The 288358-nt window shown below is 40.2% G+C and overlaps 2 protein-coding genes and 1 long non-coding RNA gene across 4 annotated transcripts; 1 reads left to right on the top strand and 2 right to left on the bottom strand.

The window, feature by feature from the left end:
- Positions 1-49253: 49253 nt before the first annotated feature.
- LOC134145934 (uncharacterized) lies at positions 49254-56137 on the bottom strand. Its single transcript, XR_009959721.1, has 3 exons — positions 56097-56137; positions 50500-50906; positions 49254-49326 (listed from the first exon to the last, which is right to left on the bottom strand). It is a non-coding gene; the product is annotated as an uncharacterized LOC134145934 (long non-coding RNA).
- Positions 56138-129505: 73368 nt separating this feature from the next.
- On the bottom strand, positions 129506-263544 carry EEFSEC (eukaryotic elongation factor, selenocysteine-tRNA specific). 2 transcript variants are annotated; one of them, XM_062585823.1, is made up of 7 exons: positions 263475-263544; positions 223972-224179; positions 220097-220193; positions 217164-217328; positions 185820-186458; positions 170712-170868; positions 129506-130249 (listed from the first exon to the last, which is right to left on the bottom strand). In XM_062585823.1, exons 1-7 carry the CDS (start codon positions 263503-263505, stop codon positions 130065-130067), a joined length of 1482 nt encoding a protein of 493 aa, XP_062441807.1. In that variant the 5' UTR covers positions 263506-263544; the 3' UTR covers positions 129506-130064. The 2 variants fall into 2 exon arrangements, with proteins under 2 accessions (XP_062441807.1, XP_062441806.1); XM_062585822.1 differs by lacking the exon at positions 263475-263544 and adding an exon at positions 258478-258774.
- Positions 263545-264060: 516 nt separating this feature from the next.
- On the top strand, positions 264061-281345 carry RUVBL1 (RuvB like AAA ATPase 1). The gene is made up of 11 exons (XM_062585448.1): positions 264061-264254; positions 264858-264944; positions 265562-265694; positions 269886-270037; positions 271374-271463; positions 272331-272480; positions 273802-273865; positions 275057-275255; positions 277273-277375; positions 280353-280444; positions 280758-281345. The coding sequence occupies exons 1-11, from the start codon at positions 264114-264116 to the stop codon at positions 280915-280917; spliced, it is 1371 nt and encodes a 456-aa protein (XP_062441432.1). The 5' UTR covers positions 264061-264113; the 3' UTR covers positions 280918-281345.
- Positions 281346-288358: the final 7013 nt, after the last annotated feature.

Below are 288358 nucleotides of genomic sequence, written 5' to 3'. Positions count from 1 at the left end.
AAGGTTTAAACTCTCTCTTTCATGGTCACTCACCTAAAACAGGACCTGTACGTGCTCAGCGCTGGTAGAACAGAATCCCCTCCAACCCTGCTCAACTCTCCCCTAACAGTGTGCTAATTTCTAGTTTGAAGCTCCACAGAGATAAACTCAGCGAGTGAAGAGTAAGGGCATGTAGAGGCTATTGCAAGAACAAAACCAATCACTGACTTTCTTTTTATCTAGCAAGGCAAAGGCTTAAAATTCTCTTAAAAATGAACTCTGCTTTCTATTGCAAAAGAAAGAAAGAAAGAAAAAAACTAGGAACAACAACAACGGAGATAAATGTCCTATGAGAACATCAAGCAAGTGGAGTAAATCACTTCAAAATACAGGGTGAAGGGAAAGCTCCCCAAAAGTGAACAAGTGCTCTTCACATTTTATACAAGGGATGGATTTTTTTTCCCCCTTTTCTTTTTCTTTCCAGCAGCTAGAAGTCCCATCTGGTTCCTGTTTCTATTCGTCTGATCTCCCAGAAACTTCTAAAAGCCATAAGAATCAGCCAAAAATTCCCCAGGCATGGACTTCTTTCCAAAATAGCCCACAAAACGGCATTTTTTAGGTGGGTTGGTTTGAAGGGGGGGGATGTTGATTTCTGTAACATTCTTAGGAATTTCTTGCATCTATTCTTCCCTCTAGAATTTCTTCTCTGTCTGAATCTCCTCCTTCCACTTTTCACCGGCCGCTGACACACTGGCCAGCACAGGAACTACCCTTTCCCATCCAACAGGATTCAGCTTTTCTTGTGGGAGCTCACAAACAGCTGCTGAGAGGTTTTCATCACCAAGGAAGGCAAATGAACTCTCAATCTGCTCGCAGACAAGGGCTCCTCAGCGGGCTGGTGGCCATTCCATCTGAAGACTGTGTAACTGTACGTTTTCCCCTATTACAGTGAAGTAGGGGCAGGATGTTTGGAAATAACAACTTGGTATAAATAGGTAGGATAGGTAAGACAAAGAAGCTTGGACCAACTCAACACGCTCTCTCCTGTGGCCATAGGAACAGATGAATAAGCCTTAACCAAATACACATCAACCTGTGCTACAGACCCTGCAGAGAAGTCTCATGCAAGCATCTTTCCTGACAGTCTCCCCAGCTCCCATCTGGCCTGGAAGTGCAGCCTGCACCACGGGCTCTGAATAGCCAAAGGGGAGTGGTTTGCCCTGCACAGGCAGAGCTGGAAAGCAGTGAAAGCGTATTGAGATGGGGACGCTTGCCTAATGTTCCTTCCTTACAGTTTTCTTCCACAGACATTGATTTGATCAATAATTGGTCCCTCTGTTACGCAAAAAATGAGTCAGATTTCTGTACATTTAGAATTGGATTCAAGCAAGCTTTGAAAAAGGTCATTAACTCTCACTGGCTTCAGCATGTGCTTAAGATCTTCCCTAGACACTTTACATAGCTCAGCTCAAACAAATCCCAAACAAAAGAAGCCCCATTTAATTAATTATTGGTACATCTCTTGCTTAGATCCTATGCTTCCTGCAATGATAGACCTGTCATGGTCATGGAGACTGCAAGCATTCTGGTTGCGTCTACCCTTAAAACCTCATAATCTTTCACTTCATTAAAAAAGAATTTAAAAAACCCAGATTTTTCAGACAGTGATTCAGAGATGCAGGGAGAGCAGGATGGCTCTAGAGATGGAAGATGGACCATAGAGATTTACCCCCTGAAAGAACACAGTTCAGGTCACTGATGACTGAAGGCTACTTTTAGACATCAAAATTAATGAGATTAATTCAGCCTCACAAAAGAACCCAACTTCTTGGCTGGATTCATCTAGCATTTGTAGTAGAGCAAGCAGAATAATCTAAAAGGTCATGTCCTTATCTCCACACCCTCAGCTTGCTCATGTAACTTGCCTGGCTTAAAAAAAGTTAGAGGCATAACTGAGGGCAGGCTCTAAGACTCCCTGGCAGGGCTCATTACGTCAACGTAGCGCTGTGCAGAGCTCAGCAACTTAGCTTTAGCAAGCTTGCCAGAAAGAGCACCTCTTTGTCAGTATGGCGACAGCATACAAGCTGACATATCTTTCCCGCTAGGGCCATTTCAGTGCTAACTCAGGTATCACCATACATTACACCACTCACGCAGATGCCCCGTGGCATGCCCCCCCTTGCTGGCAGACTCTCCACTGAAGTCAAAGGTTGAACAGACCACAGCCCAAAATCACTTTTTGAAACCAAGGGTTATCCTGCCTGGCCAAAGCTGAAAGACATTGGTTGGGAGCAACGGGGAGAGACCTTCTTCTGCTGCCAAATGCTTTCACTCAACAAGCCTTTGGGTCCATGGGACTGTTGGTTCGGCATCAAGCTCTCACATAGGCATGCAAAGACAGCAGAGACAACAGAGACATCATAGCCCTTATTTAATTCACTTCTCCCTTGTCTGGGAGAAGTGGACTCCTAGGAGTACGTTCTTAGTGTCTAGTTCAAGGTATCAGAAGGTATCAGTAAATTTCTCACACTCTGCTGTCAAGTTCACCAAATTGGTATGCCTGAGAGCACAAAAAATCCTGACATCCCCTAGCCCTTCCAAGGCACAAAATAGGTAAGTTAGTCCTAGCAAGGTATTTATACCAAAGATTGGCATTTCTAGTGAATGCAGAGTCTGAAATGTTGCTACCAACATCTCTCAAACCCTCAGCACAATTAAATACTTCATCAATAAAAAATAAACACACTTCATTTTCTATTTATAAAAGAATCCATTCCTCCCCCCCCAATGTTTTATTTTAGCAAGTGCACTCAACCATGTTCTCAATCTGCACTTCATTTCCTGCTATTCAGTTTTCTGTGGTTCACAGACAAAAATACCTGGGGGAAAAAAAAAGCACAATAACAGATCCCAGGGGGCTCTGATTTACAGCAGGAAAAAAAAATGCAGTGCGCTGTACAAGAGGCACCCACTGCCCAGGCGCGGAGTGGCAAGCAGGCCCCACAGCCAGCACAGAACACATGGAGCAGAGTTAGCTCAAAGGCACTGGGGCCAAGAGCTTCTTGCACCTTTGTCTCCAGTTAGGACGGCGGTAGGTAACCCCGTCTCCCTCATCGGAGACTGAGCCACACAGGAGTGTCAGGGAAAGCAACGGATCTTTCTCTGGGAGGAAGAATAGCATGCAGGGCAATCCTGCAGTGCAAGGGAAAGGAATCAAGAGCTTCAGTACCTACTCCTGCCAGATCAGGACCTTGCATCACTCTAAGGGAAAATTAATAAACAATAATAAAAAAATGCACAAATGCATTTCTGCAGTCATTTCTATCCATGAGGATCCTAAAGCATCCAGTCTTCTGCAACTGTGTCTGGCATAATGTGTGGGAGCAGGTATAATGTGGCAGCAGATTGCAACAGGATTAATAGACCAAGATGTGTAGGGCCAAGATGTCCCCAAGGATGCAGAAAGGAGGCAGTCACCCCCCTTGCAATTTGAATAGAAGGACAGGGTTTGAGAACAGAGATGAAAAGGAGTTTTCACATCCTTGGAGATAAGGTCCTCGCCACCTGCTACAGCACAGCCTTTCTCCCCACCTAACAGTTGCAGGGAGCTGCATCCAGCATTGCTTTCTGAAGAAGGGAAAACATGGGACACAGGCGAGCTAAGCCATAAAATAATCCACTAAAAAAGATCCAGCAGAGCCATCTCTGCAACGGCAGCAAATTATGAAAGCAGAGTCACTGAGGGAGAGTAGGGTGCTGCCATGAGTGTTCCTGGGCAGGAAAGGCTGGAGACTGAGCCGTGGTCATCCCAGGACGCTCTGGAGTCACACTCTGATCCTGGCTGCAATAATGGAAGCCACAGCAGGGACCAGGCTTGCGAATTTTACCATGTCACTTAACCCCAAGTGACATGAAACAAGACACTAAATAGGTGACACAGTGTTAGAAACATCAAGCTTTGTCTATGCTCCAGCTTCCTCTGCTATTCCCAGTGGAGAATTACAGCTGCAGAGTTTGCTGGGGTTGATTTAGCAAAGGGGAAGGAGGGGGAAGCAGGGGAAGGACTGGGGACAAAGAAAAGATGGAGATAGAGAGGGCCTGACTGCAAAGGTGGGAGAAGGAAAGGATTGGGGAAGGGGGGTGCTTGGGGCTAAATACAAGTGTTTAGGGAACAGAAGAGTTTGTAAGCATGGAGATGGGAAGGCAGAGAGGGAGAGCCAAGGATAAATTGTTTTGATGAGTGCTCCAACCCTGAAATAAATATAACCACCCAAGGGGGCTGTGTGACTCAGTCTGACATTTTGGCTATTTTTTTCATGCCACCAGATGTAATCAATTTAGTTGGGGGGTGGGGGGGAGGAAGCATACACATTTTTTTATTGCATTTTAATGTCTGCAAAAAAAGTGTTTGCTTTTTTTTCTAATTATGATATATGGCACTTTGTGCAAAACTGAGCACAAGCAGAACTTGCACCTGCCCTTTACCATCACAGAAATGAAGGTTTTCAGGCAGGGCACAGACCAAACTGTCCAGGGTATAGCCAGAGCAGTCCTCATCTCTCTGCCACAGCAGAGAGAAATTCTCTGTACAGGATGTACAGGATAGCCCTGCAACTCTGTTCACATTTGCTTCAATATGCACGAGGGAACAAATATGGCCAATAATATCCTAAGATATTGTCGTGCTGAAATTCTTTGTTTACCAAGAAATGACATGTTGAAAGCCCTTGGCATTTATGAAGCAGATGATTTCTATTCATTTATTTGAAGCATTTTACAGTACTTACCCAGACGCTTGGAGCGATTATCTTGCCAGATCTCATGTGGAGGACTGGGTCAGATGGGCGAGCTCCAGAAAAACTCCCAGCGTCCTAGAGGAAGCGGTACAGTACTATGGTAGGTGGTGCTCTTCCCTCCGAGCCTGCCCTGTACCAAGGCAGAGGAGAGGGCCTATCCAACTTACTGCTTTCAGCTGTAGTTTCACTGGGCATACAATCCTCCAACTCCTGTCCAAACCTGTGGGGAAATGTTCCTGTGCACTGTTAAACAGCTCCTACATTCCACCCAGAGGCTGATGCTGTTCTGTGGTAGGTGAATAATTCTTGTATTTACTCTCTGCAAACTATTTTGGACTCTCAAGAGTTCTTGCTTGGGCAGACTCCTCCTGAATTAATAACAGCTTTGCCTGAGCAACAGCTAAGAAGTGCAGAGAGCACCACAGAAATCAGAATATTTTTTATTTCATCCCAGTGATGGGCTCTGCAGATAAAAGTGCTGTATTTACCCATTCCCCCTTCTGCTGCACAACTGTCCACCTCTAGTTCCTACCTTCATAGCTTAGGAACAGCCATAGGAACCTAGCTCAATACCTGACCTAGGGTTACACATCCAGAAACTAAGCCAAACTACTCACTAAACTAGCTGCCAAGTCTCCATCCAATGACCAACATAACATCCATGATAGCTAACATCTATGCCCTCACTGGCCCTGTATTTTATTTCAAAATCTGCAAGCACGTAGTAACACCCAGTATTACTTCCACAGCAACCAAATCTTCAGTTGTCTTCTCCTTGCATAGTTATTGGCATAGAAAAGAAGCCCCAGCTCAGACTTCCCTTATAGGGCCTCCTGCTTGTCAGCAGTCTTCTAATTAGTCCAGTTCCTACTCCCTAAGCAGCTATGCATTGAAGGCAATGAGGAGTAAAGGACTTCCATAGGGTTGCTAGATTTTAAGATGATCTAAAGATGATCTCCTAATTTTCAATTCTGAGCACATACTGCTTCTCTTTTAAACATACCCTCAGAATCTTAAACCCTACTTCAACATCAAATACATCGTAGTTATGGAAAGTGTCACAGTTGCTCTTATCTACCATGTTAATTATGAAGCTTATTTTTTCCTCTCTGTATAGTGGAAATATATATAAATCATTCTATAGCATGTCTTTCTTATCACCTGCTTGAACATTTCAGATTAAGTTATCTACCATGCTGCATTCTGGGCATTTTGCAAATCAACCATTTTGTATGCATTGTACATTCAAGGAAATATTTCATGTGTGTTCAGTGCAGTACAACACTAATGTTGTACACGTATGTGCACGTCTAAAAGTATTACGTTAGTATTTATATTCACATTTGTGGGGACAGGGCAACTCTGAACATTTGAGAAGCTGCCTGATCGCACTGGAGGGCAGGAGTAAGGAAAATGCCACATTTATACAATGGCCCAGTATTAACCTTGTAATGCCACAAATCTTAAATCAGAGCTTATTAATTTTGGAAGATTCAATTACTTAATTTAGGATTTGATTATCCTTCGGAGGAAAAATAAAACACTCTTAGAAGACAGCAATCTTTAAAAATCAAACCAAAAAGAAAAGCATTGAATCACAACACTCCTGCAAATGATAAATTCTACCCTGGAATCACTTTACAAAGACATCATGAATGGAGGTCTCTCAGCTCCTTCAGTCCTAACAGATTTTTCTGTATTTTAGCTGTCCTCAAAACAAACAAACAAACAAACAAACAAACAAAAACACTACCACACACATTCTTATCTAACTTAACACCAGGTTTTTAAGTCTAACATCCTCAACCTAGATAGGAAGAAAGGCGAGCTGTAAATCCAGTGCGTGAACTAACATACCCATTTCAAATTTCCACAGTTTTAAAACTGATAAAATGCTTTTCCTTATGCTGAATAACTTTTCTGGGCTCTTCACTAATGAAACAGTGCTCAAGTCATGCTAAAAAAAATGCTGATGTATTACACATAGGAAATTGAGATTTTTGCCTTTGTATTTTTGAATCATCCTTAAAAGTAGAATTGGTCAAAAATTAATGATCAAATTTTTTTTTCACCCAATAGACAGTGCACTTTTCACAAAATCAGAATGTTCCATGGAAAAACTTCAGTTTTGCCAGAACTGTTCAGTTTTCCACTGGGGGAGATCTAAATAAAAGATTTTCTTTTAAGTTCCAGTTGACTGAAATGAAAACTTTTAAGTTGCTTTTCAAAATAAACAAGTAAATAAATCAGAATCTATCCTGTAAAGTTTTCTTCAGCTTGCAGTCTTGGGACAAGAGCAGAAAGATGGACATTCACCACGGGGCAGAGGTTAGCAATGAGCTCTACAAAGATGACTCCAGCCAGCACGCTCCACACCTTCAGCAAAAACGCATCATGGGGCTAAGACTGAGCATGGAAAATTTCAACCAAGAAGGAATGAGTCTGAGAAAGATATGAACACAACCAAAGGAGGATAGGCAGGAACAGCAGTTGGAGCTCAACCTCTGTTCCAGTAGCTCTTGCCAATGATTGCTCGAGCTAATAAAGAACAGTCGCCCTGTGCATGCCACGTGCAGCAAAGGCAAGATAGACACGTTCGTTTCTGCCATTGAGCAGCCTGGACTAGATACTCGCTGTGGTCACAGGAGTGAAGACCTGTACCAGCATTCCTTTGCCCAGGGGCAATACTCCTGAAGAAGCAATACGCTACAGGCAGTGCAGCACTTTGCCAAGCCCCTACTAATCAACGCCCCACAGCTGCCAGCAGTGCAGGAGTCTTGCAGGCACCAGAGCCTAGGTTGGGCACCGCTGTCCCGTGCAAATCTCCTCCAGGTCAGCTCAGGTCTTTCTGTATTTGTTCTCTGAGCAAGAGGGTATTGCAGCGTTGCCAGGACTTCCAGACAGCCAGCAGGGAGGAGGCCCTGAGGTAACGGCGCAGATTGCCAGTCCTTTTTCTCCTATCAGCCTGCCAGGATTGATTCTGGCCAGCTAGGATCTCCCCCATTGCAGATGGGGAAGCTGCTCCTACAGTGAGGAACAGCTTTGTTGAGCCTTTTCTCCTACATGGCCAGGAGGCTCTTCACCCTCACAAAAGAGACAGAGGTGCTAAGGCAGCCACTAGGCCTGAACACTATTGGAGGCAATTACAACCTGAGTCCTTGTCTCAGCCCAGAGAGTCCCCCACACAGCTCCTCTTGCACATGCATGCCTCTCTGCTCGCTGTCTCCTTCAGAGCAGGACAGCTGTCCCCAGAAGGCAGCTTTCAGGACAATTCTCAAACAATCCAATATAAATGGAGTTTGCAAACCTATTTCTCCACAATTTCTTCCTGCCCTGGAGCACCTTTTCCCTCTGTTCACCCTGCTGGGGCTAAGCAAAATGGGGGGTGTTTTGTTTTTCTCTGGAAAAAGGAAAGAAAAACAACAACAACAGAAAAATCAGTGTTGCCAACTCTTGCAATTTTAGTCCCACAGTACTTGATGTTTTTCCTCCCTCTGCCCCCAGCTCCTTGCTCTGATGTACTTTGCAAAAATCTCAGATTTCATTTTAAAAATAAAAGAAGGATAGAACAACCAATTCACAGTCCTCTAGGTTCTAGAGAAAACTGGAGAAACAACCCCCATGTACCTGGAAGTTCCCCCCCAACCCCAAAAAGCAAGCACAGGGGAAAAATATTTATCACATCATTTTTTAAAGGAGATGATTAAAAAAAATAAAAACTCATGGTTTTAATCCATTTTCATGACCTGAAGGATCCAACTGATTTTTTGAGCCCTGAGTTGGGTTAAACAAAGGGTCAGCTAATTCTGTAGGTGCTGCTTCTGCTCTGTTGGCCAGAATTCAGCTCTCAGTATAGTAACATGTAGGACTACAAAAAGATGACATTTCCCCAGACAAGGGGATGCTCAAAACCACACGCTGCTCTGCTCATCCACTCCAGTGCAGGACCATGAATGGTGGGGCGAGTGCGCACAGTAGGGGCAGAAGCTCAAGGACAGCTTGAAGCTGCTTGGTCTTTCTGTCTCTAGAGCTGCATCAGAGTGAATCTGATCCAGTGGCCATCTATTTTCTTCTTTTCTGGGTCCTTAGCTTAGACTTAAGCAGCTGAAGACCTTCAGACCCTTAGAGATCCTCATTTCACAAGTGCTCTTTGGAAGCACGCCTTAAAATTAGAGCAAGGAGACCAATGATGAGAACACAGAGGCTCCAGAGCATGGCTTAGCAGAAGTTGCCTGGATCCTGGCTTGCCTCCTAGATTCCAGGTTGCCTGGGACAGGGAAGCTGAAGATGCTGGTCGAACCCTCTCCTCTCCCAAAGCTTAAGATGTGAGCAGGATCTCTTACCTTAGACACTGCTGCCAGTTTTCCAGGCCAGAAGATGGGCGAGTCATCAGTCAAACCTGAGACCACACCCACGTGGCTTTAGCAGGATCCAGGCATGGCTCATCTCACGGCTGAGGGACAGGCCAAAGCAGCCGAAGGAGTACTGTCACAGGGTAGGAAACACCTTAATTAGGGCTTGGGCTGGATGGGCCACTAGACAGTACACAGCAGCTGGAGATGTAGGCATCTGGCAGCTGCTCTGTGTTTCCTGCACTGGCCCAACTTCTCAGACTCAATAGGAGTAAACACAAACCTTACCCCATGATCTCACTCTCCCTTGCCACTACCACAGCCCTGATCAGGGCTTTTCCCCAGCTCCAAGCAGTGCCTGGTGCATGTGGTCCTGGCACGGGAGTAACCCACAGCCTGCGGTACTGCGATTGGGCAGGGGTCCCCTGCACAGACCCTGGTGTGTGGAACCTTGTAAGTGCTTGCTTAAGATGAAAAAGCAAGGAACAGCATGGGCTAATCAGCCTATTGGGACAGACCTACTTGCTGAATCAGAGCCTCAAGGGAATATTCTGGTCCTCTCCTTGCTGCAAGCCTCTATCAGTCTGCAAAACCTAATGGAGCAAGGACAGGCCCAAGAAGCTGATTTCTGATTTCTTAGGAGCACCAATACAGTGCAATTTTCCACAAGGACCCTTTCTATTTGGGCTCCTTTCTGCCCTAAACACTCCATTTAGCACTTTTGCATATACTCCACAGGGGCAAGGAGCTCACAGGCTGGCTGGAAGCATGCCACACGTCTACTGGCACTTTTCACAGCGCTTTTCAGCCATGTGCATTCACCAGGCACTTTCTCCAAGCTGCCCTGTCAAGGCCACTTACTCCCTGCCTCACAGAAGGGTCTGGGCGGCAAAGCCCTGCGTCTGGTTTGCTTCCTGCCCGGCCTGGGGTGGCAGGGGCAGCCTGGTGTTTTCACGAATTCCCTCTCTAGCTGTTCCTCCCGGGAAAGGCTCCTTGTGTAACTGGAGTGCCTGACGTCAAGGCCAGCCCGTTCAATTGTCCCCAGTTATTATGAGCAGGACTGAGTTTATATGCCACACCTCGGCCATCAGGAAGCGAGGGGGCATAAATCTTGGCTGCAAGGGAAGGCGGCTTACAGTTCAGTGGGTTTTCGAAGCTGCTCCATGAGATAGTCCTGAAGGTTTTTCTAGTGCCCTGGTACTCACACACAGGAAAATGAGTGCCCACACGCGTGGCTTGCTGTATTAAGCAGAAGGAGATTTGGGGAGGTTAAAACACAGTGTGTAAATACTGACCATAAGCCAAATTCTGGAGGCTCAGCGGTGCGGGGTGCAGACGGCACACACTGGAGAGAACACCAGCTTCCTTCTTATGTGCCCAGTCACATGGTGGGGATCTTTCACTGACTCCAAGGATGGGGTCACACCTTTCACACTTGGTGGGTCTGAGAAAGTCCATTTTGTTCTCTGTCTCAGGAACCTGTTACAGAAGGAGATGCATTCAGAATAGAAGAGTAACTTCTGACCAGTTGGAGACTTTACTTTTCTTCTGTCTTGTTTTGGTGTTTCCTTTAATCTAAAACACAAGTCATCTAACCTGAAATTTTGTGGCTGCTGTTTATGTATGGAAAATATTTAACAGTTCAAGTCAGAAAACCCCAAATTCAGAAACTTAAGGGCAATCCAAAACTCCTAGGGTCTTCAAAATCAGACTAAAAATATTGTGAGACCAGGCTTACTTGAACCAGATACTAATTTTCTACAGCAGCGTCAAAGAATTAAAGCTGTCCTAAAGCACCAGCTGGAAACTGCCCTGACATTTTCATATCATCTGCTCCCTGGCCCTCCTGTGTAGGCCATGCAGGGGTGGGCTGGGGCCTTTTGGGGGCCCTGCTGTAATCCAGCAAACTTTGGCTGGTAGAACTGGCCCCAGAAAAGATTCCAGCTGGCTTAAGTTAGAGCAGCCCTGTGGCTGCTCTAACTTAAACCACCTGCCGGTTCAGTCCTTGGCTAGCACTAGGATCTGGGAGGTATAAATGTGGCTGAAAGCCAGCTTTTCCTGTTCTCTTCCTCATCGGTGCTGATTACAAGCTGAAGGTCCAAACTCAATTTAAGAGATATCTCTAGAAACAACCAAGGCTTCAGAAGGATACTGTTAAACTCCTGGCTATGTTTAGAATCCAAGAATGGCAATACCTACTCTTTAGCCCTGTCTTCCTTCCTTACCCTCTCTTGTCACAGCACTTGTAGTCATGATATCCAAGCCCAAACATGAGGAAACCTGCAAGGACAGGTTCTTTCCTGGAATGGCTGATGCCTTCTGCCCTCATTTGACTTTCCAAGTAGCCTCTCCCCTGGAATTCTGGCATCTCTGTTCCTGTAGAGAACCAAGCAATGTAGACCCAGCAGACTTTTTTCCCCCCTCTTTTTTAAAGAATGAAAAATAAAAAATGTTTTCCCAAACATTTCCAGAGCTTTGGTTCTGGTTGGAGCTTTGGCCATAAGATCACCACCAATTTGTGCAGCCCTGATTCACCCGTCTACAGAAACACACATAATCATGTGGGATGGTAGGAATTACCCTGATAATACAGCCTGAATTGTCCTGCCCTTGCCCTTCCCACTTGCCTTTCACCCTGCAGCTAGCAAAGATAATGAGTAACAGTGGTATTAAACAGCGATTTGTTTTTTTTTTTTAACCCCCCTTTTTTTCCCAGAAAGTGGATAACACACTACAGTAAATAGAAAAATCCATTCGACTTTAGTTAACTGTAACATTTATTAAGAGCAGTGAAAAGGTCAGCGTGGAGCTCCCAGCATATGGGCTAAACTCCCCTTCCCCAGCCTTGAATGCAGCAAGAAAGCAGATCCTTTAAGATGCAACTATCTTAAGCTCTCCTCCGATGGTTAAACTCTTAGTAATTCTAGGTTTTGGAGACAAACGTCAAAGCAGAGGGCTCTTCCCTTCATTATTCAAGTAAAGGCCCCATCAATATTATCTGTAATAAGAATCTGCTGTTGACATGGCTCACCCCGCAGTTCCTGTTCCAGGCAGTAGTCCCTGTCAATAGGATTAAAGCGAAGGAATGCCTTTGACAAGTCCACTGGCTGCTGCATTGCTGCCATCAGGCTGCCGGCTTGAAAAGGCACCAGGCACCATTAGCAGCCCACACCATGGCCAGCTGAGGGCAAGCCAGGCCTGCATCCCTCGGGTACTCCTGCGGCACTGAGGCTCAGTCGGCCACTGGGTACTGGGGAGCACGCTGAGAGAGAGGGGAAGTCCTGCTGACCTAGCAGAGGGCTCCAAAGCTGCAGGAGGAAATGGGGAGAGGGAAAACCTGCAAGTGGTTTGCAGCACATGTCCTACCACGTCTCCTTCAGCTGATGAACAGACACATCAGCTGACTGGAAGTTTTGAGGAGATTTGGTGAGTGATCCCCAACCGAGCAGCTTGGAAAAGCCATCTACCGCTTGCATTTCTCAGGCTCTCCCTCTGTCACCTGCTCCTCAGCCTTGATTCATGGACCATCATCTACACATTGAGATGAAAGAAGAGCTCACTGCCTGTCACACTCAGAGCTCATCTCTCTGCTCTCAGTGCTGGGCCAGCCCACAGAAAGTCACAGTTCCTGGGCACTGCAGTCCCAGATGCAGCATCAGCAACCACCAGACCCAAGACACAGTGGGACCAGGAACCTAGAGTGGGAGGCAAAAGCAGGCCACTCCAGCTCTGCACAACCAGGTGTATTTTCACCAGGAGCTGAGCTGTGCTTCATCAGTCATGGTGGTGAAAGGACTTGCCTGCAGAACCGGGAGTTACACCACAGGCAAAATGAAATACTGCAAGTAAAAGCTCTGGAAGGAAAGGAGCTCTGGGCTCAAAGTGCTGCAGATTACTGATGGATAACTGGGTATGTCCATTCTTTGACAGTTAGGACCCACATTTTCTTTCTCCTTTGCCTCCTTGTTTGATACAGCTCCCATTTCAATGGTTCGGTAACCTCTGATGTACACCCCGGGATTCACAAGGCCACCAGCTCACTTTTCCCTGTCCACCTGGTAAACAGAAAGACCAAAAAAGGGACTGTGCTCCCCTAAAGCAGTTCCTTTTAAAGCTAGCTATGTCCAACGGTGGCCTAAAAACAGTGTTGCACCACAAAAATAAGAAAAAAAGTCAACTGCCAGGGAAAATCATGGCCTCCTGACCTTCCACCTCTCCGTTCTTCAAGTGGAGCATGGAGGCTACATGTGCACACACACATACACACACCCCTCATCTTTTCCAGTGACTAAGTCCCTGCCTAATTTGTTCTGTTCCTGTCCCCTCAGGTGCTGAGGCCAGGTCAGGAAGCAGGCAGCCTAGAGTAAATAGATTATCTCTTTTTAAAATAAAACCTCTATTATTATCCTTAGGAAAAAAATAACAACCCTCATTTTCAGGAATTGTTACATTTAATTAGGCTACAGGTTCCACTGGGCTCTGAAAATGGAGCCAAGAAAGCACGAATGTCAAAATATTCTGCACGCGAGATGAAAAGCCCTGAGCTGGGCGTTCCAGTGAAAGGGAGCCCTGTCAACCAGCCTGTCAACTCTGCTGCAGATTTTTCAAACCTAATTAAAATGATCTTTAATTTTTTTCTGTTTTTAAAGAAAAACATTTTTCATCTTTTTTTTTCTTTCTTTCTTTTTGGAGTTTTTTTAAATCAGTCTGATTTCCTGCACTGAGCCAGCCAGGGGGAAGTGAAATGGATGCCACACGGGCATCCAGTGGTGGAAAACAGGAGAAATGGTGACTACTCAGATAGAAAGGCCTTCGCTCCAGCGCACCACGCATCCACTGTTTACTCACATGTGAAATCAGCCCTAACAGGAAGAACAAGGTACCAAATTCTGTCACTGCCTGTTTCCTGCTGTGTTCGGGGGAAACGGGACCTTTTAGGCTCTTTGTAAATAAACAGGAGTGCATCAAAGGAACACCTGACTGCTGCACCCATTTTCAGCAAAACTAGAACAACTCACGAGCACTTGAATTTTTGGCTGACAGCTCAGGCCAAAAGGGCCCTTACTGCTCTGTGATAAGTAGCAGCTCTGATACTTTGGATCGTGTATGGGAAGCCAGTTTGCAAATCCTGAAATGGGGGCTTTACGGGAGAGCTTCAACCACCGATTAATTTTGCTGTATGCCTTGACTTCATTGAGCCCAAAAATTCTCAGTCTCTGTAACCAGTTTAACCTTTTGTAAAAAAACATAGATTTATTTTGATGGAATGATCTTACAAAAGTATCTGCAGAGTCCAGCAGCAAAATGGGAGGCCACCGAAACAATCTGCAGTGCAGGGGAAAACAAACTGTTAGAACTAATAACCAAAATGATTAAAATAAGCATAAATAGGGATAAAAGAGAGATTTAAAATAAGAAATTTCGATGCTGAAGAGAACATTGGACCAATAGGCATATATACAGGTAACATTTCGCCTACTGTCTCCCCCTACCCTAGTGTCTCCAAGAAATGTATTTGCTTACTTAAACAACCATTTTTTAAATCATTTTTCATAGAGAAACAAATCTGTTGTGATTGCACTGTGGGTGTGTCTGTCTTTCTGTCCTTCATAAAATTTCTGAACTTGCTGACCAGTTTCAACCAAGTTTGCCAGAAAGGCCGAGTCCTCAAAAAACTACCCTCTTCCAAGTCTGCCCAGTGGGCAGACAGGAGAAAGCTGAACGCCTGCTGAGAAAGAGGCTGCAGCATGCTCCCTCTTCGTATGAAACACCAGAGCATCCAGCCTTGAGCTGTCTCATACGTTTCTCTGCAGAAAGCCAAATCTCACTGAATTACCTCAACTAAGCACAGTACAGAAACATCAGTATCAGAGCTGCTCTGTGCTGAGAACTTAACACATGCATAATGACGAACAGCCCCCGTTTCTGAGAAATGGCAGTAAATACGCAGTGCAGAGTAGAATCAGAAAGGGAATTAGTCCCATACAGGTAGAATAAGTTGTCTGCTGTCATAGAGCAGCAGCACTGGCAGCAGAATCCAGTTCTCCTGCCACCCAGGCTAGCACTCGACCCTTTCTACACCAAATAGCACCTCTTAAGCAATAAGTGGATGCAAGGCCAGGAGCATGATTTGGATCACGTTCTGCTTTGTTCATTAGCAGAGAGCGCTGCAGCAATGCTCCAGCTGGAGAGTCTTTACTGCCACTTGGGTGAGGAGAACCGGAGGCAGAAAGAGCCCAGCTACCGTGGGAGTCAGTGACTTGTAAACTGAGAGCGTTTGACCTGGGATCAGCCAGAGGGAAGAACTCTCCCACAAGGTCAGTCTCCTACAGCATCAACTTTCAGCCTCGACTTGCACTTTAAAAACAGATAGGAAAAGGTCTACTGCAGATGCTTCTTTTTCATACAAGTTTATGGAGACATTCCTAACTGGGGTGAAAGCTCGGAGCTGGTCTTGACTTGGGAGCTGCCATATTCCTGCCAAGCTCAGGCCCAGTGGGAAGGAAGGCTGGGACAGCACAACTGGTGAATTAACAGCGCTGCCAGGGCTCCTTGGTACAGAGCACACGGACAGTTTAAAAAAGCCTCTCTTTCTCCAAACTGCAGAGGAGAAAGGGGAGCTCTGTAGAGATGCATTAGATGTAGGAAAAAAAGCCAAGGGTTTGGATATGACAATGAGCTCCTGTTTTCTGAGTCAGTGAACCAGGCAGTGGACAGGAAAGAAAAAAAGCACTTGGGAAATTTCAAAAGGAAGTTCTCAGGTGCACGAGTCTTACCCCAATCCCATGGCATTTAAGTTTGTGGAGCCCCTCAAAACACCACAAGGATCCATGTTGCTTTGAGGTCCTGGCACTTCCCCATCCCTTCTTGTTAGCTCCCCCAACTATCTCACGGGAAACACCCTCTCTTCTGTTAATAAATAAATAAATAAGCACCTCCTGGAGCAACAAAACACCTCAAGCTGGAGCTGACAGCAGGCTGTCATGTTTTACCCTGTGATTGCTCAGGAAAAATTCTCCTGTGTGACCTTCAGCCAGGCAAGATGACGCACCCCATGAAAAAGATGAAATAGTGAATTGCGCAAAAGCCTGAAGGAAAGGAATGGGCCAGTGGGTTTGGCCTCCTGGTGACCAAGCGGTTGGTGCGGGGTCTTGCATGCCTGGGAGTCATGTCCGTAGGGGAATAGATGGAGCTCTCAGTTTCAGTACCCTATGACTGGCTGTCCAGGTAGTAATTTAGCAAAAGGAGAGCAGATAATTTCCTGTTTGACTGGTCTATTGGAAGGGCCTTTCCCCTCCAGGGTGCTAGTGGCTAGGCAGCCAACCCTGAAGAGGAGGCAGATCTCCCTGGAAGCACCGAAGGAAAGCATGCTCCGTCCTTTTATAGGAGGGTTGGTTTCCCTGCACTGCCGTCATCGCAGGGGTGACTAGTACCATAAGACATTTCAGGCTCTCCCCTGCAGAGGGTAAAAAGTCAAAAGGGTATTAAGCTGTCAGATCAGGGCAATTTATGTATATAAACAGAGTCCTGTTTTGCTGATTTACACCCTGATAGCACATGGCCCACAGGTAACGAACACAGCACATCACCACATCTGCCAGTGGAAGCAGTTTGGATTGACTGATCCATAAAACTGCAAGGCCCGAAGTTATCTGACTTCACATCTACATATACACACGCAAACAGCCACAGCCAACAAGTGCTCATGGAGTAACATGATATAAGCAATAAACGCTTTCCCCCAGCAAAAGTTAGGAGAAAGATTAGATAAGGTGGCTAAAACAAACTTTAACCACTATGGTGGGAGCTCAGCTGGCCTGCCCTTTTACTCAGTTAAATAAGCCGTGATGTTTGAGGTGACTTGCACCCCAGAGGCTGCCTCTGTCGTGTTGGTCCCAGTACTCACAGCACTGGTCACCCCTCACTTGGTTGCTTACTGGGCCTGGACCCCAGATGGCCCAAATTGCCCTGGCTCACCTTCCCCACCGCGAAAACAATCCTGCCCCCATCTTTACAAGACAGTAATGCCTCCCTCGCGAGTTCGTGGTCCAGTTAAAACTTGCCTTCCCTGGGGAAGAGCCCCAAACCCTTTTTCCCTTCAGAGCCACTCCTGCTCAGGAGCCGGTAAGGCTACTGACCTGCAAACGGCCCACGGGGGTAGGGAAGAGGGAGGAAGGCAGGGAAGGGATGCTGAGAGGTTTGTTGACTCTGCAATGGCACCAGCCTGCTGAAATGCCACCATCACCATTTAAGAAGATACGACTTTGTGCTTGTGGAGGCTGACAAGTTGGGGAGCTCTGCTCCCTACCTTGCCCACATTGATCCTGAAGGGTCTGTAGATTCAGAGGGACAGGCTGTGTGAGGGGCAAGGCACCATTACCAGGGGTCGGTCAGAGGATGGAGCTATAAAGAGGGCTTTGCTCTTCGTTGCTCTCCTCCCATGCGGTGTGACATTTATTCCCAGATGATGAGGCATGGCTAAAGCCAGTTCTCTCCTGTTTTGCCAGTGAAGATCAAGGCTGCAATTGCCCCAGAAACCACCATTCTTCCACCTCCTCCCACTTCAATGACACCAAGAAAACAGGTAACGCAACCCACCCAGACTCCTGATACCCAAAGGCAGGACCAAATGAAGCAGAGACTGGTGCTTGTCCTCAGCATATGCTACAGGGCAGTGTTTGACTCCCATCTTAGCAGTTCATACCTTCACATCATCATGACACTGAGGGGATGTGAGTGGTTGCTACATTCCCATTCCACCCAACAAACTCTAGTGTCAATTGCATGCTTTGGGCAAAAATAACAATTGGAAAAAATAATTGCATTTATCATGTTGGCAACTCAGCCAGCTATATAAGAATGTTACATAGCAAAACCGCAGAGTTCAGCTTGTTTCCATACAAGCATCAGAACAATGACTGGCAGGAATTCCCCGACATTAGACGCTTGTGTTTAACTCAAGCAATTCTCTTTGCAATATCTTCAATCCACTAGCCTAGGAGCTGCAGTAGGCCAGCAGGTGACCCTGGAAGCTAGCAGAGACACTGCTGGAGGACAACTTCCAATAGCGGCTAAGAGGCAGAAATACCATGACTGAATTATTCTCAACTATTTTATCAACAGAGGTTTGCAAAGATGTAGGATTAAACCCTGCAAATGATGACACGATTCACAGGAAATTAAACTTCCCATGCTCCAGACAGCAGTGATGGGTGACAGATTATTGAAGAGGCAAATGATGGCTCTTCTAATGTCACTGCAGGCCAGATTGATAGCTGCACTGCAGCTATGTCTCTTACAGCGACTTGCTGCCCTGCACAGCACTGTAAGATGTTATTTCAGCTTAGACTTGCCTTCTTTGCTTAGCCTATCTCAGTTCCTGTGTAACTTGGCCATTATACTCACACATCATTTTGTTGCATAATTTGGCTCATTAGGACATCATAAACAACTGTTTTTAACCTATTTTGCTGATGTGTAGAGGGATTTAAGATAATGGCCTCAGAGAGGCCAGGCAGGAAAAGCAACTGAGAGCCCAATGTCACAGAAATCTCTGTTCTAACCAAGGGCTGCCACAGAAGTCCTGCTCTCTCTGAGACTGTAGTTATTGGGCATTCTCCTGGCAAGTCATATTGTTTCACTGATCCAAGAAGAATCTAGCTCACCAAAACTGGCTCTGCTCCAGCACCAAGCTAATCCAGCTCCCCAACTGCTTGCATGATCATTGCAACCAACACAAGAGACAAGATGAGATAGGAAGGGCAATGCTGTCCTTTACGGATGCAATGCACAGTTAGATGGCTTAAACTAAATGTGAAATTGCCCCCAGGGCCTTGTAAGACAATATAAGTTAGAAGATGTCCCTCTTGGTTACAGTGTTCATTGTCTTCTGACTCTATGGTGTGTAAATTATGTCAGTTGTAGACTTCCTTGTACTTCATTTCACTGGTACAAAAACATCAAAATGCACCTGTCCAAGGAGTTCCTCTACGCACAGGATATAAACAGCTGGCAATGACTGAGCTATCCCTTGTCAAACAATGTATTCTTCTAGCCTGATGTTGCAAAAATAAGATGTATTAGCCTAAGCTACCTTCAAGCTGCATAAAGCCATCATTGGAAACTGCCAGTAATTGTAAACAGAACTTCTTTCACTTCTTTAAATCTGACTTAACAAACAACTTAAACCAATAGAAATACAAGTGCAAACAGACTTAAAACAGCTCTAAGTGCTGATTTACCCCGGGAATATAGGTTGTTGTGGACATTCATCTCTTGTTGGTCTTACTGAGCTAACTGATGCTATGACCATCACCTTCTTGGGAAGGCAGCCACCTCACAACTCCAATGATGGATATAGTCTTTTCAAGTCAAAACATAAAATCCTGCCTGGCAAGAACCACTTGGCTAGGAAGACAATGGATAAGGTAACATTTCAGCTAGTGCAGCTACTGGCAGAGTGAATGTCTGCCTAGAGCCTTAGAACTGCAACCAACACTCCCTGCAGAAGTTTTAAATGAAATTTGAAATGTTTATCAGGGAAGTTGTACTACTTTGGTTTAAAAACCACTTTTGGTTTATTTTAACCGTGTATGTCGACCAGGCTAACAGATAGCCAAAAACTCTAGGGGAACTTCTGCCTCCTCCAAACCACCAGGATTTTTTTACTGACTTCATGTGAGCAGGTCTTCAGCTTTTACTTACATGTACATATCAGTCACCAATCCAGCTATGCCATTGTAGTGATGCTGTTTTTATCCTGCTGAGATGCTGATATTCTGTAAGTAGGTGCTCGCTGCGTTACTGAGCCTGGCCTAAGCCCCAGACAACACAGGGGTTGTGCTGCCATTCAGAGAGACCTGGATCGGCTGGAGAGTTGGGCGGAGAGGAACCTCATGAGGTTCAACAAGGGCAAGTGCAGAGTTCTGCACCTAGGGAAAAATAACCCTCAGCACCAGTACAAGCTGGGGGCTGACCTGCTGGAGAGTGGCTCTGCAGAGAAGGACCTGGGAGTGCTGGTGGAAGATAAGTTGACCATGAGCCAGCAAGGTGCCCTTGTGGCCAAGAAGGCCAATGGTATCCTGGGATGCCTTAGGAAGACTGTTGCCTGCAGGTCGAGGGAGGTGATCCTGCCCCTCTACTCAGCCCTGGTACCTCATCTTGAGTACTGTGTCCAGTTCTTAGCTCCCCAGTACAAGAGAGACATGGAGGTATTCGAGAGAGTCCAGCATAGGGCTACAAAGATGATCAGAGGGCTGGAGCATCTGCCCTATGAGGAACGGCTGCGAGAGCTGGGCCTCTTCAGCCTGGGGAAAAGACTGCGGGGGGGATCTTATCAATGTGTACAAGTACCTGAAGAAAGGGTGTCAAGGGGATGGGGACAAACTCTTTTCAGCTGTCCCATGTGACAGGACAAGAGGCAATGGGCAGAAAGTGAACCACAGGAAGTTACACCTGAATGTGAGGAGGAATTTCTTCACTGTGAGAGTGACAGAGCACTGGACCAGGTTGCCCAGGGAGGTTCTGGAGTCTCCTTCTCTGGAGATCTTCAAGGCCTGCCTGGATGCAACCTTGTCTAACATGCTCTAGGTGACCCTGCTTGAGCAGGGAGGTTGGACTAGATGATCTCCAGAGGTTCCTTCCAACCTTACTGATGCTATGATTCTGCCCTTTCTACCTTCCAGTATCCCCCTTAGACATAGCACAGTGTCAGGACCACCCATTTAGTTGGTTTTTGCCCACAACTCCAAGAGCTTCTTAAGAGTCCTGCTTCTTAGAGTCCCCTGTCCTATACATGTGGCCTTTATTCTATGTCCCTTGCATTCAACTGCATCACCATATCTGTTGTTTCTAGCTCTCCCAGCTATCTATATTCCTTTCTATCAAGGGCTTCTCTTCATTATTTACCACTTCCTAGCTTGTTACACCATCATCAGACCACATCAGTGGTGATTTTACATTTTCTTCCATGTCATTGATAACGATATTAAATGCAAGAATACTGGAGGGACTTTGCTACAAACACAGCTGGCGAATGATTTACAGTTACATTTGGAGACCTGTCAGGGAGCCAGGTTTTAATCCATTTAATGCACACCCTCTTGATTTTATACTGCTCTAGATCCTTAATCAAAATGTCATGTGGTACCAAGTCAAATGTCTTACAGAAGTCTTCTACACTACTATCATTTTTATCAACTATATCAGAGACATCACATTCTGTTTTCCATGAACTCATGCTGATTGGCATTAATTGCAATTTTCCTCCTTTAACTGCTCATGGACTCTCACAAACAAGGACCAACTTGTACCACCCAGCACACCACTGCTAACAGCATCCCTATGACTCATTATGGGCCACAGAGCATGTGTATTTTGAGAACAGCGACTCTGCAAATCTGCCAACTCAAAGTCGGCCCTGGACACGGACAAAGCTGGCTGTGGTCTGAAGGGGCAAAATACTGGGAACACTGTAACAGTCACAATCTTGCTGACCATTTTGCCTCTTCCAGAGCTTTGGCAAGGCAGGTTAGCTGCTCCTGTCTCAACCACTGCAGAGGGATGTGGAACAACTGCATACAGGGAAATCGGCATTACTTACCACTGAGATAGGATTGAGGTCCACACTGTAATAACATCCCCAAGAAAAACTTACAAATGCTCTGTGGAGTCTTTTTCCTAGGAGAGCAGGTGACACAAAATGTTTCTATCACTGTAAAGAGGCCAAATTCAGCATATAGATGAGACTGAAGCATGCTTCTAGCAATATCATAGTGGACATTATTTTGTTATCACAGTTACTGGGTTTTGTTTCTTGAAGGTTGGAAGTAATTCATTAGCTCATAACTGATTCAACTTCTTGGTTCTCTTGACTCTCCAAGTGAAATTTAGACAGTAATCCCACTGCACCTAGCCATAATACTGTAACCTCAATAGCCTTCAATTCTTCTTTTTTCTTTCTCTCTCTCTCTCTCTCTCTTCTTTTTTTTTTTATTTACAAATTATAGTCTGAGGAATTTTTGACATCTCCAATCCTGGAGAAATAACACTGGAATTCACTTGCAGCCTGTCTGTTTGGTGTGCAATCTTTAGCTAAACTGAGAGACCAGGAGAACACAAAATGACACTTCAGCAAATCTTGAAATCACCAGCCTATCACATTATTGCCATACAAAACCAAAGGTAAGACTGAAAACTTTGTCCTAAAATCAGATACTTACAGCATAGATGAAAATCCCTCGTTACTACCACAGAAAACAATTCCCATATACTACTAGGATGAAATAGATGTGTCTAGTGTAACTATCTAGAAAGTCTTTCTGAAGTTTATCATTTTTATATGTCCAACCATCAAACGCAGAGAAGGGTGGAAGGTATAAGACTAGATCTCCCCAGATCAGACTATTCTCCATGATTCTCATTGACTTTTTTCTACTAGTCTCACACTGAAAACAAAAATGACTACGCTGGATGGTAAAGCTGTATTTCTGCTCAGTGCTGATTACACAAGGACTCTTATGCATCTCAGGGAACAACACAGACAGCAGTTTTCAGCCGTAAGAGAATTCCTGGCCCTACATTTTTCATCCTTCCTCTGATTAAGGCCAAAACTTGGCAGAACATGCTGGAAAAACACAAAGGATATCATAATGTCAGGGTTAATGGCTATGCTGCTGAAATCTTTGCAGAGCCTTTGACTTATCTCATTAGTGAGTTGGAGAGCCGCTTGGGCATTAGCAGTTACCTATGCATTTGAAGCAATCTCCAACATCAATATATCTCACTAAACATGCCCCCACTGCAACCCAAATGCCTGCAAGGGTGCTAATCCCTGGACAACATTCACCTGATTAAATTATTTTTGAAAGATGATGCAGCTAATGCTCCTTATTCCAGAGAATCCTGCATTGTTTTCCTTGTAAATTGCTCCTCCAAAAGGATGAAAGCTACAGCTTCTCACTTTCCACACTAAAATAACCCTTCTCTGTTGGAGCAGCAGCCTGCAGACTTCCTCAGGAGCACTGCTTTTGCCCACAAGAAAAAGTGAGACAAATTTGGTGAGTCATAGCCCCGTCCACAATCATGGCAGAGTCTAGTGCTACTGGTAGGTGTGACAGTTTGGGGGCTGCATCTGCATCAAATTATGAATTCCTCTTTGTTCTGTGAACAGCATTTATTACTGCTACTCCCAGTGTGGATTAGAACTTCTCTTTTGCAGCTGAAAGCTGGTAGTGTCTGGAGAGCAGAAAGGAGGCCATCAAGGAGTCAGCAGCAGTGAAGGCTCTTCTCTGGCAGAACAATGGGCTTGCTCCAGGCACAGCTACTGACTTTTAACAGCTCTTTGCCAGTAACCCCATACGGGATTGCATCATGGAAAATCCTAGTGGAAAGCCAGGAACAAAGAAAAGATGTCAGAGCACTTTTGAAAGGGACATGTTCTCTGAGCAGAGGAAGCCCTTTCATTGCCAGAGTCAGAGGACTCAGCAAAAGGAACCTGGACTCCCTTAAAGACTTAAGGCAGGTCTAGAGACATACACCAGATGGGAGACCAGAGAAAAGGGCAATGCACAAGAGGTAGTTTTTTTGCCTTGCTCTGTGACACTCATGCATTGTCTAAGGATGAAGTGCGCGTGTCTGTGGAAAAAAATCCTATGTGGATGCTGTATCCCTTTATTGAATTGTCCCATGGTTCCCAAAGAGTCCAGAGTGCCCATCAGGACAGACAAGGCAACAATGCCCATAAGCTTCTAAGCTGTCATCTCAGATCCCAGAAAAGGGGCCAGACAAGAAATGCGTCCCAGAGAGCCAGGGCTGGGGACACTGGTTGGACTCTGTCCAGACTTGGCTAGCTGGAAAGCCCCCAGGACTGTTTTTATAATGGTGATGCAGACAGAGGAAGAACGCAGACAGAGCTGTAGCAGTAGGTTTTAGTCAATAGAGGCTCTCCTCTTCAAGCATAGTCAAAGGTGGAAGTAGAGTTACTACTGCGTTTCTGTAGAAGGGCTCAGAGTTGGAAGTGATATCATGTTGCAGATCCACTGAGGATACTTTCTGGGGTTTAGAAAAGCATCACTATTGCTTTAAGTCTGGAACACAAGAGCTAAGAACATTGCTGAGCATAAAACAAGCTCTCAAGAAGAGTCCAGCAAAGGAACCTTCCCTGGCCCTGTCCAGCAGCATTCATGAGTGCTGCTTCATGGGTAGTATGCAGAGGGAGGGATGCACAACTTGGGTTCTGACGTTGTATCTGACTTGCAAAGACAGACCTGCTTCTTGCCTGGTTTTCTAATTCTAAACTGAATTTCTTTAATGCTCCAAGGAGAATACAAGGAAAGACTGTGCAGAGCAGGTGTTCGAGAAATTCTGGTTCTTTGCTTTGCTACAATCTTCCTATCTCTGTCAGGCAAAGCACTCAGTTCCTTATTGGGAATGTGAGGACAACTATACAAGCGAGCACACTGCTTAGACCTCATGGTTAGAAGTAGGGCACTTAGGTAGCATGCACAGAAAGGAAGCAGCAGAGGTGGTAAACAAACCTGGAAAACTAACACATTTGCATTCTCATTATCTGTATGGGAAACTGCTAGGAAGATATTTTGGCAATGAATCTAGCCATTGACTTGCTCACTTGGCTGAAAGACTGATGCCAAGGAACAGCAAAGCAGAGCCAGAAAGCTGTCCTGGAACCAAGGGACTTTGCATAGCTCATTTTGCATTCATTGCCCTTAGTTCAGGGGTCTTAAGTGCTGTCAAGTCTTAGGGCATGAGCAAGAAACTGGATTGCAACATGAGATCTTCCCTATTTGCATACAAGCCTCTCTGTGTTTCCCTTCTACTTTATCCTTGGCCAAATGATCTGGAATTTGGATAGGAAATTCCTCCAGAACTCCAGTGCCCCCACACTTCTGAGCATTCATGGGCCTGGCTGGCTTGAGCAGGGAATGCAGTCCTGGCCAGCTCTGCTCTAAGAGCTCAGTTATACCTGCAGCGACTGGCCAGCTCTTACAGCTTCTGGCTGGCAGCTGCTTCACTGCAGCTCCTCTTTGTAAAAGAGCATCATAAAGGCAAATTCTTCTGCTACTGCCAGCTATGCTGGACTCTGTTCTCTGTTGTGTTATTCTGCGCTTTTGGTAATACTGGCAGCACCACTGGATTATAAATAACTGAAAGTGCAGCTTGCTCGCAAGAGCCACAGAACCCCAGCACATACTGGACATCTCAATCAGCCTCTCCCAATAATCTCCAAAGATGACAAGTCCAGCGGGATGAGCCCACGCCTTTCACTGCCCATACCACACACTGTGCTTGGGGACATTACTGCCCCACAGAAAACACCACAGAGTAAAAGCAGTCTATCATGATGAATGCTACAGCATGAAAAGAAAGAGGACTGGGAATGCTGCCGCATTTGCAATACTGTGCTATTATGTGGGATTTTGCTTATTAAGATATGCTACTGTGGATTGCAAGCAAAAAATAATAATTTTTAATTCCCTGAAAAATCCTGACAAGGAATTGGAAAAGAGCAAATCTGATGTCAGTTTGAAAGAGACCCTTCTCCGCAGTAGATTCATTTCAGACTGGGAGCTGGGTACATACCTCAAACTTTTTTTTTTTTTTTTTTTTTTTTTTGTCTTTTTTGCAACTATCCATTCAAATAAATGGTTGAAATTTGCTCTGCCTCTATTCACACGCTTTTTATGTTTGCTTTACCACTAATATTCTAACAAAGGCATTTACTGTCAGGAACACTTACAGAAATGGCAAATAATAGAGACCTCATAAACACAGTGATTCAGACTAGAATCTGGTTCTGAAAGTCACGTACTAGTATTTAAGAGAAGAAACAATGTCGTGTGAACATTCACCCAAGCCAAAGTCACCAGCACAGCTGAGATTTCAAACATTCAGTAGCAACGGGTTCATTATCAAGATATATTGCTTGAATTATTTCTAGATGTTATTCAGAGAATTATTTCAAATAATTAATATATGTAAGAAAATTACTGGCTCTGAACAGAAGAATTAAACTTGTCACATTAGAGCTGAATAAATGCTCTGCAACTATTCACTGCCCTGCTTTTGGATACACTAATTGCACCAGATCCAATCTTTAACCCCATTGGGGCTGAAGGAAATGTTCTCTCTGTGGCTCTGCTACGTGTCTGGGGATACAACAGTCCCCAGGGACTCCATTCCTTTCTCTGTAGGGGGACTACGGCCTTATCTCATGGGTTCTCCATTGTATTTCGTAAAGGAGACTCACAGTTTCACCTTTCATTTACCCCAGTGTAATTCCTGTGGTCTTCAGTGGAGCCATTTTTACACCTGTGTGCACAGGAGAATTGCACCAGCTTTCATCTTGTCCCTAGCTCATTGTTTCAGCACCTCAGAGGAGGTGCAGGAAATATTGCTACCCAAGGGAGGCACTGGCAGGAGCAAGCAAGTCTCAGCACTCCATGGCAGGCTGGCGGGGACAGCCAAATAACAGCTCCTCCAACGGCCAAGCAAGCTGGGAGGCAGATCCCAGCACTCCAAGAAACATAAGAATCTCAACACTATTTATACCAGCCTCAGAAAGAAAAAGCAAGCATGGGCAATATGTCCAAATATGGGAGTTGTACAAGGGAACAAATCCAGAAACTGAAATCCCTGATTTTGCTCTCTCCAGACCAGCGCAACAACCCTGCAGGGAGCTAGGACCCCAGAGGAGGCCATCAACTAGTCACAGGCTATTACCAGCCAGGATCTGCTACCTTTCCCTGTCATATAACAGAGGTCAGAAAGGGCAGGTGCAAGACTGCAAGGTGGGAACAAAAACCGAGAATACACAGCAGTCATTCATTTTGGTAATGCTTACATCATTTTTTTTATTACTATTTTTTTAATGCACACAGTGCCTCACACTCACCAGAAACTCTAGTGGAACACAACACAATCAATCTGCATTTGCACCTCATGTAACTTTTAGCCCACAGCTCCCATCTTTCACAGTCACACAAAATATCTCCATTACCTTCATGAGCAGCCTTGCCCTGTGATCCCTCCAGCACGTCCAATGTAGCTCAAGGAGTACAGTGTGCAGGATCAGGCTTCAGGGAGAGGAGAAGAGATACACAGACACATCAGACAAGTGGAGAACCTAAGGGATAATGGCATGCTTACATGGAAGTTGTTGCTAAATAGGTGACTTTTTAGCTGCATTGTAGCCAGAATACTGTTCCTTGGTTCCCACAGATACCAAGGGCTTGGCTCCATCTCATGCAAGTTCACAGCAGGCTTAACTAGAAGGAAGGCAGGAGCAAGCACTGACCGAGTCTAGGTTTTAGCCTAGGACAGAGTCAGTTTGGAACAAGAGTCAGCACAAGTAGGGTTCAAAGAAGGATTTGAATGAGGAAGGAGTGCAGGGGTCACAGTGGACTTTCTGGGAAGACCCTGGACATGCAGCTCACTGCTTGGGAATCTCCAGGCTGCCCTGAAAACGAGCAGATACCCAAGAGCCAGGACAACTTTCCTGTCATCAATTGCACCAACAATCAACAAAAAAACTTAATAGCAATAACTGGGAGAATCTGAAAGAGGTTCTTTGCTGCCTCCCCACCACCTCCCCTCCCTTTTTTATTTTCCTGAGTGACAGAGGATTTAAATGCAAAGTGGATCTAATGCACACCCTGAAGTCGGCTGGCAGTATGCAAATGACCTGTCAGATTAAAATCTGAATGAAAGAGATAACAAGCTTATCTTCATAACAAAAGACTCTTACGGGCAAACTATTTGACGCAGTGTTGATGTTTGTTTTAACCCACGGACTTTGGACAGTGCAATATTTCAGGGGCTATGTTCCCCTACGCTTTGCTTTGAGCGCTTGCACGTGTGTGTGTGTGTGTGTGTGTGTGTATTTGCACTGACAACAAAAGGCAAGTGCTACAGTAAAAAGGTGGGGGGAATAAGCCTAGTGAGGGCTCTAACAGTTGATTTCAAAGTCTTTTTTTGGGGGGGAGAGCAAGTGTAAAGGAGAGGCAGTCTGGGGGATGGCTCTGCGGAGCCAATGCCAAACAAACCAGCAATAGGTCAACTCACACTTGCGACCAGCACTACAGCTGCAGTGAGAATAAGCAAACACAGCAGCAGGGGGAAGAATTAAAGGAGGGGGCTGGGGGCGAGGCGTACGATTTATTCTTCTGGCACGTGCAGAGAGGCTGGAGATGGATCAGCTGTATTTATTCTGTGAAAGGGAGAAAGAAAAGGAAGCAAAAGAGCAAAGCAAGTTTCATCGCACCAGAGAAAACAAAGATTTTCAATAAATGCCCCATTGCCACCCCCTCCCTGGAAAAAGGGAGAGAGAAAAAACAAAAAGCTGCAGGTGTTTGTGAGGGGTCTGTATAGAAGTCATGCAGGGAATTAGCAACTGAGGCAAGTTGCCTTTCGAAAAGGAATAGTCCCTGAATAGATTTGCATTTCTTAATTTAGGGATCATCAGCAAACAAGAGCCACAGAAAGCACCCTTCTCATAGCACCATGGCTTCAAAGTGAGGAGGGATGTGCGTGTGCGTTTGGGGGCCAGGAGCCCAGTGAGGCAGCCGGGTCTTGCTATTCACGGTGGCAGGGTTCCTGCTGTGGCAGGACTCCTTCCAGCCTGGTGCCATCCAGATCCCCAGCCCTGAGTCCCCGCAGTCGCTCTGCTTTATTCTCCTGGTACAATGAGAAGTGAATGAGCACTGAGCACCACGTTCCTCATCCTGAGGAACCACCACACAGATCCCCCCTTTCAGGTCCTTCCCAGTCTCCTAAAACGCCTCAGCAAATGCCCAGCTGCCCTGTTCTCTCCCTGCTGAAAAGCGAAATCCCATAGAGATGGAGAAAGTCTTCTCCCAAATCCCTTGAAAGTGGCCGAACGGAATTTGCAAGCTTTCCTCACATGCCCACAAGACATTTCAGTGCTGACCACCTTGATGGAGGGGACAGCAGAGACCTTTCCAGCTGTGCACTGTCAGGGGATACTCCTGTGAGACAACAGCAGAGCCAGGAGCAGAGCCCTGACCCTGATTCCCAAGACAAAGGCTGGCTTTGTGCCTTTGGGCACAGCTCACTGCCCTTGTGCTCTCCTGGTCTGCTCATCTCTGTCCAGATGGGCCAAGGTGGACCTAATACCCTTGTCACCAAAGGCAGAGCTCTCTGGTCCTTTGAGCTATGAGTCCAAACAGGATCTCACATCCAGCGCAACACAAACAACCATATTTCCCAATCTTCACGTGAAAAAACATCCCTACTAACAAACTGTTTGATTTCTGAGTTAGATCCAAAGCAGATATCCTGTGGGTTTGCTCCCAGAATTTAGGCTCAAACTTGCAGAAACCTCACAAACCAGCTGGGAAGGTGACAGCGCTCTTGTATGCATGCTTGAATGCTCTCTATACCTGCTCCAGACACAGGTACTACTATGTATCATGGTAAATTGAGAGCAAGATCCCAAAGGCAGGGCACTCATGACCCCTTTCATGACTCCTAAGAGATGCTATTTGTGCAACTGTTAACGATGCATAGAAAGGATAGCACCAGCATTTGCTATGGGACTAAGCCCTGCATCAGGGCCTGTAAGCTGCGAGTGCGTGTATTTGAGCTGTCTCTCCTTTCTGTGCAGGAATTTCTGCTACTTGTGTAAAGCATTTGATTCATACTGACGCTCCTGCAGAAAGTTATAGTGAAGCTCATGCACTGAACTGCTGTCTTCCATGTAGACAGGCTCAGCCAAGAACTAGGGCTCCCCTCACACCATGGCACATCAGGACTGCATTTATGAAAGTCTTAGTACGACTGCATGCAAGGAAGACTAAACCCAACCAGGGTTCTCCCAGGCCATACATCTCATACTGTAACCCAGCGTTAATACATACGCAAAACTGTGCTGGTTTCTTTAAAGGTATTTTGGGAATTGACTCTGTTAAATGTGTCCTAAGCCATGTGCAGACAATCTGAATGTGGTCAAAATGCAACTTCCCCCCTCTCCATGCTAAGCAGGTACCTTACTGTTCCAAGAAAGTCAATATAAGCAAAGGTAAGATGGTGTAAAAAAGGTCCTCAACCAAATTAACTAAGCTGGGTAATGACTACAAACCCTCATGCTCGAAAAGGCAAGGAAATTTGGAAAAGTTCTCCTAACAAAATGTGGAAGCCCTGGAGGCAGAACAGAGGTTCAGCAATGCCCTTTACACCTGGCAACTTTACCTTCCGCACAACTCCTCCTTGTGTGAACATCACTTCTTCAAACCCAAATGCTTAAAGGGCTAAAATGTTCTGCAGTGTTCAGCAAGTCAGACTATCACTTCTCTTTCAAGAAAGATTCACATCGCATAGATGAAAAATATCACACACTGAGATGGCCTGGGCAACCTGATACTAAAGGCATCAGTGGTCTCTGCTACGGTTCATCTCAGCACACACTCAACACACTCGTAGCAGAAAGCATAGTGGATCCCACAATCTCAGACAGACAGTGGCTTACCACAAACAGCACAGTGTTCCCATCTGCATTGCCCCATCTGCTATAAGATGCTCTATAAAAGCATGCATCATCTGTAAAGAAGCAGGAGGAATCCTCAGAGTAGAAAGGCTCTGAGATGTGTCCCATCTTAGCATGTCAGTTCTACTTGAGATCATGTAATGATCTCCCAAAAAACCAAGACAGAATTCCAGAACTGCATCTCCAGAAGGTGCTGAAGAGGGCTGGAGAAGGAGTAACTTACTTAGGATATAGGCAGGAGCATATTCAAAACATTGACATGCTGTGTAACAGGATCCATGGTGCCTGCACTGCTTCCCTGGAGAAAAAGACACAGTAATGCAAACATAATTGCTCGAGATCTTTTTATGTCCAAGAGGCAAATATAACACATCACGCACCACCAGAATGGTTGCTCACAAAGGGCAGTCTTTACACAGGATATCTTCCAACACATGCTCTGCAGTGCTCCCCAGGCTCTGTCCTGCATTACAAAAACATACCCGCTCCAAAGCGCTCTGTGGGAGAAAGGCTAGAAGCAAAACCCCAAACGCAGTTGTCTTGGATGAGATTGTAGAGCATGAAACCACAGGTCAAAGAGGGACCTCCAGGGCACGTCACTGCACTCCATGAGATGGTCTTTCAATTCTAGAAGGGAAAAGGAATAGCCAGAAATGTTACGTTTATGTTGAAATATTAAGGTGGGATTTGGGCACTGTAAAATTTAGCCATTAGGCTTTTCCCAATCCCACCCCACAGTTCTTATTGAGTATGAGATGAGACTTCAGCAAATAATGAGACAGAATACATACAGAGAAGATGACACAACAAAATAGCTTGAGTGGTTATGTGAGAGGTATAAACCAGAGTCTTTAGACAAACAGCTTTGCAAAATAAAAAAAATGCTTCTTCCAACTTGCTGGTCTTTTTGGCAATGTTTTTACTATGCCCTAGTGTTCTAGGGCTTCTCTGCATTTGGGAAAAAATTATTTGGATCTCACTTCAAGAGTTAGTCCAGTCTGTAGCATTCACCACATAAGTACATAATGCAGGAGCCTGCAGTAATGGATCTGCAGTCTCAAAAATTAGTAAGAATGTTCTTTTTGGTCATGACATGGAAAAACTGATTACATAGCTTGGGAGAAATAAGTGATCCAACAGCTCTCACCACCTTTTATGGCTATGGAGCATCTGTGAGCAAATTGTGATTCCTTCAGATTTATTTGAGGCTATTTGCTATTCTCACTCTTTCTATGGCTATTGCAAAGTGGCTTCTCGTCCAGATAATAAGAACTCACTCTCAGTTTTGGGGGAAGGGGTGAATATTCACCCATGTCAAATCTACTTAGCACAAACAATAAATGTCAGTGAAATGTACTGGCACAAACACATATTCAAACCAGATAAAGACAAGAATGCGGCCAAAGGGGCTGGTGTAAAAATTAAATTTCCAGTCCTAGAACATTTGCTGCAGTATTTTCCATGTTGCAGGAAACAGCTCTATTAGGCCCTCACTCTCACACCTAGGTTTTAATAGCGGCTTGAGCGCACAGGATTGCAGTGTTGCCAGGTCTCCTGTTATCACAAAGCTTCTAATATACAAGGTTCTTCCTACAGCTTTAGTTTTAGCTCCTAAAGGCAAGTAAGATGAAAATGGAGCTGAGGGGTGCTCATGTAACCTATCCTTCAGCTGCTTAACTTTGTGAAGTTGGTCTCTAAAAGCCCCTACCAGAGGTTCATCAATGCAGGGACCTAATCAAGGTGTTTGGATTCTACTTGAAGGAGTCCCTTTCTCTCCACTGGCTGTATAAACAAATTAGGAAGAGAAGCTTCATCCATTGGGCATCTAAGACAGGTGTCTTAAGGTGGGCAGTATGAATATTCCTGTGTTCCTCGGCTGAAAAAGTGAGCCTCTGGCCATCACAGCCATGGGAGAAAGCTTGGAAATGTAATTTCTAGATATCCTCATGGTATCCTCTTCAAATTCAGAAAGCAGGACAAAATCTCCAACAATTCAGTCAACCTTTCAATCTCCCTGTTTTCAAGCCAAGGTCATGGATTTGTCTGATGTGTTGGATCATGATCTTGAAATCCTGGACAATACAATAGAAAGGAAATAACATTTTTTTCTGTGACTCAGCCTGAAAACTTGGGGAAAGCACTTTCTTCTGTACAGGAATCTGTAAACACTCATCGACAAGAACAAACCTTGAACAAAGAGATGAGTAGGAATATACTGAAAATGTAGATCCTTGTAGTAGTTTTATGATATTTCCATCAGTATGAATAAGTATTTAACCAGCAAGCCTAAAGAGCCATAGGTAAGCACCTTACCCAACTTCAGTGCTACACAACTTTTAAAAAGCGATTAACATAATATTTCTTCCCTTTTCCTTTACACTATTTATTTGCTGGCAATTTAGGTTTTAAGAAATATCAGTGAACAAAATTTATATTCTAATTAAGCCTATGGGGTGCATATGACAGACCCTTTCTTGTGCTGGGTACTCATTCTTGGGTTTTTTCTCAGCAATAAATCCCATCAGTAGGATCCACAGCTGATGTTACTCAACATAGCTCATTTAAACTCACATAGCGCTACACTGCTTTCCTGCAGCAGAGATCCTGGCCCAGTCTGCATAAGCAGGAGATTGCTTTTGCTCTAGAAAGGTAAGATAGTATCTAAAGAGAGGACACTACCAAAGTAAGGGTGAGAGGGTAAAACCAGACAGCTGAGACAAGACAGACAGAGCATGACAAGTAGGGATTATTATTTTTTTAGAGGAAGAGACTCCACTAATGAGAATTATCTTTCTAGACATTGGTGTGCAGTCTGAGGCCAGAGTTGCCTTTCACAGAATCCAAGTGGAGTGCCCTTGAAATCTTTTGGCTGTGTTCATCCAAAGGGAGTTCTAAGCTGAGTTTCTTCCAGCCAGTTTTTCTGAGAAATAAACACAATCAGCCTCACTGCGTCCTGCTTCACCAGAGACCAAGCTACCAAATCGTAGCTTGCAAGGCACACGGTCTTTTTCCAGCCCTTAGCTCCCTGGGCCAACAGGGCTGCTGATGCATGTGGGCAAACTCTGTCAGTTGAAGATCTTTTTGGCTGCTCTCTCATGACAAGCTTTATGATGTTCATGCACAAGGAACGTCTCCCTGCTGGCGCTGCAATGTGGAGTCTCGGGCTTTCTTCCCCTGCTCTCGCACTGCTTTGCAGCTGTCTTCACCTGCAAACCTCCAAGTCCTCTCTGCACCTCGGTCTCCCCTGGCTACAAAGCTGACACAAAAGAAACCTCCTTAGACTTTCCCTTCCTCTCCCCCAAATTATTATGATTTCTTCCTTTTACACTGGCAATGAACAGACCCAGTCAAGATTAAAATCACACAGTAAAAATATACAAGAAAAGGCAGTTCTGCTCCAGACAGAGCATAGACTGTAGACTGTAATCAGTTTGGACTGAGTCTATTCATGTTTTTTGCCAAAGCGTCAGCACTTTGTAAATAATACTGCAATTCCCTGCTTCATAGAGTTGTTTTAAACTCTTGGCCATTTCTTGTGTAGATCTTGTATAGAATAATGGTATATCAGCGTTTCCCATGTGAGGCAGTTTTATACTATTAAATCAGGGCACATGGGAATAGAATCACAAGTATTTTACCTGTAGCTTCAAACTGATTGTGCCATTTACAGACAATGCATGTCTTCCCCTTTCGGTTACCCAAGCATACTGGCCAGGAGAAGGTTGGTGGGAATATAGAAACAGCTAATATACAAAGCCAGAGATAAAGAGCTTTATGAAATAATAATAATAAAAAAAAACAATGCAGAAAATCCCCTTGCATTCCCGAATCACCAGGAATTGACTGACTTACACTCTTGGCCATTTAAGTATGAAATAAATAAAGATGATGATGATGTTCATTTTGTGCGTGTGTGTGTGTGTCTAATCCCACATTCTCAATACAAATGCATTTAACCTTGTCCCTTTAAAAGAGCCCTGGACAATCGGAATCATCTTTACAGAAGACTGCGCCTGCTTTTAAATTAGCTTTTTAAAAAGCAGCCATTCTCTCTTTCCTTTTCCAATTCCCATTCACACTGAGCACAGATAAACACAGGCAGGCCAGAGCTAGGAGCCCTCTGAAAGTTTAAATGGAAACCATGTTTCAGAAGAGAGTTGCTTTTTTCCATAGAAAGCCTGCATTTTATTGCCTGCCCAAGACCATTTACAGATTTGGAGTTTTTTACTAAGGGTGGCAAGAGCATCTCACGTAACAAAACAGAAAATTTAGACAAATGGGTCTGCAAAGTATCAGTCTGCGGGATCATTCACAACTCACCTGGGAGACGATTTTTATACTTCTGTAATACTACAGAAAACATCCTTTTCCCTCAGAAACATTCCTATCAGGTGCAGGTCAAATCTATTTACTCTAATTTTTGCCTATCCTGGCTTTACATCCAAGTGCCACAGCCAGCTCTAAGCCACATGGCAGCAAATCTGGAGTCATTCATGACACTGACCTCCGTGTCAAGCACAAACTTGGGAACCAAGGCAGAATTTGACCTGTGGTATTTATTAATAACCTTCTTATTAATCATCTCTGTCACTTCTCTATTGCCTCCCATCTGTGGATCCAGAAGCACTTTATGAGCTGCAGTAACTAAAGCGATGGTGTGGGTTAAGAACTGTATCTTCATTTTACAGCTGGGAACAGAGGAGCACATGGGGTTGTGTAATTAATGCTCAGGAGACGCTGGCTTCAGGCAGAACACGCTCCCGCAGCCTGAGATAAGTCTCGCTGCAGCACACAACCCATTCCCACTGCCGCCCTCCACGTCCTCCCATCGCTATGCCGTGGAAAAGGAGCACCCGATGCTGCAGTGGCACTGCAGTGGGCGCTTGAAAAGGATACTAAAGGACAACCACACTTGTGGTCAGGGAGGGCATATGCTGGACAGCAGGGATCATGACAGTGAAACCATCAGGGAAGAAGTTTCCATCCTGCAACGGCAGGAGTTTAACAACCCTCACTACACCCTGTGTAACAACACGAACAATCAAGTTGTTGCTCTGTTTGGTAGCTGAGATTACACAACCTGACAGAGATGGTGTCTAGCTTTAGCACAAAGTTTTGTAGCACCTCTGGAGTTGTTCAGCTCAAGCAGGTACTGCCAATGCAGCTATGCTCCTGCCTCCCTTCAGCATTGATAAGACCTTGACAAGGAAGGAAACACCTTTGGTGACATGAGAAAGGAGTCAAGATAATGGTGGCTAGATCCTCCACTGGGATCAGTCTCTATAGCTCCCCCAAGCCAATGGTTTGGCCCAGAGTCCTAGACAGACCCAGATGAAAAGAAATATTACATTGAAATTTGTAATCCCAATTTTGCCACTAATTTGCTATTAGTTTGGCTAATTCTCTTGTGTCTAAGCTTCCCTGCCTGCCAGGCTGGGGAATAACTGCGCCCAAGGGGACATGACAAGGCATTAACATTCCTTCTGCGCTTTGAAAATCTTGGATGGAGGATGCTACAGTAGTGCTATAGCCCCAGCAAGACTAGGTAATACTTCCCAGCTTAACCTTTTTCAGTCCCCCATAACTTTCAAAAGTGAGAATTATGCACATGACATATTCTGTCTTCATGTATAAAAGTGAGAGAATTTACAGGGTGAGGTATTCACTTTTGTTAGACCAACTAGAAGAGCTCAAAGGAAAAAAACAGAAAATTTATTAATAGTCAAGTTCTTCTTCAGATCATATATGTAATATTCTGTATTGTGGACTTCAACTGAATTTTCTAATGCTTCAATAATATCCTAAACAGATTTTCTGTTTTCTTAATTGAGCACTCATAGCAGATCAGCACTGTTTTATGTGTATGAGGCAAAGAGCCTCACAAGTTAGCCGCAAAAAAAGTGCAGAACAAGCCCTTAGTGTCTACATGTTACACTGCATAAGACCCTAATGGGACCAGGCAAAAGATTTATACGTGACAAAACATAGCTTTTCAAATCAAAATGCTTTTTCTTAATAGAAACATTTCATTTACAGACTACTGCCTTTTTAACCAAAAAAAAAGAAAACAAAATTTAGAGTGATTTTTTCAGTACAAATTCAGGTTTCAAAACCCTTTAATCAAAAATTGTTCTTCAATATCTATATAAAAAAGTGCCTGTCTTTGCCCTTTTCTGAAACATTGGAAAAATAATAGCCCTTTAAGTTTTTACAGAAAACTTACCGTCTCCCACCCCCCCAACTCCACCAATGTCCAGTAAAACACTTTTTAGAAAAGGGAGAAAAAAATCTGCATACTTTAGTGATGCATATTTCCAGTAATGCTTTCTTTGTAGTTAACCTTGCTAGCCTTGAGCTGCAATGAAGACAAGCTCAGATTGAAGAGAACTTACATAGGAGGTGTAACTCAGTAAAGATAGGCTGGATCATATATCAATAAAATTGGTCTAAGTGTTTGGATTGAAACATATTTTAAGATATGACAGGAAGAAGAAAAGCTCCTAATAGCACTCTATATTGGAGAAAGAGCAGATCATCTCACAAGGAAAGCACACGCTGTGCACACAGAGTACCGAACAAAGGGTCCACGGGCAACCTTAACTTCTGCATCTCTTGTCTTTCGAGCAATTAAATCTGCAATCTTGCTCTCACCATTGCTTTAAGATAGAATTATCTGGTAGTTTTTCCATGCTGAGAGGTGCTTTTAATACAGTGAAATTTGCAGAAAGCCGTGTTGTGGGAAATGGCTTCAGCTACTCACTATTAGGTGGATTCCTATTAGGGATTGTAACCACGAAACACGGGTGACTGGAGGGATACAATGATCAGTGTGCTGGGCTGGGAGACTTCAGCTTCTTGGCTCACTTTGCTCCAGGCTCTCTGTGTGATCCAAGCCAAGTGGACACACTATCTCTGTATCTCGCTTTCTGTAACAGTAAAACAAGACTATTTCACAAAAGTGTTAAGAGGCTAAATTCATAAATATTTGAAATTCGCTTTGAGATCTCTGAGGCGAGATCTCTGGCGTTTGAGAACGCCAAACAACTATAGTGCTGTACACCTCCAAGGCACAGGGAAATGCTAGCCAATTAACTGCAGATTATTATGCTTAGAGGAATTAAAATAAACTCCTGCATTCTTACTTTGTGCAGGCAGGAGGGTGTAATGGTCCCTCCACTGTGCAAATATCGTTCCTAGGTCCATTAATGAGCGGTAGTCATGCCGCGGAGGAGTTGAGACATGCACCAACACCGTTCAACAATTGGTTATCGCCTTTTTCTCTCCATCAGAGGCTGTTGGTGAGGGGTAGGGGGACATTTGCCTGCTATCTGACCTCCTTTGAGGTACTTGTTTCTCTTTATCGCAGCATCTCCCTTCAACACTTTGCTTTGGGGAGAAAAAAAGTAGCAAACATCACAATTGATTAAAAAACTATATTGCACACGAATATTTGCTTTCCAAACTGCCGGAGCCGAGTTTTGTGCCCAGCTATAATTGGAGCAGTGGTCAGTTTCCCAAGTACTGGATATCTCTGACTCCGGGAGCGAGAATCAGAGCCATGCAGATAAGGCTGTCATCAGAGATAACAGCAGTCAACAACCCTCAGCGTCATTATCTCAGCAAAGGGAAAAAGCAGGTAGCTCCCCTTAATATACAAAGTGCAGCAGTTATACACGTCTCCTTTACGATGATCGATGGCAAGGGATAAAGGGGAAATCTAACCGAAAACCTTCAAAGCCAGCCTGCTTCACATCCTCTCGCTCCCAAATTGTGCGTATGTTTTCATAAACACAGTAAATAGCCTCCTCGCGGCTCTCACACACGCTCTGTCTCAGTACACATGCTCGCAGAGCAAGGAGCTTCAGCGAAACAATTTCACTGACATGGATCTAAGTGAGGTCTTTTTTCTTCTTTGGTTAATGGAATTTCTTAAGATGGAATAATGAAGCAGTGATTGTCAAACACGCCTAACTGGAAGGCAAACAAATTGGCTGGATCAGGCCTTTTTAATTTGAAAAAATAAATAGAATAAACGTGAATTTATTTGCAATGGTTTGATGGCTCTCTGAAACCATTACACTGTTAAGCCCCTTTTACCTTATAATCAAACTCCAAGCGCATAACACTCTTCAGAGTGTAACTGTGCTGTGCAAGCTGCCCCAGGATTTAACAGTCTGCGTCCTCCTTTCCGCACATACATACAAACTGTACAAAACCGAACACTTTGCCGCCACAGACTGCTGCTTCCAAACAGTGACTTTTGTGTCAGCACCAAGACACCAAAACATGAACACAAATGTGACACGTTGTAATTGCCCTTTTCAAACGCACAGGCCAGTTGCGAAGCCCCAGACTAGCTGATCCCCGAAGAAACACCTTAATCAAAGCCCTACAGGAAGCAGAACAAATAAATAAGACAGAGCGAAAATAAAAGCAGCAAAATCCTAAATAAAATGTCTGGGTCTGATTTCTTTATGTGCATTTCTAAGTGAGAAGAAGCACAAAGAAGGGCATTTAATTAAATCAAAGGGTAAACGAGGGGGTTGCCATGCTACTTGCTATTATGTTACAGTTCACTAAAATGAAAACTTATTTTTAAACCTCTGGTATTAATTTGAGATTATTCAGATACTTAATTAAAAGTGCAGCATGTGTTAAATATTATTTCAACAAAGATTATCATCAAAACCCTATGTAATAAGATCCTTCAATGCTTAGAGCGATATTTTATGCAAATTTTCTATGCCACCAAATGAAGGTCTCTTCAATTTTTTTCCCTTCTTAATTTTGCTGCAGCAAAATATTCCAGGCAGGAAAAAAGTTTCTAGAATAACGAGGATACTATAGATAATGCACTGCAACAAATAGCAGCTCAGTGGTAGTCATGTTTCTGTGATCAGCTCCCTTACTGATAGCACTTTACAGTAAATGAATAGATCAAACAGACTCCCATAAGAGTTAAAGGGCTAAATTTTGCTCACACTGAGCAAGGCGTAAGTCAGGAGGCAGGAGAAAAATTGTTCTATCAATATTTTGCTGGAGTAAGAACGACAGAATTTTATCCTCTGTGTATTAGGAATGAACCAACTGTTTCTACCTGGACTGTATAAAATAGTGAAGTTTACGGGGCAAAGAAAGCTTTCCTGTGTGGGACTTCTGTGGCCTTTACTCCTGCGAATAGAGTCAGTGAAGTTGATGGGAATTACTCATGTAAGTTCAAGGTTCAGTGCTAAGCTTCCAGTGTCGTTACATGGCTTTTATTTTTTTAAAATCTTTTTTATTTATCCTTTTGATTTTTCCTTTTTTTTTAAAAAAAAAAGGATTAATTACTTGCTGTAATTGACATTATTTTGCCCAAAAGCAAGTGAATAAAAAGCAGGACAAGTACCAAATTCTTAGATGGATTCCCCTCTCCTACAATGGCTACATCAGTCCTGCCACAAACAAACTTCATTTATTCATTGGGGCCAGTGTTGCACTTACTCTTTAACGAATGCGGGACTGTTCTCGAGTGAAGACTTCACTGCTTAAAGTGAATGTACTAGTCATGAGGAATCCTGTGCCTTGTTTTTAAAACAGAAAGCACTGCTACTTCACAATGCAGAAGAATCCTAAAAAGAATTAAGCTTGTTACTCAGAATATATTCAATATGCTGATTCTCTAAATACAGAAGGTACTAATATGTTTTAGAAGCTGCTGTAAAAAAATAGGAAAAGCAACTACTTTCAGTTTGGGGAACAGTTCAAGTCATCACTAAAAAAATAGCATAAAAAGCTTCCAGAACAAATGATCAAGAATAATGTTTTCAGTGCATTAAAGAATATGCCCATCTCTAGCACCCAGACCGACACACACAGACACAGTCTCATACATTCTTCAGCTTGAATTCACTGCCACCGCACAGTTTGAGAGTCCTGCTGAAATGACAAGCAATATATTCTGCTGAAATCACAAGCCTTGAAAATACAGTGATGAAAAACACTGAAATCAGATTATAACAACTGGTACTCAGCCTCACATTATGGTAAGAGGTAAGCTGCAGAAGCGACTTGAACAGTATCGAATATTGAGTAATAATTAAAAAAAAATCAAAGTCAACAAATTAGCACAATGCCAGCCATGGCTTTAAGCTGAGAGCCAAGAGGGGATTCCTGCATGTCAGATAAGAATTATTAGTGCCACTGTCCTCAGAACAAACTGCAGAAAAGGTGCAATAAAGTGCATTTAAGACAAACAGAAAATCATGGAACAAAGCAGCAGCGCTCGTTTGTAACCATTTGCTCGCTGCTTTCGACTGTTCGCTTCTATACGTTTCCGCAGCAAACTCTCCAGGGCAAGTATCTCCTTCATACTCGCCTGCAAAGTTCAGAGCAGGGCATTGAGGCTACAGAAACGGATCCCACATTGGATCCCACAGGGTCCTGTTTAAAAGAGCTTTTTAACAGGCAAAGAGTGAGTTGAAAAAGTAGCTATCATTGGCCTTTAATACTGAACGTACTGAAAACAGAAGAATGAGAAGGGCTGAAATAACAACTTAATGGCAATCTATCGCTTAGTCTACCCATCGTTATACTTTGACACAAAGATCTGAGCATAGCATATCATCTTGAATTTTGTACATATCTACACACAAATAAATAGCTATTTTCACAGGAGCGTATATATATATACGTGTTTGTGTATATACATAGATACACGCACACACAATATGCATTTACTCAGATGATCTTTGGATGCAGCGGGTATTTTTTGTCCAAGCAATACACTATTGCTTCCAGTTCGTTACCGATTCTGGGGAAAGTTAACCAGGAACCACCCCCCAAATTCTCCCCGCTACGTAGCCACGGTCGGACACAACACCAAGGACAAAAGCCACCGCCGGAGCGGTCCGCTGCCCTAAAGGGGACAGATGAGCGGCACTGCAATTCTGTCTGCACGTGGAAATGATTTTTTTTTTTTTTTTTTTTTTTTTTTTTTTTTTTTTTAGCAGAGAACCCCGAGCCTCGTTCCCCGGCGGGTGCAGCGCGGAGCGCCCGGCGGAGCCGCGGCTGCGGGGCCGGCGCCGGCTGCGAGCCGAGCGGCGCGGGAAGCAGCAGGATACTGCTGCCCTCTATTGGCCCCCAAAACCCAGGCAGCCCGCCACGAGTTTGGGAAAGGCAAACCTTCCCTCTGCCTCCTTTCTGCTCTTCCGTCATTAACGCCTTCTTGCACCGTCAGATTCCCCGCGAGTCACGGGGGCCGCTTCTCGCGTCACCCGCGGCCCCCTGGCAGCGCGGGACGGCACAAGCGCAGAGCGGGACGGAGCCGCTGAGCAAACGCGAACCGCCCGGGGTTTGGCCCCCCAGTCTAAACAGCGCGATAATGGCAATAATAGCTCTATTCACAGCCCAGCTTTCCCCGCACAGCTCTTGTAAACTTTCACTATCTGAACTGTTAAACAAAACTTGGACTTTATCAAGGGCCTTTTGTGCTTTATCTCACCGCTTTATACGCTACAAACCGATCCCAAGTAGTGACCGAGGCTAAAGAAGAGGGAGCACAAGATTCCTGCAAGAGCAGCTGATCAGATATAAATAATAATAATAACAAGACTCAGGACTTGCTGCAACCAAAGCAGTGGAAAAAAAGGTTAATAGGAGGGAAGGCACAAAATCAAAGTGCAGTACTGCCGCGCTGTCTGAATGGAAGTGGCCTCGTCGCAGTAATTTTCTCACACTGTGGATGAAAGCTGCATGCTTACCCGATCCCTTACGGCAGCCAACGCGCGAGTTTGTCTGTACGTGAACGCTCACCTTCAAGGCGCACAAATGTTCTTCTTGATCCTGTCTTCACTGTCTTCCACTGATTATGAAAATCTGGAGAAAAGCCACAAAATTAAGTTAAACCAGCGTGGGTTTAGAATCAGATTTCCAAATATAGTCATTTTAAAGGGTGAACTGTTGTTCTTCCTAATAATGAATGAATGTTGGGGTCATTCCTATTTCCACTGAAGTCTATGTCAAGCCCTCATAAATGTACGTATACAGATTGGTGTGCAAATAGAGAAAGAATTATACACATGCGTGTGTATATCCAGATTGCATTACAGATAATAAATACACACATCCTCTCTGCACAAACATACATACTGGGATAAACACCGAAGCACACAAGGAAATATTTTTTATTTTTCAGACATTTAAAGTAGCTGATGAGAACCATAACTATGAGCACTGTAAACTTACAGGGAAAGTTAAAGATTAGAACATAAAGCAGCTAATATTGGACTGATCTTTTCGAAAAAAGAAGCCAGACATCAGCTACCAGATGCCAGTGAATCCCGCCTCTCAGGTAAAAGCAAGGAAAATACACTAAACTATGTTCTCAGCACTAATCAGGATATATGTGTGTGTGTGTGTCTGTCTGTCTGTTGGAGGCCATGTAACTGCCATGGGCTCGGAACGAATCAATGCCTGAGGATGAACTCCCAGGCTGGTCAGTGCTGAATAGCCATCCTCACTCTTAACACTACATTTAATAAAAACAAACTAAGTTAATCTCCTCCTGAAGGAGTTTTGGCCTTACCTGCATCCATCTGTTGGTTTATAAGAGCTTCAAGAGTAAGGGCTGCTCTTAATTTCTGTGTCTTGTGCGAGGCACAAAGCAGCATTCGTTCTAAGACGCAGGTTGCGGGGAGAGGCACACTGCATGACAAAAGCTGGACAAAATCAGCACTTTTGTGCTATACTTTGCAAACTTTATCCTGTCTTTTTACTCCATTGCTTTTATAAACAGATTCGCTCATACAGATAGTTGGCAGTGAAGTGAAGCTTCCCTAAATGACACAGTGAAATATATTTTAAGTTTTACTAGTAAAAATCTCAGTCAAAATGTGTTCAGTGTTCAGTGTAAAGAAATAGGTTTGTGAGCAGTTACGAGATCCTGTGGATTGTGTTTTATCTTTATAAATGAATGCATCTCTGTAACAACTGTACGTTTGCTTGCCTGCATAGAGTCCATTAACAGCTGGGTCACACTCCAAATCCTACAGTTTACAGCATATGCAGGAGAAATTATTTTTCTGATGATCTCTGGTCCTGCTTCTCTGTAGACATTCAGAACCACCCACACAGCCTACACCCAGCCACGGTCCAGGCTGCGCAAGGCTTGTTGATCTGTATTTTTAAACTGCCCACGTATTCAAGAGGTTTTCCATTAGCAAAAAGATTGCTATTGGTCTTCCTCAATCTTAAAGACATACTAGCAACACGAAATGTTGTTGAAATGGATTGTCCGTTTTTTTTTCTCTGAAACAAAGCAAAGAAGAAACACACCCCTGCCAAGAAAAAAACAAAACCCCCCAAATCCCGCAAAACATATCCCAAATGCTAACATTTGGGATATTTACTGACTGCGCAGTTCAACATTAATTATCCAAACCTGCCTGCTCTCCAAAACATGCTATGTCCCACTATGTCTGTTAATTACACTGAAAATGCAAAAACTCTCGAGTCATTTGAAACCTCGGTTATCCAAAATTCTCCAATGCGCCCCTATTATGTTTAGATAATTGAGGTTGTATGGAGCACACTTGCAGACAGTTAGAGCAGCAAGCATTATCTTTCAGCTGATACAACTATCAATAGCAAGTGTACAGCATATACTACAAAGGCTTTATTGTGCATATGTAGGGAGATAGAGATGAGATATAGTTCCGGGAGGCAGTTTGTCTAGTGGTTACAGTACAGAGTTGGGTGTCATGAGACCAGAGTTTTAATTACTACCTCTGCTGACTCTGTTACTCAGATAAACCACTTACTGTTCTCTGCATGCCAGCATCCCAACCTGCAAAGAAGGGCACTGTGAGAATTACCCAGCTTTGTAAAGTACTTTGATATCCTTTGATAAAAGGCTTTTTATACATAACTGCTGAGTATTATTGTCCATTTAATTGTATTTTTAAAACACTTTTGAAAGAAAGGATTGAAAAAATAGCTGAAAACACTTGAGAGCCAGAACTTTAGTTGGTGGGGACTGGCACAGAGCTGGGCTGATTGAGATCAGCTAGAACCTGGCCCTTTAAATATAGCTTGCCAAATGTAACGTGACCAGTACGAACAAGCTGTACCTATGCTTAGTACAGACTACTCAATGCAGATTCCTCTATTGCTGCAGTGTTTATGCCTTACTACAAACTGGCACCAGCACTTACTATTAAACAAGAACAATATAGATTTCACTAAAGCAATAATCTGTTCATGTTCAGCATTCCAGTATCATTGGGCTCACAGAGTCCCCAAACTTTCACATATGAGAATCAGCATTAAAACGCATCCTCATCTTAGGTGAAGCCAACCGATGTACAGTGTGCCGCATACCATTACTGGGAAGGGTGCCAGGGTCAAAGAGCATGTCTTAAAAAAATTGCTGTGGTACCATTAATGTTTGCACCATGTAAAATGCACAAAGATAATAGAAAATAAACCTCTTCAAATAATGATAAGCCTCCTGACTGCAGGTGAGCGACCACACAAGCTATCTATACAAAGCCATAACTTCAAGTACAATACACCCGGATATACTGCAGACCTATTTGTAATCACCATCTACCAAATTCCTTAGGAGCAGACAGAATACAACCCCATGAGGCAGGAGATGGCACCTGAACACTCTGCTATCTTCCTGCTTTGTCTTATAAGCATCTCAAATTCTGTTTTAAGGCTTTTCCATGTGGTGATTTCTGTAAATCACCCTTCTCCGATGGAGTGCTGAGGTGAGGGGAAAAAAAAATCCTGCACTCGCTTAAAGCCTTTTATTTCTCTTGTAACATGGACATCTTGGAGAGCAGATTAGCCAAAGGAGAAAAAATAAAAAGTGAACGGTATTACTGGTGACCTAATCCTTCCTCTCAGAAAAAGAAAGGGGAAAGAAAGCCTCTTGTGATCTCCAAGGAGGAACCTGCCTTGTAAACTAGTCTCCTGTTTGAAACGGAAACAAGAATGTGAATCCTGATACAGAGAGGCTACCAAAGCAGGGAACAGCTTAACAGACCTGAGATTTTCGTTTCAGTGCAACACAGGGTATTACGCTACGGTCCTGTCTATGTTAGAAAAACAGGCAGGGAAAACTTAACAGGTTATAAGACCCTTTGAACACAAAGGCATCCAAATGTGGTTATTTTTATACAGTAGGTAGGACTGTAATCTGTGTCCAAGTTTATAAACTGTGGGCTTGTAGTTCATTAAAAGGATTCTGTTACCAACTCCTCTCTCGTAGGTTATTGTAACCAACCCCCACGACATACATTTACAGCCCTTTCAAACCTGCCCCTCTATAAAACCAGGAATGCTGCCCCTGCCCCCTCCTCCCCTTAGGGAACGGGGGCAATCAGTGTTAGATTAAGTGAAGAGTTGAAGGGAACCATTTTTACTGGCATCGCTATTTGGAATAAAATTGCGTACTTCCTAAAGTGCTCAGATATAAGAACATGAAGTAACACACCTCTGCTGCCACAGGTAAGAAAAACGAGGTCTGGGGTAAGGCTCTGGCAAAATTGAGAACCACTGAAACCTCTTGATTTCAATGCTGCTCAACCCACATCTGACCCCACGCAGCCCCCTTTACCCTACCAGGGCAGACAATTGGCCCATTGAGCCCACTCCTGTCTCCAGCTTCACCCAGCTAAATCATTCCTATTAGCTAATTTACCAGACGAACTTAACTTCCCTTCCTGCATGTAAATACCCATGACCAGATTGCCATTCTCTCTGTTTTTAATTGTTCAGAAATATTCAGAGCGGTGGGTTTTTGGTGATGTCTTTAAACTTCTAGGCTCAAATCTGCATAAACACTGCAAACGTGCTCATCAGAGACCACTGCAGCATCACTTCCGTTCCTCCGCAGCAACAGATACAAGCACTGCTGGACCAGACATGTAGACACAACTGTTACCTGTTATGAAGAGCTTCCAGAAATACTCTCCTGTACTCTCCAGGAGCACAAACGCTACAGAAAACCTAAACTGTAGGGGAAAAAAAAAAAAAAAAAAAAAAAAAAAGGTCACTGTGGCTCCAGCTAATTCATTTTTAAAATTCCAGGTAATATCTTTAGACCTCTTTTTTGGCATACTTCCCCAGCTCCTACCCAAGTATCTGATCTTTATGGCTTCCTAAAGCATGGTGGCAGATGCCATTCTGATAGGAAAGCAGAAATTCCTTCCTGACCCAGCATATTACGTCATGCCTCTGAAATGCAATATCAAATCCAATCCAGCTACCTGTCCATCTCAAGACTGCCTATCAATTAGCATTAGACACTAATTTGATTAAATCAGTATGTTGAAATTTTATTTGATTCCACCTAAGGAGTATAATTCCCCCTGCGTGTTCTCTGTAGCCCACTAATTTTCCAATGGAATGGGAAACACAGGTTGGGATTTGGAGACTATTTCTTCTACTTGTTAACATATGAGCTTAAAACCGCAGTAAAAAATAAATCCATACAACTTTATAGAATGGGACTTGCCAGTTTAAGAGAAAATGGCTTTTTTACAGAATAACCCAGATAGAAAAAAAATGTATACGTTTAACTCTGAAACCTGAAGTGTTCTTTGAGGGAAAATGAATACGTTTTAGCCTTAAAGGGATCACAGACTGCAATTATATAATTCTTGTCAACTGATGTTAAAGATAGGCTGGAAAGAATGTATGCTGAGGCCCTGCAATAAAACGAGCTCCTTTACTCCTTTCAAATGTTTGCAAGCCTTGGAGGTTATCCAAAGGTCGAATACAGGAAAAGTCTTGGTGAACAGAAAACATAATCATGAGCTTTTTTAATATGGGCTCTTTTTGTAATAAAATAAAATTATTGTAAGAGAGGGGAGAGTGGGCTCTGTCTCCTCAGATCTAGAGCCAGGGGGGCTGAGTTTTAATCAGATGCTGCTGTTCTACCCTCCTCTCTCCACCCCAGCCTGTCACTACACAGAGAGAGGAGCTAGCGGAGGTGCATCCCCGTGCTGTGCAGAACCACCAGCAGAGCAGTGGCTAGTCATTGCAGAGGTGCAGACACCCAAGCCTAGCACTGAAACACCTTGGCTTCATGGTGATACAAGGGCATGAATCCCAGTACAGACACACAGAGGCAGAACTTCATTGCCAGCCACCTCGACACAAGGTAGTGGCAGAGCCCTGATGCCTTCCGGTTATATCAGCGGGTCTTTTCTGACACCTCCTCATGGACAGAACAGCTCCATACAATGCCGTATCTGCCACCAACATGCAGCCACTTCTGGGGTGCACTGGGATAGCCGCTCAGTTTCTCATAGAAACACCACTGGAAGCAGTAAGCTGGAGGTAAAGTATATGGAGAATATCATATCCAGCTGCAGCTACTCACGGGTTTAGGGAACTGGGTTGTCATTACTCTCACATCGCAGGGCAGAATCCAGGACTGCAATCTCTTAGTGCTATGGCTTGTTTCATGACCATCTGTGGCCAGGAAGCTAAGTTTTCACCTGGAGTACTTGGTGACATCAACTAGCTACCCCACCTGGAGTGTAGCAACAAATCAGAGAGGCACTCACAGTATCACTTGAGTTTGACTCAAAAGTTTTCTATTCAGCTACTGATTTGACCTTCTCTCCCCCAAGGCTGCTAACTGCAAAACTGAAGCTGCAAACTAGAAGTATGTGGAAGGAATTCATGAAGCAGTCATTTACTGAAGGCATCAAGTGCTTCTGAGGTGTGATCATCCTTCACAGGAAAATCTCGGAGACATACACGAAGACTGGCTTTCTTCTAATCCCCTACTCTCTCTAACACTTAATTACCATTTACTACTTATGGTGACTCACCCATCATCGAACTCCTACTACAGCACAGGTTCACCTATTCCTATGGACTGAGAAAATCTTCCAACAAACTTCATGTTTTTTCTCTCAAATAGCAGAAGCCTGATTTCAGGATCAATCTGTACTGCTTGGGGACACATTTCCTTTAACAAATCTGCCACCATTTTGCAAATGATGTTTCTCAATTCTCAACTTTTTTGTGGATTTTTTTCTACTTTACTTTTCATTTTCTCATCTGGAGAGAGAGACCTTTCTCATTCCCTTTTCCAGATGAGTAACCAGAATTAGAGAAAATATGACAACACCCACCACACCATAAGAAACTTATTTCAGAGCTGGAACAAGCTGAATAGACTGCCAGCAAACACTCACTCCATTTGGATGTGAAACTAACTCACATTAGCTGTGCTCGCATCAACCACCTCACGGATTATGGACACAAGGGCTTGAACCTGTTTGGGGTGTTTGTTTTTATATCACTTCTGGCCAGCAACACGTTTTCCAATATCAGCTCTTGCTCATCAACTTTTGCCCTCTCTCATCTTAAAGGAGGGGGTATGGAGCTGTAATTTCATAAAGCCATGAAACAGCAGCTTTCTAAAGACTTTTGACACTGTTGAGTGTGGAATATGGCATATCTTTATTTTCAACCATATGGGCACTCACAAAAGGGATGCAATTGGCAGTCCTATTGCACTCCAGGAGCGGTTAATGGCACCCCCTTTAGATATGATCCTGAATGCCACCTCTTCTTCATTTCATTTTACCTCACCCTCTTCTACCCATTCCTTCTCCTCCTGTTGAGAGCTGTTCCTCGGCTTTAGCCATGCGTTCCTCCTCTTCTCTTTTAGCTGAAAAGTCAACAGCATAAACACATGAGCAATTTTATGAAATCACTGGAAAATAAGCTGCTAATATTTAAAAATAAAGGCCTCTGCCCACAGTCTGACTTAAAAAAAAGCTGTTTGGTATGTGCCTAAATCCAGCTGATCTGCAGAAAGCTTAAACACACACTTAAACACAGACTGAAGCACCCTTTCTGAGCGAAGCTATTTGCCCAAATTGGGAAATACATTAAAAGGAGATATGCTACAGAAATGACATATACTCAGGACAGCTCTGGAGCCCAGGAAACAGAGATAGCAGCAAGCTGGACCTGCAAACCCAAAATGAAATCAAAGACTATGGAGATGAGATCCAGGTTTTCCTGTGTGCAGTCCTGAATGCAGAAGGTGGATGCTTAGTGATGCTGCAGTCAGTCAGCTTTTCAAATGAGCTCCGCACATGGGAACAAATATGACCAAAGGCCTAGCACCCCATGGGGAGCTGCTGGGTGCCGAGCACATCTGAAAATCGGCTCTCAGAGTGGGCACTGAGCCCTGGCAAATTTGACTCCCAGCCCTGCTGAAAATCTGTCACTACATCATTAATGTTAAAAGACAGGTTTTTCAAATGGGAAAAGTGCATTTATCAACCTCAGCAAACTCACGAACAGCACAAGGCATAATTGCTCAAACGTCAAATAAAAATTCTTGTCAGAGTAAACATCAAGTGTAGACCTTTTTTGATCCCCAAATATGAATACTTTAGAATAGGATGAGCATGTGGCCAGCGGGGCTGTAATGGAGAGTGCTTTGTATCCTTAACTATACCAGGCATGATAAAGTGCCCCTTATCATGAAAAACAAAACAAAACAAACTCATGTGAACGACAGCAGGAAACCAGATGGGAAAAGAACACAAACTCTTAGCAGGAGTTTCAAGGATTTTTTTTTTTGATTATGTTCCAATTTTCCAGAATAAAAATTTTGTCCATAGCTCGAGGCTAAGCAGGAATATAATACCATCCAGCCGAGGCATTCAGAGGGCAAGGTTGAAAGGCTCTGGCCTTTCTAGAGCTTTAGCATCGGCTCTAGAGCTGCAGCCTCCCATACCATTGAGTATCTGTGAACCTAACTAAAGAGGAGCTACATCCACATCCTGTTTTCCCCCAAGAGGCAACTGGAGGCTGTGATGGTCTCTACCTCAGCTATTGCTGATTGCAACACCTTAGCTACTTCTGATTTTGCTATCCTTTCAGCTGCTCTGGCAAATGCTTCGGCAACTCTTTCTCCTTCCAGATCTTCTGAGACTTCCATCACTACCACTGCTGCTTCTTCTGCCTCTGCCTGCTCTGCTGCTGCTCTTTCAGGGGTGATCGTCCCTTCACATGGGCCTGCTCCCTCTGGGATTTCCATCTCCCTTGTTTCTTCTGCCTGTTCTTCTGCTTCCACCTTGGCTTGTGATGCTGTTTCACCCTCTGCTGCTCCCTCTGGTGCCATGACAACTAGGCCTTCCATTTCCCCTGCAAGGTCACCAATGCCCAGTTTAGCTGGATAACTGTTCTCAGTGGATGGCACAGGACTGCAGCGTCTGAGAGTTGGTCTGGATCCTGTTGGCAGAAGATGCAAAGAATAAGCAGCATAAACACAAACAAGTGCATTTCCTAGCATCATTACAAATAGTTTGGTGAGGACCTGGAAATGAGGCAGCCAGCAGCAGTTGCTTCCGTAACAATCTATGTTTTCTACACAGACGCAGAACAAGAGTCTGGGATTCAGAGCATCTGCTCAGTAGCACAGCTTTGACTCTCACATCCCCGTCCTATACTCTGCTGTGGGTGGCAGTTACTTTTGGGACCTGAATTGAGGCCAAGAATACAACTGTACACCAAAACATCTTCAATACCTCGTATCAGGTGGTCTGTGAAGCATTTAGAGACAAAGAAGAGAATAAAGGGAAGACTGACTCTTTTCCAAGATCTGTTTGCTTAACATCCCAGAAAAAAAAATGTTTTCTCCACCAGAGAAAACAGAGCATGAATTCCAGGAAACATATAATTTAAACGTGTTTTTTTTTTTCTAAACTATAATGCCCTGGTGAACCTTCAGTGAAAAGAATTGAAAGGACTTCCCCATAAGCAGGAAATAGCAAGCTTGAGTCAAACAGACATTGTGCATCTTCTCCCAAAATTTCTGCCAATGCATCTCACTTCTGACCTGCAACTGCTGCTGCAGTCCTGTGATCCTCATACGCAGCTAGGCTGTTCTGTTTCAAAACCCTTGCTATCACACGAAGTCTAAATCAGGATGTTCCTCCCAATACAGTGCAAACTCCAGCAGCCCAGAGAGGTGAAATTTTGACAATTAAATAATCATTCTGGTGAATACACAAAGACATTGTTCGAGCATGTTTGTAACACTGTCTTATATACATATATTAATTGACTTTTTCATTAGAAAGGTCCTCTGGCAAATGTACCTCTACTCTCAGGTCAAAAGATAGACTTTAGAGAAACAAACTTTGAGAGAAGTTGTAGTAGAGATGCTCTTCCACCTCAGAAGTCAGGAGAAGCCAGAGAGGTGATTCTTGATGAAATACATTGAATGAATAGAGTTCAGGAGTCAGAGAGAGCCGTCATCAGAGAGGGTCTGTTCATACCCACCGCTCTGGGCAAAGAATCACCTTTTGATTCATTACCTTCTGTTTTGTCTCTTCTTTCCCATGGAGACCAGTACAGGCAGTTGATCAGCCAACAACTAACTTTCGGGCGTGTAGTTATGCAATGACACAAAGGGATTATTGTAGCATGGGAGGCATCCTCACACTCACAGTAACACAGGCAGCACAGCATCAGGGTTTGGCACAGCTCACAAACCCCAGGTACATCTCCACAGGCAGTCTCAAGAAAGAAATAAGTAACGCTTGTCAGACGTGCTAAGCAGCTGTGATCTGTGGGGGATCCTAACGCAAACACTCTCAGGACAGTGCGAGGCAGGAGGTGCGGGCTGTTCCCAGCTCACATATGCTCCAAAAGCCAATGCCAGGGAACATGAGGTAGACCTTATGAAATAGTGATGACACCACTATTCAATGCCATTTAGCATCAGTAACTGAAGAACAACTAATTGAAGACAAAAAAAGTGCAAAACTGTAAAAGGACAAGATGGCCTAAACAAGAGGTGCCTGGCAATAGAAGGGGAAAAAAGATGGGAGCGAAAAACGAGAAAAGGAGAACTAACACAATATAGCGAAAAAAATCTGGAGAAGAGGAAAGAGGGGTGCAATTCTTCATTGCTAAGGGAAGGACAGTTGTGCTCAACAGCACACAGAGGAGACCCAAAGGGCCGACAGCCACCTGAAGCACCCTGGCATGCACATCTACATCCTGTGGACACAAGTCACTCACTCATTTATGCCACTGAACAAGTTACCTGCATATCTGCTTCATTAAATAGTAACCCTGTAGGTCTGCTGACAACAACATACTTCTCTCTCCTTTGGTAATTAGCCCTGAAGGCTGGTCACGCTCACTGGCCATGAAACGCTGCAACAAGCAGCCTTTTCATGCTACAAGCTTTACCTTTGTCCCTGTCTGTTCCCATCAGCCAGGTAAAAGGAAGGCACGATGCCTGTCTGACACCAGCACTCCTCAGTCACATTCACGCTCTCCCCGGCCGAGACGCATGCAGATGTCTCTCAACAGGACAAATATGAGCCTGTTAGCACAGTCAGCCTATGACCGCAGAAACCAGGACTTTCAGCCTTTTCCTTTTGCTTAGGAAAAACAAGGTCAGAACTAAGAACAGCAATTTGCTGCTAGTCGGCTTGATACAGCTGCAACTTGATATGCTGGGAAGAGGAAGGGTCTTATGAGGCTCCAGAGATATAGGAGAGGAAGCGCAGGTTTTTGTTTAAGGAACTGGACAGGAACTGAAGACTCAGCCCTTCTGCACAACCCTGGGCACACTGTGTGCTTGCCAAACCTCACCCGAGATCTGAGTGTCGTTCTGTAATTTATGCCACTGACAGCAGGACTTGCCTCCCCACTGTGTGTGCGTGTCAATCACGACAAGGCCACTAACTGGTCCCAGTTAGTGGTATCCCCGCAAAAGCAATAAATAACCAAAATCTACTTCCATCAAAGTAGAAAGATTCCACCACCTTCTGAAGACCCTGAAATGTGCATCAAGTTAAGCTAAAGCTGACATGAACTCAGTGTAGGAGAGTAATTTTAAAAAGCTATTTTAACCTCTTTGTCAAAAAACAAAGGAGAAGGCAGGTTAGTAAAACTCAGCCCCTTCAAAAGTGTTAGGAAGCTGAATCAAAGCATGCGCAACCAAGAGCTCTAGCTTTATCATCACATTTCACCTCCAAAATATTTTGGAGATAAATTCCAGGCACCTCAGCAACTAGAACAATGGAGAAGATTAAAAGTAAACTTTCCTAGTAATTCACCCTGTTCTAGCAATGAGACCACAAACCTGGGAACAAAACATCACCTGTACTCTGACTTGCGATACAGTCTTAAGTAAGTCACACCTCTCTCGCAGGCTTGGGGTCCCTCACCTATAACATGCCGCAGTGCAAGGACTGCGAATTAGCAAAGGTTACTCCTTATTTTACGCTGCCTGAGGTTTGGCCACCACAAGTTTGATTTTTCAAGAAGCTCGGTATCTGCAGTTTTTGTGTATGTACACATTAGCATTTTCAACCACGTTTGCATCAGAGCCAATTTAATCTCATAACATCCAGTTCAACCTCATAAATTACCCCTGAAACACTGGAGTATTATTCCACTCTCCCCAAGAAAGCAAGCTGGCAGACTCTTGGTTGAAGCAACCATTCATTCAGCTGCACTACAATGTTAAAAATCCACTGCCTTCCTACTCAGAGCACTTGGATGCTAGGTCTGAACACTAAGAGCATTCCCAACCTGACCTGCCTCTTCTGAGCAATCACGTACCTTGCTCAAGATTGTGCAGCCCTCATGCCTCCCATTTGTTGTACAAACTCCCTTTGTTCCACCGGAGTCCAGGCTGAGGTCTGTTTTCTGCTCTCAAGCAATTTCATTCACTTAGGGAAACAGTTTGCAAGGCCCCTTGTTAAAATCTCTCCCACCACTTGGCAGTTGTGCAGTTTGCCCCCAGCCCATTTGTTTATGTCTGACTAATGCTCATTGCATCAAAATGAGTTTGAACCTAATGCTGTCTCCCCCAACTAAATGTTTGATGGAATGACATCGAAACCAAAACAGACAGAAAAAATTATTTCCTTTTGATAGGCTATGCTGTACAGAACTCGCTATTATAAGACTCTGGTTGCTTAGAATTTTGCCAGACATTAATCTTTTGAATTAAAACTTTCCATGCTGATTATCTGCCCCAGTTAGAATTTGGGGTAAAATTTCAGCTAAAATAGTTCACCCACTAGAGGAAAATTTTTCCACATTTGAAAAACATATATAGATATTTCTTACAAGACTTTGGCTGAAAAGCCTCAGTGCTATAGTTTGGAGCACTGATTTAAAATTTGGCAGGAAGGTCACAATAGTGCCATGGAATATATATATTTTACAATATTTAGGAGAGCAGCACATATTTGGCCAAACTTTGAGCCCCTGAAAAATTACAGTTTGCATATGTTCTATAGAAATTTGCGATAGGTTGGCCACTAAAAATATTTTTCAAAGTCCTGACTTCACAACCTGAATATTCTTTTTGTGCAGTTGGTTTTCTCTAACATAATCTATAAAAATAGCCAGTGACCTTTAATGACATCTAAATGGGCTCCCAGTTTCCTTCCATGGTTTGAAGACTTAAACAATAGCCCCAAAGAAATGACTCATTACTACACACATACGTAGTCGATGCCTGGGAAACTTTGCTGGCTGTTGGTCAGCAGAAACAAGAAGGAGATTCACACCGTTCCAAAGTGTGGTGGGTTTGGGCAATTTGGGGACTCATGCATGAAAGGCTTAAGATTTAGTGAGCCAACTTCCCTCCAGCCACTGCTCCACACACCAAGCCAGCTGCAGGGAGGGGATATCCACATGTCAGGGGGGAAGATAATGGAGGAAGAAATATTCTGGATTGTCAAGGGACTTGGTGGCTTTGCTCATGCAGCTCTTGACATAATGCTTTCCATGCCCCAAGCCTCCTGGCTTCTTAGCACAGGCCACTAAATCTTTCAACATGGTAGGGTGAAGGACTTGTTTTGCAAAATAGCATATTCATATAGGTTGGGCATGAGCATTTAATTACCCTTATTCTTGAAGGAGGAAAATTTCAGAACCCTATTAAGCAGTATTCACTTGACACCAGCTTTTAACATGTGTCCTGTAACCTCAGCCAGAAAGAAACCTTCAGCAGCTCAGCTGGTGGAACTGTTGCATTTAGACCACAAGTAACATGTTTGAAATCTGAGAGAGGAAATATGCAGGTTTCTAAACAGATCAGGATTCTCGAAGTAGGGTCAGCCTGCTGGCTGACAGGCACAATATGACAACTGCCAGTGTTCAAGAAGAGTGGATTGTAGGCCAGTGAGTTATGTTGCTGCTCTGAAATCCCTGTTTCCCCAGAACTTCTTTTCTATATACCTGCCAAAGCTATTTACCCAACACAGCTATAGCACTTGGGTCATTAAACAATACCGATGGCAATGCCCAGAGAACTCTGAGCACCTATTGTAGTATCACTGAATTCCTCCTTTGATCACCATGGTCAGAAATATCTTGATTTTTATCACTCTTTAATAGCTCCCAATCAACTTTAAGAAGTTACCACAATGCTTATGGTAGAACCTTTGTCAGGCCAGGGTAATCATTGACAAAACTAGAACAGCAGATCTCACTAGCTCAGCGTTGTCAGTCACATGTGACCTTCTCCATGGACTCGCTACCCCAGGGACATGGTTTCACCTTCCACGTTGAAGATTACTCTGTCTGTGTCACGGCAGGAAAGGCTGTCAATATGAAAGCCATTTTCTGAGTTTCCCATAAGAGCCTGTAGAGATTGAAAAGGAAGAAAAGTTGAAACACACTTGAGTCATTTCTGGAAGAAACATATTTCTGTGCATAAAGTAGGAGCTTTCATGTTCATATGTTGCCACTAATTCAGTTCAGCTTTCCCACTCGTATAACACAAAGACTCTTCCTCGCAAAAAATCTGTCATCCATCATCTATGTCTTAAATGATGCTTACAAATAATCCGGAAGTATTTTGTTGTAGTTGTTACAACCTAGAGATACAGGTACCCACCACCACTTTTCCAGAGATGATCTAATTGGCACATACCTAACTACACCCTGAGCAACTGTTCACTCAGTATGTGTTTAGTGTTGAAAGTTGTTGCTTCTGTTTCGGACTTAAAGAAGGGCTCACATGCCTTGAAGTTTGCCCAAGTTTTCCAGCTGTACCAGCTTGTCTAATAAGACATATTACTTCTACCTATAAGCCTTGTCCAGCAGTATCCAAGGGATGTATCTTGTCTGATTCCAGCAGCTGTCAGTCAAAAGGAAATGAAAAGCCAGTACTCTGATACACACTTTTAAAACCAAAATGGTCAAAATAGAGCCATTTGGATGTTTGGAGTTTTAGAAATGCCAAAAAATTACAGAAGTTAATTATTTCACAAATTTCAAGTTCTTTTTATGTTGATGAGAGGCTCTCTAGAGGATTTCCTATCTTTGAAAACTCTAAAGAAACTTTCAAGAACTCAAAATATCGAAAGTGAGTTTTAGGACTAAGCCCTCATTTGATTTCTCCAGGAGAAGACAATACAAACACACTTGACTGCTTGCTTCAGTGGAAAAGTAGTATTAACTTTGTTTCTGGATGCATTCTGTAAAATTAGTGACAATTACAGCTCAGTTGCAATAAATCAAACAAATCACACTGAGTAGCTGGGAACTCACTTCTGCACAAGAAAATCAAATCTGCAGCTAGCCTTTTAAGAGGGAGCACTTTTAGGTAATCATAAATTATACAGTTACATGATTAATCCACTAATTTTTTAGGTCGTCAAAGTCTAATAATAATACATATCATAATGCCTTTTATCCAGCTCCGTAGCATAGCGTTATGGACATTGTGTTTCTCTCTTTATTACCTAACTGGTGAGATACACTGGGAATTTTTGGACTTGCACTACAGCACCAGGCATTAGCTATGGGCAATTTACTGGATTTGATGGGCAGCTGTACGGTACATCTGCCAACTCACAGATGACTTTCTAAAGGGTTAAAATATAGTTTGATTTACAACACTTGCATGTTCCTGAGGAACAAGAACAAAAGTAAGATTCACATGTTTCTAAATGAAGTACTTAGAACATGCAGGTTGGCACAAGGAAAACTTAGGAAAGACTAAGCAAAAGAATCAAGAAGCATATTCATTTCATTTTAAATAGCAGCTGTGTCTGATGGAAGTGTCAGTTCCCTTCCTCTAACATGTGCACGCATTTGTGACATGTTCCATTGATCCACTGATTAGTCCAGATACTTCACCTTGTACAGTTTACTAAATCATAAGGACTTCATTCTCTGGTGCATTTGGGGAACTGTGCAGACTTCTATTCCACTACTCAAATCAGCCATGCAACCAGATGATTAAGCTAAATTCCCTTAACGGAAAATCTTTGTTACATATTTAAATGAAAGCATTGAGCTGTAAAACATTAAAGTGCTATTTAATGACCATTATAGCAATATGAGAGTCAGATGGAAGCTGCTCGGTGCTGTCCAAGCTCAGCTTCCCAAGAGTGATGCTCCATATGACATAAGCCCTCTCTGCAGTATGGTCAACATCTCAGAGCAGCTCAACAACATCAGTCTGTTCACTGGAGGTCAAGTCCACGTCCTGACATACAGCCAAAGAGAACACCAGTCTCCGCTTGCTCTGGGTGAGACAGAGGGACCAAAACTCTACTTCATTAATTCCTTAACAAAAGCAGCCTTATGTTGCATCAGCCACAAAATCGCCTGAGCCACTCATTGCAACAAACTGCAACAGTTTCTAGGGCTGCTTTTGGGCACCATCTCTTTCCACTGAAGCCAGTGGGCATCTTGCTAAATAGCAAACGGGAAAAGGCTTGGACTAACATACTCCATATAGCAGCAAAGTCCGTATGGAGTATGCACAAGAAAAGAACAAATGAATCCTTTCCACAAAGGCGCTGTCACTGAGGTGGAAAGCAGTGTCTGTTTACTACTAAGGTCATAAAACAACTGAGGAGTAATAAAGAATGAACACCATTCTCTCAATAAACCTTCATAATGAATCAATAATATATAAATGTACTAGGAATTTAATTCAGTCAGCTCTAATTACTGAAAATCCTACAGAAGCAAGTAGCCAGATCTCTCACTGTCCCAGGGACACCTGAAAGGCTCTCCTCTAATCACTACACTAGATCAGAGAAGCAGAGTCAGAACTATTCAATCAATCCACACTGGATTCTTAAAGAAAGTTCTTATCCAAATCCGACAGTCTAATGAAAAATTATGTTTTTGAAGGAAAAAGATCCATATCCCATCGCAGAAGCTTCCTCCAGCATTTGAGCTGAGACAAGTGCACATGAAATCTTGAACCTGTGCCCAGCATGATCATCAAGAACTGAAACTTTCGAATTAGAAAAATATAAAAAATACCAATAAAAATTTCTTTTCTGCAAGCCCTGTTTTGCTGCATAAATCTTGCCCCACTTCCCTTCCAATCCAGCTAAAATCTGGGCTGTGCCAAATCCCAGGGGAGACCTCACTCACAGTATTTATGATACAAGCCAGGGAGCAATTGAAATTACATAAGGCAGTTCTCATGAGAACCCCAGATCAAAGAAACCCACCTCCATTTGCATGTACTTTTAGATAAACATCAAAAAAGTCTGAAGTTCACTGAAGGACTGACCCTTTTCAGCAATCACCCTCAAACAAACCTGCATTTGCCATTTGTCTCTATGGGTGGTAAGGTCTTTAGGGCAGGCACCAAGACTTCCTATGTATTAGTAAAATGCCAGAACCATCAAACTTTAGATCTAAATGAAGCCTGTGTCTCTAGCCGCAGTATAAATAATATTCATAATCCATCTAGCCCTAACACATGACTTCATGATGACCCTCCCCTCATCTGTCCACACTACTCTAGATCAATGAGGTCAAATTTAGCAATATTTAACACGTGAAAATTAATCATACATGGTACATTCAAATGTCTGGAGATTGAGAAACAAGACATATGATCAAGTCTTATCAGAACAAAACTGAAAAAATTATAGAAAACACTCATCCATATATCTCTCTCCCCTCCTTTGGCTTTAAGCATCAGAAATTCTCCATTTGAATACCTGCTGCCTTCTCTGAAATTTAAATGTAATGTAAAGTACTCCCAGAGCAGTGAAAGGAGCACAGAAACATCCTAGCAGAAATCTGCTTTTGCCTTGGCACATTACACCTGGCAAATAAATAAATAAATTAAAAAAAGAAGGGGGGGGTAAAAAATCTTGTGACAACAAGCTAGGTTTGGGCACCCTAAGAGCTCAAAATTTCACTCTTTTCCCTCGCATTAAAGTGAGCATTTTCACAAAAACTCAAGCCACAGATTATCTCCAAGGTTATTGTGATGTGACTATGAGGCTTTCTCATCAGGCTGCCAATGGGGAGGAAAGAAAATCTTTCTGAATCAGGCCCTTATCATTTATACCACATTACAATCCAAAAAGAAAAATGACTTGCTCCAGATTTGATAGAATAAAGCATCTTGAGATGCCATAGAAGTACCCAATTTTCAATAAAGATATTAAACCTAAGCTCAAAAAAAAAAGGAATAATTACATCGTTTTTTGCTTTGAGTTTTAATGTTAAAAGTGTCAATTTATAAAACTAGGTGAACATCCACAATTCCTAAGTAGACTGCAGCTAATTAGACCCCTTTTGATCTTTTATTTTGCCTAGAAGCTTATTTAACAACTTTACACAAAACTCAAGGTTTTGACACACTAGTGGACTGGGGGAGGGGAGAAGACAGCAGAAGAGGAAAAACTCTTTTTGCTGCTTATTAAGGTAGGAAGCTCATCATTCCCCAAGCATACATGCCATCAGTAAAACTGAGAAACACTTTCTAGTGATAAGATGGACTTATTTGAGCTGTCTGGATGGAGACATGATAGAGAATAAATATTAAAAAGTAAATTGCAATACAAATAGAGTTGTTAATGTTCTAGCATTACATACACAATTCGTGTATGAATTACTGTTCTAGGAGAAGAATATCAAAACGGAAGAATAAACATCAAGGATCTAGAGCAACAAGATGGGTTGCCTTTAATTGCTTCTGCAAATAAACTGGGCGCTGGCTTTGCAGGTGCACAGTGTTCTTTGGAAAGACTGTGAAGTGCAGAGAGAAGAGGGCACTGCAGCTTCCCACCTCAGTAGCATCCACTTGCATAGCAGAGGGATTTCCAAAGGGGTCTGGTGGGAGAGGGACAGGCAGTGCCGGACATACAAGCAGAAAGCAGTGTGAGGTACGCTGCATCAGAACAAATACTTAAGTTGACTCCATCTTGGGGCAGCAGGAGGGACTAGATAATTTCTCTAGGTCCCTTCCAGCTCTCCTTCCCATGAAGCTGAAGGACTGGGAGTAAAATAACTGTGTGGGCCAGATGACATAGAAGTCACTAGGAATTCTGCACTTATCATTTCTGTGACCACATTGCAACATCTCTTCCCTTTTTGAAACATGCTATTTTTGCCTCTAAGACTTCAATGTCTCCCAGGAGCTGAAGGCAGGAGTGTTAAGAGGTCAGAGCTCTTTGCACTGTCCAGAAATTAAGCTATATTATTAAATCTAAAGAATCCAGGTCATTTGGCTCAGACCCTGACAAACAAGGAGTCAGACTGGAAAGACTTAGTCACTGTCTGGAAAAGCATGAGTTTATTTCTGGAGCTGGAAGAGGATTTTTGTCCCATAACATTGCTTCATTCCTTGTAATAAAGCATACAGATGATGCAAATCAGCTTTCACATGTACCGACTATTGTGCAGCAATGTGGAGGTAGGGGGTACAATCTGAAAGGGGAGAGTCTTCAGCAGCCGTTGGGCTTCCTAGGACCATGGATGGGCAGGATGGGCCAACAGCATGAGGCTGGGCCCTGCCCAGTCACTGAGAAACAACTTGAAACCTGGAATCTTGTGTAAATAGGCTTTTAGATGGTTTAGGAAAGGGTGCAGATACTGTTTGATAAGGGCTTGTGGTCTTTTACATTAAATAACATCTAGGTCATGCCTAGCAACATGGAGGTAAGATGTGTGCTGCTGGGCAGTTGCCCTGGCACATTTGTAACCTCAGTTTGCCCATTCAGACAATGGAGAAGACCTATGCCCTCCCAACATGAAGAAGAAAAACTGACTCCCAGGAGTCTCCAAAATCCTTCAAGATCGTGGGACAAAACTGCTCAATATCAGCCCCTCTGCACAGGGGCTGAGAAACAGCCAAGAGGAAAGCCAACCCCCCTGGCTGTTTCAGAATAAAAGAGTTGGTACTAACATCCTCGCATCCCAATGCAACTGCAAGATGAGACCATTCCCACTATATCCTGCCTAGGCATCCTGGTGTCTCAGCACTTGTTAGCTGAGCTTGCACAATTTCATAGCATTTGCCTGTAGTGCGGTATCATTCCCATTCCCTTGGGATGGGAGATTCTCTTCTCTGCAGTAACGGGCTCCAGTCTTCAAGTAGTTCCTGTCAAACTGGATAGATCTGAAATGACCACAACCCTTCAGATTTACCGACACATGCTTCAGTTGTGTTAACTCCCACTCTAAAGGGCACAAAACTGGGACCTGGTCTAAACTTCAGTTCAGGGATAGTAACACTCCTCCCTTTTTTGCACTGCCACCACTTACTTGTAACTATCTTCCACCTCAGGGGGAAGGTCCTAGTTTACCTGACAACTCTGTCTAAGATTCATTAATCAAATAGGCATAAACATGCTGATCACAACTCTCATCCCTCACTGAACTGTTACAGCCTCTCCACATCCATGCAACCACATAACCTTCTAGAGAATCCCAACCTCCAGCTCTAGGCTGTGCTCTGACTACCTTGCTGCAGACTCACAACCCCTAAGAAAGCCTTAACCATTGCATTCAAATTGTTGAAAAATTGGTTTTCCTCACCCGGTTCAGAGGCCATCATGGCTTGCAATTTTACTTCCTTTTCTCCTTGCTCTCCTTGAGGTACTTCAGCTGAATGGGGCTTCAACAGAAGAGAAGGAGAAAGTGATTGCAGACAGTGCGTATATAACAGCAGCAAGAGCTATTTCATCTCTTATGCTATGCATCACAGTATTAATGATTTCAAAGAAAACCATCTGCAAAGCTAAAAGCTTAATGTAGCAACAAAAATCAATAGTGTGCTCAGAAAATCCCCTGATGCTGGAGGCTTGCAAGCATCATTCAGGCAGGCAGCACTGGGGCATTCCCTCTGGTAACAGCAGCAGGACGGGCCATTAGAGAGGGGAGGCTGCTTTAGTTTATTCTCTTTGTCATTCTAATATAGATCTTCCCTTTTCAGATGCTGTTTGTACCTTCATACTGTGGTTTGAGTGCATAAATAGAATGAGTCCTAAAAGCTAGGATCAATACATCTTGCATTCCTTTTTAGATGGCAGGCAAAGAGAGCACAGCAAAAAGGAGATGGCCAAATGCCATATAGGCATAAACAGCAAGTTCCTTGACACTGCAGTTTTACCATTTAAAGTATAAGTCCAAATATGGACTCAATGTTAGTTAGTAACTACAAGAAATATTACTAGTCACACTTGCATTCCCAGAACAGCTCTCTGCAAATAAATTCAAGCCTTTCTCAAATGCTAATAATTTATTATGTATCATTATTAATAATACTGGCAAACAGTACTGCTTAGATGCAGAGACTAAGCAGAGAAGCTGAGCTACCCAAGACATCACAGAAAGTCAGTGTCACATCAGAGAAAGAAGTCAGCTCACCTGCCTCCTGCCATGCTGCCTTTGTCACTAAAGCATCCTTCCTTCCCTCCCAATGCTTCATGGTTTCCAGGCAACTTGGAATTGTAATTAATTTACCTGGAACCACCACAGCCAAAATAATAGTTGGTAGAAATCATAAAAGCTCTTTTTACCTGTACATACAAATGCTGTTTCAAGGAACAGAAGCAGTTGGGAATGTCAATTCCTGGTTTCAGTAGCAACTTCAAATGCAGCAAGTCTGCTCAGTCTGAGCTGTCTCTTTTTAAGAGCTGATTTTTCCCCATTTTTTGTTTGTTCGTTTCATACCCCCAGATTGCTGCCTAGCACGCAGAGGTTGTGCCATGGGAAGGCCTTTCCTTGACTTGGCCACAGCAGGCACGAAAATACTCCTAAAGGAAGCTTAACAAACAACAGCAAACAGCCTGGCATAGCTCTTGGTCAGCTCCAAATAAACAAGGAGCAGATGGAAGTGAGTCAAAAGAAAAATGAATCGGAGGGAAGATTTTAAAAAGCAGCTACCTGTCAGGGTTTAATTTTGTCTCTGTGTGTTAACTGAATTTGAAAGAACTGGCATATTCTGGGTAAATTCCAGAATGAAAGTTGGTCCACACAAGTAAAAACTAGCTACAGATAGTTTATAGACACTGAAGTGATGTTCACGTACTGAAGATGATCTCTGGAGCGTGCAGGCACAAGTAACAGCTTAGGGTGCACAGGCCACCCTTGCCTATCCTAGGGTGTCCCTGTACCCCAGGATCACCTATGCATTCCTAGAGGAAAGCGTGCAGAAGGTCAATGAATTGGTGACACAAGGCTTCTCTACAGTTTGTTTTCTACAGTCCGATATAATTTATATGGGTTTCTTAATTTGACACTGCCCAAATTAAGGGACAGAGATAGTCTCTACTTCCATTACACATGCTTGCCAGATCCACAGAGCCCTATTCTCTGTGTAAGAAATCTGCAAGGATTCCAATTGTTTTAAATAAAAAGCATAAGCAAGTGAAAAACAAACCCTCTTCTGCCACCTACTCAGCAAGCATTATGCAACCCTACCAAAAAACACGGCTGCCTCTGCTTTGCAGTAACACTTGCTCTAACAAAAGCACGAATAAGTCACCAAGTCATTCAGCAAAATCACATGTAATATGTCAAAATATTTCAGTTTCACTCAAATACTCTAAAATATTTAGTGCTATTTGTTTCATCTCTTAACCTTTCTGTTAGGCAAGCCAGATTTCCTGCTAGAAAACCGAGTCAAGTAACCTGCCTAAGATTACAGAGGAATGTTGCCTGAACCAAAATAATAACTAACATCTCATCCCTCAGTCTGTCCTCCTCCAAAGAATGAGGCTCCACTCCTTCCACTTCAGTACATCTCATCCTGGCTTTTATCCATTGCTTATTCCTCTTATTTCCTCTCACAAAATCCAAATAAACCTGTACAATGCTAACTGTGCTCCGACAAAGCAAAAGGTGGAAGAAAGGCGTCTCGTTCACTTATGCTCCCACTCAGGCAGTCGGGACAGCGTGGTGCCACAGGTCCCTCGGGGCCGTGCTCAGTCTTCTTGCAGTATCTCAGCAGGGAGGGTGCCCACCATCTCCCAGGGTCGGCTTTCTGCAACTCGCTCTTCTCATTGACGTTTCAGAGAACAGCTGCGTTAGCATTTAGGGATGGAGCTTTCAGTTCTCCTTTGCTGCACTCTTTTCCTGCGCGTGATGGAGTACCTCAACCCTTCCACCCGTGTTCCTTTGGAGCTAAGGCACACCAAGAAGCCTTAAGACACATTTACAAAGTGATGACTCAGAGTCTGTCCAGAAAGCTCTATGAATAAAAGTACTTTTGTTTTCACAAATGTCTACAAGCTGCATTTAGGAAAATGGGGAAGAAACATCTGTGTACGCACAGCAACAGCACAGGCACAAGCTGCAGCTGTGAAGCCCCTTTAGCTTGGCTGATGCTGCCTACTAACTGCTGGCATAAATATAGTAACAGTGTTGCACATATGGCAGGCTGTTTAATTTTAGAAATCAAAACTTTTGAGTGATTAAGTTAGTCATCCTTCCTCAATTTGGGACCAATACAACAGTACCAGAGGCAGTGGTCATAACCACTGTGGTTTGCAAGAGAGAAAGAGAGCGCGTGTGCATGCTCATGCAGAGGCAGGGACTACCAGAAGCAGTATTCTGCTTCACTCAGTCTGTCTTTCAAAGCAGCATCACGTAAAAGGAAAAAACGAAAAGCAGCCTTCAAATGAAGAACAGTGCCTGCAGATCTGCGTGCATGTACATGCACATCCTGCAACATGCTTTGTGTAAACACAAGCTTGATTCACGTAGCAGAACTGTTGCTCTGAACACACAGTTTGAAGAAGTGAAACTAAAATAATTTTGTGCCAACTGGCCTCCTGCCTCTGGAAACAGGAGGCATTCAAATCACAGCCGGTCCCCAAGGGAAACTAATGAAAAGGCAACTGGGAGTCAAGTTCAGCCAGTGCAGATGCCACAGTGCAAACGTGTCCACATCAGAAGCGAGGCGAGAGCGAGCTGTGTGTTCAGACACTGTACAGATCCCTACCACCAGCTACTCTTGTCTTACTGTGCTCAGTGGCCCTGTCTGTGCCAGTGCTCACACCCCCTCCGTGCATGCAGCGAGACCCTGATGCACCACAGAAGCAGCAGTCTCCTTCCCAAAACTCCACACTTATCCTCAGAATTCAGCACCAGTTGCATCAGAAGGGCTGCAAAACCCAACGGTATCTTTCCCTTCTAGTGAAAGCCAACGAAGGAAGAAAGCAAACAAGTCATGGAGGGATTTTCTGTTTCTCTAGACAAGCACACTAAGAGCAGTTCAAAAGAGGCTAATTAAATTCCAAAATCCCTGTGCAAATATATTAATAATGATTTTGAAATGAGCAGCTAACCAAGGAAGTTTTCAAGGTGGGAAGTATTTGATACACAGGAGTGCATGAGGAAGAGCTGCTCAGTGCATGCTAGAGACAATCTCTCTGGATAGCACAAGTGTTCAGGGGAGTGGACAAAAGTAAACGCTCCTGAGTGCAGGAACAGCAGCGTCCACAAGCTGCAGGAGGATAGAGAAGGCAATTCCCTTACTTCCCAATACATGGGAAGCAAAGCAAACACTAAATGACGTGGCTATAAGTCTGAATGACCATTGCATAGCCCCAAAGAGCTCTTATTACATATTTCCAGCTTCCTTTAAGCCCAGAATATATAAAAAGCAAAGATAATTCTTCTCATCCACTACAGGAAATTTCCAGAAGTCAGATAAATCCTCTTCCTCTTCCCACACAATCCCAGTCAAATTAAAGAAAAAAAAAAGAAAGAAATTCACAGGCCACAACACATATATAATAATTACATGTGGGGAAGTGTTTGCTCTGCAGTCACAAAAACTTTTTACTTAATTTTTCTTGTTTCTGCAACTTGCGCTCATAACAGCACTGACAGAAACTGTGTATGAAATGCTGCTATTCTAACAGGAACCAGTCTCCACTCCTTGTACATGAAGCATGAAATGATGAGAAATGGATAATTTCTTATAATTGGTCATGGGACGGGGTAGGAAATCCGACATCGGTACATACTATCCACTCCCACGGTTAATGGAACCTCTCGGTTTCAAAGCCATCATTCTCACAAGCCAGCAGGGCAATAGTACCAGCTTCATTTTAAGCACAGTATACCAAGATCCAAAGAAAAGTGAAGTGCCCTCATGAAACTCACAGCAAAGCTTGAAATTAAACTTACTGGTTGAGGCCCTGAAAACCAAGCCATCCTATCTTCTCAGTCAAATTTCCAACCATAGTCACAGCATTACTCCCTCTTTCTCCTCATTTTCTTTTTCCTATTTCTTCTCTGCATGTCCTTACTTAGTCCAATACAATTAAATTGTTTCAGGCAAAATCCCATGGGGTATTGATTCCCATGCTTGTTAAAATCCAGATCCATTATACCTCCCTTTTTGCTTTCATTCATTAATTTTACTGTCCTATAAAACAAAATATTTTCTGATGAGATATATTCACCATGTCACCACTACTGCTAAAGGTATACAGCTGCATCATCTTCCGGAAACATGTTTATTTAGTTCATAAATCCTTGTTTCAATATTTTGCTAAATACAAAAATCACACATACAGGACAATAAATTCCAGAGTCATTCTTCCTTTGGTTTTGACAATCAAAACTGCAGCTCTTTCCCCAGCCCTCAGGTACCTCTTTTAAAGAGCATTCAGCAGTGTGATAATTTTAGATAAACCATTTAACTTCCAGAGGGAGCTTTGTTTATGTATACATACACAGTGTAGTCCTCTGGGTGCTCTCTTATTTTCACTGCTGTCTGCTGGGAAGCAGAGTTTGGGCAAGTGTGTTACTGGCAGTCCCTGCTTTTTGCATTACTAACTTGTCTCATTCAAAATTTAAGAACCTCTTTCATGATCCACAAGCAGCTATATTTTCATTGACCTCAGCAGTATGCTGAGTATACTGCTACTCTGCAGTTTCAACAACTAGAAGAGATTCAATAATTGTTTTACTATTGTGTTATTTTTGCAGAAAGCTGAGAAGCAATAAAGTAAGGAATAAAAATGGAATAAAAATGTCCAAGAACTTGGGGGAACTGATTTAGGAAGAAATACAGTAAAGGAGGGGGAAACCTATTCAGCTTTGACTCATATTTGAATACTACAAAAAAAGGAGGAGAATTATTTAGGGCTAATCTAACTGGTAGAACCAGAAGAATAAGAAGTTAACTGCAAAATTCAACTAGACTACCATAAACAGCCTTTAAGCAATCCAATTTGTTAAGTCTGCTACAGAAAGGGATAGAACTTGTATTTTAAAACAGCCCAGACAAAACAAATCAGAGGTGTGACTGCCACATGTAAGTATGCACAGAGTACCTCTAACATAGCTAACCTGCACACTGATAGCAGCAAAGACGTGGCAAGATATACTTCAGTGCAAGTGAGCTGCTCAAATGCATCCCCGTGACTTTAGGCAGAAGTAACCCCTGCCAACACTCAGGTCACTGCTGTTTCTTTGAGAGCTCCACATAACAAAACATATGAAAGCTCTGGGATGGCCCGAGATGGCAGAACTTCAGGGTATCAGATTTATCCCCTTATAGTCATCTAATTCAATTCTGAACCTGCCCTAGGGCTGGGACAGAAGAACACACGAATGAGAGCTCCCTTTGGCATGGAAGGGGGCAGCCATTCCCACCTGGACCGTTAGTGTTCCCTTGCGTGGTTTCCCGCGGGGAGACCAGCCCTTTGGTACAGCTGCGGCAGCACAGGCATCTCCTGCTAGCATGGTCCTCATATTTGGAATCTAGTAACTACTCATCAGGAACCTAAATGCTTTTGATCAGAAATGTGGTGAGCTTTACTGTTCGTACCTTCCTATGCATCCTGGGGTAAGGATTTCAACTGCACTCCATTCTCATTGCACTTAATAGTACTGAGCTCATGAAATAGGAGGAGGAATGGTCACAGACTGCCTGCAAAGACTTTACAGTCTTTCCCAAATCAATGACTATTGACATGCCTGAGCCTTCTTGGTAATAACAACATTCATTACACTGTGCCACCACAGAAGGGTTTTTATGTCAGGTGGGTTACATCTCATTCCTAACATCTCTGTCTACAATATTTCAGCCAATTCTCTGTTGTTCTGCTGCCCACTCTTCCACATACTGGTGCAATTAAAATAAAAAATAGGAAAAAAAACCCAGGAGCTATTTTCAAAATCATAGACCTCTACAAATAGCATTCGCCCCCCCCCCCCCCAGTAGAGGATTCCATTCCTGGTGGCTCCCCCTTTTCCTTGCTGAGCTTGAAAATACTAAGAAATCTTTAAAATTCTGTTAGCGCAGATTTATCTTGTAGTCTCAGGGGTAAGGGGATAAAAAAGTGCAAAAAGTTGACTGCTCAGAGAAAGGTGCAACCTAAAAATTCAGATGCACTGCACAGGTATTTGAACACCCTCTAAGGCTATTCTTAGAGAGGAAAACCACCAGCTCAATGCCACCGTTCAAGTGGTGGGATGATAGCCAGCCTGGATGACCTAGCAGTACAGATGGTATGCAAGTACCCATCTAAACACTGTGGCTTAGTAGAGAAAGGCAGAACAGAGCTGGCAGATAAACAGCATTAGTTTTTTGGGAACAGAAAGACCTCTTTGGCTGAGCTAAAAGTATTGGATACCTTAGTAAAGCCATTTCCAACGTAGCTTCCATCATATGTAAAGCTACTGTCAAATTCCAAGAAAAAATTCATGTCTGCAACATACTCTAAAGTGAAAGAACACACTGGTAACCTGCACCAAACACCAAGCATAAACAAGTATTTGCTTTGCACAGCTTTTTGTCAGAAAAAGGCATGATATCACATCTCAAGTGTCTGAAGGTTAGCCAAGTTGGTCAGTGGGCCAGAGCAGGGCATCTTGGCTTCTATTCCCTGCTTAGGGAAGGAGTATTGCCCAACAGTCAAATCAGCTGAACTAGGATATAGCTCAACATTGACTCACTATAGGACCTTCAAAAACATGCTACATATCTCACCTTCACCAGAGGGAAATGGCAGGATTTACCCAGTTCCCTGTATGTGTGTGTATGGGGTAATTCTTGTTCATGAGGTGCTTTCAAATCATTGGCTCAGAGGTGCCAGAGAAAAGCAGAGCCTTCTTGTAATGTGTCCTAGCCTTATTCTACGTGGTGCTAACAGCCTGGGTCAATGCATGCGAATTTTTTCCAGCACTCCATGAGTTCTTCTGCATAGCAAAGTTAAAGCAGGCGAGAGAAAGAGACACGTCTCCGTTTGATTGGCTGTGACTAGCTGCAATTAAAAACTATAATTTATTACCCTGGATTACGAGTATAATTTCAATGCAGAGAATTAAGGTTTTCTTCTGAGATGGAAATAAAGATTAATTTTTAATTTCCTTTCTCATTGCACATTTAAGAGCAATGGACTCCATAGAAAACTACAGGTCAAAATAGTTTTATGGAGGAATGACAATGTTCCGTTACCGAATAATTTAATGCTCTTGCTGCCTTTTTAATATTTGACTGCAGCTCCCTCATGCGAAACAACGGCAACAGACGCTATACACATTTGCTGCAGGACTCAGGTCAATGTGACTTTGAAACAACAGAAAGTTTCACTAATCATGACTTGAGCAGCTCCGAGTTCCCCTGACGCAGTGAGCGGCCTTCCACAAGGACGACACGCACGGCCTTTCCGTAAGGGTAGGCAGCAGGTTAGGGAATGGGAAGGGCAAGACTGAACAGCAAGGTTAGGGGAAGTAGAGGGCACCAGAGCGGAGCAGTACAAGGGGCAGATAGCCGCAGGAGGTGCATCCCACCTGGGATATGAGTAACTATATTAAGATAAAGCAGAAGAAACACTGTCTGGGAAACACTGCTGTAGGGCAGCAGGATTGGAAGGTTCTGCCTGCAGGCAAAACATGTTCTCATTTCCACAGCACATCAACAGAGCACAGGAAAAACTGTGAAGCACAAGGTCATGAATTCACTGCGGGCCTGCCACTGTAACAGGTCACTGCTTTCCACAACAGCTCCCAGCCAGGGGGGAGAACATCCCAGGAAAAGCTGGGAAATCCACACCATTACACAGCAATTCCGAACAGGCTATAAAAAGAGAATGCAATGCAGCAAGAGGAAGGAGAAGAGGTTTCTCTCAGGACAGGATTTTCTATTGATCTAGATAGCAGAAAGACAACACTGAATGCCTTAGGCCCAATATTTGACCCTGGCCAACTGGCAGTGAGAGGAAATGTCAATGAAATTTAAAAGTATCTTAAATCATTGCTCTGGTAGCAAACAATTAACAAAAAAATCTGCCATACTAATGACTTTGATTCCAGTTAATTGAATAATCCTACGCTGACAGAGCCATATGCTAGATGACCTAATAATAGGTCTTTCCAGTGCAGGGCTTTTTAAATTTATTTGTATCTTATAATTGATATCTCAGGGTATAAATGGGATTAGATGCCTAAGTGACACAACTGCTGCTCACTTGAGGTTTAAGCTGACAACTGTGCAGGGTCACAGGGAAGAATGATCCCCCAAACACATAGGAGTGATTTCCAGTGTGAAATCTGTTGGAAAAGGGGAAAGGAGAATTAACAAACACCTCTTACCAGGGATGTCAGAGGTGGTGCAAGACAGAATAGCAAAATTGCTTTTCAATAGTCCCTGTTCCTCTAGGACTCCGAGAAAACGAAGTACCAACATTTTCAGTGCAGATCATGAACAAAATTAAGCACATATCAGTTTGTTCCTGTCTAATCACTGGCAACCTGGTGCTTAACTGACCTCATGCGAGATGGCAATTTTGTGAAGGATCTCAGCAGGAGTACTGCACAGCTCTGGGAAATTCATCTCTTTCTGTTCCTTAGATGAGCATTGGAGTGGTGGCTGTGTACTCTCAGCTCCACCAAGCCTGGGCCTCAAGAGATTGCCAGGAGCCAGTCTTGCGTTAGGTGAGAACAGGCCAAGCATTACCCAGTTTGAACAGAGGCAGCTTGAGAAATCATCCTCTTGCTGAAGAACTGAGTCTTCTCTGAGGTTTGAAGGCTGTTAAACATATTTAGCTCCCTGTCTGTCGAGAAGGCAGTGAAAACTTGAGCGCTTCTGGCCTGAGTGAAAGTGGCAGAAATCATACAAGAATTGGGGTATTCAGATATATTACACCAATTCCAAATTCACAGGTGTCTACCCAAACTATATTTCAGCCTTTTCATGTTGAGTCTCAAAACCAGAAGCGCAACACTCTCAGATATAGCTTCTCATAACCCCACTGTCCAAATATCCTGACTGCTCTGAGTCTATTTCCTATACCAAAGTAGGGGGACAGCTCTAGCCATCTGATGTATATCTGCCCATATCAACTCATGCAAATACTTAGAGCTCACAGGTTAAAAGTCTGGTACAGGTAGTTATTTGGAGTATTCCTTCCTTCCAGGCAGTACTGCTGACCTGTACAAGCTGTTCTAGGATACTCTTGCTTTGCATGAGATTTTAAAAAGAAAGTCTAACTAATTGCAAGAGCTGTCCCAGTTTTTTTTTTTTTTTTTTTTTTTTTTTTTTTTTTTTTTTTTTTTGCAGTAGAGGTGCTAAGTAACAGTCTGACTGATTTCTAACTCAGGCATTTATCACGTCCTGACACCTTACTAAATTCTCTGCGGATTTCCAGTTGGCTACATTATTTTCCTTCACTGTCTATCCTAAACAATTGTATCCAGACATTGCTCGCTTTAATCAATCACGTTTCTATTCTCACATGGCTACCTTTCAGCAGTGAGTGAAGTACTCACTAAAAAGTTTTCTTGTGATGGCTGAGGACTTGCAAATCCTACGAACTGGATACACACCAGTCTGGATACAACCAGACTTTGGCAGGGCCCAGCTTCGGTAATCCTACAGCACCCAGAAGTTTGGTCAGTTTTCAGAAGTACTTCACCTCCTGCTGCTCCCAGCAGGATGCTTGTGGGCACCTTTACCAAATAACCCCCCACAGTGGGCCACTTGGAAAGTCAGAACTCTAGTTGTGGAGCTCAGGAGGAAGAAATGAGATACAGAACCACAAGCTACAATGGAAAGTCCTTCTCACAGTGTTTCAACATCTGTTTTGTCTCTAGTAGCCCATCCCTGCTATAACCATCGCCTGAGTACAAAGACTGGTACGTGTCTCCGGAAATGGAGTTTAGATGTTTGTCTTATCTGAATAAGTTCAGTGACTGAACACGCTGCACAAAAAAGCGTAAGCAACTCTGACAAAGCAACTGCCGCCTCCTTATCACGGACTCCAAAAGGACTGCAAAGAATCAAGCGTCAGAGACTTATCTCTTAAGAGACGTTCAGCGCCCATGCTTGGCTTACCGATCAGCTCTAACTCCCTTTTTCACTAGAGTTTTGCTGTCTTGTTTTTGGCCACACAGTACAGCCTTGCCACTTCCTGAGTGTGGAGGGTCGCGAGGGGAAGGAGGGTGCGGAGGATGGGCTCTCTTTGCCAATGCTGTTGTCTTGCATTTCTGGACAACGGGATTTTTTTTTTTTTTTTAAACCAATGACAATTTTACTGTTGTGATAACCACAACAAATGCCCAATCCAGTGTCATAGGAAGGTTCTGAAGTTTGGGATGTTGGGATGCTACCAGCAGGTTTCAATGCAACCAGATTAACCATTCAGTTCCTCTGCACAGCCTCTCCCACAAATTCAAAGCTCAACTTGGGGTCCTGCTGCCAGTGCACTGGCTCTGGCAGTGAGAGGTGTGCACTCTGAAAGAGGAAAGGGGCTCTTAGCTGTGGCCTACTGTTGGTTCCAGAAAATATGGACTGGCACATGCCCCTGTGCATTGCGCACTTCTGTTCATGTCTCTGTATGGTAAAGCTTTAAGAGTTTTGGGAATTAGTTACAGACAACATATTCAAGAGAAAGAAAACTTCAGCATTAAGAGAAAAAAATCAATATGGGCTGAAGGACTTAAAAAAAATTAATTAGAGGAACGAAACATATTACAGACCAGGCAGAAAGAAATGCGTAAGTTCCTCTCTAGAACAAATACCCCCATATATTCCCTCTGACTCCTTCCAACTACATTGTTCTGCATGTCCTACAGTCGCCACAATATTCCTATACAAGGTAACTTAACACATCACAGGATTGCCTTTCACAACAGTTTTCCCCACAGCAGTCCAAAATACTGTTCTCAAGATGAAACATAGGAGATCTGTTGATCCTCTTCCCTGCCTGCTCAACTCACACAATCACAAGGCATGGGATTTTCAAAGGACCAAGCACAGATCTAACAGCTCCCACTGAAGTCACAAGCAAAACACCTTCTGATTTTAGTAGGAGCAGAGTTCAGCCAAGTCTGAATGCTGTAGGAAATACTTCACTGAAAGACATAAGACAAGTACAGAAATGCTTGATTCTAGAATATAAGATATTAGGTCAAAGCCACCATGGAGTAGGATTATGTTTAATGACAATAATAGCTTACACAGGACAAAGACACTCAAAGAAAATTATGTTTTCCTCTATTAAAAGTCTTAAGAAATGAGCATGATCCTTCTTAGGGTGAGGTGTTACTCAACAAGAACAGAGCTACTAAAAGCCATCCCATCATGCCAGGACACAGACAGCTTCCACAACTGCCAACTGGCACTTCTGCATCTCGAGTGTCAGGAAATTATGGCATGACTGTTTAGTTTAGACTCTGTCTGCAAGAAATGATTTGGGTCCCGCACCAGCTCTGGTATGGATGCAGTTGCGATGGCTGTACCCAGGAGCTGATCTCCTTACCTCCATGTTCAAAAAGGTAGAAATCCAAATGTAAAAAACATCAACTCCAGTGATGGAAGATTCTGATTCTCACTCACACACAAATCCTGAAGCAAAGTAGCCTAAAACAGGTCAGTCCGTGCCTCCAATTACATTTGATCTCCTTTCATTGCTTCATCCAAATTCCTCACATTTAGCCAAGCAAATACCCTGATTTTTACAGACCTATAAACCAACATATAAACTTTGGAGAACATTCTTTGATTTCATAGATCATTTAAATAAATGACAGGTACATTTCTTTGTTCTGGTCTCTAGGACTTTGTATACAGAAAAAGGCTTATAATTAACATCATGCTTTATTCACCAGAAAACCAACACCTCTCCCATCAAAAGCTCAGGGTCTAAGACTTGTCAAGAGAAGGAAGGTAAAAACACTGCAGAGACAGAGTTATAGCAATATTATCACTTGCTTTCTGAGGGTTACATGGTACTCTTATTTGTCATTTGCCCATGTAAGGTTGCAAAGACAGCAATATTTAAGGCCTGGGCAAAGTCAGAAGACCTGTTTATAGCCCAGTTCCTGCACGTAACCCTGAGCAAGTCACTTTACCCCTTGCTTTCCCTCTGCCCTGCTGTCTGCCTTGGCTATGACGGTTATAAGCTATTTGCAGCAAGGTATACCTCCCCTAAGCACATTCTGTGCCTTGTTCAGTGAAGCCCTACTGTAATCTAGGGTCTCTAGGCACTTCTGTAATACCTATGTTCAATAATAATATGAAATAGACGCTAATCAATTGTTCAAATATCTCCATTCATTTCCATATTTAAAACTCTCTCCTCTAGAAAATGCAAATAATGAACACAGAAATGTCGCTTTCTAAGAATGCGAGGCTGAATTAACAACAGATGATGTTTACAGACAGGTCTCACCAATGAAGCTTTATACAGCTAACATCCTCTATCAGACATTCCCCAAACAGCTCCCCTGTCATGCTGGGCTGAACTTAATGGATACAACAGGGGTTGGACTGGAGGTTTCAGTTGACAGATAACAACTAACACTTGAACCCCTTTTTCCCCTGCTGCAGAGTCTGGAGGTTTGGCACGCTGGTTGTATTACTCATTCACAAGCTCCACTTAGCTCAGGGGTTCATCTCAATCCAAGCAGGTCAGATCGCAAGGGACAGAGTGGAGCTCCGTGACAGTGGCTCAAATGCCTCCAGCAGTGCCAAAAAGCAAGCTCTAATAAAAACTTCTCAGAACTATTTTTCACCAGGTTTTTGAGGTGACGATATGGACGTAGACCCACTAGGTGAGACAAAGATTCTCTCAATTGTTGTGCAGTTAGACTGCCAGTTTAAATCACAATTTGCCATTTCTCAAGCTCGTCAAGAACAGGGAGACATAAGGAAAGGTCCTGGCCCCGCACCCCCGGGATCTCTGCCATAGCGAGTCTTTCAACAACAAAAAGATCATACAGCAACCTTTGCTGCAGAAAAAAAAAAAAAGGAACCATTTGCAGGCCCCCAAAGTACTGCTTTGAGAATGGGGCGAGGGGGAGGCTGTAACTAAAAACTCCTATCAAAAAAGGAAAAATTAAGCAAAGGCTGTAGGTAATACTGGCTGGCCACTGCCCTCAAGGCACCTCACTTCCTTGGCAATCTGCACAAGCATAAACTTCACCATGGTCCAGGCCTACTGAAAGAGCTCTGAGAAAAGGACATTTTGTTTTTAAATGTTTTCCTCTTTCAGGCACTGAATGAAGAGACAGAAGGGGGGGGGGAAGAAAAGAAAAAGAAAACACAACCCAAGCTCTGATGAGAAAGATAAATTCTCAAAAACAGTGACAGACACCCAAAGCAGATACCAGAGGAAAAATGCCACCAAGATCCGATTAGCACTGTGAATCAGCGCTGCGGACAGTATCTCTAAACCAAACTACCCTTCCCTTTTCCCCTCCCACACTCCTCTTCCCATCATCGCAAAGCTCTCCCAGCCCCCACCCTTTGCCCACTGCTCAGAGATGCACACATCCTGACTACAGCCCCAGCCTTAAATGTTTGCTCACACAATACCACTGATGGTAGCAAAGTTAACGTTCAGGTAGGTAGTTAAGGCCTTGGGCTTTGGTTCACACCACTCTCCACAAGCACAGTTGCTGAACCCTGCTTTTTACATTAGCTATCCTCTTCCTCACTCCTGCATTTGAGGCAATTTCTGGGCTCATGTGATTCAAAGAGATTAGCCTAGCAAGCGGAGAGAAATCTTTTTTGTGCGAGGGGGAAAATGTATCCTTTTTATCAAAATAAGAATATAAAGTAAAGCTTTAATGCCTTTGCAGCCCATTCTCTGCCCAATGCACTGCCTATCCCACTAGGACTGGTTTCTTCCAAGGGCTTGTTGAAGTGTGATATGGGCAAGGAGATAAGCTTCCTAAAAGGCTTCTTCAGAATAGGCAATGTGATTCAGGAGCAAAGAGGAAGAAAGAGGAGTAGTAGAAAGATCCATCCTGTCTTGAGTTGACAGACAAATTCAGTCAGGTTTCAGCTATCAACTACTTCACCTTTCAGTGACTCTTTCAAGCACCGAAGCCCTATTACCATATTATTGACTGTAAGCAGTGTCATATCACTCCAGGGCTGGCCACGATGTCATGTCATAGTTTCCAGACCAAACGGATACCATTTTGGTCTCTCCAGCTCAAGAGACAAACCATACCAGGAACCATGCTTGATGCAGAGAAACTCTCCAGCCTTCACAAACCACTGGCAGCTGTTTAATCATGTAGTTGCAAACAAGGCCCCTATATGCCAAGCTATAGGAACTGTTCAGCTTTCTCTAAGCCCCCATCTGTAGCAGATCTTAGTCCCACTAAGCAGAGAAGCTCTTCCAGGCCTCTCTTTCTTCTCTGTTCTGGAGCCAGTATTAGCAATATCTCTACGGAAATGAGCTTTAATAGTTGCTCTGAAGCCAGCAGGAGGAGATGCCTAAACACACATTTTTGTCTTAATGTAAAGCCTAAACAAACAGTCAAATAAGAACTCAATTTAAAAAATCCTGTAGTTTAAAGGATTCCCTCATTTCTCCTTATTCTTTTTCTTCCTGTGGCAACTGATATGAGTCAGATCTGCAATCCAAGTATATTCTCCTGCCTACTTTTCTACTATAACTGGGAATAATATGACATACATTTATATGCATATATTTCTCTCTCTGTATATGTGCATATATATATGTGTGTGTGTGTGTGTATATACATATAAATTTGATGTCAACTTGTACATTTTTCACAAATACTTTAACATCTTTAACCTAAGTAATGGTTGAAAACCTATTTCATTCTTTAAATACACACATCAAGCTCACTGATACGCAGGCAAAATATCTACATAACCGAGGGATCCAGATCTACTCAAAGCTTGCTGTTTGTACAGTTGATGCCAGCAGCGTGGGGGGTCAATTAAATCTTAGCTTCTAGCCTCAACAGAGCCCATTTACACTGTCCTCTCTGTAAGGAAATAGCAATAGAGACAAGCACATTGGTTGCCACACTGATGCAGCAGTAACCCAGCTCCTTTGATGTATAAACTGCAAAGCAAGCAGAGTTTGGTCAGATATCACCAGCTCTCCTAATGTTCACCTTCTGTTAAGGCTTTGCCAATATAAGCCATGTCTTTTGGTGGGAATTTCAGCTTCTGTTTAACCAACAACCAAGTTCTGGTCCCTGTGGCTATGGAAGGAAGGTTCAAACTACAATTCACTTGCCCTTTAGAGCTGAAAGTAGATGGAAAGACTCAACATTTTAATTATTTGATATAAACAGATTTATAAAACCATTCTCTCAGTCTTTTTGTCTTCACTCATGACGTTTAGAATCTGCTGGCATTTCCATGCTGAGGCCTCTTGAAATTCTTACCTCATGGACTTGCAGTACCAGCTTCTTATTCTATGTGCATCTTCTAACTCATTTTGCAGGGTTTGAATCATTTTTCAAAGACCAGTGGCCTTCTTACTGAAATATATTTCCCGAAACACTTTAAAAACTTTGTAAAATACTTCACACCTCAGCACCACTAGCCCTTATGCAAGTTCCACATCCATTAAACAACAATAAAACAACTCGCTCTTGAGTTGTAAGCATGTTCTTTGAGAAGCTAGGAGGCAAGCAATAAGGACTTTGCAGAATTGTCAGATATATGCACCTGCTTATGAGTGGATATTTTGTCCCATATTTTTGTACTACGAAAAGAAACCTGAGGTTTTACCTGACAGCTTCTTACAATCCAGCCAGTGTAAGGTATAATACAGTCTTTTTTTGCCTTGCTTCTCAGATCTCAGAGTGTGTGCCAAAAGACTGTCAACTTGTTAAAAGTACATTAATGCAAATTCCAGAGCCTTCAGTTATGTTTATGCTAATAGAAAGCCTCCCGCTCTATGACAGGCCCAAGCGAAGAGTCAGTAACAGGAAAATTAATTCCAGCTGCTGAAATTGATTTAAAAGTAGCTTAATAATAATAATAATAATAATAAAGAATTTCTGAAATAAAAATAAAAAAGGGAAATACGGAAAGTACAAAATCATGTTTACTCATGAAAGCAGAAAGGGTTCTCCTGTTGGGAAGAAATATTCCAAATTTAATCAAGCCTGGTTAGAAGAAAGCTCTAGCTTGTTATCAGGTTGTAAATGTAGATTAACATGAAAAGAATTAGCTATGTGCACAGTCTGATTTTGCAAAGGAAACATACAGGTTTTGTGCATGTATTTTGTTTTATATTCCTTGCATCTAATCCACAGGCAGGGACATCAAATCCAAGCTGCAATGGGACAGGTAGTACTTTAGACAATAATGGCTGTGTTCTGAGAACAGCAGAGCTCCTGGGTGAGCAGATTAGCAACCCACGATCACTGCATTTATTCAGTGCCTTTAAATTCATTTTTGCTGACTTGAATTCTGAGTGATTTCCATGTTTAGACAACCCCAGGCTTGGGATCATATACCCAACTTTGCTATGGTTTCAAATCAAAATCTAGATCTGAAATTCCTGGCTGGCCTGTGCTTTCCAAATGGAAATCAAGTTCATATTCTTGATCTAAACATCCAGATCCTTTCTTTTTTAAAAACATCTTAACAACGATTCCTGTAAAGTCTTTGACTATCTATACATATGGCCCTAACAGGTGTATCATTTCAGTACTACCAAAAGCAGCTGAAGGAACATGCCAGCCTGCAAAATTCAGCTTTGAAATGGAAGAAGAGGCAGTCTCTAAAATCTCCTTCCAGATAGACTTTCAAGCATTCAACATTTTCTGCTGGGACTAGATTTGAAAACAGATGGTGTTCTCATTTACCCATATAAAAAGGCCAACTTTCCAAAGCACGCAACGTCCACTGACCTATACTGCAATATCCTTTTGAGTAAAAGCACTGTCTCCTTCATAATTAACAAATTTGAAGAACCTGTATTTAGAGGCCTAATTTTGGTCCCTAGAATATCCAGTTGCCAGTACATGAGCAATTAGCCACAATTGTATATATTTGATTAGGACCATATCCCTTGCTCCTTTCAAAGGAGCAAGGAATCACAAAATCTCTCCACGGAATTCAGCAAACTTAGCATCCAGCTTTAAGGGACAGTATTTTTTCAATTACTGAAAACTTCTAATGCCATTCCATGAGACTGTGTCTTTGCTGCCATCAGCTCTCGGTACCATAGGACTAAGTTGTTTGTCTCTATTTCCGACACCGCTCTTTACCTGGGGAAAGGAGAGGAAGAGACAGATGCCATGACTTACATGGATCTTAATCAACTTATGACAGTGAGGAATTCATGTATAAGGGTGGCTCTGAGCATAAAGAGTACGAACAATTTCAACAAGAACCTTGACAGAAGCCACATCAACCCCATAGTTACACAGTAAACTAATAAGGGCCAGGAGTCTAGCCCTAACCCTATACGGAAAGAACTGGGCTGGAGAGTTTGCAGGAGGTTGCTTTCTTTCAAGGAAAAGGAGAAGGAACTTTCTCTAGAAATCTCACTTAAATTTCAGAAATTTGCCCTGTTTTTGTCAACTAACTGACACTAACTGCCAAAATGGAGACACTGTCAATTCAAAGACTAACAGGATACCTAATTCTTGCCATTATAGGAAGGAAGGATCACAATAAAGAAAACGCAGGCTATTTCTCAGGGAGCACCCCATGACTTCTGCTAGCACATGCTTCGAAAGAAGGATACTGTGCATTTTTAACTGAGGAATGCAGCTAGAACCATCATTTGAACTTAAAAGGACCATTCACAGCTCTATCCATCAATTATAGTCAATTCATGTCAGGAAACAAAGCACTGCAAATTAAATGAAAAACTTACTAGGAGGAGGAATGGAAGGCATCCCCTTTACAGGAACTGATAAAGCTCTCCTGAAAAGTGGGGGTTTATGCATGGAACTAGAAAGGATTTGTCTTTGAGGACTGCCATTTCCCTCTGTAGCACCACACTGTCCTTGCTTACCCCATGATGCAAGTGGTCATTCATCAGGCTCAACATGCTCAGGCCATTTTCAAGTAAACTGCCATGATGCAGCTTCTGAACTAATGCAAGTCAGTCGCCTACTAGATCTTCAGCTCCCCTGGCCCAAAAACTGCAATAAAAACCCAGGAATTCAAATACCATCAGTCTGGGGGGGGGGGGGGGGGGAGAGGGTGTTTTTAATAACAATCAGCTTTGGGTATATTTCTCTGCCTGCTAGATTCTGAGTCTTTCAGGCATAACCAAGCCACATTTTCAAATTAAGTAGGGAAGGGAAAATCATAAGGACTAAAAAAAACATGTCTTTAAGATGAAGCTACAGTTCTTAAACAGGTTTTTGTTGGTTTTCATTTTCTTTTTTAAACCCCTAGATCATGGGCATTAACCAAAGGTATCATTAGCCTCACCGGAAAATGGTGGTGCTGCAAATCCCCTCTTTCTATACATTTCTTATCCACATAAAGGAACTTGACTTAAGAACAAAGTGCAAATAAACTTCAGGATTTAATCTTATGTCTTAAAGAAATTGTTACTATCCAAAGTCTGTAACAGAAAGCCAGATCATGATGTTCTTCCTTTGTTTACCTTGAACAAATGGAGTTTGCCTCAAGCAGGCAGTAATTTCATGTCCATAAAGATGCATACGCATTCTGGGCCAAACTAAGACAATCAGATACATTAGAAAGACTCATTTCCCATGCTCCTCCCAGAACTTTTGAGCCCACCAGTCTAGTCAGTATGATGGAGGGAAATAGGACCTTTGAGAACAAGTGGAAAAGTAGTCATCACCTCTATAGATTTCTGACTGCTCTTATCTGAAGTGATTCCTGAGCCTGCAGGAAATACCAGAACATGCAGGATCCCACAAGCACAGGGTTTGGTCAAATTCTCCATGCACTTCCCTGTTCCACATTCTCCTGCAGAAGGCTACGCTGGCCAGAACAGCTGAAATGTTTGAAACAGTCTCAACTTTGTCCACAGTTAATCAAATGTTTCCCAAAACAGTACTTAAGCTCTGCAGCACACATACACCTCCTGCTGGATCAGGCCTTTATTTCAAAAGAGCTGTAGCCACAGAAGAAAGGAGCTGAACTCTTTTACAAGGCATTAAGTTTCATTTGCAATTACTTCAGATTTTATTGCACTACTGAATATAACAGGTTCATTAACTGGGCCAGCAACATTGTATCCATATGCCTTTTTAATAGAGCTTTTCTGTTATTGTTTCCTTATTGGCCTTTTCCCTTTTGCAACATGCAACTGAATTTTATTGGCATCCAGCCTCTGCAATAGGTCCCAGGTGGCTCCTCCAGGAACCTTATTTGTTAATTTGATGGCTGAATCAGTGTATAAGGAATGAAAAATACTTTATGAAATGCCCAGAACACTATTTTACAGCGGTCTCAACAAAATAGCAAATGTTCCCCAGAGTGAGCCCACTGGACAAAGCAGTACCTGTCCAGTTCCGGACGCAAGACACTCTTCACTGACACAACTGCTTTCCTCTGCAATCAACTGTGACTCCAGTGGGATGGAAAACCACCATAATAAATTGCCCCATGAGAGCTGCAGTGAACTGACCATCCCTGTGCTGCACAGGGATGAAGCAAAGGCAGAAAGCACTAAAACAAAGGAAAACACGACTCCTGATCCAGCAAATGTAATCTTCAGTGCGTCTGCTAGATTCCAATGTGCTGGGCTGTCGGCAATTGAAAGAATTAGGCTCCCTAAATTTGACAAGCCATAGAGTTTCCATACAGAACACTATTTTTCAGGGCAAAGCTTCAAAGAATTGTGGTTCAGTCTGACAGTTTCCACCAGAAAGTTGACGGTCAGGTTTTCAAAAGAACTCAGCATCCACCAGCATCCACTTTGCTAAGTGCTTTCAAGAGGTTGAGCTCCTTTGAAAACCAGTTCCCTAAACTAGATACCAGCTGCTGATGGTTAAACATGAAGGGCATACACTGTTCTTGCTCTTGCCTTGTTAAATAATGCATTTCTTTCTACAGCGGATAAGCACTGAAAAGCCTCATGGAAGAAATACATCTAAAGAAGGGATTGGAATAGAGAGATAAGCTGATGGTAGAGAAGAAGGGAGTTCCATCTGCAGTATTCCATGTCAAGAATTTATTTCATGAAAAAAACACCCTTCTCCCCATCAGAAATGCCAAATTATCACAAGCAAAACATTGTGTAAGGAAGGGTTGATTCTGATGAATATCTTGACTTGGGGGAAAATTGGAAAAAGGTTTCAGGTTTTTATTTGCAATGACTCTTCATTTCAACATTCTGTTTAATTTGTACTTGGAAAGACTTCAGAATAAAAATGGTAAAACTTGAAATAAGATGTTTCAATCAATCAGATCAGTTGCATGGAGATTTAGGTTTTTAGGGTGTTTTTCTTTTAAGATTTTTTAGAAGAGCCATTTCAATTCTGATACAGGAGATTTCATTTTTGCTATTTTTCTTTTCTTAAAGTATTCTCCTAAGATGGGAAATCATGGTAAGCTCTGTTCTAGACCCAAGTGCAAGGAACACGACATCAAAAGGCACCTCCACACGACAGCGCTCCCTTTTGCTGAAAGAGTATCCTGAAACATTTGCATTGCCAAGAGAAAGAATCCAGGGGTTCTTGCTCGGGTTACAGTCCAACACTATAAAATACAATCTCCTACTGATCTCCTATAAGAAGGAACATCTCATGCAGGCTGATTGACTCTGGACTGCTTAAGCAGAAGGTGTGTTACAGATAAATCACAGCACAGATGAGAAACTTTTACTTCTCTTTGGCACTCTTTCCCTTTTTATCTTCTCTAGTTTTCCCTTACATTTCCCTTTGGTTACATCCAAATTAATCTTGAAACAAACAAACAAACAGTTTGGTCCAAGAAAGCCCTGTTCTGATATAACCATTCAGCCTCCTTAATAAAACCCTCTTACAGCTTCTCATCTCTCCCTCTCTTCAAAGCCCAGAGGATCCCTTGCAGCATTTTCTCCACCAGCACTCTGCCGGTACCCTGGGCACTGGAAGCAGTGCAAGTATCTCCACACACAATCCAGCACCAAATCTGAACACTTCAATGCATCCTGGAACACACAGAGCTATCTTCAGAATCCCAAATACATTAATTGCTTTCAATTTATCAGCCTCAAATCATTCTGTCTAATTACTATTCATCTAGAGTTTGTGTTTTTAATGGTTTATGGGTATTGTTGGTAATCTTTTAATTTCTCATTAAAAAAAATCTTCTACGCACTATGTGTGAAAAGCTCTAATCCGATAAATCAAGCAAGAGTAACACAGTTAAAAGGAAATCAGTGGAACAATATTTGGGTTTATATATTTCTGCCAGTCAATTTGTAATTAAAAGTTGCTACTTTAAAAAACACAGTTGTTGCTGTGAAAGCCATTATCAGTCGGCATTTTCATATGAATACTGCTTTAATTAATTAGCAAAAGTAAATACATTATATATCAAAAACCGCCTTCCCACTGAACTCATGCGTTCCAGAACAAAAGGCTTAATAAACCACACAAGAGAGGGACAAATTAGCTGATCCCACCCTCCCTGTTCAGGTTTAGAGTCTTTTAAAGTTCTGCAAGGTTTTTCCCCCACACGTACTTGCCTTTTTTTTTTTTTTTTTAATACATTGTTTTCCTTTAGAAGTGCATATGGCGGAGAAAAGATGCTACACAAACACAAAACACCATTCAAATTAAATGATTTGGAAATCAGTTTTGCTGGTTCTTAGAAAACAAGAGTGTTTGTGATTATTAAAAGCAAAATGTAATTACGATCACATACAACACAGTCCCTTTGGAACAAACTATTTGCTGAACATTAAGGGGTTAGAGCTTGATTCACAAAAGAAATGATGTGTCTGAAAAACTCTTTTGTCTAGGGGCTTTCCAGAAAGAAGAGACAGCAGGAGAAAATTCTCTGGTTTCATTAATAAGCTGGAGAGAAAATGTGGATAAACACTGTCATTTCAGGGAAAGATCCTTGATAAAAACATCTTACATCATCAACAGCAGCTCTTATCTCATGGTGCCTTTAACAAGAACCAAGGGTCCTGCCATCTCGTGAGTAAACAAATCACTCACCTCAGACTGGCCCTCTCTTTGCCTAATCATTCAAATGCAGCAAGCAAGGTCCGCCTGAGAGTTACGAGCAGAGAGGGGAGCAAGTAGACTCCATATTAGGTGACTATGGCCAGGGCTGAACTTCCACAAGATAGCTGGGTGGTGAATGGCAACCTGGTGGTGGGACCACAAATGCAAATGGAGAACCTGACAGGAACAAAGAAACTCAACTGGATAAGACTGTCTGCTGGGGAAGACATTCCCTGTTTCATTAGACTTACCTAGAGCTATGATTTGCTGCAGTGGTGAACAATAGCCTTAGCAGGCTGAACCTCATCACTTTTCCAAGAATGTAAATACATATTCCTCAGCAGGTGAGGCTAAGCATGAATAGAAGACAGCTGGCTGAAAGAAGTACAAGACAGTTTGGTGGAAAAACACAAGTGGTTCAAGTGAAAAATTATACTTCTCATGTTCTTTCTGTCACAGTACTGAAGGCTTCCCACCAAAGGATACCTAAAAAACAAACCAGCAAGCCAACGATAGGAAGATGATGATATTGACTTGGCTAATTATGTGGTTATTAACAACCTGCGCAAGCATCCAGAATTGTATTAATACAGGAACCCAAACATGCACTCAGTCAAAAGCAATCTGCAGTCATCATCTCCAATCCTGTTCAAACATCCCTTCTCACCAGCTACTTTGTCTCTCCCACTCAGTCCTGATTTCTAACCGTCTTCCCTCTTACACCAGATACTCAACATGCCTCCTCCTCCTAAAGTAGATGGAAAGCAAACTTCCTTCTGAAAGGAAATACAAATCCTCCTCCTCTATTCCAGGACGCACGCAAAGATTTAATGATCAGTCCCAATCTCATATGTTCTGCCTTCTCTTATACTGTCTCCCCTTGTGCTCCCTTCCTTTGGAAAAGGGACAGAGTTTTTTGCTCTGACTCATAACTGTGCAATACCATGCACACCAATAGCCCCCTATAAGTGAACAAGAATAACACGTCAGGACTACCTAAGAACCCATGGGATTTTGAAAGCTCTGCCCACTCAGTCCCTTCATATCCTCATGTTACAGGAGTAGATCTCTTCAGGCTTTTCAGCCAGGAAATGTTCATCTTTACACCTTGTGTTTCATTCAAGAGCTTCCATGCAATCCATTCGATACCTTATCTTCCAGCCTCCATCTCTCATGCACCAGTTCTGTCTGAGCTAGTATTTGGCAAGACATAATATCTGCTTCAGGGAACAACATTAGCATTTCACATTTTCCTTTGAGTCTTAGCGTGACCTGGATGCCAAAATACTGCTACCTTTCTGAGAACACAAAAGCATGCTGCTGATCAGTTGTTGGATTCTTTCATGGGCTGAGACACCAGTCCTGCTGTAGGCTCACTGGGGTAAGATCACACCTCACGACATTCAGGTGGCTACTCCTCCGGCCATGGTTTTAGAAGCAAATGGTATTTACTCCTCACTCTCTCCTCAACTGGTGCATAGTCTTGTCATGTACTATTAAACCTAGCCAGAATCCCCCCACAAAGGACACACTTCAGCAGATACAGAAGAGGTGTCTGTGAAATGTATGGGGAAACGGTGCAGCGTGGGATGCCACGAGCAGCGCCATGCTGAGGGTGTTTCAGCATAGAGAAGTGCAAGCTCACACAGGCCTTCAGCGCAGGCATTCTTTTCCCTTCACATAACTGCATTGATTTTTATCATTGTTATATTTGGTTCAGCCGCTCATTTGGAAAGTTCTTGCCTCCCCCGGCCCCCATAAATAACCAAACCCAGCTCTAACCAAAGGCAGTTGTCAGAATCAGCCCCATTGCCCTTTGGCAGTTCTTCCAGGAATTTTTAGGGTTTTTACCAGTCAGGAAAAAGCTTTGATGCTTTGGAATCAGGATTTTATGAAGATCATTTTGTAGGGTTCAGCCAACTCATGAAGTGTCAAATGGGGGGCACTCTTTCATCTCCTTGCTAGATGGGGAAAAGATCCTCCCTCTTACTGGAATGAGGGCTGGAGAGGGGGAAAACATCTCAGAGATGAAGGCTCATCCATAGAGGGGAGGGTTTCTTTTCTCTTGGTAGAGTCCACCCCCTACATTCTCATCATACTGAATACTGCAGTCCTATCTGTCTGCTCTGCGGACTATATCAGATAAGATGAGAACTGCCTGTTCACTCTGGTGCTGATACTGTGCTGCAGGGGCCTCCCAGCAGAGTCAGGCTCTTCTTCATCCTCCTTTTCTATCTGCCTTTTGCACACTTAAATGAGTACTGCGTTGGGATGGATGCTGTTGGGAAACCTGCCACTTGTAAAGAATGAGACAGCAATCAAAACCAGCCTAAAGAAATTCATCTTCCATTTTGCATTTCCAACTGCCCGTGGAGCAGAGGAAGTAAATCCCCTGCTCCTTCTCAAAATTTACATACAAATTCCTACCCAAAGCATGTCAAAGGTCTGTCTAGTATCCCATCTCTAACAGGGCTCAAAGCTGTGTACTTCAGAACATGCTACAGATTCAATCTGCACCCATTTCTGCAACAGCAGATTCCAGAGGGAAGAGCAAATCTCTCCCCAGCTAGCAACCACGCCTGGATCATTGAGGACTTGCTCGCCATTCCCCCCTGAGCTAATCCCAGGGTGGATGACATTCCTGCAAACTGACGGGCTCTTTCTGAAATCTGCACCCATGCTGCCTCAATAACTGCAGGTATCACTTCTTCAGAAGCTGAAGAAACCAACTAATGGGTATTTAACAGAACTCAGAAGGGCTGTTGTGGGCTATGAGGCCCATCTCATCTACTAGATGGTAATCTTTCACCCACCTCAGAAGAGCCAATTTATACAAAGATTGCTTTTGTGTACTCTCTCAAGGATGGGCATGGTCATACTGTGACTGTTCACCTCAGTGCAAATACAAACTACTTTGTCTATTTTGTTCAGGTCATTCTACTCACAAACCATTCCTTTGTTGGCTCTCCCATTTGTTATGTTCTGTCACTGACAGCTTTTCTGCAGAACATGTCCACAACTGTCCATGATTTGCAAATGCCACTCTCTACAAATCCACTGAAGACAATTCAGACTACTGAAAACAGTGAGATGCTCCAGAATCAGACACTCAAACTCAGCTTACAAGCCCCAACTCAGAAGAGCTTACATGCACTCAAACCAGGTGCCAGTTCAGCATGTATTGTCACATACTTATTACTTTACTAAGAGGAAAGGTGTGTTTTAAAAGATGGCATGGTTGCATCCTGTTTCTACCTAAAAGTGACAATGACAGAAAATGAAACATCTACTGAAAATAATCAAGCAGCTTCACAGTCACTTCTCATTTAACCAAGTACCAGTGGTTTTCACTGAGAAACTGCTTTCTTGAGCTATAGCATCTAATACTTTTCCACACATTAGGTCTTTTGGGCGTACTGCTGAAGGTAAGAGTCCTCTACTTACAGTGCTGACATAGGACTGGCTCTCATTTCCAGTGCTGCATGTATGACCTTGAAAAAGTCATTCAGCTCTTCTATGCCTGAGCTGTTTAACAGCAAAACAAGGCTCTTCCAGCTCTTGGCTGTCTTGTCTGTTTAGACTGTAAGCTCTTCAGGGCAGGGACTGTCTCCTATTAAGCAATCATAACTCTTTCTTAATTAAGGTCTTCTATTCAGCCAGGGCCCTCACAAAAATGTCATAAAACATTCTAACAAATTTTGGGGAAATCCACCTTCTGATCCAAATTTGCTCCGTGGTTTTCCCTGCTAAATATGGTGCTGAATCTCTTGTTAGAGAGTGGGGGGGAGGAGGGAGACTCCTTATAATTTAAAGAGATTGCATAAAAGACAGTTTAAGTCCTTGTGGCTGTATATTTCTTTTAATTAGTTTATGCACAGTGCATTTGCATGGGAAGATGCACAGCATGTGGACGGACTTAATTAGGAGAACAATACGTTCCCTCTTAAGATAATGACTTGAGGATTATGAAAATTATTATTCCAGATCCATCCATGGGTCATTTGAGGTTCAATATCCAGCAAACTTTTAAAATGCATTGAGGTCAGCAGTTTGGATACTGTCAGTAAAGTCACTTGATTTTACTGTTGCTTAAATGATTAATTAAGAACAGGGGCTGCATGCATCCACCAAGTTACACAATAGCTCAAGGACATGCTGCAGTTCACATATGCCATCAGCTACTCTGGGAGACTGACATATTAAATGGGGCTATAAGATTCACTGTACAGTCATCCGCCAGCAAAATCTTTTTCAACTCTCCCTTCCCTTTCACAAATCTTTTGCCTTCTTCTATCCTGGCTGGGGAAACAAAAGATTTCTGTCTCCATTAATGGATCTGTGCAGGTGAAGAACCAAGAGAATTAGGTGAGTGTTTGGGATGTTGCTCAGCAACCCATGCAAAATGAGACAACACATGCCATTTTAGATAGAGTGAAACCACTATGGCAAACTGAGTTGGAGATCTCATTTAAATGTGCCTCAGCTTTAACACTGGGAGTTTGGTGGGTCATTAAAAAGGTACTTTCTCTGTTTCTCTCTCAGAATCACATTCTTCTTTCCTAAAAGAAGTGATCATTTTAAATGTGCTCCAGAGACACTTTCTTCTTGTCATGACACAGGAGAAAAAATAGCCCTCTTCAAAACAGTTTCCACAAAGACTACATTTCTCAGCCAGCTCCATTCAAATAATCCGAGAGCACATCCTGTTTTCCCTCTTCAGAGGTTGCCTTTAGGTAAACAGCCTTTGCATTACAGCGAGGCATGCTGGGGTGGAGAGGCCCTCTGTCCCAGAGTTTTGGACAATAAAATATAGGATGACATCCAAAGAGAACAAAGTTGTACAATTTCAGGTGTTGAGAAGACTAAGGAAGCTACCATCCTCAAGTCCCAACCACCATGAGCAGAAAAACAGAAATCTCATCTTTCATATTAAAGGCAGAGCCAAAGGAAACACAAGTTTTCTGGAAGCCATATCACATTTGCCATAGACCATCATTTACTCTAAAAGATGACAGAGGTACACACAGTTTGGGAGGACACAGACAGCTCTGTCAATAGCTCTAAGCACGTCCCATTTAGGAAACAGTAATTACACCTTGAATATCTCTCTTTTCTACTTGTCCTAGAACGGCAAGTTTTTCACTCAAATGCAATGAGTGTGAATTAAACACAGTGTTATAGTAGCAGTGACAACAAAAGCTTGGTGAAACCATTATACATGAGGTTATTGTTAAAGTTGAGTAAAGAGTAGTTCTAGAGAGAAGTAGACAAGACAGATTCAGTATGCATCTTCCACTCTAAGTCTCTGACTTGAGGCCTTAACCTGTTTAACAGGCAAAAAACCACACATTTCAGATACAGGGCAGAGAGGAGAGGAAGAGAAAGAGGGAAAGGAAATTCCAAAAGAGTGTTTTCTGGGTTTAGGGCAACTCAGCCCAGTGACTGAACCTCTCATGCTCTCTATACTCACTCCAACACTTTGAATCAAGAGAAGTAAAACTAGCAGCTCAAGATAAATTGCACCTCTACAATCACACTGCTGAAGGGAAAAATTTGTGACTGGCTCTAGAAGCTTCCTGCAAGTGGTTGTTCCATTACAAGGTTCTCCCTGGGACTCTTGTCCAGTCCTGTTTCTCAGAAGGGAAGCTGACTGCTTTCATCTTAAATTGCTCGTGCACTTCACGAGCGAAGTCACAGATCCCTTTAAAAAAAATTGGAGCTTTGTTGCAGAGAGAGAGCGAGCTCAGGGGCTTCTGAGATGTTTTCTTCTTATTAAAAACACTCCTAGAACAGATGTCCAGGTCCTTTTCTGGAATAAAGTTCCTTTAATGGAAACCAGAAAAAGCAGCACATCTGGGAATCAAGCTATTGCTAAGAACAGCCTATGACCAGAAAGACGCATACTGCTGGCCTCCTCTCTCATGCAAAAATAATGTCTGCTTTCCCTACTGCCTTTGCCATATTAAGGTTTTTTGAGGTCAGTAAGGGTGCTTAAGACCAATCATGGATAGTTGATCTGAGTATCACAGATTGGCCATAAAAGCTAACGCTGTTCACTGAGTAAGATGCACACAGCTGCACAGGGCTGGGGCAGGCCTGGCAGGCTTTGGGCAGCCTAACAATGCTGCCCATCTCACACCACACATCACCAACACACTGCTCATGGTGTGAGGCTGGGCTGAGTGCAGGTGGAGTGCCAGAGTTGCAGTGGCTTCCTGCAACGGCTAAGAAAAACCATTCCCAGGGAGTGATCCCAGCTTTTTGACAGTATAGAGCCACACAATGCACAATACAGAACAGCGCTAAGCGCTAGTCATTTCCCCCCAACCCTTTTTTTTTTTTTTTTTGCCCCTCCTCCTCATCTGTAAGTCTAGAAGTTACACAGCAGAGCACCAAACCTAGGCAATTTCCGGTCAGCAGAACCCTTCCCAGGATCAGGGAGCAAAGGGGTTCCATCTACTAAGGAGATGGGGATCAGGGGAAAGAAATCAAAATACATAACTAGTCACAGGAAGGATGGGGAAGGAAACAGCCCACACTTTGTAAGGTCAATAAATACAGTTTAAGAGCATCAATCATTACTCAATCTCTGTTGTTGACAACATGGCACCCAATGCATGCTAGCCACTGTACAGTGAAAACAGAGATGTCCCTGCCCCAAGGAGATTACAATCTAATACAGATTCTACAGTCACAATTCAAAAGCACAGTGAGATCAAAGCCCTCTTCTCCTCCCTCAAGCAATCATTCTCTCTGGTGGAATATATCTTGATTCATAAATCAGAGAAACAGCATATCTCAGTGAACACTGCCATTCAAAACACGTACAGAGATGCCAAAGGTCCTAGCAGTAGTCCTAACATCACATTAGAGTTCAGAAGAGTAATCTTGGGGAGCAGGGTAATGTAAAGCAATCATTATTTTTCTATTACCAAAGCATAGTTTTGTCTGGATGCAGTACAGTCAGCAGTAGCAGTATGTGACAACAATCCATGAAGCTCTAGAACAGAAAACAACAAAACAGAAAGATCATTGTAGAAATTGCATGAAATTTCAGGATACATTTGGGGAGATGGTCTGAAAATACCTGAAAAACTGGAACAAACGTAAGAATAGAGTAACACTCATTTGGGAAAAATTATCTTGAAACAAGAGTAGTAATTCCAAGTACAAATCCCAAGGCTTACTGTTTTCCAGTTTATTCAAGGATACTACTTTCAGTGTCAAAGCACACTTCAGCACATAGGAGTAAAGACAGCTGTCTCCAAAGCATTATCCCCAGTGCAACAATTAAGGGTTACCCCTTATCCCGTAACAAAGTCTGCAATTCAAATGCTAAATTTGCCCCTGAACTGTTTAATCTGCAAGCTCCAGTGATCTCCCTGCAATGGGACGAACAGGCAACAGATGTTTAGAAACTGAGTTGGTAGTTTGCAGCACCTGAACATGTGACTGGGAGCAAGAAAGGATGCACGCTGCCTGGAACATCTGATAATGCTGTGCCCTTCAGAGTTTGTACGTCTGGTGAAGGGGCAGGAGTGGCGCTTAGAAATAACCAGCAGCTTTCCTCTTGTTCCATGAGTCACTCCTGCTTCAAGGCGCTGCAGCTTTGATTATTAACTGGGCTAGTCAGCTAGATATTTAAATGATCCCCAAAAGTCATTAAGAGCCCAATCAGATATGCAGTGCTTGACTCTAGCACAGGAATGCAGAAAGGGAATTATTTGCATAAACTATACTTTAGAGAAAACCTCCATGTATTTTATATTTCAGGGAACTGGAAATCTGATTTAACTGAGTTAAAGAAGAGAAAAAGCTTGAACAATCTAAGCAACTACATTAAACATGGAAGAGGGGAAAAAAAAATCAAAGTATCAGCTATCACAGGGATTAGGAATAACAGAAAATAACATCAAAGCTCTCTGCCTCTGCCTCCTCTGAGCAACAGGCAGCTTCTTCAGATTTCACCTGACTTTCCAGAGAGAAAATTCAGCTTCAAAAGTTAAAGACCTGTCTGAAGACATACGGCCAATCAGAAAATCTCTTAACCCATCCGTTTTCAGCCCCAACTCTAATTCAAGCAGGTGAGCTAACACAACAGGAGAAGGGATGGGTAGATACCGAAAGCCTATGTTGACTCTATCTAAAAGTATCAGGCTTTATATTCATGCCAAAGCCCAGGCCTCCACCCCAAAGCCACAAAACAGACCATCCCACATCAAAAACTCAAAGTAAATATTCTATGGAGTAGCTTTCATGGAAAACATAGGATGAAAAACCTATGGGGTCTGGGAGGTCTGAAGAAACAACACATACGCATATCACAAGAGAAAGTATTATCGGGTTAGAGGCCATCTTTGGAGACGGACAGAAGATTGCCCATTTTGGGTGCAGCTTTACTGCTGGTACGTAATCCATATTGTGCCTGCATTAACACCAGCCCTACAGGTAGCTCCTGGCCCCATACTGTGTGGCCTGAGCTATTCAGCCCTTACCAGATATCTCCCACAGCATGGGGAGCAGCTCAGGCCGTTCTGAGAAGGGGCTTGACTGGGGGGGGGATTGTATTCACTAGCATACATCCTTCCTGCTCTAGGTTAAAATCAGAGCCATGACAAACTACAAATCTCTTCCCAATTTCTGCAATTTAAACCAAACTCATTGAAAAGTAAGATTCAGGATGACTGGAGAGCTGGACTAAGCCTGGAATTTTTAACAAAACAAGAGAAGTAAAAGCAGGGTTTTTTGAGGCTCCATACAGATTTGCCCAGGACACTAGCACTTTTGAAGCAAAAAGCAATCAGCTAATTACACCAGCTTCACAGACCTGCATTTCAGACAGAAAACTAAGTGTTCTCATAAGGAGTCAGCAACCAAGGTAACCTGGAGCTGGTTTACCCTTTATCCTTCAGTCTCCTCACTTGTAAAATAGGAGTTAAAATATTTTACTTCCTTCTTTCCTCCAAGGGATGGAAGATGACAGATTAAACACACTCATGTCTACAAAGCCTCCCCTAAAAGAAACTGCCACAAGGAGGGCAAGACCGTTACTGTTATTATGATTAGAAACCAAGGTTCCTCCTGTGCAGTTATTTAATTAAACCATAAATACAAATGGGTAAGTGTCTAATGAGCCAGCCCTACACAGTATATTTATATTCTTCTGAAAAGAATAATGCTTAAACTAGTTGCAAATAATAGTCTTCCCTCCCAGCCTGGTTTTCTCTGCAATCAGGAATCAGGCCGCACAGTAGTTTGCTGACAAATTGGTTCATGTTACAAAGATAATGAAGGCATCAAATTACTTTGCACTCCTTCCCCCTGGAAGCTGCGAGGCTTTTGCAGAGAGAGATTGTCAGGGTTTTATTTGTGCGTGTATGTGTGTCATTTGTGAAAAGACAAGCCCCAGAGGCCTGTCAGCCAAGGCAGGATGGCTCTAACCACTGTTTCCTGGCAAGTTCATACTGTTGCACTGACCTTGCACACTTGTTAGTGCTGTATGGGAGGTGAATATCGCAAAGATTTACAGACCCCGAGAGGCTTTTCTTCCTCTAGTACCCATGGAGATGCCCCATGTTGTTCTGAGAGCTTGCTTAGGTACCAGAAGCAGTTTAGTCATGTTAGGGCAGCTTTTCTCTCAGCTGATATACTCTGCTTTCCAGGAACAAAGCCTGAAGCAGCAGATCCAGCAAAGCATTTAACAAGGGGTTTGAATAAGGTCATCTTCACAAGGACTTGAGCACTTAGCCAGATCACAGCCTTTCTGGACAGTGGCTCTGGAAGTTTTTGTGGCTCTTTATGACTGGTGAAAAGAGGTTTAACTCTTTCTTTGGAGCTGGATACCAGTTGAAACCCAGAGGTGGAAGGACAGAGAAAGAAAAATATTCCCAACCCCTTGTTGTTATTAATAAATAATGTATTCTGAACAGGTAAGATCTCAGTAAACTGGATCCAAACAGCTTTTTAAAGCCCCTCCAGCCACTATGAGAATCAACATACCCAGCAAAGCTCTTTAGTGATCATAACAAATGTGTCAGGTTTACCCTGCGATTGATTCGCTTTTGGGAACATAAGTTAAGCTTTAAATCTATATTTCATATATAATCAAGCAGCCAAATCAGTCTTTTGATATAGAACCCCAGCCAGCCGCCGTGTCTTTATCTCAGAAAGCAGGAGGGCCAACAAAGCTACAGCCAGGGAAGTGACAGTTCTTCTTTATTATCCTCCCTGGTCGTGCCCATCTCCTCATCTCCCCTATCAAATTTCTGGGCCTTTTTGATAAAAAATAATTTAAGAGCGTGCTCCGCAGGAAGCGCATGAAGGTTACAGATTGAGCAATGCCTGGGAGCCCCTCTTTAAAAGGTGCAATGATATAAAGGGCCTGCAAACAGCAGCAACGTTCCAGTCCTGCATGCAGCCTCTTCCAGCAGCACAAAAGAGCTGTGCTAAGTGTCACAAGGAGAAGTTCTTTCCTTATTATGGTCACTAACATCCCCTTCTATTTTAAAACTCAAAGATTTTAAATCTTACTGACTGGACGCTTACTGGTACTGTGTTGTTTTATTTTGCTTTCCTTTCTCTCCTTTCTACATTGCAAACTTCCCAAGACAGCTCCCCTCTCCACTTTGGGGTCAGGAAGAACAACAGTGCTTCCAAGTTGGGTTTTTTTTTTTTGTGTGTGTGTGTTTTTTAAGAAGAAGGACCTAGGTATTTTAAAGTACTCTCTCCATTAAAGCAGTCTTTCCCTTGGTTTTTTTTTTTTTTTTTTTGTTTGTTTGTTTGTTTGTTTTTTTTTTTTGTTTTTTTGTTTTTTTGTTTTTAAACTGTTCACATACTTGTTTTCTCCTTTGCTGAGGTTAGAGTTTCACGTTACAAGTTCAGCAGCAATACCAGCTTAGGGGATTCCCTAAGCTGTCTCCGCCCTGCAGTGTGCAATCCCCTTTGCCATGCTGTGGCAGCAGTGCTTGACACCAGCCTGACAGAACTGTTCCACTTCAAGGAATAGGTGAGGCATTTTTAAAGGTAGCGTTTCGTTTTCTCCTGAAGCCAGATCAGTTCCCCAAGATGCTTCACAGTACAGCCTCAGAAAACTCTGCCTTCACAAAAGCAGCAGGGGGAATACCTCCAGAGAGCAATGTCAATGAGCAACTTTGCAGCTGGAATGACAGCTGGCCTTGGCTGGTCCATACCTTGCTTTTTTCTGCTGCAAGTGAACCAGCATGTGTGCACAGCGTCTTTGGGCCAGGGACTGTGTACAACTATAAGAAGTTTACAGAACAAAGCCATTTTGATGAACCCGGGTTTTTAGCTTAGCCCCTTGTAGAACATCTCAGATTTGAGCATCCAGCAAGGATGCAGGAAATCTGAGCATCTGGTTTAGATGCATTTCACAGTCAGCTACAGACAAAAAGGATACCGTCCACAAACAAATGGTAAAATGGATTTATGTTCCAATTCACTCTTCAGCCTTCTATGAATGCTCTACAAAGCAATGAGTTTTTCCTTTGCATAAATATCCCACAAATCAACACGCAACAGGAAATTTAAAGTTGAGGCTGGCACCTCCATCCATAACTCACACTATCGAGTTGAAGAATTGGAGGAAAAGACCTAAAGGGCATATTTTGTGTATCTAGAAAAAATTGTGCAGAAGGTTCTGCCAGTCATCCATAACCTTATCCCACATGGACCATGGCTCTGTTACAGACCAACACACTACAACACTCATTTTCATTGGGCTGCATTCACAAATGCCAGCCTCTCAAAACTAGCTCAACAGAAAGACAAAGATTATTTACTACTTCTTGTGCCAATTTCCCATTGCTGCAATTTGCTTCCAAGCCAGTACTTAAAATTTTGTTACTTTGCAAACTTGTAAACTTAGAATAGCAATGAAGTACTGTTTTCAACATCTTGCCTTGAGATAGCAGATGACTATGCTATAATGACCTTCCCTTGTATAGCAGTGTCACAGCAAGAGAATAAGAGAAAAAGTAGTTGTAATGGATTTAATTACAGGTGGATATGCTTCAAAGTTGCTGTGCTATACTTCAAGCTTTGCTAAATTCAGTTTAAGTTCTTTATTTAAATTATCTCACAATATGTGACAATTTCTGCACTTCCTATGCCCCAAACCAGCTGAAGCATCTGTCCTATGAGGAACAGCTGCGAGAGCTGGGCCTCTTCAGCCTGGGGAAGAGAAGACTGAGAGGGGATCTTATCAATGTGTACAAGTACCTGAAGGGAGGGTGTCAAGGGGACAGGGACAAACTCTTTTCAGCTGTCCCATGTGACAGGACAAGAGGCAACAGGCAGAAACTGAACCACAGGAAGTTCCGCCTGAACGTGAGGGGGAATTTCTTCACTGTGAGAGTGACGGAGCACTGGCACAGGTTGCCCAGAGAGGTCGTGGAGTCTCCTTCTCTGGAGATCTTCAAGGCCCGCCTGGATGCAATCTTGTCTAACCTGCTCTAGGTGACTCTGCTGAGCAGAGGTCCCTTCCAACCTTACCGACTCTATGATTCTATGATCTTCACAAAAGGTTGAAGTTTGCTTGGTTGTTGAAGTTGTTGGCTTTTTTTTAAGCATACTACTTTTAGTTTTGTCTGAAAATATCTTGGAAACAGGTAATGTGGCTGATGGCAAATGGCTAAAACACCTGTAAGATGGTGTTATTCTTTTAAGATTTTTCCAATTTAATTTGCGTTAGTTGTGAAAAGATACAAGCCAGGATCATCACAAATGCAGGAAGTCAATGAGCAAGGCAAGATTTTCAGAAAAGATCTGGGATTTGGGAAACCTCCACTTTTAAGTGCCTCATTTCAGACCTTTTTCTTTTTTTAAAAAAAGAACTTAATTGCTTAAAAAGGGCTATTTTACACCACTCTGTGAAAGGCATCTAATGTCAAGAACCCATAGCCTGAGTACCTGAAATTGCTAGGCACTGCTTACACATTCAGCCTATACAGACAGACAGAAAGATTACAGGGATTCTTTTTTTTTTTTTTTTTTTTTTTTTAGTAGTAGTGCTTATGACCTATATTTCTTTTTCCTATGATTCTACACATTCACTTAATGCATCTCAATCCTATGCCTGAAGGATATTTTACTCTTCCAGCCCTGAAGGCCTCCTCTTGCTATGCCTGCACTCTTCCAGTACACTCATGGCAGAAGTCTGCCAATGTCTCAGGAAAAACGCATCAGCTTTTTTGCAGCATGCTCAGTAGGGTCTATTGGCATACAAGACTATGAAATTCACTTCAGCTGAAATTAAACAAGAAAAGTTTAACCCTGAGGCTTCTGACAGGAAAACTAGAAGAAAGGAAAGTTACTTGAAGCAAGAAAGGCCCACGTGGTCTTCCTGTTTACACATAACCAGCAGAGGATTGCTCTCTTAGTGCTTTATCCATGACTACCTAAAAGAACTGAGCACCTAGGATCATCATTGCATTGCATTGCATTTGGTTCAGCATTAATTCCTCCTGCGTGGATGATTAAAATGTACAAAGGCTGTTTAATTAGCATCTCATGTCATGCTTTATAACTCATAGCCATCAACCGGGAGTAACCAGACAGACGTGCACACACACAAATACACATGCAGGCACACCATCCCTTCCCCTCCTGCAAAATAACAGAAGTTCCTCCTATGCAATTATAGCTGGGTGCCCCCTAATTCTCATCTCTTGAGCAATTAATGCGTTTGCTCTGGGGTCTGCACAATCCTGCTCTAATTTTGCCAGGGGCCTTTGTATCAAAGGCCTGAGCTGTGCGAAAGGTGATTTAGCAGAGATGGTGTCAGTGATTATTTTCAAAGGAACTGCTGCAGCCCCACCACGAGGGACACTGCAGCCTCCAGATAGGGGGCCCTTATCATATTTTCTATTCTCAGATAAGATTATGTTTCCTTTTTTCATCCTCCTTCCTGAATCTTCTTGATAACAACTGGGGGCCAGTTTAATCACGGAGGTTGAAATAACCAAAAGGGTTCCTAGTGTAATGGTGGGGAGGGCAGGGAACAGGGCCAGGTGGGAGGGGAGGAGGGAGAATGCTTACCGGTCAGAAAAGTTGGGTAAGAGCAACTAAGAAATAAAGCCAGCAGAAACAGGGTTATTTCAAAGGGAACAGCTGTTAAACTGCAACCAAACAAAAAGCACATGCAGCCAATGTTCTTGTGGTCACTCATCAAAAACAAAAACAAAACGAGTTGTTCATGCGCCCATTCTGCGGTCTAAACAAATCAGAGTGAAAATGGGACTGGGACAGGGAGATGGATGACCTCAAAACAACAGAGATAGACCCTTTGTGAAACAGTCCTTTCTGCTGTTGGTGGTGGTGGGGTTTCTAAATGCTATTAATATCCCTGGGATAAGAAGAATCACTTAGGCAAGACATGAACTGGTTCCAAGGAGCTGACCCCAACCCCTGAGTTCAAATCCACTTGGACCAAGCATCAAACAGAACAGAGACAGAAGGGAACAGCAAATACCCTGTGTTACTGCCCAAAATTAGGGATTTAGATCTGGAGGGGGGAACTATCCCCTGCATCTGTAGCTCTGTACCCCCCTGTTGTAGTTCTAGCCAGTACTTTGCCCATTTCAGGACAACATGGTAATGTTACAGCATGGTGAATTCCTGACATTTTAGTCTTCACTGCTTTCATACGCTCAGCAGGGTCAAGGCCCAAATAGTATTTGAATGAAAAAATTCATAAAAACATCACTCTGAGCTAGTCATTAATGACATCATCCTTTGAGTCGATATTCAACTGGCATCCTAAATGTCGCATCAGGAGGTGCTAGGCTTTGAAGTGAAAGCTATGAGGCAGGAGATAGGGTTGGGGAGGTAACACATTTCAGATTGGTTATGTATCAGAATGGTTCATCACTTGATGTTAAGCACTCCCCTCTCATCCACCCAAACTCAATCTTTTTAAGTTGCAAAAAAACCTGCAAAAATCCCATTTTGGTTTTGTAGTGTTACCTCCATCAAAACTCTAGAAACATGGCCTGATTTCCTGAGCTTGATAACTTTCCCTAGAGGCAGCCTGGAGAAGAGGAAACCTTAGAACCACTGCCACCTCAGCATTACACTGGAGGGGTCTTGAGCCAGCAGGAGCCATCCTGGCCATAGTCTCCACTCAGACCTAGCAAAAAGGCCTGTCTTTCCAGTTGGAACATTTGGAGGCATCTTAACCTCCCCACGGGAGTAGGTCACATGTAGGGCACCCAAACACAAGTGTCAGTTCATGATAGCCATTCTTCTAGAGTCATGTATGGCTGGGCTGCGAATGCCCAAACTGCTGTTGGCCACTCATGGTCAAAGCTACATTTTCTCCTCAGCTCAGCCTTTGGGGTCAAAATGAAATCAACTCACCAGGGACCTACCTCCTACCAGAGATGGCCAGTCCAGACTGAGCTATCAGAGCAGAGCACTTGTCCTCAGAGATACTCACATGCAGAGTGCAAAGCCAGGCCAGTCTGACTGGAAGGCAGCAGATGGCAGCTTACCACAGAGTTCTTGGTAATAAAGTCTATTTGAAGACTCTCAGTGAAAAGTGTGTTCCTAATAAAGGATAACATTTCATGGTCATTATGCGATACACTTAACTTTAAAAGGAACAAAAATGCTGAGAAAGTCATTTTCTGAAAAGGGCTCTCGGATTTCATTACTATGGGTCAAGTGCCTGGGGAGAAGAATTAAAGAAAAACACGAACTTGTGCACAAATTAATTAAAGATATTTCCACTAATAAATTGTCCGCGTATCCCAAGGCAGAGCCTTCAGTTTGCAAAATGTGGTAATATTCAAGTTGTGGTTTTCTCCAGCAGGCAAGCAGTTCAGCAACATTTAAAATCAAATGGACAGAGCCAGTGATGTGGAGCTTGGGAATGGGAGGGGGTGACTTCCTTCTTGAGTCCATAGAAAATTTCTGGTATTTTAGCATATTTTTAAGAAAAAAAATCCTGGTAGCCCTTGAAAAAATAAAACCACAATGACCTTTTAATTTCTCATTTTTCCTCGATGCAGCTGATTTCTCCAAACAAGGTCTCCTTCTCCACACTCTTCCCCCGAAAACGTGAAGGACTTGGTTCTTTTTGATGCAGAGATGGTGCCAGTTGTGTAACATGAGGAAATCACACTACAAGGGGAAACAAATCAAAACAAAAATTCCAGATGGAAAAACAGAATTCACTGTCAGCAGTTTCCTGAGTAGTGGGCATGACACAACCCAGTGTTAATGACTCCGTCCAGATAGAGGGGCAGCTACCATGTGAGGGACTACACTTAAGCAACTAAGAGCAGCTAAGATGTCAGCCAGGTGCCCTGGGTCTCAGCTGTTCCAGTCGAAGCTTTTTGATCTTCTTGAGAGGCCTCATAGACTAGAAGGGTGGTGTCAGGGCACGGAGCTCTCAGCTCTTAGGTCACAGGTTGTGATGCGGCTGGCATCACAAAAAAAAGTGCACGAAAATTGTTACCTTTAAGGAAGCTTGCACAAGGTGCATGGGCTGCACGCTCAGGCCATTTCATGTTGTCACCAGCTTTTTTTTCGTTACCACCCAAAAAATCCTGAAGCTGAATTTATTACTTTGATATTCTCACATTTTATCGTGTGCCTGCTTGCACACATTCAAAAGCACTTACTGTATTTTTTTTTTCATTTGGGGAAAAGGAAGTGGAAAGATACGCAATCCTTTCACAGCCTACCTTCTGCAAAGGCAGCCACTATCTTCTGGACCACTAATGATTCACCCAAAGATGGGAAGACTTCACTCTCCAAAGTAGGTAATGAGCAAATCAGAAGAATGTAGTTCCTACACAATACACAAATAAAGTTAAACGGTCCTGTCCTAGAAGCTTGGATAGTTTGTTTGGCTTGTATTGACCTGATCCCATTTGAACATCTCTGTTCTCACACTGATCAGAGGCTGAAACAGAAGGAAACTGCTTCAAGCTTCTCTTTTCCTTTATTTTTTTTTCCCTTTCCCCCCACCACTTAAATTTCACAGGCACCTGAATCTGATCACAACTTCCTCTGTGCCGTGTAAAGTTTAGTCTGAGAGCGCACACATACCACAATGCGTTGGGATAATATTAATGTATAGTATTCGAAGCCCCAGGGCCTGTATGTTTCATTAATTTCCTCCCCATTAAAGTAAAATGAGGATATCCTGTAGAGAATTGCAGTGAACCACTCGGACTGTGAAACTCGTCCTGACCCTGCTAAGAAAAACAGACAGAAGAGGAAAGAGCAGCTGATCACAATATACAGCCACCCAAGTGAAATACACAGGTTCCTTGCTCAGCCTCCCTTGCACTACTACCGTGCAAATATTTAGCTTAACAGGATGTGAAGAACTGGTCAGCAAGCGTTAAAAAAATATGCGCTGATTTTTATTTGTTTAAAATGTGAAACATTTCCTGTACATTCTTTGCAGTGCATTAACCTCAGGCGCAATTTCCACTCTGAGATTGAGCAAGCCAGGGACCTGGGCTGCACACGAATAATTCAGATTACTGCATCTGCATGTGGTTGGGGTGCGCATACCAATCCTTCCTCGCTAACTCAGTATATCCGAACTCTGCCAAACCCTTGAAGGCTTGCATCCAGAAGAAAGTGACTCTTCCAACACAATCTGACATCGTGGTGGTCAGTGCCAGCCCACGAGTGACTGTCACATTTAGGACAGATGCAGCAGAGCCCACACCTTCAACAGCACAATGCTATAGCCCCTTCTCCCTGTCCTAGCAACATATCTTTGGTCTTGTCCCTCACTGGAGTCCTCTGATCTCTTCCACCTAGTAACTCTGTTACTCACATCCTGCCACAGCTCAACTTTCCAGGGTCATTTCGCTGGTTCCCACTAACTAGCACTCAAGCATCTTTGCCCAAGCTCTCCAAATCCTGCCTCAGTCAGCTCCTGCTTTGCTCTCTTTTACACTGCTCTGTCCACACTCTCACTATCAATATCACTGCCTTCAACTCTGTGCCCTCTCTCATGCCGATCGTTACTTTGCAACATGCTTTCCTGCCCCTGCTTTATAAAGTCATCTTCTTACTATAATCAAATCCCTCCTAAAGCCTCACTTCCGCCATCACCAACATTCTGTGCCTATCTTTGAGTAACCAGTGGACCTCTGAATCGAAGTCCCCTTCTTGCCTTCAGCTTTTGACAACCTTGAGTCATGCCAATCCAAACCAAGCTCTTTAGGACAGGCTCTATAACCTCATATACCGGATCTATAACCAACAAGATACTATGCAAGCTACCATAGTTCACCTGAGCTATGGTAATTGTCCCCTGCTGGTTGCCAGATAACAAAAGTTCCCTCAAAGCTTTTTCAGTACCATGAATCTCACAGCCTCACAATCAAGAGCATGCACTGCAGTGGTTACAAACACCAAAACCTACTTTAGGCTTGAAAACACAGGTGTGAGCAACGGGATTTTATTAGCAGCAATAGTTTCCTTGCGCAGGACACAGGCAGCCAAAAATCTAGTTCTACTAGTTCCCTTGCTTCAGCTGTTTCAACCAGTCCTGGCCAAATGCACCAGCCCCTCCATGGCAGCTAGCATGACAAGCAAGGCAGAGATATAACCCCTCTGAATATCACTGAGCAGCTTCTTTACAAGTGCAAAAACTCAGCAACTCATTTTTGGCAGCTGTCTACCTTGTTCTGCTGGTTTTTCCATTTGTCCAATAATCTTAAAGTCCTGCCTGAAGTGTTCCCCAGCAAGACAGGGTGAAGTGCAGGGAGCCTAGGGATCAGTCCTGCGTGGAAAACCTGCCATAGTTTTCAGAGCGAAGGTACTTGCATGCACACTTGCATTTCTTTGGGAAAATTCAGCACCAAGATGGTCTAAATCATCTTCTGCTAATACGGGACACTTGAAAAAAATGCAGCTGGGAACTGAATTTTCCTCTCTTTAGACCCCTCCAACACCAACCCTTTGAAGACCTAATTTCAGTCCCTGGTAATGGCTCTGTCTTGGTCCCAACACTGCAAGTTAAAAAGCATATTATAGAGGTAGCGTATTCCCTGCCCGGGGGGAAGACGCAGCTTGAATTACCCTGCGCTAGCCTCTCTGGATTGTTAACAGACCTGCATGGCCAGGCTGCAGAGGACGCCCTACCTGTGCCCGGGAGCACTGGGGTTTTGTGGTGCAAGGCAGGGGATGAAAGCAGATATGGGCAAATTTCAGCAGGACCTGGAAGGTATTCCCTCACCTCCCCACACAGAATGAGGAAATTCCTCTCAGTGCTTTTTCCCTAGTTGCTCCCTTTACATTGCAGTATTCACAGCAGCAGAGAACTTGACCTCAGTCTTGCAAAAAGTGGTGGGATTCAGGGGCAGAGAGATGCCAGAACTGCAGTATAGCAAACCCCTCCAAACAAGAGATAGTTAAAATAATCCCCAAGATGCAAACCCTTTGACAGAAAAATCAGAAGACTTGCGGGACTGGATGACTGGATAATTTGGTAAACTACCTCCCAAAATCTTCAGCTCCGCATCTCATATTCTCCCTGCCAAACCCTAATTTCAATCTGCAAGTCTTTACTCCTAAAACCTCATTTCCCATACCAGAGGTTCATAATAAACATCCATTTGTATTTACTTGAATATAAAAAAAAGCAGCTCACTTCAAATGAACCCTTTCTCTTATTTTCTAAGATACCTCCAAGCTCCTTGACATCAGTTTTCACTTCCTTCTCACCTCCTTATCAGCTCCTTCCAACTAACCCCCACAGATTTTTCTCCAGTTTGACTTCACATTTCCCCTTTGCCAACAACTCCTTCCTCCTCCTTTTACCTCAGAAGCACCTTCTCTTACCTATCTTCCAGATCATAATTCAAAAAACTTCATTAAATTACAGGCAGGCCTAAAGAGTGAAGGTTAAATCCAGATTTTGCAATGTTTGTGGTGGTTGGCTTTCACGCAGTGATTTGGGTCTGTTTCTCCTTCAAATGCCCCAAATTGCATAAAGAATTTGGCCACTGGTCATTACAGGAATGTATAAATTAATCACAAAACCATATATCCCAGTGATCACATTTGTGTCATTCAGATTTAAAACAGGACTTTAATGTTCATATTTACTTGTAAACTGTCAAGCCCCCATCTGAGATTTGAGACTCTGTGTGTGTATGTGTTTGTATATACATACACACACGTGTGTGTATATATACATATACACATACACAAACATACACACGTATGAATATATAAAAATTCTCCCATTCTGCAAAGACTTTTGCCTTTAGCCAGCTCTCAGCAGGGTGGGAGGACATACTTGTGATATAATATGCAATAGCCTTATGATTACTAATATTTCTCAATAAAAACCCACATATACAAAAATCCTTAAAAAACCCACAGCCCCCAGCTCACGATTTGAATAAGGGGGAAGGAAGAAGGTGGTAGTGGTAGAGAAATTGTCTTAATTAAAATTCTCCCTTTCATCCTGGTAATTACATTCAAACAGGCGACAGCAGCAGCACTGCTACTTGTCACTGTGCCAAAAAAAGAAATTGATTTGATCACCGGGACATCATGTTGCATTAAATAAAATTCTTAAAAATCTGCCAAGAATTTTTTTTAAACTGTAATTACTTCTAGAGCACTGCGAAGAATGGGAAAAACAGAAAAGAGAAGAGGAGAAGGAGGAGGAAGAGGAGGAGGAAGGGGACTCAGTGGCAGATAATACACTAGTAATGATGGAAACACCTGTAAGCTAGCAGAGATCTAGCAGCTATCAGCTCTGGCTGCATTCCATATCCATTAGCTACGAGAGGCTGCTTGGGCTCCAGGAAAGGCGGGTGTTAGCTCTGACAACTGGTGAAAAGCTGATGAAAACGTACCAAAGGGGCAGTCACGGCACTGCCATTTGATAAAGAGGAAAAAAAAAATATATAAAGGGGGGGGGAGGGAGAAGGGAAAAAAAAGCCAGGAGTAAATCAGTCTAATTAATGGCTTTGCTCATTTATCAGGGGCAAATGCTAATTATTCTTTTTAATCACTTTTCTGCTGCAGTTGCTCATTCCCTTTTTTTTTTTTCCCCTCCCCCGCCAGCTCTGCTTAGTGTGAGAGGCCAGTAGAAAAGCAATCCAAACCTCAGGCTTACAAATAAGGAAAGCACAAGAGAAAATGAAATAATGGGTGAAATCATTTCATGAATTCCCATCAGGGTTTTCTCTCCATTTAGTAGCTCTCTACACCCTTCCTGGTCTCCCATCTTTCTTTGTCGCCCATGTGCTAAAAACAAAAAAGCAGAGCAGCCCCTGACAGAGAAAGAGGTCCAAAGGCCCTGCAAGACTGCTTTTAAAAACATTCCTTCAAGCTCTGAGCTGCTGCTCTCATAAACCATGTTTCTGCCCCTTGTTGTTCACAAACATTTACATGAATGGATTCAGTTCATACAAGTAGATGGGGAACAGCTAAACTCTGCTGGAAGATTCATAAGCTTCTGTGTGCAAATATGGGCAGTCAGCATTCCCTGTTATTCTGCTGTTCACAAGGTGTAGGGCAGGACTGTCAAAAGCAACAAGCAGTATTGGGTGCACATCTCCAGACAACTACAGGGCTTGGTTTTGAGAAGGGGGCTAACTCATCGCTTCCTCAAGCCTCCAAGTTTGTTACCTGACAACAAACGAACCAAAGAATCCAATAATTACCACCATAAACACTGTCTTCATTCATCACGTGGCAAACACAGTTGGGCTTTGATGTCCAAGGCAATCATGAACACAGAGACTAAATAATCTGCAAACCCACAGACTTAAGTCAATTCAACAAAGCCATCTAGCAAACTGTTATGAAAAATAAATCTACAAGTCAAAGCGAGGACTAGTTTGCAAACAAATCTCAGTAGAAAAAGACAGACGTTTCCATTCACAGCAGTCTCTCTGGAGCAAGAAGAAGAAACATGGATGAAACAAGACTGTCATAGACCTGGCATAATGTATTTGGGAGTTAGCAGACCAGATCTACCAACATAGCTACACCCAATATGCTGTTTTGCCTTACCTTGAATTTGCAGAACGAACAAATTACTCACCCTAATGAGCCAGCAGAATCCATTTACTCTTACCCATTAGGAACAACACTACCTATAGCAGCACGAGGATCCAGGAAGACACAGGCAGGCTGTTACAAGAAACTCCAGCTGCAGAGCAGCTTTCTTCAGTCACAGTTTACAGGTTCCCAATAAGAATTTAATTCAGCAATTCAGTTACTGCATGGTATATCCCCTGAGTGCTAGATATGTGTCTTTGATAGCTGCTAAACCTCAGTAAACAAGTCTTTAATCATTCATTGGTAATTAATTAGCAAACAAGAACTAACTGCAACCAGATAGCTTTTTAGATTCAAGACAGTTGTTTTATGTTAATTAAATATAGAAGTCTATGAGTAACATAAATACATTCTACCAACATAAATGCAGTGTTCTAAAACGCATTCAGTTCCCAACAGCAGAGTTTTACCAGTGAAAATTGTTAAAAGGAAACTAATTTCAGGGCAGTGTGTAAATACTGGCATTTATGACAGATGCTCTAAAGCACTGATGAATAGAAACAACACTCGTGTGAGCCCAACCAGGGATATGCAAGCTCAGAAAATCAAAACTGAGACCCTAACACTCTATGAAAGATCAAAATAAATTTAAGTGATAAATACAAGAGGAATTTGTGCTCTACCACTTTTGTAGTCTCTTCTGAGAAGAGAACTAAATTACTCCTTGGAAGGTTCTTTGCCTAACTCTGATTACAGCCCTAACTGCATTAAGTTAAACTTCTGCCAATGACTTCAGAAAGAGCCAAGATTTCTGTCTCATGAGTTTCATTTTCAGAGCTGACTTTAGAGTATCTTGAAAACAAAAACCAAACCTCAAACTAAGCTCAAGAGATTTAACGGAAAGAGAAGCCAAAGCCCTAATTTGGCACTGCCACACTAAAGATTTGGTGATTTCAAATGAAAGTTTGTATCTCTTGCTCTCCTAGACTGATTTGAATGGGAGTTTTTTTTAGGACCAGTAGTACTTCTGCATATATTCACAGACCCTGGAACCATCTTTCTAGCTGTGCCATTCACTTGTAGACAATGTTTACCAGCAGTTAAACATGATGCTGTAGCAGTAATTTATGGTCAGAAGATCCAGTAAAATGCTGAGGCTGCAACCTTAGAGGAAGGCATCATTTTGAGTCCAAGTGGGTTGCAGATGAAATGGAAACAGTTGGGGCACTTACAAAGATGTGGCATTTCTGTAACTAAAGGATCAGGTCCTGTCCATCTTCCAGACAGGATTCAGGTCTGATTACCACTTAGCTTTCTATTTGCTTTTCTTCCTCCTCTGTGAAGCAAATTACTGATCTTAACGCCTTAGACCATTGTTTTGGAGACTGGAACAGCGACTCTTCCCTCTGCCACTGTAGTACAGCTCTTTGAACAGTTCCCCCACATTGTGTTCACCAGGCTAGACATGTATGCATCTGCATGCTGCAGCCTTTCCTCCTCCCTCACCTCCTTCTGCTCTACACACCACCACAGAATCCACCTGGCTTTCTCTTACGCCTTCCCCTAAAACTACGATAGCATATTTGCCTCCTTGCCTGGATGGTAAGCTGAACTTTGTACATCATCACAGAGCTGTACTGCAGCATTAGGGGAGGTTTCCCCTCTACTTTGTTCCCTAAATTAGCACTGCAGTATGACAAGACTTCGTCTTCTCCGCCTCCTTGTCATGATCTTCTTCTACAGCTCAGATGGCTGGGGCTGCTGCGTAAGAGTTCATGGGCAGGGAGACAAAAGCCGGCAAAGATGACTGTTGACTGAAGGGGGTGTAAAGCAGGGGGGAGGGGCAGGATAGACAAAATTCAATAACTGAGATTTAGATACACAACTGAAAAACAGTAACGAAATAATATGTGATCCAATTCACAGATGCTGCAGTTCTCTGCTGCAAGGAGACTGTATCCCTTTGGCACGGCCTTTCCAGACGCTGTACTACGCACAGTTGCAGTAATGACTATGACATCCCAAACTCCCCCTCTGCAGTGCAACCAACAGCAGAACTTTGCCGCTCAAACCCCTGCAGGACCAGCACACAACTGCTTTTCCATGACAGATGGTGGCAAGGAAGGCAAAATCTATACTGCACTGCAACCTCTTATCCGTTCACATTTACCCACCTGACAACAGCTGGACTTGAACAGAAGTGGAGGGAGGGTGAGATTTTTCATCTAAACTGGCAGGCAGCAGATTTCATCTCAATTAGCTGCCTCTTAGACAAGTAACACCCCTTCTTGCTGCCCCCCCACCAAACACACACACACTGAATGTGTGTTTACAAACACATAATTTACCTATGTGTATGTCACACACACTCAAACACAGCATACAAGAAGCAGCATTTAAAAGAAAAGCATGTCTTTCTCCAGATACTGTAAGTTCCCCTAATCTCTCATTTTTTTTCTGCTTTATCTATCAAAAATATATTAACCCAAAAGCCTGTTTCCATCAAAGTCTTGATTCCATGAACATTTAAAGATAAGGCTTATCTTATTACTGATGCATTAACAACAGAAATTTAAAGGGCTACTGTCAATCATCTGCTTTTCTCTCTCCTATTTCCCTCTACTTCTCAGAGCAGCTTTGCAGAGAACCTGACTGGGACCTCACAGGTAGTCAGGCAGAAGCAAATGCACACCAATACAAACACACACAAAACGTCCCCTTCTCCTCCCCCTCCAGTACAAGCATCATAGAAAGACCTATGCCAATTCCAAAGGCTTGGACAGTGCCAAGCATGTACCCACACAAAGGGAAAGAGAGTAGTGTCAAGCAGCAGCCACCCAAAGCAACAATGAGATCGTACAAATTTCTACACATACGTAACTCCTTCCTCATATGGTATTGAGCCTTTTGACAGATAATCTCAGAATATTTTTCAAAAGGGACGTCCTGGGAAAACCAACAACAACAAGGCACAGGAAACAAACGTCTTGTTCAAGGTCGCAGAGGTCATCAGCATTCCCATTTCTACTCTCTCCCCCTCTCTCTCTCTCTCTTTTTTTTTTTTTTTTTTTAAATGATAACCTCTCCCTTGCCCTCCTTCACTACTTCTTTCTCCTGGCATCCTGTCCCCTCCATATTATGTCTGCAAATTTTAAATGGTTCTTATTAGGATGTTTGTATCAAGTGAGGCAGCATCCAAGTATCCTGGTAGAGATGCTTGCTTGAGGTTTTAAAAATTAAAAGATTCCAGATTACATATGGGAAGCACTGATCATATTATACATTGATATTCTGGGCAGAGTAAGCTTTGTAGCAGACCCAAATTCCATGTCTTTGGGGCAAATAAAATGACACCCTTAACTTTGCAGCAGCGTATTTTCCTTCCTTCGCTTTTTTTTTGGCTAATTAGAAGTTTTAATTCTGCAATGAGTATCACTATGAGTCCAAGCCAAAAATAACACAGCCTGTTCCAAAGGCCCTTTGAAAAGCTTTTATTTTTAAAAGCCAGAACAAGACAGATGATCCAAGAATGATAAATGTAAGGTTTCTGAAAAGAGCTGAGGATAGCAGGAGAGCAAAAAGACAGAGTTAGGGATGAACAACACACATAGTGCAACTCATAATAAAAACAAACTCCTCATGGACAGAACTGACAACCATATATGCAAGTCTCTACCAGAGACTTAACCAGGGCCTTCTACCAACGTATGCTAAAATGGTTGTCACTAAGGACCGTCCGGCTCAAGGCTGGATCCTCTCTAACATCGGCACTTCCTGAACCAAGTTTGCCATCTGTTTTCCTAACTGTTGGAGGCAACACAAGGATGGAAAACCTTTCTCAGAAGGACTGTGCCCTGAGTAATGCAGACTAGTGCATATCGCCTTGTCATGAAACAGTATTCTCCCTTCTGGAAGCACGGCTCTGGGATCCTCTGTCATGTTACTCCACTGACACTCAAAAACAAGCCTCTAAAGTAGTTTCATTGCACTTTCCAGATACATCTCTTTCAATAACTGATGAGTTATTCTTCTCTCAGTCCCCGAAAAGCTCTGCTCTTCAGAATCTTACTGCAGGAGCCTACCGCACAGAAGCCAGCAATGAAAGTGGTATCTAATGCAGAAGCACCATCTTGGCCTTCCACATCGGTTGCCAATGTACAATTCCTGTGCGCACACACCTGTTATTTAGTCCCATATGATCATTTCCCAAGTGAATGGCACTACCAGTCCTTTCTTTTCCAGAATCTGGGAGTTACATGGTTGGATTCTCATCGCTGAGACAGCTTCCATACTCCTCTGAAAAGGAGTAAGCTTTGTGATGTGTTCTGAAGGTCCTCATGCTTCAGCTGCTCTCTGATAGAACAGGAGACTGACTCCAAAGCTGGAGAGCTGCCAGGGGATACACTGACAGCTGCTGCTTTTCTTTTTGGCTGTAAGAATTTCAGCATGAGAACATCTGATCTTAACTATGGTTGCACACAATCTCTGAGGCAGATTCACAGAATCAATCAGGTTGGAAAAGACCTTCGGAGAGCACCTAGCCCACCTCCAGCTGAATTCAGACCAGGTTGCTCAGGCCTTTGGGCCAGTTGGGTCTTGAAAGTTTCCAGGGATGAAGATTCCAAAATTTGAATCAACAGAAATGGCCCTACCTGTACGACTTTCTAGATTAAACACTGCCCTTTCCCTCAAGCACATGGAGGAAGAGAGGTTGTGCAAGGTTTAATAAAAATGTATAAAATACTTCAAGGGGTCCCTACTAGGAGAAAAGCATTTCTGTGAAGTACTGTGTTTCTTATGCCATGTAACCTTGCTTTCACGTAAACTTGTTTACAGAAGAGACAGAGACATCCAGTCAAGCCAGCGGCTTGAAGCAGATTTAAAAACAGGCTATATTTTATGAATGGATGGTGGGAAAATGGGAGAATAAGCTGTAGGTCTTAAAAAACAAAACAAAAAAAGCAGGAACATGAAATACTACCAAGAAAACTCATCAAATGTTTATGCATGTTACATGTTTATTTTTCAATCAACTACATGTGCCCAGGTCATGACAGGATGTTTGAACTGTGCACATCAGGGCTCTTACCCACTGTTTATATGAATGTCATTCACTATCAGGCCTTCACGGAAGATCAACAGATTGAAGGGAGATGGGGACATATCTGAGTTTTGCATTGCTTCCGCTTCTAACTCTGCTCTAGGTGCTCTAAGAAGCAAGATCTTTTGATCACAAAAATGCGAGACAAAACAGAGACAAGAGAGAGAATCAGTCACAAATCAGAAGTCACAGAACGGCTCGAACCAAAGGCTGCCCCCAACACGCTTAACAACGGGCACTCGAGACTATGAGACACCCAGGGCAATTAAGTCTGAAAATGAAGGGCATGTAAAGTAGCTGAAGTTACTAAGACTGAAAAGGGACAGATGATCCACTTACCCAGCATGCAATATTCAGCATGTATGCCAGAGAGACTCGCTACGGGGACTGCAGGCCTGCCAAATAAATCCTTGCTAACATTCACACTACGGGACCTCTGAAGACTCAGAAGCCATAAAGCCAAGAAGTGGGCTTGGACCACCACATAACAGAGAGAGGCGCTTAAAAACTGAAGTTAACCACAATTCAACAAAAAGCACCTGTACAGTTTTGCTGCCACCCACTCCTCCGCCACAAACCTTCACTTAGATTTTTTCACACAGATTCTAGAAACACCTACGAAAATGTTCTCAAAAATTTCTTAAGCATTCACCCCTGTTTCAGGCTACCCAGAGCCCAAGTGGACATGATACATAACAGTAAAGCTCATCCATAAATCCCTTCTGGCAAGAGTTTGTACTGTTTCATTCAACACAACTGCTTTTGATTATTCTTTGATACAGCACAACACCATGGTCAAATTGACATAAAACAGGGTCACAGGCTAAAGGCTGGAAGTACTTTTTATGGAGTCATCCCTCCTCCAGTTCTGCAGTGGATTATCCCTAGGTTTCACACACTATTATAAACAGAAGGCAACATCCAAATATATTTAATGGCCTGTGCTCATGTTCTACACTCCTCAGCCATCTTCCTTTTCCCCCCCTCTTCTCTAAGGATATCAAAGTTTAATGTGTGAGAGGAGAGGATGCTTAGAGACTATTTTATTGGTACCAGTATATGCCTTACAAGAAAGAGATTAAATTCCCATAACTCAGGGGAAAATGCCTTAATTCTGGGCACATCTACACAGTGCAATAGGGAACTGTGCTAGAGATGGCCAAGGCCACCTATGCAGCCATACAGTTTAGCAACACTATTTCAGCCCTCAGTTGCATGGTTTGGATATATCCATCCCTCCCTACTAAAGTCAGTCATAAAACTCCCTTTGACTGTTACAAGAGTAGGGTTAGGGCTACTGCTTCTGAAAATTTCTTGCATGAGATACCACTTTTACCTTCAACAGGTAATATAAGAGCAATGATTCAATTTGTGTACCTAACATAGGCTGAAAGGCCAACAGCTGAAGGATATTTATGGTGTTCATATCTACAGTCAAGATTTTAGAACACAAGTTATCTTGATTGCCACTGAGGGATCACTCATACTGACTAGAGATCAGGAAGAACAAGAGGGAGTTCATTAGGTGAGACCTCCTTTCACATATGTTACTTCAATTGGACATAGCGTTATAAAAAAAAGCAAAAGGATGGTGGGCTTATGCACAAACCCCCAATAACCTCAGAACTCGCATTACTTTTAAATGGTTCTTGGATGTCCCTTCCTTCTGGGACCCTAACCCACCAGATTTCTCCAAGTATGTCCCTGAAGAGGCCAAAGTTTGCTCTCCTGCAGTCCAGGGCTGTGATCCTAATTATTGGCTTGCTTTCTCCACACAGGATCCTGAACTCCACCATCTTGTGGTCACTGCAGCCAAGGCTGCCCCAACCTTCGCATCTCCAACCTACCAGTAGGTAGAACAAAGAAACAGGCAGCAGCAAAGTACAAGCATATTCTCCTGCAGAGAAAAACTGATGAGTCTACCACTCAAGTATCTGCAAATTCACTGAAGTGGAAAGACCACTTCCCTTGCGTTTGGAGTACCATGCACTTCCCTTCAGACTATGATACCATCAAAGCTTAGTGTACATCCTGTGTGGCACACTGTCCCCCTTCACTGAAGTGCTGTCTCTTCAAAAGGGAAAAACGCCTAATTCTGTGCATTTTTTCACATGAATTATCCCTAAACCCAACTTGCTGCAGTTGCAACTTAATCTTACTGCACCACCGAGACACAGACACATGTACTCCTACCTTACTCTCTGCGAGCAGTCACTGCATCAAGGAATCTTGCCCTGCCAATAGAACACTATTCATTTTAGCAGTCAGATTTAATGCAAGATAGCATGTAACACGGAGTAGGCTGAGTCTCTTCAGGGAAGGAGAGAGGGTAGTAAGCAGTTACCTGCATTAATCTATGGTGATAGCTGAAAACATGGAGACTACATAGATTATTGCCTTCATTGCCTTCAAGATTGGTAATTCACCCAGGCAATCCCAGGTCTCAGAATGAAGATTTTTAGATACACACACTGCCGGTCATTACTGGGAGTCAGCCCAAGTCTCATGTATTCCTCATTTCAATTAGTATCCACAGATGAGCCCCAGTCCTCATGTAATGTGTTGCTCTCAGTGAATTTCCCGCTACATGGCCCCTGAAAAGCAACCTTATGTCTCCACTGCTCATTGGTACAACAGTTGCAGAGTAGGAATACTTAGTCCTAGTTTCAAGCTTTTGTTTCAGAGTCTCATCATTTCCCATCACGAGCTGGGTGGGGGGAGATAAAGACTGTCAGTCTGTCTGCAGAACAGGCTGGCTCTGTTTGCCCTGTGCCCCAGCGAACAGAGGTTGTCGACTTTTAATGGAGCACTCAGGTTTCCACCGATGCCAGCTGCAGATAGAACGGCCCAGCAGCAAACAAATTCAAGTCCCTGAGGGCTGCTCAGATTCTCTCCTCTTATTTGTTAGTTTACGTGTAAAATACAGTTGGCTAATTCCTACTTGCATGGTTCCAAAGATACATTTCTCTGCTCTTTTGAGTGAGTAGAGGAAAAAAAAAAAAGAAAAAAGAAAGAAAAGAGCAATTGCTGCAAGACTAATGGAGTAAAAGAGCATTTTTCCCAGGGCTCAGGCAATTGCAAACATTTTCTGCTGCAGATTGTTTGCCTAACACTCTGTACAAAGGTGAAGTTGTGCAGCACTTTATAATAACTACGACCCATTTGTTACACACAAAGGTGAGGAAGGCATCCTGGTATCTGCATGTTCAAATGGGCTTAAATCCAATAGCTTCTCATGACATAAGCGTTTGAACTTATATGTTTATTAAAAGGCCACAAAAGGAGAAGGGTTTGTAGGCAAACATCCTATTTGATTACTAAATATTAACAAAAACATTGAATCACACCTCAAAGCATCATTTTACTGAAATGGACCAGCAAACTCACCTGCAATTCGAGTCTCCACTTTATTTCATATCTGAAAATGAGCCTGAAAGTCTCCTCAAATTCTTTCTAGGATTGATCCTTGTCACTGAACTATTGTCCAGATTAGCAGTGAAATTTAGTTCTTCTCAGCTCAAGAAGATATTCATAAGTTTCCTTTGATTTAGGTGCGAGCCATAAGAGAGAAAGGCTGTAATGTTAAACTGGATCCAATCTGAATTCGAACGCTAGGCTCTTCAGTGTTTGGCAACAGCTCTGATTTAAAGATGTGGCCGAGTACACTTTAATGAAAAAGTCAACGCTGTGAAGACCGAGTCCTGCAGGTCAAGAATGAAGTGCACCTACAGAATCAGGAAAAATTGCATATTACCTGCTTATACTACATTTTGCACCAAAGTAGCCCACATTCCCGAGCATTCTCTTACACACACAAAAAAATCTTCGACTTTCAAGTCAACTCTGAAAAAAAGAGTTCTAATAAAAACAAAAATAACTGCATGCCCTTTAGACAGGTGCAGTTTTGCAGTGGAAGGCAAACAAAAGCAACGAGAAAAACTTCAAAAGCCACCCAGAATACAGCTGTAACTAGGTTTAGGAAAATTCTAGCATTTTTCACAGGACGTACTCATAAGCAAGCTGGGGGAAAGTAATCTAGAGATACATATTATAGGCTGAGTATGAAACTTTGGAAAATATTAAGAAAGTTGTTATCAACGGTACTCTGTCTGGAAGGATATATGAAGCATGGTACACAGAGGTCTGTCCTCAAGCTAATGTTATTGAATATCTTCATAATAGTCTTGACTGCTTAGAAAGTAAGATCAGGTGGGAATGAGCATGCTGGAAAGAAGGACTGGAGTCTATGTCATCATGATAAATTACAGAAAAAGTCTGAAAAAATAAGATGCTATTTAACAGAGGAAGAAGTAATATATTACACAGAAACACGTAAGTACAAAACAAAAAATAAAAGCCCATATAACAGACTTGCAGAGAGGCATCATGGAATTACTTAGCTCACACATTAAACATAAGTCAACTCACTCACGATTCTGCAGTATCAGCAGACTGGGAAGCATAAATAGGAAGATGGCCTGCACCCTAAGTTAACCTCTGCTTTATTCAGTACTCATGAGGCTCTAACTAAAGAACTGCCTGGTTTAGAGAAATGCACCGAAAGTATTGACCATTTGGAGAAACTCAGGAAAAAGACAATTCCAGAACCAGAAAATACAGCTCAGTGGGAAAGACTGAACAGACTATGAACAGTTAGTCCACGAGAGAATACTGCACATGGATGTGATCAGTCTTCAAGTACATAAAAGAGCACTGCAAAGGGAAAAAGAATAGTCTGTTCCCCATGCCACAGTGGATAACAAAAAACTCGAGTTTTTTGGCTTTCTTCTTGCACTGCAACAAGATAGATTCAAGTGAAGTACTAGGGAAAAAAGCAAGACAAAACAAAAGCAAAAACTTTACAACCCTGATGACAGTGAAGCAATCTCACAGAGGGTGACAAAATCTCTAAAAACAAGTTAGCTAGACACTTGAAAAGAGTAACAAACATAGCTGATCCTTCTGTTGGGTAGGGAGAGGGACAAGATGACCTCTTAGAACTCCTTTCAAGAAAAAACAGCCCTGTCACTCTTTATAAATCTAAGAAATGACAACTCCTGAATATAAAGGCATAAAGAAGTACTTACCAATGACAGATTTGAAAGAGATCTAACAGATTTAGCAGTAAATTTAGTAACTGAATGGTAGCTCCAGAGATCTGTTTATCATTTCTCCATCTAAACGGAGATAAGTTTATAAGACAAATGAGGATCTACTTTCCTGTCTCTATATTGATTTAAACTGAGCAAGGAACCTTCAAAACTAACTCAAGTTTGTTTGTTTGTTTCTTTAAAAAGAAAAAGCCCCCACCACTATATCTCTCTTCTGAACATTGCTGCTTCATATGCCATAAGTTCACAAGCCAAACCAAACCATGTGATACCAAGGAAAAACTGGCACTGCCAGAAACAGACTGGAAGCTTGAGAAATGGTACTTTTCATCTGATTTGGTGCAATCTTAGAATGAGGCCACTACCATATTGTCTTCCAAATCATGTATGCAATCAAACTCTTCCTCTTAATACACAAATGCCACAACCTAGAATGAATGAGGCACTACTGTACTGTAATTTGCTCTACCTTTACTGGACATCACTAAGAAATGCCACACACCTGTGGTTAAGTGAAGAAATTCTCCTACCTCATAGTACACTGCCATTTACCTGGATTTGTTATTTTGTGCTCAGAGCAATACAATCTCTGGTACCACAAGCATAAACAGCTAGATTAGCCACAAAGAGAAAGACACCTAATTTGCAAGCCAGGAGCCACAGGCTGTTTACATCAGAGCATCCCAGCCATAAACATTTAATTAAATCAGTCTCTTTTCAGTCATGGCATATTTTCTACATCACTGCTCATTTTCTACTTGTTGCAAAATCTCTCCTGATGCTCCTTTTTGAAGGCACATAAGTGCTGGAGTCAGATGTTACTACTAGGGGCAGAAGCCAGGAGAGCCTGGTGCTAAAGGGTACACTAGGTTTGCTCAGTGACTCTTCAAGGGCTGCCTGGCTCAAGCATGGTACTTTCAGGAGCCCTTCCAGCATACACTCATTCCTCAGTGCTTTCTGACAGGGCTAGTTTAAAGTTCAGAGGAATAATGAAACTTTCAGTTACAAATCTGAAGTTTCAAACCAGGTGAAGAGCACAAGAACCTGTGCTGATGCCTGTGCCAACTTTCTGACTGACTGTGGACTACCACTGCTCCACTCAAAGCCCAGAACCCTGACAACTTCTAGCAATTAGTAACTTGATTCAGGTTATTTTGCTACTGTATGGCAAATAACAAGGATTTTTAACTATTCTTTCTCTCCTTTAACTTTCTAAGTAGTGAAGGTATCCTTATTCACCTCTACTGATGATGGAAAAATGGCAGAGTCCAATAAATAAGCAGACAATCAGAAGATGGACTGTTACAATGTTTAGCTGTACTGCCGACAGTATTAACTGAGTGACATTCTAACAGAAATACATGTCCACACTTTAGTCAACTACCAAATACTATCTTTTTTTTTTTTTTTAAGCTGGGGTTAAAAATTCTCATAGGAGTTACAGACCAGTGAATTTACTTTAGCGCCAGGTAAAGTAGTAAAGCAATAATATAAACCAGGCTGGCAGGCAGGGTGGCAAAGCCATCCTTATGAATGTACTAGGTCAAACACCAAATAAGCAAAATCAGGCATCTCCACTCTACTGGAATTAGGCAAACACATAGAGAAACCACTGGCTTACCAAGGACCATCTGTTTTGAAGCATTTGCAGATCGTCACAAGATGTTAAGGAGGAAGACTGTAACTCAGGAAAAGAAGGTAATTCCATCGTGTATCAGGGACTGATGTGAAAAAAGGACAGAAGTAAAATAAGAGTCAAGCTTTAACCTAATGAAATGTCAACAGAGGACTGAAAAACTCCAGGCTAGACCTATCGCTGCTTAACTTCAATGGCCTTCAGGAAAGGGAAGAACAATGACTTGGCAAGATTCGCAAATAGCCCAAAGTTAATTCACCTGAGAGGAGGAGGAGGAGAAATGTAGGTACCACCAAAGCTGGGCAATAGCACAAATGGTAAATGAAATTGAGTACTGACAAATGAAAGGTAACCACAAAGAAGGAATAAACTGACCTACAGATACATTTACAGAAGCATTCAAGGTAATAGATTTGGGCATAGCTGTGAACAGCTCAATACAACACGTACCCTGCACAGCAGGCCTGTGGGGGGGAACAGGAATTTAGATGCTTAAGAAAAGGGACAGATATTATTGAAATTATTAAAATGTTACTGATCAATGATATAGCTTCATTTTGAAGAGCATATTGATCTGATAGTGCTAGAAGCATGAACAGTTTTCTATAGGAGAGGGAGGTCAGAAAGATTTGCACCTTTTAAAAGATGAGTAAGATCACATCTGACAAAGGTAAACAAAATAAAGAACAGTAAGAAGGAAGGAAAATCCCAAAGTTCCGTTCCAACAGAACATAAAAATAACTGAAAAACTGCAGATTAAAATGATACTTTTTTGAAGTTTCATAATTACCTTGTTGAATTACAGTGCCACACAATGTCTTGAAAAATATGTTCCAGCAGTTTTCTAAATGATTGGGTATTCAGGTAACAGAAAAACCTACACTTACACTAAACAGAACAAAAATATGAAACTTCAGGCTTAAAGGACATAAGATATCCACCAATCATGAGGAGTTTGGGAAACAGTTCCTTTACAAGTAGGTTATTGCACAATTACCCATTCCAAGAAAGTGTGGGGTTCCAAAAACATTAGATTCTAATATACAAGTCCCTGTCTTCCCAAGAATCTATTTGAAGGCAGAAGAGAAGGAATAAAAATGAGGTAAGGGAGCTTCAAGAACACAAAGAAGCCAAGAAGCCTTCAAGGCTCCCTCACACCCAACATGTGCCTGCAACATGCTACACAGTGTGCAGACAGCTGACATCAGCAGAGCAAAGACAGCCAGAACTCTCCAGGCACTTCTCTTCTAAATGACAAGGCAGGATGGAAAATTGGAGCTCCAGGAAATGCAGATATACTCCCTGACTTCCAGAGACTGGAACAGAGAATCCTCCCTACACTGACAGTATCATAACTGGAGTAAGCAGAAAAAGAGGTAAGGCTGACTCAATGCCACTGTGAAACAAGTCCTCACTTCACCCATTCGTCATTCTAGACATGGTCTTTCCAATTTGTGTATGATCAGTGAATCTGTATCTCTCCTCTAAACTCAGGTCACTTGGAAGGGACAAGGTCTAATCAGAAAAACGAATGCTACCTAGAGGAACATTTTCTGATGATCTGACTCAATATGCAAAATATACCTGCAGGCAGAAGGGTGCGAGCCAATCCCTGTTGCGCTACAGCCCTACAGAGATGGCTGATCCTTCTGCAATTCCAAACTGCCAGTCAAAGCTTTAACATCTTAATACGCAGTATGCAGTAATTAAAATTTCTAATTAAGGGAGGTGGGAGGGAACTAAACAGCAAAACTAATATAGTAAATCAGCAAACTATATGTACAAACGGAAGGTGGTCTTCGTAGCTCTTTCAAAGATCACATTAATGTTAACATATTAAGCAAACGATTCTGGACATAGCCACCGTGACTCCCCTTGTGCCCATTTCAGTAACCTCAAACAAGTAACATTTGCTAAACAAGCCTCCTTTGTTAGGGTGCACAGCTTGTAACAAACAATCCATCTTATCATCTGTCTTGAAAAGACAGAGCAAATCAAAAAGGACCAGGGCACAAATAGACAAATTTTGTCTGCATTGTCTCAGTGGAAGACGAAGTGATCTCAAATTTTCTTTTACTTTTGTCCCAGGAAGCAAAGGAAGGGTTCTGAGGAGCATGGACTAGCTGTCTCAAGTCTAGTAACTGCAGCCTCAGATGCGACCTTCATGTGGTAGGTAAAAAGCATAGGAAGGCAAACAGTCGGAGCCTACAGTCCAAATGTTCAGCTTCACCTCTGCATCACATCACATGTGACAGTGGATAGCTCCCTAAACTAATTCTTCCAATTCTGTACCCATACATTAAGTATACATTCACTGCAACATAAAGGTATAGGTGAAAGCTAGTCTAATGCTGCTTTTGAAGTATATCACATTAAGGACAGAAATTGTTAAAAGAGAACAATTACTATCAGTACTTGGAACAGATATATCTAGGGTGTTTTGCAGAGTGCTTTTCTTAATACTGATCTTGGAACAACTGCAAATTTCAAAGAAATTATGTTGAAAACCTGACACTTTAAATATTTAAATACCTCTGTTACAACAACATAGTTATTAGATACCCGCACATTCTAATACTGTCATTACCGTGGAGTTTCTAGGCCTCTACAAACACATCTCAGCTGAAAGCCAGGCCTCTGCTTTTTCAGTTTTCTTCCCCTGCCAGCTCCATCTCATCCCAAAACTTAAAATTTCTGCTCATCTGTTGTTCCAAACCTGAATGTGTTCCTGAAACTGCCCAGCCACACCACGTTTTGCCAGATGGCAAATGACATCTACAGTGCAGAACAGCATGGAGACCAAATAGGCCACTTGTTCAACAGGGCTGCAGTACAGATCAAATCTTGGAGTGAGCAGAAAAAAATCCTCTGAGGTACAGAGCAATTTGTATTTGCAAATACAAATTGCAAAAAGTTTGCAATTTTCCTTCCTAACAAAATGTTTCTCTTGCAGGGCTGCTTGACTGCAACATTTTAAAAAGACAAGATGACAAAACATCATAACAGCAGTTTAAAACTACTCTGAAAAAAAACGCTAAGCAGGAGAATGTTTAAGGGAACAACTATCTTCTGTTGAGAAACACAGAAAACACAGTATAGCTCTTCCAAATGAACATTCTTAAAACCCACTACCAATACTCAATTTTTTTCTCAGCATATCACCGCTACTGCCGCATCTCAGGCCTTCACTATCTTCTGCACAGTCACCTCTCTACTGTCCGTCATTCCCTTGTACATTAACTTAAACATATTTTAGGTCAGCTAAAAAACAGCAGAAAAGATGTACGTGAGAAAACATGTTTCATGCTCTGTCACTCAAGCTGTGCAGCCTTCCTCCCTCACGCCCAATTGATCTGCTTGCCACCCTACCTTTCCCTTTAGCTCATGTAGGCCCTGTTTCTGCAACTTGCCAAGTGCTCTTAATTCTCTCACTGTAAGACTGCAGGAGGCCTTCATTTGCTATGAGCTGCCAGAACATTAACTCCACTTGACTTAGAAAATTCCACATACGACTGCACCACAGGCAATACAGTTCTTTCAGCATCACAAAATTAGGAATCTGGTGAGTGGATCCTTGGACATTTTTCAGAGAAAGATGCAGTAAGGTACTTTTGCCAAGGAAACCAACAGTCTCATAATCTTCACTCCCTTTGTTTCTTAAGACGCAAAACAAAGAAAAAGCTTCTTATTGGGATTTCATGTTTAGTCCAACATTTCCAACAAATCTTTCCACGGATATGATAACACACTACAACAATCATCTTCAGAAAGCACAGAGAGAAATGAAACCTAAAAAATGCAGCTTTTGTTGCACTAAGTAACAGTCTATAGAACTCAATTATTGTCTCCCTCTTAAATGAAAATATTATTTCCAATTGCCCTGGAAAGAGAGAGGGTGCTGAATAAGAATAGCAGCGTGACATCATGGAGTTTTGGTCTAATGAGGCAACCATTAAACATGCTCTGCATTGAGCATCTACAGAAAAGCAGCACAAACTCAAGGTATTGAAGCATCACCTCATCTAAATTCCTTAATTCTGTCTGGGAAAGCTGAGAAAATGCTGATGACACAGTACCATTACTAGATCACAAAAAAGAAATAGCCAGGGTCCAATGACCCATCTTCCTTATTACAAAGAGATGATTAAAGTTAGAAAATGAGATTTGGACAGAGGATGTCTCTGAACAGCTGTTTCTCTAAGACATGCTGGAGGAAGAGATGCTGGCACTGTGATGATGCATCTAGGATCCAGAGCTGTTTAGAATAAAAGTGCCAGAGCAGCCTGAGAGATCATCATACATACACCACCACCTCCATGTCTTTCTGTTCACATTTCAGAGTGATTCCCAACCGCAGAACATGACGCACGCAGAACATCATCTTTACGTTTAAACCGCAAGGTCTGAAATGAGTCAGTGATGGAAGAAAAGAATGCTTGCTCACTTTTCTGCATGAGCTGCATTCTGCTTCTGCTGCACATACACTCTGTATGAAGAAAAAAAAAAAAAAAAAAAAAAACACACTTTCAATAGTAAGCATCCTTTCATTCAGGCCATGCATACTTCACAAGTATCCTCAAACACCTTCTCCCTCCTTTGTCAAAACCTCATCCCAATGACTTAAAGGCACAAACAGGCCCACTTCTCAGATTCCTTCATTACAAAGAATGCAGAAGTCGCTCTATGTGGTGAGAAATTCCAGAAGAATCTCATGAAACTGAACAACAGGGCAAAGAGACAAATAAGCTTCAAAATAGATAAATGCAAATTAATTCATCCAGGGAAAAATAATCTAAACCATGCTTATATGATGCTGAGTGCACAGTGGCAACCAAAAAGTCAGTCATCAGAAAGGGTACTGCAAGCAAGACTGAAAGCATTCTTTTGCCATTGCGTAAAACTGGGTATTTCTTATATTCTTGTATTCTGCAGTAGTAAGAAAGAATGGAAAGTTGTGGAATACAAGCACACAAGAAAAATGTCTCAGGTCCACAGTTACTTGTAGAATAATTTTTGTACTTCTGCTTCCTGTACAGTAAACCTCTTTTCCTTCTTTGAATCATCATCTCTAGATACTCTCTGTTTCTAATGTCTCCACAGAAAGAATAGCCCATATTCTGTAGAGATCACACACATTTTAATGCAGGTGGGCACCAACACAGATAATCTTTGAGTATCCTGACATTGTCTTGAAGAGTTCTGGAAAGAGCTTGCCCTCTCCAGGTAGTAAAACAGTATTCTGATACGCAGGGTGCAAAGCCCAACTTAGTCTTGGTAAAAGTGAGATTTAAGAAAGAAAACTGGAAGATAAATTGCTTGATTTAGCTCATAGGAAGAAATTTAGGGGAAAACACTGTGTGGGGTCTGTTTCAGCTTGTCCTTATGGAATACTGTTTCAGGAATGAATTCACCATGAAGGCATGGATTACTACTAATTGTCAGACTGAAGTTATAGGCACTAAAATATCAGTTTTCACAGACAAGTCCTGTAAGAGAACTAGTACCTACACATCTGAAAGGGGGCCATATACGATCTAATAAAAGCAATTTTGTGGTCCAAAGAGGATGGAATCTGACTGACATGAATGAGGCCCGTTCTTGAGAAACCTAAGAACGAGCAACTAAAGCACAGACCAAAGTAGTCTGGAGAAGGAACTGATCTAAACAGAATCTTACAGAGCTTATGAATAGCCTAGAGTTCTTAGAGGATCATAAGTAATCAGATCACTTTAGCCAAAAATGCCAACACAATGGCACTAGCAGGCTTCCCAGTCAGTAGCAGTGCTGTTCAGTAGCTCTTGATCCAGCTCTTGACCTCAAATTACCTCTTAGTTTAGAAACACAGACTAGAACAGAGGGCTCAATAGCCAAGAGGGTGATGTTTTTAATAGTGACCCTTGGAGCTCAGGTTAGGGCTAAGAGTTAACAAAACTCTCACTGGGTTTATCTGATTCTATTTGATTAGCTACTTTTACAGATGATCCTGACCAAAAAGAGCTGTAAGATAGGATTCCCTCACTTCTGTCATCTATTAAAAAAAGAACAACATGCATCATAAACACACGAGACTAAGAGGTACCACAGACCATCTCTGAGGAACAACATTCACTGGAGAACGGGAACACATTCAAGTCTTGCATCTGGAAAAAGCACTTATATCAGTGACACTAATAAAAATAAATAAAAATTGTAACACTTGCTGAGAAACAGAAAACACATTCTGTCTTGAAGTCTGGTCTGTTCGTAAGTCCACTAATAATTAGAATTAAAAACAGCATTGCATGTACAGCCATAGATATGAGAGTGACTTCATATTCTGACACAGACAATATGAAGCAAGTAGATCCACTGCACTTTTCCCCTTCTTTCTTAGGGTCCAAGAGAGATCCACAACCCTACATTACTAACCTAGTTTTGTACAGATCAGAAAAAACTTGCGGTATCCCTGAAGAAGACTCCCCCTCCTCCAATATTTGCTTAGACATGAAAAGCCCAAAACCCTCGAATTCTTTCTTGATACTCATCATCTAGCAAGCTTTGTTTCACCACAGACTGAATCATACAGTTCTTCCCTCTCTTCCGCATTCAGCAGTTTAGCTCCCTAAGCTAGACTTTTAAAATTATTCTATTTATATAGGCAGTTTAATTTGATTTAAAACTCATATGTTTGTAAATAAAGAGCTCTTGAGCTTACTGTGGATATTAAACTAAAATGGAAACAAAAGGAGTTTTTAAAGCTGTTGATAACTATCATTCCTCTTTTGCCTTTCATCCTTCATTTCACAAGATCCCTGAGCACTTTACAGATGTAAATACACAGCCTGCTCTCTCAGCATTGAAATGCAGACAGTCCTGGGGTGGAACATGGCTGCTCTAGGACAAGACTGTATCATTATAACTCCTCATCATGCTGGGCTTTTACTTTTGTTCTGCCACCCTGTGGCTGCTCAACTGTACAACTCCAACAAGTATGTGAAATGCTTAGTGCCCATAAATAAGAGATTCCTCATACATTTCAAGTACTCTGTCAGTACAGATGACTTATCTGTAGTCAGGTACTTGCAACAAAATTAACACAGTTGGTAGGAAGCAAGGACAAAAAACTACTTTCAACTGAGACTCACCAGGAACCACACCTAGAGAGAACATTGTTACCTTCAGATTTGGTCAACAGACCAGAGGTAATTATTCGGCTACCATCATTAAATGCACAATAATTTTTAGTAATAGTTTCTTTAGGAGATGGCTTTCAAGTTTCATCCAAAAATCTTCATTATCAAACATACCTCATCTTTAGGTAGGGAGATTTAGTTCTGATTTCAAGTGAAGGATGCCACCTACTGAATCTTGCTACCTTCCCCACAGTTCAAAGATACATTATTCATGGAACATCTGTACTACTGTAACAATTTCTAGTTTTGCAATACTGATAACCTTAGCATTATTAAAAAGAAATTTCTTACATCTTTATTCCATTTTGTATTCATTATAATGCTGCCTGACAATATATGCTAGTACAGTACATTCTGCAACATTTAACCCCTGTTCCCAGTTGTCATTCTTAGCTTCACGGCTTAATGACACAGAGTCAGTAGATCACAATATGACCCTGTTAATATTTTTTTTAATGCCATTTTTACAAATTACAGCATAATACACTGATTATGAGGATGAAAGGAAAGTCTTTACGTCTGTCTGGAAACCAAATAAAAGAATGTTTGAACATCTGTTCATCCAACAAATGTCTTTAAAAGCTTTGATTTTCCTATAATCATTTTGTTCCACCATTTCACCCTTTTTCAAATGTGTATCCAACAGCCTCAGGACAGCAGCCACAGATCTGCAGTAATAGCACATTACATTCAAAGTTCTTGGGCACACTTAAGTTCTCCTTTTGGAATTAAAAATGGAGGGGAAAAGCCCCAAACCATAACCCAGTCTTCAGAAAATACCTCCAGCTGTCTGTCCTATACAGATGCTTGCTAGGAGAACAAAATGAAAGGACGGGGTGCTTTGCAATAGGAGCTTTACATTTACAAAGCACAAGTGGAGGGTCAAAGCATTCACATGAGGCTTAGGAGTGTCTACCTCTACACAGACTAGTATTATTCTTGGGTCAGCAGTAGTCGTCCACATGAAATCTCTGCCCCAAGTTGCAGCTGAAGTGCCTGCATATAGGCTACTCATCACAGGTTTGAGCTGACACAAGCCCTCTCTACCATGCCGTGCTCACAACATCTGCTGTGCGAGCTCTGCCAACACCTGGATTTACATTTGCACCTCTGGATGCAGACGAGGAGCCAAAATAGGGAAAAGCAGTAAGCAAAGATGTGAAATAATAGAGCACTGGGAAGTGGCTACATACTGGACTAAGAAGATGGAGCAAAGACAGATTTAGCATGCTAGTTTGGAGAGGTCTCATGCAGGTAAGAGGAAGAATTAAAGGTGTATTATAGGACACTGGAGGAGAAAGGGATGGAGGTACAACTCTGGAAGCTGTTGCTGCTCCCTCCCTTGGAATTCCCCAAGCAAAGGAATTATGGGACCCAACACTAGAAGACTATTCAGCCAAGCAGAGAGCTTTGAGGCTCCATAAGCATTCATCACTATCGTGTTTTCAAATGGATAAAGTTCCATAACAAGTGACTGACTCACTGAGGCTGCTACAGAAAACAGTGGAGAGGGAAAACATTAATCAGATGACGCTTTGCAAAAATACATACCATTATTTATACTGACATAACGTCTCCTCTCCAGAATTATTCCAAAATGCTTTACAAACAAGAGACAAAAAGCCAGTAAGCGCAAGACTAACAACTCTGGAGCAGCCAACAATACTCCACAGTAGAATAACTTTCAAGATGATTACCCTTTTCTTTCTGAAACTCTAACAGAGTTGGCAGAATTTAATTACTCATTTAAAATTTGGCAAGGGATGACACTAGAACTATGCGGATAAAAATATTTCAAGTTCCTTAACAATTCACTTTTCCTTTTCTTTTATAAGAATTGCTTTATACCAATAATTCTTAGACTAACCTGCTACGGTAAAGGCATCCCTTCTATGTCATCTGTTTCTCTAGCTTCCATCACTGCAGTATCTTAAGCAGAGGCAACAGTACAAGGTTCAAAACAGGATTTGATATAGGCTTAAGACAAAGATAACATAATAAATATTCTTTCCAGAGACAGCCTTGAGGGTGTCTGGGAAGCGGACAGAAATGGGGAAGAGGCGACAGGGATGTGAAATGAATTTTTTTCGTTACAGAAGGATACATTTTCCAGCAAGTCTGACAGCAAAAGTCACTTTAAGCCATAGCTGAAGCTGCCTGCCTAATTCCTCTGGGATCACACCGAAAGCACACCCCATAATCTTAAGGGATGTGCTAAAGCTTTGCTGGGACTCACTCAGCAGAAACTGTTCAGGATTATTCCACAACGTGCTCTTTCTGTTTTGATTTAAAGGGGCATCGCCAAACTAGTTTAGACACCAGATTTGCCCTGCCTCATGACTGCCCAGATGTAAAATATCCTCTCAGTATCTGATATTTTTTGCCATTCTTGTCCATTTATTCACCTGGAAATCAAAAAGAAAATTAAGACAGACTGGGAAAAACACGAACATATGAACCACAGAATTCATGTCTGTCAATGGATATACAATCAGTAACACTTTGATAAACTAGTGATCTATTACAGTTATTTATTTCTATGTACAAGTAATGCATTTGTTATACACGTGGTTATCTCATGGCTGACTTCATCAAATAGGTTAGTCTGCTATTTAACAGCAACAAGTACTTACTTTGTTCAAAGGCTGAAAACTTGTTCAAAAGGCAGAAACTAACACTTTCTGTGCTGCAAATCTAAGTCCCATTCCTATTCAAGACTGCAGCTTCCTTATCTGTGACATTGTTTGTTTTCATATTTCAATGTCCTATGCTTATTAAAAAATAACAATTAAAAAAATTCAAGGAATACTACTATTCCTCTCCTTTTCATGAGCCTAGGACATGAATTTGAGAGGAAGAACTAAAGCAGCCATGAAATCCCTATTAAACAACTAATGGTTTATAAAGCATCTTGGAGATCTTCATTTTACAAGGCTTATGCTGCAATCATCTATTATTATTTTAATGAAATAAAGATCTTGGCTGTTTCCAGAGCAACCTTCTACACAAAGAGATATTTTCATTACATGAAAAAAAAATCCAGAGGAAGATTCATCATGGTTCAGATTGGCTTAGTCTTCCAGTTTCTTAGAGAATCAAAAAAACAGGCAAGAAATTCAGAGAAGCTACATAAAATGTCACTGACGAAGGTTCTGAACCTTTGGAATAGCAAATAGAACAATTAAGACTCTCAGTTACATGCATCATCATGTTTAATATGAAAAACATTTCAAGATATAAATCATACTTATAAAAAAAATCCATACCATCTCTCAGATAGCATCTTACATAGTTGCAGCTGAAGGAACGTGAAACATCCATTTTAGGTTTCACCTACTACGTTGTGTTCTTTCTGTCTCTCGCTTTGCTTGGGGAAGCAAACCTAGACTAATCAGTTTTCTTTTGTGAGTCGCATAAAATTCACATCTTGACTGCATTTAGATTATGCTGGTAGCAAACATTTAAAGAAACTTTTAAACAATTCTCCAGGAAAACACTGCTATTAAAATGTACACTCAAAACTTCTTGTTCAGTAGGTGATGTTCTCTGAAAGGCTACAAAGGTTCAAATTGCAAAGACATAAAATAAGCAGAACAAAACTAGGCTACAGGGATTCTGGAAGGGGGCATATATTGAGCAGGAGCTTCCAGGCTCTATCGGTAAGGAAAGTCAAATGCATTCTGACAAGAAATACATTCCACCTGAATTCATTTCAGAGTCTGGTCTTCCAGGTGTGAGGGAAGACCTGCTTTCTCAAGATTGCATCATTTTCTTCTGTGTATCAAAGACATATCTTTTAAAGAGAAGAGTGATGGCAACTGGTTGGGCCAAATCACTCTTGTTGCTTTCATCCTCTTTGGCTGTATCACCCTTGCTTGCCTTAGGCTTCTTCTTGGAGGCAACAGTGAGAAGCATCTTGGTATCTGGCCTTAATCCATCTGAAAAAAAAAAAAAAAAAAAAAAAAAAAACAAGAACATACATGAAAAGTTTTTCAAAACCACATTTCTGTAGATCCAGAAAAAAAATGAACATGCAAGATTAATTCTGAAAACTACTGAAGGAAATAAATCAGTTACATCAGGAATGTTACATTCCATATCACACTTTTAGAATATGGTAACTAATGGAAAAAAAAAAAATAAGAGAAGCTTTCAAACACAGTTCACAAACGCAAAATCCCCAACACAGTGTAGTCTCCTGGATGATCACTCCCAGCCCCATATCCACTGGACACCCTGAAACAGACTCCTCTAATCAGCGGCTTTCTATGGTTAAGTATTAAATACAGACAAAACTTTAAACAAGTCAAACCAACTTGCCTCAGCTAGGCCTTTTACTCAGCAGACCTTTCCTATTATTTTACATAAACTTCCCACAACTTCTTTTGGCAGTTGTTTTGGTGTCAAAGAAATCTCATCACTGAGGATACTCCTAAAAGTATAGGTCCTGAATGAAAAAATAACCACTGGTTAAATACTGAATTTTGTAAAACCCTAAGGTTCAGAGGTTCTTGAATATCTTTAGTCTGTTTCCTAGACTTGCCAGAATCACACTGGTCAGTTTTACCCAACGATACAATTTTATTTCTGGCTAATACACAGTACTTGTTAAGAGTTACGATTGCCTAACAAGTCACTTCTTAAAAAAAAAAAAAAAAAAGCCATGTAGGATTTCAGGGATCTAAATACTAAACTTAAGTCTTTCTCTAGAAAGACCTTCTCTGTGTCCTACAATAAATACCTGTTCTTTTTTCCTAAATGGCTGGATTTACTTACACTTCTATTTTAACTTGTCTCACTGGTAGCATTTTAGATAAGAAACACAAGACAGTCAAGTCAGAAGAAATGCTGTAAAACAAGAGAGATGCAGCTCCTCAAAGACCAGTCCTGAAAAAATGCTTCCTTAAAGCTGAAGACAGAAAGCTCCTTGGAAGCTTTTTCAGTGCCACCTCAATACACTGAAATGTGGTTCTCAGGCATTTGGCCAAAATCAGTTCAGGTATTTTTAACCTGTGGTGTCACATAACATTATCTCAAACACTTAATCAGCTTCTCTCCCCTCATATTGAAATTCAGATGTGGATTCTCATATCACAGCCTGACAAAAAGATCGAGATGCTTATGATTTACTGGAGACAGAAGGTCTACAAGCACAGCTGATTTGCTCCATTAGAGACGGATCTAGAGGGCACTTACGGCTCATTGTAGAGGGGCTCAGCACCAGAGCCCACCTTCTCATCTTCCTATGTCAGGTAGCAAATTGTTCCAAGCGGCATCCACACCACACAAAGGGGAATGTAAGAAACACAAAGTGTTGAAGCAAAACCAGGATACTACCATTCTGCCATTTCTTAACCAGGGGTTCTGAAAATCCCACACCTCGCCCTGCAGCACTTCTCTCCAGGCTAGATAGGTCTTCCTGCTTTCTAGAGAAAAACTGAACTTTTTCCAACATGCCAGAGCACAGGAGAAGGATGAGAAAAGCAACACGTAACTAAACTAACTACAACTTACACTAAAGTTGCAGAAGTCAGCATCAGGCAGAATCAACTCTGCATAGTTCTACAAGATCTTGTATTTCATGGTTAAGACAGAACTCTTTTCATATAGCAGAACACAAAAAAGCAATGATTATTTCATTGCAAAAATAATTGAGATTTTTCTGTGATGGCTGAGAAGTCTGATAATGATTATCCCTGCACGTGTAAGGTTCAATTAACCAAATCAGATAATATAGTATGGCCTGATCACATTTACTATATGGCTTTATTATACTGTATAGTCATGTTTGATGCAACCGTTTCCATTTTTTAATTGGATGCTTTTATATAAGTCATTAGCTTTACAATCATTCCATCTTATGAAAAATAATTTATCATTACATGAAAAGCAACTTATTTCCTATTTGGAAAATTCTCAGCACACCTTGGGTACTGCTAGAAAAAAAGTAACAAAAATAGGCAGAAATAAGGAAAACAAATTAAAACCAGCCAAATTTGTGACCTCAGCAGTCACAGCTCTCTACCTTCGCAGGATTTCTTTTCTATTGTAGATTTTTCTACTGTTTTGACCAACTTAATTGCAAGTGTCCCTGAACAGAGTTTCCTCTACTTTCCTGGGAAGACCATTTACTTTGTGGACAAAGAAACACCTTATTTTGCTTTCTAGTTGGTTCCCCTTTCTGGGTCTTATCACTATTGCTATGTTGCTGTTACTGGCACATTACTGTTGAAGAAAGATGTTTAACTCTAAATCCTCTCAGAAATATGCAATTTAAATTAATTAAAACAATTTCTAAAACACTTCTATTTATGTTAGCAGGCTTTGTGATTCTAATTTCAAAAAAAAACCTTACTGGCGGAAAGGAGAGAGGAAAGGAGGCGGGTGTGACACTACAATAGTAGCCAAAGTTTTCACTTGTGGTATCAGAAGTTAGGCACCTAAGCTGCTACTCTGACATCCTTTTTCTGTAGTCTGTACAGCTCTAGTGCAATGATGTGCCTCAAGCCTGGTCAGGATCTCTCACCTCAGAATAAACACTGAACTGCAGCAGTAAGTGGCTGCTCTTCCAGCAGTGATGATGAAATAACTGCTTCAGATAAACTGAGCTTCAAAAACTTCTGGTAAAATTGATGAGCACTTGAGCTGCTCAACACACCCAAAAGCCATTCTTCCCATATAAATGGCTAAACAAGCAATCCCATGATTTAAAAAATAAAAATTTAAGAAAAAATGCATATGCTGTACATAGAACTGTACCAGAGAAAAGCTTGTATTTAAAAATAAGCAATCTCACTTCCTCCAAGCCAGCACATTAACTTCCATTAACACCTGCAGCTATTAACACCTACTTGGATTCAAATAAGGTGTTATGGGCAACAAGATTACAGAAAAAAAATGGAAGAATGTGGTAGTTCCTACAAGTGAAATTATGGGCTGACAGCCAAAGGCAGCTCAGGTGAATTATTAAATTCACAAGGTATCTAAATTACCTAATCAGATTCCATGGCCCTCGTTCTGCTAACAGATTAGATGGCTGGCATCATACCCTAACAAATGATGGCTTTAAAAAAAAAAAAAAAAAAAAAAAAAAAAAAAAAAAAAAAAAAAAAGCTCTGGTGCCAGGAGGTCTAAGGGCTGAAGAGGCTCTGTGATATGGAACAGCACAAAGGAACAAGTAGAGAGACAGGCAGGGAGGCATAATCTAGGTTTCATCTACCTCCGTGCATTTCTCGCATTACACACAATGCATGCTTTACATTTTACAAAACCAAGGAAATGAAGGGAAATATATCTGTCACCGAAGAAGACATCAGACCTTTAATAGCTGAAATGATGGATATTTTTATATGGAGGTCTAGTTTAACTTACTTAAATTAAGAGTCTAATCTCTGCTGAACAATAGCTATGTTAGCTTGAATACATAGCAAGAAATCTGTTCCATTAATTAAGTGCTGCCTGTACTACTCAGATTTGTAGCAAATGTTAATAGATTTTTTTTTTCTTCCTCTGTTGGACAATTACTTTATTTTGCCAAGTTGCTAATGGATTAAATTGAAAAGGTCCATGTGTTAAAAAGACTTTAGCTTCAAAGTTCTAAGAAATGCCTTGCCTACAACACTGGGAAATACCTATATATTAGTATTATTAATGGGCAGTCCTCAGAGGCACAGAAGATATTTGAAAGCATAGCAAAATTCATTTCTACCATCTCAACCATGTATATAACAAGAACTCAGACAATTCTCATGTAAAATGTACTTGTAGCATCAACTAACCCAGATTAGATATGAAAATCAAGTTGTAGAATAGTTTATCCTACCCCATTCTTTCAGTTTCAGCAACTGCTAATAGCAACTGCTATTAAGTACCAAATACGCATATGGAGCCTTAATATAATTTCCTTTGTCTCAGCATTGTCTAAATAAATCTAAACTGAGTAATTTATAAATGCAAACAAGTGAACTTTCAAATTCAAATGAAAAGTGCTATCTCATCAGAAAAAAATTTCAAACTCTATGAACTGTTTCACACACAAAATAAAGCTGCACTATCATACACATCATTTTTGAATATAAAAGCTAGCTTTCTACTAGTTTGCAATGTCTTCTATTTAAAGGTACTGCAGTCTACAGTTTTAAAATTACTTGCAAAAGAACTGTGAAGTAATTTGTACGTTTATATGCAGACTAAAATAACTAGTATGGAAATTTCAGAGCTAGAATTCAGAGCCCCTTCTTATGTATAAATAATACCTGCTTACATCAGTCCCCCTCTGCTTTCTTTAATTAAGATCCTGATGCCTCGCATCTATCTATCAAGTTTTAAGGTTTCCCTAATGTTTCATTTTCTGCTTATAATCAGGCTTATGTGTTTCAGGTGCTTAACACAGCCTAGTGATAAACATCCTTTGACTGACCTTTGTGGTCTCTATGTCCAACTCAGGGAACAGAGTCTCCACAGCCAAAATGCTGAGGAGTGTTGGCCAGTACACAAATCACAGTAAACACCTAAAGCATGTAGATGTCCAAAGCAAGGTTTTCATTTGCTTGTTTTTACTACTACTACTTCAGGTAGAAGAAGGAAGAAATATGATACAATATCCGCTCTTCTAGTTTCCTTTGCTAATCTAACTGTAGAATGAGGGAGCACTGATGTGCTTTCTCCCTATACATACATACATATATATATATATGTATGTATGTATATATTTCTATTTGAACTGTTACCTGTAAGCTTGAACGTACTTTATCCTCCTTCACTTGATGCTATGTTTTTTCTTATCAATCCAGTCTGCCATCTTTGTTTTGTCCTTTTGTTTTGCTTTACCTTCTGCTCCCCATCATTTTCTTTGACCATGAAAGGCTCTTCAAAGGTGGCCTTTGCTATTTCTCCTAAAATCCAGCTCCCTCTTCCTTGACTTGCAATCCCATTTGCTTTTCTGCACTACTCTGACCAGTTCTATATATCCCTCTCCTGTTTCAACTTTTCTTTCCATACTTCGTATCTCCTCATTTCTACCCTTATTCCCAGGGACCTCCCTCTCCCTTCTTATTTAGTCTTGTCTCTTTAAAAGTTAACAAAGCAACATTTGAAGATTTTAAAAACCAAACGCTATACACACTATAGATGACAAGATAACACAATAACTCCTTGTTCCCCAGTCAGAGAAAGGAGTAATTTCTAAGCTATTGATAAACACGCTGTTGAAAATAGCTGTAATATAGGTACAGGCCACACTCTCCAGCACAACCAAGGGTAATAAATTACTTGGCTAAACTCTCTTCTTAATAAGCACAAATGTGGAAAAAAGCTTACTGCTAACTACATACTAGCTAGTATGGATGAACATGAAGGTCTCAGCTAGCACGGATGATTATGCTTTTTTTTTTTTTTTTTTTTTTAAAAACAGGATTTATGATTGTAATTGGAAAAAGATTTCATATTAGAAGATTTCAAGTCTGCTGTTTCACAAGAACTTGACTTTTGGATCAAGACTAAACATCAATCCTATCATCAGCAATAGAAAAATCAGCAAACATATTACTGTAACTACCAGCAGTGGTACTCGCAATGGTTTGCTGGAAAAGTGATGACACAGATAAGGCTCAGAACTTTTACCACTCTGTCACAAAAAACTCAAAATCAGGTTTCTTAGTGACTCAGCAGTGAGGCCATGCTATTAGCTATCACAGGAATAGAAAATACTCCTTTTTGCATGCAATATTAAGAATTTACTAGATTATTCTTTATCTGCTGGTATTATCTCCAAACCTCCCATCCCATTCCATTCAGAAATATTTAATCAAAGATTCAGTGGAAAACTGAACTCCCCTTTGTACTCAAAATATCCTATTCACTTCCTTTGAACATTACAGGTGGAAGACTCATCCACCTGCAGTTTCTTGTTTCCTGTCAACACTCAACTGAGTGGAGATCAGAGAACAAGTTAACATAGCACATTTTATGTTGGAAATGATTTTTATCCAAGGCAAATGTAACTTATTAATATGACAGGCAGACATTTTTCTTTCTTCCTGAGGCAAGGAAAAAAGAGCAAAACTTAAAAGGGGCAATGGGTTAGGGATAATCCTTATTCACAATGTATTATTTGTGACAGCTGTTTTTCACAATTTCAGGATTTCCTTAAATTGAACCCTCAGAGCCTGAACCTTCATCACACAGTTAAGGAGCATGTGCTTGCAATAGCTCTCTTGCAAATGGACTCTAAGAGCCTGTTGAGTTGAAAATCTGAAATAATTAGAGCCCCAGATGAAAACATTAGTGTACACACTGATGCAGTGTGATTGCTGTTTGGAGAAAGATTTGCCTTCTCCCCACGCTTATTGCAATGACTGACCACTGAAAAGCAACAGAAACTTTTTGCTGTTACTATAGGACTCAAGAATCCAGTTCTTCAGCACAACACAACTATAAACAAATTAGGTATTTTTTTCTTGTAATAGCTATATATTTCCACTCAAGAATTTTATATATTTACACAGGTTCAATCAGGTGTACAAGGCTGATATCCAGAACTTGATTGGTTTTAGAATCTGATTGCTAACAAGAAGAAAAACGCTATCAATAGCCTCTGGCTAAATTAAGTGAAATGCTAGTGATACAGAATGCTACTTCTAAGAATCCCACAATATATTAGCAAGCACACACTAGTTCTTCATCTAGTCCCAAAGCATGTCAGTAGCTTCCCCAAAACATTAACATTAATCTGTGCCATAAAAAACATGAAAGCTCATACAATTATTCCTAAAATAATGCCTTGTAGTTTGACTTAGAGAAAAAGCAGAAGCACCACAAAATCAGAAGATCAGTTTGCCCAGCCTTTCCCGATACATCTATCATTACAGTAAGACAGAAAGGACAACGATAATGGAAAATACAATGCTGCTGCTTAAGCATCTATTCTTTATGTTACACCATTATATAAGCAGATAACAAACAGTGATGTTAAGATATCCAAAAATCCTCTCTTTGGATTTTACTCAAGCTAAGGTGGTCATTTTTCTCCTTCATTACCCTAGCCAAGAAAACCTAGGCTGACCAGAAAATAGATACCTTGCTAAACCTTCCAAGAACAAATGCACTATATTGCTCTCTACCCATAAATACTGTAATAAGAAATCGATATGCCACACTATATTTAGCAGACTAGATGACCAGTCATCTACAGACGAGGTCTGTTGGATCTTGGTATCCCATCTGCCTGTAGTTAATGTACGATGCCTCAGAAAGAGTAAATGATAAAAACTGTGCCCCTAACTAACAGGAATTTGGGATCAGATAGAAATTCTCCACCTGACATTTCGGTCAAAATAAACCTACCAGCCTTTCTAGCCAAAAGATTTAAGCACACTACTTCTGTAGCAGCCAATCTATTCTGCTTCTAGGCATTCATCAGCATGATAACAAGCATAATATGATTACTTAGACAATTTCAATCTAATAGTTGACTAGAGATTCACTCAAGAAACAAGGGATACTCCTTTCTTTGCTAGCCTCAGGAGCTCAGGATTTGAACTTCAATTACTTTCACAGATCAAGCAATGAATTTTACTTATGTAAATCCCTTAACATTTCTGCTATTTTCAATTCACACCACCTTTTCCTATACCTCTTGTCAGCTTTCTTAGAAGTATTTTGCTAGAGTTTCAAACTCCAGAGTAGATTCTTTTTTCTCTTCCAGCTGGTACAAGATCTGCTATTATCACCTTGCCTGGATTGTGAATATTAATGAAACCACAGTGCAAAGTTGGGCAGGGACAGCAATTGGCCTCCAACAACGGCACTAATGTGAAGAGTGGGTACTTTCCTTCAAAAGGAGAGTAATATTAATGTCCGAGCATGGTACTTGGGGTCTGAACAAAGTACCCATAATTCATGGTTTGATAGCAGTGACTGGGGTGGGGAAGGGGTAGTCTCACAGCCACTTTGAGCAAAAGTAGCCTGTTGCGTGTCCTGACCAAACACTGTTGTGACAGCTAGCCTGCATCATCAGCACTATTCCTGCAGTTTCAGCATGCTAGACTGTTTGGAAATTCTTAGCTACTAAAACATTTTCCCACAAATTGAGGAACAGCTGCTCTGTACCACATCAGAGAAGGCTGCAGTATGGTTGTGAACTGAATTGAGTCTTGTGTATCAATTTGTTAAGTTTGTACAGGCTTTTGGACTGAAAGAGATTATTATAAGAGGTGGCACTACCGCAACTGGAAATAATATGGCTTTCATTATGTCTACGACTTAATAGGGAAAGGGCTAATCTTCCTTGATGAGGAAGACAGAAGCTGTTTTAATTCTAAAAGCTGACCTAGGTGAAGTTCAGGCCAAAGCTGTATTTGGAAAACTCTTACATCAAGCTGGACACAACCCTTTCAAGCTCAGTGCCAATTCTACACAATGGCTTGAACTGCACTCTCCGGCAGTCCTTAAAGGCACATTTTGTATCTTGGCTTTTGCTGCAAGCAATCAAGAAAGAATGCAAGAAAACAAAACTGTTTCCCAAGCACTGTTTGCTGGTGCCATAATTAATATAATCAAACAATTCCACAAATTGCTTCCAATTGCTGGCGTCACTTTCATGTGCAGAGCCAGACTTTCAAAGAAGGGCCCTTCTTGTCCTACATCCTTACACTGGTAACCCCTGCTTCACACAATAGTAAACAAGACCTCGCTAAATAGTATAGGGTAATTTGTACTGTAATAGGTCCCCAAGGCACCATGGACACAATTTGAAATGCCATCTAATTTTTCTTTTTAATTAAAAAAGCAGTTACTATATTTAAACAACAACACAAAAGAGTTCAGAGGGGACAGTTTGGAGTTTCCCACAGCTCACTGTGAGCTTTCTCAAGGTCAGGAAGAGTTTTATAGGTTCAATTGGTACACTTCCCCCCCCCCTTTAATTAGTCTGCCATACCCTCTGCATGAAGTCAGCGTCTTGATTTCCAGTCTGATATTTTTCGTATTTCTAAAGGCAGCTCAGGCTCCAGTATCGCACAGTATCAGCAGCCGAATGGCTATCAAATGCCATACTCCCCCACACATGCCTTCTTCTGTTAGTCCTAAATTTACCATCTAGACCAAGGAGAGATAGTGCACCACACATGCATTGAGTGTACCATTCATCTCCATTTCCAGCAAGATGATCAATACATATTACCCACCTTCCCAAATCTACATAATGTCTACCTGTTTTAACCTGTTTTTTGGCACAAATACAATGTCAAAATCCAACACTAAATATGAGTGGACCTCTTTTGCCTGAAGTCATGTGGCAGGATAGATTTTGGCACCTGACAGGTCTCCACCATGTACAATACTATTGGTCTGTAACCACCATTACTCAAATAAGTAGACTACACAATCCCACGCACACTTTACAAGGATGCCTGCAGTTCCCACAGCAGTATTTCAAACTATCTAACCCAACATATCCTCAGCCCCAAAATCACAGCTCTGCAATGTGAGATCACCTTTATTCTTGGCTAGTTGGCCATACTGCAACATGTATGGGTTGACAGTACCAAACCCGACCTTGCTTTATACGTCAACATACATTTCACAGCTGATATTATGTTGAACAACCACTTGTCTGCTGAGCCCTTCTGGGTCAAATCTCTTAAAGTCTTGATCCCTTGCACTCCTGGAAAATAGCCATGACTTGCATACTCTATATAATTCATTGTTTCCATAGGCCAGAGCTTACCTTTAATACAGGCTAAACCAGAGATTCCAGTGCAGTATAATTACCAGTTCTTCGCTAAACAGATTAAGTGTATACACAATACAGTGGATGAACATAACAAAATGGATCAACTTGCAGACAACTACTAGTGTAACCTTGTCCTCAAATCCAGTTACATCCTTTTAGCCTAAAGGAGTGAAAGGATTTTTTAAAATATTTTTTGCACTAGCCACAAATGTGGTTGTAGAACTTTAACAAGGCTGAAATTATGGCAGCTGAAGTATTATATTGAAGTATATAGCCTTTTTTTGAAAAATCTGTTTTCACCTGATTGTCACTCAAAGTCCATGCAGTCATTTAGGCCATGCTTAAATGCTATATTTATTCTCTCAACATACCAGCAGGAAGAGTAACTTCCCTGGAAAGAAGAAAATAAAAGCTTGAGAACTGCTTTTGTCTAACCTATTGTTCCTGTGTTTTTAGTCTACAAATTTTTCAAAATCCTTGAAGTAAAAGCTATCCTTCCTGAGTGCATGGAAAATGATCAGCACATGACAGAAGCAACTGTGAAAAAAGTGGAATAATAAGGACATCAAATTATTAATACAAATATATGCAATGTAGTTGGAAGCCTGGGAAGGTAGGCAGGCTCTTGTTATATTTCAACAACACAAAAATTATGGGCAGGTCAGTGTGAAATATCCACAACCATTTAAACAGTTAAAGACAGAACAGTGTCATAATTATTTGGGCTGAGAGGGGAAGATGGTTACTTGTTTTTAGAACTGATGATTATCTCTACCAATGACACACACTTGCTGTTCCCTAGGTTGATTAGGGATCGGGACTCTGCTGAAGTCAAGTTGATCTTCTGACAGATTCTCTTTAATCAAAGAGCACTCGCTGTTTCTTTCAGGAAATCTCAGTCTTGAATTATTTTATTAGTATAATAAATATCGACATTTAAAAACCACACTGAGCCCTAACTTGACCTTCACCCCTTTCTACTCAGCACAGCATATTTTTGTACTTATACACAACTGTGTTTTCTCTCGTAATGGTCCTGGCAGAAATCCATATTAGAAAACCACGTATAACAACTCCGCTTTTAAGGCATTAACCAGTGTATCTCACAGAAGTCCCTCTTCCACCAGATTCTACCACCAGGTAAACGTGAAAAAGGCTAGTTCATGTACTCCTCTGTATGTACAACTTTGCCAGCACTGTTTCTTCTTATCACCTGGTTCCTACTGCTAGTCTTAGGGACCAGGCATTTTTGTCACTGGATCTCCAAGATAGAAGGAAAGGAGAATGCAGGTCAACAGAAATCAGTGCGATATGGAAAATCTAAGAGAGTCTCTTAAGACTACTGTACAGGACAGACTTTCGCAAGTTTTACTGTATAGGTCCTTGCTACTTAAGTTCTCCAGTCAAGAGGGAGAAACACAGACTGTCCCAAAGAGTGTAACTATCTAGAAGTAGAATCACTAAATATATGAGTTTTCTTAATTCTAAAGTCCCTAAAATATCAAGCTGTGAATAAATTTATACCTGGTAAGGGATTTCTCAGGTTAGAGCCACTCAAGGGTGGGCCAGGAGAGTGTATGATAGTCCCAGTATCTATAAAATAGTAAATAAACAGAAAGAACAGTGTCTGTGCTCTGCACTAAGGTGAGCAGAAACGAATAAACATGCTTTGAATTCAACACAAGGAACTAAAAAAAAAAAAAAAAAAAAAAAAAATCAGCCTAATAAAAAAACCAGTAACAAAAACAGTAGCAATATACAATCTCGCCTACAGCTACCTTTCAGAAAGGCATACAATGTGGAAAAAGTTCAGGTTAGCAGATCTGTCACAGAATCAAAGGCAATTCATTACAAAGCAGCTTCAAATCAAAGTGCTAGATCCGTGGGCCTGTAATCCTCCCATTCTGCCTGCAACTCTTGATGCTGAGTAGACACCACAGAAGCCAGTAAAGCTAGACCAACTCCGCTGACTTATCCCAGGCATCTACTGCTCAGCGCTGGTCTAGAGTTTAAGTTTGGCGATATTCATCTTCCCCTGGGCTGCCTTTATAAAGCCATCTTGAACAATGGGACTTCAGAATAAAAGAATAAAACATTTAATTTTTTAAAACTTCTAGGCAAGGGCCTTTAATGCGATTAGAAAGGGGGGGGGATTGGATAGCAGCTTTTTCTTTTTTATGTTACGTATATTGTGTGTAAACAAATATGCAATTTGCTTTAAAAAGATAAGGTGATTAAATTTTTATCGGGCTTGTACTCTGTTGTCACCACAACAAAGAGAATTAGGAGGAGGAAAGAAAGGCCTTTTTATTTGAATTATGCTCTTACCAGAGGTTCTCTACAGCACAGCTGTAAAGCCACTCAGTGTTCTCCAAACAGGCCCTTTGATTGCATTTTATTCAACTTGTTTGCATTTGGAGCAATCGAAAGGAAAAGAACGCTCCACATTTTGATGTCTTAATGTTCCTTAATACCTTCTTTAATTTATATTAAGCTTCTTAACTAGGGTGATGAATTCTTCAAAAACAATAAAGACCTAGTGCGGAAATCTTTCACACACCATGAAAATTGAAATTATAATGTATTCATGGCCTTTTTTTTGTTATTAAAAAAATTATTTAGAAGAAAGATTTAAAGCATAGAAAAAAATCCTGAAGTTGTATGAAAATTACTTGATCCACAGAAAGAGATGAAAGTTCAAACTAATTATTACAAAGCAAATAATGTTGAGGAGGTGGAATAGAAGAAACAGTCTGAGAATGTTGTGTTACTATAAAGTTTTCAGTCTTTTAATAGCCAGTAAGTTCTTCTGCCAGGACTTCCTACCAAAGGGTTTCTGGAAATTTGTGTAATTTTGTTTTACCAAGACAAAATTCACATGTTTGCCAATTCTTCTTCCTTTATTATTCATAGCCTTCTTTCCTAAAGTGGCTCTTCAAGTTCAAGCTTCCACAGTCTACTTCCATCCAACTCTCTTTTGCAGTCTGCCAAAACCAACAGTGCACACAAATTGGTGAACATTGCCGCGGAGCACTCCAGCACCCACATGCGTGGGTGCTTCACAGGGCATGCATTCACTAGGTGAGGTCTCCAGATAGAAATGCCATTGACAGGTGGATCTCAGCCAAATAGGAGGCAGGCTCTACGGGAAGAGCAAGAGTCACATACTAAAAAGTACTGAAGAGGCCACCCAGGGGACAATGCTGGATGGGTTTATTTTGTATGTACTGCATGTTTTCCAGTTGTAGGTACAGGATGCTTATCTGGTTAAGCTTCAGACACAAATCATCTGTCTCATGTTACAAAACTGCTGCTCTCAAAGACTCCAGTCATCTTAAAAATCTCTTCAATAAATGAATATAGCTTTCAGTGAAAGTCTATTACAGCATAAATCAGCCTTAGCAAGGAATAATTGGAAGGGAATATTCTTTCTTTCCTTCCCAATTTATCTACTATTTCACATTTAACTTTTTAAGACCAATTTTACATTCCAATATAATTTCTTTTAGTTATCAATAATTCATAATCATTTGTGCACACATATATAGCCACAAAACACCCTACCACGCACCTCCTTTTCCTTTACAAAGAAACTCCAAAGAAGAAACAAGCTTGTAATGCTTAGTGCTGTTCTACTACACAAACCCAAGCAACACTTAATTTGTGCACCCAGTATGATGGGTTCATTGGTACTGTAGCAGTGGAAGAAAGAAGCTTCCTCAACTAATCCCAAACTACAACAAATCATTCAAAAAAATCCACACAATATAACATATTTGAAAAGAACAAATATTTTTATCTGGTATTACTGTTATTTTCTGTTGACATTCTCTGACTGCTCACCTTCCTTGCGCAAGTCACATTTTATGGAAGTTTCTAGAAAATCTCAAACAAAAACTTTATGATAAAGCCTGCCAGATTTATGAAATGCTTGTGAAAAAGCTCGCTTAGCTCTACCAGAAATCAACTAGCCACAGTGATTTGAACAATTAAAAGAGTACTGCATTCACCATATAGTAAAACAATGCTGATCTTAACCCGATACAAATTCAGCCAGGGTAGGATGACACCTCCCCCTCCTGAGCAGGATCAGATCATACAAGTGCAAAAACCTCACGGCTCAGGACTTAATAAGGATCACTACCGCAAAACCAAAAAACCTTTTCCAAGCAGTTCCAAGAAATTGCAGTCACTGCTGAAGACAACACAAAAGAGCTTTTATAGACTGGAAAGATGCAAGCCATCACCATACCACAGTATCATGTTTTCTTCACATCTTTCGTACAAACCTCCTCAAAGCAGTTGAGAGAGACAAAGCAATGTAAAGACAAAAGTTATTTAAGTACAAGAGTTACCTTTTAACCAGTAACGCCTACTGCACCCACCTGTTCAGAAACTTTGACCTGCATTTTCATTACCAAGCAAGCACACAATTTGCATGTGCAAAACAGTATTTACGTATGTAACCAATTAGAAGCTTAAACTTTGTATGTATGAGTTTGTGCCTTTAAGCAGAAATCATTCATGAATTTTAATTTGTTCTAAATGTTGAAAAATTCCAACCAAGTAAATTCAGTCAACAAGCCACAGGATGAAAACATGTATCTGATTTTTATTTTAAAATACCTCCCCCCCCAAATCTATACATGTCTTTATCACCCACAAATCATCTAGCAGTGAAAAAATACTTCACAGTAACTGAATTTACTTCGTTCGTTCTAATTAAGACACTACGCTTTTTCCAATTCCACACACACTCAGTAAGCATCGAGTTTTAATTGATTCTCTTTGTGTGGTATTTACCTACTGCTATGTTACAATGTTCTTATAGAAATAAATCAGCCAATGATTTTATAACTTAGAAAAGGAGGAAGAGATTGTAGAATGGGAACTCTTCTGGTAGTTGCTCCTGAGGCTCCTCTTCCTAAGCTGCTACAATATCACTAATCTCAGAAATGCAGAGTCATCAGCTTGCCCTCCAAATTAAGACATTTAAAATGCACATCTTTACTATTTTAAAGGCATAAGTGTTATTTAAATTTGCCTTCTCAGTATGAAGACTTTCAGTTCAATGTTTTCATGCTTTTTCCCCACTAATGACAAAGTCCAGAAACAAACCTTTAAATCCAAATTTAATATTCTCTAGTAATTGCTTTACAGTATATGGGCTCCAAATAAACAACAATACTAACAAAGTCTAACACGGCCAAAAGGTAGCACGTTTATAAAGGGGTACATTAATAAAGGGGTAGACATACTTTTAAACATTAAGACTTTAATCTGGATAGCACAGGTTGCAGTATCAATTTGCTACAGTGATTCAGATCTAGCACATATTAGGAGATTAATACATCTATCCATGCCACAGCAATACTTCCATTTTTCTAGGCAAGCACCCAAAGGTTGGGTTTCCTTCCTCATTACAGTCTTCCTAGGGCACAGACTGTTCTAAAACTTAGTCAAGTAAAACATCAGAGAACACAGGTACAATCTCTTCTGTTCAAGTCCATGTTAACAGGAAGCAGATCATATTTAAAAGCTTGCCTGACCCATCCCCAAAACTGACTCTCCTTATTTTTCTGAAATTTCCAGGTGCTGATACTGTTTAGCAGCAAGAGGTAAATTCACACAACTCAGAAGCAGAAATTAATAAGTGTCCTAATGCCAGGTGACCACCCAGAAAAGAATGTTAGTTAGTTACAGGAACCTAACTTGCAAGATTCCCAATATCAATTCCAGTCTGTTTCAATATCTAGACCCAAATCTGCCACTAGTGAGATGGAAAAGGTTCAGAATTTGCTCTCTAGGACGTTGCCACACTCAAATCAGCTCTGTGGACTGACGACCTTCTAGCTGGGATTGAAGAGTCACTACATGTTTCCACAACACCAAGTCATTCTGACTTGCGTTGCCAAAAAAAACCCAAAACCAACAAAAACAAAACAAAACAAACAAAAAAAAACCTCTCACAGATAAGTTTGTTTCCAGGGAGTTCAGTAAAAGGCAGCACTGAAGGAGAGGAAAATTACATTACAGAAGATGTAACTGACCAACCAAAACATACAAATAAGTTAGAGGTAAGCTAGCCCCATTACCAAAACCACAAGACCAGTATCTTGTGTGATAACTGCTTATTTCATTATGTTTGGGTTCTAGTAAGTCTATTTCAGGAGTTCTCACATCAAGATTTATTTTTCTTGACAAGTAACTGTTAAATATTTACCTTATGCTAGCATGTCAACATTTGTGATATCCTACCTTACTCAAGCGAAATAGAGGAATATTCAGCCTATCACCTTAAGTGACTTACAGGAGACCATACCAAAGTACAGCTTTCTTGTGCCCACTAGTTGAGTTTTGCCAAAATACTGTATTTTTTGAGGGGATAAAACAATAGAACAACCAGAAACAAAGGGTACAGGTCCTCTGAGGTAGGATAAATGAGGAAATGCAGATGTCCTGGCTTTGACAATATACACATTCAAGTTACATTTGCTTAGAAATGTCTTCTGCACTTTCCTGCTTTTAGCTCCTATTGCTCTCATCACAATAGAGCTCCAGTCAGCTTTGGACTTCACAGCACCCAAAAATCATCCAATAAAAGGAAACAATGTCCCTTCAAATACCCATCTGTGACTGTGTTCCTTATTTAGGCTCCTGCCTTAGGGTTTTAATTCCATCCTCTCTTACTCTCTACTTAGACTCAGTGGTCCTGATGTCTCTACTTACTGTTCAGGGCAGAGCTGATCAATTGCAGGTTCTGTGACTGCAACCAAGAAGTCATTTATAATTCCAACAGCTGTTACCGATTTTGCAGCAAAAATCATGGTAATTCTGTGGTTCAAACCTCACTCCTTAAGAGGAGAGGGAAAAAAACACCACCACCACCAAGAAAATCCAAGAAAAGAGAAGGAGTAAGAAAGTGTATATGGATTAAGGGCACAGTCCTAACTCATAAGCATTTTGTCCTGGTAAAACTAGCAACATAGAAACTACGCTATTAACTCAGTCCTGCCACTCTATATTATCTAGGATCCTTTCTTAACAACAACAGATACTGAAAGGGGAAGAAATCTGCAGTGCACCACAGTGTAGTCACACTCTCCTCTTAAAGACCTATGTACCCCGCAGATGGCAGCATGGTGTAGAGCTACCTCAGAAAATGCAATGAGGAAGCAGTCTAACAGGGTAACCCAACTGAGTAGGGGTTAACATCCCAACCCCCTGCTTTTTGTTAGGCTATCTCAGTAGTCACAGATCATAATGGAAGGAGCAGCAGCATCCCCTCATTCTGCATACTGGTAAGAGAACTTGCGCCATATTTGTTCACAAAAACGTTTGTTTTAAATACAGTTCATAAAGGCTACAGATCTACAATAAAGTTATCTTAATATTTACACTGCTTAAGTTCAAGCTCTAGTAAAAACTAAAAAGGAAGAAGAATCTGAATCTTATCAAAATATGCCAAACAGATGTATTCCCTTCCGAATAGGTTTAAACAATAAGTAACAAGATTTTCCTCGGGACAGCTATCTTTCCTCCTTTGAAGAGGGACTACCTGAGAGTAAGGAAAAAAAAACAGAGTAGCCTGACTCTTTGGAAGGAAAACAAGCAGCTTGAGTAAGATGCATGCAAGTGGTTAGAATGAAGGCAGTGTCTTCAGCTCCCTCTCTCAAACAGAAAACAAACATCAGCCTCCATGCCTTAAATACACATGCTTAATCAGTGTGAAAAGCCGAGTTCTCCTTTAGGTGCAAGGAAAATACTGATTCATTGTTGTCTGCAAACTCGTCACCTTCGGTACTGGGCAAAAAGATAGCGAGCAATAAGCACATTAAGATTTCTTCCTTAGAAAGTTAGAAGCAAGAAATGTGTAACAACGGTTACTTTGAGGGTTTTGTTTCATGTTTACATCTATATTCTTCGACCTACTAAAGGTGTAGTATTAAAGGAAGACAGCAGAAGCAAGATAAAATACCCAGATGAGACCTACTAAACTAGCAACTCTAAAATATACTTTTACTTAATTTTAATGTGAACAAAAATAAATAAATAAACCCTTAACATTAGAAGAACCTCTCAGTCAGCTGTCCTGACTTCTAAATGAAGGTTAGTTTGTGCTCTGCAATCTAAAATTATAATGGACAGGGCGCTCTACTCCCACCTTTACTGAGCCCTATTTTAATACTCCAAATATATACTACCTAAATTTGTATACTCTTTAACAGTAGTTAATCTTCAATTAAAATACCCAGAGCAGAAACTAAGATAACTGGTTTAAAAGGTAAAAGCTTATTGACAAAAAAATGTGTTCTCCATACTGCCTTTAATTCTGCATATTAAAAATGTCATTTTTATGATTTGAAAAAAATCTTCAATAATAATGAAGGCTAACAAAAGACTGAAGAGCAGTAATTTAAAAAGCTCCATATGTAGCATCCTGATTACTGTATCAGTCCCATTTCCATAACGAAGGGAGAAGTCACCAAACTGCTGCTTGTCCTTTCTGGTGACAAGGAAAGGGCAGAAAGGACAGAGTGTTTTCAATGCATCATCCGTCAGGCTCCAGGGGAAGGACAAGAAGTCTTCTGCAGTACAGTATGTGGGTGTCAGTGTCTGGCACTTTTCTGGAGTACGGTAACCCCAGCTCTGGTGGTCCCCACACATGTACTTAATTTGGAAGCAGCTGGGTTCAAAAGTTTATCCTCACTTTTTGACCTGCAAAGGTTTAGTGTGTGGGCGTGCACATGAGTGTGTACATCATACCACACAAGCTGAAGATGTGCAGCCACAATAAAGAGTGCGCGAGTGTTTGTGTACAGTTCTGCATACAGAATGTATTGCATATTTTAAAATACCATAACATCATTCAGTATACACTAGACTGATACGCACTGTATGAGCATTCAGCCTTCCCAGGCCAAACATAGCATTTTAAAATTCAGTAATTTGAGATTTTTTGGCATAATTTCAAAAGGACACATTAACGAAAGACTTTGCTAATTGCAATACTACATATTAAGATTCAATATGCTTCACATAAAATACAACTGAACTTGCAAGCTGGATCAGATTAATGACACCTCCCTGCCTACCACAAATGTACTTAAGCAATGGATACAATGGCCAGAGAGCTACCTTTGTATTTACTGTTTTTCATCACAGACATACAGCGCTAAAGATATAAGTGAAGCTGAACTGAACTGAGAAAGGTAGGAAGATTAGAAAGCACAGGGAGTCTGGGAACCTGAGAATAGTGCGTTTATTAGGATCAATGACAAAAAGATAGTCACAGACCTGATAGACGAGTCAGATATTAGAAGTGTTGATGCATTCTCCAGTTGACATTCAAATATGGTCTTGAATTGCTCTAAAGCACTCCACAATTCCTGATACTAGCACTAAGGAATTATTTTTCCAGACATTTGTCATTTTAGAGATCAGCTACAGAAGCAATTAAGTTAGTGTGTATCAGCTGAGCTTCAGTAACTGTGAATGCACTCCTAGGCACATCATATGCAAGACAGAATATCTTCACTGGGAATTTAAACAGAGATCTAAAACTATTTTATTGCACATTTGGGATGGGATCCGAGCATTCAGGCAGTCAGTCACTATCACTGAGACAACAGCAACTCATTAATCCACAAAAACATGACAGCATGGTTGAGGCTACGGTTCTCTCAGCACTTCTGTTATTTTGAAATCTTGAAACAATTGTTTACAGAAGCTCTTCATTTGTGTTCATAGCAGTAAGTGCTCTACATACCAGTGAATCTTTAATAAATCGTAATGCGCAGTACGTATGAAATAGCAGTTTGTTTTATTTATCAACAAAAACCAGCACACATAATGAATAAATAGTTTGACGAGTGGAGAACAAATTTTTCAAATGAAACAAGCATTTTGTGTTTGTTGATAAAGTTGTAATTTTCACTCAGAATTATACAACAGTAACTCTCTATTATAAACCAGCTCTAAATAAAAGGGGAAAACACTTCGTACGCAACACAAATCAAATAAAATACGCAGGCATAATGGCACCAAAAATAAAAGTTATTCAACAGAACAGCCCATACATCAGCAACTGAAACTGCAAATTAAAACATAAAATGGTGCCCCAGGGACAATATGTAGCACAAAGACACTACAGATGGCAAGTCTATGAAGACCAGACTACTTGACCAATGCCAAAAAATGCAAGTCTCACTCTTCAAAAGTCCCATAGACACAAAGTGAAAAGCTAATGATCACAGTCATTATGCATTTCAAAATCTCTTATGTCATAAAAACTTGTATAAATGCAGAGTTTTCAATGGATAGGTTTCATATTCTGCATTAACTTCTGATCTGATCCCCCAAAAGATGAAAATAAGGGTAAAAACCCTCCAAGAAAACAAAAGCTGTACTTTCATTGAAATACAGTAATCAAAGTCTAGTACAATAGTCAAAGGAAACTTCTGAATAGTCTTAGTTTCAGCAGAGTAGTATCTAACTACGAACCAGTTTTTACAAAATAATGAATAAAAATAGTTGATGTATTAATAAAGCAGAGAAAAAACAAAATTCTTTGCACAATAAAAGGACAAGGAGAAAATAACAGGCTCTCCAATGTGATGGAAGTCACTGTGCTGAGAGCTTTACTGTAAGGAATTTCACCACTTGCTACTGTTCTCTCGTAAGTCAACTAGGTTCTGTGTGTTTTGTATGTATAAACCTGGAGTAACTCAAGACATTTAATGGTTAAAGTGAGACTATCACAGAACCATTAACTGTTGCTCATACCGACAAAAACTAAGGAATGATCAGTGCCTTACAGAACCCACAAATCGTAGTATAGTGCAACTTGGTCTCAAGGCAATGCAGCCGAATGGATAGACATTCAGACTGAAAATTAAGCAGTCTAATCCGGGGAGGGGGGCGCTGTTTGTCTGACTTTATCAATTCACTGTATCATTTTATTTCTCTCGGTTTCCCCACTGATAAAATAAGGTTAATAATGCTGCAGTTCTTTATACAAAACTTTGAAATAGACAGTCCTCTTTATCCAAAAGGCTAGATATTATTCATTTTAAAGTTTACAAAGTATCATTGTCAATTAAACAGCCTGTTCTTTTTAATTTCATATTTAAACATAACTCCACCGAGGTCTGAAGATCTTGATTTATTTTTGATTCTACAAATTAAAAAGACAGACTTTTCTTGGAGACATAATTCATGAGTTTAATGTTTCATCAAATACGCTTTTGTTAAGTGCTGAACAGGCACATTACTCAAGACCATAAACTAAGTCAAATCACAGGCAACCGAGCAGCTCCTGTCCTCCTCCTATGGTCTCCATGTCTACCACAGAAGGTTAATTACTTTCTAACAAAACTTGAGAAGTGTATTTTCTCCTCTAGAGCCATATTTGCTCACTGTTTCACTTCTATTTCTGCTTTCAAAGCATGAATTCATGCCTGGAGTTCATATTTTCCCATCAGAACCTCAGTGCTTGAACATCAATCCATTATCAAGGAGAATGATGCTGAAGATGAGTTACATCCTTCAGAAGGTCTACCTTTTAGTAAATGCCAAATTTAAATCAACAAAAGAAAACAGATAAAGTTCAAAATTCAAGTATCAGGAATATCTCTCAATTCACCTAAGCTATTGGTCTTCCAAGGTTGCTGATTAAAAAATAAAATTTAAAAAAAGCACTAAATCCTTTATCTTTTCAAGAAAAAGGAAGAATATCTACTATCAAGTTCTGTCCCTGCATCCTCATTACATCTAGATTTGGCCCATTATGTCTTCAGCAGTATATTTAATATCTCTCTATATCCATTTCTTCTATAATTTAGAGTGAAATTCTCTACCATTAGCCTGCTATTTTGGGAAGGAAGCTGTTAGGAACTCTGGTACATGTACACACACTATTGCAGGATTTTTCTCCAAAACTGCTTAAGAGGAGGATAAAATCCCCCCACTAGGTCCCTTTTTGAGGGCAGGGTGGAAGGGGGGGGGGGGAAGGTGTTTAACTGAAAAAGATGTCAACATAAAATGGTATGCAACATTAGTTAACACCTGCCGCTATCATTACATTAGATGATGTGCACTGTCTTCTATCACAGCAAGAATTCAGTAACAAAGCATGCTAGATCCAAAAAGGCAGCCCGTCTGAGCCTTACACCTTGTCATCACCAAGCCTTAAGCCTTCACAGCCCCACTTATGGCTGGAGCAAGCTTAGCGCTTGTTAGAGGGCGGCTAAGTAGAATACTGTGACGACGTGATCTCATACTAACAGCAGGATAGTATGCAAAATTCCACTCAGGGTACAGTAAACTGAACATGAGCCATGCATGGTATGCACAGACAAATTAACAAAAAGGAGGACATATTCTACATCATCTTCCTTTGTGGAATCCTAAAACATGCCCTTATTGCCATGAACAGCCCAAAATTAAGTCTCTCTAGTGGCAATGGAAAATGGCTCGTGGAACTTCGCCAGTTGTATCATGTCATTGCAGCAGGAACACTGATGTGTATCAAGTACTTTGAAAAGTCTTGCTACAGCACGATGTTTATGAGGTACCACAAACAACGGAGACTGAAAAAAGAAACACTACAAGATGCATTTTTTAAAAACTTAATCTTGTGTCATTAAAACTATGAGTTCCTAGAAATAAGAGAACTACTCAATCATCCGAACATTTCATTCCAATACAGGCTATTTCCTTAAAATGCCTTTCAGTTACATTGCTAGACCAGTTTTATAATACTCAGGAATTAGGTAACCACCAGTTTCTTCTGAAGTTTAATCCACAATCCCTGAATGAAGGGATCAACACATCATTATGGTGCCTTTTTTTTTATTTATTTATTTTCTTTTGGACTTTATCAGCAATCAATGACAACATGACTCTGGCTGACCTAAGCACAGAATCACAGAATGGTTCAGGTTGGAAGGGACCTCTGGAGATCATCTAGTCCAACCCTATCCCGTTCAAACGGGGTCAGCTAAAGAACATTGCACATAACTAAACTAAAACAGAACACACTGCAAAAGCCCCAGCAAGGATGGTCTTATAATGGCAGTGAAGTAAAATTCAAGAGTCCTGCTGGGTGACCTTCAGCAAGTTATTAAAGGTCTCTTCTCTACTTCCGCTCTGTATCTGTGAAACAGAGATAACATCCTTCACAGAGGTAAAAAAAACAAATGAATAATAAGAAGAGGATAAACCCAATCTGCTTGTGGAACACTCAGGTACTAGCAGGAGGACAAACTACCACTACAAAACATCAGAGAAGAGGACTTGAAACTGTTCATATCCATAATATTCAAATAATGAATACTGTAATAATATTCACATATGAATATATAAAAAATTCCAACTGTCTGCTTTGCCCAGAATTACATGAAAATTAACTCTGCATATAATATACACAATTCCAGAGCCCCCTCTTCTGTAAGAAGCCATGCCCCTAATCTCTTTGCCCTGTACTGAAATAGTCAGCGCCCTGTACTGAAATAGTCGGACAGTCAGGTATTTTGAAGGATCTGAACCTTTTCAATTCATTCTTACATGGAACATATCAGTTCTGCCACTCCTATTTTTTTTTTTATAGTAATGTTACATTTACAGAAAAACAGTATTTCCAGAAGTAAACAGTTTCTTCATCTAAACAAATTAGACATGAGGAGGGCGGATCTAGACGTCTAGAGAGTCATGATTATGTCAGCTCCACTTTCAGGAAAAATCTCAAGACATACTGACATAAAAGACAATAGTCATGGAAACATAGAAACAAAACTGAGTATTATTTTATACCAAATATTTCTATTTTTAAGGTGGGGGGAAAAAAGAAAAAGAAAAAAAAGAAAAAGAAAAAAGTAGGTGTATGCAATGTTTAACACTGAATGGTCTGGAAAAGGGCATTTCCAGACTAAGATTTGTCAATCTCACCTAAAACAAAGAAAAATGTGGTTGGTTGTTTTGAAAATCTAAAAGACCAAATGACCCTGTTCTAGTCTCCTATGCGGTCCTGAAGTTCCTATTTTATCTTAGGCACCTCTGCAGTCCAGTCTTTCATAATTAAGATACTAATAAACAGGCCTAACAAACCCAATTTAATAAAGGAAATAACTACTGTAATCTTTCTCCTTTCATGACAACCAAATATGGTACATTGGATCAGCTTTCAACTCCGAGCAATCCTGAGGGAAGGGGAAAGAGTTATTTAGCATTGATCTCATTTAGTCATACAAAGCTGGAAGGGGGCAAAAGGGCAATAACTTAGTGATGAAGAAACTCTGAAGACCTAGGAAAGCATGGCAGCCTCATGAGGTAGGGTTTGCCAAAAGGCTATTTTGGGGACGGATAGGGCTACAAAGCTGCTATTAAGCTTCAGTCCCTAAAATAAGCCCATAAACTCAGAAAATATTTATCTGGAAGGGTGGTAGCCCAATAAAGTTTTATGAATGTTTTAAAACTGCCCTGTCAGGGGGCTAGCCGTCCAGTCACCTCCCTCCCTTCGAAAAAACAACACATACAAGAAAGCAGGCCCTGTGTCAGGTTCAAAAACGGGAACGACAAGGCAGTTTGCAAAATGAATGTCTCCTGCAACCCTTCATAAAAGCTAAGAGAATATGAATTCCTCTGCTCCCTCTCCTTCCACACAGTATGTACAGGGCGTTTCCTATTGTTAAAACAGGAAAGGAGAATCTCTATAACCTATCACCTGCCTCAAATGCTTTATTTTTAGGCTTTTTTCTCCTCCCCTTAAGCTGTCACCTACTGCAGAAGAAGGGGTAAAAAAAAAAATTAGTATACATAAATAAATGACAATATGGGGAAAAAAGTAGTCAGTGCATGATATTTACAACAAAGTTTGTATTTAAGGAAGCTGGTATTTCTAAAAGCACTCTACATTCAGAGTCTATAAGAACATATAGCTTATGCCCCTCAAACTACAGTTAATTTGGAACTGGCTAGGCAAGGACAGTGGACCAAATGTGAAGAGGCAAGAAAAGTCCATTTTGGACTCCCATGAGTCCCATTTTTCGTTAATATTTAAGACAATACTCTAGAAAGAAATAAAAAACAATCAAACTGATGTAATGCAAACAAATACAGTGATTCGTTTCAACTAAAAGAACCTTTAATTTATTTCCTAAACTCCATGTGAAGCCTGGAAATTTCAGAGAGGATGCTATTTCTTCTTTTTGCTACACACTTCCCTTTCCAGTTTCTCTCTTTTCTTTACACCATGAATTCTGATATTCCACACAAAACTAGGCTAAGGGAAAGCTTGGCAAAATCCAGTGGGGAACAACTGTAGGCAGCAAAATCAAAATAGGATGGAAGTTAAAAGTCACCAACCAATGGAAGACTCTTTTCAGCCAACCAGACATTAACTACTCACATTCAGAATTGTTTCCACATTAAATCGAGTTCACAGAATCATAGAATCAGTAAGGTCGGAAGGGACCTCTGGAGATCATCTAGTCCAACCCCCCCCCCCCCCCCCCCCCCCCCGCTCAAGCAGGGTCACCTAGAGCATGTTAGACAGAGTTGCATCCAGGCTCAATTATCAGGAAAAACTTCCAGAAGAACTGAACTTCAAATTTAATGTGTTCACAGTCATTCCATTAACCCTAGGCAAAGTCATCCTAAAAGGCTCTTTTCATGTGTCACCAAGTAAAATAGATCCAGGGTTTCTCCCCTTTCCCCTCTCCAAATAACCTTATGGCAGAAAAGAACCACACACTCTAAGGCTGCAGCTCTGATGTTCAGTTATGCAACAGAGCACAAGTTCCCTCTCTCAACCTTTGGGGAGATGTTATGCAGTGGCTAGTCCAGTGGACAGTTGGCAAGACAGATGTTTCCTGTCACTAGTCTCCTGTTTGTGCTGTTACAAATATTTTTAATGTATTGTGTTACTCCATCTATTTTAGTGAATTGCCCATCTTGTAAAATTCTTTTAATTATATTATTTTCTTTTTATCATCTTCATTATCTAAAATTATTTATAGTACTATCTTAGTTTCAAACACTGGCTGTAAACATTGTTGCAACAGTTACTGGACAGGGATTCATATATATGCATACACACATACACGCACAGAATTTTACGACTGCTCTGAAATGCAGCAACATGGTTTTATTTCCCAACGTACTCCTCTACAAAAAAGGACAGACTACACTGAGAAGATCAAATCTACCGTCTACGAGGATCTTAAAGTAGTAATTTTTCAGAAGATGGCAACACTGTCCTGTATTTGAAGCCTTGCTGGTCATTTCTTTCTGGGGTAGTAGAGCAACTGCTGAGCCACTTTGACAGGAGTAAGTGCTCCATTAGATTAAGTTTCAGTGTAATGTTCTCGATAGGAATCGGAGCACCATCCCTAAAGTGCAACGGGAGGGTAAAACGCCAACCATTAAGACAGATGATTTGTTTTTATTTTTATAGAGATTTTCTAAACCTCAACTTTCACCTTTTTGCCCCCTCCCCCTCCTGTTCTCAGCCACCTCCTATAGCCCATCTGTCTGCTTCATTTAATAGAAACCTCTGTTTCCTAACTAATGGATGCATTTGGCTAAGAAGATAATCTCTTTGTGCTCGCTTCAGTTGTCACATTCCTGTTATCATATTAATACTGATTAAATACAAAACCCAACATTTAAGTCAGACCCCACACATTATTTAAGGTGACAAGACATTCATATTTTGACACTTCAAAACCTCAGTCAGCTGGGAAATGGTCTCCTTTCTCCCACTCAAAACACCCCAACATTGAACACAGGTGCCATCCATGTGGAATTCTACATGACAGGTTACTTAAAAAGTGTTGTCCTATTTTTGATACTATTGGCAAGGTTCAGGTTTCCTGAAAAAGCTCTGGGACTGGTACAAAGCTAACTCAACCGAGTTACCCTGCCTCTATGACACTGCAGGTCATGCAGCATGACTCTGGGTTATTAGACAGCAAAGGTCAGTACACATCCTGGCTCTCTCCAAAATACCTAGTCCAGGCACTGACAATTTATAGCCCACACTTATGTCTCCGTTTCCCCCCACCTGTATGAAAGGACATTTCACAAGCTGTGATGTAGCTGTAAGGCTAGTTTATTAATATCTGTTTGGGTCTTCATGGCTGCAGAACAGAGGTGCTGCAGAAAAATGAAGTACAAATTGCCAGACATCGTATCAGCAAAAACTAATTCAACAGATTCTGGGATTTAAGCCAACTTCACAACATGCCACATGTTAAAAGCAGTCAGTCACATGTATGAGAAAGCACACTTCCCCTAACACTGAGCAGTCATCCTCAAATTCCAGAACAACTCCACTCATCAGAATTATATTGCAACAAATCTTAGAAGAATTTGAACTGTACTTTTCTCACTTGTTATGTGACCATTGCCAGCCTCTGTTCAAGAGGAAGACTGGGACAGCTGTGGAAATGAACCTGATAAGATGCACACTAACTCACAGTACCATTCAACATGTAACCATCACTAACTTATTTAAAAATTAGTAATGCCACTTATTTATTCAGGATTTAACCTATCCAATTTAACAGACTACAACTGCCAAGTCAATAGGAGAAGCACAAAATTAGATTTAACCTCAAAGTTCTGGTGAAATTAATCATGTGTTACTGATTTTTAAAACTGCAGTTCAAAAAGGGCCTCAGTCACATGTTTAAGTCACTAGCTATCTTTGTGTAAAAATGTCAAGTCAGAGCATGCAAGTACAATAGTTATTTACATATAATATATGTGCAAATTATCTATGAGTTGCTGAAGACAAGATTAGTCTTCAATCCACTTTGATTACATCCATTTAAGTACTAGTTATAGGCACCTCCACTCTGCTGGTACCTTTCCTAAAAAAGGATGCAACACCTCCTGAATGACTTTGGAGCAGATGAGGTTATACCATGGTCAGGAAAGCTCCCCTGAGATGTCAGGAAGGCTAACCTAACCTTCTGAGATCTGTATAAACAAACAAATGAACATGGAGAGCCTTGAACCGAGGGACCGCTGTTTACCTAACCCCTGAACTGCAGAAGACATCAATCCCTGCCTTATTAAAGAAATGCATACGCTAGCCAGGCATGCCTGCTTGATCAGCTCTCTCCCATTCACAGCTTCTCAGGGGTCGGAGGAAGTTCTAACGGGCCCCATCCCATAAATAAAATCCTTCTGGCTGGTGATAACTAAATTGTATTAAGACTGACTCAGACAGCTTCAATTAGAAATCATTGACAGAGGTGGACTGAAATACCCTACCTCAACTTGCTTACAGCTAGCCTTTTCCCTGCCTTTTCTTTCCCAAATAAATTCTAAGTATCTGGTTAAATAAAAGTAGCAAGGAAACTATAACATGCTTTCACTTATTACAGAAGTAGCGTGTCCCGAAATCAAAACTACATCTTCATAACATACGATCAGAAGTTTTAAATACAGAGAGATGCAGTCAATAGGCCTTAAACAGGAGATTCCCAGTCAACAGCAAACAAAAGCAGGAAACTTCAGATTCTTACAAACCTTTCCCTCAAAAGTTTACAGGTTTCTCTCTTTCCCTCTCCTTACTCAACTTAAAAGTCACCATCTCTGCATAATGCAAATTTATCCTTTACAAAAATTAGAGACAAAGTTACTTAACCAAATTTACTTGCAAAACAAAATTTTATATTATAGTCACCTTTTTTTTAAAATAAGATTTTGAGCTTTAATAAAGACGAGTTGTTAATCTCCCTGGATTTTTTTTTTTCCAGATGTCAAAATAAAAGTGATCTTTTTCTGCACTTACAGAAACAAATTCTAAATGAAAATCACTCCTGCTTTTGTTCTAGTACATGCTTACTCTGAAACCTAATCACATATTTAAGTGTAAATATTAGTGAAACATACATTGATCAGTTGGACAGTAACAGTCAAATTATTCTACTTTCACGGGTGAGAGATTCATTTGATTTTTCACAGGAATAAACTGGTGAATAGTGAAAGACATAGATGTTTTATATTTTCTCCAAAAGATTTGATTTGTGTTTGGTCTTCAGCAGGGCTCACTCAAGGCAAAAATGTTCTAAGAATGTTAAACTTTATAAAATAAAGAAAGAACCATGAAGGCAGAGCCTGGATTATTAAATCAAAGTTTAAGTTTCACTTGAAGTAAAAAATTAACACCAGTAATACACCAATTTTAGTTTTCTCAGGCCATGTTGAATTTACTCTATCAACTCTGTAAACACTTACAAAATCTGTATAGCTTTACAAAGGCAAAAGCCAAAGATCTAGCTAAAGTTTTCTTACAATTTCCCTGTTACAATAAAATCGTACTGGTGCACTGTGGTTGCTCGCCTCTTGTTCAAAATTGGTCTCATCTCAGAAGTTCAAGCAGCCAAAATCCACAGAGTAGAATAGATGTACCTGAAGGACAAAAAAGCACAGCTAAAAGGAACCAGTTCCCGAGCTATACTGAGTTAAAACTGGTCCTAGCTGTAAATACAGCCTCCTCTTATATAAGTCTTCATATATATTCAACAAATGTGATTTTAGTGACAACTAGAAAAAGAAATGCATCTGCCTTTTGTGAAATATTAGTTTTGCTTCCAGAAAATTCTTGCATGTTCTCTTAGTAGTCCTGGAATAAAGGCTGTTACCATCTTTTTCCAACTAACCAAAACTTCAACTCTGCTCTGAATGTTCACAATTCAATATAGAAAAAGGAAAAAAAAAAATAGCAAAAACAATTAGATCCTCAAAGTACCTTAGAGTATTCTTATAGCATAATAAGGAAAATATGAAGAAAAATTAGGGCAAAAAGCCACAGTTGATACCACTAGGTATCAACTTCCACATGAACTCCAGAGGGACTATAAACTTCATACATCTTCTGAAGAGGTACCTGCGAGAACAGTCAATTGTAATGAGCCATGAAAAGAGAATCCCCAATTTATGACAAACAGCCTGTTTCTGTCAGCAGAAACTTTTATTCTTTACTACATTTTCAATCCTTGAAAACGTTTTCTTTCTCTGCTGCTAATGGTGCTACCTGGCACACACTGCTTGGCATAGCCCATGTAAGCATTATGCTAGCTTGCAAAGATAATTTTCTGCAATCAAAGAAAACAAATGCATATTTTGTGTTGTATTCATATTATAACACCAATCCATATGTGCAGACACTTTAGGACTACTTAGTCCCTAGCCTAACACATTCATACACTAAGTGATCAAAGTTGAGAAAGGGAATGTTATTTTCACAAATAGAAAACAGAGAAGGTAAGCAAATGTATTCAGAAATATGTAGCTGGCAGCAAAGCCAGGAACTGAATTATAAGCCTCAGGTGCACAGGAAATGTTCCTCATTTATATCCAAAGACAGAGACAGTTAAGGACAAAACAGCAAAGTAATTGAAGGGATGTCATGGGACCATTTTCTTGTTTCAGAGTTCTATAGTTCTTTTATATATTTATATATATATATTCATAATATATATTCATAAATACAAAATGCTATTGAACTTGCTCAGGGAGGAGAGAGGGATGGAGAGAGATGGGGGAAGGGAAAGGGCGACAAGAGATACAATGCAGATTAAAGTAACATCAGTAAGTGAAACTGGGTAGCTAACAGTTGTAGCAGGGAAGAACAGGTTATCCAAATTACTAAATTTCCTTGATTTCCTAATCTGCAATAGCTGGAGAGAAGAAAAAAAAAAAAAGAGGGGAAGAATTGGGAGCTCAGAGGTTTAAAAAAATCTATTCTGATAAAATCTACAGCACAAATATGCAGGCAAAATGCAATTCTTATGATTGAAGCTATAGCCTCAGATATTATTAGAAGATACTTTTCTAAATCAGGATGATGATGTTCTTCACCTATAACTTTTGTTCCAGGTATTGAAGATTTGCCGCAGCTTTTTTTTTTTTTTTTTTTTTTTTTTTTTTTTTTTTAATGTAGTAACACTATAGCTACAGCCAGGAAATGAATTTGTTCACGTTGTACAAAACCACTTCACAGCAGACACCCTTCTCCCCCATCAAAACATGTCCAGTGAAGCTTCAGTTATTTCCTTCAAGTACTCACATCACTTTATGAAAACATACCAAAGAGTACTTTACACAGATGTCCATAAAAATCAATGCACACCATCAAATAAAACTATTTCTTGTCCCAGAAAGAAAATTTAGATCAGCCCTTCAACATTAGCATTCTTGTCAGGTGACCTTTCCCATATCCACTAAGCACTGGCTACTGTTAAAAGTCAATACTCCAAATAGCCTACAATTTGCAAATCACGTAAGAACTATGCCCCCAGGAAGCCCTCATGGTGCATGTTTTTACTCAGACTTCACAAAGATATCTGACCAAACACTGGTGGAAGGGGAAGGTGAAGGGCCCAAGGGATGAACAATCAAAAATCAAGCAAACAAGTCCGCTTTCTATAACGGGAGAAATATTTCATTCTGAATGCATGACCAAGCTTGTGGAAACTGACATTTCACAGGATCAAAGTTACTTACATAAAAGTTTAGAACTGAGTATTTTCCATTCAAATACTGAGGTCATGAGTGAGGACTCTACATCAGCGCATTTTGTGCTTAAGAAAGGAGAAAAAGATGAAGGAAAATAATTCCTCCTTCAATGTTATACAAATTAACTACAGGCTTAGGAATACAATCTAGATCTCAGCTTCCACACCTTGACTCTAAGGAAACAAGTCAGCAAGAGGGCTCTTGGAGAGAGCTGCCCACTACAAGGGGGACAGAATGAACTGTACCCAAAAAGATAACAATGAAATCTCATGTTCCACCTGTGCCCAGAGTACTTAGCAGTCATTTCTCATTAAAATGAGTAATCCTTCAGAACAGAACTCCCACAAAACATTTGAAAGAAGAGAGGTAGTAATCATAAAATGTGCAAGTCCCCAGCACATTTTTTGGAGGGTCTCACGATACTTTAAAAGAGAAGTATTGATTTTTGACAGTCTCCTGATGCAGATTAGTCCCATAATTGGTTCCACAAGGATCTTCTGAATCTCTCATACGTAGCTGTATTAGACATCAACTAAGACCTTAGCAAGAAAAGTCTCTTCCCTCCCAGAACTATAGCATTTAACAAATGAGTGGCAGTGAACTAATTTTAGTTTTATCATCAGACATATATATGTTGTTACACTTTTGAAGAAACCATGCTTAGACCCTTCAGTACTTTTTCAAGGAATATGCTGAAGCATTCAAACACTACAGTGGAAAGTATATGGTTTCGCATATTGAACTGGACTAGAATTAAAACAAAAATGGAAACTCCCACTTGTTCTAGGAGACACACAGTATTTAGGAAACCTATATATATGTATGTGTGTATATGTGTGTGTGCATATATATATATTTTGCTGTTCTAATGCTGCCTAGCAGATCTCTATAGACACATAATAAAATACACTGCTAGCTATACTCTTTCTCCAGAAAGTTTCCACACTTGAAATTACAGGGAAGGAGTGTTGAATTTGCAAAATGAAAACCTAAAAAGACAACAAAAAACAAAAGGTAGCACATGCATCCTGCTCGTGTGTTTGTTGTACACTACCAAATTACATTTCTATAATATTAAAGGAGAAGACTGATCATATTGTTCCATGCCATGTTCTAATCCAAACAGTTTGCAATTTCAGCAGCAGAAATCCAGTGAAATCAAAATTAAATGCAGAAATCAGCCTATCTGGAAATAGGATATTTGAGTTTGCAAGGTCTCTCCACTTAAAGCAAACAGTATTCTAAATGACAACGTGGCAAGATTTTAAAAACTTGAATACAGTTTTATTGGACTATAACTATTGCACATGCAAAATAGGGCAGGATTATTTTTATAGAGGAAATAAACTTGCTCATTTCCTGATGGAATACTTAATTTTGCCATCTACTAACATATTTTCCTTTTTCCTACAAAAGGATAACTTACTGTAAAAGAACTCCTTTTAACGAAGAATTTCCTAAGCACACTAGGCAAAGCTTATGAAGGCCTAATGGGGTGGTTTATACAAAAGCAAAATAAAGCTGCAAGATACTTGATAATTTGGAAAAGGTCACTAGATAAGCCAGTGGTGATGTGATGGCAAATATGAGTTGAAAGTGCAGCAGCTTGCTTAGCCACATCAATAACCAGACACATCCCCATCAATGATCTAGACCATGCAGCAAGGACCAAGCAGCTTACAGCTGCTGCCGTGATTATTCAAAAATCTGCAAAGTAGCAGCCCTAAATATGTGAGATGTTTCTTTTTTGTCAGGGAATGCAACTTCCAACTCACAGTCCGCCAAAATAACAAAGCCTGGATTAACTGGGAAGATGCAAGACCACAGGAGACCCTACACAGAAGTAGGGTCATAATAAATAGCATTACCACAAATCTCAAGATAGTGCACTTCCTTTGAAAATCCAGATCCTAAAAAACATGCTGCTGAGCACATATCTTAGTTTAAATTATGCACCTAGTCCTCATGGCTTAGAAACATCTTATATATATAACCTGAGTTTGCTGTGCTGGTAAGCTCACTCTTTTGTGAGAACAAGGTGCTTCTCTATCCAGGGCAAGGAGAAGGTTCAGTGCACACTGCTCTTTACCACGAACTAACGATTAGTCAGAGTACCGTGATTCTTCCTGAAGACCACTTGTGACACCAGCTTCAAGGGGAGCGCCATAGTCAATGGTATGTATGATGAGTAGGGAAGAAACATTAAGACTACATCAAGTAATGCAGGAATACCAAAGGTCCTTCCAACTACAGCAGTTAGCGCTGCTTGTGGGAAGGGTATCTTTTGGATACAAAGTGTTTTTGCTGAACAAGGAACTCTCTCCTGAAGTTCCTTTTGCACAGACAGGAAGGGAACTGGGGGAGAAAAAAGCTGGCTCATCTCATTCCTTTCAATTATTCAAAACTAACTAGTTCTACAGGAAGATAAAAATCCAGCAAGATCACTGTGCAGCTTGTACTGCACCCAAACCAAGGGCTTACAGAGGACCTGGACCTTTTTCTTCTCCATAGGCACTCAATAAATACTGCTGTGTCACCAGGTGCTTGATATTTCTATCATCAGTGTCTGCTTGATCCCAGAACTGCAGCCTGCTTAACACATACTTCAATTATATTTTGATATCCAGGGTCTTAACCTCCCCTGGGCACAATACTCATTCTAGTATACAATGAAGCTGCCTATCAAACCAGTCATTACAATCCATACATCACTCTTCAATGCTCTAACTTTAGAGACAGACTCCTGCAATTCAGTTTTTACTGTCAAGACTAAGATCTACTGATAATACTACAGATGAGGAAGAGAAACAGTTAATAAATTAACATTACTTTGACCTCTGTTTTCATTTAAAGGGAACATGCACAAATCTTGGCTTTGATTCTACAAAAAACAACCCACACTCTAAGGTCAAGAAAACTGGATATTCAGCTCCAAAAGTCAATATGGGCTTGCAGGATGCCACCCCTTAAAAGGCAGATGAGTCCTTCTCTTCAAGTTCTTCATATAAATGCAATATAAATTCCTAATGCTTATACAGTCAACAGGAGATTTACATCACTACAGCCTAATCCACTCAGGAGAGGATCACACAGGGAAGTGATGCTTCCCTGGCAACAATCTTCTCCCAGCTCCTGTCCACACTATACTAGCCAACTTTCACAAAAAGGACAGAAGGAGATTTTTGTGTGAAGTACCCCTTAAGGATTTTAGGCTTTGTTTGTTTTAGAGAGAAGGGGAAGAGAGATTGTGAAAGAACAACCAGAGCTAATCTCCAGCTTTTAAATAAAATGTAGAAACACAAATTTCTTTGCCTTTGGGCTTTCGTCTCTCCTGCTGACTGAAATCCTGCTCAGTCTCACCTGATACCGACAAGGATGGCAACCTACCAGATCCTTGAAGCCAACATTTTTTTATTTTCTTCTAATAAAAGAGAAGACAGACTGGACAAACATGGACTTTAAACAGGCCTAAATTTCATTTGTCCGAAGAAAAAAAGATTACCTTACTTTAGCACAACACAAGAAAATAATTCCAAATGATCTCCCACAAAAAAATATGCTGCTTAGTGACAGAATGTTTAATTATCCTCAGTGCAATGAAAAAGTTTAGACTGCCTTAATCCTGCTGGTATCTGTAAGGTATCCAAATTACAGAGTTTGAAGTATGGCAGTCACTTACTATCAACTAAAGTTCATCTCCTATAGCTGTTTAAAAGAAGCCATAATAATACTCTACAAATGCTACCTACATTGGTGTGCATATAGTAGCTGAGAGCCATCAAAAGAGTGACACACTCCTTGAATAAAAGGAAACTACAACACAATTAAGATAATCCTAAAGAGAAATTATGGAAGTCCATGGGATGTAAAATTATTTTCCCATTGCATGTTTCTATCTTTGCACAACTACAATTTCCCTAGTATTATTTAAACTCTATTCATTCAGTTTCCTTGTTTAAGTGGAATGCTAAGAAATAATTTACAAGAGCCTAACTTTTAAACCCATAATTTTCAACTGGGATTGAGATTAGGCAGAACAATGCTGCTCACCTACAGTTCTTGAATCAGTGCTTTCCCTCTCTATCTTAGGAACTTTACAGGTCAGCACAGAATCCAATTTAATGAATCAAGCAAGATACAGAAATACCACACTAAATACCACAGCATCTCCACAATACACTAAGGAAAAGAGAAAAACAGTACTTAACATTTCTACCCTTAATTTCACATAAAAATGTGCGAGTCTTGAGAACAAAAGCACATTAGTTAATTCTTGCCACTTTACATCATCTTATACCAACACTGCAAGATCCCAGAGGCATTGTGACCCCTGAACTAAAAGGAACTTCCACACTGTAAGTTGAGAGTAGACTTTTATGATGCATTCAACCCTTCTACCAAGACAAGAAGTAGACACAGTGAAAACAGACTTGCTCTCTCATACGCAATAACACTTATAAATGGAACACTTAAAAGTGGCAACACTAGGAATGGTCACAAACAAATTTGCCTTCAGCTGTTGTAAGAAGCTTAAGACTACTGTTATCCTGAACAGGTACAAACAATACTAAAGTAAAAAAGCTCACATCCTGATTTTCTCATTTGTAGCTCTGCCTGTGAAGAGTGTGCATTTTATTACATTTAAATTTGCTCAATTCAGAAATATGCTGAACTGTTATGAATGTTAGATACGCACTGCTTCTTCTGTACTAAGAAATAATGTAGCTTTTTAACACATCTCATGTATAGCAATTTTTACTGTATTGAGCTCAGAAAGAGAAGAAAAAATTGCAGTCAAACACACCACAGCACAACAGAAAGGATGAATGTTTTACTAACAACTGGATGGTAAAGGCAGAGTCAGAAAGAAAAGTGAACTATGCCTGAGATACCACATACATACCAATTAGATTTTAAAAGCTGCTACATTTTACAATAATTAAACACAAGACAGTCAACATGTCAGAACCAATGAAATTTGAGTATCTAGCACCAATGTGTTAAATGATATCACTGGACTCATTAAATCAGATTACAAATTTGCAAACCAAGCTGAGCTGACAGAGTAGATTAAGGTGACCCTGCTTGAGCAGGAGGTTGGACTGGATGGTCTCCAGAGGTCCCCTCCAACCTCAACCATTCTGTGATTAAGTCCTCCTTTTTATGTATTTGATTATACAACCAGTCTAAAAACCAACTATTTTTTAGAGTAATGTATCTTGAAACTTTTTCCTCTCTTAGAACACAAATAGCTCCACAACCTAGCCCTAGAGAATAGCAGATTTGCCAGCAAATGCACACATATACATATATATACACACACATACATACACATGCATATATACTGTTTAAATTAAATGACACTAAACAGTGTAGTGTCATTCAGCTAATAAAAGTTTACCTGAATACAACAGAAACCATATGAACAATATATTGTTTTTCTAATTTCCACCACCCTGAGAAATTAAAAAAGAAAAAAAAAAGAAACAGGCACTAGCAAACATCCAGACTCATCTACATATAAGTACTCTCAAAACAGAACTTCAGCTTCTTTCTCTGCAAAGATGGCAAATCTCCGCTAAGTAACATCTCTCAATAATCAGGCTACACTTTGCTTTGCTTTATATCATGCTATCAGCGTTAGTTCTACCTCCTCAGACCACCCGAAGGGATTCCCCTCCATTATGCTCTTCAAGTACTCTCAGATAATCGTATCTCCCACTTAAACATCATTTAGCCAAGTTTCATGCATTTCTTTTCATCTTCTTTCCCTCATAAATCAATCCCCTCTGCCTCTTCAGCATTCTTGTTGCTCCTTCCTGAACTTCTTCCAAATTGCTGACATCTTTCAGGGGCTGAGAAACTTTCAATTGCATGCTATGTTCTAGACACACTTTTTTTTTTTTTTTTTTTTTTTTTTTTTAACACTCTAAAGGAAAATAATTGAACCTTTTCATAACATATCAATACTCAAATTCGGGAATAAATGCAAGTCAGAGGTTTCACAGCATTTATTTTTTTTTCCAAAATAGATAACAACTATCCCCATTTTACAGAACAGAAAAGCAGAGAGGATACAGAGAATTACTGTTGCATATAAGCAGTGCCAGAAAAAGAAACAGATCCTGTGTTCTATCAATCCCAGTTCCAAGGTCTGCCAAGTTTCAGCCCACGAAAAGGAACACAAGGTTCCCAAACTGAAATCTATAGTCAAACACAAGCCATTTCCAAATGACAAAGGAGTAACACATGCAAACCCCAATACTTCCTCTTGCAAGCAACCATGGTGCCAGAGGCAGTTGCCACCAGCAGTAGTGCCAGAACAATCTCTGTAACAGACCACAGTGTGCCATGATTCACTCTCACCTCAAGCTATCAAGGTACGTCTCTGATACATCTACTTAATTTTTTTTAGAAACAAATCTCTAAAAACAACACTGGACCCCAGCTATCATAAGGTTAACTACCCAAACTATTCAATTCCAGTGGTTAGGACTGGTTTTAAATAAGACTGACTGACTGACAGGCTGAGGCAGTTTGAGACAGTTTAACTTGCACTTTCCTTTCCTTCCCTCCCACTCGTTAATATATTTGTGAAGGAATCACTGAGAAATAAAGAAAGTCAAAAAAAATTATAAAGAATTCTTCACAGAAGTCTGTAAAACAGAAAATGAGTGGAACCAAGCCGAAGAATAGTGGGGAATGGAGAGAAGAATCTGATCAGGTAATTCAATAAAAAAAAAAATTGAGAAACCCACAAACAGGATGCAGACGCATTAAAAAAGCAACACTGACCTAACAATGGAATGTGAACTGCAGTTGACTTAAACAGCACCACAGCAATAGCCCTCCCCCTACACACAAATCTTTTTAACTCTTAAAGAAACAGTTATTTAGACCCTTCCAGATTCTGTGGTTTTTTTCTTTGCTAATTGTGCTTTGCTAAATACTGTGCGTGAGCTGATTTTTGCTTATTGCCTCTTCTTTCTAGAGGGCTAAAGCACCCAAATTTGATCTAGGCTAAAGAAAAATTAAGTTACATTATTCTGCCTACCTTACAGAAATACTAAATTCAATTATTTTAATTAAAATTCAAATATTCTTCTCATTGGAAGAGCAGACACAAAGGACCCTCTGTTTCATGATCTACTGTTAAACATCAGGAAAGCATAAGCAAGCTTAGATAAGGAACACCTTGGTGAAATGTATCATTTCTTTCTGCATTAACTTGACCTTCAAACTAAAATGACATTTTCTAAATTTATGTGCTATTTTCTTAACACAACTGCTGGTTCACAGTTATTGTTCCTTCTTACATTGACAAATGTGACAAAGACTACTCCTTATTAGGCTTCTGCCTGTCTCATGAAGAAGGGTTTGCTTAACCCACAATTTGGAAATGGCAATGTAAGTACCATCCTCCTGTTCTCCTTCATTGTATTTCTGTTCCTACTTTACTGTCCTTTACTCAGTAAGCTCTGAGTAAAGTTCTTTTCTACAACTATTGCTCAAGCAGACCACAAGAACAGATATAACATCAAACAATACTTGCTAGATAATAAACAGGAACTAGTGGTAACATTTCAACAGTGCTTATTAAAATGTATACACTAGCCTTCACTTTAAGTTCCTATGGCCATTTTCACCAAGAAGCTCAAAAGCAGATCTCCCACATAAGCAGCAGATATGCCAGCTGCTCAGTCCACTGCCTCTACAGAACAAACGTTACCAATGACACTACATTTTTAAGACGTCATCTTGATTTTCAGCCTGAACCCTTTTCAGTGGTACAGTCCATTCACACATTATTTCATCACCTACCGAAGTTACCTATCTTAGTGAACACTTAAAAACCCTTCCAATTAGAAAAATGAAAAACGTGCATGCACCCACTGCAATTTCTTTCTTTAAGTATACACTCTATTTGCTAATAGGCTTTCAGTGCTACCTGCAAAGTCTGCCATTTGGTGACAAAACTGGAATTATTACAACTGGGATAAAAAAAATGGAGCCTTTTGCTTAGTTAGAAATTCTCATCAGATGAGTCAAAATACAGACTATTTGCTAGGGGCCAGATTTAATACATCTGCATCAAAAAGCCTGAAGTTAAATGGATACTAGTCCATCTTTGGCAAGAAATCAGGAAACTTTTCCAGTTTTCTCTGTACATCAATTGGTATGTGATTATTTGGTGTCATACTACATCATGCTTCCTTTTCTCCCCTTGAACAACAGTATTTTTGCTCATCTGCCCAGAGAGAGAGAGTAGAGACCTAACTACTAACAACCAGGCTGGAGACAATAGAGAAATGCAAAGTACTACTAGCATATACTACTGGTATTGTTAGAACATTATCGTACAAGCTGAATTAAATGAAGCAGTTATTATTGCTCTTCAGAGGCTCAGAATAGCTTTTCAGCCTTAACAGAAAAAAAAGCAACAATAATGACAGTTCTTAGAAACTCTAGAACCCATCATTCCCCACACACTAAGCTAAGGAGGCAGAAATCCTTGCAGTAGTTCATCAATGATGAAAAATACAGTACCACATAAAGTTACAACACCAAAGGACACAAGCCATAAAATCCCCCTGAGATCCCTAAAAAAAAAAAAAAAAAAAAAAAAAAAAAAAAAAAAAAAAAAAAAAAATCATTCACCAAAGTGCTCGCAGTTTTTGCTTGAAGGTAAGTTTGGTAATAACAACATGTAGAACACAGCCAACCTAAGGAACTTGCATACAGAATGCTATATTTAACAAGTAGCTATTGGTAAAAATAATCACAGGTTTGTTTTACTTCATTTTCTCAGGATGGCTCTGTTGAAAAACATACATATTTTAAGAGCAGAGAGATTTCCACAAACTTTTCTGAGTACAGCATAATTCCTGTGTTACTGATACTTAAGCATTTTGAGACCTGCAATTTTTTTATACACAGATGTGGCTTCAGGCCACTCAATCTCATAAGTCACAACTACCATCAATTAAAGGAGGCACAATCCACCAACCCCATGGGTATGAGCTGATACTACAACCTTTAGGCACCTACTGGAAATATTCAGGCAGACTTGTGATATGGAAACATCCTTTATACTTGACACAGATTAGCATTTGTTCACTGAAATTATGAGCACCTACCTGGAATTCGGATTTTAAATTTGCCACTTTGTCCAAAGCCACCTTCTATTACTCCATCTTCTCCTGTAGATAGTCGGACTTTTAGACCCACAAAAATTTGGATGTTCGTTTCCTTTTTAAACAATGAACGACCAATCACACTGTAATCATCTATCACCTGCAAAAGAAATATGACTTCGTAAGTCTACAGCTAAAGTGGAAAAAAATTATACTTCGGAGACAGTTTGGTGACTTTTATCACTCTGCCTTTGGAAAACCATTTACCCTCTAATGAGCAAAGAGCACTAGATTAGCCATCTAGAATATCTCAGTTTTAAAGGCAATTTGTGTTCAGAACTATAGTAGACTATAAGAATTAATATATTTCTGCTTTTATCTCCCTTTTTGCCATATAGGAAAAGGGAAATCTGTCTCAATGGGCTGTAAAGATCAGTTAATTAAAATCTCTTATTTACTTTGAAATCTCTGTGAAAGCACTTAAGTACCAATGCACACAAAAAGTGCATTCTACTACTTATCCCTAGAGCAAGCACATTAACACCTATACAAACATCTTGTCTGTTAGCTCCAGAACTGCGTTCCAACAGCTACACTTTCGAAGAGGTGACAGAATTAACTCAGCATCTAAATACAGCTTTTTAAATAGTCACCTTTACACACACATTGATTTGTTAAACTAAAAACCTTATGACAGTTGTATCAGATTTTAATTTCAAGGTTTATAACCCAGTGGAAAGAACCATTCCAAGCTTGGATTCTTAATTAAGCTATCAGAAACAAGAGGCAGCAAGGTTGGTAGGTAAGGCAAGATAAACTATCCTTCCTTAGGCATTACAAAGTATGAGATGCAGTCAAGTGAGCCTAATCCTGTAGGTGTGAATATCCTTGCATGCTCAACACCTGAAGTTACTCCACCTCAGCTACAGCAAGAGCCTTTATTTACTTATCAGAAGAAATACTGGGGTAATATTTAAATTTGTATTTTTTTTTTTTTTTGGCAAAAGATGCTATTCTCTTCCTCATATCTTAGGACCAATTTTTAGTTAAATTAAGAATTTCAAAGAGCAAAATAACTACCAATAATGGTCAAGAGGTGCAACAGATTTTGAAAACTCCTTTTATTCAGTTTAAATGATGACCCAAAAAGTTGCAAGCTTATTAAAAGCTACTCTCCTTCCCTGAGGCCTCTTCCACAAACAGTAGTTTTACACACACATTCAAATCCCCAGCATCCTTTTGTATTTTTAAATTTGTTACATAGATATGCCCATACTTTAATGCCAAAAGACTCAGTTCATAGCACAGCAGTAAATCTAGCATCATATATTCAAATCTTGTAACTGTTTAAATTATACAGGGTTCACTTGCTCAGCTATAACCATTCTTGAAAGGGTCACATAGTACCATAGAGTGCACACTGCGGCACCAGCATCCCCCAAACCACGCACACATGTGGGAACAAAAATGTCTACAGCCTTTTTTTCCTTCTTTCACATGGAGACGACAACAGCAGAAGCAACTCTCAGCTGCGTGAAGTCAAGAGTATAGGCAGAAGTATTCAGATGTCCAGACAGCATTTGCTGCCTAAACATCCATTCCTTGCCTTTTTGCAAAAGGTCACAGCTCTTTTCTCTTCCCCCACACACCTTTTTTTTTTTTTTTTTTTTTTTTTTTCCTCCCTCCATACACTGCTTGGAAGTAGCTTGTGAACTGTTAATGGTAGTATCACTGCTTGGCAACCTCTGGCCTAAATTCGAAACTGAATAATATCTTTTATTAGAGCAACTGATATAGTTGGAGGGGAAAACAAACTTTCAGGCACATATGCCTTTCTTTGGGGCTGCAGTGTAAGTCTAACAAAAGGTATTAATTCAGACTTGAAAAGCACTTATACGCTGCACAGCTTGTCATTTTTTCCAATTCTCCCTATAAATCTTTTATTTCTAAAGCAGAAATTTCAAAACAGAACATCCCGCTTCTCCACTGCTAGCTTCTTGCTTCTCAGTGTTATATTTGAAATACAAATGGTCTCTTATACTCCTGTAAGGACTTTTCCATAATCTATTATTTCCACAGTTATTCCCCAAATTTGGGCAGGAAGACACTGTAAACTACATTATAGACCTCCCCCCCAAGGCCTTCAAAGTCATCTTTACCTTAATTAAAAAATTGAATTGTAGGGTAAATAGTCATACTAGCATGGTTCAGTTTAGCTTCTCTGACAAGTCTGTCAGAAAAAAAAATCAGAATGATGTGTGAACAAGTGTAGTATGCAACCTCTGAGTAAACTGGCAACGTAAGCCTAAAATTAAAATACATATATATATATATATATGATAATAAGAAAAAAATTATCATGTAAGTGTCATACTCTATGTTTTAAAATAAAACAAAAAAGAAACCGCCACATTCCTTTTAAATGTTCTTTTTAGGGACTTGCACTTGTATACTAATTCTAGCACTGCAACTGCACATATCCTGGGCCAAGGATGTCATCTGCATTGTTCCTTTCATTAGGCTGGTTAACTTTTACGAAAATTCCGCCTCTAGCTAGCTGTTAACATTCTGTCCAAACCAACATTATTTAAAAAGATATTTGAAAAGGCTACTCATGGGGGAGGAAAAAAACCACTTTTGATAGCTCTAAGATAATAGGAAAACAGCAAGTTGTTTGAGTAGCACTTGGAAACAAAATCGTTGTGTCAGTGTCTGTCCCTCACACTAAATACTACACCAAAAAACAAAATTAAAAAAAGAGTAAGAGTAAGTGAGGCCGCAAGAGCTAGCGAAGCCTCTCATGAATGTATCCCTGAGGATAACTAAATAACAAGAGAATACTTGGTGTAGCAAGAATTAAAATAACTGATGATTCTTTGCAGTAAAATGAGTGAAGGGGCAACAGCTCACTGGTAATTGCTAGGAAGGAGTCCTCATCTTTTCTACTACAAGAGTTTTATAAAAATAAATCTAGTTTTTGTTTTGTCTTTCTTCGTAGAAAGCCACAGAAATGCATGTTGTTCACTCTAACTGAAACTCAACACTTCCAATTACTTTACCAGCAATTTACCTCCAATCACTAGATTTTAAGTTAATCTCTTGAGTTCTCAGAACATCTACAACAGCAATCACTTTGCATATTAGTTGAATAGCCTTTTGGGAGATCTTTCTGCTTTTCTCTCTCAAACACTCTTTTTTGTTATAAAATATTGTTAACTTAAAAAGCCAAATGCCAGAAAGACAGTAAGGGATACGTAGTCTGTTCTGAAGCAACAGCAAGGGGCCTAGCAATGAGGGCAGACTAATTTTATTAACTTCAGAGAAACTTCAAAAAACTTTAGGGCTTTAATGCCAGACAGAGACGACCCCAAAAGTCAGTTTAAGTGCTGCATAAACAAAGGATTACGGCAAGAAAAAGCTGAAGGCTCCTTGCATTTCTTGTTTATATTGTCATATGACCTAGTGGGAGTGGGAGAGGGCTGCCTCTGACTTTAATCCCCCATGGTGTACAGTGGCGTTTCAGTTCACTGACCTACATTACGATAATATTTTTTTAAATTTATGGGCAGAAGTGCAGCAAACTCACTTAAGAACTTTAAAAAAAAGGGGGGGGGGGGAGAGTGGGAGGGAAATAACCAAAAGAGAAATTTTTCTGGCTGGTATCGTCTCCCTCTCTCACTGAGGTTAGATCAGCACAGCTTAGAAAGGGATTTCAAGTTCAAAGGGAACATCTCCGTTACTCTTGTTTTATGGCTTAGACCAGAGGACACAATAGCACTGGGTTTATGAAATATCCCTTCCCACTTGGCTTTTGTGTTTGCAGGAAAAAAGTAAAAAGTAGTTTATTGCCATAGGTGATGCACATGCTTCTAGCACATAACACTTTTGCTAATATTAAGCAGTTTTCAACAAAAGATTAGCCAGCCTACACTCTCCATTTAACATTGGCAAGAATAATTTGCAAGAATAGCAAACTACACTATCTGGCCTGTTAAACCACTCTCATTTTCAAGGTGACTTAGAAGTTACTGAACAGTCATCTGAACACCCTCTCAAACAAGTCATCACACAAATTTTGAGGGAGAACTCCGTATTTTAAACCCATCTGTAGAAAAAACAAGGGGATCAGAACAACAACAACAACAAACACACAGGAGGAAACAGACTGGAGCCAAAATGAGAGATAGGAAATAAGAAAATTAGAGACAAAATAAAAATACTGGATTTCAAGTATTAGAAGGAGACACAGAATCGTCTTTTCCATTTTAACCTAAAATTATGTTGTTTAAAATTAGAAATAAACCAAACAGAACTAAAATAAATGATAAAAATAGGTCTCAGTAATATTCTGGACAAACTGAAAAAAGGTCCATTGGAACCAAAGCAGAGAACAACAGTATGGAAAAAAACAACCTAATAATAGTACGAAAGATGCAAAGTATTTTCATTACTTTTTTGTACTTTATAAAACATACTTCATCTCACTGTCAATGACAGATCGTTTATTTCAAGAAAACCGTTTAATACATTTCATTTCTGTGTCAGAAGTGGGAATATTTTGGATGCTGCAAATTACTATTCTCCTTTTTAAAAACGTGGGCTTACGTGTTGAAAAAAAATGACCATATGTGGAGTCCTAAGGGGATGAAGGACAAAGGAACTGACAGGTTTTCACCTGCAATTGGCTTTGTGGGGTTTCTTTTGATTCTCCAAATATGGCTCTGACTTAAGTTTGTTACTGCAGCCTAGGTGAATGATTTGATACAAAGAATGATTTGGTTAGCACGGTAATTTCTTCAAGAGCGCACATCAGCATAAAAGAAAGCATTAAAGATTTTTCAGTTTGGAATTCCATCATGCACTACAAGTTTTCATTTTTGTGTGGGGCTCTAAAGATACTCTCATCTTCCAAGCCAACAACCATCTATAAACTTCTGCCTTTGCACATTCATCCAGGAGGAAGGAAACAAAAAAACCCAAACAAAATAAACTTATTCCCTTCACTAATTTGTCTCTTATTACTGCCATTCTAATAGAGTAAGGAACTATCACAGATACCTGCACATAACTCCACTTGGTTTTCAGATGTCTGCCCCATCTCCTCTTGGCCCATGCTCCTTGTAAAACTCTTTTCAGCTGTCCCATGTGACAGGACAAGAGGCAACAGGCAGAAACTGAACCACAGGAAGTTCCGCCTGAACGTCAAGGGGAATTTCTTCACTGTGAGAGTGACGGAGCACTGGCACAGGCTGCCCAGAGAGGTTGTGGAGTCTCCTTCTCTGGAGATCTTCAAGGCCCACCTGGACGCAACCCTGTCTAACATGCTCTAGGTGACCCTGCTGAGCAGAGAGGTTGGACTAGATGATCTCCAGAGGCCCCTTCCAACCTTACTGTTGTACATTATAGCCCTGGTCTTCTCCCACTTTATCTTTTCACTTGTATATAGCTGCTTCCCACACCCTAAACAAGTCCAAATCATCTTCCTTTCTTTGCTTTTCTGTGCAATTCCATTTGTGGATTTCTACTGAGTGGTCGTAAGCACTCTTCCCTTTGCTAAGCATTTTGTCATCACTATAGCCTGATTAAAAATAGTTCAACTGTGGAAAGGAGCCTTTCTTAAGTCAAGGCAATTAATAAATAAGAACACCACAATTACACTGTTTAAATCTTAAAAGGACTATACATACTAGTTGGTGTCTCCAGGCATGCACATAATACAAACTGCACACCGACTTCCTTATACACGTCTGTAGTACAAGTTTTGTTCAGTATCTATTAAAATTTCTCAGAGGTCGAATCTTTAAAATTCCCAAGAAACCACAGGCACTAAATTCATGGCACAGACTAGGTAGAAGCACATACATTTTATCATTTGAGAAAAAAATGGTTGATCGTACAATTTTATTAAACAGATCTGTACTGTTCCTCTTACGAAAGAAAAAAGCAACATCAACAGATACAGGGAGGAAAAGAAGAGGCTACAGATTGTTACTATTTACTGTTTAGGACCTCCAGCCCCAAAACAGATAGCCTCAGTTTTAAGTGCTATACAAATAAAGATTTAAAAGTCTACAGAGTTTACTATCCAAGAATAAAACAAGAAAAAGGCTGTTCTGTAGAGATGTTATGCAGAAGTCTTGTCTTATAAGAATGACACAGAAAAATTCTAGATTTGATGACTTAGAGTCCGTTATTCTGAGTATCTGAAAGATTCTGGTGGTATCTCAGTGACTGAAGAAAACTCAGACATTTGCATCAACTATTTTCAAGTATTTTAACTGCAATAATCACAGGTTCTGAGATTCTAAATATCCGTAAGAAAATATTAATGAGATGCAACAAGTTTCTTTTTGGACAGTGCATAAATCTGGCCATATTACAGGAGGTCAACAAGTGATAGTAATTTATATTTCTAAAGGAGACTGCTCCAAAATGACTTGGGGAGAGCAGAAAGGAATAAAGAACAGACTTACAGAATTCTCCCTGGAATTTAAACAGTCAGTTAGAATAGCCCTTCAAAGACAGCCTGAAGGAACTAATAGAAAGGGAGAGGAGAGAGCAGATTCTTGACACAGACTTGCACTCTCCTCCAAGTATAGCACACAGACATACCAAAAAAAAAAAAAAAAAAAAAAAAAAAAAAAACGTTTGTCCCATCCCTTAATGTTCTCCAAGCCTGGTACATGGATCCACTGCCCATCTTGCACTTGGAAGGAAGTAGCTGAGAAGAACAGTTAAGGTTGGGACTTAACGCCCACTATCCTAAACCCAAAAGTCCACCTTCTCCCTAAGGTAAGTTTCCCCTTACACTATTTGGTTAATACAGTGAGCAATAGCAAGCAACATGACTCCACGCTACACTGCTGAATATTTGTAATCCAAATCCTACTGAAGGTGGACAGTAAAGGGATAGTTATAGTCCAATAATATATGGTTTTAGTTTTACTTTACCTTTTTACTTCAAAAATGCCTAGGAAATTAAATTTATATAAAACCTAAGTTATTTAAAGTTGCAAAACTGGGCACTTAAGAAATGCCAGATGTCCGTACAACCTTAATTCTGCCCCTCTTTGATATGCCCCATGACACAGTCTTTACATGACCACATCCAAAAACATTTCACAGGAATCCTGTCTTATTAAATGCACAGGATAGAGGCACAGGGGAAAAGAATTAATGTTGCATAGGCAACTGTAAATCTGGCATTTCCTAACTTTCAAATGCTTGATTTTGCAATCTAAGTAACATTCTTAATTTATTTTTGTATCAAATAAACAGAATGGTATATTGGTTGTCTTGCTGACAAACTGATTCCCCCACAGGTGACTCCTACACAACCTCAGAAAAATCAAGACCAGCTGTCCATACACTTGTAAGACCCAAAAGCATGTCTGCATTTTAGATTTAATAATAAAAATAATAGCCATAGGTGTTGCTCAAACCTTGCAAAATTCTGCTACCCAGTCATGAGGAACAAGCCATTCTTTTGTTGGTGAGTGAACAAAATACCAATCTTTTCATATAAGCAACCAGATTCTGTGACTTGGCTGGTACATTTTTATGACAAATTCATTAAACTGTTAATCCACATTTTGTGACAGTCAGTAAATATCACCACCCTTTTCTCAGTACTGCTTAACAGAAATGGTATTTCTTTTTAATGAGTATAATAGCCCTTCCTTCCCCTACTAAGTTTCACAAAACTTTTTACTCAAGAGTAGAACAAGAGCCAGTAAAAGCATCTCTTATATTTCTATTTTACAATGCTTTTTAGAAGTGCACAGCACATTCACTAGTTATTCACTTGATTACCTTCATCTCTGTATTATTACAGTATTTAGCATACCATCAGCAGCCAAGCAGAACCAAACAAACTCATGCTCAGACTTCAAAGCAGGAAAAATATTAATTGTGGCGTCTGCATGTTTACAGTAGATGGAGTGACATCCACCAGTTCTCCCAGCAGGAGTCATGGAAGGTTCTGCAGACAGCCCAGGTCACTGCCAGTGCCTGAGGGCAGGCAACACCCAATTAATTTTCACTGTACAGTCTGGTCTTGTTAGTCACTCTCTCTTTGCCAGTATTAGTCTACATACGGTATCAGTCGCCTAGATTTTGTCTTCAGAAAGTGTCATTGCCCGGCTGATGCAGTGTGTTACTTATTAACACATATCCTACTGGGAAACTACAGCGCAGCTGTGAGAAAATAACAGACTAAGCAATAGCCCTAGTAAGCCAGCAAAACATTTGTATTTGTTTCTAACTACTTACGCAGATATCCATAAAATGTATTTCTCTTTATTCCCAGGGGCACTGCTCCTTCGAGCCCCAAACAGGCAAAAGAAAACAAAGAACTGTAGCAAACACCTTTGTAGTGCACAGACACAACTCCATGAGACAGGTTCTAATATTACTGAGAAGATACCTGTAAAGAATGTCAATGAGATAGAGTGCCAAAATGATCCTCTACTCAGCAGTCTTTTCAGAAAGAAACACTCAGGTACTTTCTTATTAACCAACTGCCTCTTAAAGCAAAGAAAACTTTCCTGGAAGTCTGGTCTCATTCCTTATGTCGGATCTTCTTCAATCATGGCAGAGTTCTTTCTCCCTCATAACTTACGTTAGTAGTTTGTCTGGTTAAATGTGTGGTGGAGCTAATGTAAACTCAAACCATATTCTGTAAATTAAATGTTGCTATTTTCACACATAAAATACCACAAAAAATTGAGAGGAAATATAGCTGAAAATTAAGCACAAATTGAGTATTAAAAAATGGCATTTTTACAACTTCTACATTTCAAAATGCCTGCTGATAAATGCCAAACCTCTAAAGAACAGTCTGGGTCACTGTTGATAGAGAAAATTAAATAAATAATGTTTCCTCATAAACTTCCTAAACTGGTCACTTACCACTATCTGTTTCCACATCATCTCAATTCCTTTCAGGAAGGTCAGAAAGATCTGTTGAATAATGGTGACAAAAACCTTCCATTTGACCAGTTATGAAGCGCACTTGCTCTTATATACCTCTTGCTATCCTACTGTAAGAAAGGGGAAAACCAAAAGTCTTCTTAAAAAAAAAAAAAAAAAAAGATGTTGAAAGACAGGCTTTTTCTCTTCCATTCAGGCTTCAGAAGAGATGCTCTATCTCTCTGATAAAAGTCTTGATAACTCCCTCTGCTTTCACATCTCACTTCTACAACAACATTTTTTTCCTTGAGGACACTTCAATCACACCAATATTTCAGCAATTACTAAAATACTATTATTAAGCAATAAGTGATATTACTCTCCTCTAGAAACTGAGCATGCTAGCTACACAATGGTCAAACAGAGCTACACTTTCCCCCTCTGAGTACAAATTTGATAAGAAAACTCACCATCCAGCAACCCACAGAATTTAGGAACAGCATGGATGTGAGTAAAACTAGGACATCTCATGACCATGACACATGGAAGGAAACTGCTGAGGAAACAGGTGCAGCTTGATTCCCATCAAATAAGCAAAGCCTAAAAGCAAGGCAAATGAGAAACACCTTGGAACTAGATGGAGAGAATTAATTCTCTTTTTGATGTCAGAGTTATACAGAAAAAGTAGTAATTCTTCAGCATCTTTATAAAAGACAAGTCCATTATCATAGGAAAACATTCTATTAAACTTAAAATGGGAAACAATTGTAGCTGAGGTATGCATGTATTTTCACTAAACAAGCTTGAAAGTGCAGAAGGTGCAGCTTGTGCTATGCAAACAAGGCAGAGAGTTTTCCTTCTCCTTTTGTTTCTACCACAGAGTGACTGATTTATGAACATCCTCCACAATAGGACCCTGTGACAACCATCCCAAGATAAATCCTGCTTGTACAAACAATTTCAAAACAGGCAGAATATCTGAGTCATGCAGGAAAGCATGATATGCTTCTGCAGCTCAACCTTCAGTTGAAGCTGAAGCCAAAAGTCCACAGAAGCAAAAAAAAAAAAAAAAAAAAAAAAAAAAAAAAAAAAAAAACCACTAGCATAGCAAATATAAAGGATTTATCCTAGGAACTGAATAACTGCGTCGTAAGTCAGATGGGAGTTAAGCTGCAATGCTGTTTAGAGGTGAAATTCTGATAGGGAGATATTCCAGAGGTGGTGTTAGAATTAATGCAAGCTTCTCTTCCCCCATCAAACTGGGGGCAACTGCTTTGCGAGGAGGCTATCTTCAGAAGTCCAACAGGACAAGAGACAATAGTTACTGTTTACCTTTACAATTTGCAAGCATCTGACTCCAGAGGCTGCTAATCTGCTACAGTTTAGCAAGCCCACATTCTCAAACATCATACTCTGATTCAGAAGGCCAAGGATGTCAGCAAAAAGTGACAAAGTTGTTCGTTCATGATCCTCTACTCGGCAGTCCTCACAGCATCTCACTTCCCACTATTTCACATTGCTGCATCATTCTTCTGAAGCAACACTAGTGTTTGTAAGAGCACTTTCAGCCCTGCTTTTACCTTTTTATCAGTAGAAGCCACTTGTTGCCAGCCTAGCTCTTTTCCCTACTGAAAATACATTTGCCAGGCAGCCAAGAAGGTTTTTCAAAAAGAACTGTCCAGAGGGCCACAGTCCCCCCGCTTCCACATAATTATACAAGAAAGACGAACTTGACAGAAACTTCCTTCCATTGCATTTCTCCCATCTCTGAAGTCCTTTCTGTATGAGGAAGCTGGACTAGTGTCCTACATCATTTCAAAATCAAGTTCAGCAGACAAACCTTTGCAGGGGCCCTCTTACTTCAGAAGGTGGCATATTTTGATTTACCTTAAAAATAACTCCTATAGATTTACCCTAACTCCAAAATCTGCATTAAAGCAAAAGAGAAGCATCCACACATTTAGGTAACAATTTGAACACAGCAGCTAAAGCTACAACTCCAGTTTGAATCATGCAACTTCCTCATAACCATGATGCAATTCCAGTATCTGTACAAACCTAAAATAATATTCTCCATCCTGCTTTGAAGCAAGTTTTCTGTACTATGCAGAGAGATTCAGATATCAGTGATCAACTTCACCAAAAGGCAGATTACAAATATGTTTTAAAAGCAAATCGCTCAGATATGGCAGTAGTAAATACTAAAGAACAACAACAAAAAAATGTTAGCAAATAAATGAGCAATGATGGCAAAGAAGAGGCTAAAGGATATACTACAGACAGGTAAATCTGAAAATCCTGGTGAATAACAGAAGTATTTAATTCTCTTTCAGCGCTCTGCTCTCTCATAGCATTGAAGCATCAAAATATGAAAAGGAAACTGAGTAGTAGAAAAGATGTTGAAGGGTACGTGGATTTTTGTAGAAGTTACCAGCATGAGAAAACAGATGAGAAAAGCTAGTAAGATTGTGTGTTATTTTTCAGTAAAATGTATGAATTCAAGATCATCTGCCAGTTTATGTATGATTTTTACTTTTTAAAACATGGATTTGATTTCTACATGAAACAGTAGAAAATGTCACACTTGCCTTTAGGGAGCCAAAGAAAACTTTGAGAGAAAAAAAATGCTCTTTTACTTAAAAAAAAAAAAAAAAAAAAAAAAAAAAAAAAAAAAATCCAGCAGGTGGGGGAGTGAGGACACACCCCCAGAGGGGGTACAAAAGGAAAAGTACTGTGATGGTGAAACTTAATGAATTTACAATTCTTTCTATTTCATCAGTCCTCCTAAATTAATCAGAATAGGAACACAAAGCCAAACTATAAATACCTTACTGCTCCTGGGCAAACTGGCAGTTAAACTGCAGGGAATTTAAATTTTAGCAGTAAGAAGGGGGTTTGGGAGAGCCCACATCAGATTAAGCGCAATATTCTACAAAGGGCTACTACTATACTCCACTACAGCCCTGCTATGAGAGTATATTTCCAACCTGTACTGAAACTGGGAAGGTGGAAGGTACATGCCCCCTGTCACCCTCTCCCCCAATCCTTCACAGGAAGCTATGAAACTAATCTTCCCCAGTAGTATTCTCTAGAGGAAAAGTTCACTTGTTATGAAAGCAGAATCACAGAATGGTAAGGTTGGAAGGGACCTCTGGAGATCATCTAGTCCAACCCTCAGCGTAGCCTGTACGGGGACTGAACCCACAACCTTGGCATTGGCAGCACCATGCTCTAACCAACTGAGCTAAACCTAACCCCTACATTTTTTAATTATTACTTTTTACACCTCCCAAAGGAGGTGGAGGGGGGAACTTCCTTGCCCAGCAGAGAATGAAATTTTCCTGTATCAGTGCCAAGAACAGACACCCTAAATTCAGTGATCCTAATCTTCAGCCATCCATCAGCAGCAGGGTGGGACCATCTGATTCAGATTTTCTATTAGCTAGTGACTGCGTACTAAAAAAAGCCATTGTACCACCCAATTGTTCCTGCTGCTCTCTGCTCTGCAAAAGCAAGGATTCAATAGTAGCTACCTCAGTAAGTGCTGTAAGTACTTCTCCAGCAGGCCTTTTAAAACTGGCACCATTCTCTTCCCATCAACTCTCTCAAGTCCCTGCATGCCCCTCTGACTTCACATTGTGAACTTCTGCTATAGTAACATTCACTGGAAGATCCCTTTGGTAGACATCAGGTACTAACTCTGCATTACCTACAGTTCCACAAGAGCAAGATGTGAGAACAAATCTAACTCTGCAGGTGGAATGATGATCTGATGTCAGCCACTCATTTACACAGCCAATTAGTATTTCTATTGAGAGTGATCAAGGTCTTTATTTACTGCCTGCTGTATCACAGTTAAAGAAAGGATAAAATAACAACCTTCAGAGTTTCATATTTTAAAAAGCATGGGAGTATATCAAAACAGCTTACAAAAATATAATGGCCTAATAAATTACTATGTCTGTTAAATAACACACATTCATCAGTTATTTTCCAGACAGGAAAGCAATACTTGAATAATTAGTTTAACATTAATAATTTATTTACAGAATAAAATCAGCAGTAGAATAAGTGGCAGTAAATTGGCAATGGATTTGAAAATAGCACTAAATGAAAACAATTTTAAAAGTACAACCAAGGCTAACTACAAAGTCAGTTAACCCAATCAGACAAATCCCATTCACACAGTTAGCGTTCTGCAAGTTTTCAACTCCTGTACAGAAGTGCCATGCATTGGTAGCAAAAATAAAGAAACAACCTGAGACTAGTTCATTTCAGTTAAACAAAAAACAAACACACACTAAACAGCATGGGTCTCAATACTTCACACAGTTTTGTTCTCCTTCATATTCCTAATGGCCACAGAGAAACAAAGAGCTGACAAGCTAGGTCTCTGGATATTAGCAGCACGGGCCATGCGCAATGACAATCTTACTGAAGAAGAACGCAAATGTTTCAAGAGTTCAGAGAGCACTATACACGAATAAAATATAACAAGATGAAGAATATCATTTAACAAAACAAAAATTAGCAGATTTTGTAGATATTCACGTTAAATCAAAGAAGTTTAGACAAAGAGGACAGAATACTTTGGTCTGTTATTCTGGTTCAACATCACCATCCAGTCAAAGATAAGGGTAGTTAGGTCTCAAACAAAGGAAACAATACACCCTCTACCAAGATTTTAACAATATCAAGTGATATTGATTCTCGGTATCCCCTGTACCCCATCTTAAGATAGTATTTTCAGAAAACTGCAGCTATCCTCCTCTCTTAATTACTTCACTTCCTAGTGTCAGGACTGGCATCCAGAAACAACACAAAACTCCAGTTCCTTTGTAAAAAATGGCTTCCAAGGTCAGTAATGGAAATGTAAAGGAGAAATCCCGTACATGGAAGAAAGTAAAAGCTAAACTCTAGTAGCCTCTGAAAGAAAAGAGGGAAAATATGAATTGTCTGTTTAATCAATTAATACAGCAGGGATCTAAGAAACGAATATTACTAATTCAAAACCATGCCCTGGCAGGGAACTTGATTTTTTTTTTACTATTAAATTAGTGAAATAAACCAGCAAAAAGGTATTTAAGAAGCCTGCATTACAAATTGCAAATCTGATAAGCTGAGTGTTTTGATGAATGTTTAGTTTTCTTTAGTGAAGGCCAGATACTGTGCAATAATCAACACAACCTCATGTATTTCAAAAAAACAGAGGCAAGAATGCTCAAGGTCTTGTTCAGATGAGCAGGTTTTTGATCAGGAAAAATCAAGATTAGTAACTCCTTACTCAGAAATTAACAAAGTACAAAGGAATTACGTATCACACTAACACATCAAGTACACATTAGTTTAAATTTACACTAACTCTGTTCATTTAGGGGTAACTACTTTATATATTTTACATTTCCTTGCATTCCAGTTGTACCATTCATTATGAAATATTTCACCACCAGATGCCCCAATTAAGTTTTACCCCAGACCCTAACTCTTCTATTTTCCATCACAATGAGGTGGATAAAGCACTTAAAACATACCTGATTATCACCTGCACAACACACAAAAAAAATACATTAACCAAGTATCCAAGTTCAACCATGTCATAGGCTTGATCTCTCCAAGACATCTTGTAGGAAATTTTTTTCTGCCTCTTTAAATAAGGTAGTAATAGAGGCTTTGATTTAATCAAATGTGAAAACACACATATAAGATAATAATAGAAATAACATAAATATTTAATATGATAAATAACATATCTACAGCATTCTTTGCGTTATTTAACCTAGTGTTGCCTACTATTTGTCTTACATTGTCTTTTTATTTTCATTTTCCAGTGTACTACAAAATAACTGTGCTATACATGTTAGTGGAAAGCCATAGGTTTTGTCTACTGGAAAGGGCACAGATGAGCCACTTATGAAGGTATACAAACAAGTTAACATATAATGGCTAGACACCAAAAGAACCAATGACAATAACATCAAATTACTTAACACTCCAAGCTGAATAGACTAGTCACACTTAAACAATGATTTCTGACTTTGCAAGTAGACAAGATGCAATGTATTAGGCATACAAACACAAGAAAGACATATACAAGGATTCTGAAATACAACACGGTGAAAATTCTGTAGCACAACAACGTAGGCATTTTAGAGGAACAGAAGACTCCCCCTTCCCACATATAGCACTAAAAAGACAGCTTACCCTTTCCACTTGTCCTTCTTTGTGCTTCAGTTTGTACACTTTCAGCTTTGGAAGGAAAGTCTCTGCATAGTTCTTGTCTTCCATACCTTGAAGCAGTACCCCATGAAATGCCAGTCTGCAGGTATTCGCATGAATATCCGTATCCAGCTTGGAGCCGATCACAAGGCACAGTTTAGGACAAGTGACTGGTTTTTCAAACTCTAGCAGGACCCACTGTTGCCTTGGGAGCTGGACTTCTGACTGATCATTTTCTTTGTTCTCCTCTGAAGTCTTTGAGTCCTTTGACAAGTATTCCTCTTGATAAAGATAATCTTTTTCAAAATTAAAAACATTTTCTTGAATTTCTTCATTGAAGTCAGCAGGGGCTGGACTGAAAAACATCACTCTTCCCATGACTGTTTCATGACCAACTGTGATATGAAACTTAGCCTTTGTCTGAAGAGCTCCTCGAAAATACTGGATTTTTTTCAGAGAAATGATAGCAGCATGGATAGTGTGAAGTGATTCTGGAGTGCAAATTAGACCTCGTTCCAGCAGTTTGGGATCAAATTGGGTCACACAGATGCCTACTCTGTCACCCTGCATAGCATAAGTCACAGGAGTATGGAACATTTGCATAGACTTGACTTTCTTTGTCACCTATTGATGAAAGAGTAAGAAAGAAAATGAAGTAAAATTAATTGCATGTGTGCATCACAAGCACCAAGCTACATATGATTCCCTGCCCACTTTTAAGGAGACTTGCCTTTTCTAGAAGAGTCCGCAATTCACAAAGTAGAAAATGAACAGATGGAGAATACACTCCTATCACTTAAAATTAACACAGGTTTAAACCCCTTACCTAATTATATTTCTGTTCATGAGACTAAGATTATCATGGCCACAATTACGTTGATAGTTGCATCATCTGTGCTGCAATACCCAAAGGCAACGTGCAAAGCAACAGCTATACCCACATCACAGCTTACTTAATGTATTCCTCTCAAGCACTGGAGCCATCAGAAATTAAATAGTAGATGGAACCCCATGACTCTTTCTCTACCCCTTCTATGAAATGTTTTCATTCAGTTCTTTGACTTGCTTGAATTTCACTGTAAAAAGTCCAGATCAGAAAACTTTATGGTGTATTTATACAGCACTAAGCACAAGAAAATCTTGTAAACCACCACTGTAAAACAGTAAGTAATAGAAAAATATCTAAACTATGCATATTACAAAGAAAAGATAACATCCTCAAATTTTTCCTGCAAGGATTTACATGTTTATTAAATATAAGGCTAGTATAACTGCCACTAAAACTTGGAATTCCACCTCTTACGATGACTGTAGAAAAAGTAGGGCAGCATTTAAACATAAAATTTAACTCTTGCTAGATACTTCGAAAGTGAAAATAGAAAAAAAGTTTGGCACTAAGAAGCTTGTTGTTATACTGCTTATTTCAAAGAGTCCTCAAGTGGAAGAGAAGATTGAAATAAGCTTTTAAGGATCAGTCTTGGTTGAGCTTGATTAGATCAAACCAGTTTAGCTTAACAAGCTAAGTATATCTTAACAAGGTTTTGTTTTGGCTTCTGATTTGGTTTTGCCTACTATTTTTTCTTTTTTTTGGTTTATGTAAAACCAAGTTTTTTTTCTGGTTAGGTGCTTATGTTGCTACCTGATACATTCACACCAACAGATGTTCACTCTTTTGAGTTCTATTCACTCTTTGCCTGGACTCTCTACATTAGATACGAAGCTTTTAATAGGGGAAATAATGATAGCTTTTGCCAAGAATAAAGTAACTCTCTCCTAAATATGCAATAAGTTCTTGGAAGACTCATGACTACATACAAATTATACAAAGCATTACAGACGGGATGAAACCTCAAAATTCAGATCCAAAACCCTAACTCCACAGAAATCTCAGTTCCAGAGATCATTTCTTTGGTAAGTCTTTATGACTATACAATGACTTGCACTGTGAACATGGACAAAAAAAAACCAAAAATAGCAGACCAGGTCTCCAATATCTGTATCAATTGTTTTCCTTTTTGCTCTCTCCCTTTTCTTAGTACCAATTCCACAGCTATTGAAAGGTTCTTGCCAAATGCTACTGTGCAATTCTCACCATTCATGCTTTCTTTATCTTATGCATCTGTAACTGTTCTCAAATAAGTTTCTAACCTGCACACATACCTCAGTAACCTATCTTCTAATCCCTGCCCATCCCATTATATTCTGCTCCTGAAAGAAAGAAACCAATATAAACAAGCATTGATGAAGAGAGTTCAAAACCTGAAGATTTTAGGATGGGACTCAGCAGATCTGGTTTTTATTCTCAGTATTTCAGAGGCTACACAATTTTGAGCAAGTCAATTATGACAGACTTTTCTGTGTAGCATAGAGAAGTAAGATTTATGAGTTTTAATCACAGAATTATCTACTTGTAACACTGAAAATATCAGCTTGCTTGTGTGCCTCAGGTGCCTCAAAGAAGGGGAAATGAAATCTGTTTCATTGTTTCCTTTTCTACAAAGCCTGCCACCCTATAGGAAGCGTCTAATACTTGGCTTCAGACTAATCTTTATATACGTCTTCCCAACATCACTGAAGCAAGCAATACTGAGAGAAGACTGTAGAAAAGAAAGAAGGTAAATTCAGCATAGGAAAGATGGGACAGAAGCTACAGAAACTTGTATCAGAATCAAGGAGTAGTAGTAGATGAAGTCTACTGTGTAAACTAAAATCTTCAGTAGCTAGAACAAAAAAGCACTCCAAATATGTCAGCAAAGAATGAGCACAAAGAATATATAGACTGTTTATCCTTTCCAAACACAGAAAAACAAGGGGAAAAAAATCTAGCAGGTACAAAGCTTCTGGGAAACATCAAAAATTGTATTCTTTCTTGAAATCGCAACTATACAAACAACAGTGGCCATGAGCTTCACTGCCACAAATACTGTTTGGGTTCCTGGACTTTTGGCTGCTCACCAAAACCAAAAGATACACCCTTTTCCAGATTATAACAAGCTATTGTTTTAGCACTTTTCAAATCAAATACCACATCAATGTCTGTGTACTTTCAAACAATCTACAGGGCATTATGAGAAAGGAGATCAGGAGGTTTGTATATGTAGGAAAAAAATCCCTCGCTAAAAAGGCTGAACCAAAACAGTTCAGTGTGATCTTAACTAGTGTGAGAACAGACATAAAAGGCTTTTAAACAGTTACTAGGACTTGAGTTTCAATTTTTTCATTTGTCAAATATACATATTCATTATCCTTTCAGCCCAACCTCCTAGACAATCCTACCCATTCTAGATGGGCTGGAGAGAAACAATTTAGCAATTAACTCCTACTCCTCTGGTCACTTGACTGCTTGTATTCTAGAAGGCTGGAACTACAGAGACTTGAATCAAATCCCTCCTTTTTTTCTTCCACTATAACCTACGCCCCTCTCTGGCTTCATCATAGTTTGCAACAGGTGACACAACATCTAACCTTTTAGGATTTATAAATAAATAAATAAATAAAATGTGTTTCAAATAAACAAGTAATAAAAAATTTGAAATTGCTATTTGAAAATACTAGTCTAGATCATTTTGAAAAACTCTGTGTGACTTCATATGCAATACTGGCAGTATATCTTCCATTTTCTCCAACCATGAACAGAGGGAATAAGCTTGCACGAGCTAAGCAACCTTCCAGCCTTGTCATCCCTAACACAAAAATGGAACTGAAACTCATAAAAGACCTGCACAGTCTTCTACCACGAACAGAGCCAAAATAGAGATTTTTCTTTATTTGGTTATGAACATTCAAGTCTGTAATATCCCTTTTTTAAAAAAAATTCTCACCTGAAGGGTTAAGTTAAAATATTACAGTAAAACCTTTGCCAGACTCTGTAATATTTTTTTATATACTCACCTGAAGCAACTTTCACAGAATTCAGATAAAGTATTGTGTTTAAAAAGCACCTGTAGTTGTGTTCGTATGTTCATAATACACCTCAGCATTTAATTAAAAGAACAGTAGTTATCTATGAAACACTCCTGAAGTGTTACACCTACTCTCACCTTAAGTTAACTCAAATGATTAGGTGTGATGCATCCGACATGCAGACTATACATAATGATCGCAAAGAGAATTAGCGAGTGTTCTTAAAAATACCCATTTCATGCAATTCAACCTTTTCAATTAGATTTGCAGTTCTCAACTACAGCATACTGAGCTGGCTTGTATCAAAACTGTCTGTCTGCTTCCACATTTCTCAATGTTAAACTACTTTAAAAGGGAAATATAATTCTAAAATGTCGCTTCCCATGACAAGTGCTTGCAGTAATTGTCTCAGGATTTTGAATTTAATTTATCGCCAATTAACAAGCTTCTTTGTTTTGTTTCTTAGTATCCAAATCAATAACCAGAATTAAACCAAGACATAGGGAAATGCCTTTCCTCTCACCCTCCTCAGGCTCAGCTCTGCTCTTGTAACCCTCCTCGCCCCTCCCTCGTCGAGGCAGCGCAGGCGGCGGGGGTCTGCAGGCGGCAGCCTCCTTGCGGCTCCCTGCCTCCTGCTCCGGCGTAGGACCACAGCCTCCTCAGGAGCGTCCCTGCCCCGGCATGGGTCCCCCACGTTCCCCACAGAGGTACCATGTTTTCATGCCTCCACCTGAGCCTCTCCTCAGCTCCTTTCTCCGCCTTTGCAGTCCCTCAGGTTTTCCCTGTCGCACATCCTCACATCTCTTCGCCCACCACCCTCCTTGAACACACCGGAGCAGAGGCAGCGGGGGCTGTTCTGCCCGGCTGCAGTTCTGGTGCAGGGCGGCCGGAACCGGCTGGAACCGGCCGCGACCAGCTCCAGGCGGTTGGTCACGCGAGCCCTGCTCTTCACACCCGGCCGGCGCACGCTCCCGCGGACCGGCGTGCCCTGCGCTGGGCTGTCCTCGAAGGAGCATGTTCTGGCTGTTGCGTGAGGCTTCAGCAGAATAGCCCCCCTCTCCCTCCACCCCAATAAATTCTGCTGCAAGTCCTCCGATCAGTCTCCAATGCAAGTTCAAAAAAAGTCTATGATTCTGACCAATTCCCTCCTTGAAAACAGCATCCTAATTCCCAAACCCATTCCTTTCTTTCCTGTGTGTTTCGGTTTTGGAATCATGGTAAAAGCATTCATTATATAGCGCAGTATATTCATCGACCATAAGCTCTGTTCCAAGGGGCTAACGCGTGTAGGAAAACGGGCTACGTGGCGCTTAAGCGATGGGGGCGATTCGACTGCCTGAGAACTGAACTGGAACCGCATCTCCTCTGGGCACGGAGCTGGCAGAGAAGCGAACCGGAGAAGCGAGCATCAAACTGCATCAAACAACAGCCAAAGTAGCTTTAAATCACTAATTTCCTGTTTTCTGAACAGACCATGGACATCAGTACAGTATTTTATTCCATTTCACTCCGACCTTGACTGACAAAGACATTCGTCCATGGCTTAAAATACTCCAAATGGTAGTTTTGTTTGGAGACCGAAGAACATAACTGAAATTCATCTTTGTTCTTCTGTCTGGCCTTCAAAATACAAAGCAGGAAACAACTGGCACTAAATACTAGATTTTGTTTCCCTTACACATACCCAGTTTCCCCATATGTAGGTGACCCCCACAAGTTATAACACTGTTCTGAACTTTTGAGTATTTTGAGCTGTACAGTAAGAGAAGTTACAAGCACGGAGTTGGGGCTACGTCAGCCAGTCCACCCATCCACAACCAAATTACGCTGAACATTTTAGAGCATTCTGTCCTGAGCAATAGAAATCCATAACTGCAACCAATTAGGAGTAATATGTTGGGGATATTTTTAAATTTATTTCATACTGCCAACTTTGGGTTCTTAAAATGCTGCCTTTTCATGTCCATGAAAATAGTGCAAGGATCATTCAAGCAATGCAATAAATGGAGGGTTATTTTAACCTCCTCTGGAAATGAGGTATTTAGAAGCAAAGTGAATAATATGAGTGTAATTTTAAGAAGACAGACTTTATTGCATGCAAACAATGCAGGTGAACATGGAAAACAGCATTATAAAACTTGCTACATACTTAGCTCAGAGAGTTGCTCACATTTTGCTTTGTAAATGTGGCACAGGCAAATTGACTATATCTCATTAAATAAATCAAGAGCCATGTGTTAAAATCTTACATCATTCACAAAGGGATTTGCTTTTTTTTGTTTTGTCTTTTTTGTTTTTTGTCTTTTTTTTTTTTCAATTTGGATAATCATATTAATATTCCTAAAGCATTAAGTAAAGGTCTGTTAAAAGGGTGAGAAGAGGACTGCAAGAAGTGCATGTGTTCAAATGCAGATTAAAAAAATGCAAAATAAATTAAAAGCACCCAAACAGTTCAGCCCTTGAGATAAACAAATGTATTCAATATAAGAAAACCTGTTATTTGAAGACTAAAGGAAAAGCCCACTAAGATTTTCAAAGCAATTTAGTACAGACTAATAGAAAACAGGATACAGAAATTGTCCACTAATGACTTTTTCCCTGATATGTCAGAGCTTCTTTTCCTTTATTTATCCAACTTCCATTAAGTTATCAGCCATGTGCCATTGCTCATAGCTTCTTTAGATAAGAACCTAGCCATCCTGCTGCCTCCCGTGCTGTGAGTGCATCTTTCTGATACAAGAGATACAGCAACCATACCTTTCCTGTAATGTTCATGAGAAACTGCAAGTTATAATAAATTATTAATAGTCTATCATGTAAAAAAAATAGATTATAAATGCAATATTTATAAAAGGAGTATTGCATATGTATTACAAAAAAGGATCTCATTTCAAATACAGAGGACTCCAACTAGTTTAAAATATCTAAGAGTCCAACTGCAAGGGCACACCTTTAAATTTATATTTGAGAAGGGAAAGGAATTAAGAAAGCATGGTTTCTTGAGGTTTAAAAATAGAAAACAAGCCTGCCTGAATCAGCATGCAAATAGGAAAAGTGTTTGGAAGGTATAGACTAACCACACACCTCAATAGGATGCTAAATATAAGAAATGACACCTTAGTATCACCCAGTAGAAGTGTCTGCTTTCAGCTGAAGAGGAGCAGCAAAGCAAGGCCCAGCTGTACCAAAGTGCATTCAATATTTGCTGCTTTTGAAAGAAAGGATAGTCTTCCTCCCCACTGTGCTATTACAGTTCCAAATTAAGCTTAAGACTTCTCACCTTCCAGTTTCCAGTACTTGCTGGCGGTCTTGGGATATCAAACTACATTGTCTGAAAGGTAACCCACTTGCCTGAAAGACTACAGCAATTTTTATTTTTCAGCCCACCTTTGTCTAAGGTCATATACTGAGACTAAATAAAGATCAAATTCAGGCACAAGACAGTTCTTGTATTTAATCAGATTGTTTCATAAATCCTCTTCTAAAACCAAAGAATGATGAATTCCTTCCTTTATAAATGAGAAATGACCATTTATAAGCAAGACTGAGTCTCATAAATGAGCAATGCGTTTTAGCAAAGAAGGCAAATCTTTCCCACTCAAAAGCTTCATAGGACACCCAGGCTGCACAAGCACAAGACAGAAGCAACAAGCATTCAGAACTCATGAGTCAAGTTCCTTGCTCTACTCATTCCAGATCTTATTTTTTTTCAAATAAAGACTTGTCGTTTTGTGGATGGTGTGGAGATTTTTTTCATTCTCTGAACCTTTGGGATTCATGTCACATCTCAATGAACATTAGGAGTTGCACAGATCTTCCACCAGGGATTTCAAAAAAGCATAAAACCAAGACAAAACAGGAGTTGCCAACAGTATGTCATCAAACAGCAATTACATGATACAAAGTTTGACTCTGTACTCCAGTTGTAGCAAGCCACCTCTTGATTGTCAATGACAAAATGGCAGTTAGGACCAACTACAAATGAGAAAAGCCTCAAAGTCAGAAAACACTCCAAGTTTGCTAATATCAGTAGGATGTGGCTTAGCAACCATTTTCTGCTAGGTCTTGAATGTTTCTAAAATCTACTGTTTGACCATGGCCTTACTTTGTCTCCAGGCAGAAAAGTAATATAGCATCCAGAGGAAAAATTTCCAATAGAACGCTTCTTTTAGCTTATTCTTAAACTAAAGTTTGAGGACATCACTGTATGACCATTGTGGCACTGATCTAATCTCATACACACGCTATCGGATTTTTCTTAAAATACTCCTTTTTGATAAAACATTCCTTAGACTGAATAGCCTGCACTACAACACTGGAATAAAACAATATAAAAGGAGTTAATAAAATCCCCTTAGCTTGATTTCTTTCACAGTATCAAAAATGGCTATGCACCCAGTAAATAAAAAAGCAAGTCAATGATTTTACTCTCATGCTGGCTTTAATGTCATAACTTTAATTACATAATTGTATGTATATTCACACATACAATCACAAATCAAAAGTTAGCAAGTATTAAGATTTCACTCAAAGTTAAGTGGCCTTTTGTGCATATCCATTCTCCTGCACCCTTTAAATATACAACCTCACAAACTTTTTCAATAGAACCTGCTCCATTTCACGCACAGGCTGAAAAAATTTCAATGAATAAGAAACTATTTCTTTTTTTCTCATAATTGAGCTGCCTTGCATCAATCATTTACTATGTACCATCAAATCCTCACTTTACTGCATATATACTTTCTTAGCAAATAATAAAATACTCTAGTAAAGCTCAGCAATCTATATCACCCTTGTGATGTAAGATGGCTTTAACCCTCAAATGCATATAGGAAACAATCACATAATTTGTCATGATCCAAATTCAAGAAAAATCAGGTGTCCAATTTGAAATTGAAAGGCTGATTTTTCAGAACACTTGCACTTCACAGCAATTTTACCTATTCACAGCAAAGCTCTTAATGACCTCAAGCACTGCAGTCAATTTTCAGTTTGCTCCAAAAAATCCTAAGCCCAGTCCATACCTCCACGGGTTCCAAATGAGAATGCCACGAGAGATGTCAAAAGCCTTACCAAAGTAAAGACTCCTCCCATGTCTACATTTTCTCGTAGAAGTCAATCGCATTGGTCAAGTATGATTTGCCCTAGCAACATTTCCCAGTAATTACATATACTTCTAGCACTACCTTCTTTCATATTTCCTCTAGCCAACTTCCGTCTTTGTCATCCCCTACTTTTATACTCTTTACCCATATCTACCATCATTACTTCCTTGATCCTGTATTTCCCCAGCCCTCTTCATTCTCAGTGCGCTCTTTCTACTTTCATCCCTTAAGTCTCTTCTTCCACCCGAGAATCACATGGGGCAACATCAAGAGTCACATTAAGCAATACTGGTGCCACTCTACAAGTGTAAAGAAATGCAACACCAAATCATGCCAAAGCCAGCAGGCAGTCCTACCTCGGTAGTTATCTGCTCTGGGCCACCAAGCTCCACTGCTCCTTTACATTCTCTCTGCATTGCTCCTCTAGATTTGTGTGAATCTACTTACATATCCTCTTTGTTCCTGCAGAGAGGAGAGGGAAAAACGAAAGGCAGACCATGTTCCCCTTTCACTCCTCTGGCCAGAGCACAACCACCAGGCTTGTTCCATGCATGGGACTCTCAGTAGGACAGAAATCCTGCTCTCCAAGGATGTGGAGAAGGAAACAGAAGCCAGACACCTACACAGGTAACCTTTCATCTCCAAATGACTCAGAATTCTAAGTTTTATATAACTGAAAAGGGAATCTTAAGATGTCAAGTAACTTTAACTGTAGTGGCAACACTTGTGCCACTCCTCTCCACAAAAAACAAGATACACATTTTAAGAGCATATATAATGCTGACATGTTTAGCCAGCAAGTACCTCAGACCCATAGCAGAACTCTGACATGGGATAAGTTTACCATTTACATATCAATTAAAACTACTGCAACTTTTCAAAGAAAAAATCCAAAAAGAAATCAAAACCAGTGCAAATATAGGTTAAGAAAAGCTGTCTAGAATGTTACTCTTCCAGCAGAATGAACTGAATTGCTTTTTTTCAAATAGATTTTGTTTTAGAACAATAACAATACTTTTATCTGAAGACTTCAAAGTCACATGCAAAAGAATATATCACAGTAAACACAGGGTTGAAGGATTTATAGAAAAAAAATCTACTGGGATTTTTTTCCTTCTTTAAAAGAAATTTGTTTACTACCAGTCCTTGAAAAGTACTAAAAGGGGGAAACTATAGACTAAAGAAATAAAACTTTTATATGTAAGGAACATTTGGAGCTTTGTGAGAAGGCTGGTTTTGGTAGAACGTGTGACATGTAGCCCAACGTGAGTAATATTATATCTCAAATAAAAATCAGCCCATGAATATACATAATCCAAAAGGTAATTCTCCCAATCTCTGAAATGTAATGGAGCCACTCTAGATCACTGAGGCATGAATATTTACTGTATTCAGGCTTTACTGCTCTCGATCTGTGTTCAATTTTGCAAATTAAAATGAAGGCTCTGTGGATAGAGAGATTAAAGAGCATCCCCAAACCTGCCTGTTTCCTTGGGGTGGTAGCAGTGATCTGGTTACCCTTCTGTTAGGTTACTTCTTTTTACTTAATGGAGTAGGTCAAAAGCAATTGAGAGTGGAAAGAGGAGGTCAGTATTAGGTCATAACCTTGGAGTTAAAGGCTCACTAAGGAAAATAAACAGAGTGAACAGAAAGCTGCATTTAAAAATAAAATTGTAATGAAAAATAACATTTTCAGGCCTGTTCACTTCTGTTTTGATAGGCCAAGGGAAAAAATAAGAACTTACGTTCATTTCTTTTCCAAAATTCTCCCACTCCTTCTCTAAAATAAGCTCATTAATAAAAGCCATGATTTATACACAATGAAACAAAAGTGATGAGTAATTACTCAAAGATCAGGTAGGCTTCATTAATTGTAGCAAACGTTAACAGTAATCATGGTGATTTGTGTATATATATATATTCTAGAAGATACGTGGACTATAAATACAACAGCATTTTAGTGCAATGCAGCATTCAAACGAGCAAACAAGTATGCACACCAGTACAAATCAAATGATACAGTACTACTCCTAGCGAATTCTTCATGCTAATTGTAATTAAAACAAAGGCTACTTCTGCTGTGAGAAAGAAAAAGGCATGAATTACTATTCAGATTTGAGTGTCTTCTGCAATAATCCTTTTTATTTTATGAAATTAAGAACTACTGGTATATAAAAATCTTTAAAAAAAATCCTACCTCAAGGAAAAGTTATAAGTGGTAAATTTTACACAGTTGGACTGGAAAGCAATTTCTAATCCAAGTCAGCAACAGTGTTTAGGATTAGATAAGTATACTTATATCCTCTGCATTGTATAATATTTTCAAAATCTCAGCAGTTGAGTCTAGAGAAAGAACAAATGGATTTATCCCTACTACCTTGGCAAACAATACTAAGCTATTAAAAGAACAAAGCAGCACAGCGCAAAGTCTGACACAGCAAAAGCAAGTTCTACTGCATAGATGCATGGCAGAAAAGAGTCAGGTTTATAATGATTTTGATGCATCTATTCACATGCAACTGAGTGAAGGAAGAGGAAGGGCAGAAACATGAAGGGGAAAAAAATGAGGTAAAGAATAAAGATACTGCACCTTATGAAGCTGGAAATAAAGCCAAAATGTAATAGTTGTCTGCTAACAAAAACAACATTTACCATAGAGAGTTGCCATATGATATCTTATGAAATGAGAAATTCACACTTTTTTTTTTTTTTTTTTTTTTTTTTTTTTCCCTCTAAGCAATCCTTTGGTACCAAAGGGTACATCCTGGTACCAAAGGGTTACTGTGCTTTGAAAACTTCACCAATGGCCTTACTAAACATTTAATATTTTTCTTTCTGCTTTCTTAAAGGCCCCAGATGTGCTCTTGCAGATCAAAAGAGACCAACTTATAAAGTTAAACGAAATCAAGGGCTTTTGTTCCGAGGCATTGTTGCTGAACTAATTATTCCTGGATGTTGTTTAATGAAATAGTGGTGCCATATATTAAAACAGTAACAGGATGAGTTGCATGAGTTATAGGAAAGGTCTGATCTAGGATTATAAATTTAAGTTTTTCTTCAAAGGAGATGAAACAAACTACTCAGAACTCCCCAGTACTTTCTGTCACTGGAGGACTGAAATAAAAGAACACAAAATGTATGAAAGCTGAAATATTATTGTACATATTTACCCTTCCCTGGATGATGGAGAACTGAAGATGTAGGAGTTCAAAAATCTCCCAAGATTATTTAAGATGAAGGAAATTAAGATCTTACCTATCCTGCCTATTCCCCAACTGTTACAAAGCACAAATTAAAATAAATATAGGTAAAGTCTTGGGAGAAGCTTTATTTTAAATGTAGCTATGGAAAAAGAAATTCCCATCTTAAATAGCCAAAAACCAAAAAGTCATATCAACTGATAAGCATTTCTATTAAAAGAGAAAAAAAAAGATAATGGGGTATCCTAACATCAAATTACTAGTAGAATTGGATTTTCTGCTTAATTCTGTAGTCCCCAGCCACACCAACGTTTCTGGTAAAACACTTATTTACCTATATGTTTACACTACTGAGAGAAACAAAAGGTACCAGAGATCCCTAAGGACATCTCAGGGTAGGAAGGGAGTTTTTCCAGAACCAAACTATACAGCCAACAATAAACACTTCACTTCCCTATTGATGGTCTCTTCTGTGTTTGTATTTTACAGCCTGACACCAGCCAACCCAACACTTGACACCTAATTAACAGACTGAGGAGCTGGAGGTCCGTATATTGATCACACTAAATGGGATTAGTGTGAAATAAAAAGTTCAAAGGGTCTTGACCAAACTTCACCACAGCCAGGTGTGACAGCTGCTATGAATTTGTGTATGCAGTGCCCCACACTTTTATTAAGAGGTCTGGCACAGGAATATGCAGTAGCCTATGAGATCACGAAGGTTCACCTAACAATGTCAGGCTCTGTAACTGTAGTGAGTGATTGAAGAAAAAAATCCTCTTGCTTGTTTGCATAGGCCTTTTTGATTAACTCACAGAAAGGGTCTCCCACCTCTGGTACAACAAGCATTTACAATAGAAGTAGAGTTGTGACTTCTTTGCCTCTCAAGGATTTGTTAACTTGCTATGGAAGAGCTGTCCAATTTGAAAGGAAAAAAAAAAAAAAAAAAGAACAAGGTTTGACTGTAAAAGCAGCAATTCCTGACATGCGCTGCAAAGCATACCAGGTATATTCTGGCAATGACAGCCAGGAGCTATATTCAAATGAAAGAATTCCAAACTACTTTATCTTTTAACACACTTTTTATTTTCCTAAACCTCTCAGCTGTCATCAGACAGATAAATTTTTCTACACCTTCCCCTGCCCCCATCTTTTCAGTGGCAGGCCTATTAACATCATTTTTAAATCTTCATCAAGATCCAAACCAATTACATCTTCCATCAATGTATTGCAGTATTTCTAAACATCTGTGCAAATTAATTTCTTTCTTAAAACAAGTGAGTCCCCTTTTTCAGTATCAGGTATCACATACACCTATAACAGAAATACGGGACATGGAAAACATACTGCAATTCAGAAAAGGAATCAAACACATTCTGCAGAGATGTTCAAGTATTGCTGAAGTTTGGTGATGCACAACAGGATTCTCCTGACTCATATGATGTTACCAGAATATGCGGCATAAGCTACGAGCAAAACTCATTTTTGCTTTTGCCTGGTTTTTGTTTTTTATTTACTAGTTTGCTTTATGGTTTACTATATGTAAGAATACTTTCAAAAAGGTGAAGGAAAAATCTGTTCTGGGAGCTTACACGTTACCACTACGGAAATAGTCACCAGTCAGAAGGAAAAGGAGGAAAAGAGCCAGCAATTTACAAATCATTTCAATCCATTGAGTCTTTTAAAAGGAAACTACATGTGGACCATGAAGGAATCTTAAAAATAGGTTCCCTGAGGTTGCAACATGCACGAGTAACACAAAAGATGCCACTACAGCCATCATGCAAAAATATCTGGCAACAGATTGCTAAAGACAGAAGCTTGGAAAAAGCAAGGAGGACAACCTGAAGCCTAAGAAAAAGTGAACTGGAGCACTGCGCCATTAGCATTTCACATAGCAAAGCACAACCTTTTAGCAGTTTATACAGTATCATGACATAACAAAAACAGCTTTTACTTTTTCTTTTCTCTCCCTTTTCTAGCTATGCATCTTTCTTCTGCTCCTACCTAGATTTCTTTCTCTGAAGAATCTTCCATCTCCTATCCTGCAAGGTTTCATGTCCAGTCCCTGCTTCCATGACAGCTGCTAAGACCATCACTGAAATGGCCAATGAAGATTTTTACAGGGCAAAAACATATACTCTGGACATATCTGCAGGTCCAAACTATAACACTGCCACTGTCACTCCCTTGCAGCCTTGAGAGCTAGAACTTTGGCTTTTTAAGTTAAAGCCAAGATTATGTATAATCTAAAATGTGCAGACCACAAGATGTACACCAAAATGACTGCTTCCAGCTGAAAGCAAGCTTATCTTGCCTATACACCAATGCAAAAATCTTTTCTTTATTCACTATATTCTTTATGGTTTTTTCAGTGTGGTTATCAGATCTTTTGAAGCATTCTTTCATGATCATGTTTCCTCATTTGCAGTTTTTTCACTATAACTACTAGGTCTCAACAACTGCCATTCTCTAAAATTCTGCACTGGATCATGAATTCCTTAAACAGTGCAAAACTGCATCACCACTTTCTCTCGATACATTATACATGTTGTAAACGTATGTACCTTTTCAATTGAAAATGATTACAAAACGCTCAAGGACAAAACAAGCCCCAAATAGACATCTGTTTGGAAAAAAAATGTATAAAATTAGGAAGCACCCAATTAGGTTTATTCGCAGCTAAATACTAGGATAGATACATAATATCAGAAGAGCATTAAGTTGTTGACAAAGGCAGCAACTCACCAGGGGAAGTCTGCAACACTGAAACACTAGCTAGTTACTGCAGCTTTTCATAGTGTCTTCACCAAGTAGACACTACTATGGTGGTCACCGTATCTACCAACTGTTCTTCATTAGCCAAAACATTCTCTCAAAAACCAAAACAGCATTGCTCTAATCTTTCATGGCAGTATTACACAGAGGATATCTGTGTTTATCTCAGTGGAAATCAATGCTAAACTTGGACTGCATATCCAGAAGTTGCTTTTAAATTCAGCAAAGAAACACCGTCTCCCTGTAAGCCACAAAATTTATATCGTCTTTATTCTAAAACACATTACTATTCTTTTACAGTGAATATGGATTTAGAAAACACCCATCACAGCGCAACTCCAAGAGGTGGTTACTTGCACTTTTAGGAGATGAGAGTAAGACAGGACTGGAGGGTGCACCCCAAGTTACATGTTTTATGGTTTTTTGGTACAACTTCAAGGCTTTAAAAAAATTTATTGGAAGCGACTGGATATCTTTATGGAGAAAAAGAAAATGCCTACAGTAAGTTGGGAGTGAATATGAAACTAAGTGTTTATATTATTCAAAAGAAAAATGTCAATGCTAGAAATCTTGCTATTACAACCAATGCTGATTAGAGGAAAGCAAGTCAGCAAGCTGGTACAACTGGTTGAAGTTTTATTGCTGTCTCTCAGCTGGATGAGTGGGGGAAATGATAATTTAGGCATAGATGAGACCAGATAAAGAGACGAATAAGAAAAGCTTTTAATTTGGCCAATAAGCCAAGCTTGCAAAGCCACTGTAAGTAGATGCTTCAAACTAGAGTATCATCAAAATGAAGGTGAGCAAAAACAAAGCAGATGCAATACTTAAACATATATTTATACACCACTTTATATTCTAGGGCTAACATGTATACATCACAGCCTTTCAGAGGATTAGATTTAGAGGAGCAAGAATTTTGAAAATGAAATTTAACAGTTTTAATTAAAACAGCTGCCATTAGCCACATAAATTTTCATTTTCCATCTTTATTGAAAGGCAAGACTGTATGTTCCACTGGAATATTCCATTCTGTCCACATCATCGCTATCTGCACCCCCTTTAAATAATACATTTTACAACTATGACAGGTATTTTCTCCTCCTTCCTGCAAAAGGTAGATATATTTATTGCCTTTGGCTTTTTTACTTTATTAACGTGTGATAAATTACACAGTTTGGAAAACATTTTACTCCCTTATTTTTCTAAAGATACTATATAAGACCCCCAAACTCTGTTAACATTCAATAAAAGCATAGGGTAGCCTATTAGAGTATCAAGTCTGACATTATCTGAGGCAAAGGCCGATTTCAATTGAATCAGAGGAAAAACATGAAACCCCAGTCCCTTACCAACCGTGCAGCAACAAAAATAAGGTTGCAATGAATTCCAATCTAACTGTCAATAGTGGATTCCAATTATTGTGCTCACAGGAGAAGTGAAAATACTGACAAAACATAATACCATTTTTCTGATAAAGTGGTGATCACAGCTTCAGAAAACCTTACACAAATAAATCTGCAAAGAAAATAAAGGTTCCAGCTCCAACTTTGCTCTCTTTAGTCTTGCTAGACTCCCGGGGTATGAAGGGGTGAACTCTCATTCTGCACAGAGTATGAAATAGGGATGCTAGAATGAAGGTTAGCACCAGACTTAAATAGCCTCGCTATTATAAATTTCAGTACAAGAACTATTAGTTAAACTGTGTGGGTTTTGTGGTTTAATACACATTCAAGCACAAGAAATTTTTCTACAAGTCTTTGGCTCCATCTGCTGACTTTCAATATTAAAAATAATTGATGAGGCTGAGAACTCTCATGGCTTTTGGAATACAATTTTATTCTTTGTAAAGCCTTCTACATTTCTGTAAGTGTAGTTCAAAAGGTATAACTAAACACATCGAATGTGAATCTAACTATTTTGTCAGTGAAAAAGACTTGAAGCAACAGTGAACCAGCTCTGAGGAGAAAGTACCTGAATGAGCTTGGGCTGCACAGGAGGTAAGTGCCTCTTACTTCAAAGACTGGCTGGACTCCTATTTAAGCAATAGGTTTAAGCTAGATGGTTACATCACATAATAATCCAACAATTAAGTCCAAATCCCAGAAGTGAGATGGTGAGCAGAATAATAAAAGGAAGCAAAGGTCCAAATCACAACCCTTGCAAGAGCTTGTTGGAGACATTTGCCCAACACCTGCCTATGCTGGTTGCAGCTTCTCCCCTTTTCACTGAGCCATCTACTTCACAGAAATAAAGCTTGTTGTATTTATGAACAAAAATATAAAAACAATCTGAAGGTTCAAGAGTCCCACTATTTGTCTGTCTCAGCACTGATGTATTTTTCTTTATTGTAAAATTTTGATCTTTATCAGAGTGCTATGAATTCAAACTAGATGGAATTTCTACATTAAAATACACTTGAGAAATAGATCTAATATGTTCTTTAAATATAGCAGAAGTCTTAGATTCAATATTGGGATAGCGTGTTTGGGGCTTTTTTGTACTTTCACAAATTTTAAACAGCTACAGAACTACTTCAACAGTACCAATAAAAATTAAGCTGCAGCAGATCATAAGCCATTTTTTAAGTTAAACAATTTAGCTCGTTAAATAAGAGCAGCCTGATTTACATGAACATTGGGCTCTTGTACCTGCAAATGTTTTTGAGTGGTAACTGGAATAATCAACACCTCTGCAAAATCTGTTTTACCTTGCAACTCTAAGTACTCACATTAGAAAATAAAAACAAAAAAAAAAACAAAACAAAAAAAACTTTCAAGACTTCTTGTGCCTTCTCCATATACTCTGAGAAGCATGTTCCTCTTATCAGTGTAGGAGACAGGGGCAGTCTCTTAAATTGAGTAATACTTGTCAAAAAAACCCTGCTAGATATATGAGGGAGCTTTTTTAAGTAATGTTATTCATAGCATCTCTATAGCTTTAATATTTGATTACAGGCACAGATTAAAAAAGACAGAATCCATTATAATCCATTATTTTTGCTTTTTTTTCCTCCTCTCTCTCTCTTTTTTTTTTTTTTTGAGGTGAGGAAGGGTAAGAGGAGGAGGTTAGGCACCAAATGAAGCCTTAGCTGTGATTGAACAGAATCTGAACCAGCTCCTAAAGCTCAGTCTTTATAACAAAGGTGTGAAAAAAGTTCAACTTTATAGTTCATGGAAAATCCCACACCTTTTCTGAAGTTAAAATACATAAACTCACATACAACACACACCACAGATATTGTAGTATACCAAAAGTTTATTTTAAAATTATTAAATGTTTATAATCCACCATTCACAGCTCACACTGAAGCTAAGGAACCCATTACAAGTGCCCCTACTTTTAAAATTTGAAATAAATTATTTTGAATTCTGAACAAAGACTTGCAAGAAGTGTTAACAGGATATGAAATATTAAGAAAATACATGGCATTTTTACAGGCATATATTCCAATACAGATATGCCCAACAGATTCAAAAATATATTTACACAAAGGTTCACCATCTGATTTGAGATAGACTTTTATATTAAGCTTAAAATATAATGACATTTAAACATAAATTTAAGCTCCTGTAAAAGTGATTTTCCATATACAGGAAAACAGAAAGAAAACAAGCATGCACATTTTAAGTACTTGCATAGTTATAAAAAATTTATTGCATCATACTATTCTCTCCATTGAAGCCTATCTAAGCCCTGACACTAGTAAAACATACTAGTTTAAGACATCGTAGCTACATGACACTGAACAAATGAAACAAAACTTCACCGCAGAGAAGAGAGAAGAAACCCTGTCCAGAGAAAACAATGCACTGCAAAACAAAAAAAAAGCAATGTCTGATCTGTGAATTTGCATTCACTGAATCAGATAACTTTAACATTAGATATCTGAACAGTTCTCACAACTGTTTGTAATAAGTTAAATGGCCTAAGTCTCTCTTGTGAATCACACCATAATCACTAAACTCTGCCTAAATGTTACATTTCCTTTAGGTTTCTGTCTTAAGTTTGATGTAAAAAATATTTTTTTAATCCATATCTATTCCCACATATGAATTTTCAAAATTACTTGCCAATATTAAATAGTTTAACTTCATTCCACCTTGACAGACAAAAATTAAAATCTGTTTTAAAAATTAAAAAGCTGGAGAACTCTTAAAAAAAAAAAAAAAAAAAGAAGCAGCAGCAGCAGCAGCTTGTTAAAAAACAAAAACTGAACAGAACCACCTCTCATTCTTATTTGTGTGCTTTTACTACAAAAAGTATCTTTTAAAATTTTGTTTAATTTCCTTGCAATAATATCTAAGAAAATGACACAAGCAACAATGGAATTCTACATTGATGAAGATACCCTCTGTGTTACTGAAAATACAGCAAATAAAGAGCCTTCATCTTCTAGGTATTTTAAAGATTACATATGAATGGAACCAGTTAAATCCACAACTGTCTTCCCTAAACGTATTTTCATTTCTTGCATTACCTCTGAACATGTTCTAATAGCCCCAACTGTAAGCTTACAGTTGGCTTCAAAAAAATTTTTTTAATGGAACTTAAATATTCCAGAGCATCTCTTAAAATGGGGAAAGATTCTGATCTCACAAGACACAACCATTTATGTGCAGTCTGCATATATCAGGCATCTGGAAAAAAGGACTGAGTTCATGATAGAACATTCTTGGAACATTTGGATAGGTCAGAAGTTAAAAATGAAAATAACTACCCTCAAAATTACCAGCTCAAATGGAGTTGCATTTAATGGAGTCCTTTCTAAATGTCAGTTTGAAAATAAAAGTTCCAAACTCCAAGCAAATAGGATGAATAGCAAAGAGCAAAAAAAAGGACACAAGCAGAAGAAACAACTTGAAAGAAATTTGAACTTCTCTTTTTTCACACTATTGTTAAGAATGATTATTTAAGAGTTGTAAGGTGCATTTGTAATCTGCTGGCACTTGCTGCAAGAAGGAAAAATAGGCATATTGTGATTTCCACCAACTTGACATTTCCATCTTTTTGACACTATTTAGGGAACTGCATGACTGAGAAATAGTCTTACATCAGATAATTTAATTAATAAATCATATGGAACTTCAGCCTTATGTAGCATCTCAGGTCCACATTTAGCCTCATGAGAAGCCTCAGCAAGTTAATACCCCACTTCTGTATTACCACATGGGAAAATAATCTCCCACAGTAGAGGAGAAAGAAGATGGACCTACCTAGGCCAAAGACATCCTTAATAACCTTCTCCTACAGTCCAATTAATTCTGGTACTAGCCTTTGACAACACAGGAACAAACTATTAATTTGAGCATCCTTACTGAATTAAAAATACATTTTATAAAAATAATCATGATTCCTCAAGTGAACATAAGGTCAACAACAGAAAAAGACTTACTTGAAATAGAAACACCGAGACTTCCGACAAAACCTGATTCCTATTCAATCACCAGCCTCCAACTTTTTCCTGAAGTCCACAGTGAGATTTCATTTTCTTTTTTTTTTTTAATACAGATTTGTATACTTCTTTGCATTCAGCTTAAACTAACTGCTGTTGATTTGTATTGATCCAAACTCAACCTCCAATGCCAAACTTAGACATTTAATTTAGTTTTACTGGGCATTCATTTCAGTCTTTGTAAAGATACACATTTTTACATTTCCCTTATGCTCTCTTCCACAGTTTCATTTTGAGTGTTTGTAGTCTACCTGCATATTCCTCATCCCTTACAGGTTTTCCGTCACTGCCCTCTATTCTCCAAAGCAGGATCAATGTCTTCAACCAGGCAAAACAAATACCACAAACCATATTCATACCTCAAAACTGAACTAATTTATATCAACAGATATTTCCTTCCCTAAGCGATCACTTAATTCACTTGCAGTCCAATGTACTAGGTACTGCACATCAGATGACAAACTCTTCCAAGGATGGTTAACACAAATGTCTATTGAAATGCATATACTAAATATGATATTAAGAAAAAGCACCTACAATATCACAACCATAACAGAAAAAGAAAGAAATAACTAGTTGAATACTGGGAAAGAGCAAAAAAGCTTTAAGAGCTTAATATGATAGATGGAATCTATCATATAACTTAAGTGATGACCAAACTTCTGCATGAGGAATTTCAATACCTCTTTCCCATTAAAAAAAAAGTTATTCACATCTGCATGTATAACAGGATCAGTTTCCAATAAGTTTATCTGTTCCCATTCCTTATTTCTGCCTCCTGAACTGAACAAGCAATAAGATCATTGCAGCCATTCTTTGGCAGAACCTCTTGCACACCATATACTTAAATATTTTTCTAAAAAAATCCAGTTGCCCAGACAGAAAATGAGTCAGCTGGTAAATTCAACTTTCACAAAGGCCTGATAGCTTTAAGTCAACTTAAGGACATATTTAAAGAAGCATTAGTTATAGTGACTCTTTTTAAGAGTATTTGACCTTTACACTGCAATTTCTAAAGTGTGAAACATTTATTCTTGATTATTTATTCATTAGAGGAAAAAGAAAAAAGCCAACTGTGTTCTATGGCATATGCTTTCAAGCTAATTGTTATAACCGTGAAGACCCTGGGAGTTTGTAGTTTTCATTTCAGTCAGTTGCAAATGAAAATCTGTATCTACGCATTTATACCATGCTCATCACAACACTATCTGGGCAGCTGGAATAATTATATTATTCCAGCAGATACTGTAAACATTGGCTCTTTAGTATTTTTTTTTCATTTTTCAACATAAAAACACACCGTTTATTATAATATAGTATTACAGGAATGTCCTGGTGAAGCTATGCATTTACATTCAGTTTGGGCAATGTGTTAATGCATGTTACTGTCACAGGCAGATGACAATAGACTCAGGCGATGAGCTGGGACAAAAATATTTAAAGAGTAAAGCCAATTCTCTACAATTTTCATAGCAATAACAAAGAATTAAAGAGTTTTATAAACATGGAGGGAAGAGTATCTCAAATACCTAGTACAAAGCATAAAATCCAGAGGACTTTCTATAGGGTTTTAACATTATTCCTTGAACAAAGTATTCTAGCGATAGACTAATTTTAGGCTGCTTGGCACCTGCTCACTAGTCTAAACTATTCCTTCTTCTGGTCAAATCTGGAAGTTTATCTTCAATTATCTTAGTTGAGTAAGGTTAAAAAGGACTTTCAATATTCAGATCCTACTTTTTTTGCCAGTGCCCAGATCTGAGGAGATCTTTTGACATACAGACCATGGCTTAGTCAGCACAGTGCTTGGGGAACTGTTTTGCTTCTTAAAAGCCTGATCAAATGAAGAATTGTACTGTATATGGATGACCAAGGAAGAACAAAAAGTGACATTCCCTTCCTTCATTCTAGCTGCTGAATTTTTGCCAAAGCCTCCAGCACTTGAACTTAAATATTTAAAACACGATAGTTACTCATTGCCCTAACTAAGCCTACGCACACTGAAGTTACATTCACAGCAGGAATGCAATGTGAAAGCTATGTTTACCATACAGGAGGTTACCTTTCCAATTACTATTCAAGCGTTCCAATAAGATTCCTGTTCAAACTATATGTGTACGTGCATGTGGGTCTGTTTTCAATTGAATTGTATCAAGAACAATTCTACCCGATAAATTAAAAAAATAAAAATAAAAAAGAATAAAAAAGTGACCTGGCAGCAGTAACGCTTAAACAAACAAATTCTGCAAACACAAAACAGCCATCCTTTGCTTCTAAAAGTTACCATAAAATTTAAACAAAAGGCATTTGGATGGAAGTTTGTGATTACTGTATCAATACCCATTAACTTAGTTTCAAACTAATCCTGGATGCCAGGGTCACCGTACCCAAGAAAGCAACATTTGACCCGCTGGAGCAGCAACTGCATATTGCCTAACAAGCGCCAGGATCACACATACTTTTTTTTTCAGCTGCATCCCAACCATGGCTCAAGTCATCTTAAAATCTTTCTTCTCCAGTACATTGCTTACAGTACACTGCTTAGCGTGCCCACATTAGATGGTTCCAGGACTCTGTTTTAACAAAAAGCGCACGACAGATTTTACTCTATGAAATCAATAGCTGGCGTATCCTGTAGAGGCAGCGCTGGAGCCTGCTTACCATCTTCTGAATATTGCTGTCTTCTAGAGAGCGGTTTCTCCATTACCATGTCTTTTCCTCTTTTCACCTTCACTTTGTCAGACCTGCTCTAGCTATAGCTGATGGAAATGAGTTCAAAAAAGCCATTTCAAAGTTTCTCATCTGACCTCAATTCCAAGCATCAGAGGTTTTAAGCTAAGATGTACGGAAACATGTCTCTACACAATTAGCTTGTGACTTAGGACAGCAACAACAAACGCTGAAAAAGAGAGAGGAAAAAGTTCCATCAAACTATGGGGAAAGCAGAAATGATGAGTTATGTCAAAAAACAAACTTTAAGACTGGGAAAGAAGATAGAGTGAGATTGGCAGGAAAAGTAGAATGAAGAACGGATGAGGGAAGCCAAAGTAATAAAGATAAATCTCTAAGCATCACAGTTTAACAGCCTAGGTGTTCACGTTCCCCCCCCTCTTTTTTTTTCTTTCCAGATGAAACTTGCAAATTTGTTTATCCTTAAATATCTTGTAGCACTGAAGCTGACTCTCTCACTAGTATTACATACAAGAATATATTTCCATTCCTGAAATTGCAGTAATCTTTAGCATTGGGATAGCGAACTGCTCTGGCAGATCCATCAGCCCAGTATGGTTAACAACGCCCGAGGAGGTACAGCATGCTGAGCATCACAGGCAGTGCCAGAAGTAACTGTGCAGGACTTTGCATGGAAGTCACATCTGCCAGCAACCCTCGTGAGTCAGGTAAGTAGACTAATGCTGCAAGCTAGTGGGGAAAATGCCTACACCCCAGGAGCACAGGGAAGAGCCACTAGTGAACCTGTGGGACCAGACCAGCCACTGAAGAACTCCACCCATAGTGTTCTCACGTCAATCTGTTTGCTCTTCTTCAGCTCAATTTCTTTCCTGCCTTGTATTTCTGTAACAAGTTGCTTCAGCTTTTCTAATAGTTCTCATGAGACAAATATCTACTAAAATCTGGACAAAAGTGTAATTTGATTTATCTAAGAAAAAAATCAATCACTGTATCAAAGAAAAACATCGGGTTCATCTTGCACAATCTAATTTCATTTCCTCAGATAATGAAGTGGAGACAATCATTCTGAACCCCACTAAACAAGGTTCCAGTTCTTCAAGAGCTCAAGGCAGTAACGATTCTTTGCGGCAAAACTCTAAAGACAGAATTACCCATGTGACAGCGTAACAAAAAAATGCCCTTCAAAATGTCTCGTGCAACCAGCTAGTGTAGCAGATAATCTGGAACAAACCACACAGTATCATAGAATAACTGTACAAATTAAAATTCATCTTTGAGAACAGTACAGTTTCTGACAATGCTGCATTTTCCTGTGTACCTGGATCCCAGTCATTTAAAAACACCTTGAGTGGACAGAAGCACTGACACAAATCCTTCCCTTTTCAGATCCACCACAGGAAGAAACTCACATACCTCTTGGGTGGTTTTTCTAATCCTTTAGAAGGCATTTGTATCTAAACTCCATCCAGCTGGCAGGGAGCATACAGTACATCTAGACCCCCTAAGAAAAGCTGCAGATGAATTTTAGTATTTGAAGAGTTAATTGGCCAGCACTGACCAGGCCACTTCTCTGCCTACAGAGATCACATCAGACACACAAGCTCCAAAAATACAGTGTATGGTTTGGATTAGCACTGCTCAGAGTGGCTGTTCTCTCCCCAGCTTTCTTCCCCTCTGCTTTGACTAAGTAGAAAAAAATTAAATGCATGATACACATTCAGCTCCCTTCCAATTATATCTTATCCCTGCTCCTCAGTAAAATAAACCTTAACACACAGTCCTGATCTTTCTCCCTGTTTTGACTGTACCTGCACACTGCTTAATAAAAATCACTACCAATATGAATAAAACTACAGCACCTCGGTAGCTGGCAGCAAAACAATAGCAACATGCACATCTTCTCATGAGCTTTAAGTCCAAAATTAGAAATATTTAACTTAAAATACATTGCATTCCTTTAGTATCTTAATTTTTGAAAGTGAACAAATAAGAAATTAAAGATAACAGTAAAAAGTTATATAAATATACATAAAAAAAAAAATGAGGGAATTGATCTTCCAAAGAGCCCAGCATCTGCTACTCCTATTCTCTCATGAGATCAAGCCAAAAAGATTTGAGAAGTTTTTATTGCCAGATCTAAATTTCATTCCACAGGCACTGGATCAGGTCTTTAATCCTTTACTTAACCACAAAGAACTGTGCTGAGGAGTATAATTCTTCCAAAATAACTGATGGTATCCTAAGCGTTGAAAGCAGTACTTTGCAGCATGAGCCAAATCCTGTATGTTTTACTTTTAAGTAAATGCCACAGCTGATGTAAAACCAGTAGGATTCACACTGGTGTTTTCTAGGATAGTAGAAAAATCTCCAAAAAACAAACTCACACTTTAGAAGTGGCAGACAACTTAAAAAAAACAGTTCTGTACTAGCACTGAATTAAACTGTATGTATAACATTATTTATATTCGCTTAATTTATTGACTTAGGATTTAAGATTCTTGTATTTCATTACCCACAGATTTTAATACGTATTATGAACTGCCTTCTTATCAGGAAATAATTTTATCAGTTACATTTCCTTAATTCAGCCTTCCCCCCCCTAGATTTTCTGAACTGCTCTTCTTCACATTACTTCAGTGAAAAGAAGGATAGTTGCCTGAAATGTTTAACAAAACAAATATATACTGATAAAATAAGTTATAATCAAGCATCCAAGGAAAATGGGAGGTGAAAATTAAAACATTTCTAACCATCATAGGAATTAGATAGTAGAAAAGCTTTCCCAAAAGAGTAATGGGATAAAACAACTAGTTTTAAGTGAATAAATCCTAGTCAAATTATATGATGACTGTTATTACAGTAAGAGAATTGTATTCAGTGACCACATCTTTTTTCCCTACAGTATATTCCCAAGAAGGGCAGCGCTACACTGAGGTGGGCTAACCTTCTTCCCTGGCAGATATACCTCAGCAATGTAAAGGATGTTTCCATAAGTATTGGAGGGGAAAAAAAAAAAAAAAAAAAAAAAAGGCCTTGGAAAGAAGACACAAAATCAGCACTCAAATACACACTCAAAATTTAGCGATGGCTCTATTTACTTGTAGTGCAAAAGGTAATAAAGAGACCCTGAACTTAAGAGGTACAATATGTGGGGCCAGCAAATGAAAAATGAATATGGAAAAAATATATTCGAGAGATTTCACTATGAAATTCTACATACAAATGTCTTCATGGTGAAACTCAGTGGACTTTGATCCAACATGCTTTCCAAGATTTATATACTGGGATATTTTCTCTGACAAGACCTAAATTGTGCAACTCTATGAGCTTAAAAAAAACCAAACCTTATATGCATTGCAACTTCTTCTTACATTTATATATTAAAGCTCACTAATTGGAGGTCTTGGTACGTCAGAGAAGCTGAAGTGCTCACATGGGCAAAAGCAAATGCATGTTACAATTTGGATAGCTAGAGTAGTTTGAAGGGAATACTGTTGTAGATGCTATTTAAGTTATTCCATCAGACATTGGAGAATTTTTTACAGCTTAAGGCAAAAAAGCTACAGAACGTCTGCCAGAAACCAGACCAAGGTTATCTAGCCAACAAAGCAGCTTATAAAAGGTCTCTTGTCATATGCTTGAGGTACATGATTCTACAAAGCTTCTCAAAGTATCATGCTTACAAAATGATACTTCTCACAGGTTCAGAAAGTCCATATAATTTGACAGGAAATATGCCCTTGCCAAGTCAGAATCCACTATGGGTTAAAACAGACACTCTCCTTTACTAGAGGACTTGAATAGATAAACAGAAATTAAGTTTCTCACATTTTTCATACTTGATGTCTCAGATGACCTCTTGAAAGTAGCTCAAATAACTGAAACACCTGGATGACCATTCTCCAACTATAACTTCATAAACACTTTTGCAACTTTGAGATTGAATTGTTCAACATTAATAACAGTAAATGTCTACTGCAAGCCTCAAGGATAGTGAAAGGATGCACCTGATATTAATGTTCTTCTTCCCCTTTAATAACAGCTCAGCCACACCAAGGATATCAAAAAACAGTGTCCAAAGAGGCTGCTCCCAAAGGCAGTCCAGTGAATGGGCGTCTGGCTTTCATTATTTATTAGCACTGTATTATACCAGATACATTATTCAAATCCAGCACACAGTGAAGAAAAAGATTCCCTGCAGGTAAACATCAGAATAACCATTTATCAATAACTCAGCCAGTCAACCTTCAAAGCACTCATGAACTTCTGACAAAATGCAGTACAAAATATACATTTTATACAGGCTCCAACGGAATTAACATCCACCAGCCATTCAGTTTGCATCAACTTGCTGCAATATTCTTCAATAATTATATAACATTCTTCAAAAATTTCATAAAACAGAACAGCTAGGAGCTCCAATAAAGCAAATAGCATGTTTGTACTTACTAGAATCATGACAAAAACAGTGGTCTCCATACCTGGCTGGCACATACATGCTTTGTGGTCACTGCAGCACTTGATCATAGATAAGGCAATGTCAAGTCAACACTTTCAGGACAACCACACTTTACTGACAGATCAAGATCCAACTACTTTGCTCTGAAGTAAACCTCCCTATGAATCAACTTCATCCCATCTCCTGACTCTACATTCATTTACTTTGTACATCTTTGCCTCCTTACTACATTTATGAACTTCCACAACACTGAAACAGAGGAAGTGATTCTTACCAACTAACTTGGAAAAGTTTCCTTGATTCCAAGCATCATCTCTGAACAGGAACATTAAAATACCATCTGTTTTATGCATTCTTATAGAATTCCTAATGTGCCTGCAACTGTGCAATTTAAGGTCATAATCAGTAACAGCAGGCAGAAGGGATGAAGACTGTATATCCCACCATATTTTGCATTAACTTGCACACTGTTTTTTGTTTGAAGATGATCAATGTTAAAAACAAAAAGCCAAGTCTTGGTTCTTGCCTGTTTTGCTTAGGCCTTCTAAACACCTGCTCCTCACAAGCTACTATCATTCTTCTCATCTGTATACAGTAGGTAGAGATATTTTTCCCCCCACAGAAAAAATACTTTACATTTTTAAAGAATGCTATAAAAGGTGTAACTCAGAACTAGAACTTTCAAAACTCATTCTCACTTAAACTACATTCACTAAAATAAAATATACTTAGATCAACATTTTGAAACAATTATGGGCCAAATCTATCAGTAAATCAAAATGAATCTCTATTGCAAATAAAATAAAATAAACCCCTTTAGTAAGCTCCAGGAACTTTCATAAAGCAGAAATAAAAATGTCACGTAAGTTGTTATAGTTTGTAAACTGTAGCACTGCAGAGACCAAAGACCACTACAGTAATCCTAAAGGACGATCAGAATTCCGCCAACGCTATGTTTTTGCTGCAGAAATCCTAAGTTCACGCTCTTCAAGGTGGATTTCAAGTGCTAGCGAACAAACAGTATTAACTGAATTGGATAGTGAACTGTTTGCTGTGTCAAAGCTTTTTGCCAAACATATATATAATTTTTCTTTCTGCTGTATGGATAATCAACCCCAGATGGCAATTTACATAGGCAACAGCATAAAGGAATCCACGCACTGCTGGTGCTCTCAACCTCAATCAGAGCAAGCATGGGCGTTTGAGAATGTCACTGTTTATTTTTAATTGCTGTGTCCCTCCTTTGTGCAGGTTCAAGCGGTCAAAAATGTCGAAGTCCATTAGCACAACTGCAAAGCGATGCCACTTCATTTGGCGAGAGGGTTCCTCAAATTTAAAAAGCAGCTGGTTTGTAATGTCCTTAAATGCCCAGTGGGCACCAGCTGTCAATCTCAGTAACCATAGGGTCAGGGCAAAAAAAGGTCAGAGGGAGTCATAAACCACAACGTGTTGTGAAATGTGCTTCCTCCTCCATTACCTCGTAGGCCTGACAAAGGCTTGACCTCTTGTAGGTATCCCAGCCTAACTCGCTGGGACGCTAGCAGGGGTAAGCACGACACACAGTTCAAACCTACAAAAATTGCTTCCTTTTACTGTGCTTTTGGCTTCCATACCTGTACAACAGCAACATTCACAAGCTGCTAGCAGCATAAAGCAAAACAAAAATCTCCACCCGCTACTGTACCACTCAGATGTGTTGGTTACAAACCAGCAGAAAGATTAATCCATGGTTACAAACCAGTAGAAAGACTAATCCATTAATACTATTTCAAAATGAACTTTGAGGGAAGTGGTTAATGTCATTAATGTCGAGCGATCTGGCTCCTCTTGGTCAACACTCTGCTTATCCGCTCCTTGCCGTTTACCTGATTGCTCCCTCAGCCACTAAAGATGGGGTAGGAAGGGGGGAAGCATCTTCTTAAATATCCCCCAAAGCACCTTTAATTTTTTTTTTTTAAGTCTCTCCTACCCTACTCTTAAATGCCCACTCACAATAGACAAGTTATTCATTACGTCTTTTTTTTTTTTTTGTCATTTTCTGCTGCCATAGAGATCCTCAAAGAACAGATTGCAATTCCTAGATGTATTTCTCTAAAATATTCTTGGACATTACGAGCTAAGCAGTCGCTTCTATCCCTAGTCTTGTTATGCATTCCTTCTTTGAAAGAAATAATTACCTTGCTCTGTCTCACCCCCAACTCCTGAAGCCCAAAGCAACAGGAAATTTGACCAGTGCTACCCCAAAGGGAAAGTAGCTGCCTTCGCTATGCAAAGCCCTGATGGACAGGAGGCATCACTCACTGCACTCCTCAGCCTCGCACTGCTAATTGCCTGTCCCTCTTTGAAGCCCTTGTGCCACCAGGTCCCAGACAGCAAGTAGAAAACAAAGAAAAGGGAAGGGACTTGTGCAAGGGGAAAACAAGAGGCTGATGCAACCTAGCTAAGCCTGGTCCCTGCAGAAACTAAAGGCAGGGCTCCCAGGACGGGCTGCATGTTCTGAGTAGGAATACAGACACTGAGGAACTCCACCAGGAAAATGGACATGATGGTGTGTATCATGCAAATTATTTTTATCCAAAGGTAATGTGTGTGTGTGTAATTATATATATATATATATATATGTATGTATATATATATATATATATATACACACACACACACACACACAGTCTCAGATAATCCCAGCTACCATAGAAAAGGCTAAGGCTGACCTAAAATTAAGTGCAAGCTACCAGCAAAATATTTCAGATGAAATCAATGCCCCACTTAGTCCTTCGCTTCCCTGCGAAGTATAAGCAAAGATGAGAAAGCAAAGATGAGAAATGGACATTTCACTGAATGTCCATTCAGTGAAAGAAGCAAGATCCTTAAAATAATAGGACTTGATAATACTGGCAGCCCTGAAAGGTCCCATCTAGCCACAACTTGTCTATTCTTCACATGCAACTGACTGGGGCTATTTCAAGCAGCAGCTGCAAAACGCTCAGGTCTTACCTCATTCAGGGTAACTAACAGAAAGGGAAAGTCACAGCAGTAAAATCAGCACCTGTGAAACAGACTGTGCTCGTTCCAAGTATCAAAGTACCTCGATGGCTTTTAAAGACAGACTATTTTAAGGAAACAAAACAGTAACAATGCTCAAGCAATTCCAAGGCCATTGAAAGGCCTCTCGACTCTCTGCAGGCTCTCTAAAACGCTAGATTGGAGCAAGCCACATACCGCAGCCCAGCAGCGCTCAGAACATGCTGACGTCAATTAAGCACCCAGCAAACAAAGGCAGTGTGCGTCCAGCACCGCCGTGCCCTCCTCTTGTCGCTTCCTTCGCCTCCGAACACCTCGGGAAGGCTACCTCGTCAGGGCCTTTTGCAAGGCTGCTCACTGCATTACAGCATCTGCAAATGCAAGTAACCCCACTCAAACCTTGTTCAGTCCTTGGGCACATGCCATCTTGGAAAGATGTTCAGATTGCTTTCTCAAAGTTAAAGATCTAACACACTAATCCAAGCCAGCTTTCTATCCTCTTCATTCAACTAAAATTGAGCAGTTAACTTTATCAGCTACCTCATTTACAAATCTCAGTATTTTTCTCTGTTATAAGCTTGGCTTATAGTAGAATAAAAGAAAAATAAAGACAATGAATATAAGTCAATAAATTCAGATTGGAGAACACACTCTTCTTTGTTAAGTGTACCCTTCTATCAGAAAAACTGAGGAAGGAAATGAAAATGAGAGACTCACCTTCAGGGCAGGAATCTCCACACTGTCACCAAGGCTAACCGAGCCAGAAAGAATAGTCCCTGTCATCACCGTGCCTTGACCCTTGATAGAGAAACAGTGGTCGATTGCCATAAGGAAGTGTCCTGAGGGGTCTCTTGACGGCAGGTAAGCCTGAGACTTGAGGACCTGAAAAAAAGATAAAAGCAGCACCATGCCTGGGTGAAGAGTCACGACAGCCATAAAGCAAAAGGAAGGTGAGTGGATGATTGATTCAACAAGCTTGCAGTTTTACTGATTTCAGGCATCTGCCAATGAGCTTAGAACACACCAATGTCAAATTAACTGTGCGAGCCACAGCAGAGATGCACACTTAACAGCAGGAACAGTTCGATTTTCTGCCTTAGATTTGGTGCTGCACATTCAGCTTGATTAGCAAAACTGCAATGGCAACAAAGTTGCTGCCAAACTCAATCTAAGCATGGCAGCAAAGCAAAGCAAGAACTCTTGTACCCTTCCCCCTGCTTTTTTTTTTTTTACCCTCTTCCAAAAAGAGCATTTTTAATGTATTTTGTTACTATAGCTTCTTTGATTTTATGAGAACAAACCTGCACACAGCCAAACATTACTTCAGATTTATGTTAGTATTTCTTGGAGGATCAAGCCACTAACAGAAATAGCTATATAAGAAGCATTTTCTAGAAAAATTCTCCAAGTTTAGGATTTGCACTTTTGTTGACACTTTGTTTCTTGAAATACACTATGATAGACAGAAGAAATTAATTACAGAAATTCAGTCATGTACCTAATAGAGATTAAGATGAACTGATTTACTCCTCATCTCAAATCATTTTTGATCCCTACTCCTGTTATCACATCAGCATTTTTAGTTGACGCTGCCTTTAATATCTGCTTTTAAGGTCAGGAACAGCAGGTTAAGCCTAAGTTGCAATGGTAGAACGATGGAGAGAGAATCTCTTATCAAGGACAGAAAGGATAAAACTCTGAAGTTCAACAGCAGAGCTCACTTGCCAACTCTTCTAATATTAAGTCTCAGAGTTGACAGAAACAGCTGCAATATTGGTATTTCCTTCGAAGTTTTTAAGGTTGAGAACAGCACAGTAAATCTACCTAGATCTAGACAAAGGCAAAACTGAAGACCTGCTTATCCCCACCTCCGTGGATGTTGCTGCAGGCAGTCTGGCCAGACCACAGCACACCACAATGCCTCAGCTCAGGCCACAAACACCTGCAAGGTCAGTATGGTATTTGGTGCTTGAAAGCCATGTGCAAACTCCTGCCTTTGTACAAGCCAAGCTGCTATTGCTCCAGACATCTCTAAATTTAATAATTTGTGCTGTATCCTAACTTTGGCAATATAGAGGCATTTTAAACCTTGCAACAACCAGATCAGACCTTGACAAGTCTGCAAAGAATAATGCCTCTGTTTTAGGACTACTTTCCACTGACTGCAAGCAGCTGTGACATCTACCAAGGAAAAGATGCACTGCTTTTCACAGAAAAGATGCAATGCTTATTCACAGGAGGAGTGACAAGTCTAGTACAAGCTATAAAGCCCACCTACCCAAAACAGTAACTCTGAATGTTCTTCACAGTGTAAGCTTCACACAACATAATACACCACATAATTTAATTTTTGTGAAACCTGAAAATTTATCCTTACCTAAAAAGTCAGCATTGCTAGAACTAAGAATATTTGGGAAGCATCAGTTTGCTAAAGCCCTTCTTGCTCACATGGACTCTGATATACTGTTATATCAGCCACATATTTTTTTTCCAGGCCCTATCTTATTCAGGGTATGTCCAGGGTGAATCCAGGCAGTGCTCTTCATCTCTCGTAGAGGTGCAAAGCATGCAGTGAGCAAGGCAGAGCATTACAAGAGAAAGATGGTTTCACGGTGAAGGCACATGGTGCTGCTCTAAAGAATGGATTCTGCACTTGCTTATGCCAGAGCTTCTATGCAATGTCATTCTCTTGAAAATGAAACTTGCCACAAGTAATCACAGACTGTATTCCTCATTTTCAGACTGTCCAAACAGAAACACCAAAACCTGATGAACAGAAGCACTAAGCACTCTCAACTGTGATCAAATTTGGCAGGTTCCATAACCTGACCACATTAAGTACTGTATATAAGTATGTCCTGAAGGAGCTCCAAATTTGGCATCCAAAATTAGTGAATGCATGGAACCTAACTCCTTTGTGCCTCAGCTTCCCAAATGAAACGTGGGATAAAAGTCACCTCTACACTTCATACTGGTGTTTCAGAAATAAGTTAACTGTTTGCCAAGCACTCAAGACCACAGTGACGAGTGCCAAAGAAAAGTCCAGGAGGAAATTAATCATTCTGAATGCAGAGCAGTATTTGAATGGAGCCATAAGGCCACACAGTGAATAATGAGAATAAGAAAAAAAAAAATACTGACTACCTGCTCATTAGTTGAGCCCTATCCATCCAGTGCGAGGGATGAGGCTAGACTTGTTCAGAACAAAGAATCATGCACTTGGGCACATGAGGGAGACAAACCCAGATGTGTAACTTTAGCGCTCAACTTCCCAACTTTAGTTTTCTTAATTTGTGGGGTGATTATAAAAGACCACCACCAGGATCTGGCAGAATTTTAAAGTTACTTTTATTCATTATGCTTAGTAATTAATCCCTAACAACTTTAAAACACATTTTACTACATGTGTGACAGCTGTTTCTTCAGCCTCAGCTATTCAAAAGCACTAAAACCAAACAGCTGGAAAAGGGCCCTTTTGAGGCACTCAGCCTCAACTCCTCCATTCAGTTAAAAGGGATCCCTAAAGAATTAGGCTCCTTAAACCCACATTAATGCAGGAATTCCTCAGCATTAGGTACTAGTATAGCGTACTCAACAACTTAACAAGTTTGAGCATATTTTATGGCATTATTATGCGCTTCAGCAGGTACCTCAATTAATTCAGAAACACCTAGTGGAGTCTCAGACTCCGGGGCTTCCGGTCCACCAGGCTTTGCTGCAACAGCAACAATAGGACACCCACAGAACCTGAAAGAGAGAAAGACTCCCAGCATTAGAGCACAGATCTCCCACTTGGGCAAATGCAAAGTAGTTCCAGACTCACCTGACAATGAATGTGGAGAAACTGCCTTCAGTTTTTATCTACTTTTCCCCAGAGCGAATAACTGACATTTTCTCCCAGAATTACAGGCATTTGTGCTACTGGACTTCACTACAAAATCTTTAGTATTGTTTAGCTTTGCATTAGCCTCTGATTCAACTTCCACTGGTGGGCAAAAGACAGACTTTGGTTTATTTCAGAAGCAAGGGCCACTTACATCTTACTGCAGCAGCCTTGTGTTCAAGCCATTTATGTGGAGACTAACACGATTTTCAGTTTTCATTAAAAATATTAATCCTCGCTGTACAGACAAGCTTCAAAACATGAACTAGGTCCAAGATGGCACATCTTATCTACCTGAGTCTTCAAGATAGCTGGTAAAATATCTGCATATGACAGTAAGATCTAACTCTGTGGAAATCAAAATTTATGAAACTAAATCATAACCAAAAATATCAAGTTGTTGGCAAGCTAAATTATGGTATCTATTTAGCATTTACCTTCAGAGAAGAACAGTTCTTCTACACTCAACCTCAGTTTAGCTCTTCTCTTACAATGAATTTTACTCTTTAAGTCCCTGATGTTCAGCAGCACTTTTTTTAAACTAGCTGATTGAATTTGTAACATTTGCTCACCAAAACATAAACTACTGTTTGTCTCATCTGATAACTTGCTTTGAAAACAATTTAGAAAGGGATGTTGGACTGTAAGTCAACTTACTACTACATTTCTGCAAAAATCAGAATTAACATGTTAAATTATATATAATTTAAAGCAATGGAATGATAATCAGCAGTAAAATAAAAAAAAAGTGATTGGTCTTACAGGTACTTGATTTGTACACAACAGGTTCAGACTTAAATTCATGATTGCCATCATCGTTTTGACTCCTCACTGTCCTGTCAACCCATAAACTTTAATCTTAGAAAAAACTGGTGGAAAAAGACAATGCCTTGATACAGGAAAACTCCTAAGTTCTGTAGAAGGAGCTCATTTAGTGGTGAAACAGTAATACAGAATACAAGCTATTTTCTCTGTTTATAGCCTGAGGCATCTAGGGACAAAGGGTAATAAAACTATGCACCAAGAATCCTGCCACTAACCATAAACTGTACTGAGAATTCCACGCGATTAATCATAAAAAAATTTTGGAAATTCATTTTCATACACTCTTCTGGGCAATGTGTTGTAATAAATATAAATTTATGCTGAATCAGGTGTCTTACTCCTTTTACCATCTACCAGAACAAACTGGAATAATCACATACTGCCTTGGAAGTTGGAAGTACTTCGAAATATGATGCAGCTCTGCTAGAACTGTCTTACTACATCACACTGATTTATTGTCAGCAGAGTTTAGACTCTGCTGGACAAAGATAAAAGCTGGCATGAGCAACAAATCATGACAAAACAGAAATTCCATTCACGGGGACAGTTTGCTTTTACTTTCATATCAATCTTTGGAATGAGCAAGCTATGATGAGGTCAAATTTGCAAGTGCCAAGCTATTCAAATATATGAATGACAGTTATTCTCCTCTATTCTTTCACCTTCCACAGACTCATCCAACAACACCACAATAATTTCACTATTATAAACGGTGACATCTATTCTACATTTGCAGTTTGATTTAATTACTGTTATGGAACTGCACACATGTACTTGTGTATGAAAAGGACCCATAATCATTAAGTAACTAGTCCTGGGAAAACATTAGAGCTAAGTGTTTGAGGTCAGAGGCAACTCTCAAATGGCCTCAGCACATGCCCTGCTAATAAATGCAGTTCAGAAATGCAAAAAACAGTTAAAGCATGCATTTGGAAATTCAAAGTCAAATGAGAAAGAAGCTGTCAAGAAAGAACACAGGCCTGAGATGTAAGAGGACTAGCACTTACAGCCAGCTCAGGGCAGCAGCGCTTTCAAAGCATCATAAAGTACAGAGTACACATGCAAATACTGAATTTGTGTTATGGGAACAACACGTAGACATGTCTGATAAAAGAGCATTAAAAGATCCAGAGTTCAAATGACTAATTAAAACATTATGACAGACCATTTCTCTCCAGGTGGAATCACAGCTGTTGGGATCTGCTGCTGTGAATCCTTATTTTAAAAGGGGGCTGGAGGAAAGGACTTCACCGTTAAGTGTTCCAAAACCTCACGTCCCCTTCAGTTTTCACAAAGTCCGCTAACTTTTAAGACATGCTGCAAGACCCATCTGTATCCCAGGCTGTGAAGAGAAGATTTAATTCAGACAGTGTATGTAAGGAAATATTTACGAATACCAGATAGTACCTTCCAAAAATTAGTCTTTCCTTTATGAATGTATGCAATTAAAACGGCCTTTTCAAACTATCTGCAATACAATTGTGGACTAAATCAAAACTAAACATCTGCAGCAGCAATGACTGCCATTCAAGAAGAGTAAAACATTTTTACTTTTTTTTTTTTTTTAATGTCCTTCTTTTAAAATTTGAGTAGTATATGAAGATATACTCAACTGTTAAAAATCATTAGCTGTCTGGTATAGATTATAAATATTCACAGATGAGAAAGACTGAATATTAAAATGCTACTTAATGATAACTTACGTATTTTATATCAACTTTTCAAGCAACTAAAAAATAAGTCAAAAGATAGTTATCTCTACTCTGAAGTTTTTCTAGCTTCTACTAGTTCAATGCTGTCTCGAGTCAGATTAACTATGAATTTGACTAAAGACATCTACAAAAACAAAACCAATAAAAATCACTAAGCATTTCAGATTAAATTGCAGGTGTCTTCTTCCTCCATCTTCCCTAAAATGAAAGGCAGCAACCTATGGAGAAAAACAAGATACCTTGCATTTGCTTGTCCTTTAATTAACAATTACAAGAGAGAATTCAAAGATGTAGAACTCTGCAACTCTGATAAGTTGGCAACAAGAAATTTCATTTTATTAGCGACTTGTACATCATACTGATAGAAATGAATGGATGGAAGAACAACAGAAGAGCTGATAAAACAGCAAGATCTCCACTGTCAGTATTGCAGCAATGATGTAGTTGAAAAGGGACTTTGCTCTATCATCACAAATAAGGTAAACAGGAATTGCTGTATCCAGTCAAGCTTTGCCTTTTGGAACGGGTGACATTGCCCCCACTATGCTCAGTGCTGTCCTCACACTTCAAGTCAAAACGTGACTTAACAGTTAGACATCTAGGAGTAAGTCACAGTGCTCCATTACTATCTTGGGCAAAACAACCTATGCTTCAATTTCTGTGCCATTAAATACATTGTATCTGCATTATATTTTCCCACCTCATTACAGCCACACTGTCACTCATGAGTATCACTGTACTTCAGTCATTTACCTCAAATAATTAAACTGAACAAGACTGACGACCACAAACCCAACCGGATCCTCCATATTATATCTCATAAACTTCCACCATTCTGCTCTTTGCCTAGTTAGATGAATCACACCTTTTACCCTTAGTTAAGGGAATCCCCTAATGTTTCCTTCATTATAGGAAAATACTTCTCTATACATGATACTTTTCAGGATTACATTCAAGTTTCTGGTAATGTTACTACTCACCATCCTCTACTTATCTACCTCATTAGCTTTGCAAGGTATCTCTCTGTTCAACAAAGGCCAGATCAGGTGTGTTTAGAAACATGTTCAAGGGGAAATGTGGGTGAGGAACTTCACTGTTAACTTACTTTGTATTTTCCAATGTCTTCTGCATTTTCTTAGTCATCTTCTCAATGGCACTTTGCCTCTTGCCCTCTGGAAGGAGATCTATTTTGTTCAGAACTACCACCATCTTCTGACAGGCAATTTGCCCAATTACCAGGCACTCTGCCGACTGCGTCTGCATCCCTTTTGTCACGTCTATTACAAGCATCATCAAATCAATAATCTGGGCACCTGGAAGAGAATTCACAGTCGGTATTGTAGCAGCACAAAAAGATTAAGGATCATTTTTTTCAAATAGTTTCTGTTAAAAAAAAACTGTTTGCATACATACAGACTGAGAAGTATGAACAAAAGATAAACATCAAATGCAGAACTGTTTGAAGCTGAGACTTGAGGAATTTAAGCTATATGATAAAGCCATCAGACCATACAAAAAAAAAAAATGCAAGCACTTTCCACCATACTAACAGTTTAGGTGTGAAGATGGTACCACAACACAAACAAACCAAGCATGACATTTGCCTGAACTCCAAAAGATAATAAGAGAAGCTAGGCAAGAACATACTTAAACACACAAAGAATATGCTTAAGAATTGCAAAGTTCCCACCATTTCTTCCTTTAGTGTCCAAAATTTGGTAAGAGTGAAAACAAGTTCATCACCAGAGGCAGATTTACCACAAAAATTCCTGTAACTCCTCACTGTGAGGAAGAGCTGATTTAAACCCCGCAATGCACCGTCATTACTCTCAATTAAAGTCTTCATAATTGGAACACGCCCTCTGTATCAGTCAAAAACAGAATAGATTTCAATCTCTGTTCTTCATGAAAACGTTCCTAGATTTTAGGCTAATGTTACTCATCACACTTAGGGATTTTTTTTTAATTTATTTTCAGTAGTATTGTTGTCATACAATCTTAATTACTTGAGTGCAGCAACCTGAAATTCATGTTTTCAGAGAAGCTTACAATAAACATTGGGCATTGCATTAGTTAAAATCAGACCTTTCCATCTCATTCCTACTTAGATACAAGCCCATTCTGGATCACCAGCCAGAAGATGTTAATCACATAGCTAAGAACTATTTCAAATCACATGTTTTGAATAAGATTCTAAAAAAGTAAATCAGACTGCAATATAAAGAGTTTATACATTAAAAAAGTAAATCAAAAATCTAAAGCTGAACCATCAGAACATTTCATGTCTAAGAGTACAGAAGAATATAAATCAGAAAAATATAAAATGGATGCAACTTCTTCTGCCCTCTCCAATCCGCTTTTTTTTTTTTTTTTTTTTCTTTACAATGACTGTCACATGGAAACAGCCACCCTTGCTCCTAATTCCCATGAACTCAGCACAGGAGATCATTCTGAGGCTCAAGTGCATGGGTGAATATGTGGGTGGGAACCACAACAAGAAAAAAGTTACGGCTATAAATGACTATTTTCAACCTACTAAAGCTTTCATCTCGCAACAATGAATGCTAAATTCTTTAAAGATCTAGTTGAATAATTATGACATCTGTAAAGTTTCTGCAAAAATTTCCCCCCAATCCTTTAGGGACAGGGGGTAACACTCTCCAAGACAAACTGAAGGTGGGCATAATCCCTCCAGATGTATTTTTTGTTTTTACTGTTGCTAAAGTTGCATTAGTTTAGAACTTGCTTAAATTAAAACAAATATCAAGGCTGTACAAAAGACTTTGGTCTTTGGTTATACACTAAACAGAAGTACAGTACAAAAAACAGGAGGCAAGGGGAATGAATAGCTGGAAGGGAATTGAAGTAGAACAAAACACTTTAAACAAAATACATGCGTTTTTGTGAGTACATGTAGCAGACTTTTTTATGTAATATGCAATGTAATACAACGTAATATGACACTCATGTTTTGTATTAAACTATCACATAGCAACTCTTACTATGCAGCTGACAATTAAAATGAATGGGAATTCATGCTTTGGTTTTAATTAAGTTAAATACAATTATTAATACCACAATAAGATAAGTCTTATGTCCAGTGCAAGAACAATGTCGCTGCATGAATTTTAGCTAACTCTGTTGTGACTAATTACTATAGCATGGAAATCACTGTACTCCATAATTACACCACAGTAACCAGATATGAATCTGATTTTGGAAAGGGTAGCTGATTTGCAACAGTATATATGGTGCAGTATCTCCTCTCTCCAACAGGAAAGAAAATCAGTATTGAAGCTGCTGGATGCAGCTTCAATACAAGGGTCACTATCTTGAAACAGTGATTCTACTAATTTGAATACATCTGTCATAAAGCAAATGCTTGCAACTGCTCCATTTATTACAATTCTATTGGCAACACTTAAAAAAAAATAAAAAAAAAAACAGTCCAATTGTTAGAAACTCAAAAATGTCTTCCTTGGGGCATTTCATAGCAAAGAGAAAATGAACAACAGTTTAAAAAAGAAAAAAAAAAAAAAAAAAGAGAGAGAAAAAAAAGGAGGGGGGAATAGCCCATGGAAAAACTCCGGAAATACAATGGAAAAACATAGCAGGACACTCCAGATGAAAACATGTTACAGACAAGGAATCAGCACTAAATTCAGGTTAACAAGTATGTGCCTTGATACACCAGTTGTGCCTCCTCCAAATCCTTATCATGCCAGTTGGGCACCGTTAGCAGGAGCTATGCTGCATGCTGGAACCAAAGCCATACCAGCAGCAGCTCCTTGCAGGGCAGACCTGTCCCCAAAGCAGTCGTGGAAGGGAGGGAGAGATGAAGGGCAGTATTGACAAAAAACACTAACAACATTCTGCATAAGACATGTTTTGTACGAGTCTGCTCACACATACCAAGACATGTCTCCTTAAAGAACCCCAGTACAAAACAACAAAAAAATAAAGCTGAGAATCAGCTCTCAGCTTTCCTCTTTGAACCATTTAATACCACATCTTTGACAATTCTCCTTCTGAATCCCTCAGTCTTCCCCTACCTAGTTTCATACTTCAGTTTACTTTACAGTGGGCTTCTTTAGATGTCTTCCATCATACAAAATAGGTTCAATACAAAATTGGAGTAATCTAGGGAGGTCAAAGCAGAGGATTCACAAATAAGATTTCTAATCAAGAAAGACAGCAACTCACTTGCAACAAGGTGACAAAACCAGAAACCACACTCTAGAACATGAGCATGGAATTCTGTATACTCCTCCTTATGGCATACAAACAGCAAGAGAAGAGGTACAAAGCTTTCAACTTCATACCTGCAGTTTAAATAATCTTTAGCAGACTACTAATCAACTTGCTACCATGTCGGACTTCAGTCAACAAAACGAACAATGTTTGCAGTGAATTTTTCTCTAGGTTTAAGATTTACCAAAAGACAAGCAAGGATGAATTATGTAAGAATATTCTTGTCCATGTAGTCTCTCTTGGAAATTCAGGCATAAAAATGTCATACCAAGTGGACGCACCAAAAGCAATGACAAGACTAAAACAAGGTGATGATATCACATTATAAAACTGCATTATTTGCTCAGAGAGCATCTCCCATCAGCTCTCATGGGCATGGAGAGAGAATAAAAAAGGAACTGAAATGCTTTACTCAAAAAAAAGGGGGAGGATATTGTCCTGCACAGATAGGAAGCGATCTGGGAGAGATGAGTGTTCCTCACACCTTCACAGCAGGCAAGAGGAGCTTGAAATGAATCTGAATGAGTCAGAGAGACAAAGATCTGCGTATAAGGAAGCACAACAATCAAAAAATCCATTATACCTACATTGAAGCAGGTCCTACAGACTCCATGATAAACTAAGATATTCTTCAAATGATTTCCCCTGCAGAAAAAACAGGGGAGTAACATTTCATTTGCCGTTTCATCTACAGGAGGTGTTCAAGGAAGTTCAGAAAGATGAAGAGTCCTACTGAAGCGAGATTTCTCACTTAGCCTGAGAACGAAAGATCAGCTAGTAGAATATCTTTCTTGTGATGACAAACAGCTCAGGTGTAGCCCTGTTAAAAGCAAATGCAACAAACTAGTCGCCACAAAACACAAGGGGGTGGAAGAATATGGGAATTATATTGCAAGATAACTTCAGGGAAAAATAAAGAAATAAGTGGCCATTGAGTGAAGAAAAAAACAAACGAGGCAGATAACAGGTGAATGGAGAGAATTTGGATGACAGTCAGATATGGGGAAAATGCAACAAGGCTAGTGAGAAAGCATCAGAGAGAAAAGGCAGTGAAAATTGTGTCAGTTAAGCTTGGAGGCAATAGCATTCATCTGTATCATAGAATTGACAAGAAAACAAGAACTTGAGAGATATTAACAAAATAACTTTATACAGAGAAGAGTCTAGTCCGTGCTTTGTACTCCACACACTCTTGCTTCTGCGTTTTGGGCAGTATCAGGTTGTGAACAGTCACCAGGGAGCTAACTAACTTACTGCTACTGCTTGCAGAACATACAGGATCCACGCTTACACGGATACCCACAGCAAGCACCTTGAAATACACAGTATTCTTGTCTGGCCAAGCAGAGCAGACTTTGCTCTTAAGTAGCCTCTCCCAATCTGAGCAGCTTACTATTTCAATACACCAAAAATAAAACACCAGTGTTTCCAAAGTAGTCTTTGTTCATTGGACTAGACAAATCGGCATGCTCCCACGTTATAGTCTATGACGAATTTCAAATGCTCAGAAGGCAGCAGCCATCAGCAAATCCAATTCCCTAAACTGAGCACCAGCTCCAAGGCACGAGCAGAACCGTAACACTCACAGCACTTAACGCACTGCTGATTCTTCACATCATATCCCGGAACAGCTGAAGGGACACAACACAACAGATGACCCAAAAGAATATCATAGTAAAACCCTCCCTCTCCTCCAAAATAACCCACCCACACACACTGATGAACTTTTCAATCATTAAACGGACACTAATTTCATTCTCTCTGCATTTCTATTAGCATATTGTATCTTCAGAGTTTGACTAAAACAAAGACTAGCCTAGCTGCACCTCCAGGCAACGCTGCAGACCTCCATCCCTTGCATAACACATTTATGAGAAATCTGTGTAGTAGTAACATGCCCACTTTTGATTTCCATGTAGCTTATACAAGTAAAGCACAGCTGACTTTGTTCACCAAAGTAGAAACTGAAGTCCAAACTCTACAATTTTGTACTTATTACTCTCTCACATCCTTGGGCAAAAGTATAAAGGTAGTAAAAACAAATCTATCAGTATTCTCAGAGAAATACCATGCAGATATCTAATCTACAGGCAGTACTTTAAAACATGTATAAAACACAATAATTGCTGTGTTTGCTTTGGAACCAAACATCACTTCTTAAAAAGCGTATCTCCTTCAACCTCCAGCATAGAGGCTGTTGCAGTTCTGCATGTGCGTGGGCTAAAGAATCCTTCCGTTTGTGCAACCTGTTGCACACTTGCAAACTATACAACCGAATTCTCACACTGGTAGATGAAGATATATGGCAAAGTGCAATGTTTGCAATAAGTTTACAAGGGTAATATGGCAGGGGTAAGGGGGGGGGGAAAAAATCAGTCTTTCACATTAGTTCCAAAACTGGCAATTTTAGTGTGGCTGAAAAGGAGAACCAAAAGGCATTTTCAATAAGTAGGAAGAACCTGTATGTTTTTGTCTTCAACAACTGCAGAAGTTTTGAGCATTTACTACCACCACTATTTTGGCAAACACAAGCTGTAGTATTGTATCACAAATTTTTCCATAATCTTATCAATATTAAGCTGACTTGGCTTTAAACATAGTAAAAGCTGCACTAGCAGAGGGAAGAAGGAAAAGCAGGTCGAGTTCCAGTGCACATCGGTAGGAGGTTTTCCTGACACACCAGCACTGAGCATAAGCCGGGACTCTGACCTGCGGCTTCTTTAAGCTACTGTGTCGTCTTCTGTTTATGGTAATCTTTTTAGCTGACTTTGCACAAACAGTACAACTCCTGTTCATGGGCACTGAAAGGAAGCAGAAAATGGAATTTGAAATGTAAAAATAAAATAATTGTGGGCCATGGGCTATAATTTGATTTCATGCTTTACAAGGAAATGAAAGAGAACTTCCTTAAACATACTTTTTTTAAAAAAAAATATATGCTTTTTACCATGTTAGGATTTCCTCTAGCACAGAAGAGAAAATAGGATTGTAGAAAATGTACCGTTCTCAAGTATCACTGCTACTCAGGGGCAAAGCTCTGTTTTAATGTGCACTTCCCATTCTGGGGAAGAGGAAATTCTTCAATTAATAAACCGGGTGGACTGAGGCGAGTTTTTAAGGTTTAATCAGTTTCATCTGCACTTAGGATAAAAAGACTGACTATTCTACCATTTTTGTCTCTCCTAGTCCCCTTTTAAAAAATAATAAAATCAATGTTTTATTTTAAATTCTTTGAGGTTAGTATCTCCTGTTTCAGGAAATATTGTCTATTTCATGCAGTGAGCATGGAACTTCCCCCTTCCCAGTCCCCCCTTTTTGTTAAGGACCTTTATTCAGAAACAACATAAATTATTCTCTCCTTTCATACACAGGAACACCTTGGGAGATGCTACAAGTTGCACAGGATTTTGCTAGGTGTCTTGGGGTGGCATGGTGATGAATAAGGAAGATGTTTTGCAGGATATAAAACCTTCCAAAATTTAAACAGAAAAAGGAGGTGTGAGGGGGAAGAGCAATGTGCATAACTGGGATACATGAATTACACATGAAGAAACCCTCTTAAAGCAATGTAAACTATGGATCAAAACTGATACTGTAACTTTCACTAGGATGCTTTGAAAGGAACAGGAACTCCATGGAGTTTGCGTGTCCCACTGCTTTCAGGCATGCCACTCCAAAAAGGTCTCAGCAGTTGGAAGCACAGATAGGAAGCTATACAACTTCAAACTCCATATAGTCTGGGACATTTGCGATAGCAAAGGTCAAACTGGCAAGCCACAAGACTTCTCTGTAAATGCACGTTAAAGCTTACAATTATATGCATTATATTTGATTTCTGAACAATAAAGAGAAATTGCTGGTTGCACAAATTCCCGTTAAATGAAAACCAGGCGCTAAGGTCTCTCCTAAGCTGATAGCTACAAAGAGAAGGCAGGATGTCCATAAAGGCATGCTTCTAGAGAGCACACTTCTGATACTCCAAATAACCTGTCATTTACAGTTTTTTCTTTCCTCTTCAATTCTGAGTGACAATTGCAAGTAGTAAGTGATGCCAAGAAATAACTGCTAGTAAGGAATAAAAGGGTTTCTTTTGCAAAAGACCTCACATAAGAATACACTTGGAGCATACTTCAGGGCTCTGCAGATGAACCAGTGTGCTATCCTCTCCTGAACAGGATAAAGGCAATGTGAGCTTCTATCCTTCTCCTTGTCAAGTTATCCAAGGATCTTTCCTGCTTATGTTTTAAGTACGTGTCAGGAACAGAGCTGTGTTTTTCAAAGAATGCCTATAATGATTAGAATATCTCACACGGGATTTATATTGTTTTGACAAACTTATCTACAAGAACCAAGGAAACCCAGTTTTAATACATTTTACAGATTTGATAGGAAATAGCATCTAAAGAACACTGTATCAAGGAATAAAGAAACTGCTCTACCTACCTTCAGAGATTAAGACCTGTCCCCACGAGAGTTTTGCTTTCTAAAGTCACAGTATTACCAGCACAGAAGGTTAAGTGTTCAGAAAGACAGAGATGAGCTAACCTCCTACTTCTGAACAAGCCTGATGGGCCATACCAATGCCCCGATAAGGTCTCCGAGAAAGTTACGATAGGAAAGATTGAGGAACATCTAATAATACACGATAAACTGATCCAGCTATTGTGATGCTATGCATATGAGTAGGTTTAGCTTAAATGGATGACTTCTGTTGAAAAAACAAACCTGGACATAAAGACTGTATCAAAAATGCATTACAACTTGGGAAGAAAGATAGTCATCAAAAGATCCTTTGTAAGACTTTACAGGGAAAAAGTAAAGAGTCCCATGTTGCCTTTAGCCACTTCAGAGATGGCCTGTACACTGGGCCATCTGCGAAGCCCTAAATGATCCTGGAAAACTTGATTTAACTTAGAAGTGGCTTACTTAGATGTGGCTGTCCCACCTTTAAGCAGAGGTAGGACCAGATGTCCTCCAGGGGTCCCTTCTAACTCAAATTACTCTATTAAAAGACTTCTAGAAGAGGAAGAGATCTAAGAAACCAAGAGGGCAGAACAAGAAAGTTGCACACACACATTTGCTGGGCACATGTAGAGAACGTAGGCCTAGATAGCTTATCGTTATGAAAAGGGAAGCCTCAGCCATACAGACCGATTAAAGTTTTTTTTTTTTCCTTTCCAACTGTTTTACTCTTATGGCAAAATAAACAATACTGTGAATTACTACTGTCACAGTATGCTTCTGCGCAGTCTAAAAGGTATTTGAAATCTTTCACACTGAGATTAGAAGGTTTAGTCTAAGAGCAGTAGAAGATACTAGCTCAACAGGCAAACGCAGGAGACCTTGAAGGTGAGCTACTCAGAAAGCATGGAGAGGAGGAGAGAGGGAAAAAAAAAAAAAAAAATATATATATATATATATACACACACATACATACACACACGCATCTATATATATATGTGTGTGTATATATATATATATATATATATATATATGTACACACACACACACTTGGTCCTGTGACACAAACAGTTTAACACCGAGCTGTTGACCTGACATCTCCTTATAGATTATTTTCAATGTCTCATCAAGTTATTCAGAAAAACAGTAAGGGTCTGAACTGCTAAAACCCTGTCAAGTATGATCATTGAGACACATACGTAAGAGAATGCTCAGGATGCAGTTACAGCTTCTTGCTGCACAGTAAGAGAGGCTGGGAGGGTAGAACAGATCACACTGCAGTTTAAAGGCAGCAGGGAAACACCACATAAGCAGCATAGAGTACACCCCAAAACTACCACGCCAAAGACCTGTAGCAAGCATTTCTAAGGAATATCAACAATCAGAAGGTCAAGCTCTGCTCTGAAAGAGAGGGCAAAAATGAACGACTGAAGTTAATCTATGGCAGAGTTTTATGCATGAGTGTCTCAAATCACTCCCGCTACACCAGTGCAAGTGCTCCAGAGGAGCAGAGGAGATGCTTCGGGAAGGGATTGTTGTTTCAGGGTTTGGGGGAAGGGAAGACGGCTTCAAAGTTAAAGTTACATAGGAGACTTTTAATTACAAACAAATCCACACGTAACCCCAAATCATAGCCAGTGTTGCATTGAGCAAGAAGCCACATTTACAGCTGCAACCAAAAAAACCCACCACAGAACAGGAGAGTTGATGATAAATAGTTACATGTCATAATCAGACATTCAGTAGCCCTTGAAAGCAACTCTGAATGCTTATTGAAATAAATGTTGTATTTTTCATTTCATGCCCAGTGCCCTATACAATATTGCTTTTCCCTCAGCACCAGCAAAAATAAAGTACAGCCTTTCATTTCCTTCAGAATTTTGGCTTCTGTATGGACCAAATCCAACAGTTATAATCACATAAAACTCCAAAAATAAGTACTGGAGGTTGAGGCTTACCTTTTCTTCCTGAATGCAATACAAACAGCTTAATTTTTTTTTAAATGGTTGGTTATAGTAGAAACCACTGGTTTCATTTATTTCCCTCATTTATCAACCATCTACTGTTTGTAATGCCCACTCAAAAACGGGCACAAGTCACGCACATCTTTATATAGAATTACTTCTTACACCTTCCCTCCCTTCTCCCTAACACAGCAGCAGTTAAGTACAGCTAATTTTTTCTTAACCTGAATGCACATGAGCAGCACCAATGAGGTGAACACCACAGCTAAGGACACCTGCTTCTGCAGACAAGCCAAGGTTTGTATTTGACCACAAGCATGCTTCAGAAGTATGAGAGGATTTTTTTTCTCCACTTCCACTGTAAACATAAAACACATCAGTCAAAAGGCATTTCCACTGCAGTTTCAAGCCAAGGCAAGTACACATTTTACTTTGTTACTGCATAAATGTACATATATCCCTATTTATATAGACAGCTATCCAGGAGCAGTCATCAGCGAAGCGAAACATTCAGAAAAGGTGTTCAGCTTGGGCTGAACAGGCTGCAGCCTCATGCAGCGATGAGGGTGAAAGCAAAGACTCCACTTTGCCCATCACCTTCTCCTTCTACCCATGCTTCCACAATTCTTTTCTTACTGAGCTCAAGAAGGGCCCAATAAATACCAAAGCTAAGCTCAGCCCCCTCAGTCGGTTCAACCCAGCAGTAACAGACAGCTCTCCTGCAGAGGAGCAAGGAGACCAGCTCGCGCGGGGTCCACTGAGCACCCACGACGGGGCAGGGGACGCTGCAGGACCCAGGAGTCCGAAGCAGCAAAGGGCAAGAACGGAAAAGGCAGGCAGCGCAGACCTCCCCTCTCACCCACGAGACGCCGTCGCAGGCCAAGCTGCTCACGGAAAAGCAGCCTGACAAACCAGAGAAATTTAAAGCTGAATAAACGGTCAATCTATCATTAGGAAGTGCTGGAAGAAACATTAAATACATACGTACTGACAAAAAAGTGCTGTTATTTTAGAAATCTGCAAAGAGACAGATATAGGCAGTTCAATGCAAATTTTTTTTGTATTTAGAAGCAGTCAAAAAGGTATTCGATTGTATGCAGGATGCAATAGGGAATACTGAAAATATTATACTCTGCATTTAGATCTAATCACATCCTGGAAAAGGAATTTGAAAGACAACAGTAGCTTCAAAAATAGGAAACAAGGATAAATGAATGAAGTCCTTCACATTCAGCTTCACTTACAAAGAATAAAGAATCCATATTAACATCATACAATGACAAAAGCATACAAAATTGAGCAAAAGAAGGTAAATAAAACATTTTTATACAAGAGCACAATTATACAAAAGGGGAAGTTACACAACCCTCTGAAACTCAGTGCTCCTAGATGTCACTTCACTTTCAACAAATAAGAGCATGGATTTGGTATTTACACAACTACGATTCCTAAAGCTGCATTCAGTCGGCTGAAGTTTCATTGATCACAAAATAAAATATTAGTGCTTTTATCCTGTGTAAGTGGCATCAGTAAGAAACAAAGCAAGAGACCTTCACTATCAAAGGGTTTCTTGCTTTTATCCTCCTCTGAAGGATTTACTTTGACCATTTCTAAAGAAAATGTAGAAAATCAGAAGAATCACCAGTTGTATCTGGCATTTCACTTCCTGTTGCTCAAAATATTTCAAGGGTTAGAGAAAACCAGAAAATTGCAACAAATGGCAATGCTATCCCTTCACTGTTTCTAGAAAAGTGATTCTGCCTCGTAGAAAGAAATGTCATATTATACGTAGCATGTGTAAAATGGAAGCAAAAGCCATGTGAGAAAAGGCATCACCCTTCTATATATAGCAGTCCTTTTCCGTAAAATTACCTATTAATAGATCTAAATTTCAATACTGGCAAGATAGACAAACTGAACAGTATCCCAGAAAAGACCTCAGCTTATTTTAAGGCCAAGAGCGTTAACTACCGAAGGGGTTTAAAAAGAAAAAAAAAAATCCTGCGTACCTTGAAAAAGTAACAATCATCCTGAGTAGACGCAGATGACTGCCACAAAAAGTTAGCATTTGCTGGATTACTCAACACCGTGGTATTTCAGCTACATTTTCTTGGCTTGAAGTCGAAAGTGCATAAATTGTGAATTAGCAAACATTAACTTCTTAGTGTCACTCACATATGTGAATACCTGCAAATGCAGATATCAATAAAGCTGGAAAGTCAAATATTTAGAATACTGCACAAAACTAGCATAACAGTTACCTAACATTTAGGCTGAATGTCATTCTATAGCTCATCATCCCTGGCAGAAACCCATGGCATATACTAGGGGGAAAAAAAATAATTTTTTCATACATTTGGAAGCAAAACAAAGCACGGGATAACAGCAAACCTGAGGTTTTACCATTTAGGTTGTAACTTTTTGCTACATGTACCTAGTACATGTGTTCAATCTCATAGTCTGGCTTCCAGACTCTAACACATCTCAACAAGAAAAAGTCACGTCAAATTTCTGGGCTTCCAAACACCACAAGAAAATTCCACTGATTCACATCAGTCTCAAATGTAGAGGTTTTCCTTGTAACGTCCTGTTCTTTCAGTGTAGAGTTGCCAAGTTTGCAAAACATTTCTGAAACAGTGCAGTAGCAAGTTATGCAGCAAGTGTGCAGTATTACATGTTCATGATGCAGGTAAAAAGGATGGTACAACACAGAAAAAAGCCAGTATCTGTAAAACTCCACTTTGAACTCCTCGGATTTTATCATGCGCTCTGGGTAAGTCTTCCTGTGACCTCCCGAGTGATTAGTTCAAGCTTCAGACTTTTTGTTCAAAGGTATTTTGTTTTGGTATTAAGGCCACATGTGTTTTTGTACTCCTCTGGAAAATTAAACATATTGTAGCATTGCACTTATGCCTGACCGTAAATGGCCTCTGCAAGTCCATAAAGTCTTTATAGTAAATGTTGAAAAGCAAAAAGTTTGGAATAGACAAGATAAAAAAAAAAGTTTGATTGATATCAGCTTTAAATGTGCTCTCTACAAAATTTCCCATTGAGTTTTTGAATGAAAAAGTATTTTTGCATATCATGCTAAATACATTGGGGAAAAAAAAAGTGACTGCAAGATGTGACAATTCTGCCCTGCTCCGTTTTTCAAAGAGGACGAACAGGAAGATCCAGAGAGGACACTCAAGAGCATCACTGTAGAGAGGCTGAAGAAGAGAAGTTAAGGATAAATCCTCTTTGAAGCTATTTCTAAGATGAGAGAGAGAAAAAAAAGAGTGGCTAAAAACAGAGAATGAATCAAGCACCCAGCCTGGATACAAAGACACCAAACTCTGCAAACAAGACTACTCCAAGCTCTGCAATAGACTGAGATCTCAAGTCTTCTGCTCTAAAGACTCAGTTCACATCAGACAAAATATTCCCAGTCTTCAAAAGTTTTGCACCTGAGGTTTGAAATGTTTCACTAATATGATGAACATAGGAGTGGGAAAGTGGAGACATAAGTAGTATGTGAAAGCCTCTACAGTACCTATAGACATGACATTTCCCTGGTCTTGGTTTTACCGTCATCTTCCTGATACTATGGCTTCAACCTACAGTAAGATACATTTATAGCTGTCTGAGTTACAACAGTTACACAAGAAGAGTTCATAGAGAAGAGAAAAGTGGTACATTAAAGGTGACTGAAATAACAAGCTACCAGCGTTGATACAGTTAAGGCTGTTTCAGATGCAGAAGAGAACAGCACATAAACAGCAAACAGTTCCCATGTGAACGCCCTTCCTCTCACACTGCTTCAGGTAATGAACTATGATTTTAGCCTTTTCCCCCCTCCCAATGTTTTTCTCAAGATCAGCACAAATGTAATAGAGGTTTTTCTAGTCAAAATACTGGTATTTCTAAATGCATTTAAATACACTATATATATAATATAGTATGTATATAAAATATATATGTGCAGTACTGGACTCAGAAGGAAAAACTACAGATATTATGCAGATGGCTTGGTTTTCTGTACATGAAGCCCTCCATTAAAATTTCAGTCTATCTTTTCAATTTCTTTTAAAATTCTTAGACACTACATTGAAGTTACATTATCATATATAGAATTCAATCAGAGAGCCCATATTTTAATGCAAAAAAATTGCATCTCAGAAATCCTTACACAAGCAATATACAACTTGCATTCTTGATTATCTCAAGATAAAGAGAATATACTGTGTGTGAAGACCAACTGTTTTTTCCAAAAGGATTGAAGAAGTGTTACTACAGAGCATCTATTGCCTCCCTCTGGGTGCTTAAGAGAATTACTTATTTACGAACAACCTGAAGTAGCTTTTGTGCAGTAGCCATAGGAAATAAGAACCACCATCAGCTGGACCCAAAGAGCGAGACCTGAATACATATGTGGAAATGTGACTGAACTTGTAAATGAGGAAACAAAAACAAGCAGAGATATGCAAGCTGCAAACAAGGTGTTCTGCCTCAAGGACTCCTAAAATCCATGATTTCATTAAACGGTTCTCTCCTTAAATTCATCAGTGCTTTAAGTCAACCACCCTAAAGATCAGGAAACAAAAATCCCAACAAAACATGCAGATCTAACATCCCGATCAGAGATTCACTACTAGATTCTCTTCTTTCCACCTCTCTGCAGATTCAGGGACATGAACCTTACAGTACACCTGCAGCTTTAGATAGCTCAGGTAACACCAGTGAAAAACTAATTTCAAATCTCTTACAGAACAAAATTTCTCTTGAAGAGTTCTGCAAGCCACTAATCAAAAAGTAAATCACTAATTTGTCAGGTTACAAAACTTTTTTTTAAAGCAACAAAAAAATAGTTTCCACATACAATTGGAAATTAATAAATTGGATTCTGCTCTTAAAGCACTGGAAGTCCTAAGCTGCCTTATCTCTGTCTTTGGAGCAAAGAACCTCATAGGTGATAGCCCCCACACCGAGGAGATAGTTTTGCACTAAAATCCAGTACTACACGCAGTATACAACACTGCATTAAATATACTGTCCCCACAGAGGAGTTATAGTAAGCTACTGGAAGATTCACACACAGGTCTCATATTTTTCACATTAAATTGGGGAGGGAGGGAGAGAAAAGAGAGACTGCTAGAGGCAAAGAAAAAAAAAAAAAGCATTCTTTAATTTTCTCTTCACCCTCCACAATACTGAAATAACATCAGTCAGGTTTATAAACATCTGTAATTGCCAGGGGAACGTACAATACGTTCAGAAACTCCAGGCCCACATATCCTGTAGCTCTGCACTTCACAAACAAAAGGTTGGGGAAAGAAAGAGGGGGTGGGTACAGAGCATAAAGGCTTAAAGATTAAAGTCACAGGCAGAGACAGACGGCTCCGTTTTTTAATAACTGAAAACACGAGTTGTGCCTGAATGTGCTCATTGTTTTATGGCAGGGGGAGCGTCTACGCACGCTGGACTGGCTGGCGACAGAACTGCCCTTGCATCAGAAATAGGATTTACAAAAAGGAAAAAAAAAAAAAAAAGAAAAAAAAAAAAGAAAAAGACACCAACCCCATGCCCTAATTTGCCCTCTTGTAATGTTTAATGATGCATTCAGGTAGAAATCAACACATTACCCCACCTTGCCTCTACTAAACTGGGGACATCAGGGCTGGAAGAAGTACCTGACGAACAGCCTAACAGACCCGACCAAGGGGCTCGGAAGGAATACAGGCTGCTACAGTAACACTCAAACGTAACAAATGGGCACGTCTGTTAAACACAAGCATCTTATAAATCAATTTCTGATAGTTTATTTGCACAATAAAATACACTGTAAGACTAAATTACACGATTGAGGCAGATTTTTTTATATGGATTCAAGAAGTTCAGTGGACCCAATGAAAGCTCTTAAATCCGAAACTGAAGAAAGTATGTACTTTTAGGGAACAAAAAAGGTTCATGAGCTCCATTCATCTCTTTACAGTCATGCCATACACAAAATCACTTGCTTTAAGCATTGCCCTACAATATTAAAAAGTTTGGAAATGTTTGTGTTTGGTTTCATAAACAGTTGTTACCTCATAACTTAGAATAGAAGATCCTGATGGCTACTCAATATCCATGATTACTACGAATTTAAATTCCTTTAAAAGAAATCCATAAAATGCACTCTATATAAAGGGCAATTTTTAATACCCAAGTGGAAAATATTTATGACAACTTATTTCAGTGAATACATTTTGGTGAATTAGCTCAAACTAGCACTCTGGAATCCACTGAAGTTGAATGCAGTGAGCCCAATTCCACTGCCAGGTTAACAACTGACAACAAACATCCAGCATAACAAAAATATGAAAATATTCAGATCAGCATTTCAGTTTTATTAGCCTAAGATGTTATAACAGAGTAATTTTACTGTATCATTTTTTTTACCTACCAGCATTGCTTTAAATATGGACAGAAAGGAGATAATTGAACACGACAACAAGCTCTTTCATTTCAAACTGAGACTCCTAGTCATAACTTTGGGGGATGCCTGAAATTAGGCGCAGGGAGACACACCACAGGAGTCAGTGAAAGGTAGTCTCCTGCCTGAAGCAGGCATGCTGTGCCGGGGAAGGATCAGCAGCCACAGGACGCGGTTCTCTGGCCAGGAATGTCAGACCTGCAAAGCTCTAACTATGACTAAAGACCATCATCCCTTCTCTGTTGATGCAACACTTCTGCATCTTCAGCCACTAGACGTCTTGTTGAGATTAAAAATATTGTGTAGAGTTACTGTCTGTCTGGCAAAGGGGGAAAAAAAAAAGTCAGGAGTCCATGTCAGAAGTGGGGGGGGGGAGCCGAAACATGAGCTCATGAGCCTGCTATGGAGGATAAAGGCAGGCTTTGTTTTACTCTAGCCAAACCAAGCATGAACAAGAGACTCATCACTGTTTTGAGCCTGAACTCCGAAGTTTGTTTCGCATTTAATACTGCCAACTTCTTTTTCCCCTCAGAACTAAGCTACTCCTCTTTCTCAAAAAGTTTCTGCTGATGTTCAAATCAAGTATTTACATGCAAGTCAAATCAATATAATAGTCAAGACTAACATTCCAGCCTTGCTAGAAGTTCTGTCACTTCAGTACCACACATAAAAGTGCCCAGAGTAAAAACAAACCTTGGTAATATGAAATACTGTCCTGGAACTCTTGTACAAACACCTACAATTAAAAGATATCTGAATATAAAACAAAACCACTTGGAGAATACCACTGGATACCCAGTCACACTAGGTAGGGTTAAGGCAACAGTTCTTAATCTGGAGATGCTTCTTTGGCAGAAGAAAAATAGTTCTTTTTAAAATTTCAAATGCAGAAGTCAGCACAAAAATACAATGTGAAGTTTAAGGAGTACAATCTTTCAATCTTTGGGAGCTAAGAAAAAAAAAAAAAAAAACACTAGTAAAAGTCTGTCCTCTGACAGAAACATTACCCACCACTGCTGTCTCTAAAAGAGCTCAAGGGCAACAGTAAAAGCCAGCAAGGGAAAGCTCAGAGTCTGGACTCTAGTTTCTTGCTCTTAGGAAAATGCAAAGAGGGTGGTAATTTACCGTGTACAACCAAATTGTACATGAAAGTTTAAAAACAGCCAATTAAATCTAACATTATAGAACGATACTGACGGGCCGAGTGGAAGGCATTAGACACGCATTCCACGCAACGGCCACGGAGCCCGTCGGGAGGCCGATACTGTACCAAGTACAAAGGGTCAAGAAAGGGAAGCCCAGCCTTGACCAGGAGCCAGGACAACTTGCCCACGAGGTGAACGCTATGGATCGAGTCGCTTGCGCGCTTGCAACAGAGGTACAACAGAGCTGAGTGTTTAGCACTCGATCACCTGCACTGACAGATCGCTATGGATAACGACGGGTCCAAAGTGTTTCAATCATGAAGGCAAGCTTCATCAAAAATTCAGAATCAAACGGAGGGAGAAACCAAGGCATAAAGAGACCCACTACAAGTACTGGCGAGTAAAACATGCCTGCTTCGGTTTACATCCTCTACATATGATTAACTCTCCCACATGTTTAGATACAGCTTTGGCTTCTCTGTTGAGCACAGACATCTAAGTAGGAAATCTGAGCAGAAAGGAAAAAAGGTTACCTCAAGTTACCAGAATTATATTCCAAAGTCTTCTGTACTTTGGAGTATGGTCAAACCAAATTTTGAAGCAAATCTGTTGCAGAAGACCAAAGTGCTAATAATCCTGCTGCAACTTGCTAGTAAATGGATAGCCAAGGTTTTTTATTATTTATATAAGAAAACTAAGGAAAATATATCTATTACTCTGTCCTACACATCAATATACAACTCCATTCATATGAGAACTGAAAAATCTGTTCAACTTTACGATATACAATTTTACAACTTCATGATACACAATTTAAAGCTAAACTCCCCAACCTTCACTATCTCCAAATAGCAACATGAACTGTATCCCTCACAAGAGCAGCAGTGGTGGATCAAGAATGAAAATAAACATATATGCAGCATGTGTGCTCTACAATCTCAGTTTTTATGCCAAGTTCTGTGCCAAGTTCTTGAAATAGAACTTGGCATATAGCTGCATTACTATGCAGCTAGAGCAGTATGGCACAGGAAAAGAAAAAAAACTTTCTAAAACCAGTTCCAAAACAGTTAAATGAAGAATGCCAGCTCTGCAAAAACGATACTTTCCCTTTCATTCTCTGCACTGCACACAGATAAACAGAGCTAAGGTGACAAAAGTGTTTTGGAGAACCCAAACTTTCATAACCAGTCTAGCAAGCAGTCAGTCAATATGCCCTGCTGCAACTCTGAATATTAGGCACCCTGTTCACTTACAAGCTACAAGTTTCAGACGAAGAGGTTAGTATTTGATGAGTTAACGTTGCCATGGTTATTACTAAGGTTTTAAAAATTCATTCTAAACTACCCCAAAAGCTTTACATGTAAAAACCACTGCAAACTCATCACTTGAAACTGAACTCAAAGTAGTGACGTATCAGTTTATTCCTAGTCCGCTTTAGCAAGGTTTTCAGCATTGAAAAACACTAAAATTCTATTTGTTAAAAAGACAGATTTGATTCACCACCCAAATTCCGTAAGAGATTAATTTCAGACTCAATTCTCTGGCCTTCAGTCCATAGTAGACATCCGGTCCCATTTAACAATTTAGTATCAAATCATGAAAATAACAAGCATTCTTTATAGCTTGTCATTTCACTAAGTTAAATCACATTATGCCAGAGAATCTTCTCCAAGGAAACCATTATCAAGCATACGGTACTATTTCATACTTTCTGCCAGAGGAATAGAAGAGCTTTTGACACTGTATTTATTTTTATTTAAATTTTTGCTGACTAGTATTGCCTCACAAGATATACACCTCATTTCAGAATAGTCCCAAGGGGTCAACAGTCATGTAAATCTCACATCCCAGTACTTCAGGACAAAACAAACTATATTATGCTGGATACACTATCTAAATTGCCAACACTACAAAGCAATCCAGATATCGCAGGCTGTATGGCATTTGTGTTTCACAATAATACAGCATTCATATAATTAATAAAAGCTCCACTGTAATAAAAAAAAGGTAATGTTCATTGTAAAGGAGGAAATCAATGCAGAGTTTAATTACTAAATAAAACTAAATACAATACTTGCCAAGACTGGAATTTATACTGTATTAAGAGGGGCTGGAATTTAACGATGTATAACCACATAAAGATAAGGGACAGTAACAGTGCTTAAAATTTAAGCAGCACTAATAGGAGGGAAGGAGAACCTGCCTTCTGTAACTGAAAAAGTTAAGGTATCGTGAACTTTTTAAATGAAGATGACTTTTTAAAAGGTTTAGTTCAACAGCAGAATAAACACCATAAAAAGGTACTTAAGTTTTTGTTGGTTGAATATTAGCTTAAGAAATTTCTTAAAATACCTTGAATGATTTACTTTATTATTGAAAAAGTGTTACTGGTATGAATAGAGAACAGAGCAACTAACTATGGAAGCTAGGTTTAGACCTTTTGCTATTAGGTATTTTGAATAATCTCAAAAGATGTAGTGGTTCCCTGCATTATAATTTCACAGAACAGTTTAAACATAAGAGAACATGTTATGATTTTTACAGATTTTCAGAATATTTCAAAGCAAGTTCTCCCCCATCTTCTCTAGGATGAATGAACAACGCTGAATAAAATAAAAGGGTTGACTCAGGGGTATAGGCATTTTACCAAGTAGTAGTGGCAAGTTGCGTAAACAAAGGTTTTTGTGAATAGTAACATCTGCTGGTTACGTGAAATATCAAATCAAGATCAGAACCTTCAGCAAGGCCAGATTTGTGCTTCTGACCACAAAGGATCGACAGGGGAAAGTACTACAGGTCTCCCAACTCTTCGTCCTCCACGCTCAACCCCTTATTTGTTCAATAGTATCAAGTGCAAAGCAGTAACTCTGCCACTCCTAATCATCTGGCACTATCACTTTACACTTTCATGGAGCAACATAACCAAAGTATTTCAGAACATCATTTGTTAAATTGAAAAAGTACCAGCTATGGACCCTCAGGTATCACAATCTAGCTTGGACTAGAAACAAAGTGAGGTGCCCAGAAATTCAGCAAAAGTATCTGCACATGCTAATTTAACCCTCATGACATAGTTCAAGTGACTAAGAAGAAATTCCTAAGAGTCAATACAAACCAGTGTCAGAAGTACACCAAGAATATCTCAGTATTATACACTTCCCTTTTTCCAGAAGCACATTCTTAGCTAATTTTGCTTTGTGGGATTTTTTTTTACACATCTACCTGCTACTCTTCACATTTTGTTAAGTCTTGTTTCACATTCATCTCTACTAGACACATATTCAAAGAGAAAATTAGACTCTAAATTAAACTTTCTAACAACAAAAACTAGAATTATAGAACGAAGGATAGAAGACTCAGCATATGAATTCCATTAGGTGAACTTAAGTAAATATATTTCATTTGTTATCTAACCCTCTGGTCTTCACAACTGGTAGAGACAACTGCTATGGAAGAATCACGTAAAAATAATGGGAGAGAAATACAAAAAAAAAAATCTATTAAGTATATTCTTACTGACAGCTAACTGGAAACCCCAAAGTTAAATTCAGTTGGATTAAAGTATTTCCAATAAATTACTTTATAAGATACATTTAAAAAGATAAAGTTAATCTCCTTTTGAGAAAAAAAATCAAAAAATCTCTTGCTATGTTGTAAAATATAATGCTGAAATACACAGCATAGAGAGAAAAAAAGGTAAATAATCTAGAAGGAAATTGAAATAGACTTTAATGACCAATCTACATAGTGTTTTTAAAAAAAAAATGAAAAAGAATCACCTGAATTGGATTTTAATTTTTCCTCCCTTAACACAGCAAGGCTAACACACATTTACAATTTTAAATACATCATTTTTATCTCTAGAGGTTCTTGTTAATCAAGGTAATTGTTAGTGGAGAAAAGAAATTAAAAGACTATAGAGGGAATATATATATTTATATATACATTTATATTTGCTCTTTTAGTAGTCATCATGTTTTAAATCTACATAATATTCTCTGCAAGTAAAAAAAATAAGAGTTAAAAGTATAATGAGATATTTTGCTCCTTCTCTTGAAGGGATGATTTAAAGTTCTGTTGATCCAAGGAAAATTAAATCACAGCATCCCAGGGCAGCCAAAGCACACCAGTTTTAGGAAGGGCTTTATCAGCAAAATGAAAGCGTTGAAGTTTTCAGTTCCAAGAGTCAGCAGCAGAAATCTGTTCCCTCAACAGCACCACTGGGTAGGCAAAGAGCCTATTGCATTTCAGTAGCATTACTAAACAAGAACGACAGCTTGTATACCGTTAAACCTGGAAGCAACCTGGCTATATAATTAAGGAAGGGAAAAAATAGTAGTATATCAAGAGCAGGCTATCAGCAACCCATTCTCTCTGCCACGAGCCGTTCTCCCTCACAGCAGCAGGGCCCGCCTAAACTCGATCTTCACCCAGCCACGACAAAGTAGACCAGGCCAGCTTTTAGCGATGTTGAGAACCTTTTCTCTTCTCATCTTTCTAATACTCACACAGATAAGACCACCACAATGTAAATATTAGGAAACTGTTCTTCAACCTCCTTTCCTACTGCATTGTCCCTCCCAAATGGGATTTTAATTCACATGTGGAACTGCCTGAAATATGAATAGAGGAGAAAAGCCAGTTCCAACTGCAAGTTTCAAGATCAACCTGCTGTAAGGTTTATTCTCCTCCATCTAAGAGAGGTATACAACGTACCGGTGACATTCAGCTGCCAAAAGCAAAGTCTGCACATGGATCTCAGAATAAATTTTCTGGAAGTTCTAAAGAAAAAAAAAAAAAAAAAAAAAAAAAAAAAAAAAAAAAAAAAAAAAGTGTGATGTTTTTCATTTTCCTCCAAAAGGACAGGCAATATTATCATTACAAACAATGCCAAGACTATCATCTCCTCTCTGCTACTTATTTGAATATTCTTGCATGGCAACAAACTCCAGCCAAGAAAAAATCCGCTGAAATTGCTAGTCACAGGCCAAATTCAATAAAGCAACAGCATCTCTAACTGTATATGCATCACTACTGTATAATTAAAGAGTATTAATCACTTCTTAATGAAATGCTGAAGTCACCTAGCAAGAATACAGGCTTGGTGACATGCTCAAAGGTTGTCAAAGCTCAATTTTTGGTGGCTGGGAACTAACAGAGTTAGAAAGAGATATTACAACAGCTTTTAAAATACTTTTAATAGTGATTACTATTCAGCAGCAAACCTCACTTTCCAGAATATACTTGATTTTGGAAAAACAGACAGATAGGCTATTTTTCTCACCTACTACAAATCAGCATTTGCCATCTATAGGCTACCACCCAAGTATCCTGCATTTCAATGAGGTCTGTCACCGTACAACGCTCCCCAGCATCTGACAGGTTGTCATGGCTCTACTATTCCAGCTGAGCTGACCTTGGCTGCTTTTATCATGTCCATACTGTACTCTGTATCTGAAACCTAAAGGATTTTGGTTTTTTTAATTGCATACCAGACCCCAGCTTTATATCCTGTTAACACAAACTCACGTTGCTCATTCACAGGGCAGACAGTCTGCTTTGGGACAAATCAGGAGGAAGGGAATGTGTATATTTGTCCCTACCGCAAGGTTTAAAAAAAAAAAAAAATCTAACACAAAGCAAGCAAACTAAAAGTACGAAAAATATTTCTTTAAACTCCAGCCTTCAGGATGCCCCATTCATTATTTTTTAATGTTCAGCAAAACTGTTATTATGCTGTACTCAAAAATGAAGACGCAAGAATTATTTCAATTTCTAGAGTGGGTGTACACAAATACAGGCACCCCTATGTTATTTTGCATGAAAAAAACTGCTTTTGACACTCTAAATTTTTGACACAGGGAAGGAGAAAAGGAGATAAGCCATTTTTGATAACACTATTCCAAAGTTATAATATTGTCAGATACAGGCCAAAGTCTCCATTCTATATGTCAAAAGCTAGTCATATAGGTGAACAGCACTGTTAACGCTCGGGATTTTTTGTTTTGCTTTTGAATACTCTTAATTGAATATTCATTATATAACTGAGCCACAAAGAGACAAGTTAGTCAGGGAAAGATGCTGATGCTAAGTGCTTTTAAAAATAACTTGATGTTTTGAGGGATTTTTTTCTAACTGCAGTCTAGATCGTTAACATGATATATCAGGTTTGACGTTTTCCCTTATCCTCTACTGAAATGCCTCTCCGTCAAGTCTTCAACTGTCTTTAAAGGACATTTCATAAATTATTACAATTTAAACTCCAAAAATTTTGTCCTCTAATGCACATCATATGATTTTTCGATAAACCAAAGAATTTTGAGTAGGAGTACGGTTCCAAAGTTACATACATGTAGAGCTGCATGATAAAGTCAAATAACCCAAACTACTCATCTGAATTTTTCCAACACATAGCAGAATAGATGCATGTATATATTTCAATGTATAATCAAACTGTTTCTCTGCATCACTAGGATGCAGACTAAGTAATTCAATGCAAAAACATAACAGAATTATTTAAACACAGAAGTCAGGAAAACAAGTTTCCACAGCAGGCATAACATGAAGTGGTATGCAGTCAGAGGCAGAAATTTAGCATCTCGTTAAGTAGAGAGCCTTCAATTGCTACCAAATCTGCAGGCTCAGGCAAATTACCTCTAGAAAACTGCACAGTATTTTCATATTCACATTCACACATACTTATACTCAGTGTCTCCACATCTAACACTACCATGGTGCAATTCTTCAAGATGTTGGAAGCTTTCAGTAAATGCTGACATGTATGAGTGAGTTAGCAAACCAACGCTTGCCAGTAAGTTCCTGGCCCTTTACAACCTAGGGGAGATGCAAGTCCAGCACCTGCTATACACTGTTTCACAACTGCACCAGCTTGGACTCTGTCTTTTGCAACAGACCACTCACAGCAACCTACTCTGACCCACATTCACATCTTTTCCATGAGTCTTATTCCAGTGGAGATGGCTGATATAGCAGAGCCGCCACCACCCTCCCGGCAGAGTGGTAACAACCATCCAACAGTGGGCAGTAGCCTAGCAAGAGCCACACAAACCCCAGAGAGGACTGTGGCACGCCACGTATATACTCTAAGCCACATTTTAAATCATATCACATACTGGAATGTCAGAGTGGATAACCACTGCCAGAACACGACACAGAATCCCCCCAAAGTCAACCGCAGGTTCAGGTAATCATGACCTCCCTTTTCACAACATAACTGCATAATTTCCGCACCACTCTTTGATGAAGGGACCACAGACTTGAAAAGAGGAAACAATTACAGTCATTAGAATTTCACCCAAGCATGAGATTTAATCTCAGGCCATGGTCTTGCCAATGGCTGTGGGGGTCTCAATGGAGACAAAATTGCTCCGTGGGAGAAAAACATGCCTTGATGATGACATTAGTCAGCAAGAAAGACCGAGCTTTGTCTTTTATCCAACAGCACAGTCAAATACAAGGAATCCATTTTCCCTCCCCCTCTTCTTGATCCCCAAAAAGAGAAATACAATAATTTTGTTTCTTTCTCTGAATTGCAGCTTTCACATACTTTGGAAAGTTTCTTCTCCAAAGCAATAATGCTGGAAAGAAAGTGTTTAATTTAACAAAAGTAGATTTAGTCATGAATAAATGTCTGGGACAAAAGACATTTTCCCTTGCCTACCCTGGTTAATATAATTGGATAGCTCTATCAACAACTCTCAAACATTTCTACAGCTCTCCTTATCCAACAAGTTCTCAAAGGACATTTCAAATTTTACATAGGCAGGAATCATCTCCATTAAAATACGCCACCTGCTCTACAACACATTTAATGGAAATAAAAGACAGTTGAAACTTTGCACAACAAATCAAGGCAAAGCTTTCTATTTAAAAATAAGGCTTGATATCTGAGAGTACCACCTATTATTATATGTCAATCATATATTGGGCCCCAAATAAGACAAAGGAAAGCTTTGGCAGAGAAGACAAAGTGCTACAGGGGGATTGGATTAAATCAACTTTTCTGGTACTTTGGAGAAAGCAAGTCAGCAGTGGACAAAACAACCCTCATGATTCTTCTACAGCAGTACAAACTGAAGAAAAATACGAAATTTTTAAACATGCTAAACAGTAAACCCAAATGAATCGTCTTTTCTCCGAATCTTCTCTTGGAGGGGCAGGGGTGAGAGGCACTGATTCTTACCTGGGTCAACTTCTGCTAAAATTCCAAAATCCAAACTTTGATTTGTACTGGGCTCCCCAGTACAAGAGTCAAGGAACTACTGGAGAGCATAGGGCTTTGTAGCATAGGACTACGAAGATGATCAGAGGACTGGAGCATCTCCCCTACGAGGAAAGGCTGCAAGAGCTGGGCCTGTTCAGCCTGGAGAACGGAAAACTGAGGGGGGAATCTTATCAGCATCTACAAATACCTTAAGGGAGGGTATCAAGAGGATGGGGCCAGACTCTTTGCAGTGGTGCCCAGGAACAGGACAAAGAAGCAACGGGCACAAACTGAAACACGGGAAGTTCCACCTGAATATGAGGAAAAACTTCACTGTGAGTGACGCAGTGCTGGAGCAGGTTGCCCAGAGAGGTTGTGGAGTCTCCTTCTCCGAGATATTCCAAACCTGCCTGGACACGATCCAGTGCAACATGCTCTAGGTGACCCTGTAACGGGGTTAGACTAGATGATCTGCAGAGTTCCCTTCCAACCTCAACCATCTGTGACTCTGTGGGGTTTTTAAGTCCCCATGCCATCCTTTACCCCCGGGATGCTGCTGAATATGACTCATTTTTGTTTAAACTCTTTATTCTATTTTCTTTTCTTCTACTATTCACATTCTACTGTCATATTCAACATACATATTTGTCTGGTTGCAACCACCTCTGCTGCTGGTAATGCTGATAATTACACAATCTAATATAGAATTAATCAGCTTAGGCTTGAAAAAGATCTTAATTCAAATTGGAAGCCAACACTAACCATTTCATGTTCACTTCAAGAGATTAGATAGGCTGTGCATAAACATTTCGGTGGAATAACTGATAAGGAGATGGGAAATAAGAATTACTGGTATTTACTTAGCCTGCAATGCTTATGGAATCAAACAGTTTAAAGGAAGCACTTCAGAATGGCTATTTAATCTGAATTTTACAGATAGTATTGAGAATATTTTCTCACAGAACAGCCAGTATCTTTGCAATCATAGCTATCATATGAGCTGTTCAAGCCTTTCTTTGCTGGAATTCTCACTCAATTTTGCTCCATTATGAGCTGTGACCCGCAGAATAAAATGCATGCACGAATCCAGCTGGAAATTACCATCAAGTAACATCTGTCCTTGCTCTCTAGCTTGCCAGGCCAACCAAACAGTTCCAGGATAGAAAACAACTAGCTGTCACACTCAAACAACTTTTTATTCCACCTATGAACAATGGAAACACAGAGGTTTGGTTTGCTTTCTTAGCTGGAAGATTTGTCATACATCTTCTCTGGAATTACACCCTTGATTTTTCCATCTGCGTTTTTTTTTTTTTTTTTAGGCACTTTGTAGCAGTCCTCCAAGAACATACATGGTTATTTCTGGTATAAACAACAAGAACAGACATAATTAGGAAACAAAGTTCACAGCCCCATCTGGTTAAACTAGTTGTTTTTCCTTTAAAAGTTGCATTCTATACCAAGCAATGTACAATCCAACTTATATCTAGCATCTACTAATTGAAGGCAGCTCCTAAATCAAGCAGTAGAACAAATACAGTAGAACCTTTTAATAAAGGTTTGATGATTAGTAGATCACTGAATTGCTAAATTGAACCATATAGCAAGCAAACACATCCATTGTAAGTAAAAATACTACTTTGAAAAATGTCATTGAAATTTATAATTAAAAATTACACTGGTCAAAATAAACATGCTTCATATCCTTAAGTTATACCTTTATAAAAATCTAGTATAAGACTTCACAATATTAGCCTATATTTAAAACATCTAAAAACTGATTAATAAAACTCAACCACTCTCCCAAATAGCTTGAAAAATTTCAAGCAAGAAGAAACATGAAGCAAAACTGAAATGAAAGGCCATGTAGTTATTTGATGAATGCTAATACACAGTATGATGGAACAAAGATATTCTGTTTTTAAATCAATAGGAAGAATGATCAAACAACAGACTTGCTCAGCACCATAACAGCCTATAGTTATTATGTTTTCTTGAGAAGCTGTCAAGTTTGTTTCAAATAATGAAATGTGAATTAGTACAATTTTGCTTTATATAAGCAAGTATGCACACAAGCACTCAAAAGCTTCATAGAAAAGTTGCTTTACATTAGCAATGGACAATCTAACATTCAAACAAAGAAACTGTTCAATAAAGCTCTGGTTTTCAATCTATATTTAAGATGGAGAATTAAATTATAAACTGCATCTTCAAAACCAAGATATACACTTTTTTAAAAAAAACACAAGCACTGCAAACAGTATGTTTCTGGCTTAACTCTTTCCTACTTCTACTTAGGAAGTTATTATTCAGTATCGATTTTGAGATCAGGAGATGATTTCCTTGCTCCTTTTAAATTTTTCCACCCATAAGAAGGAAAGGAATACACTTCTGTGTTTGTCATCCAATATTACTTAAAGGTTATTGCATAGCTTAGGAGCCTGTTGAACCTGTTATTCTAATGGGAAAAATCAGCTTCAAGTCAAAAAAAAAATAAAAAAAGAAGAATCAGAAGAGGGCACAAAATAGATAATAACAGCCAAGTAGACTAGTCTCACTACTACACCATTACCAAAAGTGATAATACACACAGAAATGGAAAGTAATGTCTAAAGGGGGGGGGGGGAATAAGTGTTCGACTGAAAATTATGATACATATAGGTAAAAACTCCATGTGAAAAATCACTATGTTAAAGTAACCCAGTACACACACCTAAAAAGAAGTTTAATTCTACTGCAGTCTTACACAGGAAGCTTTATATAGCACAGGAACAGTTCAGAAAGGATTCACTACAACTACCTTGCGGTTACTAAATTGTTAAATGACCTGGGGAGGAAGGGAAGATAGAAATGTGAAATTGTTATGTGCACACAGAATACCATTGTTCCCACCTCTCCAATTGCTTTAAATTAGATTATCTTTCCATAAATGTAAGATAAAAAAAAATGACCCAGTCTATGTGGATGTAGAGTCGTTCCCCTCACATGTGACTTACTTGAAAGCCAGTTATTTTACCTCATCTGCATTACTTGTCTGTCATGTAACGCACATTATGAACAGGCTATACTTTTTAATTGCTTAAAGTATAAAGGACCACCATCGAAACAGCCAAAATGAACTTCTTTAAACCAGAGTTAGTTTTCTTTGGGAATGAGGAAGATAAGCCACAGTTCAGTTCCAAATCTGCTACTTAATTTTGTTTCATTTTAAAGTAAGGTCACTCCATCCAGGCTGACCTGTTACCCTACATATTTATCATTAAGATCCTACATTGTAAGCAAACACTGCCCTCTTGCGCACTGCACTATCCCAGAGAAAAATTCCTTTGGGGAACTTCAGGGAGAGGGGAAGAATTTATTTTTAAAGCAGTAATTTTTTTTATTATTTTTAAACCAGCTGCATCTTCTTTACACATAGCCCTTCAGTCAAAAAAATGGCTTTAATTTGAAAACATCAATAAAAACACTCCTTTAAGTTGTCAGACAAGCATTAGGCACCAGCAAAATTCCTTAAAGTGATTAAAAAAAAGACACTGTTTCAGTTTCAAGAGAAAAGAGATTTCATTTACAGAAATAAAGTTTATTTTAATGTTTTAATACACGGCAATGTCAGCAATTTACAAGAACAATAAACACAAATTTAATAGTGTTTAAACAAGCATGCATACCAGTACTAGTTGGAAATGCTGAACTCTTGGCTCAAGAGTATTTCAGTAACATCAACTGCTAAATAACAGCTCGAGAATATAAAGTACATTACATGGGAGTTACAGTTTAATACATTTTTTAATCAAAATGAGGTTCATTATTAAGTTATCCTCACTTCAAGCCGGCAGCAAGGCAGTCCTCAAAGCTCTCCAGTCACCTCTCTGATCACAAGGGCACCTACCGACCCCCACAAGGCACTCTTCCCTCCCGAACACATCTCCCTCAGCCCTGCTCACTCAGAGGCCAAAGGCCTCCACAAGTTTTATTCATGCGTTCATGCAGCAGAATGCTGTCACTGACCAACCGAGCGCAGGCCACCGCGACTTTTAAGACAGCCCTTTAGAAAGGTGCATTTCAAAGTGTTTCTACAGAACAGACACTGCCCTTGGCAGCCGGGCAGGTACACACCACCACGCAAACAGTCCCTTCAGGCACAACAGAACTCATGGCGGCACCTCGTTCACCAGTAAACGAAGGATTAAAAGTACTAAAGCAATTACAGCCTACACAAATGAACTTACACCATCTCTACATATTCTAATGCTACTTTGATTTGTTTTACTATACGCATTAAAAGGAATATAGCCCACTACAAGCAGGAATCAGATACCTGCTGAAACTACTCTAACCCCTTTATTTCCCCACTGTTCTTCTAAAACCCATCCACTAATGGTCACTGGCTCCAGGAACTTTTATCTTGAGGAAGCACAACTGATTCTCAAAGCGGATCAGTGTTCCTTCTTCCTCTAACAACAGGCAGACATCAGTGACAAAAAGTCCTTCCGGTCTTGGCTTCCCATTGACAAGAGGTTGTGAATACTACCACCAAACCCTACAGACTCACTCCTGTCATATGAAGTGACAGGAGTCAATACCAGGATCAAAAATGAAGTCTTTAATGAAGAAAGGTCTAGCAAAACTCTGCTTGTCCATTCACCTGGGATCGGGGTGGGGGACAGTCATATCTTCAAAGTTGTCAACAAGCAAAGTTCATACTGAGGCAATGAAAAAACTAACCCTGAGTTAAATCTTAACAGCTTACAACAAACTCAGCAAAACTAGGTACTTTTATGTTAATCTTACAAATAATCTGTATCTGACTGAATTTGAACGCTGGTAGCATGCCCACATTTCCCTTGATCTCTCAAGATTGTTTTCATTGTACTCATTTGCATCAGCAAGACATGCTTTCGCTACGCTTATTTCCCCCTCCCCAAGCTCTTGTGCAAGTTCAAAAGTCCTTGCCCTTTCAGTATATCAGGTATGAATTAATGCCCTTCCTTAACAGGACACAGCGGCAAAGTGGAAACAGACACTCACAAGGCAGTCTGCTTTGAAAGGAACTGCAGGGACCAACAGTGACAACGAAGCTCTGGCCATAAAGCAGAGAGGTCGAAGGTTCAGACAGCCATAAGGATTACAAAACCACGAGTTTGTCAGAAACCCCCCCCCCCCCAGGTTTAGACAACCAGGGTCAAGCAGCTGCTTTCCAATTAAAACCCTATAAGGCTACTCTGTCCTTTGAACTTCATAACTTCATGGGGGGGGGGGAACCCTTTTTTTTCCCCCCTCTTTCCTCCAAGAAGTTCTTTGGGAACCCATCTCAAAATCAGGCAGATAAAGGGCATCTGAAACGAGCTTGCCTAAAGTGAACTCGGCGGCGGGCCTCCCCGCCTGCGCGCGAGGCTGGCGCAGGACGCGACGGCGAGGTACCGCGTTCCCCAGCCTTAGTGCGCCGACCCTTGCGGGGGCATGAAATTAACCAGCAGCAAGGAAAAAATCTGCTCCTGCTTGAACTACTTTGCTACGCAAAGTGGTCTTAAAATGAAATACGAGGATTGAATTTCTTTGGGAAGATTAACTCATCTAACCTCTCTGCAGGCATCCCCTGCTACTGAACTCATTTGAAAAGCCATTCAGGACCCTACTGCACGCACGGGGCTGTGATAAGCGCAGGTAAAAGCAAGTCTTGTTTTTACCCTGATGAGAGTCACTAGCATCAGCTCGGCTGAAGCTCAGAGACCTGAGACTGAACAAACCCAGAAGTTTAAGAACACCCATAGCACTGGGACAGAGGCTACTTCACCTCAGTGTGGAATTTCAACAAACCTACCAAACATACCACTCTAAACCAGTACAGCAATAATACGGATAGCTGTGTTGCATTTTGCAGGCATTCCTTACGTGCAGAAAGGAAACATAAGGCTGATGCAGGGGCCTCCTGTCGTGACAAGCTAAAGAATCTATCATCAAAATTCAGTTATTCAAGTTTGTTTTCTCTGTTTAGCAAACACCACAAAACGCTATCAGTACAGTGTTTATTGCACTGCTTGTTACATGATAATCAACCTGCTACCACCTGGGGAAAGTTCTGAAATTGCTAAAATATACTATTAAAAAAAGTTCTGGACCTGCTGTTCACAAGAATAGTGCAAATAAATGAAATACATAGGACATACCAAGCTGTATAGCTACCCACAATAACTTAACACCTTCCTGCAACATCAGATACAAAAATCTGTGACTGGAAATTAAACCCGTTATGGTTTAAATTCAAGTAAGAACCACCACATAAGTCAAGTGCCTGTCATTTATTCCATTCCAACCTTGACTATCACCTTCCAGACAGAATTTTAAGAAAGCATCTTGGGTGGAACTGTCTACAACATTTCCAATTCTTAGCATGCAGGTTAAAAAAAATCTTTTGATTTAACACTTGATATATTTTGTTTTCAAGGACAAGCTTTATAAGAAAAATGTAGCCACACAGAATGAAATATGACTTCCATTTTCTATTCCATTTGGTTACTGCTCAAATACTCCGCATTCATTTAAACCTAAGGTGTTGTCTCCACAGAAGCATCTTGTAAGTGGCTGTGAAAAGCATTTACCAAGGTCAAGGACTATCTCACATAATGCGACAAAAATGTAGGAATACCAGATTTAGCCATGAAAAATTCACTTTAAGAATTATCTAGATACAGAAATATGTTAAAAGAATGGTAAATAAATAGTTTCAGCTAATCTGTAAGTGGGTGTATCACCCTTGTTACAGTGTAAGAATTAACCCCTACAGCATTCTGGAAGCATAGGTTAGAGAAGATGGTACTGCTACTAGAGGAGAGCTTGGGAGACCACTGAGAGAAAGGTCCTCTGGAAGAGAAGACCTGAGATGAGAAAAGACCATTCGCTTCCCACGGGGAGCTGCTGAGGTGCTCCTGAGGGGGAGCCGAAAGGCTAGTTGTCTCGTGAGAGACTTGAGACTGAAGTTGGTGCTTCCCAGCCAGAGCAGACAGCAACCCCATAAGATGGGGACACTCAAGGGGGAGCCAACCAGCTCAACCTTCAAAGGAGGGAAAACAGAGCATTAAATAAGAGCATGCAACAGCATGTTTTCACACCTGTAACTTCTGCAGTAAAAGTTGCACGTGGATGAAGGCAATACAAAAGAGATTGCTACCACAGAGCCTTCCGCTTTCATCCCTGCTTCTGATTCCTCACATCCTGCTTCCTTCCCTACAGTCCTCTTGTCTCTAGCTTTTCTACAGGTTACCTCACATCTACAGATCTCTCAGGACTGAATTTCAGAAGATGAGTATTGTAAAGAGCAGAGGTGCAGAGTAGACATGGGAAGATACAGTACTTTGCACTCAGATTCTACTTAAAAGCTTTGTTTACAGAAAATCTGTAATGACAAAAATCAGATTCCTGAAAAAAGTAAAAAAAAAAAAAAAAGAAAAGAAAAAAAAAGGCATTAGCCTCCTGATAGTAAGGAAAATCTGAAATAGTGAACCTCAAGAAATCATGATTCAGAAGTAGATGAAAACAATTTGAATTTAAGTATCATAATCCAGGAGGCCTGGCTTTCCATTTCTGAAAAGCTGGAAGAGTTGGCAATATTTAAATACTGACTGTTAAATACTGAAGGCTCTATCCTATTACCTAGGATATACTATACTTCAGTTTGAATACCACCAGAACCATATTAAAATCATAAGAGCTCTGAATAGTCCCAGCAGCATAGATCAAATATGAACACCAAGATCTCACTTCTTAAATCTGGTAGTAAAAAAATAAATCCACTATTGAGATTTAAGCATATACCTTCGAAGACAATTGAAATTTCTACTTCTTTAAACTAAATATTAACATCATACTAAATTTTTGTTACAGTTCCGTTTCTTGATACAAAGAATTGCTGTAAACGAGGCTAATCAAATATTTTTACTAAATTATGTAACCTAAATTATGGAACTAAATAAGCCGACATGCTTGTATGTGAATTGCTACCTGTACAGCTACCCATACAGGATCATTCATGTTGGGAAGAAAATTATCATGTGATCTATTCCACTCTCCACAGATTTTTCTTCTCCCAGGCTTCTCAGTAGTGAAATTTGCCTAGCTGTTAATCAGTGTGGACAGCTGTGACTAACTGCTCAAAACATCTTAAGATTAATAGATAGTAAGCAAATAAGCCTAAATATTAAACAAGCATCCCCAACAATCTCTAAAATGGTAACAAAACATGATTTTCCAAGTTTTCCCAAATCCTCTTCATGAGAAAGTTTCCCCTGCTCAGATTTGTCGTCTCCTGAAGAACTACAAGTCACCATCAATACTTCCAAGAAGAGTTACGCCATTTACCAAAATAAACTTCACTCTGTAGAAGATAATCAGGCATTTACAATTACTTCAAGAATGAAAACTGACTGTAAGGTACAAGAGATGACTAAAAGGTCACAGACTGCTGAAATTCAGCGCACAGCCACTCCTCCCTTGCAGCCGCAGAACAGCGGAGCATGGAGTGACGCTACAGAGCATTTTAGCACTGCTGGAAAAAAAGCCATAAATAACTGCCCGTTATTCTACACGGAATAAACAAAAATAGTACAAAGAAATTACTGCAAACACCACTGGCAAGCAACAGGGCCGTGCGAAGGGGGCTTGCTTCACACCTCCCGAAGGAGCGGTCTGACCCTCGGGCAGGCCGCTAAGAAGCCCCGTCAAGCACCAGCCGCCCCCGGGCTCCGTCCCGCCTGCGGGGGGGGCGGGGGGACCCTGTTAAAGCCAAGGCGAACCGACCCAAACCGAGCCCCGGCGCAGGGCGGAGCCACCACTCGCGCACTGTCTGCGAGGACCAGGATACAGGGGGGCCCGGATTCCCTCCCCCCCCCCCCCCCCCCCCCCCCCGCCGCTTGCCGGGCGCAGCGCCAGGGCGGCCCGGCGCCGCGGCCCGCGGGGGCGCCGAGCCCCGGCCGCCAGCACGTGCCGAGGCGGAGGCCGGCAGCGCCGCTCCGCGCCGCCGCGGGCCCGGGCGGCCTTCCGCGGGCGCGGCCCCGCGCGGAAGGCGGATCCCCCCGCCCCCGCGGCGGCCGGCGGCGCGGCGCGGCGCGGCCCTTACCGCCGATGATGGTGCGGATGAGGGAGGCGTGCCCGGGGCAGTCGACCAGCGTGAACTGGAGCTCGCCGGGCCCCGGGCCCAGCTGCGGCGGCAGCGCCGTGCGCAGGCACGAGAAGCCCAGGTCCAGCGTGATGCCCCGCGCGCGGCTCTGCGGCGCCCGGTCGAAGGCGGCGGTGGAGCCGGTGGTGCTCAGCGCCCGCGCCAGCGCCGTCTTGCCGCTGTCGATGTGGCCCAGGACGCCCACGTTCACGTTGAGGCGGCGGGGCGCCGCGGGCCCGGCGGCCATGGCGGCGCTGCACCCGCCCGGTGCGCGCCCAACAGCGCCCCTGCGGCAACGCGCGCCCCGCCGCCGCCGTTCCGGCCGCCGCCGCCGTTCCGGCCGCCCGGGCGCCGCCGCCGCGCCTTAAAGGGCCTGCGCCGGCGGGAACCGGCGGGAACCGGCCCACACCCGCCGCGGCCCGCGGCCCTGCCGGGCGCCCCGCCGGCGCAGGCCCGCGCGCTCGGAGCCGCAATTCCGCCACTTCCCCGTTCCCTATGTACAGTAATATACATTGCTAATAGCATTTAGCATTCACGTATCAATAACTAATGAAGGAGCTGACCCTAAAACGTAAGGGTTGTTCGCAGTACCACGGATTTAACTTCGGCTTTGACTCCACGTCCCAGGCTTTTTGTTACAAAGTTGCCTCATATAACAGCACTTTCAATATGAAAGAATTCAAAGAGCTTTAAAACTGGGTACAAACTAATTCCTCCTTGCCAAACACCAAGAAGTCGAGATGCCACAGTCAGTGGTTCAGCGGCAGAGGGAAGGGGGGGAGAGGAGAAACCCCCCACAGCAGCAGCCTTCCTTAGCTCCCAGTGCAGTTTTGTGAGGCAGCGATCTCCCTGAAGGAGAGAAAGGAACTCGAAGGCTTCTGCCAGTGGGTTGAGCTAGCCTCGTTACTCAGTTTCTTTAGCAGAACAGTTCAGCTTGATGGGAGTTCTGTCATGGGAGCTGAATTAACCGTAATGTCACTTTTCAAACCAAGTTCCCAGGCTTTGAATAGTTTCCTGTTAAATCATCAGGCTTCATAGCTCATGAGCACTTCACTGCCCTGAACGTCTCAATCTGTTATATCAATGCACACTTGCAAAGTTAAGGAAAAGTATGCATTTATTCCCATAAGAAAAGGCCCTATACAGTTATAATCCACATAGATACCACTATATCATATTACATCGCATTCATATAAGAAACATTGTCTAATTTTTTTTGCATTAATTATTAGATTGTTCTGAACTCATTTAACACAAAAGATCAAAAAAAGGCAACATTTTGGTCCAATTCCTAAGCAAAAGGCTGATGCATTACCCGTCAGTCCTCCCAGCACATCTAAAACACCGGCTACATTCAAACAAGCTCTGACAATGAATACCTGTCTTGTGAACACTGGCAATCAGGTAAACGCAGGGACCCATGCAACAGCTCACACAGTACAAAAGGCTACAACATGAGTTCGGGTATTACCCGTTTTACTTGGGCTACCAGCTTACCAGAGAAGCAGAGCAAGAGCTGCTTTTTGCCCAGCCAACTAGAGATACAGATACTCATGTGCAATAAATAAAATTGTTTTTGTTAAGGGTGAGTAAGGAAGGAAGACAAATCCATGGGAAAGTCAATTTAACTTTACTGCTCAAGGTCAGCTGCATTTCTTTAACAGCCTTATACTCTTAAAACTGACCTGCAAGAAGGAGGGGTGTAAAGTGGGAATATGGACTTGTTCTTATTTTTCTTCCTTTTGATACAGAAGAGAATTGAAAGTCTCTATATACGGCAATTGTCCTTGTGTGGAAGAGAAATTATTATTTAAATAACTTACACTTTAGCTAAGTGTGCCACAGTGACCAGTTTTGTTGATGCCACTCAAAACACCTCTGTCAAGGAATTTACTGTCTCTGGATCTGATTTTGTGAAATACCATCTTTGCAAGATCAAGGTCCACGTGGCACCTATAAAATGAACACTCACATCACCAAAATCAAGGAGGAGAAATCTGATAAATACATGAGCACTTTTGTGTGTTTAGACAGTTTCATTCTGTTAGCTTAGCATTTTAGAATTAGTTACAAATTTGGGAGTTGAGAGAGAGTGTTTGTTAAGATTCACTCCCACTGCTTTGATGAAAAGTAGAAAGAGCTTCCAGCTCCTTTTGTGGGGCAGGGAAGGAAATCGCACACATCTTGATATTACTAAGACTGAGGGGATCATGGCAAAAAATGAAAGAATCCCAACTCTTCCACATCTTCCTGCATCTGTCATGAAACAATGAGTTTGTAGCAGTTGCCATTTCCCCCCGTTTTCAGTTCTTCTCTCCTATACTGAATTTCTTCCTTAAAAGAGTTCATTTTAATTGCTAACGTTTTCAAGGACTCAGGGGAGAAAGGGCAGGAAGTCAGACTTTTGGGATAGGGTAAAAATGTAAAGGTCATTCACACACTCACACACACATATTCTCTCTCACTCTAAAAATAATACACTATTTGACAGTTTCAGGATTCAGCATGTCCCATTGAAATTTGAAAGCTTATGTGAAACTAGGCCATGTCCTGTAACCTCAAACATTTAGTCTAGGAAAACAGCTCTCAAGTCTCCAGCTCCCACATCGGGTATCACATGACGTCTGTGCCAAGTAAGAGACCTCGAACGGGGGGGGGCAAGAGAAACGTTGGTAAAATGAGTTGATTAAACCGGGGGAATAATAGCTCAGACTGTTAGCGACAGGTATTATTTTTCCTGGTTAACTGGCTAGTGAAATATTAAATTATGCTCAAAGCATCTATAACATGAGATGGACAGAACAGTCTCACAGCCCACTCATGTTCCATTTGTTGGCATAGACAAAGGAGAAAGACAACTCACGCCTTACAAAAGTTACATTCACTCACCCTGTCTCTAATAAACATGTTAGCTAGTCAAGATCATAAAAGTCACATTAGGTTGAAGTTCACTATTTCCCAAGCTGATGCATCATAACTACACATCAGACATCAATTATAATGGATCACTTGAGCTATTTAAGTTCAGTTCTAAGCTTTCCAGTAGTTCCAGTTCTACTCTGCTCTTTCTGAGGAATAAACAATTAATCCTGTGTGGTCTGAAGGATTATTGTTTATTTTCCCTCACCTAAAAGTACTCCTTTCTGCCCTTTAACTGCATTTTCAGTACGGTGTTCAGAGAACATATAGAATGAGTAAATAATCAATACAGTAAGATGTGCCAAATCATTCATAGTTTATGGATGAGAAAAAACCTCTTTTAAGTGATACCAATTTTAGCAAGGAAGAGGGAGAAGTCAGCCTTACTTCTGTCAAACAAACAATTGTTTATTTGTTCTTTTTGTATTGAAATATCAGCTTTTACTGCAGATAAAAACTCAAATTATTTTCATAACAGTTTCTGCAGTCAGTACTAGAGCTGTGCCTTCATCATGGCACTAGGTTTTTATTTACTGAATAGAGATGGTCACTAGCAGCCTGACTGTTAGGCTCTATTCCAATTCTATTTTGGAGACATCATATTGCACTAAACAAACATTTAACACTTCTGTTTTTCAGTTTCCTTCCACATTAAATGGGTACACTACCAATCTTTATCAAATAATCTGTAAATTGCATTAGTATTTCTGAAGTTCAACATTCTTATGAAGCATATTTGATCTTTAAATACATGGAATATTCCTCTTCTTCCTCTAAACTATAATGAAAGTTAACAGTAATTCTCTATTTCTGTCCTGTACAGTTTTATACTCAGAATTCCATCGCAGAGAAACAAGTAAATATTACCAAATAAACTTTGAAACACCATTGCCTCAGAAATGGGCCCCACCACAACTTTAAACAAGAAAACAACATGGATTGCAGGGACAATTTCAGTCTAAGTTAACCAATGGCTATGTATTTCACCTACTACCAGCCCTTCCTTTTTTAAAGGTGTACCATGTGCTGCATAACTCTTGGGGAATTTGCTAGTTTTCTTTCCTAGGACTAGCAAATCTTGAAAACTGACCAGACTTATCCACAATACTTACAGCAATTCAATGCACTAGCAAAATCAAAGCTGTTTATTTGCTCTTCTACAAAAGAGAATCTGCAGTTTAGTATATAAGGTATTTGTACTTTGTGACTAGGGTAGCCCCAAAAGGAATAAAAAAACCAATAAAACCCCCAAACTTTTTAAATTATGTACAAGATAAGAATTCCTCTTGAACCTAACAAATACAAGTTAACTAAGCACTCATGTAAGAGGATATCCTGACAAGTGTGTTGAACTACATGTGTGTGCAATTATATTGTAATTGCAATTTAAACTAATTATGTAAATATAAATTGATAGAACAAGTTACCAGAAGAAGAAAGCAACAAATAGCAAAGTCTTTTCTTTACTGAGTGACAACCAGTGGAAGCCCCTAGACAAAAAGAGAACAGCTGAAAGAGTTCACCAGGCTTCTGCAAACTGAAGCACAACCCATCATCCCTAGAAGCCATTCTCCTACCTCATCCTGTCACACAGCTGCTTTTGCAACTCTCCCTGGCAGGCTACAGAGGAGCCCAGCTGCTGTTACCCCTTGGCACACCAGACAGCAACCCAGCATCGTACCCTGTTCATCCACTAGCCTTAAAGATTACAAGCACAGGCACTATTTTATAATCAAATGCACAAACCGCAACATACTCACCACTAGAAGAGGTTTTCTCCCCTCCCCCCTTTGTTTTTAATGGTAGCACCAGTATTTACAAATAGGGATGATAAACACTGGTATGTCACTGGAGTAACAGGTTCCAAGATTGTGTCTCAAACTTCAGTAACATCCACCTCAGGCATTTAAGCACTACATAAAAGACACAGCACAGTTACTGCTAGACCCCCACCTGCATCACTACTGCAGTGGAATATAAAGGTACAAAAGCTGTAGCCTTGCAGAGCTAACAAAACAAGGGCAAGTTTTTGCAGCTACCTGTTAAGAAGATGAAGCATTCTTTCCTCATTTCAGGAAATCATAAACCCCAGAAATGGCATTTTAGGTCTTGGTACAGCACATTATGCTGTGAAGTCAAGTTAAAACCACAGTAGCTTACAGAAACGCTTTGGGTATACAGAAAAAAACGTAACTATTTCTCAATTACACGGAGAGCTGAAAGCACCCAGTGAAAGGCACCTAGCAGACAAACAGCTACTTCAATAAGCATCTAGAAAGCGCTCCTGGGGGAAGGCCTCGGGCCCGTCGTCCGGGCATAGGGCCCTGCGGAGCCCCCATGGCGCACAGAGAAGCACCAGCTCCAGCCCGAGCTAGAGCACCGAAAGAGCTGAGTTTCTCCTCCAGGCGCGACGGCGCCCGCTCTAGCACCGGCCCGGCCTTTCTAGGGTGACGGCACCCGGCCGGGCCCTCTGGAAGCGCCGCGCGCGGAAGTAGGTGGACGGACTCTAAAAGAAAAGCACCCGCCCGGGGCGACAGGCAGGCGCCGCGCCCAATAAGGGTCGGGAGCGGCGGCGCGGGGGCCAATGGGGCGGCGGGGCGGGGCGGGGCGGCCGCGCGCCGGGAGCCTTGGTAACGCGCGGGCCGCGTGCGGGGAGCGCGGTTCGGGGCGGTGTCGCCATGAAGATCGAGGAGGTGAAGAGCACCTCGAAGACGCAGCGCATCGCCGCGCACAGCCACGTCAAGGGGCTGGGGCTGGATGAGAGCGGCACGGCCAAGCCGGCGGGCGCCGGGCTCGTGGGGCAGGAGAACGCGCGGGAGGTGAGCGGCGGCGGCGGCGGGCCGGGCCGGGCCGGGCCGGGCGCCCCTTCCCCTGGTGGGCCCCGCTGCCGCGGGCCCGTCCCTGCTCGGGGGCTGGAGCAGCATCGCGGCTGTCCCGCGCGCCGCAGCTCTTGGGAGGTCCGCTTTAGGCGCGGACGGTGGGGTACCGGAGGCAATAAAGCCCGGCCCAGGCCGGAGGTGCGGTCTGGTGCCCGGAGCTGCAGTCTGGCGACTGGCCCCGGGCCCGTGCTTTAGCCCTTCCGTCTTTCTGAAAGCCCCGGGGTCGTTCCGTGCTTTATTCTTAAACCTTGGCGCGTGTGCGTAATCCTGGGAGGGACTGGGGAATCCTAGGACTGGCAGAAGTCTCTGCTCTTATATCTGAGTGTTGTTGCTTGTGACTTTTTTCTTAATCTCTGCAGCAAATACAGTGATTCTGAGAAGTAGGTCTTCCTGATCTTTCTTCGCCTGTTTATGCATAAAACTGAAATCCTCTTTAATTTTAGTAGGTTTGTAAAGCCTAGTATTTCTGAATACTTTAAATAACACTGGAATGAAAGATACTGTAGCAATACATTTCTTAACAGTTTAAATATTTATTTATAGGCTTGTGGGGTTATAGTGGAATTAATCAAAAGCAAGAAAATGGCTGGCAGAGCTGTGCTGTTGGCAGGACCTCCTGGAACTGGCAAGGTAATATTTTTCTTTTGATATAGCGTAAAGCATCCCTAAATTATTTTAATTCAACTTGTTGTCAAAACCATTGTAGGGCAGTAGTTGCATGAGACTTCCATCTACTGCTAGTTTTCTTGTGATTGTATTGCCATGGTTTCTTGCTTTATGTTTTGATTTTTGCCGTGTCATCAACAATGACAGTATCCAGTGGTTTGTTCAGGTATCATTAGTATGAAACTATCTTATATAGATTACCAAACACATACTTAACATGAATTCTGAAGAAAAGTCTTAAAGTTAACTTAGTACTAAAGACCTTGAAAGTTTTTTTGTTTTGTTTTCCTCTTGCTATTTAAGACTTACTGCCTTTTGCACCAGATGTCAAATTCAAATGCCTGGTATTGTTTCTTTAAAGTGTTTTACAAGTCCATGATAAAAACCACTTTGTGTGTATGCTGAATTTGTTTGGTATGGTGTGGAGGTTATATATGAGAAGTCTGCAAGTTAGACAGAACAGGCTTAGTATTAAAGCGATGGTTTGAATTAAATAGGATGTGATGTATAAAGTTAATGCTGTGAAGAAAGAATCCTTTGTTTTCTTGAAAAAATTAAGTTTTTTTTTTCTTCTTTTTAAGACTGCTTTGGCTTTAGCTATTGCTCAGGAACTGGGGAGTAAAGTTCCCTTTTGTCCTATGGTTGGAAGTGAGGTCTATTCCACTGAGATCAAGAAAACAGAAGTCCTAATGGAAAACTTTCGGAGAGCAATTGGTAAGTTTCAGGGAAAAAAAAAACCAAAAGAATTAAGTATTTGTGTGATTCTGTTTTTTTGTTTGCTGTTTTTTTTTTTTACCCAGTAATCTAAACAGGAAAAGCTTCTAAATGGCCTTAGTGAGTGTCAGGTCACAGTCTGTTCTTCTTTTTAGTGTTCATCTCAATTGGATGAACCTCTTCCACACCTTGTGGAATGTGTAAGGTTTTCTGTGTATAAAACACAATTTAGTCATTGTGTCATCCCGTAGTAATTTTGGTTCATTCTTCTTCGCCAGACTCTCCTCTTATCTTCCAAGTTCATTTCTTAGTTTTGCCTATGGGTCTCAAAAAAGCTGAAAGAAAAGCTCTTTTATTTTTTGTGTGTTAACAGAAAAATTGGTAGAAAGCAAAATGCTCTCTCCTTTTTTCCTTTAAAGATTTCACCCTACTAAGCAAACAGGCTTAAGCAGGGACTCCCAAATGGCACTGTTCAGCCTGACTTACTGTTCAGGTAAGCATAAAGAGAATTCAGTGCTGGCAAAGTAAATAACATCTTCCTTGATTCTAGAGGAAGATACAAGGCTATTACAAACTTAATGTAAGTTGGTTAAATTTGCAACACAACCTCACTGAGTATCTAAAACCTCTTATATAATTGCTGCTGACAGCTGATAAATGTAGTTAGAAGTGGGCCTTGTTTTATGAGGATTGCCTAAAGATGGCCTAATTGATATTAGTACTGAACATATATTAACAGTTAATCTTTTTAGTTAGCTTCTGTACTATGATTCCCCCTCAAACTTCATCCTGTTCATCAAATATTTGGTAGCAATAAGGTGAAGAAATCTCTCGTTGGTGCAACCAAAGTACTCAATTGACTTTCATAAGAAAGTAATTTTCAGTAGTCTCTGGTCTCCTAGTTACCATGAATCTGGCAGGGTTTGGGGGAGGGAAGCTAGAGATTGAATAGTCTGCAATATTTCCTTGATGTGATGAAGTTCCCTGTCAGAGATTTTGAAACTTGAACCAACAGATGAAACTTATGCCATCTGTGTTGTCATTTCTAGAGATAGTGGTATTTTAACTCTCTGTAGTTAACAGCCAACTACATTGTTAGTTCCCTGCATTCCCTGAATGTCAGTAGAGAGAAACCACTAAACAAATATTGGTGTTAGTGAAAGATGGAACTTTTTATTCCTTTCTGCTGAATTCTCTGTCACATTTTCATAACACGACCTTTATTAAGAAGAAAAAAAAAAAATCTCCAAAATATTTGAAGACTCGTAAGCACTTTTTTTTGTAATGAAACATTTTAAATCATTTTTAAAATTTAACAATTATGTTTCAATTCATTGTCTGGTAAATAAACAATTTAAAGGGGTACACTTTCTGAAAAATTCTGTATGCACTGTGCAACATCAACAGTAACTTGGGTGCAAGAGAAACTTCAGCTCGCATGTCAATCAGTACCTAATGTATTGAATTAGTTTATATATCTTTTTGTATAATTCCTCATCAGCAGGTTGTATGTTCATCATCTATTGCTCATATCATCCATTTTGCTTTCAGGTGATTTAGCCACCTCAATTTATAAATTATGATCTGAGGTACTAACATCAGTCTCTCATGTAAAACTTTTTCCATGAAAACAACGGAGTTTGACTGGTTTGGACCCCTTGTTGTGTAAGGAAATGGCGGAGACTCACAGTTTACTAAAATTCTTGGCCAAGATAACAGTAAATCTCTAGACAGGGATCCTAGTTGTAGTATTATTTGTCTTCTTTCATATTTGTTTTTCAGTGCCAGCTTAATAATTGTTTTATCAGAATTATTCGTGTTGGGAATCTTTTAATAGTGGACTGGACATAGTCTAATTGTCAAGCACTGTTCGGGTATAGTAGAGAGTTTATGGTATATAAGAAACAAAAAACAGAATGAAGAGTGAAAAGATGAAGTTATCGTACAGGTTAAAAAAAACTTTAGCAGAGAGTGATTAATCCTGTATGTAGCTTATTAGCAGCTGGCAAGGATGTTGACAGTAGCTAATGTTAGGGTTCGGCTGCAGTAAAAAATAGCTACTGGAATAGCCGCTTAAATAGCCTATCTGTTCCCTGTATCTCCAAGATGTAAATGCCAGTACATCAGACAAGCACTGTTTAACTCCATACAGTGCTATTGAGCCAAACCATGAAATATCCCACAATTTTCTCCTTAGATTCGTTCTTCTGATTTTTAAGAAAGAAATGTCTTCGTTAGTTACAGAAATGAAGTTCATAGCTGATACATGTAGATTCATCTGAAATAAAGGAACAGTATTGATTACCTTTATTCGGATCATGTTCATCTGTAAGTGTCTTCTATGGATGCATCTACATGAGTGCGTTAGTTCAGATCAGAATTGTGCTTCTGAAGCAAATCTCTAAGCTGGCCCTACTGACTCAGCTTTGGTTTGCATTGCGGAGCAGAGCAGAGTCATGGTGTGTGACCCAGATTCTTTTCAGATTAAATTAAACTGTAAGATGTGCTTTAGAAACATGCAAAATATACTCCGAACACAAGTGGGCTTCTAATCTATGGGACTAGGAAAGAGCTGAGGCTCAAAGTTTTAAAAGGTGAGTCGGGGAAAAGAAATAAATAAAAACAAACCTGTGAACATCCACTTCTTAGCCCTAATCATTTTACTCTACAGATTCATATATTGCTCCATACTCCTTGCTTATGTAGCCTATATGATGCAGCTTTGTCTAGGTCAATTCTGTAACTCAGAGTTGTTTTTTTTTTGTTTTTTTTTTTTTTTGTTTGTTTTTTTGTCAGATGTTTTGGCATATATGAGAAACGTTTTAAAAATTTCTGAAATTAATTTATATAACACTTTTTCCTGTAGTGTTAGGTAAGGAAAAGCAAACATTTCTTATCAGGAAACTGTTATGTTATTCACAATTAACCTGTTTCTCACATTTCAAATCCTACTCTTAATTTGGGTCCAGTAGAGGGAGACAGACTCGTATTTGTCAGTCCTTTATATTTTCCTATCAGCAACTCAAGATTACTGGTGAAGTGTCTGATCTATTTCAAAGCAAAATGACAAGTTATGAAACAAGGAAAGTTTTATAAAGCCCTAATAACTTCAGACTGTGCAGGGTGACTTCCTTATATCTTGTTACAGCCCATTCATTATTTTTGGTACGGCATGAGTGTCTCATAAAATACTGACTTTATAGAGTCCTTTCAGATGTGGATTCTTTGAACTTTCTTGCAGTTAGAATGTCTGCATACTGTAGTGGTGGTGGTGATGACAGTGGTTTTTCTTTGGAACATTGTAACCATATAACTCTTCAGCTCTGTATTGCTTACCAATTTAAAATAACTTAGTTATTTAGTTATTAGTCAATTACAGAAGTTGTGACTAGCATAGAAAATACTCAGATAACTAGATTTCTCAACCATCTCAAAAACTACAAAGTAAATGTTGCTGTCAATTATTTTGAAATAGTTTTATATTTGGACTGTAGCAGAGTCTGGTAAACTTTTCCTAGCCTTTTTTCCTTTGCTATTAACTAGAAAAATATTTTAAATGGTACAATAACTTTTTCTAAAGAGGTTCTAATACAGTACCTGTTAATCAATTTTTGTTATTTTTAACTTACTTGATTAAATTTAAGTTTTTGTGAAGTTATTTTTTTTCTGCTGTTTTTTCCCCGCTTGTCAGAGTTTTTCTGAGGGTAGGTAAATTGCATAAGATTCCCTGTTAAATTAGTGTTACTGATTTTAGTTTCAGAATTTTGATGAACAGCTTCTCTCTTTCTAGTGTATCTAAACAAATCAGCCAAATCTCCTCTTTTGGGGGAGCAAATCAAGCAAATCTCTTTAGGGGGATGGAGAAAAGTAGAGATACTGACATTTGCTTCAAGAACTAATAATAGAGGACAGAAAGAAAACAAATTCTCAGAGCTTAATAAATTGCTTTGCAGGTCAGAACTTAGGCTCAGCTTTCCCTCTCAAGACCTAGGATGAATATTCTTACCTAGAACGGAATAGTAATTGGTCTCTTTACTTTTAAAAATGTAAAGAATTACCACTGAACGTAATATAGCCTAGTAACAGGTTACATTCTGATGGAATTAATGCAGCAGACTTCTAAGTAAGAATAATTGCACGTACATGGCCAATGATTTGCGTACTGATACTATCCTAAATAATTTCTTGCAGGACTGAGGATTAAAGAGACCAAGGAGGTTTATGAAGGAGAAGTCACAGAGCTAACTCCGTGTGAGACTGAAAATCCTATGGGGGGATATGGCAAAACTATCAGCCATGTAATTATAGGACTCAAAACTGCGAAGGGGACTAAGCAGTTGAAGGTATGTATGGTAGAATCCAATTTTTCAGATCTGCATGATCCTTTGCTTATATTTTTTTTTTTAAAAAAAAAAAAAGCGGCTCTTACCTCCATTTTAAGATCTTGCTATCCATCTCAATAGAAGGGGGATGCCAGGAGCCTGTTTCTTTTGCTAGACAACTTTATCCTACTTCTAAGAATGTATGTTCATTCACTTTATCTAGAATATCTAGGTGTTAGTCTTCTCTCCTACTAATTGGACTGTGGATAACTCCAAAGTTAAGGCAGTGGTACCTTTTATTTTCCTGTTTGGCAGCACACACTTGTATATCTTCAGTGAGTCAAAGGAGAGTTGAAGCAGGAAGAGATTCTGAATAGTTCTACAGCGTTTCTAACACCATAGAACAAAGGGCCTGAGATGAGAAGCTAAACTATGACCTGTCTCAGTCTGTGACATGTTTGCACTGACCACAAGTATAGCTTTATGCTCATGATAACAATTGTACAAGAAAGCGCATTTGGTTTTATTTTTCTGATACTCAACTGAATTTTTGAGGATAGTTTCAGTAAATCTTGCCTGCTTCAGTGTAAAATGTTCCTTCTGTCACATCCCTTCTTTCTGTGTGAGGAGATATGTTCTAGTGAATGTGTGATGGAGAACTAGAAATTGAGCTGGTATGTTGCCAGCTCAGACCCACTTTCCTATTGTTTTCTTGTACAAATCTCGTACTCATTTTACTGACAGGAAAATTAAACAACATGGAGAGAGAACTGAAAGCTGTCCCTGTCTGTTAAGTATCGACTTGCATTTGTTCACTCTGAAAACAACAAAATGCAGAGCAGAAATGAATAAACAGATACTAAGAGAAGCAAAAGCATGTAATATATTCCATATCATGTTGCTCTCCCTTACACAGCTCCACAGGGGATACTCACTCTTAAGAGATTGCGTGATCTGCTCTAGAAGCAAGAGCCAGATTTTTTTTTATATATATAAAACTTGCTAGAAAGCAATGCAAGTGCCACATTTTATGTATGAATGTATTGCCACATTATACAATGGCATATTTTATGATAGGAACAGGTGTCATTAAGTTTTTGGCATTTATGTCACGTCTTTCAGATAGCAGATTTTTTTGTAAGAAAAAAGTTTTATGCATCTTCTTTCACCTGTTATGGTGAGTTTTACTCTATTGATACTGAGTGTTACAGCTTTATAAAATCCTAGATGTGTTTTTGGGGGTAGTTGCATTTTAATTTTGTCTGATGGAAGGAACCTTTAGACTAAATTTCTTTTCCTTTATTACCATAATAATATGGCGCTATTCTGATTAACCTTGAATTTTACTTGCCTCCAGCTGGACCCAAGCATATTTGAAAGCTTGCAGAAGGAGCGAGTGGAAACAGGTGATGTTATTTACATTGAAGCAAACAGTGGAGCTGTCAAGGTAAAAACAAGAATGGTTCTGCACTTCCATGCAGGTTGATGTATTCTCGCAGATTTTTCTCTCCTTTTGTCAGAAGGCTCTCTGATTTATGAACCTTAATTGACATGGAATGATTACATGAAAGTTTTAAAAAGAGCACAATGTTTTTCTTATCTGGAGAGAAAAATCTCTCTTGTGCCAAGAGAACGTGGTCATCTTGTTCACAATTAAGGTCATCTGGCAAGGAAGCTATCACTGATGCTGCCTGGATGAGTTTTCTTTTCTGTAAGATCACGACATCTTTAAGGGAATGGGGGGGGGGGGGGGAGGGGGAGGGGAGAAACAAGCAACTTTAGTCATTTTCAGGCTGACATGTGCAGTGTATTTAATCTTTGTTTTATCTTTCTAGTATTTTCTCCACAAGATATATACATGTAGAAAGGAATACTGCATTAGTTAGTATTCTTTTTATATCTGATTTAAAATGTTGTGTACAGCAATACTTGCAGTTTAACGGATGAGCATAATATTTTGTATCATATAATAAATCACCCACCTACAAAGGAGTCTTGAACAGTTCTTCCAATCTCCAGTTAATCTGCTGGATTTGTCCTTTAGCAAGAATTGCATACAGTTAAAAGAAGGGGAGAGAAGAGTGGAATATTCTTACTACTGAAAATGTCAGGTATTTTTCAACAGGGTTTTTGAGCTTTGATCAGTAGATAGGATATGCCTGTTGCTAAGCAGGGAGTGGGGCATCTGAATTGTTAGCAGAAACTTGTCAGTACTAGAACTGTGAACCAAGTCCTTTCTCAAGTTTGTATCTTTCAAGGTTTTTGCTTTGGATCTGTTCCTATACTTGGGTTTCTCTTCTCTGCCTTTCCTCAGAGGCAAGGCAGGTGTGATACCTATGCTACGGAATTTGACCTTGAAGCTGAAGAGTACGTTCCCTTGCCAAAGGGTGATGTGCACAAGAAAAAGGAAATTATTCAGGATGTCACCCTGCATGACTTGGACGTGGCCAATGCTCGACCTCAGGTATCTGACTCCACAGATTAAGTCTCTACAGAAGAACTATTTGAAAAAGATGCAATGGAGAGTTAGAATGAGGAGATGCAGAAAGCTTCAAGATATCCTAAATCGTTGCAAAGACATTACTGTAGGAAAAGCAGTAAGTCTTACCTTGAAAGCCAGTCTGATTCCCCTCTCTGTTTGTGTGGAGGACCTGTTGCAGCTCATTTCCACACAGATTAGAGAGGCCATTGCTAGATTAGGGTTCAGGACTCGTCATTTAATGTGTGTCAGAGCACATTTCGTACCATAGAGAGCAGCCTTATATCTATAGAAGAGTTTCCACACAGATACTTGGGATCCACTGCCTTCACAGTTAATGCATCATTTAGACCTACCTTTCTCCTTCCCACACCATCTCCTGCAAAAAAACGGTAGTGTAGGCTGCCACTGGGAAAAGAGATCTTTTGCTTTCTGTTTTGAAGAAAAGATGCTTAAGCACTGAGGTAGTAACAGCCAGCAGGTCTGCATCATTTTATTTATCAGGAGTTCCGAATGCAGATTAACTTTCTCTGCTCTGTATTTCTGGTTTTGTGGCCATGAAAAGGAAACTGCAAGCACTTTGATAAATGGTCATTAAATTCTGACTTTGCTGTAGATTCTGTTAATGTCCCTGCATCTTTCAGAAGTGTTTCATAACTTTTCATGAAACTCCCTTGTAATTTTTTGCAGTATTGCTCTGCACATACCGCAGCAAGAAATCGAAAATAAGAGAATTACTGCTTGCAGTACCTTAAAATAAACCCAGTATTGAGGGAACTCTGCTTCTGTCATAAACAAAAGCCAATGACAATACAGTATCTTTAAACAAAGGCTGACATCCCCAGTATGATATCACAAGCACTTAACCTACTCCATTTCAAAATAAACATCCTTTTTTTCAACAAAATCACTTACGTGATAAAATCAAGGATAATTGTTCCTGTGTTGGCAGGTTTAACAGTTACAGTGCAAGCAGGCAATCTCAAGTGTCTGTTTCCCTGACCCTGTCAGTTCTTGTGAGCTTCTGTGGGACAAAAATAGATGAATTTTTAAGAGAGTATCTCAGTTTGGTCTCTTATGCTCTCCAAATGAGCAAGCCTAAAGAAAGGATGAGGAGGTAGCTAATTAAACGATTATGTTTAGAATATCATTGCAGTGAAGTGACTGAACCTTTGACAAGTAATCAACCTTTGCTTGAAATAAAGCATCTGATTCTTTAATCAATCTTTGAGTTACAAAATCGTTGTTTGGATTGTTTGTCTTCACTATCAGACCTCATAGCTGGACTGTAACTTTCTTTTCATAGGGTGGGCAAGACATCCTTTCTATGATGGGACAATTGATGAAGCCTAAGAAAACTGAAATTACTGGTATGAATCTGAATCATATTTCTAGTCCAACAGAACCTATATATTTGCCAATTACAAGGGCATTAAAATGGAGTTATTCATGCAGCATCTCTAACAATGAATGCCTTCATAATATTTATTCATAAATATTCAAATTTCATAAAGCAGTGATTTAGCTGCTTGAATTGCAGCAACTAGAATCAGTAACACCATAGTATTGTTTTACATGTGTAGTGATGCTCTGTATGCTGCACTCTGCATCCAGCTTCTTGAGGAGAAAGAAGTCAGAATGCTAGTGCCACTTTCCTCCTCAAAAATATTCCTGCCAGAGAGTGCAAGGTTCACATTTCCTACCACTTGCTAAACTAAACAAACAAAAAACCCAAATCCTTTGCATTCTTACATGAAGCAACCATGCTGTATTTCTGTGGAACACAAACATGGCTCCTAGAGGCTCCAGTATTAGTTTGGTTTTGCATTGACTCCTCTATACCAGCTGCCTATTGACTTAAAGCTCGAAATACTGCTGCTCTGCATACCTACAGATCGTTGGAGGAAAAAAGATCTACAGAAAGATCTATTCTCCTTTTTGCTGTGAAAGAAAAGATGTTTCAATAAGTGACTAATCTAAATTCAGATCAAAGTCTGTTTCAATACGTAAGTTGAATGGTGCTGTTTTGAAGTATTTCTTCTGTTCCAGAGGTCACTTTGCTTGTTCTAAAGTTAGACTTAGTCATGTAACATCTTGCATGGCATACATTCAGAGAATTTTTATATGGCTTTTTTTTTTTTTTGAATGAACACAACTGCTTTGCTGAAATACAGTAGCAATATTTTATTCTTTCAGTCATGTTCTTTTCAGTCATGCTTGAAAACTTTGTTAAATTAATCTTTGACTGACTTTCCCACCATCACCACCATTGTTTCACAAGCAATGCAAGTGGACAGATAATCCTAGTTAAGTGCTAGGAGTTCGATTTGAGAATATTTTGTTGCACAGGTGTCTACTCAATACAAGAGTGAAACCATAGATCTTACTTAGTTCAGTCTTAAGTGCCACTGAATTGTAGCATTACAGCGACTTGCCTTGTAAGGCAGTAAGATACTAATCCATGAGAAAATTTAAGGGAAACTTTTTCATCTTTAAGTCTTTCACACAAGCCTATAGCTCACTAGCAGAACGACTAACATACTTTCTTTTGGTTCTGATAGACAAACTTCGAGGAGAGATAAATAAGGTGGTAAATAAATACATTGATCAAGGCATCGCAGAGCTGGTCCCAGGTGTACTCTTTGTAGATGAGGTTCATATGCTGGATATTGAATGTTTCACATACCTGCACCGAGCACTAGAATCTTCTATTTCCCCCATTGTCATCTTTGCTTCCAACCGAGGAAACTGCATTATCAGGTAAGACGTCTAAAGTTCAATTTTTCAGTTTGCATTGTTGATAAACCTTAGAGTTAGCTGTATCAACAGAAAAAGTTACAATTTTTGAAGGCTTTTTGTCTTTGATGCTGTTATCTGTGGTAATCTCCTGCATAGCTAAACAAACTGTGTTGGTACTTGTAGGCTTCTTACGAGCTTTGTGATGGGAAAAGCATTTAGTGCTAGCGTGGCCAAGTTAGAGCAGAATGGAATTCCTCCTCTTACTTGCACCAACATGTCCTTCTTCTGACAGCCTCTGAACAATCTTATATCCTGGGTTTTCTGCTACAATTACCCTTCTTTCTGGATACCTTTAACACCTTTTGTCTGCATGTTAAGAACATTCAAAGCACTACAGTTACAAACTTCTAATACCATAGTTTCCTGCTTCTTCTGAGTCCTTACACTATCTCCTATCTTTGTTGCATCAGACTTAAGCTGCTTATTTTCACTGTTAAAGGCTGTCACAATTTAGCCTCTTCTTACTCTTCATTCTTTCCTACTATGTTAGTCTGTCTTTTTCTATTTTTCTGGTCATGCTAAGTAATTTGTTCTTTACTTCAGCTTATACCCCCACTTCAACATTTTGCACCCAGACAATACATTCCTTGCATTTTCAGTAAAAGGACTCACCTCCTTCAGCTTCTTCCTTAACTTCTACTGCTAATTTGTCGTCTAGGTCTAATTACATCTAAATAAGCTGCCATTAGCAAAGATAGCTACTCTTTAAATTGATTTAACTCAGCTGTATAACCAGCAATTTCTTTTACTGACTCCTCTGGTATTAATCTTTCTCTGTTTTCATTGCTTAGAAGTCAAAGTGTAAGTCCTTTAAAAATATTTAAGGTGGACATGGTGGTGCTCTCTTGGCCAATGCGTGAAATGTCTATCATGGATTCACTGCTGTTCTTGTTATGAGAAACCTGTAATTTATGAAAGGATGATATTTATACAGTAGTTCTAATGTTGGTAAGTTAAGTCCTTCAAAAGCAACATGCTTAACTGTATACTACTCTGTCAAGTAGTTGGAGATGCTCTGATCTAGCTACTTACTGATGGCTCTTGAAAGGCTTGGGAAGAGATTAATTGTGTATAATACAGTTGGTTCTGTAACCTATTAAGAGAAACAATCTCTTTAGAAAAGAGAGCACCATCTACTGGAGAATACAGCAAGAGGTGATTGCAGGACACTGATTCATTTCCCATGGCAGACTATGACCAAAAAAGTGCCTAAATGCTGGCACTGACTTTAGGAACATAGTTGTCTACTAGTGTTTTGTCATTTTCATCTGAGATCTTAATAGATCCCATGGAATCTGCATATTGTTCACTCTGACTTCCCAGCAAATCTTGGTTGTCTCAGAAAAACAAGAGTTGTTTTGCCCGCAGCCTTTGCTGTTAGGTGTTGTACTTCAAACAAGTAAAATGGGGGAAGGTCAGATCCTGCTATAGCCTTCATGCACAGATCTCCACCTTTCAACTTGCTAGATTACCGGTATGGAAAGTAAACCACTGCAGTATTCATTGGAGGGGATGGGAAGAGGACTGAACAGAGTAATGGCTTGCTCAGCGAGCAAATTATTTTCCCAAATGTCTGATACTGCATATCATTTCTATTGATTTTTGCTAAACAGCTTAGGAAGAATGACTTTTTCCTTGCTGGAAGATACTTTGGAATGTTATAGAAAATATATAGTAAGATACAATATAGAGAAAAGAGAAAGAAAGCATGCAGTAGCAAGCAAGCACTACCTCTATTCTTTTGAGTGAGTGATGCCTTTAAGAGCATATGAAATAGCATTTGTTTCCTTCATGCTGCCCAGTTTGAACTTCAAACTAGGATATATTCCCTGGCTGTGTGTTTGGGGAGTGTGTCTCTAGGGGAAGACAAGAATGGTAAAAGAGCAGATGCGTTAGTCACTTGTTACTGATCTTAGTCAAATGAATGTACTGAACTCAAATTAGTATCTAATTTCTTTCTATTTGGTTCCTCCTTTAGAGGCACAGAGGATATATTATCTCCTCATGGAATACCACTGGATTTGCTGGACAGAGTGATGATTATCCGAACCATGCTGTATACACCCCAAGAAATGAAGCAGGTATGCACAACGCTTAAAAGGAGCTTTTAAAAACTCCCTGGAGTTCAAATGTCTTGGGATAGCTAGTACATCTCTTTGTATGCTGTTACTCTAGAGCTGTTTGACTGTGGTGTCAGCAGGGTTCGTGCACAGAACCTTACAAATTCCTAAATGTATGGCATTTTAGTAACTATTTACAAGTTGTTTAAAATTGTGAGTGCAATTTGTTTTGAGGTCTCATTTCCACCCACTGATGAGTTATGTTGGTAAATTTGTCTAGAGCTGGAAGCAACATCTCACTTGTGTGAAACGGTGTGAATTGTTAGCTTATCTTCTCTCTCATACAGGTATGCTTTCCATAGAGTCTGCAGGTTGCTTTTTCAGTTGTTAAGAAACAAAGTGTTACAGTTTAGGGCCTTTGATTCCAGACCTCAGGCTGTTTCTCCACATAAGAGACAAGGGCTGTGAAATACAACTTCATGCACTGCGTTTTTTGCCTCCCTTCTCTATATTATAGCTTTTACCTGTGTAGTCTGTCTCCCTGAAATTGCAAGTTAAATGTATTTCATGTTCCTAGTCAAGTTTGAAAATGCAAGCACAGTAAACCTTGCAGAGATACACTTCTGAATGCCTGAACCTTTTCCTGTGGGGCCATCACAGCGTATTGTGTATCGATTATAAAGCTTGGGTGCCATTATGATGCATCAAGTCAAAGATCCCCCTCATTAGCGTCTCAATGCTGTGAAGTGACACAATGCAGGCGCCATTACGGTTTATCATGTCAATTCTTTGTATGATTTAAGAGATAGTGTCAATGGAGGAGAGCCTTGTCACAAGATAGTAGTATTCTGCTGCTGGGTAAGTGCCAAGGTGAAGCCGAGGCATTTATCGAATATACACAGAGTGGCAAAGCTTCATTTCACTTGATTTGAGGAGCTTTTCACATACTACTGTTGCGAACCAATGCTCAGGAGTTATTTTTCTGTACCTGAAAGGATACTTCAAAGCACTCTGGGATAGATTACAGTGGAAGCAGCCAAGGGATTTAATAAGATTGTGTTTTGTCTGTATACAAAACCAGTTTTTAAGTGTGACTTTCACTTAAAGCCTGGAGATTTAAAAGATCTGTTGTCTGGACTTCCCCAAACTGCGTGTGGATTTTGAGTAGTTAGCATAGTAGGAGTATGTACTCTGATTTACTTTGTTAAACTTTGTTTATATGTATAAATATGTACATATACATAAAATACTTATCAGCTAGTATGCTGTGTTACTGTGCCAGATAATAGATTCTTAAAGAGCTATCACAGCTTCTGAACTGTTCACTTTCAAACGAGCTAGGTAAGTGTTGTGATTTCTACCCTTCTTTACCAGTGAGGGGAAGGAATTGTTTACAGTAGCTTTTCTTAAAGCTAAAAATATTTCAGACATTGTGTCCCATAATAGTCATACTCCCTTGAATTAAGGCTTTCAAATGACTTTTCCCTTGGGAGGGGAGGAAGGGCTATTGCACTTGAGTTTGTAACTAAATACAGCTATGGGGGAAGGAAAAAGATAAATTTATAGACATCTTATTTTTATATTTTTGCTCAGATTTCTTTTTCATGCTAGGAGAAGTTTTCCTTGTTGATGTTTTGTGTAAGTGAGATTCATAGGCCTGGATTTCACAGTTGATTTGATTTTCAGCACAAGAACTGCCCACATACTTACTGAAACTTTGTTCATAACCAGTACTTTGTACTGATAATGTAGAAATTATGTTGTGTAGCACTGGTCTGAGCGCTCACTGCTCTTTGGCTCTTGCCCTTCTGCAGGGGTCTATGAAGTTGCTAGATAAAAGGTTACTAACATTATTTTAAGCCCTTAAAAAAGAAAAAGGAGTATTGAAGGTATCTTATTTCTAGCAAGAAGTGAGCACAAAGTAGCAGCATCTGAATGACTGGAGAGTGATGTTTGGTTGATACAGAATACAAAAAAAATCGTCAAATTTAAATTACAATTTGAAATAGATTTTACCATGTTTGTTACTAGTATCTTAGCACAAGTTTCTGCCATTTCACACCCCTCTTTTTCTCTGCTCCCTACCCTGCCTACTCTGGTGCATTTTTATAGCTTTAATTTAAACGAGCGCTTCTTGATATCTTGTTTACAAAGCTGCCAAAGTGAAAAATACCTGTATTATATGAGGCTTGCAGTTCCAGAGTTATCTCAGCACTACAACACAACATCATTATCCAGTCTGCCCCTTATCACTCAGCTGGTAATACGGACTACCGAGAGACTTGTGCCACTTTTGTTACAGCTTTATACGCTCGAGGTTTTTGGTGATATCTTGCTCTCCAACTTTGTAAAGATCTTCAAACTAGTACAAGCCTGAGACTGTTCTTTAAAGATTAGATTATTCCGAGTGATTTTTTTTCCTCTTCTTGCAGGGGCAGGTGAATCTTAGAAAGTAACTTTTTGATTTATTTTACCATCTTATTTGTCAGCTGAATAAAAAGTTGTGAGCTGCTAAGGGAAGAGCATAGCTTTTTGTAGGGCTTACTGGAGGGCTGTGCTGTATAGCAGAGGTGATGCACAGCATGATCTGGAAACTGATGCAGCTCTGCCTGCAGGACTCCAGCTGCCAGTGTTGCTTCCTGCAGACTCTTTCAATTTGCTTGTGTAAGTTTCCATACTCTGCTTCTCATTAGTAGACATACTTAGCTAACCATGCAGGATTATCATGAGAGGTTAGCAGTCCAGACACGCTACTTCACCCACCTTGTATAATAATCAGTTTGTCAACATTATATGTTAGCTATTCAAAGACTTGAAATTCTACAAGTCTACTTTAGTTTGGTGATAAACTACATGAGGATAACTCTGTCTCTTCTAATTTTATATCTCATTTCTAAGGTGATGGAGTTTCCAGCCACTAAACTAAGTAGTATAATATACTAATTATTTGGGCTATTGCCTGAATTTTGCAGGTTTATTTACTCATTTATCCCAACAGATCATTAAACTTCGTGCTCAGACAGAAGGAATTAATATTAGCGAAGAAGCCCTAAACCACCTAGGGGAAATCGGTACAAAAACAACCTTAAGGTAAGTTGAGCCCAGCTGGATTTTCTCCATTGTATGTTAAGTATGACTGGGTCTAGAAGCGCAGTAGGTTAATTCACATTTGGAAGTGTTTCTTGTATGGTAACATGTGATCTGTGAAAACTGTTACCATTTAAAATAGCAATATTCCTCTCATTTCCTCATTTAAAAAGTACGTCTGGTAGAGGTCTTGATGACCTTAAACTGCTGATAAAGAGTCATATATATACACTAATGTATCTCCTAACTATACCTATATTCAAGTCACTGAGATGTACTGAATTGTAATTATTCATTCATCTGCGTTTGATCACAGGTATGCTGTGCAGTTACTGACGCCAGCTAACCTACTTGGCAAGATTAATGGGAAAGACAGCATTGAAAAGGAGCATATTGAAGAAATAAATGAACTTTTCTATGATGCCAAATCCTCAGCAAAGATCTTGGCTGATCAACAGGAGAAGTACATGAAATGAAGAGCTATTCATAAGTTAGATGCTTTGAAGTGGCTTGAACCTTTCCCCAAGGCTGGCTTATTAACTGAATGAGAGATGTTAATGGTTTGTCTCTTTTGGGACCGAAAATATTTAAATGTTGGACTGCTTTGTCAGGACAGAGTTAACTATCAAGTGTCCCTCTATCTTAGTCAACAGTAAGATGCTCCATGATGTTTGTAACATCTTACTCTCCCTTTTATGAGTATATATAAGGCATGTAGCTCTGGACCCATCAGTTTTGTTTGTCTCTAGATTTCAAAACAAAAGTGCTAACTGAATTTGATGCTTAAGAACAGTCTATTTTCTTTATGAATTTTGTTTTAAAATAGTTTCATTTTACAAATGAGAAGGTTTTTTTTGAATCAAAGTTTGTCTGAAGTGCTTTAAAATAAAATATTTCAAGAATACCTGAAGCTTGCATGTGTTTGTCCTGGATGCCTAAAGAAACTGTCAAAATAAGTTGGAAATCACAAAGCAAAAGTATGAAAAGTGGATCTGTAATATGAAAATGGATCTACAGCTAAAGAAAGGAAAGGTCCTGTTACTGACTAAACAGCTAAGTGTTTACTTTTTTATAGGTTGTGTTTTTTATTCCTAGAGACATCCCTGGAGAACACAGAATATGTAATACTAATTCTGTTAACTCTGTTTAAAACCTTTCTTCCCCAGTAACTTATCCCTTCCTTGAGTTTTCATAAAGCAAACTAAATAATTGCGTTAGGTCACAGTCAGCATTTCCCCACCACACACACTATGTTCTATCCTGACTTTTTTGATCACCCCAGATCAAAAAAGTTTGCAAAATAGAAATATATGAATATTCATATACAAAAATAAGTTAGCAGAAAAGTAATAAAAACAACAACCTAATAACTAAAGTTTGAAATCCTGTTCTGTATGAATTTAGTCTCACTCTCGTGTCTAGGAAGCATATTTCCTTTTGTAGAGCAGTTACTGATACTTTGATTGCTTCAGCACTGTGAACATGAAAGTTTTAAAGATTTCTAATTCTTCTAACATTGAAATACAAATGGATAAACTAGGAAAAAAAAGCATAGAAATTTTAGAAGATGACTGACCTGCGATTCTTATTAGAACCTTCTGTGATATAGACCACCTTATGTACACTTATTTAGATGAGCTTAATGCAAAAGGTTATGTTGGGGGAAAGAGGAAAAAAAAAAACTCTCCAGAGGAGCCTGCTTGTACATATGTTTTTCCTTTTCAGCAGTTACAAAGAGAGGATAAGAGCAGTATTTACAGCTCTTCAAAAAACTATTCCATGTTCATAAATGAGAAGCTTTTAAACAAATATCACATGTAAGGCTACTAAGCCTTTGTGAATCCTTCACTGAAAGTCATTAGAGCTCATACTGGAAAAGTCTCAGTAGTATTACATTTATTTAGATACTGACAATTGCTTCCCCTCCCACTTCCCCTTAAGTGCAAAAACTCCTCTGTTACTCATCTCACACTTTCCTAACAGTTTTTTAATCAAGAGTTTCTGGTAGTGAGAAACACTGAAAGAATCAGAGTCCTAACATGCACGTTTATATACGTTTCATTTACGTGGCTTAATTGCAATGTATCAATTGTAACAAAGCTTCCTTGTTAAGTCTTATTCTGAGTTGCAAACACCAAGGCATAAGCTCAGTTATCGTCTCCTTGGGGAAGGAATCCAGCTCCTAACGGGCTGTGTCCTCACCCCTGTTTGGTCTAGAAGCTTGTGCTGTTTGTGAAAATAATTGCTAATGATTTTTCAGCTCTAAAATTGTAGTCTGACCAGCAGAGTCTGCTGGGAAAGGTGAGGAGTTGGAAGGAAGCTGAATGATTTGGATTTAAGAATGTTTTGATAACATTCCACCATCTCAGTCATGTAAAAAACCCGTCCTGTTCTTCAAAGTAAATTTCAGTACTCTGTCATGCAGCTCTAAGTAGCTTTTGTACTTTTAAATAAGCCTCTCTCTACATCTGCAACTAAACAGTAGTGGCAGAGATGCTTAAATGATTTTTTGGGGGTTATCTTTCAATATTTCTGGCCAAGGAGCAATCCTGCTTTCAAACCTAAAAAGAGCTCTGCTACTGCCTCGAATGATTAGAGATTGTAGTTACATCATCACAGTAATATCCACACCATTTCTAAAATATATTTTTACTTCTGCAAGGTTTGGTATGTTCTGTTTCAGTGCTGTGGCATGATAGCAAGAGACCCACTGAATTAAGCTGCTGCATGGTCAAAAGTTAACTTTTTTTTTCCCCGCTGTTGCAGCTTGGAAGTCCTTGGCAGTTATGAACATAGTTATTTAAGAATATAAGTAGCATTTTTCTTTCAGTTTTCTGAAACATCCAGCTGATCAATTTAGAAAGAAGTTTGAATAAGCCCTAAATAATTCTGAATGTCAGAGCTGTTCCCAGTCCCACTTAGAGTTTGATGGCATTGGCTCTTTTGCTGATAAATCTGCTTTCTACTCACACAGCAGCAAGAGACCTGCTGTGGCAGTGGAGGCTGGAGTCTCCCGGAATCCTGAAATCTCGGGGTCCCTGTTCCCACTCCCCACCGTTGCAGGAGAAGGCAAAAACTCAGCTTCTTCTCTGGCAAAACAATCATTTCCTTATAAAATGCTCTGTGTAAAAATTCAATCTGTAAAATTGGGAAGAATCTTGTTTCTTATGAGTAGTAAAGTAACGGCTCCTCTATAAAACTCCAGCTGGATAGACTTTGAGACCTCAGATAGCAGGGAAGGACCTAGGAAGAAGCAAACCTTTTGCCCACTGAAAATTAGCAGTTTGTGTCTGACCCTGTTTTCACAGCTGACTTGCATGACTGATGGTACCTGTCACCAGAGATTGGCTTCAGGTACAAGTGTTCTTTTACAACTAAACAGGATCTTAAAATACACATGTAGGGAGAAAAAAAGCATCAGAAGTCAATCCAATTTGGTATTTTTCCTAAAGCTTGAGTGATTTAAAAGTCACTACTCTGTCATGTAAAGTCATCCTTTCAACTCAGCTATGGTACAAAACAACCCCCTGAAAGGGGCAACAATCCTTTTAATGGGCAACTGTAGACTTAGGTCTACAAAATATTCTTGTGAATGATCAATATTACCCACTAATGTTCTTCTAATAAATCTTCAGTTATGTTATTGAAGGATTTAGTGCCAATCAACTCCCATTTTCAGTTCAGCATGTGAGAGCGTTTAGTGTTTGTGCAGCACCAAAGAAACACTTACCACATCCCTGACTGCACCAGTTCAGGAGAATGCTCTCCCTAGGGTGACATCTCTCTAAGAGCCATAAAGTGTCTACAAAAGACATAAAGCTGTGATATAAAAGGAAAATCCTTCTACGCTAAGTGGCGAGGCAATGTTTATCTAGCCTATTAAGTGACATCCAACAGACTTATTGGTGTCAAAGCTTTGCCCATGAAAATAGTCTTTCATATTACTGATAGAAATAGTTCTCCTGCAAGAATAACTACACCATATACAGGAACTATTGATGAAGGCTCTTTAAAAATAGAAATACTTAATTGACACAAAACCACTCTTTGAGGTAGGAAGGCACATGTAGCAAAGAACAGTCCCACCAAAGAAGGTTGAGTATTAATATTAAATGTGGGAAAATGGGCCATTATTTTAATTCTTTTCTTCCTATTTTCCACAAAGGTTGCACTTATTGCATTAATCTTCTAAGCGAAGTTTTTACGAGCGATTGCCTGCACACTATGAGAAGTTTCTCCATCCATTACATGCAGGGAAACAGGCCCAGCTGTGTAGGAAAATATTTGTTACATCTTATCAGGGTGACACATAATCTAACAACAATTACAGCAAGCCCATATTTTGTACTATTTCGGTTTCAACGTGAAAAATAGTTCTAATATTAAACCTGGGATGGGTGGGGGTTATAGGAACCAGTTGAATATTATAAGCTGGATAAGCTGCAATTCTCTTTCAGGCACCAAGTAGTGCCGCACTCAAATCCTGCTCTGAGAAAGTGGACGCACATAAATCCAGTGTACGTGCCTGCTATGCAAATGGCACAGCATGTTCACCACTGGGAAAGGAACCTGAAAGTTGACTTCCCCTCTTTATACATATTAAAGTCTGAAATTTCTTTAGCTTTTATGCAGTTAGAAGGATCTAGAACGCACTTAGCCTTTACGAGAAAAACAGGAACTACCGTGAAAACTGGCCTGACTTGGCTAGAAGACCACCAATGTCAAGAAAATACAAGACCACCCACATGTCAGCTTCTTTCCATCTCAAAAGCTGGTCCAAACTCATTAGTTTGGACTCAGAGATTGCAGGGGTGCGAGAGATCACTAGGGCTGATCCCAGCAGCCAGCCCACGTGGGAGGGAAGGGAGCACAGACACAAGCTGCTCCACACCTACCAGGCCCACCAGCCTGTTAATCCCCTACCAGGGACATCTTCAGAGACCCTGTGCCAGAGGCAGGTGGTTTCTGGCCAACTGAGCCCTATCAAGATGTGAGCTGGACAAAACTATCTATCTGAAATACAGAATCTTGTTTCTTGTGCTTTACCTCTCCAGGAAGCAGCATGATGGGCAGCTGTCCGTAAGTACAACCTTCTCAAAACCACGTCCAGCTTAGCACTGAGGACAACCGCAGAAGGGAGAACAGTGCCCAGCAGCACGCAGATGCTCACAGCTGGGTAAGGGTTCATATGGAGGGACACAAGGCACATGTCGAGCAGACAACCTTTCCTTATGGACACATGGTGCCCAGAGGACACCAGAGAGATGCCAGCACCTTGGTTTAGGCACTGCATCCTTAGCGCTGTGCTGGGATGAGCGAAATACTCCCTTTGGGAAACACTTTCTCTGCAGTGATGCCTGTATATGCCAAGTGTGAAACACGCCAGCTCTACTCAGGATGGGGAGAACTTCAGAGAGGTTGAGACGATGATGCTTATTCATTGTTTTGGCAAGGAAGCCTCAGTAATCGCAAGTCACAACCCACAGGAGTGATTTTATTTTAAACCTCACAGGGACTAACTTCTTTTGAGCCACTAAGCAATCAAATATTTTCCTTTTTAAATTAAATTCACACTTTCTTTGTAGAGAAAAAAATTTTAGGTCCTCTTCTTTTTTTCCACAAATGCAAAACAAAACCCAGGTTTGCCGGAAAAGCAGACTGGCCACAGTCACTAAAAAACAGTATCACAAAATCAAAACCCAAACTACACAGGTCCCCTTCAAACCTGTTTCAGTGAGCTCTGCTGATCTCCCGAAACTGGAGATGCTCATAAAGTGGCCAAAGGGGATGTTCACACATATCAATCCACACACCTCCAGCTTTCTGATACGATCTCCTCTGCTGCTCTGCTGTTGGCGGGTAGGAAGGTTGGGGCAGCTGGGCAAGGACTGCCAGCACCCAGGAGCCCAGACACAAGCACCAGCGTTTCCTGGCATCACTATTTATCCAGAAGGAACAAATGCCAGTGTTCAGCTCAGCACCAGTGCTGGGAGCTGGGCATAAACACGCTTTGGGCTCTCAGTTCATCATCTGCACTCCTCTGCAGAGAGACAGCTTAGGAGCCTCTGCCTCAGCCTATGTGTTTTAATTGGACGTTTCCAAGTCATTAATCCCATGCAAAGAGCCAGCACTCATGGCCTGGGAGGGGACAAGGCTGCAGTGGCAGCATTTACACAGTGGGAAGGTTTTGATCAAGTGAGCAGATCAGAGAAAGAGCATGCTTTTTACCTTTAAACAATAAAATATAAGAACCAATTTATTTCTGCTATAAACTAACTTTTTTTGGTGTCAATTAAAGATTTCAAAAGAGGACAGGACTTAAGTGTTCGCTTTGGCTTGTAGCTGTGTGGCAGGTGAACCCAGTGCAAGCACCATCAGCTCTGCCCCTGCCCCTCTCCACTAGCTGAGGACCAAGATTGTGATGGTTTTCTGCGAAAACCAGGCTAAGGAGGAGGAAGAGGAGAGACTCAAGTGCATTTGCATGTTGGTTCAGATTGGAAGCCAAGTTGAAGTGGAAGGGGAGCAGGGATTGCAGGGTAGGAACCACTGCTCAAGAGCTCAGCATCGCTCCCCAGCCCTTGAGGCTGTTGATCTGCGAGCAGGGAGATGGCTGGTGGCTCTGCTTCCTACAGGGAGGTCGGTGGCCTCTCAGAGGCCTCTGTCAAGCAAGTGCCAGCAAAAGCAATGGCAGCACTCCTGGAGCACGCCGGACCCCAAAGACCTGGCCTTGCCACTGCTAATTCCCTGGCACACTGAGCTCCCTTGGCTGTGACCCGCTGCCTTCTGCAGGGCAGTAGAAGTGCTTGTGAGTACCGTAGCTGTGCTTTAGTCATCCTTGATGCCTCACTTGCAGTTTTCCCTGCTCTGCTGTTATCCCCTTCAAAAGCGGTGGTGGTAAACGCGAGTATTGGGGGTGCTCGTCTTCCCAAAAGACAAAGAGGGGTTTATTGCCTGGGAAATCTGCAACTTCCAGGGGAGCCTGACTGGATTCAACACCATGGTCAAGAACAGCGAGACCAACCCAAGCAGATCACAAAACACTCTAGACTCTCTTACAAAAGCAAAGGCACTGCTCAAACCCAGCAGTGACCACATATAAAACAACAGCAGATAACTTGGGGTTCACCTGTAAGCACGCAGTGCCAACGTGATGTCGCTCTAGTTGTCCCCATGAGGCACAGCTGCCAGCCCTTGCAGGTGCCTTGGAGGCCCCATGGCTCCTACCTACCCCCATGCGGTTGCCTTGGAGGCCCCACGGCACCTCTCTGGCCCTTGAGGCCTATGTTTAAGTAATTGAACTGAGACCTGGGTTAGTGCAAGAAATATAAAGCATATGAGAAAAGATTTTTAAGATTGTCCCAAAGCCTTATGTCTGGCTGGATTCTGACCTGAGCCAAGCGCTGCTGTCACTCTGACTTATTTCATGGTTATGGCTGGAGGTTTACAGCCAGGGCCACAGCTCCATGGCACAGGACATGTGCCAGTAAGAGACAAGCTTTGTCTTTGAAAGCTTCCTGACTTTACAGAGAAGACAGGCAGTTGATACTAGTGTCAAATACCACTGTTAGCACAGAACATTCCTAGGGACTGTCTATCCAGGCTCCAGCACGGGGCCTTCTGAAACTAGAGAATATAACATTTCAGCAAGAATTTGGAACAGCGTGTACCAATTTTTGCTGAAGAAGGGAAAGGAGGTGAGAGCTTCGGCCATCTGAAGCATTTCAGGTTGAGCCAGGAAAAAATTAAATCAAAATGAAATTATTTCCCATCATCTCACAGGGAATTACTACCCCTCTCCAGCAGAGATACAGCAAAAGGGGTGGAAAGGAATCAGTGATGCCCAATGAGGGGGTTGCAAATGCAGTGGTGCTGGCAAACACACTGCATGCTGTTCAGCTCCTGCCACCTCAAGAACCA

Source organism: Rhea pennata, chromosome 12 (assembly GCF_028389875.1).
Source record: "Rhea pennata isolate bPtePen1 chromosome 12, bPtePen1.pri, whole genome shotgun sequence".
Lineage (NCBI taxonomy): Eukaryota > Metazoa > Chordata > Aves > Rheiformes > Rheidae > Rhea > Rhea pennata.
The sequence above is the reverse complement of the archived record's forward strand: the minus strand, read 5'-3'. Positions and strand labels throughout refer to the sequence as shown.

Coding starts and splice junctions, on each gene's coding strand:
- EEFSEC (XM_062585822.1), bottom strand. CDS start 258,763: ATGGCCGCCGGGCCCGCGGCGCCCCGCCGCCTCAACGTGAACGTGGGC. Junction 186,459..217,163: donor TGGAGATTCCTGCCCTGAAG/GTGAGTCTCTCA, acceptor TTTCATCAATAG/GTGACAAAGAAAGTCAAGTC. Junction 170,869..185,819: donor AAGAAGGACAAGTGGAAAGG/GTAAGCTGTCTT, acceptor TTTCTTTTGCAG/GTGATAGATGATTACAGTGT.
- RUVBL1 (XM_062585448.1), top strand. CDS start 264,114: ATGAAGATCGAGGAGGTGAAGAGCACCTCGAAGACGCAGCGCATCGCC. Junction 264,945..265,561: donor GACCTCCTGGAACTGGCAAG/GTAATATTTTTC, acceptor CTTCTTTTTAAG/ACTGCTTTGGCTTTAGCTAT. Junction 280,445..280,757: donor GGTACAAAAACAACCTTAAG/GTAAGTTGAGCC, acceptor GTTTGATCACAG/GTATGCTGTGCAGTTACTGA.